At 37.1% G+C, this 269792-nt stretch overlaps 3 protein-coding genes, 2 non-coding genes and 2 pseudogenes across 10 annotated transcripts; 3 read left to right on the top strand and 4 right to left on the bottom strand.

The window, feature by feature from the left end:
- Positions 1 to 40123: 40123 nt before the first annotated feature.
- On the top strand, positions 40124 to 169345 carry LRCH2 (leucine rich repeats and calponin homology domain containing 2). Its single transcript, XM_001102903.5, has 21 exons — positions 40124 to 40536; positions 86578 to 86722; positions 90021 to 90147; positions 94802 to 94907; positions 94990 to 95126; positions 104404 to 104537; positions 108479 to 108566; positions 108865 to 108976; positions 109162 to 109259; positions 109354 to 109412; positions 111042 to 111149; positions 122739 to 122804; positions 132216 to 132264; positions 132343 to 132459; positions 153055 to 153099; positions 156332 to 156382; positions 158989 to 159046; positions 159805 to 159917; positions 160101 to 160238; positions 160390 to 160467; positions 166635 to 169345. Exons 1-21 carry the CDS (start codon positions 40179 to 40181, stop codon positions 166752 to 166754), a joined length of 2307 nt encoding a protein of 768 aa, XP_001102903.1. The 5' UTR covers positions 40124 to 40178; the 3' UTR covers positions 166755 to 169345.
- Positions 58028 to 58775, bottom strand: LOC708658 (large ribosomal subunit protein uL30 pseudogene; annotated as a pseudogene).
- On the bottom strand, positions 76979 to 77296 carry LOC100423255 (large ribosomal subunit protein eL36 pseudogene; annotated as a pseudogene).
- RBMXL3 (RBMX like 3) lies at positions 83070 to 85480 on the bottom strand. Of its 2 annotated transcripts, XM_077988449.1 has the most exons (2): positions 84499 to 85480; positions 83070 to 83658 (listed from the first exon to the last, which is right to left on the bottom strand). In XM_077988449.1, the coding sequence occupies exons 1-2, from the start codon at positions 85478 to 85480 to the stop codon at positions 83393 to 83395; spliced, it is 1248 nt and encodes a 415-aa protein (XP_077844575.1). In that variant the 3' UTR covers positions 83070 to 83392. The 2 variants fall into 2 exon arrangements, with proteins under 2 accessions (XP_077844575.1, XP_077844574.1); XM_077988448.1 differs by having other exon boundaries at positions 83070 to 85480.
- On the top strand, positions 156756 to 156884 carry LOC114675242 (small nucleolar RNA SNORA35). The gene has a single exon (XR_003726329.1). It is a non-coding gene; the product is annotated as a small nucleolar RNA SNORA35 (small nucleolar RNA).
- A 62423-nt stretch (positions 169346 to 231768) lies between the features above and the next one.
- IL13RA2 (interleukin 13 receptor subunit alpha 2) lies at positions 231769 to 269308 on the top strand. 5 transcript variants are annotated; one of them, XM_015128054.3, is made up of 12 exons: positions 231770 to 231972; positions 253151 to 253278; positions 255425 to 255613; positions 255805 to 255931; positions 257204 to 257355; positions 258432 to 258585; positions 259114 to 259234; positions 262389 to 262573; positions 263566 to 263711; positions 265141 to 265285; positions 267910 to 268028; positions 269184 to 269308. In XM_015128054.3, exons 4-12 carry the CDS (start codon positions 255838 to 255840, stop codon positions 269232 to 269234), a joined length of 1167 nt encoding a protein of 388 aa, XP_014983540.1. In that variant the 5' UTR covers positions 231770 to 231972; positions 253151 to 253278; positions 255425 to 255613; positions 255805 to 255837; the 3' UTR covers positions 269235 to 269308. The 5 variants fall into 5 exon arrangements, with proteins under 5 accessions (XP_028697805.1, XP_014983540.1, XP_014983541.1 ...); XM_015128055.3 differs by lacking the exon at positions 253151 to 253278; XM_077988770.1 differs by lacking the exons at positions 231770 to 231972; positions 253151 to 253278 and adding an exon at positions 254010 to 254303.
- LOC114675186 (U6 spliceosomal RNA) lies at positions 241660 to 241768 on the bottom strand. The gene has a single exon (XR_003726280.2). It is a non-coding gene; the product is annotated as a U6 spliceosomal RNA (small nuclear RNA).
- Positions 269309 to 269792: the final 484 nt, after the last annotated feature.

Genomic DNA, 269792 nt, shown 5'->3' with positions numbered 1-269792 from the left:
AGCAGTTAACTCTGTTTTTAAAATGATAAAACCAAGAATGAGAATGTTTAAGTAACTTGTGCAAGGCTTTATCCCTTGTAAGTAGCAATACCAGCATAACAACCTAAGACTGTTTGACACCATGACCCACAATATTTTCATTGTCTCTGAGCACTTCTCCTGCTACTTCCTACCACCCCAACCATGTAAGAGCTTGATGTTATCATGATCATGCTTCATCTGGACACATTTGCAAACTATGTGCCTTTGTATATACTGTCCCCTTAGATTAGAATGATCTTAAAAATTCTCTCTCCAACTTAAGCCCCTAATTTATTCTTCTGAACCTATCTCAAATGTCACCACCTCTGTAAAGCCTTACCAAATCTCTTCTGACAAAGAGAATTTTTAACTCCTCTTGACTCCTGTTGCACTTTATGCATCCCTCTTATACCATAACATATATCATGTTGCGTATGAATTATTTGCATTTCTACCTTAACTGCATGTGTCACACTTTGTATTTCATATTAATTTGTTTGTTTATTTGTCAGTTGTGCATCTCCTCCACTGGACTGCAACTACAAAAAGTCAAGGATTATGTTTCTCTTCTTAACCTAGTAGTTTAATGATAATAATAATAACCAGCACCTAGTACTCTGATGACAATGATACTAAGTAGTATTTATTAAGAACATACTTTCTGTAAATAGACTTACAAAATCTAATTATTTATTTATTTATTTATTTATTTATTTGTTTATTTATTTTTGAGGCAGGGTCTCACTCTGTCACCCAGGCTGGAGTGTGGTGGCACGAACACAGCTCACTGCAGCCTTGTCCTCCTGGTCTGAAGCAATCCTCCTACCTCAGCCCCTCGTGTAGCTGGGACCACAGGCATGCATTTTTATTGTTGCCTGGCTAATATTTTTATTGTTATATTTTTTGTAGAGACAGGGTTTCACCCTGTTGCCTAGGCTACTCTCAAACTCCTGGGCTCAAGGAATCCACCCGCCTCAGCTTCGCAAAGTACTAGGATTACAGGCATGAGCCACTGCACTCAGCTGCACGTGCCGTTAAGAAGCATCTGGCCTTGGATATTATTTTTACTCCCATTTTACATATGAGGAAATTGAGACATAGAAAGGTTAAGTATCTTCTTTGAGGTCACAGAGCTAGTAAGTGACAATGCCAGGATTTGAACTCAGAATGCACACATGAGTAAGTGAATGATAAATAAATGAATCTATCCCCTCAACCCCGTTGTGAATTCTTCAATGGTGGGGAATTCATCTTTATGAGTCTTATTCATTTTTATGCCACCAATATTTCTAGCATGTCGTCTGGTACATAGTTGGCATTCTGATGTTTGATGGACAAAAGAACAAAGAGTGTTTGGAACATGTGGTTATAAATGTGGTTAGTTAGTTTTGTTATATAATCACACGCCTCACCTCTATCTTTGGATAATTGAAATGTGTTGTAGGATCACAAAAGAAATGACGTTTTAATACCAGCACTTTAGAAGGCTGAGTCAGGAGAATGGCTTGAGCCCAGGAATTCAAGGCTCCAGTGGCTGTGTAGTCTAGACTGGGCTACAGAGCAAGATCTCATCTCAGGAAGAAAGAGACACAGAGAGAGAGAGAGAGAGAGAGAGAGAGGGAAGGAAAGAAAGAAAGAAAGAAAGAAAGAAAGAAAGAAAGAAAGAAAGAAAGAAAGAAAGAAAGAGAGAGAGAGAGAGGGAGGGAGGGAGGGAAAGAAAGAAAGAAAGAAAGAGAGAGAGAGAGAAAAAGAAAGAAAGAAAAAGAAAGAAAGAAAGAAAGAAAGAAAGAAAGAAAGAAAAGAGAGAAAAAGAGAGGGAGGGAGGGTGGGAGGGAGGGAGGAAGGAAGGAAGGAAGGAAGGAAACGATATTATACAGGGCATTGAACCAGGCAAATTTGCCTTCTCCCTCTTTCCCCACCCACTTTAATTGTTGTAGGTTTTTCGTAGCTATTCTTCACCAAGGTGAGGCAGTTTTTCTCTATCACTAGTTTCTGAAGAGTTTTTGTTATGAATCAGTGTTGAATTTTGTTGTATACTTTTTCTGCATCTACTCATATGGTCATGTGATTTTTCTTCTTAAACCCGTTGATGTTGTGGATTACCTTAACTGATTTTTGAATCTCCTGATTTAATAGAATGCAATCCAAACACCTTGCTTTCTTGGAAATATTTGATTAGAACTTAGTTACTGAATTTTCTGCGAGAAAAAATATGGATTATGATCTTGCAGAAATATTTCTATATGTTTCAAACGTAAGGTTTCTAAAGAGACTTTCTTTTAAAGGCTAATATTTTAAACGAGATTATTAGTTATACTACTAGATTTTTAAAAACTCTTTTCAAGATGCTGTATTTCCTTTTGTTTTTAAACACACACACACACACACACATATATGTGTATATATATAATTTTATCACCCTGGCTGGAGTGCAGTGGTGTGATCATGATTCACCACAGCCTTGACTTCCTGGATTCAAGCAATCCTCTTGCCTCAGTCTCCCAGGTAGCTGGGACTACAAGTGTATACTGCAATGCCTGGTTAACTTTTTATTTTTTGTAGAGACGGGTTCTCACTATGTTGCCCAGGCTGGTCTTGAGCTCCTGGGCTCAAATGATCATCCCACATTGGCCTCCCAAAGGACTGGGGTTACAGGCCTGAGCCACTGCATCCAGCCTGCATTATTTATTTAATGTGATTTTTAAAAAACATATTCTAAGTATTAATTTCTGCTGCTTATTAGGGAGTCAAATAAGTTTCCAAATATTTAGCAGTATAAATATACAATCATGTAAAGAGAGGATTATATAACTTCTAAAGAGAGTAAACTTTTTGAACTTTTATCAAAGCCCATGTTCACATTTCTCAAAATTGCATTAGTATTTTCCTAGAGAGTAAATCATCTATCATTTCTCCTATCCTGCAATTCTAGATTACAAACCTGGCTAATGGTAGACAGCAAATAGAATAGATACAAGTGGAGCAAATATTTAATGCTACTAGTTGTTTTTTTGTTTTTTTTTTTTCCTATTCCACTTTCTTACTCCTGGCATCTCACTGAACACATTAGTGGTGTCGAAATTTAAAATCAGGTGGGTAATATATCAAAACATCATGCCAAATATATGGTTTGATAGAAGACATGAGACCTAGTGTTTGATATATCAGTAGGGTGACTATAGTTTACAATAATATCGTGTGCATTTTAAAATAGCTGGAGGAGAATCATTAAAATGTTTCTAACATAAAGAAAGGCAAATATTTAAGTTGATGGATATCCCAAGTAACACTGATTTGATCTTTATGAATTATATGAATGTATTAAATTATCACATGCACTCTAAAACTTTGTCCATCTATTATGCATAAATAAAAAATATTGTTTTAAAAAACAAAAAATACAAAAAAAAAAAAACCCAAACATAACTGGAAGCAAATGATTCTGAGCAAAAAAAAACAAAAAAACCCAAAAAAACCGAAAACATCATGTTGCACGCCATGAATATATACAATTTTTGCTTATCAATGAATAAAATAAATGAAATGTTTTAAAAACACCAAGAGAAATGAAATCATTATGTCAAAGTGTTGTAAATATATACAAGATGTTAGAAGGGAGCAGAACTCTCCCTTTGTAACTATGCTAATTTTCTCACACAAATGAATTACATACGGGATATGCCGAAATGTATGAAGGAAATTTTGGGGGAAGTTTTATCCAAATTCTACTTGACATTTCCTTTTGTTGTTGTTGTTGTTGTTGTGCAGGCTGGAGTGCAGTGGCGCGATCTCAGCTCACTGCAACTTCCACCTCCTGGGTTCAAGTGATTCTCCTGTCTCCTCCTTCCAAGTAGCTGAGATTACAGGTGCACACTACCATGCCCAGCTAATTTTTGTATTTTTTGTTTGTTTATTTGTTTTTGAGACAGAGTCTTGCTACCGCACTTGGCAAATTTTTGTATTTTCAGGAGAGATGGGTTTTTGTCATGTTGGCCAGGCTGGTCTCGAACTCCTGAGCTCAGGTGATCTGCTTGCCTCGGCCTCCCAAAGTGCTGAGATTACAGGTGTGAGCCACCTTGCCGGGCCTCTACTTGACATTTTCAAGTGTTGGCTGCATTTTTAAAGTTGTCTTTGAGAAAGTTGGTGCTCCGATTTGGCTGTGGTTTGTTTGTCCTCACCAAAGTTTATGTCAAAATTTGATTACCAATGTGGCAGTGTTGGGAGGTAGGGCCTAGTGGGAGGTGTTAAGGCAATGGGGTGGATGCCTCATGAGTGGCTTGGATGCTATTCTTGAGTTCTCACTCTCTCCAGACTGACTTTGTTCTCATGGAATGGATTAGTACCTGCAGAGTTGGTTGTTATAAAGCTAGGATGCCCCTCAGGTTTCCCTCTTTTCACATGTGCCTGACTCCCCTTTGACCTTCACCACCATGTTTTCATGCAGCACAGAAGCCCTCCCTAGAAGCTGAGCAGATGCCAGAGCCATGCTTCTTGTACAGTCTGCAGAACCAGGGACTAAATACATTTCTCTTCTTTATAAATTACCCAGCCTCAGGTATTCTATTACAGCAACAAAAATAGACTAAGACAGTAGGATATCAGAATATTGAACTCAAATGCTAAGCATGGCAATAATATCTTTGAGGCTAATACATAACAATGGCATTAATTCAGTCATTTCACAACATGGGTTGCTACCTATTTTCTCCTTCGTAATTTACTAGTGTCATCCAAAAGACTGCCAGGATGGCTAAATAGTAGAAAGGAGAGCTTCATTGGCAATACTGGTTTGCAAGCCAGAAAGAACATCCCCAGCCTGGACTGAAGGTGCTCACTCTTTGAAGAGGGGAAGGACTGGTTGGATTTTATGCCTTGCGGAGCCTCATACATATTCAGGATATCATACATATTTAGCAGGTTTGGAGGAAAAGCTTTACATATTTATAAGGGTTAACCAAGTACATGTGGACTGAGTAAACATACATCCCACATTCACTTTGGGGCAGGGCTTTCTTTACATGAAAAGGTGAACTCTAGGACACAAAAGCAGTTTGTGTGCAGCCTCTATAAGACGGATGAAACTGGCCTAAGGTTTCCGTTAGCTTATCAGAACAAAATATGTTTGTATGGTTGGTCTTCTGTCCAATCAGAGTTACAGCTGATAGCTCCCATTGTTTGGGAGTGTAGCTGTAGGAATTTAGAAATTTGCCATTCCAACCAGACCCTGAACTTTCGACCAATAACTTTGTTTCCTTAATCTTGGGGTTCATCCTAGTTGACAAAGGGGTGTCTATTTTGGTCTCTCAGATCACACTAGGTTCTGTAGTGCAGAGACAACTGAGATGCAGTAGTAGGGAGAGTAACAAATACAAAATCATAAAATAACAGAGAATTGTGAAAAGTCATATAATAGACTAGTGATCAATGTGCTGTAGAATCAGAGAGCAGAATAAAAATTCTCTCTTATGGTATAAAGGTGTAGAAAAACAATCACAAGCATATATGCACATAACAACAGAGCCCCAAATACGTGAAACAAAAACTAACTGAATTGAAGGGAGAAAGAGAAAATTCAACCATAATAGTTGGAGACTTTCAATAATGGTTATAGTGTCTACTTCAAGTAGGTGATCTGTACAGTATGTAAATTATATATCAACATACCTGTTTAATTTCTATTTTTTATTTTTATTTTTTAAAGATGGGGTCTTGTTCTGTTGCCCAGGCTGGAGTGCAGTGGCATGATCATAGCTTACTGCAGCTTTCAACTCCTGGGCTCAAGTTATCCTCCCATCTAAGCCTCTTGAATAGCTGGTACTACAGACACATGCCATGACAGCTGACTACATTACTGATTTTTCATTTTTTTAGAGCAGGATGTCACATGGTGAGAGCAGGAGCAAGAGGGTGGGTAGGTGCCACACACTTTCAAACAACCAGATCTCGTGAGAACTCATTTGCTTTTGCGAAGACAGCATCAAGCTATGAGGGATCCTCCCTCATGACCCAAACACCTCCCATCAGGCTCCACTTCCAACATTGGGCATTACATTTCCACATGGAATTTAAAGGCAACAACAACACCGAAACTGTATCAGCCGCCATGCTTGGTTAATTTTAAAAATCTTTTCTAGTGATGAGGTCTCATTATGTTTCCCAGGCTGATCTCGAACTCCTGGGCTCAAGTAATCCTCTTGCCTCAGCCTCTCAAAGTGCCAAAACTACAGGCGTGAGCCACCCTGCCCAGTGGAGGCTGATTTTTTTATTTCATGTCTACTGGCTATTTGCTGTTTCTCCTTTTGCAAAATATATTTTACATGCTACACCTGTTTTTCAACTGGGATATTTATATTTCCTTGACTTAAGGAGCTCTCTGAATCTTATGCATATTAGTCTTTGGTCTATCATATGACTGGAAGTCCTCTCATACACATTTGCCTATAACATGATGGAAACTACATTATATTTCCTATTCCTTATCTATGTCTTTCAGGATCCCCTTCTCACATAAATATGTATAAAGTGGCAAGAAGATTTTGATGGAAAGTCTGTGATTTTTCTGATGCACATCAGAAACTGTTTGAATTTAAACTAACCTTCACCTTTATTACATAGACTTTATACAATATCCAAATTCAAAATCAAAGCTGTCTCCCTAACAGATCACTAGATCTTTCTCAATTTTGGCTAGTTTACCTCCTAAAAGGGCAATATTACCTTCTTTGTTTCCATGTTTTCAAGAGGTTATACATACACAAAGTTAAATGTGCAATGCTTTTTTTTTCCCTAGCTAGAATAATTGTTTAAAGATTGACATAATGCCATATCCTTTGTAGAGAAAAAAATAGTATTTGAGAGATTATCCCATACTTCATTTAATACCAAGAGAACATTGTAAAAGCATTGATTGATTTAGAAATGTAACCCCCTTTATTTTTATTTATTTTAAAAATTGTGGTAAAACATATAACGTAAAACTTACCATCTTAATGTACCACCTTAACTATTTTTAAGTGTACAGTTCAGCAGTGCTGTGCATATTCACGTTGTTGTACAACAAATCTACACCCTTACAGTAACATATTAAAAATACAACAAATATTATTTCCCTACTGAGCATTACTTAATAATTTTATTTATTCTTAGGGATTTTATAAAAATATGCCTAATTTCCACATGAATATTTTCCATTATTGAAAATTTGAAACAAGGTTAGAAAAATAAAGATTCTTCTTGCAAATAAATATACAAGGCATTAAGATGTTATTGAGGAAAATAAAGTTATAAATATTAATTTACAAAAGCAAGTTTATAAAATTGCACCTTTACACAGAGGATAAATGCTTGAGGGAATGGATACCCCATTCTCTATGATATGATTATTTCACATTGCATGCCTGTATCAAAACATCACATGTACCCACAAAAATTAAAAATAAAAAAGTAAAAAAAACCCCAAAAACCCAAATGGCGTCTTTGTATATTAGTTATAACATTGAGGTTTAACACACTTGAGACTAGTACTATTTCTGAAATATAATTTTCTTGATCAATATGCATAATGTCATTTTTCGGCTCACTAAGATAATTTTCATAAATCGACATAATGGCATATCCTGTGTGCAGAATAGCAAACATAAGGCTTGAGAAGTGATGCTATATTTTCTTTTTTTTTTTTTTTTTTAAGACGGAGTCTCGCTCTGTTACCCAGACTGGAGTGCAGTGGCCGGATCTCAGCTCATTGCAAGCTCCGCCTCCCAGGTTTACGCCATTCTCCTGCCTCAGCCTCCCGAGTAGCTGGGACTACAGGCGCCCGCCACCACGCCCGGCTAGTTTTTTGTATTTTTTAGTAGAGACGGGGTTTCACCGTGTTAGCCAGGATGGTCTCGATCTCCTGACCTCGTGATCCCCCCGTCTCGGCCTCCGAAAGTGCTGGGATTACAGGCTTGAGCCACCGCGCCCGGCCTATATTTTCTTTTATGTAATACCACTTATATTGAAAACAACAGATTTTAATATTTAATTTTTAGATAATAATACCCTCCAATGAGATACCTATGTTACTTTTGTCTATTTTTAAAAAGACAAAATTCATAAAGTCTTGAAAACAATTTATTATTATTTTCAATAAGATGTGTTACTTTTATTATCTGAAATCTGATGTCAGAGAAAACTATTTATTAAATTTATTCCTTTTGGCATTATCCATTTTCATGATGACATCATGAAAAATAGAGATATTAAGATTGTCAAATGTTCTACATATTTTCAAGTTATTTCTCACTTTAAGTACAGTATATATAAGGAACATGTGTAAAAAGTTGAAACTGATTCATATTAGAAACCTATCAGAGTAATTTCTTATTTAAGAGAAACACATAGTGAAACCATAAGAAAAGGACTTTTAAAATAAATAATTTACCCATTCTCTAATTTCTGTTTTTGGTGTCATTGTTTATATATGTTATTGAGTTTTCTAAAAGCAGGATACACCTAATTTTACATAAAACATAAGATCCTTTTGTTGATCAGGAACATTTTCATTGAATGGAACTACACACGTCTATTCTCTATGGCAGAGGAGCAGCTCAAGTATATCCATATTTTACATAAGATAGCACAGAAAGAGCCTCACTAACTGCTTAGGTTGTGTCTTACAGAGTGTTTATATGTGTGGAGGAGGGAGTTACAATGCATACAGTCTACCCATCAGAGACTTGTGAGGCAATGTTCACAATGAAAAACATTACTGACAGATAAAAGTCTCCTTTAGAGATAGCACGAAGAACTGAATTATCTCAATGGGCTTCTGTAATCCAACTACGATAATCAATTGCATCCATTGCCTCTATAGGGATGGTGTTGCCAAGAATGGAGTCTCCTTTCTTGCATGGTACTGGAGAAATGGACAAATTATTTTACTCTGAATCCCTTATTTTAATGTATTGCTCTGTCAATCATCAAAACTTTCTTCCCATTTCAATTCTTCCTCACGATAGACTGATTATAGGCCATTATTATGTTTAAAATCAACATTTTATTTTAAAGGAGGTGGTTCTGACTTAAAGAACCCCTAGTCAAACTGGCAACATGCTCAGAGATCATCTCTTACATGGGCTATTTTTCTTGGAATATTTGCCCAGGTGGTTAATTTTATCCATTTGGTGTTGATTCGTTTAAATTTCCAGTTCAGACCGTAACATTTCTTGACCTCATCTAACAATTCTGGGGGTGTATTGTATTTCGAGCCTTCAGTTCTGTTGACTGATAAAATTCACATGGAGACATCTATTCTTTTAAAATGTATATAATGCATTTAAACTACTAAAGGATTAAGACTTTCATATTCTTAATTTTAGCTAAATGGATTCTGAGTTTCTGCCAGCTCTTACCCACAGTAAGGTATAGTCAAAAGCTGTTCCTCTGGGATTAGTCACATCTCACTGAATTCACTCACCGATTAAAGGCCGAGTAAAGGTCAATTGCTTTTAAGTGACCAATGAACCTATGAGGTATTTTCCTGCATTTAACCAATTTCTCAAATTATCATACAAAACCTGCCAAGGAAGGATTATAAGCAGGAACCATGACACATTTCTTTAGTTTCAACCCACTAAATTCAATCTTGTCTTACTTCAATTTAATTATCTTCTTACTGCTTAAAGGATAACCAAAAAACGTTAGCAGTTTTGCAGTTAAAAATATGACCGCGTTACATTCCTTTAAAATAAAGAACAAAAAACCAAAATGGCCATTTGAGGACATGAATAGAAATTCCCATTTTTAAAAAATTTACAATTTTATGATAACATTATATATACTGATATTTTGTGAGACCATTGCAGGTTTTTAAATGCTTTCATGTTTTTACTTTTTCTACCCCTTAACCACTAGCTATACTTTGTAATAATAGACAATTTATATTGCTGCAGATTAAAGTAAAATTTGGGCATATATATATACATATATATACACACACACACAAAAGGCTTCATGATAATAAAGACAGCCACTATTTGTGGACCCTCACTAGTTCCATATGTTCCTCTGACAATATGTTTCTAAAGATGTACAATGGTTTAAGCTTGCTTTGGAGTTCAGAAACTGAACATTACCTAAGTACTGTGGCTGACCCACCATTATATTTCAATGTGCAAGCCTTTTAATGGTGAATCTCTAAACCACTCTATGGGCGTTACCATGGACACTAGGAGGCACTGCATTGCCAAATCAGATGGCTAGAAGAACATGGTTCTTTTAATATATTTCAGTTATCTGCAGACTTCCAGAACTGGTTCTGTTACAGATAAATAGGATTTAGCCTTAATTTGTCAGAGATTTTCTGGCAGCATTTCAGCTACACATTTTTGTTTCATTCTCTTCTACACTCTGCCTCAGTTGGTATGTCATCTTTGTTAAAGACCTTATAGTGCAGACACGTAGATTCCTAGATGTTAGTTAGTCTTGACAAAAAGGCCTATATTTAAGATTGAACTGGCAGATAAGGAAAAGGGAGATTTGCTTAGTTTTTCTCCTTCTCAGGAAGACATATTAAATCTTGGAGAGAAAGACTTATTTCTGCCTACACCCTTTCATTTGGTAAGTGTGATCCTTCATGCATTCTTCTTGTACTTTGTGGTCGTTGCTATACATACTCTAAAACAATGAATTTAAAATCTATTTATGTTCTTGGGAGGATCTTCTTTGATAGGGATTCATTACGTAATCCAGTTGATAGACCGATGAAACCCATTCTCCTATGAAGAGGTTTGATTTATTAGGCTAATATAATTGTGCTATTATTTTTAACATAACATGTATTTTATCTTTTAAAATCTGTTTAAATTAAAGGTTATGGAATGAATTAAGTTTTAAGCAGAGGCCAAAAAGAATAGGACTAGTTCTTTACTTATTATATAATACACATAATTATATAATTAGATATTCTTATATATTATCAAATATTTCTCAAATATTTACATAAATTTGTATTCAGTATTATAATTTTGCATCTGCGATAATATTCTAAAGCTGATCTATGACGCTGAGCTAACCAATGTACTGTCAAACATTTATGTCTTTTTCTGATTCTAGTTATTTAAATTATTTTTACCTTTGGTCAAATTAACAGTTTTATTAGTATTAGGCCTGCACAAATTTAAGGCCTCTTTCCATGAACTGCTCTATGTCTCTTTTTTAGAGACTAAATCATTAAATATACATAATTCAGCAAAGTGTTATATAACATTATTCATTCTCTTCCCATATTAATTACTTTTATTTAGGCCACTTATTTAGAATTTCACCTGTATTGGCAAAACTATTATTTGTTTTCATCTCTACAGCGAATGCCCAACAGATGCATTAGGAAAATAGGCGAACAGCTGGTAAACAGACTTATTCACTGCCTCAGGGATAACAAAACAATTCACCAAATTCATCTTTCCCTCATTTACTTCACATTATCATAATTTCCAAATCTTCTGCTTTTGGTCTCTAAGGATTTGAGCATATCTAATGTATAATAGAAACTGAACCCAAACTTGTACTCCATCAGTTTTAATATTAGTTAACAGGATTTCTTTCCTTTTACTAAATTTTGTAGTATGCATTCTTGTTTTTTTTTAGTTGTTGAATTTTTAAGAAGTTTGTATAACTGATAAATAAAAGTGCAAATATTTATGGTATATAACATGATGTTTTGATATATGTATACCCTGTAGAATGGCTAAATCAAGCTTATTAACATATCTTTTACCTCATGTACTTAATATTTTCTGGTGATGAGAACACTTAAAATGCATTAAAATGTGTTCTGGTTTTTTATTGCTTCACCTTCCTTTTCTTTTTAATTACAACTTAAATTTCAAAGACTTACTATTATGAAGGTTGTAAACTATGTATTTCTTTCCTAATATCCTGAATTATACATTTTCAGTATTTAATATCAATATAATTTTAGAATTTTTATTTTTAACTACAGGATCACCCAGACCAAAGTGCAGTGGCATAATCATAGTTCGCTGCAGGCTTGAACTCCTGGGCTCAAGTGATCCTCCCACTTCAGCCTCCTGAGTAGCTAGGACTACAAGTGTGCAACACTATGCCCAGCTGTTTTTTTTTAATTTTTATTTTTGTAGAGATAGAGTCTCATGTTTCCCAGGAGGGTTTAGAGCTCCTGGGTTAAACCAATCCTCCCACCTCGGCCTCCCAAAGTACTGGGATAATAGGCATGAGCCACCATGCCTGGTCTAACTTCAGAATTTTTAAAATAATGTTATATTAATCTTCTGGGTTTGGATGAAACCAGAATCAGAGAGTTAGAAATACAACGAATGTTGCAACCATTACCAAGCGTTGAGGCAAATGGCAATTTCATTATGCAAAGGAGGAGAAAACCCAGGGTCAGTGGTGTCCATCCAGGACTGAAAACTACATTACAGTTGAGAGATAAAGTGGTACATCAGAACCAAGAGCAACAAGACATCATGATAAGAAAGAGCCACCATTTGTGGGCCCTCATTAGTTCCAGGCCTTACACTCAGGCACTAGATAAGCAGGTAGGATTCCAGAACACTGCTGCTGAAAGTCAGAGCAAGAGATTGTTATGTGAGTGAAGAAAGTTATCAGAAAAGCAACTAGTCAAATGGGACAAAGAGTGCATTCTAATATATACCATATCATTAGAGTTCAGTAACTCACAGAAAGAGATATAACAATACAAATGAATTAGTAAAAAAAAAAAAACCTGAATATTCTCAGTGTTCTCTTCTTCCTTATCTGGTAGCTTAATTAATCGTTTTCAGAGAGATTTGTCCTAGACTTCCTTCTCAGTTAGTACATTTTCCCTGGGTGAACCTATCCACTCACGTGGTTCCAAAAGTTGATGACTCTAAAACTTACATCTCTGGCTCAGATCCCGCTCTTGCTTTACATACCCAGCTTTCTATTGCCTAGGAAGAATCTGGATGTCTTATAGGCTGCTCAAATTCTCCATGTTCAAAATCTAACTCATCACAACCATTTTCCCTGCATAAAACCTCCTACTCCTGGTTCACTCTCTCAGTGGTGTCACTATTCGGCCGGCTGCTCAAGCCATAAACCTGAGTCATTCTTGACTCCTGTCTCCCTTAAGCCTTTACATTCAATCTATCACCAAGTCCCATCAATAATAGCTTCTAAATATTTATCAAATAATTTGCTTCTCACCATCTCCAATACCCTTTCACTCATCTTAGCAATACTGTCTTTCTTCTGGACTACTGAAAGAAACCTTTTGTATCTGTCTTTGGCCCTCTAGTCTTTCCTCCTCTCTAATACTTTCTCCTCACTGAAGAATGGTTTTTGTACACTGAAAATTTGGTCAATTTATAATTTATTTCCTTTCTTTTCTTTTCTTTTTTTTTTTTTTTTTTTTTTGAGATGGAGTCTTGCTCTCTCGCCTAGGCTGGAGTGCAATGGCATGATCTCCACTCACTGCAACCTCTGTCTCTTGGGTTCAAGCGATTCTACTGCCTCAGCCTCCCAAGTAGCTGGGATTACGGGTGCCCGACACCACACCCAGCTAATTTTTGTGTTTTTAGTAGAGACGGGGTTTCACCACATTGGCCAGGCTGGTCTCGAATCCCTGACCTCAGGTGATTCGCCCGCCTCGGCCTCCCGAAGTGCTGGCATTACAGGCATGAGTCACTGTCCCTGGCCTATTTCCTTTCTTAAAATCCTTCAGTAACTCCACATTGCCCTTGGGATAAAATCCAAGGCTCAGAGAGATTTTGACCATATGTACCATTTTGGTCTTATTTTATGTCTTCTGGCACTTCTGTTTTAAGTCATTCAAACCACTTTCATTTGTTTGAATGGGCATCCTATACCTTTCCTCCTAGCCTTTGCACGGGCTCCTCCCTCTCTTTACCTCAATAGCTCCTGGTAATCCCTTAGTTCTCAGTTTAGATATTACCTCCTCCAGAAAGCTTTTCCTGACTCCCAAGTCTGATAAGGTATCCCTTCTCTATTTTCCCTTCACATCTTTTAGTTCCTTCACCACAGCACGTAGCACTGTAACCTTGTACGTTACCTGTTTCCCTCATTATGCTATAAATTTCATGAAGGCAGCAACACTGTTGCCTGCTGACCATTGTATTCCTGCAACTTAGCACAGTGTACAGTACAAAGTAGTTGCTTACAAATGTATTCTAATTAAGGGAAAGAGCGAAGAGACAAGGATTATCAACTTCAGAAGCCATGGCATAATCTGACTAATGTGAAACTTTTGGTATAAATCAATCAATCAAACGCATTAGCTTGAAGGGACTAGAGAAGTCCCTTTATTCAATCTCCCACTCAATGCTAAAATCCCTATTACCTCATCCCTTAAACAGAGCTCTCTATCCTCTCTATGTGAATACTTTTAAGGACGCATTATTTTGCAAGACAGTTAATCCCATTGATGGCTATATCTATTTTTTTGTCTTTCTCATACTTGAACGTTTTCCTGTTATAACTTTCATCCATTCCTCTGCCTTCTTTCTTTTATCTATGTTCTGTTTTCTTGAGCAACACAAAACGAATCTTTTCCATTTTACATGTAAGAACACGTCCAAGTATTTGAAGGGTGTTGTCATGTGCTTCCTAAACCATTAATCTTCAAGATTTCATTTGCAATGGAATTGCCTAGGGAGCAGGTTAAATATGAAGATTTCCTGGTCCCATCTTCCAAGACTCGCATTCAATAGGTCTGATATGAATCCTATGAAAACACTTTTTTTTTTTTTTTTTTTGAGATAGAGTCTTGCTTTGTCACCCAGGCTGGAGTGCAGTGGTGTGAACACAGCTTACTGCAGCCTCAAACTCCCGGGCTCCAGCAATCCTCTTGATAGAGACAGGAGGCAGTGAAATTCTGGGCAGAAGAGGGCAGGTCCCTAGCGAAGGCCCCACCCTCAAGCTGCAAAGCCTGATACCGCAGCCCAGAGTGAGAATATATGTCCCTGTTTTCCCTCTCGAATGTTGTCTTTTCCAAAACCATCCATGGCCCATCCTGCCCCCAATCCTGTGCCCCTAAAAACTTCAGGTTCAGCTGACAGAGAGAGGAGAAGCAGCTGGACATCAGAGACTATGGTTGGACGTTGGAGAGAAGCAGTTTGACTTCAGAGGTATAGCTTGACAGCATAGCTTTGAAGAGGAGTATGACAGGGGATAGCTGGACTTCAGGGGAGGATTGCTTTCCTGCCCCATCCCCTTTTCAACTCCCCATCCCACTGAGAGCCACTTGTATCAGCAATAAAATCTCCCCCATTTATCATATTCAGTTTGTTCGTGTGACCTCATTTTTCCTGGATGCTGGACAAGAGCTCAGAGCCACGAGTGTAGATACAAGAGGGCCCACTGAGCTATTAACACTTAAGCTGTCCACAGATGGCAGAGCTAAAAGAGCGCTGACTGTAACACTCCCTCTGGGGCTTTAGGGGTCATAGTCACCCTACTAGATGCTGCCAATAGGTCCTGCAAGCACTCACGCTGGCTCCTGCACCCACTCACCTGCATGCTCCCTCCTGCAAGTGGTGGAGTGCTGCGGGCTGAGTAAGCGAGGCACCCTGTCACGAGGCCCATGAAGGGGTCAGGGAAATATCTTGCTTCACTCCCACCTTAGCCTCCGGAGGAGCTGGGACTACAGGCGTGCATCACCAAGCACAGCTAATTTTTGTATTTTTTTTGTAGAGATAGGGATTCGCCATGTTGTCCAGGCTGGTCTTAGATGCCTGAGCTTAAGCAAGCTGCCCACCTCAGTCTCCCAAAGTGATGGGATTACAGGCGTGAGCCATTGTGCCCAGCAAATACAAAATTTTAAAAAACACTCTAGATCATTTTTATGCAGATAGTCCACAGACTACTTGTCACAAAACACTGCTTAGGTAAAAATACTTGTAAAATTTTTCAATAAACAGTACTTATAAAATTTAATCCTCAAAGTCACTGGATATTTGTATCTATTCTCTTTAGGTGTAGTCCCCACAAGGAAACCAAATATTCAGGTGTATTTTGACTAATTAGAAGTGGACTTAGGATATGATCACATTTAACCTGATTTATGTTCTACTAAAACTATCCACAATTATCTTAACAATTTTTAGTAGACTTGGTCACATTATTTACTCTGTGATTGTGTGTTGACTGAAACCTTTTAGGGCAGGAATGAGTTTCAGGAATGGATGACCCAAAGCTCACAAATAATGTAAGCAAAACAGAAGCAAGACACTCTTCTGTGATAACTTTCATCCACTCCTCTACCTTCTTTCTTTCATCCAAGTTCTGTCTTCTTGAGCAACACAAAACTAATATTTTCATTTCTCCATATAAGAACACTTCCAAATATTTGAAGGATGTCGTCATGTACTTCCTAAATCATTAGTTCTCAAGCTTTAATGTGCAACAGAATTGAATGGGATGTGTGAATGGGATGAGATGACAGTAGATGAAAGTTTATCTGGAGAGGGGTAGCAATATGTAGTATTCCCACCAAAGGCGGCACACAGACTTCTCAGTAACTCCAGTTCCCCTTTCCTGCAGCCCATCAGATTTTTTACAGCCAACCATGTGCAAGAACTACTGCTCACAGTCACCTATTTATCTTCTCTCTGCAATCAGCAGATTAAAAGTCTGCTTTGCCTCTTATTAGAAATCTAGTAGACCTGCTGTCCATCCTTTTAACCCACAAAAAGAATTAGAATTCTGTAGTCATTCTTCCTTATTCCAAACCCTGCCACACGAGGAGGAGTTGGAACCTTGGCATGCTTCTTTAAAAATGTGTTTGATCTCTGACAGATTACTGAGGGTACCTTGGCATATTTGTGGAGGATGATCTAAAACTCTAAAAATAGCTATAAACACAATTCTTTCACATGCATACAATTTGAATAGGCCTGGAAAGATGCTTTTAAGCTCATAAAAGTGTCATAGAATGTTATGAATTGGCTTTACATGCCTCAATACACCCAGTGTACAGATTAGCACTTTCTGTTACGACACCCAGGCTCTGTGCCTTCTACTCTAAACAGCAGGAAAAATTTATGAGCTAGAAAACCTCTCTTGGATTTGGCCTTAGGGAAGTAAGGAGTGGAATTTTGTTGCTCACAAGGCTAGAGTGTGAGGCTCCCAGGAATCAGGAAGTGGGGGGTGCAGTCACATTAAGTGAAAAAGCAGGATTGCAAATAACAAAACTTTGAAACACAGCAGCTTTATGTTGAATGCAAGGATAGAGAGATGATTGCAACTGTGATGTGGGGAGAGGAGAATTTAGAATGTGGTTTTGAGGAAAAAAAGATCACACTATTGCAGACATTAGGATTAAATGATTTCAATTGTCACACACATACACGTGTGCCTCAAAAAGAGTTGGCATCAGACTCTTTCCAGTGGTACCCAGAAGCCAATTATGAGGTGGTGGTTCTGAGGCTTATGTTGTAGTCACCTTTGCGTTTCTCTATTCATGGAACGAACATTTTTGAGTATCAAATGTGTGCCAGAACACAAATATGAATTTGATACAGCCTTTTAGGAGTTTTTGTCCAGGTGAGAAGAAACAAGACAATTAAAAGGATGGTCATATACTATAATACTTTATCTGATAGAGCTAAGCACAGGATGTTTTGAGAACACAGTGAACTGGAGGGAAGCAAACTGATGAGAAGTTGAAGAAAGGCTTTTTGGAGAAGTGATGCCTGAACTGAATCCTGAAAGATGAGTAGGACTTACCTAGAGGGAAGAGTTTGGGAGGTCATTTTAGTCAGGAGGAGCTGCATGGTATGTAAGTATTTCAGCATGGTTAGACTAGATAATAAAGTGCGAAGAAAGTGAATGGTGAGAGATGAGACCACAGAAATAGGCAGGAGCCAAATTTGGAAGACCCTATATGCCTTACCAAAGCAGCTGAACTTTCTCCTACAGGCAACAGGGAAGCTGGTAAGTGACCATTTTTGATAATTCATTCTGGTAGCAGCATGGAGAATGGAAAGAACCAGAGGCAAGACCAGTGCGGAGGGACTAGTTAAGAGTGGTAATAGTCGAGGACGGAGATGACTGGGGTCTCAACAAAGATAGTAGCATAGGGGATGGCAGCAAGGAGATGGGTTTAAGACTATTGAGAAAGACTTTTGTTGCTGTCCTTGTTTTGTATTGTTTTGATTCAAGGCTTACTTTGACTTGGAAGTCAAAGTAGTTGATGTGGTAGCAGTAGAAAGAGGGCAATGGGATAGTGTGATGCAATATCACAAAAGCTTATTTCAGATAAGATATTTGTGAAAAAGAATTAATTCTGAAAATACTCTTTAAAAATTGCTTTTTTTTTTTACTCAGCTTGCAAGAGTAATTATTTGCTGAAGATTGGTTGCTTAGCCTATTGAGGGTTAATAACTTATGTGGTTTAGCATGTTCTAAGAAATTGTTCAGTGGGAATAAGGCAAGTTAGGGTCACAGCGAGGGAGAAAGGCTCAGCCAGCTGTCTCTTTTTCTTCTTTACAGAAGCACAAATACCCTCTAAGCAATCCCACATAAAAGAAGCTTTCCATGCCAGAAGTCTGTTTATTTTGCAAAGGAAGAGTCCAGAAAACCATATGGAATGCAATTGATGATGATATTTAGTTTAGAACGTGCAAGAACAGAATAATAAATTATTAAGACATGATACAGAATCACTGAGAATTAAGTTTAAAATACTTTAAAAAGTTTTAAAAATTATAGATTGATATAATCATTTTAAAATGAATCTTATATAAAACAAAAATCAGAATAGTGTATCGGATTATGAAATGAAGTTATAATGGAAAACAATTATACACAGAACATTGATGAAACTAAATTCTCTATACTAAATAAATTAATCAGGAAGAATTACATGAAACGTTATGACTGAATGAGAATAGAAAATATCACAGGCTTAGACTATGTAAATGATATTACATGATCAATCTTTAATATGGATGTGAAAGGTGACATAAACATTAAATTAACACTAGATTGCAATGTTAAGGAAATAAGGGATAGAACTAACAATGTGAGAGAAATAAGTGTCTCATCTGTCTCCACGTCCTGTTGAGTCCTCCCATAAAATACGTCTTAAATTTGTCTCTTAAACATTTCTAATACCACGACCTTAGTCTACCACAATAGTTAATCTCTCCCACTCCGCTTTTCCTCTACTTAGCCCCATTGAGCATAATGATGCCAGATCCTCTTCGAGAAACTTCATTGATGAATCTAATCTAGTTTCCTCTTTCTGACTTGAAGGTCTTCCATAACTCAGTTCCATTCTACCTGTGTAAGATATTTCCCGTTCTCCCCAAAATTCTCCCTTTGTTCTGAACAAGCCATGCTGCATATTGTCCCTAAAATACTACATGCTCATTTCTGTCTTTGTCCCTTCCTGAGGTGTCATATCCTTTCTGCTTTGCCTGCCCTATCTTCCTTCACGGCTCAGGTCAAGTTCCAATCCCTTCATAAAGATTTCCTTCACTCTCTTACTTCTCTGATTTCCCAATACTATTTTAGATGGAACCACATACTCTCTAGACAATTTAACTCTTTAATATAAGCAAGTTTTACTTCTTCAACTACATTGTAAATTCACTAAGGGGATAATAATGCAATATTATCTCAATCATCCCAACTGAGTTTAGGCCATTTTTATTCTAACAGTTTGATACAGTGGATAATGTAGACTATGACATTTGGACCCTAAAGACATTTTGACTTCTCACTTATACATACAAACATTTGGTTCTGAATTACATATCACTGACCCTTTTTGTTGAAGAAGTATATTAAGAGTGAACACAGTTTACTCTTTCTTTTTTTTTCTTTGAGACAAGAGTCTCTCTCTGTCACCCAGGCTGGAGTGTGGTGGCATGATCTCAGCTCACTGCAACCTCTACCTCCTGGGTTCAAGAGATTCTTATGCCTCAGCCTCCCAAGTAGCTGGGATTACAGGCACACATCATGACACCTGGCTAATTTTTTAATTTTTAGTAGAAATGGGGTTTCACCATGTTGTCTAGGCTGGTCTTGAATTCCTGGCCTTAAGTGATCCACCACCTTGGCCTCCCAAAGTGCTGGGATTACAGGTGTGAGTCACCGTGCCCGGCCAGTTCACTCAGTTTAACTCTTCAACCAATTTTCTATTAAGTTGTATAAAGACATTTTAATATTTCTATATTAATTGTTATTTTATGGGAATTTTAATCTTAAACAATCTCTTTCATATTAATTTTACAATGAACATTTATCAACTTTAACATTTTTTTCTGGAGGTGTAATTGACAAAATAAGCTGCACATAATGGAAGCGTACAATGTCCTAAGTTTTGGCATATGTTTACACTCATGCAGCCCACGCTAGGATTAAGATGGTGAATATACACATCACTCCCAAAAGTTTCCTCATAACTCTTTGCAATTTCTCTTCCCATATTTCCACACCCACATTCCTTCCAGGAAACCACTAATTTGGTTTCTGTCAGTATAGATTAGTTTGCATTTTTTAGAGTTTTATGTAAATGGAATAATATATTTGGGTAGATTATATGGTAAGTGTATGTTTCACATTTTAGGAAACTGCCACACTATTTTCCAAAGTGGTCTTACTATTTTACCTTCCCAACAGCAGTATATGAGGATTCCGGTTTCTCCACATCCTTGTCAATATTTGGTAAGGCTAAGGCTAATCCTTTGAATTTTAGCCATTCTAGTAGGTGTGTAGTATTATCTCATGTGGTTTTATTTTTGATTCATTTTTTGTTTTATTTTCGTTTTTGAGACAGGGTCTTGCTCTGTCATCCAGGCTGGTCAGTCTGAAGTGCAGTGATGTGATCATAGCTCATTGTTATAATCTTGACCGCCTGAACTCAAGATATCCTTCTGCCTCAGCCTCCTGAGTAGCTTGAACTACAGGTGTGTGCCACCATGACAGGCTAATTTTTAAATTTTTTGTAGAGATAAGGTCTTGCTATGTTGCCCAGACTGGTCTTGAACTCCTGAACTCAAGTAGTCCTCCTGCCTTAGCCTCCTAAAGCACTGGGGTTACAGGCATTAACCACTGCTCCCAACCTATTTTTCATTTCTTAATGACTAATGATGTTGACGTCATTTTATGTGCTTATTTGTTATTCATGTATTTTCTTTGTTAAAGTGTTAAAATCATTTGCTCCTTTTTTATTGGGTTGTTTGTTTTCTTATTATTGTTTGTGACTCATTACTCTGGAGAGTTGTATGCACAGCGTAGATACAAGCCTTTATCATACACATGATTTGCAAATATTTTTGCTCATTCTGTCATTTGTCTTTTCATTCTCTGAACAGTGTTTTTCAAAGAACAGAGGTTTATTTTTAAAAAGACCAGGACAGCCTGGGGAACATAGCACAACCTCATCTCTACAAACAAACAAACAAAACAAAACAAAACAAAAAAATTCAGCCGGACCTGGTTGTGTGGGGGCCTGTAGTTCCAGCTAGTCAGGAGGCTCAGGTGAGAGGATTGCTTGAGCCCAGGAAGTTGAGGCTGCAGTGAGCTGTGATAATGCCTCTGCACTCTAGCCTGGTGACACAGAGAGACCTTGCCTCAAAAAAAAAAAAAAAAAAAAAAGGCAGAGGTTTATACTTCTGATGAAGTCCAATTTCATTTTTTTAATGACGTACTTAAGAGATCTTTGCTTAAATCAAGGCCACTAAGAGTTCTTCCTATATTTTAATTTCAGATTTAAGTCTATGATGCATTTGAGATTAGTTTTTACATGTGATGTGAGATACGGATTCAAGTTAGTCTTTTTTTGCATATGGATGTCCAATTCTGCTTAGCGACATTTGTTGAAACTAGCCTTTTTCCCACTGACTTGTCTTTATACCTCTGTCAAAAGCCATTTTTCCATATGTATGAGATTATCTTTGGATTTTCTATTATGTGCCATTGATGGATTTCTCTATCTTTACACCCGTACTACACTGTCTAGATTAGTATAACTTTTTAGTAAGCCTTAAAATCTGGTAGTCTTAGTCTTCCAACTGTGTTCCTTTTTTTCAAATTGTTTTCACTATTCTATATCCTTTGCATTTTCATATGAATTTGAAAATTAGTTTGTTTGTTTCTACAAAAGTGCCTGCCAAATTTTGGGGGCGAACTGGCATCATAAAAATATTGATTCTTCTAATCCATGAAACTGATATAGCTCTTCATTTACTTATGTCTTATTTAATTTCTTTTAGCAATGGTTTGTAGCCTTCAGCATACAAGTTTTTACATTTTTGTGAGATTTATGCCCAAGTATTTTATATTTTTTGATACTATGGTGAAATATATTTATTTTCATTTGAATTTTTAATTGTCTACTGTTAGGGTATAATATGCAATTGATTTTTGTATATTGACTTTCTATGCCAAAACTTTGCTAAACTCGTTTATTTTTTTGTGTAGCTTTTTTGTAGATTCCTTTCGATTTTCTGCACAAATGATCATAGAATCTGCAAATAAAGATAGTATTATGGTTTTACTTCTTTCCAATCTGGATGTCATTTTTTCCTTCCTTCTTTCTTTCCTTCCCTTCTTTTTCTTTCCTTTCATCCTCCCTGCCTTCCTTCTATCTCTTCTTCCTTTTCTTTTCCCCCTCCTTCCCTTCCCTCTCTCTTCAACTCCTTTTTTTTCCTCCTCTTTGCCTTCTTACTCTGGAAACTTCAGTACAATGTTCAATGAGTAGTGAGAATAGACATCCTTGTCTTATTCCTGATCTTAGAGAGAAAATGTTCAATCTTTCATTACTAAGTTTATTGTTATCTGTAGGTGTTTCACAAATCCTCCTTTTTTTCTGGTTGAAGAAGGACGTTTCCTTCTATTTCTAGTTTACACAGAGTTTTTATTAAAAATAATATTAGACATTTTTTTTAAAAAAAGCCTTTTCTGCATTAATTGAGCTGCTCATATGGCTTTTCTTTTTAGTTTGTTTATTGGTGAATCACACTGAATTTTTTTTAATGTTAAACCCTACTGGGTCTTGATGTATTATCCTTTTAATATATTGATACAGTTTGATAAATTTTGTGTTTAGATATTTTGCATCTATATTCACAAAAGTTATCAGTCTATTGTTTTCTTGTAATGTCTTTGTCTTTTTTTATGACAAGGTTGGCCTGCTATAATAAAGTGGTATAATCTCCCTTCTCTTAAGTATCCTGGAAGGACTTGTATAGAATTGGTATTATTTTGTCCTTAAATATTTTGTAGATTTCTCCGATGAAGCCATCTGGGTCTGGAGTTTTCTTTATGATATGTTTTAAAACTACAAATTCAATTTTTAAAATAGACATAGGGCTCCTCACTCAACCTCTATTTTCTTGAGTGACCTGTTTGTCTTCCAAGGAATTTGTTCATTTAACCTGTTATTAAATTTATTGCCAAAAAGCTATTCATAATATTCTTTTATTATCACTTTAATGTCTGTAGATTCTGTGGTGATGTTCCCTCTTCATTCTTGATATTGGTAATTTGTATCTTCTCACTTTTTATCTTAGTCTGTTTAGAGGTTTTTCAGTTTTACTGATCTAAAAAATCCGTATTTCCTTTCATTGATTTTTCTGTGTCAATTCACTTTTCTTTCTTTCTCTCTCTCTCTTTCTTTCTTTCTCTCTGTCTTTCTCTCTCTCTTTCTTTCTCTCTCTCTCCTTCCTTCTTTCCTTCTTTCCTTCCTTCTTTCTTTCTTTCTTTCTTTCTTTCTTTCTTTCTTTCTTTCTTTCTTTCCTTCTTTCCTTCTTTCCTTCTTTCCTTCTTTCCTTCCTTCCTTCCTTCCTTCCTTCCTTCCTTCCTTCCTTCCTTCCTTCCTTCCTTCCTTCCTTCCTTCCTTCCTTCCTTTCTTTCTTTCTTTCTTTCTTTCTTTCTTTCTTTCTTTCTTTCTTTCTTTCTTTCTTTCTTTCTTTCTTTCTCTTTCTTTCATTTGACAGGGTTTCACTCTATCACCCAGGCTGAGAACAGTGGCACGATTATAACTTATTGCAGCCTTGAATCCTTCCACCTCAGTCTCCTGAGTAGCTTAGACTACGGGCCCCTGCCACTATACTCGGCTAATTTTTTATTTTTTGTAGAGATGGTGGGGGGGGGTCTCACTATGTTGCCCAGGATGATCTCGAACTCCTGGACACAAGTCATCCTCTAGCCTGTGTCTCAGGATGTATTCCTGACAACTTGGATGAACCTAAAGGACATTATGTGAAATAAGTAAACAAGTTGTCAATGGAATACAATTCAGTTATTGAAAAGAAAGAAATCCTGTCACTTGTTCTTTTTTTAATCACTTGGATGACAGGATTTGATTATTTTTAATAGCTGAATTGTATTCCGTTGTGTATACATACCACATTTTCTTTGTCCATTCATTTGTTGTTGGACACTTAGGTTGATTCCACATCTTGGTTGTTGTGAATAGTTCTACAATAAATATAAGAGTGCAAATACATCTTTGACGTACTGATTTAATTTCCTTTAGGTACAACATACCCAGTAGTAGCAACAGACCCACTATGATCCTATTGGATCACATGGTAGTTCTATTTTTAACTTTTTGAGCAACCTCTATACGGTTTTCCAAATTAGCGGTGCTAATTTACATTCCCACCTACAGTGGTTAAGAGATCTCTTCTTTACACATCCTCACCAGCATTTGTTATCTTTTGTCTTTTTGATAATAGCCATTCTAACTGCAGTGAGGTGATATCTCATTGTGGTTTCAATTTTCATTTCTCTGATGGTTAGTGATGTTGAACATTTTTTCATATACCTGTTGGCCATTTGTATGTCTTCTTTCGAGAAATATCTATTAAGATATTTTGCCTATTTTCTCGTTGGATTATTTGTTTTTATATTTTCTTGCTATTGAGCTGTTTGTTCCTTACATATTCTGGATATTAACCCCTCGTTAGATGTATTGTATGCAAATATTTTCTATTCTGTGGGTTGCCTGTTTGCTCTGTTGAGTCTTTCCTTTGCTTCACAGAAGCTTTTTAGTATGATGTAATCGTCCATTTTTGGTTTTGTTTCCTGTACTTTTGAGGTCTTATCCAAAAATATCCTTGTCCAGTCCAACGTCTTAAAGTGTTTCTCCTATGTTTTCTTCTAGTAGCTTCATAATTTCAGATCTTAATATTTAAATTTTTAATCCATTTTTAGTTTTTTTAGTATGGTGAGAGATACAGGTTTGGTTTCATTCTTCTGCATATGGATATACAATTTTCCCAGCACCATTTATTGAAGAGACAGTCTTTTCCCCAGTGTGTGTTTTTGGCACCTTTGTTGAAAATCAGTTGGCTGTAAATGCACAGATTTATTTCTGGGCTGTCTATTCTGTTCCATTGTTCTATGTGTCTATTCTTATGCCAATATCATGCTATTTCAGTTATTATAGCTTGGTGATATATTTTGAAACCAGGCACGATTTATTCTTTGACCTATGACTATGTAAAGTATACTATTTAGTTTCCACATATTTGTGAATCCAAAATTTCTTTCTGTTATTGTGGTCAGAGAGTATACTTTGTATATTTTCAGTTCTTTTGAATTTATTGAGACATGTTTTATGTCCCAGCATATGGCCTACCTTGCTAAATATTCTGTATGCCTTTGAAAAGATTGTGCACTCTGTTGTTGTATAGAATATTCTATAAATGTCAATTAGGTCAAGTTGGTTTAGTATTGTTCAGGTATTTTATATGGTTACTGATTTTCTTTTTTTTATTTTTATTTGTATTTTTTTTATTATTGTTATTATTATTATACTTTAAGTTCTAGGGTACATGTGCATACCGTGCAGGTTTGTTACATATGTATACTTGTGCCATGTTGCTGTGCTGCACCCATCAACTCGTCAGCACCCATCAACTCGCCATTTACATCAGGTATAACTCCCAATGCAATCCCTCACCCGTCACCCCTCCCCCCTCCCCATGATAGGCCCCAGTCTTCCCGTTCCATCAATTATTGTGAAAGGGTTATTGCAATCTCTGACTATAATTGTTGATTTCTCTATTGCTCCTTATAGTCCATTGCTGCTTTCTAGATTTTGAAGTTCTGTTATTCATAAAAATATTGTTGTGTCCTCCTAATGGATTGATCATTTTACCATTGTGAAATGACTTTCTTTATTGCTAGTAATATTCTTTGCTCTGAAATATACTTAGTCTGTTACTAATGTAGCTTTCTTTTGATTAGCATCTTTTTCTATTTTTTTTACTTTTTATCTATTCATGTATTTATATTAAAATGCACTCTTTGTAAGTAGAAAGTAATTAGGTCTTGCATTCTTATTCAATTTGACCATTTCTGCCTTTTAAATGGGGTTTTATTTACATTTATTAACATTCACATTTAATAATTATTAGTGTGGTTTTGCTTATTCCTATCATCTTGCTATTTATTTTCTGTTTCTCCTGCCAGTCTTTTACTTGCTTTTCCCTCTTTTAATGCCTTCTTTTGAATTAAATGTGTATATTTTTACTATTCTATATTATCTTCTTTGTTGGCTTATTAGCTATAACTCATTGTTTTGTTTTTTAGTACTTGCTTTAGGGTTTATAGTATAATTTATCACAGTCTACTTGCAAGTAATATTTTTCCTGTTCACATATATTATAAAAACTTTACATTAGTGCATTTCCAATTTTCCCCTCACAGCCTTTCTGTTGGGGTCAATAAACTTTATCTGTAAGGGGTCAAATAAGTTTTTTCAGCTTTGTGAGCCATATGGTCTCTGTCACTACTCAACTCTGCAATTGTAAAACAAAAGCAATCATAGACAATACGAAGATGAATTAACATGACTATGTGCCAATAGACCTTTATTTACAAAAATGGATGCTGAGCTGGATTTAGCCCACAGACCCCATGGTTTGCTAACCTTTTCTTTTTGCTTTTGTTTTCATACCTTTTACTATCACATCTGTCAGAAACCCATGTTACTTTATCATTATTGTTTTTGAAACAGCCATTTATCTTTTAAAGAAATTTAAATAATAAACATTAAAAATATATATTTACCCATGAAGTTACCATTTCCAGTGTTCTTCATTCTTTTATGTAGATCCATGTTTATGTTTGGTATTATTCTCCTGCTGTCTGAAGCACTTCCTTTAACATTTCTTATAGTATAAGTCTGTTGGTGATGAATACTTTCAACTTTTGTATGTGTGAAAAACATCTCTTTCTTTTATCCTTCATTTTTGAAGGGCTTTTTTAGTGGATATAGAACTCTAGGTTGACAGTTTATACCCTGGTATTTTAAAGATGTTACTCCTCTGTCTTCTTACTTGCATTACTTCTGATATACTGTAATCTTTAGCTTTTTTCTCTGTACATAATGTATCTTTTACTCTGGCTGCTTTTAAGATTTCATCTTTGTCATTGGCTTAGGGCAATTCAATTATGATATGCCTTGGTGCAGTTGTCTTTGCATTTCTTTTGCTTGGAGTTCATTGAGTTTCTTGGATGTGTTAGTTTATCATTTTCATCAAATGGGAAAAATGTTTTTCATTATTTCTTCAAAAACTTTTTTGTAACTTATCTCTCTTGCCTTTTTTTGGCAAGTCTCCAATTACATACATATTAGGCCAGTTGAATACGTCTGTTTGCCCTATTTATTTATTTTTGGTCTTTTTTAAATCTCTGTGTTTCATTTTAAATAGTTTCTATAGCTACGTCTTCATTATCACTAATCTTTTATTCCACAATGTCTAATCTGCAGTTAATCTCACCTTGTTATTTTTCATCTTGGTCATTGTAATTTTTATGTCTAGACTAATCTTTTCTTCCATAGTGCCTAATCTGTAGTTAACCACATCTTGTTATTTTTCACATCTTAGTCATTGCAGTTTTCATGTCTGGATGTTCAGTTGGGTCTTTTTAAAAATCGTGCATGTCTCTACTATAGGTTTTAACATATAGAACACAGTTATAATGACTGTTTATATGTCTATGTTTGGTACTTTTTTTTTTTTTTTTTTTTTTTTTTTTTTTTTTTTTTTGAGACGGAGTCTCACGCTGTTGCCCAGGCTGGAGTGCAGTGGCGCGATCTCGGCTCACTGCAAGCTCCGCCTCCCGGGTTCCCGCCATTCTCCTGCCTCAGCCTCCTGAGTAGCTGGGACTACAGGCGCCCGCCACAGCGCCCGGCTAATTTTTTGTATTTTTTTTAGTAGAGACGGGGTTTCACTGTGGTCTCGATCTCCTGACCTTGTGATCCGCCCGCCTCGGCCTCCCAAAGTGCTGGGATTTATGTTTGGTACTTTTAACATCTGTATCCATTTTACGTTGTTTTCAATTGATGGATTTTCTCCTTGCCATGGGTCATATTTTTCTGTTCCTTTGTGTATATGGTAATTTGTTCTTTGGATGCCAGAAATTGTTAACTTTATCTTTCTGGATATTTTTGTATTGCTATAAAATTATTTAACTGTGTTCACAGTTAAGTTACTTGGAAACTGATCCTTTTAACTCTTACTTTTAAGATTTGTTAGGCCAAACCACAGCTGTGTTTAGTTTAGGGTTAATTATTCCCCACTACTGAGGCAAGATCCTTCTTGGTTCCATACTCAATACCCACGAATTATAAGGTTTTCCAGTCTTGTTTATAGGAATGTGTGCTAATCCCTGCCATGTGTGAGTTCAAAATACTATTACCTTTACTGATTTTGGAGGGCTGTTTCCTGGGCTTTTGGTAGTTTTCTCACATTCTGATGAATATTTAAGATAGACTCTCTGCATATCTCCTGAGTTTTCTGTGTGACTCTCTCCTATCCAGTGAACTATTCTGCAAATTGTAGCTGTCTTGGTGTCCATGAAATCTCAAGTTTCTCTCCTAAAATTAGGTTGCCCTCCAGGTTCTGCCTGGATTTCCCCTCCTTGCCTCATGGCCTGAAAACTCTCTTAAAGCAATAAGATTGGGCATTTGTAGATCTCACCGCCTTCGTGTTCCATAACTCAGGTGTCACTGTTCTTGTTGCTTGACGTTTGGTGTCTTGAAAACCACTGTCTCATATACTTTGTCTAAGTTTTTGGTTATTTCAAGTGGGAGGGTAAATCCAGTCCCTATTTTTCCATGTTGGCTTACAGCAGAAGAACCAACACTGTTTTTTGGGTCATATATAATATAGTAAAAGTATTAGAAAACTTAACATACCCAGCACTGACAATGTTCTTGCACATATTATTGTTGACAATATAAATTGGTACAAACCTTTTGGAAAGAAACTTGGCAATACTTACTAAAATATTATTATTATTATTTTTGACAGAGTCTGGCTCTGTTGCCCAGGCTGGAGAGCAGTGGGGCGATCTCAGGTCACTCTCTGCCTCCTGGGTTCATGCCATTCTCCTGCCTCAGCCTCCTTAGTAGCTGGGACTATAGGCATCCGCCACCATGTCCAGCTAGTTTTTGTTTTTTTTTTTTTTTTTTTTTTTTTTTTTTTGTATTTTTAGTAGAGACGGGGTTTCACCGTGTTAGCCAGGATGATCTCGATCTCCTGACCTCATAATCCGCCCGCCTCGGCCTCCCAAAGTGTTGGGATTACAGGCGTGAGCCACCATGCCCAGCCAATACTTACTAAAATATTTTAAAATATTTCATCCCAGCATTTTGGGAGGCCAAGGTGGGAGGATCATTTGAGCCTACGTGTTTGAGACCAGCCTGGGCAACATGATGAGACCTGTCTCTACAAAAAATAAAAATTAGCCTGGCATGGTAGCATGTGCCTGTGGTCCCCGCTACTTGGGAAGCTGAGGAAGGAGGATAGTTTGAGCCTGGGAGGTCAAGGCTACAGTGAGCTGTGTTCACGTCACTGCACTCTAGCCTGAGCAACAGACCAAGACCCTGTCTCAATAAATAAATAAATAAATAAATAAATAAATAAATATGTGTATGTGTGTGCATATATATATATATATATTTCTACTCTATGATTAACTGATCTTCTTGAAATCTAGCATCCAGAAATATAAACAAAAATGCTTTTTCATAATATCTTAATAACAAGGTTATACATAATAAAGAAATATTGGTAAGAACTCAAATAGCCAATCATAAATGCAAGTAGTATATGATTATGTAATATAGGGTAATACATATCATACAGCAGGGGTCCCAAAGCCCTGGGTGACGAACTGGTACTGGGCCACATAACAGGAAGTGAGTGGCTAGTGAGAGAGCAAAGCTTCATCTGTATTTACAGCCGCACCCCATCACTTGCATTACCGTCGGAGCTCTGCCTCCTATCAGATCAGCGGTGGCATTAGATTCTCTTAGGAGTATGAACCCTATTGAGAACTTCGTATGCAAGGGATCTAAGTCATACATTGCTTATGAGAATCTAATGTCCGATGATCTGTCACTGTCTCCCATCACCCCAGATGGGACCATCTAGTTGCAGGAAAACAAGCTCAGGGCTCCCACTGATTCTACATTATGGTAAATTGTGTATTTCATTATATATTACAATGTAATAATAATAGAAATAAAGTTTACAATAAATATAATACGCTTGAATCATCCTGAAACCACCCCCGCCCCTCCCCCGCCCTCCGCAACACCAACTGGTCTGTGGAAAAATTGTATTCCATGAAACCTGTCCCTGGTGTCAAAAAGGTTGAGGATTGCTGTTATATAGTATATGATTATAATATTTCTAAAGAGTATGTCACAATGCAAATAAATGCTTATAATATGTATAAATAAAATAGATAATTAATGAAATAAGAATTTGTGCTAATAGGAAAACCTAGAACCAAATGTATAAAAATATCACCCCCAAATACAACGAAATGGTTGTATTTGGGAGCTGGGTTTATGAGTAAGTTTTCATAATGAAGAAAAAACCTTGAAAAAGGTTGTGATAATCTTAGGTTCATGATACTTTAAAAAAGAAGCCAGTCTATTTAAGTCCATATAAGAAAGTATGTTGATTTGAAGTTTAATGGAAGTTGTTAACGAGCAAACGTAGTAATTTTACTAAAGTTAACCAGGCAGCACTTAGCAATTGGCAATCACTACTACATGGGGATAGCTTGGAAGGAGTAAAGTAACTAAGTATTTTGGGGCTGAGAAAAGACACTAATGCAGATGGATAACTGCCAGGAGTTATAGTGGTTTAGAAACTGGGTTTAGGAGTCAGGCATGCTTCTATTAAAATTTTTGCTTTGCCACTTCTCAGTTGAAACCTGAGATAAATAACTTAATTTCTCTGAACAATCGTTTCCTCACTTACAAAATGGAGACAATAATGATGCCTGTGGCTGGGCGTGGTGTTTCACATCTGTAATCCCAAACTTTGGGAGACCAAGGTGAGAGGATTGCTTGATGTGACAATCAAAATGTGGTGAATCCCTGTCTGTATAAAAAATACAAAAATTAACCATGTGGTGGTACAAACCTGTAGTCTCAGCTACTCAGGAGGCTGAGGTGGGAGGATCATTTGAGCCTGGGAGGTCGAGGCTGCAGTGAGCTGTAATTGTGCCGCTGCACTCCAGCCAGAGCAACAGAGCGATATCTTGTCCAAAAAAAAAAAGCCTGCTTCACAAGACTCTTGTGAAATTAAGAGAGTTAATTTACCTTTAATACTAGCTGTCATTCTTTGAGTACTTACTATGTGCTAGAAGCTCTTTCAGGTGTTGTATTTATATTAACTAATTTTAATCCTCTCAATATTCCTATCAGGTGGGTAGCATTATCATCCCTGTTTTTCAAATGAGGAAACAGACGCAAAGAGAAGATAAGTACTTGCCCAAAACCACATAGTTATTAAGTGGCAGAGGAGTAGAAGCAGAAAGGACTAAATTAGGAAGTTACTGTAGTAGTCCAGAGAAAATAGTGACTTGAATTGAGGTTACAGCAGTGGAGATGCTAGTAATGTGAACAGAGACTTTATTCCAGTGAACAGTTTGCAAACAGGGGAGATACAGACTTTGGTGTAAAATGAAGGTGTGTTCCAGAGAACAAACAGTTTGTGTGTGTGTTTTTGAGTCAGGGCCTCACTCTGTTGCCCAGGCTGGAGTGCAATGGCACGATCACAGCTCACTGGAGCCTCAAACTCCTGAGCTCACGGGATCCTCCCACCTCAGCCTTTCCAGTAGCTGGGACTACAGGCACATTTAACCATGGCTGGTTAAATTTTTAATTTTTTTGTAGAGATGAAGAGGACCTTGCCCAGGCTGGTCTTGAATTCTTGGGCTCAAGCAATCCTCCTGCCTTGGCCTCCCAAAGTGTTGGGATTGCAGGCATGTGCCACTGCACCTGGCAAGTTTGTGTTTGTTTCTTTATTTTATTATTGTTATTATTTTTAAGTCCCGGGGTACATGTGCAGGACGTGCAGGTTTGATACATAGGTAAACATGTTCCATGGCGGTTTGCTGCCCCTATCACCTAGGTATTAAGCCCAACATGCATTAGCTCTTTTCCCTAATGCTCTCTCCACCCACCCTCTCTCGACAGGCCCCAGTGAGTGTTGTTCCCCTCCCTGTGTCCATGTGTTCTCATTGTTCAACTCCCACTTATAAGTGAGAACACGCAGTGTTTGGTTTTCTGTTCCTGCATTAGTTTGCTGAGGATAACGGCTTCCAGATTCATCCGTGTACCTGCAAGTTTGTGTTATTTTTAAATAATTATTTATTTATTAATTATTATTATTATTACTTTTTGAGACAAAGTCTTACTCTGTGACACAGGCTGGAGAGCAGTGGCTTGATCATGGCTCACTGACACCTGAAACTCCTGGGCTCAAAGCTATCCTCCTGCCTCAGCCTCCCAAGTAGCTGGGACTACAGGTTCATGCCACCATGTCTGGCTATATTTTTTCTTTTGCAAATGGGGGGGGGTCTCACCATGTTGATCAGGCTGGTTTCCAACTCCTGTGCTCAAGTGAACCTCCCACTTTGGTCTCCCAAAGTGCTAGGATAACAGGAAGGAACCACCATGCCTGTGAGTTTGTCTTTTATAGCAAAAATTAAAACCAAGGTTCGAATGAGGTCCATTTATGCAAATGAAGGATTCAAACTTGCTTAGTTCTGATTGGTTGACACAGCCAAGTCCTGATTGGTTGATACAACTGATCCCTGATTGTCCAGGGCAGGTGAATTCTGATTGATTGGTTTCCAAGTTCCAAACTAGAAGTCTGTCAGACTTTTCTTTCAAACAGCTTGGGGAGGGGTGATCTGCCTGCAGTTTATCTTGGCACCAACAATAGGAACTGGTTTGGCTTGACTGTAGAAAGTGAGGTCCTGTGATACCTTTACAACATCTTTCTGAGAACAGAGTAAGTGATGGCTCTCTCATGAGCCATGGCCACCTGGTTCTGTTTTAACTCACTTCAGTTAACCACAAGGAGTCCATTTTGTCTGTTGACTAAGCATACAGGGACATACTGTAACAGAGGTCAAACAGTATGGTGCATTTATGTCTGTAGTTTTGCTACCCTCTCAAAAAGCTATCGCTTACCACCAGTAAAAGAAGCCATTGGAAGCTAAGAAAATTTTAAGCTCCTCTGAAACCTAATAAAAGGTTTTAATATAAGTAGAGGTGTTTAAATAGAAGGTTTTTATTAAGGAGTGCTTAAGATATACAATATAGAAGAAGTAGATGAGTTCATCAAGAAGAACCTAGTTGTTTACGAATTAGTACCTTAGAAATATCTACTCCATTATTTAATGACTAATGTTAGCTGTTTTAATAAAGATACTTTTAAAACCACAAAAGAGGGGGGAAGTATGTTAGTTTTCTACCTTAATTACACCTGGTAGTGTGAAACATGAGAACATAACAACCAATATATTTTTTCCTACTTTGTGGAATCATACCATAAATGTAGACAATGTACTTAAGCAGAAATAAATATCCTCTTGAAGGTTATCATTGCCAGCCTAAATCTGTAATGTAAGTGAAAGCTGGAATTTCTGACTGCCTCACCAAAACACATTTAAGATATTCTGCAATATTTGCTCACATACTCTCTACTAATATACAAACTAGGGTCATGATGTAGTCCATGGTCAAGAAGAAACAAATCTTGTCACCAAATAGAAAACTTGGATTTTAGGGTCATGTGTGACCCTGTTATGTTTAGTGTCAAGTTTACAGATTTAGACTTTAAAATAAATTTCATCATTCATCAAAACAAAACAAAAGAACCCTTGTGGCTGGGCATGGTGGCTCGCTCCTGTAATCCCAGCACTTTGGGAGTCCAATGTAGTCAGATCGCTTGGGCTCAGGAGTTTGAGACCAGGCTGGGAAACATGGTGAAACCCATCTCTACAAAAATTACAAAAATTAGCCGGGTTTGGTGGCGGGTGCTTGTAGCCCCAGCTGCTTGGGAGGCTAAAGTGGGAGAATGGCTTGAGTCCCGGAGGCAGAGGTTGCAGTGAGCTGCTAGATTGCACTTCTGCACTCCAGCCTGGGTGACAGAGCCAGATCCTGTCTCAAAAAACAAAACAAAACAAAACAAAACCCCTTGTAATTTGGGTGCATTGCCATTAGGAGATGCCTCATAGCAGTCCAACAGAAATTCATAAGTTTAATCAATTGAGGAAGATAAACTAAAAAACCTAAACTTGTAAAGCAGTCAAGTTTACTTGAAGTAAATGCTATACAGAATGGTTAAGATTGAAACAAATTTTAAAGTAAAAAAATATGATTAGACTTTCATAGATGCCCAACTGGATTCTTCAACATTTCATTCCAATCTTCTTTTTTTTCCCTTCTGTTGCCCAGGCTAGAGTGCAGTGGAGCAGCTAGGGCTGACTCAGCCTGGAAGTTCCAGGCTCAAGAGATCCTCCCATCTCAGTCTCCTGAGTAGCTGGGACTACAGGTGCATATCACTGCTCTCGGCTAATTTTTAATTTTTTTATTTTATGTAGAGACAGGGTTTCACTACGTTGCCAGGGCTGGTCTTGAACTCCTGGGCTCAAAGATCTTCTCTCCTTCATCTCCCAACCTGTTAGGATTATGGACATTTTATTATGGGCACTTTATTATGCCTGCTTAGAGGTAGTATGATAATTACTTAGGCTTTACTTTTAGGAATTTGGATTTCACTTGAAAAGACCCTATTTCATTGTTCCCTCTCCCACAGTGCAAGAAGAGGAAAATATAAAAGACACACTTGTCAAAAAGGGCATATGTCATGGTCTTAGACTGTTTTGTGTTGTTATAACAGAATATCTGAGACTGAGTAATTTTTTTTTAGAGATAGGGTCTCACTATGTTGCCCAGGCTAGTCTCGAACTCCTGGCCTCAAACAACCCTCCCACCTTGGCCTCCCAAAGCACTAGCATTTTAGGCGTGAACTATCGAGTCCAGTTGACACTGGGTAATTTATAAAGAAAAAAGGTTTATTTAGCTCATGGTTTTAGGAGTTGGGAAATATGAGAAGCATGGTGCTGGTATCTGCTTGGCTTCTGGTGAGGGCCAAGTGCTAGGCCAAAACACAGCAGAGAAGGTCAAGGGGAAGTGGTCAGTGGGAAGAAGAGAACCAAACAGGAGGAGGAAAATGGCTTTATAACAATCTGCTCTCTCTGGAACTAATCCAGTCTCAAGAGATTGAAAATGCACTACCAGGAAAACAGAACCAAGACATTCATGAGAGTTCTGCCCCATGACCCAAATACCTCCCAGTAGGCCCCCTACCTCCCAACTCCACCACATTAAGTATCAAACTTCAACATGAGTTTTGGAGGGGGCAGATCATCTACAAAACAGGTGTTTTTCCATGTTTATACATCATAGCATGTTTGTTTCCATGTTTATACATGAAAAGGAGATTTTCCAATGTAATCCTAAGGAAGACTAAAAATCTTCCTCAACATTATGTTTTCTAACTGGACGTAACAAGTTTACAGTAATTTTGTGTGATGTTTTACTTACTTTCCTTTGACCAAGCCACACTAGTAAAATTTAACAATCTCTGTATTTTTACATACTACTCTAATAAGAAAACTCTTCAAAATTTGTAACAGACCAATGTTGTGTACACAAAAACATTTAGGACATATTTTAAAGAAGGATTTGGAACGTATATTTTAAATAAATTTCGTGATATCAGGTTAAAATACTAGAAACACAGAGGTCAAAATCTGGGATTGCATTAGAGGCAGTAAGCAGAAACTGGAGTCAGGTTAACTGTTTATAGTGAAAACACAATGATTAGGGGAGGCAGGAACTTGGGGTGAATTGACAAGGCTATAACCTCAACAGTAACACTAAAGGAAGTGCCTATTAGTGCTGGTAGCACAATAGTATGGAAGAATTTAGGAACTGCTCTGCTGTTAACTCATGGTCCACTCAGATAGGTGTCCTATTGGCAGAATGAACTTAGAACCATTGAAAATAATCTTTAATATGCTAGTTACTTAATATAATTATCTCATATAATTCTCACTACAATCCTAAAGATAGCTAATAATGTAATGATCTCTGGTTTATAGATGAGGTATCTGAGACTTTGAGAGGTTAAGTGACTTGTCTAACATCTCACATTTTTAAAATGTCAGGGCAGAGATTCTAACCGAGATGGAAAATAATAGTGCTTGTTGACATCAACTTTGAAGACTAGGTATGTAGTAGCTTCTTTTAAGTAATAGTGATCATTCGTACATTTGTCCAAATGCTTTATGAGTTAATAAACATTAACTTTGGGATTAGTTTGTTAGGATTGGTTAAAGCAGGACAAAGGATTATCTGAAAAGGCAGAATCAAGAACAGATAGGTGAAGGAGGATCAGAGACGCTGTATATAGTATGTGGTAAATTATGCTAAAATACATTAATGTATAATCCTTTACAAGGCCCCATGAAAGAACAGGGATTTTGGAAGAGACTGAAGATCAAGTTACTAGACAGAGGAGGGCCAAGTGCGTTTCCTCCTCCTCCTCATCTCTAATCATTTTGTATGCATTTATCAAGGCTTTCTGTAATTCAAGACTGTGCTGAGATTCGAGTGAGCAGAACTGCATATCTTATTCCAGCTGCAGCTAACTCCAATAGTTTAGTATGGGGTAAAGCAACATGTTTTCTCAGGTTTTTGATACATGTTTTGATTACACCCAACATTTCATTTTTTCCCCTAAAGTTAGCATTTAGTTGAGCTGATGTTTTCAAAAAACATACTACAGAGATTTTCATGTTGTTTTCCTGTGTCTTGATCAAGATTTTTTAAAATTCATAATATACTTTGAGCTATTTAATCTCCAGGTTGGTTGCCTTTTTCTGGATCCTGAGCTAAAACATATCTCACATTTGATTTATTTACAGATTAGTAAGAACATCCTGTACTTTAGCCCAATAATCCTGACCTTTAATAGAATTTGTAGCTTTGGACATTTGGTTGTGCCTTTCTTTCCCCATATATTTATAAGTGTTTGTTTGGAATAGCAGTGAATATAAACTGGTCTGGAATTTCAGAAATCCTCTCTAGAGTTCTTTTGAACAGAAATTACATTTGGAGTCTGCCAGTGATTTAGCAGAGGCTGCATGTTTTGTTCAAAACTCTCCTACTTTCCCCCCGTTCTCCTTGTATATGTCATATAGTTGGTGACTTACCAACATATATTTTGTAAGTTTGGCTTGGATAATGCTGACTGCTGGCTGTAATTCAACCAGTTACCAATGTGTCATTTCAGGGATTGCATTGCAGTGGTAGTCAGTGTAAAATATCCTCTAGTATAGACTGAACCAAAAAATTCATGCAATATGTCAGATATGTCTTTACCCACAATTATCAGGACATTTACTAATTTTTTCCTTGGCTTCCTACATTTTGAATGTTATTTATTATTTTAGTTCTTGAAGGAGTAGAGGTGTAGTAAAGAGATTAACACTTATTAAGTGCCCAGTGCTATAGTATTAGTGGCATGGAGAGTTTCTGGCACAGAGTAATTGCTCCTTAAATACTTATTAAATGAATCAATGAATGTCAGGTATGTGCCTGTCACTTTACATGTATGACTTTATTTATTCTTACCACAATCGTATGTGAGGTATGTACTATTTTCCCTCATCTATAAAATGGAAGAATAATAGTACCTACTTTATAAGGTTGTTATGAGGATTGATAGACAAGTATATACAAAGCAGTCTCTGGCAAGTAGCAAGCACTTTAAAAATATTATTATTATTATTATTGTTATTTTCCATTGTTACATATGAAGACACTGAAGTACCGAGCTTTTAAGTCATTTTCCCAAGTATTGCACAGGGAGTTAAAAGTTCAGAATAAATTTCTAAACTTTAGGCCCTCTCTTCTAAATTTTTTGGCCTTGGTGTTCTTGTCAAAGAGCTCTACAACATGTTATTTTGTCTGATTTTAATGTATACATAGCTTACTTAATAAGCGTCCCATTTTCTTACTTAGATTATCTTTCAACCTTTTGAAAAATTATTTTCCTTCTTAAATTTGGCTGTATATGCCTTTTTTCACTGGACAGGTATCCTGATAGGACATATTTTTCCTGGAGTCCAATACATTGTTTTAAATAATTGTGAAAATTCTCATTCACTAATTATTAAAATATTTTCTTTCCTAATCTTTTCTTTAACTAATGAACTTAGTGTCCTTTCTCATTCATCTTAATTCTGAAGTTCTCAATTAATTATGAATTATTAATTAATAATTTGATTTAAGATTAAGGAAGATGAGGTATAAGGTGCAACATGCCTTTTTGACACCGGTGTGTTTTAATAATTTATCTCACTTGCTAATTCACTATACAGAGTGTGATTCTCTGTTTTCTTTCTTCTGGGTCACGCATGTGGTGAATGCAATTTCTCATGACATAATCATTTTAGTTAACCAGTATAGCCACAAAGCATTTTAGCCAAGTTGTAATTCTTTCCTGTAACCTTTTATAAAGTAGAGCCTATGGCAGATACACTTTTTTGAAGTGGAGATTTCTCTTAAAAAATGAGACTGCTGACACATTGCTCAAATTGAAATGGGTGTAAAAGAGATACATAGGATATTCAATGATAAGTGAATATGTCCAAGCGTTCTGATAATTTTCTTCGTCAACTTTACTGAATACTAGTGAAAAAGATTTGAATGACTGTGATCGAGAGTGGAGAGGGTAGTGGGTAAAGGGATGGCAGTGGCCTAAATGGTTGGGTGATAAACCCGGCTAGATAGTCTGGGGTTAAATTACGGAGGCCTGGAATGCCAAATAAAGGACTTTGAACTTTCTTCTCTATGTCCTCTACATTAAAAATATCTTCAGGTTCTGAGAATGAACTCCTAAAATTCAGGATCGATTGGCTTCATAATACCCAGGGTTAAATCTTCAGAATTCCATCTAAAAACAAAATCTGTATTTCAGAAATAAACTTTAAGATTGTTTGATGATCAAAGAGATTTTCATCAGGCAATACTGACACGAGGAGAAGAAACTAGAGATATTTTGGAGATCTTGGCACAACTTCAAAGAGTGATAGAACAGAATGTGGATAACTCTTCCAAGTTTTGGAAGGCAACAGTCTGACTGAGACTTACATACATTGAAACGAGAGGCTTCCTTGAAAACATTTTACAAATCTTTTCCTATTATAGAATTCTAAACTATGGAGAAATCCATATATGCCCCAAACTCAACACAGCACTCATTTCCCTCCCCAAATGATTCCCCAGGGTTTCTCTAACACTGTAAAAGATTCCTGAGGCATTTGCAGTAAGCTTCTCAATAAGCTGCCCCAAAGCCCTTCTAAGTGCTGTTTCTGTATATTCTGAAACGAATCCCTTTCATCCCTAGCTCACATATTTGTTTCTGTTTTGCAGAACGGAAACAGTGAAGCAACTTAGCGATTTGGGGACATACAGCCCAGATGACCTATAGTTCGCCTGATGTCGTTTCGCAAGATTTTGGTACCCAAAGCAGCAGAACCGGGATTTAGCATCCTTCTTCTCATCATACATTTCTTAAAGCAAGCGTTCTGCACTTTCAAACATCATCTTTTCTCTATCCAACACCTCCTCCCAGCCCGCCCCCTGGTTCCTTCCCACTCTCTACCTCGCCCCCCCTGCCCCGCCGCCCGCCCCCAGCCTGCGCATGCGTCCTAAGAACCCCTTACACTCGCGGCACAGGCTGACAGTATTGTCGGGGGCTATTCTCTCTCCCAGGAACATGGCGGCGAGTCAGGGAGGAGGTGGTAACAGTGGGGGCGGCGGTTGTGGTGGAGGTGGAAGTAGCGGTGGCGGTGGCACGGCCGGAGGGGGAGGTGGCGGGGCTGGAGGGGGAGGCGGCGGCGGCGGCGGCGGCGGCGGGACCCTGGTGGTCCCCATCCCGGTACCGACTCTTTTCGGTCAGCCGTTTCCCAACGGGCCGCCGTGGAACCCGGGTAGCCTGCAGCCTCAGCACACCGTGAGGAGCCTGGACCGGGCCCTGGAGGAGGCGGGCAACTCCGGTATCCTGAGCCTCGGTGGTCGGAAGCTCCGAGACTTCCCGGGCAGCGGCTACGACCTGACGGACACCACCCAAGCAGGTGACAGGACGGGGGGAGGGGAAGCTGGCTGTGAAGGAGGAGGTGCGGGAAGTGGGTGGCTGCGTGGCTGCGTTGTTGGACTCTGCAGGTCTGGGCGGGTGCGCGGGGGCTGCCAGACTAACAAAGTCGGGGCAGCCAGTTCTCCTGAACGTGAGGGGCAAAGCAAGCAATCGGGAAGGGGCGGAATGCTGCCTCAAGGATGTATGGAAACTGGTGGGATGTTAGGGGTGAAAGAGCATCATTGTTAAAGCGAGTTTCCCCAGTTTGGGTGGGAGGGAGGCATTGACACCTTCCTTAATGCACTTCTTTCAACTCTCCTCGATCTTCCCATCTTTCCCGGAAAACCAAACCCAACCAAACTAAACCAAACACAAAAATCTTAATCTCTACATATTCCTTAAAGGCATACGTGCCTGAAAGAATGGCATATCCTTTTTCAGAGTACAGCAGCAGGATTGCCATGGCTTTTTTGTGTGGTTTAATCATCCTAGGATATTCTTGACTTCTTTCTTGTCACGTATGCCTTTAAAGACTGAGATTTTTCATTTTCCTGGTGTTGAGAAGGTAGTGGTGGTTAAATCAGTATTTGCTGCAGTGGCAAATTAAATCATCAATCACTTGCATGTCTGCTTACTAGAAGAAAGCTAATCCTTGCTTTGAGTTATCTTAGAGTCTTAATTTTTATAGTAGAAAGCCAATAATTTTAAGGGCATTTTTGAGAAAAAATTAACTCCATTCCTTAGGGAGTTGTGGATTAAAGGTTTATCATTTTGGATGAGAAATTGGCTATTGTAATGTTCTTCATATACTCTCTGGTAGTCTTTGTTGTGGCTGGCGTTTTTTGTTAGGAACACACTCTCTTATAAACCAATGCTGGATTATTTTAGATATGTCTTGATTTGATGAAAGTTTTTGTTTTTTTTTTTTTTTTTTGCTTTTTGTAATCTTTAAATTTGTTATTTATTTCTGTTTTCATCTGCTTTGCTGAAATCTGTCCAAAATTATTTTAATAGATGTCGTGATTTTGAAACAATATAGTAAGTAAATTCACCCATAATGAGGAGTAGAAAATACCTCTTATTTTCAAAACAAGACAATTTCAGTTGTATTCAGTTTTTAGATCTTAAATCAAGGTATTTGTGTTGGAACAAGGTGGGGAGAGGAGGAAAACCTAAAATTGAAGCTTTCCATCCCGTGATTCTTTTAGGAATTATCCTAAGAACTATGAATGTGTAATCAACCACTGATTTTAGATTTTGTAAAGCATGTTTGCGTTTTTACTCCTTCACTCAGAACAGATTTCCTAAATAATGTGTTCACATATTCATGACTGTTAGCGAGATATTATGCAACTTGGTATGTTCTTCAAAGGCTTCAAGTAAAACAGTTTCAGACTGCATCATTATAGTGATTTTTTTCTTTTCTTTTTCTTCTTTTTGTTTTTGCTTATTGTTCTTTATAACCTATAAAGGATTCTTCCACCTGCAGGACAAAGTTTAAGCATCCTAGCTTGGCATTCAGGGCTTTCATTGTTAGGCTCCACTTTATTGTTGCAACCTTGTCCCTCAAAATGCTCCCACATAGAATCCTCTCTTCCAACTAGGTCCACTCTCTGTCTTTCAAATATATTTTATGCATTTCTGCCTCATCTTTGTACAAGATCATCTCTATGCCTGGGATTTCCCTCTTTTCTCCATTTATTTAATTTTATTGAAGCCCCAGCTCTTCCAAGAAGTTGTCTGCAACTCCCTTAGTCCACAGGAATCTCCTGTTTCTTTGAATTCCCATGGTACTTATTGTCTTTACCACTTATTTGGCAGTGCTGGCTTTATTTTCTTTTTATATTTCTGTCTTGCTATCCCTGAGAAGAAATAGAGCCTCTTAAAAGGCAGGGCATACACCATATACTTGTTCAGTCTTCTCATTATATATTCCCTTTATTGTATTTGATAATATTTCTCATAAATATGAATATCATCTGATGCAGTTACAGCCTTTGGCTTTTAAACCTTCAGTTGGTTTTCTGAGGCAAGCTTCAACACAAAGCGGAGCCATATCTGTTCATGGTAAACATTCATTCATCATAAGTTTCATTTTACTTTTTCTCTTCAGTTGAATGAGCATTTCTTGTGGGAACATTTCAAAAATCAGAGTAAACCAGATCTTGTGCTGCTCTTTTTTTTCCATTTAAATTAGATATCTTTGGGTGACTCATTTGCCATTTGTTTTTGACAAAATTTAGCCATGACATTTTTAGGGGCAGTATTTTTTAATGTAAAGAGACCACTATTCATTATGTGTAAATGAAAGCAGGTACATTGGAACTGAAGAAAAATAGAGCATGTTTGAGATTATACATACATATGTACATATACACACACATACATACAGGAACACACATACAGTATATTCTCTATTTGATGAAAATGATCTGATTGGTGATTTTGTTATACTTAAAATGACTCTTAGTGGAATAATGTTTCAGAACCAAACTGATTAGTTAGATAAGCATTCCTTATTGCATTGGGAAGAGACAAGAGAAAGGGAAAATAGCTAAGAAGCGGTTAATGTTAATCTAGGTGAGAGGTGGTGAGAATCTGGGTGAAACAATATTGAATAAGGAGAAATTAATACATTTCAAAATAAGTGGGGAAAGGTTTTTTTACGTTAAGATGAAATAGACACCTGGTTCTCCACCCTGGCTGCACATTACAATTACAAAGGAGATTTTTTGGTTTTTGTTTTTTGTTTTAACCCTGCCTGGATCCTACCCCAGACCAATTAAATCAGAATCTTAGGGGCCAAGGAACTTAAGGAAAAAAAATCTTCCCAGGTAATTCTAATATGTACTCAGGACTGTGAAACCCTAAAATTGTTTATTTTTGAAGCACTCAAGAAATATTTGTTCTTTGAGTGAGTAAGAACATTGATAAAAGTTTAGATATTAACCTTAAAGCCACTTGTCAAGAGAGTCAAAACCAAAACTAGGAACTAAGTACTCAAAAATTGTTTCAGATTGTTTGATAAATTTACATGAAGAAAATGGTGCCCCCCAAACATGTAGCAGCAGAATCTTTTCTCTGCTAACAGGCTTCCTATGAGGGAAAATGTATTTTAGGCAGCTGTTTGCAGAGTTTATCTTTGGTGTCTTTTTACCTCTCTCTGCATTTCTAGTGTCTGTTCTTCACTTGCCCCCTCCCTTTGTCCCCATCACACTTTTCTTCAAACCTTACTCCCCTTACTTTATTGGGATAGAGCTCAGGTAAATGATTATGGCAGCCTGTCTAGGAGATTAACATTTAAAAGGGGGAGTTTGCTAATTTACTTGAATCTCCAATTGGTGATTGGAGATTAATGACCTTTTTGAGTAGATCTCCCTTCCAGATACTCCTTGATTAGAATTTTCACCCACATAAGGACAAAAAACAGCGATCAGAAAGTTGGTAACCCATTTCAGTAAAGTAGCTGACTCTTGCTGTAATGTCTTCTCCGACATGGTCGATTTGACAAGATGAAGGGAAATTGCATAGAACTTTTTGGTCCATCTGGATACTATGATAATTTGTTGACTTGAAAGTGATTTTAATGGTTACCCAAACAAATCCTGAAACCTTGCATAGTTGACTCTGTCACCAGTGCTACAAATAAGTGGATATGTTTCAGCCTATTTGCAGCTGCTCCCTCTGCTTCTTTATACCTGTTTATGTACATGAGCAGTAGGTCTATGAAACAGATTTAGGAATTCTTACATCAGATTGTGCCATGTCCTGGATAATCACGTGTTTTCCTGTAAACCAGGAGTCAACTCTAGTATTTCCTACGTGGCTGGTTCACCTTTTCAACTGTAGGGCATGGTGCATTGTATCAGGTTGTAAAATGGAGCCAGATAAACACAGCATTTCATTTTGTGAGGTGAAGGTCCTCGCAGTGCATTTAGTGGAATGAGCTCATGATTGTGATTTTGTGGCCTTATTCAGATATCTGCTTTGCTTTATTTAATAAATGTCTTCCTGAAAAATCAAATGTGAAGCACATTTTTGACAGTTGATTCATATTTTAATTGCTATAGGTTGAATCTGAATTACTGAACCTTGTTCTGATTTATTGAGTGATAAGTTCTACAGCATAAATAGTTATCCCTTAATTTCTTTCATTTAAAATAAAATGTTATCTTTAATTGAAGGGTACATTCATCATTAAGATAATACCATTTATACAGCTCTTTATACATTTCTAAGTACTTTGATATATATTATCCTATTGTATCCTAATAATAACCCTGTGAGCTTGGCAGAGTACACAGTAATTGCTTGTTGTGGTTGAGAGAGGTTAAGTGATTTGTCCAAAGTTAAATGGTGAGTCTGGCAGAGTGTGTGGGTCAGAGCCTAGGTTTTTCAACTCCAGTGCTATCCTAATGTTATTTCCATTGTAACACATTCTCTCTTTATAAAAATGCAGTTATTAAACACCGTGCCAATAAATAGGCTATTTATTCTGAAAATCCAATGCTTATTTAACTTCATAGGTTATATACCTTTCGTTTGTGGTATGGTGTGTTTTGTTTTGTGTGTATTTGCATAGCTATCATGCCTCTCTTTCTCATGGTTTTAGAATAGATTCATTCAGCATTTATTGAACTCCAACTTTGGAAACATGATTATGGCTAATAGAAAGAGACATAGTTTTTGTACTTAAAGAGTTTATACAATAGTCAAATGTGTACAGTAATATAACCATTAGAAAAGAATTTCATTATAATATATAACAGTATTCAAAATAATATACTTCAATATGCTGTACACATAAGAGATATGGAACTGTGGCATAAGGCTTAATTTTAGAGGGGATTAATTTAGTTTGAGAAAGCTCCTGAAAAGTTAGGTTAGGTATTTGTTGCATGACAGGTATAAGAACAGAAGTGGTTGATTGGGATGTTTTAAAATTGGAGTTAGTGGAATACTTTTGCTTAAGGTTTAAATTTGATATTTCAATTTAGATTATTTGTGATATAAATTCTGAAGCATTTATTTGGCATGAAGGTAGACAAGATCCAGAACCTCATTGAGAACATAAGAAGTAATGCTAGGGACACTTACTACAAATAAAGATAATTGAAGGCTTACAAAATTGATTTGCTGGGAGGTGCCATTTGTTTAAGTTCCTAGGCAACAGTGAAACTTTGCAAAAGAGGCGTATTGTTCTTCCAGCTCAGCCTAGCAGCCCACTCTGTGACATGCCTTAACTGCATAATACCCACCTCCCCATTCTGCAGAGGATAGTTATCGTCATGACCTAGAAAAGGAAATCTTTTAGTTTTCTTTTTTTCTCTACACTTTGAGTGTATTTGGGTGCTTCTTAAAACATTGTAATACTCTTATAATCAGTTATCTGGAAAGTTTCAGAAACGGTTGTCTGCTTCTCGTTTATAGAAAAAAATACCTTACACGCCAGGGAACCATTTAATGTAATTAAAGAAAGCTGTATAAGCCAGTTTAATAACAATGTAAGTTTATGTTTACTCTCACTTTCAACTAGTGCACTCATTCTGCTTAAGGTCAAACTGTAATGTTTAATCTTTACATTTCTCTTGTTTCATGTAAATCAGTAGCATTCCATTAACAGAATACCTGTCAATGGACTATAATGGATAATTCAACAGTGGATATTTTCTAATATATTTTTATATCAAATTTTTTGAGGAAAAGTTCTTTCCAAATAGGAAAGTAAGTTCTTTCCTTTTCAGAAACACTTGATTCTGTGTAGTCTTTTATAATTTGTGACAGAGAATGTTGTCACTTTATCTTTAAATTAATTGTCTCAGTATAATATTAGAGATTCAAGGTGACAAGAGACAGGTGTAAGATAACTATGACATAAACTTTTCTTTGAACCATATGGAGACAAACCGATTCTAGAACATTTGTGAATTTGGATTTCACTCAGAAATGGCTTTTTGTTAATGATTTTGTTCCTGAGAATCTAGGGTATAGAGTCTAGAGTTTTTCACTTCTTAAAAATATAATTGCAATATGTAAATCCTTAGTATTTTGAGCTACTTGGTTGGGCATGTCTATGTCAATGGGAAATAATTACATTTAAAGTATTTGTGAATTAGAAATAGTAAATTAAACATAGATGACTGTGTCCTTAAACTACCTAGTGAGTATATAAGAATGGATTTGTCATATCCATATTTTGTAAAGGTTGTAAAGTTGCTACTTTCAGTGAGGTAATGATTTCATAATGGTTTAAAATAAGAACTCATATACCTATTATTTCCTAGATCAGTAGTTCTCATTGTGGGGAAGTGTAGGGTTAGAGAAGTTGCCTCCAGAGGATATTTTACAGTATCTGGAGACTTATTTTTATTTTTATTTTTTTAAGAGACAAGGCCTTGCTATGTTGCCCTGGCTATGTTGCCTGGGCTGGAATATAGTGGCTGTTCACAGGCTCTAACTCCAGGGCTCAAGTGATCCTCCTGTCTCAGCCTGCTGAGTAGCTTGGACTATAGTCCTACAGCACCACAGCTGGCTGAAGACATTTTTGATTATCACAGTTTGGGGGTTGCTGCTGACATCTGGTGGGTAGAGGCAAGGGATGCTGCCAAGCATCCTACAATGAAAAGGACAGCCCTATACAACAAAGACTTAACTTTTCTAAAATGTCTATGGTGCCAAGGTTGAGAAACCCTGGGTTAGAGTAAGATAAATGGAAAGTGCCGCATAAGTTCAAAGAGGGAGAGATGACATTTGATTGGGTTGTTGCAACAGCAGAGTGGGGCTTTATAAAGAAGTTGGAGGATCGGCCTTTAAAGAGGAGGCATCAGATTTTATAGTTAATTTTAGAGGGAGGAAACTACATGAATGCTGATATCTCAGAGTCTCCTCAAACTCAGTATGTCAAATAATGAACTCTCATTATTCACCCTAGGCCCCTTTGTCACGTAGATCTAAAACCTGGGAAGTATTCTCCACTCTTCCCTTTCCCTCACCCTCTATATCTAGTGAGGGACTAAGGCCTGTTGGTCATAACTCTTTGAATAGCTTTCAAATCAGTTTCCTTCCTTTCTATTCTCAGTGTCAATGTTCAGATTCTCTATTCCTCACCTTTAACTGGACCTGTCAGTAGTTTCCTAAATGATCTCTCTGCCTCAAGTTTTCTTCAACTTCAATTAGTTAGCCCTTCACACTGTAGCTAAACCATTCTTTCTAATATGCAAATCTGATTGCAACATGTTACTAAAACAATGTTACTAAAACACCTTCAAGCCAGTAGCCAGTTTTCAAACCATACGTTTCAAAATCTTATTTCCTTATTCCTTGTTTTGAACATTAAAAAAGGTAATACATACACTATGCTTTAACTGTGGATTTTATTAGTTAAAATTAAATTGCTAAGATTCATCCAAATTGTTATGTAAAACTGTGGTTCATTCTTTTGAATGGCTGTGTTATCTTGCATCATGTGAGTATACCACCTTTATTCACTTTCTCACTGATACCCATTTTCATTCACCCCCTCTTTTTCTCTTGGGAATAGCACTACTGTCAACAATATTATACATGTCTCTTGTACTTGTGCAAGGATTTCTCTTATGTATATACTTGAAAATGGAATTGCTGGGTTGTATGGTATGTCAGTGTTCAAACCGGTTTATAATTTCTGTTTCCATTGACATGTATAGGAGATCCTGTGAATCTATGTGCCCTCCAAAACAGTATTGTCAAATTTAAAAATTTTGGCCAAGTGTGTTTAAAATGGTATTTCGATGAAGTCTTTCTTGATTTACATTCCCCTGATCACCAATGATGTTAACCTTTCTTCACATGTCTGTTGGTCATATGTCTTTCCTGTACCGTGAAATAACTTTTCATTTATTTTGCCCATTTTCTGTTGGTTGGTTGTCCTTTTTTTTAAAAAAAAAAAATAGAATTCTATGAGTTTAAAAAAATGCTCCTTATACTAATCATTTGTTTTGTATATTTTGAATATCTTCTTGTTTATAACTTGCCTTTTTGCTTTTTGAGGGGTGTTTTGATGGACAAATTTGTAAATTTTAATACAGCCAAATATATCAGTCTTGAATTTTATAGTCAATTATTTTTGTGTCCTATTTAAGAACATGTAAAATATATTCATCTACATTTTTTACTAAGAGTTTTAGTTTTGTTTTTGGTATTAAAGTTCTTAATTCATATGGAATCGATTTTTGTATATAGTGTGAGGTGGAGTTCCATGTTCCTGTTTTTACATATGGGTTATCTTTTTTCAGATCCATCCTTACCTATGTTGGGGCTCAGAAAACAATATCCCCAAATGAAGGCCTCAGCAGCAGCCTCAGAAGCAGAAGTTTTGCACTGACCTTGTCCTGCCCTCCTGTCTCTTGGTCCCATTCTTCTCCAAGGCTAACCATAGAAACTAGAATCCCTCTTCCCCAAGGAGGATCCTAGAAGCCAGAACCGCTTTTCCTGAAAGCCAGCCATAAGACCTAAAAATAGTACTCGAATTTCCCCTCTGCCTTTCTGTGTAAAAACTGGCCACAAAGAAATGATCGGACTTAACTTGTTTGACTGTAGGTCTTAAGACCCCCATTCCAGAGAGGGCCATGCCCACAGCCAGAGAAAGAAATACAGGCTCAGAGAGGCCTAGAATAATCTATTTAATAGGTAGACAGGCCTTGCTAGGTTTCCCCACTCAGTCTGTCAGCTTTAGATCATATTATTTTTGTCCAGTCATATTTCTACACAGCTGGGCTGTCCATACTTTGTTGAACCTAAGTGTAAAATAGGCAATTCCTCTTTTGGGTCTTAATTCTGAGGGCTCCCATATATATACTTTAAATAAACGTATATGCCTTTTCCTCATTTCAGTGATTTTTCAGTGAAATTGTGAAACTTTAGGGGACCAAGGGCCTTGGCTTCTATTCTATATCTACTTCTTTTCTCCTTACTTTACTTTTCTTTCTTTCTTTCTTTCTTTTTTTTTTTTCAGGGTCTCGCTGTATTGCCAGGGCTGGAGTACAGTGGCACAATCATGGCTCACTGCAGCCTCAACTTCCCAGGCTCAAGTGATCCTCCCACCTCAGCCCTCCTGAGTAGCTGGGACCACAGGGGTGTGCTACCATACACAGCTAATTTTTGTATTTTTTTGTAGAGACAAGGTTTCACCATGTTGCCCAGACTGGTCTTGAACTTCTGGGCTCAAGTGACCCACCTGCCTCAGCCTCCCAAAGTGCTGGGGTTACAGGGGTGAGCCACTGCACCTGGCCTACTTCTTTTCTTTTTAACACTTTATTGAGAGTTCACAGACCAAAAGTGGACACATTTAAAGTATATTGTTTATTGGTTGTTAGCTGTGCAGCCATCACTATAATTTAGTTTTGGAATATTTTCATCTCCCCTGAAAGAAATCCTGTACAAATAAATCCCTTCCCATTCTCCCTGCCTCCTCCCCAACCAATCAAACCCTACACAACCATTCATCTATTTTCTGTCTCTATAGACTTACCCCAACTGTACATTTGATGTAAATGACTTCATTCAGGATGTGACCTTTTGTGATTGGCTTCTTTAATTTACTATGTTTTCAAAGTTCATTTATGTTGTAGCATGTATCAGTATTTCATTCGTTTTCTTTCTGAATAATATTCCATTGTGCATTTTGGTTATCCATTCATCAGTTGATGGATAATTGGATTGTTTACACTTTTTGCATATTATAAATAATGCTGCTATGAACAGTGATATACATGTTTCTTGTGTAGCCATATGTCTTCATTTCTCTTGGTTATATACATAGGAGTGAGATTGCTGGGTCATATGGCGATTCTGTGTTTAACATTTTAAAGAAATATCAGATTGTTTTCCAAAGTGGCCACACCATTTTACATTTCCATCAACAGTATGTGAGAATTCCAATTTCTTTGCATTCTCAACAGCACTTGTTTTTATCTTTTTGTTTATAGCCATCCTAGTGGATGTGAGGCAGTATTTCTTTCCTTTTTTTTTTGAGACAGAGTTTTGCTCTTGTCGCCCAGGCTGGAGTGCAAGGATGCAATCTCGGCTCACTGCACCTCTGCCTCCCGGACTCAAGTGATTCTCCTGCCTCAGCCTCCTGAGTAACTATGATTACAGGTGTGCGCCACCACGCCTGGCTAATTTTTGTATTTTTTTTTCAGTAGAGATGGGGTTTCACCATGTTGGCCAGGCTGGTCTTGAACTCCTGATCTCAGGTGATCCACCCACCTCAGCGTCCCAGAGTGTTGGGATTACAGGCGTGAGCCACTGTGCACAGCCTGAGGCAGGATTTCATTGTGGATTTGATTTGACTTTTCCTGATGACTAATGATGTTGAATATCTTTTCATGTGCTTATTGACTATTTGTATATTTTCATAAGCAAAATGACTATTCAGACCCTTTGTCCATTTACTAATTGGGTTGTCTTCATGTCTTCATTACTGAGTTGTAAGAGGTTTTTTTTTTTCTTTCTTTCTTTTAAATTTCTGTATTCAAGTCTCTTAACAGGTGTATCGTTTGCAAATATTTCTTTCCTATTCTGTTCGTTCATCTACTTTGAAACACAAAATTAAAACATACTGATATCACTCATTTTATCTATTTTCTTATGTTGCTTGTGCTTTTTGTGTCATGTCTAAGGAAGCATTGCCTAACCCAGGGTCAGAATGATTTATCCTTATGTATTTTGAGTTTATAGTTTTAGCTCTTTCATTTTTTTACATTTAGCTTCACTGCTTATTTAAGTTGATTTTTCTGTGTCATGTAAGATCAGGGTCCAACTTCATTCTTTTACATGTGGATATCTAGTTGTCCTAGCACCATTTTTTGAAAAGATCATTTTTTTCTTCATCTAATTGTCTTGTCACCCTTGTTTAAAATCAGTTGACCATAAATGTCAAGATTTATTTCTGGGCTCTCAATTGTATTTCATTGATCTATATTTCTGTTCTTAACCCAATACCACACTGTATTGATTATTGTAGCTGTGTAGTAAATTTGGTAATTGGGAAGTGTGAGTTTTCCAACATTTTTTTTTCAAGATTTTTGGGGCTATTCTGGGGTCCTTGCAGGAATTTCAGGATAAGCCACACAATTTCTTTGGAAAATGCAGAATGCAAGTTGGGATTTTGAAAAGGATTGTGTTGAATCATCAATTTGGGGGAATTTTGCCATCTTATCAATATTAAGTTGTCCAATCCATAAATAGGGGATGTCTTTTCATTTATTTATATCTTCTTTAATTTCTTTTAACATTATTTTGTAGTTTCCTATTTTGTAGTTTTTGATGCTGTTGTAGTTGGAATTTTAAAAATTTAGTTTTTGGATTGTTCATTGCCAGTGTGTAGAAAATACAACTGATTTTTATAAGTGATCATTTATCCTTCAACCTTGCTGAACTTGTTTGTTCTAGTAGTCTTTTAAATGGATTCATTAGGATTTTCTATGTCATGTCATCTGCAAATAGAGATAGTTTTACTTCCTTTCAAATCTGGAGCCTTTTATTTCTGTATCTTGCCTAATTGTCCCTGTTAGAACTTCTAGTTTCAATAATGTTAAGCAGATGCTGTGAAAGTGGACATTTTTCTTTTGTTCTTGAATTTAGGGGGAATATATTCAGTCTTTCACCATTCAATATAATGTTAGCTATGTTTTTTTTTTTTTGGTTTTTGGTTTTTCGTAAATGGTCTTTATCAGGTGGAAGAAATTCCCTTTCATACCTGGCTTTTCAAATGTTTTTATCATGAAAGGGTGTTGGATTTTGTCAAAGGCTTTTTCTGTTCTATTGAGTTAATCATATGGTTTTTGTCCTTTGTTGTGTTAACATGGTATATAATATTGTTTGGTTTTTTAATATAAGATGAACCCAGTTTGCGTTCCTGACCTACCTGCACCTCAGTTTAGTCTCATACTGCCTCGGACCTCTATATTCCAGCCTATCAAACTATAATATGTGCTGCTCATTGAAAGTATCATGCTGTTCCATGCCTCAGGGTTTTTTAATATTTTTTTTCTGTTAATATCCTTCTACTTTCTACCTGGTAAACTCCTGTTGATTCTTTGTATCCCAGATCATGCCTTTGTCTTTTCCCTTACCCCTCATCTTCTACATACAGTGATTACTCTATACCTCTATTATAGCTGCTGTGATTTTGTATTGCAGTGAATATATTTCCTTCACCCTAGTATGCACCATCAATTTAATAACTTTTCTGACAAATAAACACCGCCTCAGTAAATGCATACATAGATTTCAAAAACGTTAGCATTAGAAGAAAATATGCATTGTTGAATTAAAGAAATATGGGTTATTTGTTTGCACTTCCCTTTTTATTGGTTTTAGAGTTATTTGAGTATAGTGACTTTGTCGCCACTCCAATAGCTAGTAGTACAGTGTGTGGTACATAGTAGTTGTTCAGCATATTTTGTTCAATTAAGCCTGCTTCTTGCCATGGGTGCCTTTTTAACCCCCTGCACAATTTGTCCCTTTGCTTTTCCTCTGTGTTTTCCACTTCTTCATAAATATATACCCTGTTCTTCAGGGTATGTATTTGAGCCTCTCATTGTTTTCCTGATTTTTGTTTTTATTGTTTTGTTATTTTTAAAAATGAAAAATTAGAGAAAAGACATACATTGTTATTGCTTCATAAGCAGAAATATGAGTGATTTGAGTATTAAGCTTTAACAGTTTGGAAATTTGCTGTAGTTTTTATATATTCTTATACTATGCCACTAGATATGTTTTTATTTTAGAGTAGCTGGCTGTTTAAAAATATTTAGGTTAGCTATTCATTAAAATTGATTTGAAAGTTCTGTTTATGATGTTAAATAAGTTTGACATTGAAAATACTAAATTACAAAATGTTTTGAGGATTAATATGTTCTTTTAACAAATTTTATTTTGAAAATCATGTTTGTAGATGAAGTCCAGAAAAATTGAGAGATAAATGGACATTTCATGATTAGGTTTAGGAGTTTTCTCAGTAGTATAGCTCTGAATTATTTAAAATTGTGTTTTAGCATGTCTTGGTCTTACTTTGTCCTCTTACTGTCTGCTCTCCACCATTTGCCATGTGCAAAGTTAAGATCCCGGAATCCGCTACCTTTCAGTTACGAAGTTTATCATCCTTAGTAGGATCAGAGCTTAAAGGCACTCACAGCAGCTCTCCATAGTCACTGCTTCTTCTCTTGCAAAAAGCCTCATGAATGACTAAACTTTCTCACATTTATCAATATAATATTGTTGCCTTAAGCATCTTTCCATTGTAGTCCACTGTATACTCTTCTTCTATGTCGTTCTTTTGGAAAGTTTTCCTTATGCCACTGTTCCACTGAAGAAAAATATATGGATGCACCATAACTTATTTAGCCATTCCTCTATCATTAGGTGTTTAAGTTACTGTTTAATATTAATAAACAACCAGGTGCATTTGTGCTCCTGACTTTACATTGCTTTCTCCCCAGAGAAATTTAAACTTCTTTAGGACAGATAATGCATTCTCTGTATAAATTCTCAACAGTGTTTGGTTCGATGCTATGACTCTCTGCAATAGTTTATAATAGATGCTTCTCAAATTTTTAAACTTTAAATTATGGGAAAGAGTGTGATAATTTTATATACTGACTTCTTATACTATTTGTGTGTAGGAGAATGGCTCTGCCATGGCACCTTGGTGATCTTGCATTTTCCCACTTAGGCCACATAGGCATGGCTCAACCACAATCTGTCTCAAGTCTTGGGGGAATACTCTGTGATCCTCCTTGGTACATGGTAAGATAGACTTGTGAGGAACTGTCACAAGACCATTTATTATCCACCTCTCTATCTTACAGGAGGCTGCCTCAAGGCAGCTTATTATTTCCCATTTTCATTTTGGTGAGGCATGGGACTTTCCTTCAGGCACAGTTGTGACTATAAAATGACATAGCTGCAGTCTAGAATTGACTCCTCAACAACAGAGCAACCCACTGTGTGTGTTGTCTTTCATTTAGTCCCTCCAGTTTGGGTTTCTCCTGTAGGACTAGGGACATGGGGAGCTGATACCATGCTGATATGCCTTCTCTGTCTGTGTTAGTAATAAACCATCTGAATCCATTTGGTCTTTCTGGCAGCTGCCACCGTGCTGATGTGTAGGGGCTGCTTGACCACTTAATGTAAACAAATGGGATGTTTTTGGACCAGTTTGTGGAATTTGTCATTACTTTTTAATTGGTCAATTTATTCTAAATTGCTTTTAATTTCAGGATTCAGTGGTTAGTGCTTTGCTATCAGATAACTCAAGTAAGGATGGTCCTTGCTCTCTAAATACAGTATTATTTTAGGGGGTACAGTATGTAGCTATAAAATTAGTCTTAATCTGAATAAATCAAAGATAAAGCAATTAGTTTTGTTTAGTACAGTGGCTTGCACTTGTTTTTTTTTTCTCCCTCTCTTCTGAAGGACTACTTTTGTTTTGCAATTGGAAGGCTGCTGAAGTTGTCCTGGAGAGTCAGTTTGATGCAGACCTTTCTCGTATTATATTAGACTTTCCTTTCTCATGCAGTAGAAAGGTACTAACATATCTTAACATGCAAATAAAATGTATATTGTATACACAGATCTACTTGATTTTCTGTGGCTAGTTGACCTTGACTTAGGCAGAAAGATCAAACTGTTACCAGTGGAGGGTGTCCAGGTTCTTGGTGTTTTGAACAAAGAATTGGACAAAGTGCACAAAGCAAGGAAAGAATGAAGCAGCAAAAGCTGAGATTTATCGAAAAGGAAAATACACTTTACAGGGTGGGAGCAGGTTGAGCAGCCTCTCACAGACTCAATACAGAATCTTCTTGGGTCCAAATACCCTGCTAGAGGATTCCCATTGGCCACTTTGTGTTCACGTCATGTAAATGAAGTGATGGCCCCAATCAATCTGATTGGTTGTGGAAAGCGACCGAACAGAGCCTAAAGTGAAGTTACAAAGCTGCACTGCTGTGTTAATGAAGACTTGGCCTGCAGTCAGTCTGATTGGTTGCGAAAAACAATCAATCAGAAGCTGAAGTGAAGTTACAAAGTTACACTCCTATGCAAAAGTCTGATTGGTTACAAAAAGCAACCAGTCAGAGATACTTTCTATTTCCCATCTGCCATGCAGAAATAGTGGGGGTTTGCAAAGGGCCTAGTCTCTTGTTCTTTTGTTACTTAGGTGTGGAAAGTTAGGGTTTTCCTTTCAGTTTAGTTCCAGGAAGTCAGCGTGAAATGGCCCTGCCTCCAGATCCTATTCTCCTGCCTCAAAACTAATTGAACATCATCAATTCTGATGTACTAGAGATGGTCAAGATACATGTTTTGCCATTGGTTACTTCATTAATCAGACTAATCATAACAATTCAGATATTAGGGGTTTTTTTTGCTTTAAAAAACAAGTTACATGAAAGCATGATTTTGTTTAATTAATTACTTTATTTATTTACTTTTTATTTTTTGAGACGGGGGTTCCCTCTGTTGCCCAGGCTGGAGTGCAGTGGTCCAATCTTGGCTCACTGCAACCCCATAAAAAACTGAGCAAAGGATATGAACAGACACTTCTCAAAAGAAGACATTTATGCAGCCAACAAACATAAGAAAAAAAGTTCATCATCACAGGTCATTAGAGAAATGCAGATCAAAACCACAATGAGATACCATCTCATGCCAGTTAGAATGATGATCATTAAAAAGTCACGAAACAACAGATGCTGGGGAGGATGTGGAGAAATAGGAATGCTTTTACACTGTTGGTGGGAGTGTAAATTAGTTCAACCATTGTGGAAGACAGTGTGGCAATTCCTCAAGGATCTAGAACCAGAAATACCATTTGACCCAGCAATCCCATTACTGGTTATATAACCAAAGCATTATAAATCATTCTACTATAAAGACACATGCACACGTATCTTTATTCCAGCACCGTTCACAATAGCAAAGACTTGGAATCAGTCCAAATGTCCATCAGTGATAGACTGGATAAAGAAAATGTGGCACATATATACCATGGAATAGTATATAGCCATAAAAAAGGATGAGTTCATGTCCTTTGCAGGGATATGGATGAAGCTGGAAACCATCATTCTCATCAAACTAACACAGAAACAGAAAACCAAACACCACATATTCTCACTCATAAGTGGGAGTTGAACAATGAGAACACATGGACACAGGGAGGGGAACATCACACACGGGCCTGTTGCGTAGGAGGCCAGGGGAGGGATAGCATTAGGAGAAATACCTAATGTAGATGATGGGTTGATGGATGCAGCAAACCACCATGGCACGTGTATGCCTATGTAACAAACTTGCACATTCTGCACATGTATCCCAGAACTTAAAGTATAATAAAAAATATTTTTATAAGTTTGGGGGTACAAGTGTAGTTTTGTTACATGGATATATTACATAGTGACGAAGTCTGGACTATTAGTGTAACTATCACTCAAATAGTGTACATTGTACCCATTAGGTAATTTCTCACCCCTCAACCCCCTCCTACCCTCCTAAGTTTCTGAGTCTCCAGTGTGTCTTATTCCACTGTCTATGTCTATGTGCACACATTATTTAACTACCACTTATAAGTGAGAACATGTGGTATTTGACTTTCTGTTTATGAGTTATTTCAAATATAATGCCTGTAGTTCCATCCATGTTGCTGCAAAAGACATGATTTTGGCTTGGTACAGTGGCTCATGCCTACAACCCCAACACTCTGGGAGGCTGAGTCAAGAGGATCACTTGAGCTCTGGAGTTTAGGACCAGCCTGGGCAACATAGCAAGACCTTGTCTCTACTAAAAATAAAAAAATTAGTTGGGTGTGGTACCACACACCTGTAATCCCAGCCTAGGGACAGGAGGATTGCTTATGCCCAGAAGATGGAGACTACAGTGGTCTATGATCATGCCACTGCACTCCAGCCTGGGTGACAGAGTGAGACCCTGTCTCAAAAAAAAGATATGATTTTGTTATTTTTTTATGGCTGAGTAATATTCCATGGTGTGTGTGTGCATGTGTGTGTATACACATATATGTACGTATACATATATATGCCACTTTTTTTTTTTTTTTGAGGCGGAGTCTCGATCTGTCACTCAGGCTGGAGTGCAGTGACACGATCTTGGCTCACTGCAACCTCCGCCTCCCAGGGTCAAGCAACTCTCCTGCTTCAGCCTCCTGAGTAGCTGGAATTACAGGTGTCTGCCACCATGCCCAGCTAATTTTTGTACTTTTTTTTAGTAAAGACGGGGTTTCACCATTTTGGCCAGGCCATTTTTTAACCAAGTCTTCCATTGATGGACACTTAGCTTGATTCTTTATCTTTGCTATTGTGAATAGTGCTGCAATAAACATATAAGTGCAGGTATCTTTTTAATATAATGATTTCTTTTCTTTCTTTTTTTTTTTTCAATTTGAGAGCAGGTACTGTTTATTAACTGACCAGCTTAGAAAAATAATCATGGTAGACATGTTAGCTCATTCTTCTAATTAGCCTGTTGATCTGGTCCTCCCTGTTGCCAGCATCTCCACCTTCTACAAAATGGGTGATCTTTTTCTTCATTCTGCCTCATGGAGAAGATAATTTGAAGAGCCAGAGGAAGTTATTTGCTTATTTGAAGCATTTTTCAACAGTATAGATCTCATGAATCAGATCCTTCATGCAGATGATGCCATATTTACTAAGAGATTGAGCAATCAAAGCGTTGTCTGTCAAAGCAGTTCACTTCTTAGTGAATTTGCCATAACCACACTTGTAGATGAGTTCATTTACTGACTTCAAATTTGGGTACCCCCTATGCAATATATGGCTCTACAATCTTCAGCATGTTAATTGAAGCCTTATTGAGCTTCACAGAGGTTCCATTGAAGATTTGATGAAGGTGAAGAAGCTGCAACACCTTTCGGACCTTTGGGCTCACACCGTTGATACCTCTGATCCTGATGACAAATGCCAATTTGGGTTCTGCAGGTACATAGAAGTTTCCAGCTTTTCTTGCCATCCTTGCCATTCGAAATTCAGTTCTGTACATCTGCCTATATTCGTTGTGACAGTGCTTCACTTTTTCATAGATAACCTTCCTCCTTGCCTTTCGAAGCATGTTTTGGTCAAACTTCTTTCTCAGGCACTTGATCTTCAGCTCTGCAAAATTCCTTTACTTTTTCTTAAGGGTTTCTGGCACACCAGGAACCTTCTTCATCTTCTCTTCTACACCCTCCATGGTTCCAGTCAGAAAAAGAGGATGATTTCTTTTCTTTTAGGTAGATACTTAGTAGTGGGATTGCTAGATGGAATGGTAGTTCTATTTTTAGTTCTTTGAGAAATCGTCATACTGTTTTCCTCAGGGGTTGTACTAATTTACATTCTCACTAACAATATATAAGTGTTCCCTTTTCTCCATATCCTCATCAACTGTTATTTTTTTACTTTTTAGTAATTGCCATTCTGACTGGTGTAGGGTGGTACATTGGCTGTCTCAAAATTTTGTCTGTTTTAATTTGTACTTCTCTGATGCTTAGTGATGTTGAGTATTTTTACATTTCATATTTTTCATTTTTTCATATTCTTTTTGGCCATTTGTATGTATATAACAAAAATGGTGCTTGCTTATTGTAGAAAATTTGGAAAATAGAAGCATAGGGAAGAAAATACAAATTGCTTCTCATTCCCGCAACCTTAAATAAACATTAATGTTTTGGTATATTTCCTTTATATTCCCAACACTCATCCTCTTGCACATACCTGTAGGTCTTTATAAATTTATGTAGGATCTTTAAAGAAAACTATTGCTGCATTTGGTGTATATAGTTTTACATTTTAAATGTTCTAGTTATTATACTGTGAGCATATTTCCATACTAAGAAATCTAGTCTATAATATGATTTTTAAAGGCTACAGGATATTCCATGTTAAGGATGTAAAAATTGTTTAGCCTTTATCTTATTGTTGGACATTTAAGTTGTTTCTAATTTTTTACTATTTTAAATAATCCTGAAATATGCATATTTTTTACATATTGCTATTAGGTTTCAATCAAAAATTGCTATTAATTGAATTATTGGATCAATGATTATGAACAGTTTTAGGGACCTTGATTCACTTTGCCAAATTGCACTCCAGAAAAGTTACCTCATTTTGTATTCCCACCAATGATGTATGGAAGTGCCTAATTCAAAATAGCCTTGCCAACACCAAGTAATATCTTTAAAAACCTTTACATTTGATTAATGAATTATGTTTTTTTTTTTTTTTTTGAGATGAAGTCTTGCTCTGTCACCCATGTCACCCAGGCTAGAGTTCAGTGGCACGATCTTGGCTCACTGCAACCTCTGCCTCCTGGGTTCAAGCGATTCTCCTGCCTTAGCCTCCTGGGTAGCTGGGACTACAGGCACACGCCACCTCACTTGGCTAATTTTTTATTTTTATTTTTTGTATTTTTAGTAGAGACGGGGTTTCATCATGTTGGCTAGGCTGGTCTTGAACTCCTGACCTCAAGTGATCCTCCGGCATTGACCACCCAAAGTGCTGAGAATACAGACGTGAGCCACCGCACCTGAACAAATTATGTTATCATAATTTTTACATTTATTTTGATTACAGTGAGGTTGAAGATATTTTCATATGCATCTTGGTCATTGATAGTTTTCATTTTTCAAACTGTTTATGTCCTTGGCCTAGGTTTTATCTATGAGTTGTTGGTATCTTTTTGCTTTTTGATAGACTGAAGTTTTTCCTTCTTTTTATGTAACTTAACCTAGAAATCTTTCATGTGTGAATTCTTTCTTTATATTAACACTTTGAAACTCCTTCCCCATTCTAATATTAGGTGACTAGTCACTATAATGTTTTTCTTAAAGCTTGATTTTCATGTTTATCTTTTTCTTCCATCTGGATTTTATTTTAGTAAAAGTTATGTGATAAAGCAATAGTATTTGTCTTGAAAATATAATTATTCAATAGCTATTTAATAAGTAATACTACATTGATTTGAAATGACAAACATAATAAACTTTATAATGGTCGAAGTATAGTACCATTCTTAAATATCACTTTGATGTTTGAATGCTGTTACAGTGATTCATTAGTCATTATTTCTTGGTGAAACTGGAAAACTTACTAGAATTTCCTACAGATAACTCTGCATAGAGCTGCCCCCCCCCCTTCTTTTAAATAAGGTCTTGTCTTTCCACGTGGCTTAATTGTTGCAAGAGTCACAGTTCTTTCTTTACTGAGCATGCACGTATCTGCCCTCTGGTTAGCAGCTGTGGCTTCCCCTTGCAATATCTCAATATCTGTTTTTGTTTGCACCTTTCCTTCTCAAAGTGCCTGTGCTCAAAATAAGCCTGCCATTATTGGTTGCTTCAGGTCAGTGAGATCTGCTTGTTATTGTTTATCATAATTGTTAACTTTGAAGCATTTTTTCCCAATGTCTACAAGTTATTTTTTCTCTCTGCTGCACTTGCGGTTAAAATTTTAATTCATGGAGTAGCTTACAAATTCTGTAATCCATACATCTTACTCGTTCAACAAGGTCTCAGTGTTATAGACTGTTCATTATTTTGTCCTGCACAACACCCTTCTAGGGAATACTGAATCAAGAAATCACCTGTCTTTGCAAAGGGCATCTGTTGAAGCAGATGCCAGAGCCATGGGGTTGTCATTTCCCATCAGGCTCCATCCAATATCAGTCTCTAATGTTTCAAAGACACTTTCCATCCTTGCGTCGATAGACAGCTGTGGTGCCTTCTGTTTTCTTGCTGCTTTTGTTTCTAGCCTTAACAGTTCTTTTAGAAAGAAAAATAGATGAAGAATTGCTAACATTTAAGAACATATTAATCAGATTTTATATACTGTAACTGCTCAACTTTGAGTAATAATATTAATAGTTACCAAAGAATAGAGAAAATTTAATTATTTCTTTTTCATGTTAGGAAATAAGTATCTGAGTTGGTTGATTTTATGCACTCTCCTGGAGACATATTTCTGCTATATATTTTTTATGTTACAAGAAATGAATATAATGGTCTAATTTCCATCATTTTATTTTCTATCTTTATGAACATTACCTATCATTATGTACAAATCGACAATTTTCCCTTCATTTCTATTGATTATTTCTTCTAGGGATTTTAGGTTGTTGCAGAATATTTAGTCATTACCAATTGCTCTGAAATAGTGAGGAATTAAGTGATTTTGGCACTATTTAATAGGTAGTAGTGGATTCAGAAATGCAGTTCAGATCCAGTCTAGTGTTCGTCTCCCCTCTTTTTTAGTCAGTGAGACTTCTGTGAACTTTGTGACATACCCCAAGGATGATGCTGTATTGGTCTAGCCACAAGAGCTTTATATTATAGAAACTACAATTTTAGTAGAACTAAATGGAGGTTTTTCTTTTTGCATTCTTTCACTGAAGTGTTACTATCTAAGCAGGAATTATTTGGTGTTGGAGTGGAGTAAGAATTGATATTACCTAGAGTTGGTGTCTGGTTGAGCTTTTGATTTACCCTAACATCTCATGCTTAATTTATAGTTAATGTTTAATGGAATTTTGTCAAATGGATGATAAAGGCTATTAGTCAAGTCAGGATGCTACCTGGCAAATATGGAGAATGAGGCTTGCAAGGTGAGGATCAGAATTTGCTTGCCTCTGTCACAGACTCTGGAAATGCAGGACCACAGATAATTTGATATTAAGATATTTGAATATTTTACCTTGCATGTTTTCTGTGGTTAGGCTGCAACTTCTAAGCCCTGCTGGAAAAGGAATGGTAATGTTCAAAGACAGTTCACCATGGCTTCGTATTTCTGCACATCTTACAAGTGAGGCACTAACTGCCCTGTGTTCTGAACTGTATTTTCAATGATGTTGGTACAGTGAACAACTTTGCAAGATAAACATACTGTTTGCCTTCAGAACAAAGTGCAGACTGGATGCAGTGGCTCATACCTGTAATCCCAACACTTTAGGAGGCCAAGGCAGGAGGATTGCTTGAGCCCAGGAATTTGAGACCAGCCTGGGCAACATAGCAAGACCCTGTCCCCCTGACCTTTTTTTTTTTTTTTTTTTTTTTTTTTTCTTTTTTTTGAGACAGTGTCTTGCTCTGTTTCCCAGGCTGGAGTGCAGTGGCACACATGGCTCACCACAGCCTCAACCTCCTCAGGCTCAGGTGATCCTCCTGCCTCAGCCTCCCAAGTAGCTGGGACTATAGGTCCATGCCACCACACCCAGCTATTTTTTTGTATTTTTTGTAGAAATGGGGTTTTGCCATGTTGCCCAGGCTGGTCTCAAGCTCCTAGACTCAAGCAATATACCCTCCTCGGCCTCCCAAAGTGTTGGGATTATAGATATGAGCCACTGCTCCCGGCCAGGACCCTGTTTCTTAAAAAAATAGCCAAGCATGGTGGTGCATGCTTGTAGTCCCAGCTACTTAGGAGGCTGAGGCAATAGGACCGCTTTAGTCTGGGAGGTCAAGGCTACAGTGAGCTGTGATCTCACCACTGCACTCCAGCTTGGGCGACAAAGCAAGATACTTTCTTAAAAAGCAAACAAATAAAACAAAAACAAACCAAAGCAAAGGCAGGATGAATTAGATAGTATTTCTCTCCAAAAGCAAAAGACAATCATGCTTAATTAAGTCCAATAAAATAAAGATAATGTCTCCCTTAGAACAAAAGGCAGGCATGCTTACTATGATAAAAGATTTGGGTTCCCTCAGCTCAGGTTCCTTTCCTATAATGTGATAATATTGCATGTGTATGCATCCATCTGGGCCTATCAATGTTGCCCCTATGCGATTTTGGGGAGTAAGGGGAACTGAGCCGAATATGCTGTTCATGCCACTTGCTGTGTTGTGAGCAATAAAGGGCTCTGTCTCTCACACAGGAGTCTCATGTCTTCTGCTAGCATCTATACAACAGTGTTAGGCTAACATACTGGCTTACAAGTAGGGTAAAATCTGACCCTTCAGAGTTCTTGACAGGTACTCAGCACAATGATTTTGTCTATAAGATGTTATCCTCCTTTAGACAAAATTTATTTGACTAATTTTATTTAATTCTTGTTTATTGAATTGGTTAAAAATATTGAAAAAGTAATAACAGCCCATCTCTTTAAGTATCCGAGAAAGCTGTGTGTCATCTCAGATGAAACAATTTTGAATTGGTAAATTAGGAACAGCTGAGGGCTTTATAATCGTGTTCGTTATTGTCTGAAACAAAAATTGAACCTAGCAGTAAGATTTACATTCTGCCTCCTATTGCAAGAAGCAATCTTGGTGGTGTGTGTGGATATTGTTAGGAGATTTAGAATTCTTCAGACCCTGGTTTGTGGTTGCAGTGGGACAGAATATTTGAGATGTGGGACAGAAGGTTGCGGTAGTGTGTTAGAGGACTGGAAAATCACACATAGAACATAGACTTTGAAGACACATGAGTTTGGAATCCCAGCGCTGTCAGTTATTACTAGTTTTTAATTTTTTTTTAGCTTTGGGAAGGCATGTCATTGAGTGTACCGTTGCTTCATATGTGTATTAGTCTGTTTTCATGCTGCTGATAAAGACATACCCGAGACTGGGCAATTTACAAAAGAAAGAAATTTGTTGGACTTACAGTTCCACGTGGCTGGGGAGGCTTCACAATCGTGGCAGAAGGTGAAAGGCACTTCTCACATGGTGGTAGACAAGAGAACAGAGCTTGTGCAGGGAACCTCCCCTTTTTAAAACCATCAGATCTCATGAAACTTACTATCATGAGAACAGCACAGGAAAGACCTGCCCCTATGATTCAATTATTTTCCATCAGTTCCCTCCCACAACACATGGGAATTCAAGATGAGAGTTGAGTGAGAACACAGCCAAACCATATAATTCTGCCCTTGACCCCTCTCAAATCTCATGTCCTCACATTTCAAAACCAATCATACCTTCCCAACAGTCACACAAAGTCTTAACTCATTTCAGTATTGACTCAAAAGTCCACAGTCCAAAGTCTCATCTGAGACAAGGCAAGACCCTTTTGGCTATGAGCCTGTAAAATCAAAAGCGAGTGAGTTACTTCCTAGATACAATGAGGATACAGGCATCTGGTAAATACAACCATTCCAAATGGGAGAATTTGGCCAAAATGAAGGGGCTACAGGCCCTGTGCAAGTTTGAAATCCAGTGGGGGAGTCAAATCTTGAAGTTCCAAAATGATCTCCTTTGACTCCATGTCTCACATCCAGGTCACGCTGATGCAAGAGGTGGGTTCCTATGGTCTTGGGCAGCTCTGCCCCTGTGGCTTAGCAGGGTACAGCCTCCCTCCTGGCTGCTTTCATAAGCTGGCACCGGGTGTCTGTGGCTTTTCCAGGTGCACGGTGCAAGCTGTCAGTGGATCTACCGTTGTGGGGTCTGGAGAACGGTGGCCCTCTTCTCATAGTTCCACTAGGCAGTGCCCCAGTGGGGACTTTGTGTGGAGGGTCTGACCCCACATTTCCTTTCTGCACTGCCCTAGCAGAGGTTCTCCATGAGGTCCCCACCCCTGCAGCAACGTTCTGCCTGGACATACAGGCATTTCCATACATTCTCTGAAATCTAGGTAGAGGTTCCCAAACCTCAATTCTTGACTTCTGTGCACCCGCAGGCTCAGCACCACATGGAAGCTGCCATGACTTGGGGCTTGCACCCTCTGAAGCCACGGCCCAAGCTGTACCTTGGCCCCTTATAGTCATGCCTGGAGTGGCTGGGACACAGGGCAACAAGTCCCTAGCCTGCACACCGTACAGGGACCCTGGGCCTGGCCCACGAAGCCATTTTTTCATCCTAGGCTTTCAGACCTGTGATGGGATGGGCTGCTGTGAAGACCTCTGACATGCCCTGGAGACATCTTCCCCATTTGCTTGGGGATTAACATTCGGGTCCTGGATACTTATGCAAATTTCTGCAGCCAGCTTGAATTTCTCCTCAGAAAATGGGATTTTCTTTTCTATCACATTGTCAGGGTGCAAATTTTCCAAACTTGTATGCTGTTTCCCTTTTAAAACTGAGTGCTTTTAATGGCACCCAAGTCACCTCTTGAATGCTTTGCTGCCTAGAAATTTCTTCCACCAGATACTCTAAATCATCTCTCTCAAGTTCAAAGTTCCACAAATCTCTCGGGCAGGGGCAAAATGCCACCAGTCTCTTTGCTAAAACATAACAAGAGTGTCACCTTTGCTCCAGTTCCCAACAAGTTCCTCATCTCCATCTGAGATCACCTCAGCCTGGATTTCATTGTCCATATCATTATTAGCATTTTGTTCAAAACCATTCAACAAGTTTCTAGGGAGTTCCAAACTTTCCCACATTTTCCTGTCTTCTTCTGAGCCCTCCAAACTGTTCCAACTTCTGCCTGTTACCCAGTTCCAGAGTCACTTCCACATTTTTGGGTATCTTTTCAGCAGTGCCCCACTCTGCTGGTACCAATTTACTGTATTCATCCATTTTCATGCTGCAGGTAAAGACATACCCGAGACTGGGCAATTTACAAAAGAAAGAGGTTTATTGGACTTAAACAGTTCCATGTGGCTGAGGAGACCTCACAATCATGGTGGAAGGTAAAAGGCACATCTCACATGGTGGCAGACAAGAGAATAGAGCTTGTGCAGGGAACCTCCCCTTTTTAAAACCATCAGATCTTGTGAGACTTACTCACTATCATAAGAACAGCATGGGCAAGACTTGCCCCTAGGATTCAATTAACTCCCACCGGGTCCCTCCCACAACATGTGGGAATTCAAGATGAGATTTTGGTGGGGACATGGCCAAACCATATCAACATGTTAAATGAGAAACAGTAACTACCTTACAAAATTGTTAAAAGGATTAGAAATAATCTATGCAAAGTGCATGGTATTGTGATCTAGCATATAGGGTGTCTGTGTATAATATTTCCCTCAATTCCACTTAGGTTATTCTTGATGTGAATTTAGAGTTCTGATTTCAAGTTATTTCTCCATTAACTCCCATGTTCCTTCAAGCAGACAATTCTATGGTGATTACTGTAACGATGAAGATGTGTTCAAACAGCACACTTCATTATTAGGAATTTTATCAGAGGTAAAAATCACATGGCCCTCTCCTTAATGTGTCTGTTTAATTTCCCTCTGCTTTCCTCTTATAAGGATACATGTGATGGCATTTTTAGGGCCAGAGGTAAAAGTGTGTCAGGCTTTCAAATATTACCTAGGATTTTTTTAAAAAGGAGAGACTATGGTAATCTATATTATTAAACAGCACTTAAACTCAAGTTTAACAATTTGTGCAAAAAACTCTCTCTACCCATTTGTACACTGAATACGATAAGACTATAATTAGTACAGTATAATAGTATAATTTCTGAAAGTCATTTTGTATATTTGGAAGAAATGGTAGCCAGTGGGCCAGGAATTTCAATGGGCAGCAAGCAGATAGACCAATCTGTGGCTCTGTGGGTGCAGCTTGGGAGACAGCAAACAGATTTCTATTCCATCTGACTCCTCTCCTTCTCTAGTTCCTTGGTCTCTCAAGCTCAAGAGTGATACAGAACATAATTTAGATTGGGTTACTTAAGATTATTGACCAAGGTCTCTAATAGACTCCCAGCAGTTTTACAAGGAATGTCTTGAAGGAAGGTGGGAAACAGTACATAGCAATCTGTCTACTGTTGATTTACTGCCAATACTGGATTTTATGATTAAAAATGAGACAAGAAAAACAGCTCAGTGGTTATAAAGGTGCTTATCCCTTTGGATACTAATTAACTGAGGTATCGATACTGCACAAGAAAAAAATACACAGCTATATAATTAAAAATATTTACAATCATTCTCTTATTAATTCCAATAAACTATCATTATGGTGTGTATTAGTTTCTTGTGCCTGCCATAACAAATTATCACAAACTTAATGATTTAAAAAACAAATTTAGTCACTCACAGGTTTGGAGACTGGAAGTTAGAAGCGAATTTAATTGAGCTAAAATCAAGGTTTTGGCAGGGCTGCACTCTCTATGAGGAGGCTCTAGGGGAGAATCCATTCTTTGCCTCTTCTAGCTTCTGATGGCTACTGGCATTGTGTGGCAGAATTATTCCAGTGGCTCCCTCCTTCTCCACGTGGCCCCCTCTTCATTCTGTGTAGTTTACCCGCTGCTTTCCTCTTACAAGGATACATGTGATGGCATTTAGAGTCCACATGGATGATGCAGGCTAATCTCATCACAAGATTCTTAATTACGTCTGTAAAAACTTTAGCATATAAGATAACACTTACAGGTTCCAGAATTAGGATCTGATATCTTCAGCCTACGATAGGAAGATAAATACACGTTTTAATGTCCTTTTTTATGTGGAAAAGGTGAAACATTTTTATAATTTTATAATTGTCTTTTCCCAAGTGCTGTTTGTTGCCTAAGAAAGTAGGCTTTGAAATTGTTGTGAAGTGAATCTTCCATGGAGGAATAAATGACCAGTTTTCCAATTTTTATTTATTTTTATTTTTTGAAAAAGACAGGGTCTCACTCTGTCACCCAGGCATGAGTGCAGTGGCATGATCATGGCTCACTGCAGCCTCAACCTCCTGGGCTCAAACCATCCTCCCACCTTAAGAGTAGCTGGAACTACAGGCATGCACCAAGCCCAGCTACTTTTTGTATGTTTTTGTAAAGATAGCGTTTTGCCATATTGCCCAGGCTGGTCTGGAACACTTGGGCTCAAATGATCCCCCAACCTGGCCCTCCCAAAGTGTTGGGATTACAGGCATGTAATCCCAACAGGCCACCAACTACACCCAGCTGGTTTTTTCCCCCAATTTTTAGGTGGAATTTTTATTTATTTAATTTTTTTGCTGGAACTCAATTAAAATACCAGTTTTGCATGTATTTCTCAATTATTTGTTCATTATTAGTCATATTTTTCTAGTTGCCCTAGTGTACATGTTAAGTGATTTTTAATGTTTAAAAAGCTCCTTTATTGTATATCACAAGATAAACATTTTAAATCAGTTTAAATTTTATTCATTATAGTGATATAAAAGTTAATCTTCACTTTTTTGATGGAAAATATGAGATGCTGTTAGTTTGAGATAGTTCAAGAAATTAAGACACAAATAGTTTTGTGTTATTTCCCATCTTTCTTTCCATGGTTGTATTTTTTTGGCACTGTTACTGTATTTACTCAGTACTTTAAAAAGGACGTTCATAATGATTTAAAATCTGAAACACCTAAGAATTAGATTTTGCCGAGACCAGCTCGGTTGTGCAGACCTTAAACCAGTGGCACTAGAGGAATTGAAGACACACACACAGAAATATAGAGTGTGGAGTGGGAAATCAGGGGTCTTACAACCTTCAGAGCTGAGAACCTTGAACAGAGATTTACCTGTATATTTATTGACAGCAAGCCAGTGATAAGCATTGTTTCTATAGATTATAGATTAGCTAAAAGTATTCCTTGCAGGAAACAAAGGGATGGACTGAAATAAAGGGATGGGTCTGACTAGTTATCTGTGGTAGGAGCATCTCCTTAAGGCACAGATCGCTCATGCTATTGTTTGTGGTTCAGGAACACCTTTAAGTGGTTTTCCACCCTGGGTGGGCCAGGTATTCCTTGCCCTCATTTCGGCAAGCCCACAACCTTCCAGCGTGGGCTTCATGGCCATCACGAACATGTCACAGTGCCGCAGAGATTTTGTTAATGGCCAGTTTTGGGGCCAGTTCATGGCCAGATTTGGGGGCCTGTTCCCAACAAGATTTATTATTATTTATTTGATTTAACTCCATTAAATAAGAATAATAATTATAATTTTAAATGGTATTTAGTAAATAAATACATGGAATCATCCAGAAAATAGTTTATGAATGCACATTTAATTAAATTCCCTAAGGGAGCTTATAATGTTACTTTGTAATTTAACTAAATAATCTTTTATTTGAAGGGGAATGAACATAAAAGATTATGAAAAATGTGTAGATTAGTAATGTCTTGATATTATTTAAATCATTAAATTATTCTTGTTATTAATACTGATGATTTAGTATTTTTTTCTGTCCCTTTTTTGTAGTTTATTTGCTTTTTTCATATGTTATTTTTTCAGAAGTTTTAGGTTTACAAAAAAATTGAGCAGATAGTACAGTTACCCCATACTCCTTTTCTCCAGCTCATAGTTTTCCTATTTTTAGCATCTTATATTTTTGTAATGTGTTTTTACAATTAACGAACCAATATATGGTACACTTGATGATTACGAAAATTGATGAAGCTATACTTTATTATTAAAGTCTATACATTAGGGTTCAGTCTTTGTGTTGTATAGTTGTATGTGTTTTGACAAATGCATGTGTCATGTATGCATCATCACAGTATCACATAGAAGAGTGTAACTGCCCTGAAAATTCTGTGTTCCATGTATTAATCACTCTTTGATATGGTTTAGCTCTGGGTCCCCACCCAAATCTCATATTGAATTGTAACCACCATGTGTTGGGGTAGGGACCTGGTAGGAGGTGATTGGATCATGAGAGTGGTTTCCCCAATACTGTTCTCATGATAGTGAGTTCTTATGAGATCTGATGGTTTATAAGTGTGTAGCATTCTCCTCCTGCCCTCTGCCTTGTGAAGAAGGTGCTTGCTTCTTCTTCACCTTCTGCCATGATTGTGTTTCCTAAGGCCTCCCCAGCCATGCAGAACTGTGTGTCAATTAAACCTCTTTTCGTTATAAATTACCCATTCTCAAGTGGTTTTATATCACAGCGTGAGAATGGACTAATACAGAAAATTGTTACTAAAGAAGTGGGGCATTGCTATAAAGATACTTGAAAATATGGAAGCAACTTTGGAACTGGGTAATTGGCAGAAGTTGGAACAGTTTGGAGGGCTCAGAAGAAGACAGGAATATGATGTGGGAAAATTTGGAACTCCCTAGAGACTTGTTGAATTGTTATGACTAAAATGTGATAGTGATGTGGACAATGAAATCCAGGCTGAGGTCGTCTCAGATGGAGATGAGGAACTTACTGGGAACTGAAGTAAAGGTCACTCTTGCTGTGCTTTAACAAGGAGACTGATGGCATTTTGTTCCCGCCCTAGAGATCTGTGGAACTTTGAACTTAAGAGACATGATTTAGGGTATCTGGCAGAAGAAATTTCTAAGTAGAAAAGCATTCAAGATGTGACCTGGCTGTTTCTGAAAGTGTTCAGTCATATGCATTCACAAAGAGGTGGTCTGACATTGGAACTTAATGTTTAAAAGGGAAGAAAAGCATAAAAGTTTGGAAAATTTAAAGCCTATATGATGGAAAAGAAAAACCGATTTACTGGGAAGTAATTCAAGCCTGCTGCAGAAATTTGCATAAGTAAAAAGGAGCCAAATGTTAATTGTCAAAATCATGGGGAAAATGTCTCCAGGGCATTTCAGAGATCTTCACAACAGCCCTTCCCATCACAGGCCTGGAGGCCTAGGAGGGAAAAATGGTTTCACGAGCTGGGCCCAGGGCCCTACTGCTCTGTGCAGCCTCATGACATGGTGCTCTGTGTCCCAGCCACTCCAGCTTCAGCTGTGGTTAAAAGGGGTCAAGGCACAGCTCATAATGTTGCCTCAGAGGGTGCAAGCCTCAAGCCTTGACGGCCTCCACACGGTGTTCAGCCTGTGGGTGCTTAGAAGACAGGAACTGGGGTTTGGGAACCTCTGCCTAGATTTCAGAAGCTGTATGGTAATGTCTGAATGTCCAGGAAGAAGTCTGCTGCAGGGCGAGAGCCCTCATGGGTAACCTCTACTAGGACAGTGTAGAGGGGAAATGTGGGGTTGGAGACTCACACAGAGTCCCCATTGGGGCACTGCCTAGTGAAGCTGTGAGAAGATGGCCACTATCCTCCATACCTCCAGACTGACAGCTTGTACCAAGCACTTGGAAAAGCTGCAAGCACTCAATGCTGGCCCCTGAAACTAGCCATGGGGCTATACCCTGAAGACCCACAAGGGTAGAGCTATGCAAGGCCTTGGGAACCCACCCCTTCCATCAGTGTACCCTGGATGTGAGACATGGAGTCAAAGGAGATTATTTTGGAACTTTAAGTTTTAATGACTTCCTCATTGTATTTTGGACTTGCACGGGGCCTGAGGCCCTTTCATTTTGGCCAATTTCTCTCATTTGGAACGTGTGTATTTATACAATGCCTGTACTCCCATTGTATATAGGAAGTAACTAACTTGCTTTTGATTTTACAGACTCATAGGCAGAATGGGACTTGCCTTGTCTCAGATGAGACTTTGGAGTTGGACTTTTGACTTAATGCTGGAATTGGTTAAGACATTTGGGGACTGTTGAGGTGGAATAATTGTATTTTGCAGTGTGATAAGGAAATGAGATTTGGGAAGGGCTGTGACAGAATGATATGGTTTAGCTCTGTGTCCCCACTCAGGTCTCATATCGAATTGTAATCACCATGTGTCAGGGGAGGGACCTGGTGAGAAGTGATTGGGTCATGGGACTGGTTTCCCTCATGCTTCTCTCATGGTAGTGAGTGAGTTCTTACAATATCTGATGGTTTATAATTGTGTAGCGGTTCCCCTGCCCTGCCCCCCATCTTGTGAAGAAGGTGCTTGCTCTTCCTTTGCCTTCTGCCGTGATTGTAAGTTTCCTGAGGCCTGCAAGCTATGTGGACTGTGAGTCAATTAAACCTCTTTTCTTTATAAATTACTCAGTTTCTGGTAGTTCTTTATAGCAGTGTGAAAATGGACTAATACTCTCTTCCTCTTCCCTTATTCCCTCTTTTCCTCCCAAATCCATGGCAACCATTGATCTTTCTACTATCACCATAGTTTTACCCTTCCCAGAATGATATTTACTAGGAATCCTAGCATATGTAGACATTTCAGACTAGCTTCTTTCAAGAAGCAATATATGTTAAGGTCTCTCCATGTCTTTTCATGGCTTGAAAGCTCATTTCCTGGAAGCGATTCCATTGTATGGATATTCCACAGTTTATTCATTCACCTATTGAAAGATGCGTCTTGTTTGTTTCTAAATTTTGGCAATTATGAATAAGGCTGCTATAATTGTTAGTGTGAAGACTTCGTGTAGACATTAGTTTTGAACTGATTTGAGTAAATACCCAGGCTTGCAATTGCTGAATTAAGACCATATTTATCTTTGTAAACGCATACCAGACTGTTTTCCAGTGTGGCTGTTCTTTTTTTTTTTCATTAAAAATTTATTTATATAATTTATGGGGTACAAGTGCGAATTTATTGCATGCATAGTAGTCCAGTTAGGGGATTCAGAGAATCTGTCACCCAAATAACATACATTGTACCCATTAGGTGATTTATTATTATATACCCCTCTCCCACTCTGTCACCCTTCTGAGTCTCCATTGTCTATCACTCTGCTCTCTTTATCTATGTATACACCATTTTTTAGCATTCACTAAAAAATGAGTGAGTGAGAACATGTGATATTTGTCTTTCTGTGTCTGGTTTGTTTCACTTAAGATAATGACCTTCAGTTCTATCCATGTTGTTGCAAAAGACCAATGCTTTGGCTATTTGGACTCTTTTTTGGTTCTATATGAATTTTATGATTTTTTTTTCTAATTCTGTGAAAAAAATGGTGTTGGTATTTTGGTAGGGATTGCATTGAACCTGTAGATTGCTTTGGGTAGTATGGTCATTTTAACAATATTAATTCTTCTGATCCATGAGCATGAGATATCTTTCCATTTGTTTTTGTCATCTTCAATTTCTTTCATCTGTGTTTTATAGTTTTCCTTGTAGAGATCTTTCACCTCTTTGGTTAAATTTATTCCTAGGTATTTTATTTTTTTGGTAGGTATGGTAAATAGGATTGACTTCTTGATTTCATTCTCAGTGAGATCATTATTGGTATATAGAAATGCTACTGTGTTTTATATGTTAATTTTTGTATCCTGAAACTTTATCAAATCTAAGAGTTTTTTTGGTGGAGTCTTTAGGGTTTTCTAGATATAAGATCATATCGTCAGCAATCAGCAATACTTTGACTTCCTTCTTTCTGATTTGGATGTGTTTTATTTCTTTCTCTTGCCCAGTTGCTCTGGCTAGGACTTTCAGTACTATATTCAATAACAGTGGTGAAAGTGGGCATCTTTGTCTTGTTGTAGATCTTAGAGGGAAGGCCTTCAGCTTTTCCCCATTCAGTATGATATGTGGGTTTGTCGTATGGTATGTGGGTTGTAGGTATGATATGTGTGTTTGTTGTATATGGCCTTTATTTTTTTGAGGTATGTTCCTTCTATGCCTCGTTTGTTGAGGGGTTTTATCATGACCGGAAGCTTAATTTTATCAAATGCTTTTTCTGCATCTATTGAGATGATCATATGTTTTTTGTCCTTAATTCTGTTTATGTGATATATCACATTTATTAATTTGCATATACTCAACCATCTTTCTATCCTTGGTGTAAAACCCACTTGGTCATGGTGTATGATATGGTTTGGCTCTGTGTCCCCACCAAAATCTCATCTTATAGCTGCCATAATTCCCACGTATTGTGGAAGGGATCCGGTGGGAGATGGTTGAATCATGGGGGTGGGTCATTCCCGTGCTGTTCTTGTGACAGTGAATGAGTCTCATGACATCTGATGGTTTCAAAAATGGGAGTTTCCCTACACAAGCTCTTTGTCTGCTATCATTCATGTAAGATGTGACTTGCTCCTCCTTGCCTTCCACCATGATTGTGAGGCCTCCCCAGCCATGTGGAACTGTAAGTCCTATAAACCTCTTTCTTTTGTAAATTGCCTAGTCTCAGGTATGTCTTTATCAGCAGCATGAGAATGAACTGATACAGTGCATTATCTTTTTGATGTCCTGTATTCAATTTACTAGTATTTTGTTGAGGATTCTTGCATGAATGTTCATCAGGGATGTTGGTCTGCTGTTTGCCTTTTTTGGTTGTTGTGTCCTTGTCCAGTTTTGGTATTAGGGTGATAGCGACCTCATGGAATGAATTAGGGAGAATACTCTCCTCTTCAATTTTTTGGAACAGTTTCAGGAGGAGTGGTATTACTTCTTTTTATATTTGATAGAATTTGGCTGTGAATCCCTCAGCCAAGCTCCGTCAACAATCCCTGAGCTTGTCTTTGTCGGGAATTTTTTTTTTTTTTTACTACTGATTCAATGTTGCTGTTCATTATTGGCCTGTTTAGATTTTCTATTTCTTCCTTGTTCAATCTTGGTAGGTTGTGTGTTTCCAGGAATTTATCTCTTTCCTTTAGGTTTTCTTGTTTGTGAGTATATAGTTGTTCATAATAGTTTCTGATGTTCTATTGTGTTTCTGTGGTATCAGTTGTAATGTTTCCTTTTTTATTTCTCATTGTGTTTATTTGATTCATCTCTCTTCTAGGTTAGTCTAGCTACTGGTTTATCAGTTTTATTTATCTTTTTGCAGAATCAACTGTTTTTTTTAATACTTTGTATCTTTTTTTGGTCTCTATTTCATTTCATTTCATTTCATTCATACTGTGATCTTTGTTATTTCAAATTCTGCTAGTTTTGAGTGTGGTTTGTTCTTGATTTTCTAGTTTTTTGAGATGCACTGTTAGGTTGATAATTTATAATCTTTTTTTTAAATAATAGGCATTTAATGCTATAAATTTCCCTCTTACCACTGCTTTTGCTATGTCCCACAGGTTTTGGTTTGTTGTGTTTACATTTTCATTTGTTTCAAAAAATTTTTAATCTTTTGTATTAATTTCTTCTTTGATCCAGTGATTGTTCAGGAGCTTGTGTAATATCCATGTGTTTGTATAGTTTCTGAAGTTCCTTTTTGTATTGATTTCTATCCACTGTGGTATGAGAAAATAATTGGGCCGGGCGCGGTGGCTCAAGCCTGTAATCCCAGCACTTTGGGAGGCTGAGGCGGGCGGATCACAAGGTCAGGAGATCGAGACCACAGTGAAACCCCGTCTCTACTAAAAATACAAAAAATTAGCCGGGCGCAGTGGCGGGCGCCTGTAGTCCCAGCTACTCAGGAGGCTGAGGCAGGAGAATGGCGGGAACCCGGGAGGCGGAGCTTGCAGTGAGCCGAGATCGCGCCACTGCACTCCAGCCTGGGCAACAGCGTGAGACTCCGTCTCAAAAAAAAAAAAAAGAAAATAATTGATAGGATTTCATTTTTAAACATTTGTTGATACTTGCTTTATGGCCTAACATGTGATTTATCTTGGAGAATGTTCCATGCGCTCATTGAAAGAGTGTATATTCTGCAGTTGTTGGGCAGAATATTCTGTAAATTTGTTAGGTCCGTTTGGTGTAAAGTCCAATTTACATCTAATGTTTCTTTGTTGGTTTCCTGTCTAGATGATCAGTCTGATGCTGTTAGTGGTGCATTGAAGTCTCCCACCGTTATTGTATCTCTCTCTCTCTTTAGGCCTAGTGATATTTGTTTTATGGATCTGGGTGCTCCAGTGCTGGGTGCATATAAATTTAAAATTGTTATAACCTCTTGCCAAATTGATCCCTTTATTATAGAATGACGTTCTTTGTCTTTTTTTAACCGTCTTTTATTTAATATCTGATTTAATTGATGCAAGTACAGCTAGGGCTGCTCACTTTTGGAATTTGTTTGTGTGGACTGTCTTTCTACTCCTTTACTTTTGGTCTATATGTGTCTTTACAAGTAATGTGAGTTTCTCGTAAGCATCATATAGTTGGATTATATTTTTAAAATCTATTTTGCCAATCTGTATCTTTTAAAGGGCATTTAATTCATTTATTTTCAAGGTTTATATTGATATGTGAGGGTTTGTTCTTGTCATATTGTTAATCATTTTCCAGTTTTATAAATTCTCTGTTTTTTTCTTGGAATGTTTGTCTTTGTGGTTTGGTGGAATTCTGTAGTGGTGCCATTTGATTTCTTTTTCTTCCTCCTTTGTGTGATTGCTTTACCAGTGAGTTTTATGCTTTTGTGTGTTTTCATGATGATGAATATCACTTTTACTTCCAAGTTTAGGACTTCTTTGAGCATTTCTTGTAGGGCCAGTTTAGTAGCGATGAATTCCTCAGTATTTGCATGTTTGGGAAAGACTTCATTTCTTCTTATTTATGAAGCTTATTGCTGGATATTGAGTTCTTGGCTGACAGTCTTTTTTTTTTTTTTTTTTTTTTATCAGCACTTTTAATATGTCATTCCCTTCTCTTCTGGCTTTTCAGGTTTCTGGTGAGAAGTCTCATGTTAGTCTCATGGAGTTTCCTTATGTAGGTGATTTTTTTTTTATTTCAGTACTTTTAATATGTCATTCCCTTCTCTTCTGGCTTTTAAGGGTTCTGGTGAGAAGTCTCATGTTAGTCTCATGGAGTTTCCTTATGTAGGTGATAGGGTGCTTTTCTCTTGATGATTTTATTTTATTTTTTTCTGTCAAGCTGTTCTTTATCTCAGGAAGAGGGCAGGGCAGGGGGCTCAGTCTTTCTTAGCAGTAATTTTCCTCATGGTGGCCAGGACATTGCTCAGCTCCTCTCGTTTCCTCTTGGTGAGGATGTGTGTCCCCACCCTTTTCTTGATGAACTTGAGGGCCTGTTTGTCCTTGGAGACCTTCAGTAACTCCTTGATTCGCCGCTCGTATGGGGTGAAGCCACACACCTCTCGGGTCATGCTCCGCACACACTTGGTATGTTTGGTCAGGCGCCCGAGGCTACGACTGTGTCTGGGCTTGCTCACATTCTTGGTCACCTTGTGGCCTTTGTTGAGGCCCGCAACCATAGTGTAGCACAGAGCCATTGCTGCTGCTCTCCAGTGGTGGCTGTGGTTAAAGGCTGTCTTGCTGATTTTAGAATTCTTTTTACGTTAGACAATCTGATTATAATATGCTGTGGCAAACTCCTTTTTGCATTGTGTTTTCCTTGGGATCACTGAGTCTCCTGTGTCTGGATGTCTAAATCTTGCTATACTTGGAAAAGTTTCATTTCTTATTTTGTTAAATAGGCTTTCTAAGCCTTTTAATCTCTCATCTCTCTCAGGAATACCAATAATTTGTAAGTTTGGTCATTTTATGTAGTCTCAAATGGTACATGTATACCTGTGTAGCAAACCTGCATGTTCTCCATGTGGATCCCAGAACTTAAAGTCTAATAAAAAAATAAATAAATGAAAGTAATAAGCAAGTTCAAAAAAAAAAAAGAAAAAAGCTTTGTTTATTCTTTTTCTTTATTTCTGTCTGACTGGATTATTTCAAAAGACCTGTCTTCAAGTTCTGAAATTCTTTCTTCTGCTTGATCTAGTATTTCAAATGTATTTTGTATTTCCTTCAATGAATCTTTTAGTTTCAGAATTTGTGTGTGTGTATGTGTGTGTGTGTGTGTGTGTATGTGTGTATGTGTGTGTGTGGGGGGGGGAGAGAGAGACTTGTTCTGTTGCCCAGGCTGGAGTGTAGTGGTATGATCATAGCTCAGTATGACCTCAAACTTTTGGACTCAAGTGATCCTCCTGCCTCAGCTTCCTGAGTAGTTGGGATTTACAAGCATGTGCCAACATGCCTAGCTAATGTTTGTATTTTTAGTAGAGACAGGTTCTCGCTATGTTGCCGAAACTGGTCCTAAACACCTGGGTTCAAGCAGTCCTCTTACCTTGGCCTCCCAAAGTGCTGAGATTATAGGCGTTAGCCACTGTACTCGGCCTTTTTATCTTTTAAAGATATTTATCTCCATGTTAAAAGGTTTTATTTGTATTCTGAATTGATTTTTTGAGTTCTTTGTATTGGTTTTTAGATTTCTCTGGCATCTTATTGAGCTTCTTTAAAATCAGTATTTTGAATTCTTTATCTGGGATTTGAGGATTTTTTTTTCTTTTTTGGTTAGGACCTATTGCTGGAGAATTACTGCATTCATTTGAGGCCATCATATTACCTAGCTTTTTCATGTTTTCTGTATCTTTATGTTGGTTTCTGCTCATCTGGCTTCATAGTTACATCTTCTTTTTTAAAAAATGACTTTCATGTGGATGGGGGACTTTTTTCTTGAAGATGTGACAATGATGTTAGTTGGGTAAGGCCGTCTGGCTTTGCTTTCAGGTGCATGCAGTAGTGAAGACTGTGTATAATTTATATGGCTATCTTCATTGTGGTAATGTGTGGTTCTTGGCGGGGCCTGTGGTGAAGTTGTGCTTGTGACTTGAGTGCCTGATGGGCCCATCATCAGGTTTTAATGGTAGCAGAAGTGTGCCAAGTATGTCTGTCCTTGTGACCTGGGACAGCATATGCTGGCTCCTGTGTTGGCAGTTTCCAGGCAGGCTAATGTTTGGGCATCTGGGTGGCTTTCTCAGATGCCAGTTTTAGTAGCAGTATACCAGGCATATAAGAAGGCTCTCGAGCTCCCGAGCAGCTGGGGTAGTGAGGGTGATAGACGTAGCAGTGGTGGTGAGATGCTCTCCTTGTTCCCTTGCACTGTGCTCTTGTGCTGGAAGTGGTTGCAACAGGCTGTGCAAACTGGCTTCTAGGTCAGAGGTGGTGCTTGCAGGTAAGAGCCAGCTGAGACTGTAGAAGTAGGGTGTTTATGCTCAGTCTCTGTCCCCTAGAAGTGCTCATGTGCCCCAGGTGGTGGATTGGGTTGTGGAACACCCAGAACCTGCCCCCCCCCCCCACCAGTTTGTGTTGGCATAGGGTTAGGGGGGTGAAGCTGGGTGGATCCAGACTGGGCAAGCTTGTACTCAACACCTCCCAATGGCAAGTGCATGCATGAACTATGATGTGGGGGTAGGGCAGGCAGTGTAGTCCTCACGCCTCTGGTGAAATGCTTGGGTGAGAGGTGACTGCTGCTGTGCTGAGGTCGTGCCATAGGTGCCAGGAAGGATGAGACCACTGCTGTCCCTCCCCCATCCCAGCTGTGGCAGCCAACCTGGCTGTTCTGTTAGTATGGCAGTTTGCACCTAGCCCGTAATTCAGCCATGAGCCATAGAAGCCAGCACCCAGCTCAAGACCAAGCCTCTGCAGTAACTCATCCTGCTCAGGATTAGAGCATTGGGAGCCTGGTTCCAGTGCCAGAGACTGCAGCCCATGCCATGTCTGCTTCTTAGTTTTGGTTGTGGGATCCCCATTGATCCCCATTCCTGCTCAAGCCCCTGCTCCACAAGATGCAACCTGATCTTCCCCAATGGCCAAGACTGGTGCTGCAGATTTCCAGGACCACTCATAGTTGCTAAGAGCTAGGATTAAGAATGGCATCTTACTGTGGCTACTTAGTTCTCAGGAATTATGTGGGACCCAGGGCATGTTGCCTCCCTGGAGCTGTTCCTTCTCATAGTCTCCTGGATGCTCCCTAAATCAGATTCAGAATTTGGGTGGGTCAGGGTGCTCTCCTGTGGCCTGAATTGTGTGATTCCCCAGTGGGAAAGTGGACTGCAGAAAGATATTCACTCTCTCTTGTATTGGGGATTCATTGCCAGTTCCCAGCCGGTCTTGACCACACAGGCTGTCTGCTTTCCTTCTCATTCCCAGATTTTGGAGTTTCCTTTCACTTTTTCTGTTGAACCCTGTGTTCCCTGTTGGATAATGTATTCAAAGTGTGATTGTCTGCATACCACTTTGGTTTTTCTAAGTGGATGAGGCATGCTGGAAATGTTTTTAGTCAGCTATCTTGGAAAACAAAGGTCAGCCTCCTGTCACTTTTTGAGCTTCTTTGATCTTTTCATATGGTTACTGTGTTTTCTTATGACCATTATTTTCAGACTTCTCTGCTTGCTGTTTTTTCTCTACTCACTTTCTAACTGTTGGCCTTCCTGATAGCCCATTCTTTGTCCTCTAATTCGATACTCTGATATTAGGTGATGTCCTCCATTTCTGTGATTTAATAGAACTAACCATATTCCTACAACTTTCAAATTTTTTTTTTTGTTTGTTTTTGAGATGGAGTCTCATTCTGTCGCTCAGGCTGGAGTGCAGTGGCACAATCTTGGCTCACTGCAACCTCTGCCTCCCGGGTTCAAGCAATTCTCCTGCCTTAGCCTCCTGAGTAGCTGGAATTACAGGTGCGCACCACCATACCTGGCTAAATTTTGTATTTTTTTTTTTTTTTTTTTTTGAGACGGAGTCTGGCTCTGTCGCCCAGGCTGGAGTGCAGTGGCTGGATCTCAGCTCACTGCAAGCTCCGCTTCCCGGGTTTGCGCCATTCTCCTGCCTCAGCCTCCCGAGTAGCTGGGACTACAGGCGCCCGCCACCTCGCCCGGCTAGTTTTTTGTATTTTTTAGTAGAGACAGGGTTTCTCCGTGTTAGCCAGGATGGTCTCGATCTCCTGACCTCGTGATCCGCCCGTCTCGGCCTCCCAAAGTGCTGGGATTACAGGCTTGAGCCACCGCGCCCGGCCTAAATTTTGTATTTTTAGAAAGAGATGGGGTTTCACCATTGTTGGTCAGGCTGGTCTCGAACTCCTGACCTTGTGATCCGCCCATGTCGGCCTCCCAAAGTGCTGGGATTACAGGCGTGAGCCACTGTGCCTGGCCACAACTTTCAATTTTATATATCTATCCCAGACTTCACTTAGGAGATCAAGATTCATCTGTCTAATGCCCATTTAACAGCCCCTCTTTGAGTCTCTCTCAGATGTCTCGGTTTATACAGATATAAACTTGAACCCTTCATTGCACCTCTGTTTCAAAAAAAAAAAAACAAAAAACAAAGCCAAAACCTCACCAGCAGAAGAAACTACAAAAATCCTGTTACACTCCCACTGTTTATTAGATAATATTATTTTAGCTGTCTAGGCCAGAATCCTGGGTGCCATCCTTGATTCTTTCCTCTCGTTTCTTCCACATACCTAGTTCCTTGCCACTCCCTGTGAGTACTAATTTCAAAATATATTTCAAATTTTATCCACTTTCTCTTATCCCTATTCTTGCAATCTTAATACAAGTTACTATCATCTATCTCTGAGACCACTGTATTATTTATGAGTGCCTAATACTAGGTATTATACAGAATAACAAACTGAGCATAATTTTGTTTTTAGGATTTCAAATTAATTGTAAATACTAATTTTGAACTCCCAGAATTCTGAAGTTACAAGAATAAGAGGTAAAACCCTAAATATAAAAAAAAAATCCTAAACTAAAAACAGTGACTTCATTTTCCTCCCTAATAGAACTGTGTGATGCTTGGGTATCCAGAGGAGGTAAGCCAGAATATTGGGAAACATTTGTTTCTAGTTCAGATTTTGGTTTCTAGTAATTCTATTGTTTTTTAAGTTATTCAGAATTTTATGGTGGGAGGAGGAAGAATAGAAATTAATTTTTATATTATATAAACATAACTTTTTTTTGCCAGTTATATAATTTTACATTAGGTTAAGAGTGAGAATATATATCTATCTCCTCTATATGTATCTCTATATATTACATATGTAGTAATACATATGTTAATGTTCTGAATAAGGAACTTACTATATTGCTAAGTGACTAGGTCTCATCCCTTGGAATGAAGTTGAGCATTATTGATAGGAGGTTGTTTTTATGAGGGCAGACCAGATACTAAATGAGATACATTGAACTAAACTGCATGCTCTTCCTAACAGAGGCACAAAATTTTCTTACGTTTTTAACCAATTAAGTATAATGGGCTAGTGTGAGCAAAGTAAATTTCTATGATAAGGTAACTAACTTGATATTCAGGTAGTTGTTGGGGGTTTGTACCTTTGGGGACATTATTTGTCTGCCATGAATAGAGGTTATTGCTGGCATCTAGTGGGTAGATGCCAGAGATGCTGCTAAGTATCCTACAGTGGCCAGGATAGCCCCCCACAATGGTTATCAGACGTCCACAGTGGTGAGGTTGAGCCAACTCTCTTCTAGAGTATTTGTTTTTCAACCCACTACTGCAGTGTCCTAAGTATTCTTCAAAATTCATTTAACAAATAAACCCTTAATAGAGGAGTAATGGTTGTAACAATTCCATGATTTTATTTTTGTGAAAATTTAAATGAATGGAAGTATATTTGTGTGTACTTGCAATAATTTAGGAGACGAATGAATCAAGGATGAATACCAGGTTTCTGGCTTGAGCAACTCACCAGGAGGATGTTGTTGACATTGAGATGAGAAGAAAAAAAAAAAAATAGAAGTGTGGGAAAAGATCTTCATTTCAGATTTTATACTTGTAGAATTTGAGGTGCCTGAGAGATATCAAGGTGAAGTCCTGAAGATCAGAACATAGGCTTTTAGACATATCCTTAATTTGCAATTCATCAGTATATAAATATAATTTGGACCTAGGATGGATGAAATCACCCAGTAGAGTGTATATCTTTTTTTTTTCATTTACTTTTCAGATTTACTGAGTGAACATAATTTTCTTTTCATAAACATTTGATCTAAATCATTTTTGTTGTTGTTGTTGCTGGTTGTTTGGTTTTTAATACTGGGAACACTGAGATTCAGTTAGAAAGATACCCTGAAATCTGAAATACACCAATCCCTCCCACTCTCCACCCAAAATCTAGTTGGTTTAAATGAGCAGAATGATCCATTTTTCCATTTTAGGTGAGCAGATGTTTATGAAAGATCTTAGAACTGTTTGCCTCATTTATCAGGCAAATTTACAAGCAAAGAAGCCATTAATCGTATTTCAACTTGTAAATAGAAGACGACTAGGACTCAGGTTCATATCTTACACTTTTAACATGAACTGGTTGAAAGAAACATTAACAATTTCAAACTAAAGAAATTTTAAGTTTTTCCTCACAAAAGCATAAAAATGGAGATCTTACCAGGAAATTCTTAAAAGGTAAAAACAACTCTTTCTTATACTAGTCCTTGGGTAGTTTAATATAGAACAGGTTGTTCTTTTTGTTTCTTTGAAAAGGAATTTTTGGTCCCAAGTCTGTTCCTGCTTAGTTAGTATCTGCTCCAGCCTTCCCCTCTCTCCAAGCGGCCTCCTTGACGGCCTCCATCCCTGGGCACCCTGCAGCTCGACCGGCTGTAAGAATCATGCAGGGGAGGGCTGCTCCTTTCCATGGGCAGAGGGAGCCCAAGATCCGGTCTGCCTACCCGATCTCGACCTCTCGAGTAGCTATCGCTCCGGCCGTAACTGTTGCTGGAACTGTTGCGGCCCCCACCGTAGGCGTCGGGCGAGCTGCCCAGGTACTCCTTATAGCGGCCTCCTCCTGCGTAGCGGTCACTCAGGCCATGACTGTTGCTGGAACTGTCGCGGCCCCTGCTGTAGATGTCGGGCGAGTGGCCTCGGTACTCCTCGTAGCTGCCTCCTCCTCCGTAGTGGTCGCTCCGGCCGTAACTGTTGCTGGAACTGTCGTGGCCCCTGCTGCAGGCATCGGTGGAGCGGTCCCCGCTGTGGGCGTTGGACGAGTGGCCCCCAGTGTGAGCCCTGGGATAGCGGCCACCACTGTGGGTGTCAGGCGAGCGGCCCCCGCTGTGGGTGTCCTGCGAGCAGCCTCGGTACTCCTCGTAGTGGTCTCCGCCTCCATAGCATTGGCTCCCGCCGTAAGTGTTGCTGGAACTGTGGCGGCCCCCGCTGTAGGCGGCCTCGGGCGAGCGGCCCCCGCTGTAGGCGGCCTCGGGCGAGCGGCCCCCGCTGTAGGCGGCCTCGGGCGAGCGGCCCCCGCTGTAGGCGGCCTCGGGCGAGCGGCCCCCGCTGTAGGCGGCCTCGGGCGAGCGGCCCCCGCTGTTGGCGGCCTCGGGCGAGCGGCCCCCGCTGTAGGTGGCCTCGGGCGAGCGACCTTGGTACTCCTCGTAGTGGCCTCCTCCTCTGTAGCAGTGGCTCCAGCTGTAACTGTTGCTGGAACTGTCGCAGCCTCTGCTGTAGGGGATGGGCGAGCGGCCCCCGCTGTAGGTGTCAGGGGAAGGGCCTCCATACTCCTCGTAGTGGCCTCTTCCTCCATAGCGGTCGCTCCGGCCGTTGCTGGAACTGTCGCGGCCCCCGCTGTAGGCATCTGGCAAGGTGACGGGCAACGCGTCGGGTGAGCGGCCCCGGTACCCCTCATAGCGGTATCCTCCTCCGTAAGATGGCAGTGTCCCCCGCCCAGGGGTGGCGCCGCACGGGCCTCCGTAGCTCTCGAGGGGCTCTCGGTAGGAGCCTCTGCTGGGATGATCCACGTAGTCACGGTTGCGACCCCTGTAGCTGTTTTGCTTGCCATAGCCTCTCAAGGGACAGTAGTCCCGGACACTGGAGTGGCTATAATAGCGGCGGCTGTACTCTCTGAGCGCGGGGATAAAATCCCCGGGGTCGCGGCACCGGGGCAGTGGCTCCCGGAGCAGTGGGCCTGAGTAGCCCTCTCGCCCCCACATGGCCGGCGCCTTCCCAGGCATACCACCGCCACCAATGCGAGCCAGGCTCGACTGGGGCACAGCCCTCTTGCGGGTTGGGCCGGCCCAGCACTGCAGCTGCACGCTTGAGTAGCCGTCTCGCCCCCACACAGCCGGGGCCTTCCCGCGCATTCCACTGCCAACACTGCGAGCCAGGCTCGACGGCGCGGCCCTCTTGCGGAGTGGGCTGGCCCAGCGCTGTGGTGGTGGCCCACGCTTCCTGGGCATCGGGGCCCTGTAGGGCCACTGGTCAAAATACCCCGCGTAGCCGTGGCCATCATCAGGCCCGCCCCAGGAGTGGGGTCGCTGTGGGCTGCTGCCACACCCACGGGTTCCGTGTGGGAACCTCAAGCAACTGCTGCTGCCGGGGGGCGGCGGCCCCCACCAGCTGCTCTTGAATGCTGGTTTGATGGCCCGGGCCACCTTGATGGCCTTACCATCAAGGTACTTGCCATTCAGATCTCTGGCGGCGGCCTTGGCATCTGCAGGGCTTTCGAAGGTGACGAATGCAAAGCCCCTCGATTTGTTGGTTTCTCGGTCTTTCATCAGGAAAACGTTGATGATGCGGCCATACTTGACAAACTCAGCCTTGAGGGCTTTCTCCTCGGTTTTGAGGTTGAGGCCCCCAACAAAAAGCTTCTCTGGGCGATCCGCTTCCATCATGTCTGCTTTTCGAATGGTGGGTCAGAGGCAGTGGGAGGTGATGAGGCAGCAACTCAGTCGCGGTCTTCCAGCGCTCTCGTAGAGGGCGGCTCCTACCGGTTGGGGGGTGTATGTCTCAAGAAGGAAAAGAGTACCTTAGTCATAGTTCCTGGGAATAACAACGTTTATGATACAGGTAGAGGAAAACCTAGGAAAAGAAAATAAGAAGTAGCCAGAGAGGTAGGAAGAGATCCCAGAAGTGTAGTCTTCTAAGCCAAAGGAAAATAATCTTTCCAGACATATGGAATGGTTATTGATATGGTGGTTGTTGGTAACATTGGTGGATGTGAGAGTGGATAGAAACCAAATTGTAGTGTGTTGAGAAGTCCATGGTAAGTAATACATTTAGTTGTGTTGTAGATTTATGTAAGTTTGGCTGTAAAAGAAGAGGCAGATGGAGGGGGATGTGGGATCGTGGGAGGTATTTTTGTGTTTGCTTTTAAAGAGCAGAGATAATTCTTCATTGGTATTTTAAAAGACAAATCACATATTTGAAATTTAGGTATACTGAAGCATATCAAATACGTTTGGTTAATAGACATGCATTCTGTGAGTTTTTTTTTTTTTTTTTTTTTTTTTTTTTTTTTTTTTTTTTTGAGACAGTCTCGCTCTGTCACCCAGGCTGGAGTGTAGCAGCGTGATCTCAGCTCCCTGCAACCTCCGAGCCTCCTGGGTTCAAGCGATTCTCCTGCCTCATCCTCCTGAGGAGCTGGGATTACAGGGGCCCACCACCACATCCGGCTAATTTTTGTGTTTTTAGTAGAGACAGGGTTTCACCATGTTGGCCAGGCTGGTCTCCAACTCCTTAGCTCAAAAGATCTGCCTGCTTTGGCCTGCCAAAGTGCTGGTATTACAGGTGTGAGCCACCGCGCCCAGCCGTATGAGTGTATTTCTAAATGATGTTTTTTGCCTTCAAGGTATTGATGGATAATATTCTATATTTTAAAGTATTTTAAGTAGCTTAGATTCTAAGTGATTCAGCAAGTGTGAAAATAGTTCTTTTAATTACCATAGATATTGGTATATGTTTAATACTCAGACACTATTTTTTTTTCCAGATCTTTCCAGAAATCGTTTTACAGAAATTCCTTCTGATGTCTGGTTATTTGCACCCCTTGAAACATTAAATTTATATCATAATTGCATCAAAAGCATTCCTGAAGCCATTAAAAATCTGCAGATGTTAACGTACCTTAACATTAGGTAAGGAAACAATTTAAAAATAAATTTTGGTTTTTATTGTCGTTCTAATCCTTTTTTAGTGGCAAAGGAATATGTTTGATTTGGCTGTGTAGCTTAAATTTATCTCAACAGTATCTTATTTGTGTTTTTTATATGTTCACATTATTTTGTAGGCTTTTCTTGAGAGCAGAGCTTTGCAAACTTTAACACACAGGAATTACCTGGGGATCTGTTAGAATGCAGATTGTAATTTCTTAGGTCTGTTGTGGGGCCTGCATTTCTAACAAGCCCCTTGGCAATGCTCATGCCTACCTGCTGGTCCTTAGACCTCAGTTTGAGTAGCAAGGCTTTAGACCATAAATATTTTCCAGAAATTATAGCACCACAATACAGATTTTATATGCATCCTTAGATATGTGCAACAAACAGTACTTGAGTTATTTTTTCTCACTTTTGTGACTTCTTGCTTCTACTTCAAGGATGGTTAGAGAGGGATGAGAATATTGAAAGGTTTGGAAGTGGATGACAGTTCATGTTTATACTTAGTAAGTACTTACCATGTGCTAGGCCGTGTTCCAAACACTTTACCCATATTACGTTATCTAGTTTTCATGACAGCATTTTGAGATAGGTACTGTTGTTATCCCTGCATTACAGATGAGGAAACTGGGTTAAGCTCTTTGTCCAAATTCATAGATATATTCAGCAAGTGGTAGAGCCAAGATTAAAATCAAAGCAGTCTGGCTGTAGAGCTCTCATTCATACATAGCTTTTACCCTATATATATAAAAGAGTGAACACTTACTAAGTATAAGAAAAAACTTTCCCTGCCAAATCAGTAACATTGAATGAAAATTGATATATTGTGACTTAATTTTAGAAATTTTTTCTTTTTTTATTCAGTTGGAAGGGATAATCTCCTCATTAACCAAGTTACTTGTCTAAATTCCCATATGGAGAAGTAGTAAATATAATTAATATACATAAATGATAATGTTCCCTTCTCACTGTGATATATCAATTCTTTTATATGACTCTCCTAGTGGTGTTACCTGACAGTACAAGCTATTTTAACTGAAACCACTTTACACCTTAAAATGTGTGAGGGAGGTTTCCTTCCATAGATGTCAGTCATTTGGGTTGTCCTTTCTCTAAGTAGGTATAAATCTCCTTGGCCTGGCTTAGGAGAGGTTTGAGGAAAATGAGGTGTTTTTAAGTTTTGTCTTTGCTTCTGTTTCATTTTGTTCTTTTGCGGAAAAAGTGATTTGCCAAAAACTGAATTACGTTTCTCTATTAACACATATGGTAATCTTAGTTTTACTAAAATGTTCTCTAATTCTATCCTGTCATGATCTGTAAAAGTCAACTTTTTTTACAGTCACAAAAATCTTTGAGCAAACTATATTGAAATAACATTTGTTCTAGTGAGTGAATTCCTCTTTAAAGCATGTAGTAAAAAAGGGACAATTAATAATTTGTTTGCCAGTATGAAGAAACCAGATCCTGGTGAAAGATAATTGTGTTAACTCTATGAATATGCCTTTTTTTTTTTTTTTTTTAGACGGAGTCTTGCTCTGTCTCTCAGGGTGGAGTGGCACCATCTTGGCTCACTGCAACCTCCACCTCCCAAGTTCAAATGATTCACCTGCCTCAGCCTCTCAAGTAGCTGGAACTACAGGTGCCTGCCACCAGGCCCGGCTAATTTTTAGTAGAGACAGTGTTTCACCATGTTGGCCAGGCTGGTCTCAAACTCCTGACCTCAAATGATTTGCCCGCCTCGGCCTCCCAGAAGTGCTGGAATTACAAGCATGAGCCACTGTGCTTGGCCTGAATATGCTTTTTAAGGGAAGAAAATAATTTTAAGCTATTTTTGGCCTGAAGATGTATTAGAATGAGTTCGCCATTATTTCTTCCATGTATTTATTTATTTTGGTGAAAATATCTTAATAAACGTGTTAAATAATTTTCAACTGTTCTTTCTTCCTATATACTACCCCCCCCTTTTTCAGTAGAATCCTATAGAAAGATCCTTGTGTGCCCTGGTGTGAAGGGCCCCAGGCAGACCATTTCTCCAAGGAGCCTGCTTGATCCTGAAAGTATGAAGGATTATGACAGGACCCTAGCATATTTGACGTTCTAGTAGTCTGGCCAGTATTGCTAGTTGAGGGGCATTGCCATTTTTTTTTTTTTGTTTGTTTGTGCTGTGTTATTAAAGCCAGTTTAGTATTTCTGGATGTCCTTTGCCACAGAAAAGATGGGGAGGACGGTCTTCAAGTCCCCACTTGAGTAACACTGGACTTCTGTTGCTGTGTATGTTACATGAAATGCTAGGTATAGGTCTATAAATGTCACTTTGAAAAATAGGAAAAATAATAGCTTATCACTTACCAATGCTTGTTAGTATGTAAATGGAATGGAAATATATACATTTTGGTAGTGGTTCATTTGGGTCAGTCAGTCTGTTTTGGCATATAAATTTGACCATAGTACTTTGAGGGCAAAGACCCCAGAGCCAGATTGCCTGGGTTTGAATCCTGCCTCTCCCACTTTCAGCTGTGTGACTTTGAGCAGTTTATTTACACTCTTGTGACTATTTCTTCATCTGCAAAATGGGGATCACTGTGAGAGTTAATTCACATGAGCTGCTCTGAACATGGCCTGGCAATAGTAGGCACTCAGTAAATGTTAGTTATTATATTTAAATGTATCTACAAAGATAAGAATGTTTTATCAACTTTGGGCTGAGATAAAGGGCTAATAGGCTGTTAAACCTTAAAAGGGAATGGGTTAGGGTTACTACATGTTTTTGAAGATATAGTCCTATTCATTCTTTTATAAACTTGAACGTAGTGCATGCACATTTATCCCTGGAGACTTTCCCTAGCATGGAAGTATTGAATATGCCAGAATTATATCAAGGAGCAAAGTTCTGACATTATTGAGCTCAGAAGAATCATTCTGTGTTTTTGAGAACTGACGGTGTGTAGAGTAGTATCATAGGTCTGCCTGCATAGGCTTTGCTATGCTATGAATCTCTGCAGTACTTGGGCAAATCACTTAAGCAGTTTTAACTTTCATTTTCTGATTTGTATAATGGAGATAATAACTACTTAATCTTGTGTCATCAACATGAGGATTAAATGAGACAGTGCTTATAAGAAAGTTACCACTGTGCCTGATACAAAGTGAGCACTCAGTAAGTAATTATTAAGTTATTACTTAGTGATAGAATATTATTTACTTAAAAAGTGATTTCTTCATTTTTAATATGTCACATTACATACATACTCTCATAAAGAAACTTTCTCATTCTTTTCAGCCGAAATCTTTTATCAACATTGCCAAAATACCTATTTGATCTTCCCCTTAAAGTTTTGGTCGTCAGTAATAATAAACTAGTATCCATTCCAGAAGAAATTGGGAAGTTAAAAGATTTAATGGAGTTGGTGAGTAAAATAGTTGTATTAATTGAATGCAATATGCATAATATATCTACATTTTGGAAGATTACTCATTTTTAATGGAATTTCATTGTAAGTTTTTTAAAAAGTACTAACTTGGTATATGTCTAAATTCGGTAAGACTTAGTAAAATCTTGAGATACTATATGTCTGAGTTTTTCCAGTCACAAAATAGCATGATTCTTCCTTAGTCCTAGTGGAGTCAGAAGGCTTGCTTACAAACTTTAAGAAATACTTTTCAAATGAATAAGCATTTGTTTACTCATTTTGTGTACAGTAAAGGTCTTAGATAAAAGCTAAGGGAATTTTTAAAATAAAGCTTTTATAGGACTATGATATATCCTTAGAGTAAGGAGATAAAAGAAGAAAGTATCTGCAAATGGTAGAATTAGCAACGTAACTCCTCCTCACTGTTTGCTTCTGTGATGTTATAACACTTTTTAGACTGAAATAAACAATAAAAGGCTGTTATATGCAATTGATTGTAGAAATATAGAATAATTTAAATTAATTACCTTGGACATAACATTTTAGGTATTGAAGGATATTGAATTCTGAGAGAAATATGTTCAGATCCTCTTAGATGTCTTAGATATTGTTTGAAAGAGGTAGGTAGGATGTATTTTCCTAATCATCTATAGCATTGTTATAATAGCTTTCAGTTATTTTTCGTATCTTTTGGTTACCTCCACTTTATGCAGTGTACCATGCTGCATGTTTTTCTTTTATTTTGAGTGATGCTTTCCTAATAAATAAGTATTTTAAAAGTTGTTTTTTTTTTTTTTTTTTTTTTGAGACAGAGTCTCGCTCTGTTGCCCAGACTGGTGTGCAGTGACACGATCTTGGTTCACTGCAACCTCCGCCTCACGGGTTCAGGCGATTCTCATGCTTAGCCACCCAAGTAGTTGGGATTACAGCCATGCGCCACCACACACAACTAATTTTTGCATTTTTCGTAGAGATGGGGTTTCACTGCATTGCCCAAGCTGGTCTTGAACTCCTGGCCTCAAGTGATCCACTTGCCTCGGCCTCCCAAAGTGCTGGCATTACAGGTGTGAGCCACTGTGCATGGACTAAAGTCCTGAAGTATTCTTATGTATGACTTTATTATGTCCGGGGTGTCAAAAGTTTTCTTGAGGAACTTACCTACAATTTCATAATGAGAAATGAATAAATTAACAGAATGTAGTCAGCAGAAATTTCAGGAATACCTTTTATTCATTAAGGAATACCTGCATATCCAATTACAATACAAGGAAACTTCCTTGAATTTCACTTTATGCTTTAGAACCATATAATTTTGAAATTAAAAAAGATCTTAGAAGTGATCAGATACAACCACTTTCTAATGTAGGAATCCCTGATATATCTACTGTATATTTTCAATGGTGACAACTCTGTATATGTGTGTGTGTGTGTGTGTGCATGTGTGACTGTCCTAATTCTTCTTTGCAAAACTCTATTTGTTATTAATCTTTCTTATTTTGAACCAAAATACATGCTTCTATATTTCTTCCATTGGTCCTGGGACTACCATGTGAAGAAATATAAGTAATGACAACTCCTTTTTTTTTTTTTTTTTTTTTTGAGACAGAGTCTCACTCTGTCTCCCAGACTGGAGTGCAGTGGTGCGATCTTGGCTCACTACAACCTCCGCCCTCTGAGTTCAAGCAATTCTCCTGCCTCAGCCTCCTGAGTAGCTGGGATTACAGGCACCTGCCACCACGCCTGGCTAACTTTTTGTATTTTTAGTAGAGATAGGGCTTCACCATCTTGGCCAGGCTGATCTTGAACTCCTGACCTCATGATCCACCCGCCTCGGCCTCCTAAAGTGCTGAGATTACAGGCGTGAGCCACCGTGCCCGGCCTAACAAACTCTTAAGAAGTGTTTTTGTATGCCTTAAACATCCTTATTACCTTTATTCCTTTGTATGACTTTTTTACTTTTAGGTAATTCAATTTAGAAAATGTTCCTTTTAGTTAAAGTCTCCCTTAATGTTATACTAAAAAATGAACGGAGATTCCAGATATGATCTAACAAGTTCATAATAAAAGGGACCATTATTTTCTTTGACTTAAACACTATTAATATTTTTCCAGATTTTATAAAGGTTATAATTTAAGATTTTATGTCTCTTCATTTTTTAAAATTTAATTTTTGGCCCTATGTTTTTAATTACATTACATGATGTAATTTTTAGATAAATGAAATGTAAAACATAATTAGGAGTTTTAGATTAATTCTACTACAGTTGTCCCTCTATGGGGGATTGGTTCCAGGATTCACCCCATACCACAATCCACGAATGCTAAAGTCTCTTATACACAGTGATAGTATTTACATATAACCTAAATACATTTTCCGTATACTTTAAATCATCTCTAGATTACTTATAATGCCTAATACAGTGTAAATGCTATGTGAATAGTTGTTATATTATTTAAGGAGTAATGACAAGACAAAAAAGTCAATATATGTTCAGTACAGGCACAACCGTGCTTTTTTTTTTCCTGAATATTTTTGATTTGTATTTGGTTGAATTCATGGATGAGGAACCCATAGATACAGAGGACCAACTGTTTTTTAATTCATGTAGAAAATTCTAAAATGTTAAACACTATTATTTTACTAGGTACTATAAAATTATTATGCTTTAAACTCTTGAAATCAGTAACAGTAGATGGGTAGATAGCATTAGGAGGGCTAATTGACAGTTGTACATATTGAATTGGTGGGTATTCCCTGTCTTTGGAATACTTTCCCATGATACTCTTCCACATGATGTGATAATCAACTGCAATGAAATTCTATCATTAGAAACCTAGGAAATACTCCCTGGCTTCCAATCCTCTGCAGAATATTTTGTAGAGCACCCACTGGAGTGGGTTCATTTCCTATGCCTGGGTTTATTTCTCCTGGGAAATGACAGCTATCTCTCAAATTTCTGTGGATTTTCCATATGGAAATCATAAGTATCAAATACCTTTAGAAAGAAGCAATAATGTTTAAATAACATTTTCACAAACTTCTATTATCTATCATTTGAATAATAGTCTATTCTGAACATAGCAGCTAAAGTGATCCTGTCAAAATATAAGTCAGATCACGTCAATCTCCTGTTCAAAAGTTTCTGGTTCCTGCCCACATCTCTCAAAATAAAAGCTAAAGTCATATCCTTCCCTCTATTCTACTCTCTCCCTTGTCCGTTTCCCTCTAGTTACACTGGATTCCTTGCTGTTCTTTGTATTTGTCAGGTGTACTCTGAGCGCCTTTACTTTTATTGTTCCTTCTGTCTGGAATATTCCTGTCTTATATATTAGTATGGTTCACTCTTTTAGCTCTGACAGTACTGCTCAATATCACCTTCTCTGTGAGATGAGGTAGTATCCCTCCCCACTATTGTGAGCATAGCCATTTTCCTACCCTGTTACTTTTTCTTTTTAAATAGCACTTATCACCTTCTAGCATATTATATAATTTACTCCCCTTGCTAGCATGTAAACTCCATGAGGAGCTATGAGAGCAGGAAATTTTGTTTTGTCCCTTGATATGTCCCCAGTCCCTGGAACAGTACCTAGCAAATGTTAATAGTATTTAATAAATATTTCTTGTTGAATGAAGATGTCTTAGATATTGTTTGAAAGAGGTATGTAGGATATATTTTCCTAATCATCTATAGCATTATTATATTATTCCCTACATGGTTTTAATATTATTTTGAAAACTGAATGTATGTACTATTCTCCTCCCTCCAGGCCATTATCGTTTTCACTACAAGTTGGAAATTGGGGGCAGTTGCATTAGAATATGAATTTCATTTGAAGTGTGTCTGGTCTGAGACCATGCTGTATATTTCTCTTTTCTTTTTGTTGATGTTATTATAAGAAAGAGAGGAGAGAGCATAGTTAACTTAAACTGTTCTTTTTTCTGTTTCTTATTATGATAATAAATAAAAACCTCAATTTGTTATTATGGAAACTTGATATTGTTTGCCTTTAAATAGGGGCTTGGATTTTAACCACAGAGATGTCCTGAGAGATACCTTAGATAACCTGAGAGATTTCCAACTCAGATCTCTTAGAATGTCTTTGAACTATGATATGAGTCACAAGTGTTTGGGCTTGTAACTTCTCATTTTGTATCCCTTTGGAGAAATAGATTTAGTTAAATCCATCCTGATCATAGTCTGTTTCTCCAGTGCACATTTATAAATCCTTGACTTTCTTAGCTTCTGCCCAGCCAAGTATCTCAAGACAGCTACTGTAATTGACAGATTATACAATGTTTGAGAGTTGTAAGTCTTTTACTTTACCTCCACATGAAGAGTGCTGGATCATTCTTTCTTCTGGTTTTGGCTAGTATGAGTTGGCCTTTACTTGAGATTTTTGAGAGGTTGACTTATGTAGTTACTAAGATATAACCTTACATTTTTGTATGGAAAGTTTCTATTTACTGTGCTAGATTGACTTCATGATGTCATATAAATAGAAATCTGCCAGATAATCCATCTTTAGAGCAATGACATTAGAGGGTAACTTTTGCTAGCTGTTAACTGTGCTTTAATTTAAAAATTAGAATATATATATATATGTATTTCTCAGTTAGCTTGTTATAATTCTGTTTTATTGTTTTCCTTAGGATATTAGCTGCAATGAGATTCAAGTCCTTCCCCAACAAATGGGAAAATTACATTCACTTAGAGAGCTAAATATAAGAAGAAATAATCTTCATGTTTTGCCAGATGGTAAGATGTTCACTATTTTTACTCACATGAATAAAAGAGTAACTATGTAGAATTTAATTAATTATTTTTCATTTCTGACCAGAATTAGGAGATCTTCCCTTAGTCAAGCTGGATTTCTCTTGTAATAAAGTGACCGAAATTCCAGTTTGTTACAGAAAGCTGCATCATTTACAAGTAATAATTTTGGATAACAATCCATTGCAAGTACCACCAGCACAGGTTTGTAATAGAAATATTTTACATGTTTCTTCTCATTTTTATTCATAATTTTATCTGTTTGTGACTGGTAAATCAAAAAGCACCTAAATCAAGAGCCAATTTGTTGTTCAAGCACTGTTGTCTAAAGTTTTTCTGAGCATTGCCTTTTGCACTTTGGTAGGAGTTTTAGCTTAGGCTCTAGGATAGCATTTAGAAAACCCAGATAATAACTTTCTGCTTGTGAACTGATAATTCTGGTTGTTAGTTATTTACAAAAGAGACTCTGAAGTCTTTCTACTTTATTTCCCACTCAGGTATATATCTACTTGGGATTTGTTGTGGGATTGATTGGAGCACATTCTTGGCACTGAGAGATGGAATTATAACAGAAAGAACAAAATACAAGTGGAAAATATTAATTATGACTTTTAGTTTAATGAGGATTAAATCCACGTGGAATCCTTTTAAATGATAGTTAAGGAATAAACGATGATATAATCCACTATGGACAAAATATGAAAGAGAAGAAAGAAGACAGTGGGGAAGAGATGCCAACAGAATTTCTGAAAATGGAAAATAGAATAGTAGAAACTAGTACCTTTACTTAGACTGCAGAAGATTATTTGGCTGAGGAGCAGGTAGCAGTGAAATGGTACTTTATGCTGTATGCCCTGGCAGAGGGTTTGCAGATATCCAGAAGAAAGGTAGTCTTTTTCTTCCTACAAAAGTACATTGCACTCATTCCAAAGGGGTTACCTTTTCTAATTCAAATAAAGACTGGCTAGAGTCCTGGTGGTAGCTGCCTTAGCAGAATGAAGAAAGCTGAAACTTGTGCCTGCTCTAGGAGAAGGCAATCAGATTCAAGTTGATTTACAGCCTCAAACCTGGGAATGGCTTGAGTATTGGAGGAAACATGTAACTCTGAATATAGGGATTAAGTACTGAAAACATGATGGTTTGTGGAATGTCTAAGACAGTGCTGTCCAGTAGAACTTTCTGAATGATGGAAATGTTTTATAATCGACAACGGTCCAATACTGTAACCACTTGTTTATGTGGCTGTGGAATGCTTGGGATATAGCTAGTGCAACTAAGGAACCAAATTTTAAATTTTATTTTAATTTGATTTATTTAAATTTAAATTTAAATTGCTGCATGTGACTGGTAGCTCCCAAATTAAACACCACAGCTCTAATATTTACACCCTCAGATTCTTGCCCTCAGCCCCACAGCCACAGACTATGCCTTACTTGCATCAGCAGAAGCCCAGAATTTATTCTAAGGAGTAAGTAGATCCTTAGATTTTCTTCATTAGCTCAGTGGCCAGATGATGACTCACTTCTTGCCTCAGCAGAAGACTGGTGTTTACTCCTTAAAGAAGCACCATCCCATTTGTACTGGCTGTGGTGATGAGCATGTTCTATATCTGTACTGTCCAATACGGTAACCATAGTGGCTACTGAGTACTTGAAAGTGTATAGTGTGACAAAAGAACTGAAATTTTATTTTATTTAGATTTGATTAATTTACATTTAAATACACATGTAGAACAGGAAACCAAACACCACATGTTCTCACTCATAAGTGGGAGTTGAACAATGAGAACACATGGACACAGGGAGGGGAACGTCACAAACTGGGGCCTGTTGCGGTGTGGGGGGCAAGGGGAGGGGGAGAGCATTAGGACACATACCTAATACATGCGGGGTTTAAAACCTAGATGATAGGTTGATAGGTGCAGCAAATCACCATGGCACATGAATACCTGTGTAACAAACCTGCATGTTTTGCACATGTATCCCAGAACTTAAAGTTAAATAAATAGACACATGTGGCTAGTGGTACCCTATTGGACAGTGAAGCTATAAAGGGATTGAACCAGAGTCAGGGGCTCCAGGTACAGCTTATATAGCAAGAGCGAGACCCCATACTGAAATCAGTGAATGCTTGCATACTGAATGTTGAGGCGCTCCAGTTTGGCTCCCAGAATGCTTGCAGCCTGTCTTCCATATTTCAGGCAGAATTGGTGGATTTCTTCCTTAGTAAACTGCAGCAGGAGAAGAGACCTATCTATATACTGAACTTTTGGAGTCACCTGATGAAATGGCTAGCCTGTGTCTGATTACCAGATAGATGGAAACACCATCAGGAAACTTCCCCATGTACACAGAGCTTCCAGTTTGTTTTTTATTATCCCTTTTGGAAATTAACAGACAGGTTGGATGGTAGCTCATGCCTATAATCCCAGTACTTTGGAACTTTGGTAGGCTGAGGTGGGAGGATTATTTGAACCCAGTAGGTTGAGGCTACCGTGAGCCCTGATCACACTACTGTACTACAGCCTAGAGAGCAGAGTGAGACACTGTCTTTAAAAAAAAAAAAAAAAAAAAAAGGCCAGGCGCGGTGGCTCACACTTGTAATCCCAGCACTTTGGGAGGCCGAGGTGGGTAGATCACCTGAGCTCAGGAGTTTGAGACCACCCTGGGCAATATGGTGAAATCCTGTCTGTACTAAAATACAAAAAATTAGCTGGGCATGGTGGCACGTGCCTGTAGTCCCAGCTGCTGGGGAGGCTGAGGCATGAGAATTGCTTGAGCCTCAGAGGTGGAGGTTGCGGTGAGCTGAGATTGTGCCACTGGACTCCAGCTTGGGCTACCAAGTGAGACTCTGTCTCAAAAAAAAAAAAAAAAAGTAGAAAGAAAATGAACAGACAGCCAAGGATCATTAGATATTGCAAGAATAATCTCTAACATGAAACACAGAGACCAAAACACCAAAGGCTTACATTGAAACAAAAGGGAGCACATTTATTTATTTTTTTGTGTGGATATCAAGAAATATTTGTAAACCATATATCTGATAAGGGGTTAATAGCCAAAATATATAAGGAATTCATATAACTCAATAGCAAAAAAAAAAAAAAAAAATTGAAAAATAGGCAAAGGACTTGAATAGACATTTTTTCAAAGAAGACATACAAATGGCCAACAGCTCTATGAAAAGATGTTCAGCATTCCTAATCATTGGGGAAATGTAAATCAAAACCACAATGAGGTATCACTTCACACTTGTTAGGATGCCTGTTATCAAAAAGAAAAGATAACCAATGCTGGCAAGGATATGGAGAAAAGGGAACCGTTGTGCACTATTGGTGGGAATGTAAAGTGGTATAGCCATTATGGAAAACAGTATAGTGCTTCCTCAAAAAATGAAAAATAGAACTACCATACAATATTGCAATCCTACCTCTGGGTATACATCTGTAAGAGATAGAAAAATTAATCAAACTTTTTCTATTCTGACTCTCAATACAGAATACTTCACTTCTGGTCAAAAATATGTGGAGATTTCTTCACTTCTCCAGCAGACACTGACTGGGTGTCCTGTAATTCGATTCCATTCTAACACTACCTGGAGTTAACATCAGATCCCTCAGGTTAAGAGCTCAGTCCCACAGACTACTCACCTATACTTCTGACTGACCAGCTATAAGTTAAGGTTCCCATGACCCCCTCCTCAGATTCAATTAATTTACTAGAGTGGTTCACAGAACTCAGCGAAACACTTTACTTACTATTGCTAATGTATTACGAAGGATACAAATGAATAGCCGGATGGAAGAGATGGATAGTACAAGGCATATGAGAAGGGGTGCTAACTGAAGGGGTGGAGAAGGGATGATCCCTTTCCTCCCCATCATAAGGGTCATGGCTGATACCCCTATAACAAAAAACAAGTAAACAAGATAAAAGGATAACAAATTTATTTGATCATAGTTTTACGTGATACTGGAGCCTTCAGACTAAGGACCCAAGGATATAGAGAAAGTTAGCTGACTTTATGCTTAGATTCACTTGAGACTGGGACAGCAGTGTAGAAATATGATTGGACAAAAAAAGAGTATGAGCTAATGGTAATAGATGGAGTGGGAAGACCTAGCAAGGCCTTTTCTTGGTGTCTCTGTTGTAGCGTTTGTTCCTCCTGGGTATAGGGCAATACTCCTCTAGAATGAGGGTTTTAATTTCTTTATGGCCAGTGGTTACACAGAAAGGTAGGGGAAGGTTAGATTAGGCTTCATGGCTGGCTTTGGAAAAAAGGGGTTCTAGTGCCTATGACTGGCCTTGGGGAAGAGGAATTCTTGTTTCCATGACTTGCCTGTAGTGAGAATGAGGAGGTGAGAGACAGGGGAGGGGCATCTGGAGGTCAGAGAAAAACTTTGCCTCTGAGACTGCTTCTGAGGCTTTCATTTTGGGGTATCATTTTCTGAGTCTCAGTGAAGCTTTCGTGCCCTCTTCGGACACACCACCTTCTAGGCACCTCCACGTGTTTAGCAATTTGTAAGCTTTCCGAACCCTGTCCTTTTGGTTTTTGTGGAGGCTTCATTGTGGAGGCATGATTGGTTACATCATTGGCCATTCGTGATCATCTCAACTTTCAGCCCTTCTCTGGTTCCTGGAGGTGAGGGAGGTAGGATTGAAAGTTTCAACCCTCTAATCCCATGGTTGGTTTTCCTGGCAATCAGGCCCCTATCCTGTGGCTATCCAGGAGCTCCCAGCCACCAGTCATTCATTGGCATACAAAAGGATACTTCCCACTTAAGAGATCATGTAAGATTTTTAGGAGCTGTGTATAGGACATGTGAGCAAGACTAAGTATACATTCCTTACACATTACAATATCCGAAGGAAATGAAATCAGGATCTTAAAGAAATAATCTGCACTCCCATGTTCATTGCAACATTATTCACTATAGTCAAGATATGGAAACAACCTGTATGTCCGTCAACAGATGAATGGATAAAGAAAATACAGTGTGTGTGTGTGGGGAGGGGGGGTGTTTGTGTGTAATGGAATACTATTCAGCCTTAGAAAAAGAAGGAAATCCTGTCATTTGCAACAGCATGGATGAAACTTAAGGACATTATACTAATTGAAATAAGCCCGACACAGAAAGATAAAGCTGTGTGATCTCACGTATATGTGGAATCTTAAAAAAAAAAAAAAAAAAAAAAAAGTTGAACTCAGTGACAGAGAGTAGAATGGTGGTTACCAGGGACTGGGGTATGTGGATAAAAGGGAGATTTTAAATGGTATCATCCTTCAGTTATAAGATGAATAAGTACTGGGGACCTAATATATAGCATGCTGATAATAGTTAATAATATTGTATTTACTTGAAATTTGTTGAGAGTTGAACTGAAGTGTTCTCACTACACACACAAACAAGGTAATTACATGAGGTAATGGGCATGTGTTAATTAGCTTGACTGTGGTATTCATTTCACAATGTATAATACAGTTGATCCTTGAACAACATGAGGGTTAGGGGCACTGATCCCTGCATACTGTAAAAATTCTTTGTATAACTTTGGAATTGCAGAAAATTTAGCTGCTAATAGCCTACTGTTGACTAGAAGCCTTATCAACAACATAAACAGTTGACTAACACATATTTTATATGTTATATGTTATTTACTGTATTCTTACAATCAAGTAAGCTAGAGAAAAGAAAATGTTATCAAGAAAATCATAAGGAAGAGAAAATATATTTACCATTCACTAAGTGAAAGTTGATCATCATAAAGATCTTCATTCCCGTGGTCTTCACGTTGAACAGGGCTGAAGAGGAGGAAATGGAGGGGTTGGTCTAGCTGTCTGAGGAGTGGCAGAGGTGGAAGAAAATCCATGTATAATGGACCTCCACAGTTCAAACCTGTGTTGTTCAAGGGTCAACTGTATATTAAAGCATCATGTTGTACACCTTAAATGTGGGAGTTCAGTCAGGGTGGTGGGAAAAATTATAGAGGAAAAATTACGAAGATAGTTATAGGAAATAGACAAAAACCTTGGAAGGCTGGAGGGTTGCATAGCTTCAGTAAAAGATTTAGCTGAAGTCAACCTAATCCTCTTACCTTGAGTTAATAGCTTAAAGTAGGTACAAAGGAATGTAAGGGAGTTTATCTAAATAGCTTGTTTACTCATGTGGCCCTAAGCCCAACTTTTATCACCTGCAGGTGCATGATTGCTCTCTACTCGAGGGGTGGGCAATGTTAATTACCCTCTAGTGATGTTTACTTGAGACCTTTGTCACTTAATCTGTACTAAATAAATGTGAACTTCACCAGCTTATCGAGGCAGATGCTGCAGACTGAGGCAGCAGAGCCCCTTAACTAGAATGACAGGCAAAATATCTGTGTCAATTTACGTCTTTCATCCGTCGTTGGGTCAGGGTCAGCGGGACGGACCTGGCACTTAAATATAAAAAAATTTTATTTGTAACTTATACTTTAATAAAGCTTGAAGAAAAAATAAAGAGGAAAAATGGAGCATATTCATAGGAGTGCTAATCAGCATGGCTTTCTAGCAGCAGTTGTGGAAACTGGCAGATGTTGGAATGATACCTTCGAGGACTAAGGGAGTATTTCTAACATTCTACACTCAAACTGTCATCAAATATGAGATAGAAAAAGGTTTCAAACATGCAGGGTCTTGGAAATTTTTACTCACATGTACCCTTTCTTAGGATGCTAGCAGAGGGTGTACTATACCAAAGTGAGGGAGTAAACTAAAAAAGGAATTCTTCATGTCTGAGATTGACAGATATGCACAGGCCTAGTAAGCAGCCAGTCAGTAGTTTGGAGTACAGGAGTTGTCTCCAAAAAAAAAAAAAAGAAAAAAAAAAAAAGAAAGTAAGAGATGACTTGATAGGTTTGTCCACATGGAGAGATGTTTTATAGTTCTGTCAGAGTCAAGAAGGAATTTATAATAGGCATATAGAAAATTTTTCAAAAGAAAAAAATGGGGGCCATTAATTACTTTAGGAAAAACAAAAACTTATAGGAGAAAGGAAATACAATCATATTACTCTGTGGAGTTTATCTGTGAATATTTTCTTGGTCATAATGTAAATACTGGATTTTGATTTAGTGGAAAATTGTGACATAGCTATAATAGCAGAGATTTATATAGTATTTACTGTGTTTTAGACACTATTGAAAATGCTTTACATATATTAACTCATTTAATTCTTACATTAACCCTGTAAAACAAGTACTGTCATTATCCGCATTTTACATATAAGGAAACAGAGGCATAGAAGTTAAATGACTTGTTCAAAGTCACATTGCTAACATGGGTTAGAGCCAGGATTCAACCTAAGGCAGTGTGACTCTGGAGTCCATGCTCTTTAACCACTATGTTATGCTTCTGAACACAGAAGTGTGTTTATGTGAATTGATAGGAAGCAGGGAGGCTGGGACGGTGGTGGTGATGTGGGTAATGTAAGAAATCCAAGCCCTCATCTTCCTTAGTGAGACTCCAATAAATCTACCGTTGAAAAATTTAAAGCAAATAGCAGTAGAAGCATGTTATTTATAAATATGAGGGCAAATAGCAGAAATTCAGCAAAAGGAGTTTAAAGTGGGAATTTGGTCTTAGAGATTGAATGAAGTAGAATGGGCCAGGCACGGTGGTTCATGCCTGTAATCCCAGCACTTTGGAAGGCCGAGGTGGGAGGATCCCTTGAACCCAGGAATTTGAGAACAGCCTGGGCAACAACATAGTGGAACCCTGCCTCTGCAAAATATAAAAAAGATTAGCCGGGTATGGTGACGCATGCCTGTAATTTCATCCCAGCTAATCTGGGAGGATCACTTGAGCCCAGGATGTTGAGGGTGCAGTGAGCCATGTTTGTGCCACTGCACTCCAGCCTGGGTGACAGAGTGAGATACTGTTTTCCAAAAAAAAAAAAAAAAAGAAGTAAAATTGAGGATTATGTCTTGTCAGCTTTGTAATCATTTTTAAATTTAAAAACTGTGTATGTGAAGTACTATGATAAAAAGTTAAAATTTACAAAAGAGAGTGATTTACCAGCACTTTGTTTGATAATTAAGATAAATTTTTGTGGCCGGGCGCGGTGACTCAAGCCTGTAATCCCAGCACTTTGGGAGGCCAAGACGGGCAGATCACAGGGTCAGGAGATCGAGACCATCCTGGCTAACAAGGTGAAACCCCGTCTTTACTAAAAAATACAAGAAACTAGCCGGGCGAGGTGGCGGGCGCCTGTAGTCCCAGCTACTCGGGAGGCTGAGGCAGGAGAATGGCGTAAACCCGGGAGGTGGAGCTTGCAGTGAGCTGAGATCCGGCCACTGCACCCCAGCCTGGGTGACAGAGCGAGACTCCGTCTCAAAAAAAAAAAAAAAAAGATAAATTTTTGTTTAGTTTGGACATAGAATACTACCTCACACATTTTAATTTTAGCACATTTTAGTTGATAATATTTAATATTAATAATTTATAATTAATAGAAAATTAATATTTAGCACGTTTAATTGGCAATTGATATATTTCTATTCTAATAGCTCAAAAGTTTTAATTTTCCTTTTAAATGAAATTTTTCAGTTGTCACGTCAGACCTAGTATCTGTTAGAATTATCTAGGAAACATTCTTCCTTTTAACCTGGAATGATAATTACTTTTTAATGTTTTTGTCTTACTGTTTTCTTTGCTGATTTTTTTGCATGTGAGATAAGCTTATGTGAGCCCATAAAATGTTACATTTTTATTAGAATTTTGAGAAATATTTATTTGATGTCACTTAGTGACTGTAATTAACCTTGGTAAAGCTGACTTACAGTTTTCTTACCTCTCATTTTCTATTGTTTTTATACAGAATATCTTTGTTCAAATAATATTTTATTCCTCATTTTTCATTTTCTCTATGGCCAACGAAAGTAATTTCTCAGTATATTATTCTAGTTGAATTGACCAGTGTTTTCTTTTATTATTTTAATCTCACCAGCCTAATATCGTACCTTTCAACAAATTCGTTTTTCCTATATTTATATTTTTTATGTTAGCGTTTTCCAGTGTTTATGCCAAACATCTTAGTGGTTCTGACGAGATTACTTTAAAGAATTGCATAGATTATTTGTTCTTTTCTTACCTTTCCAACGAATATATATTTTTCATTTTTTCGAATAAAGGCCACTTTTATGAGTTGTAAACCTTATATTGTTTAATAGTTTGTACATTCTGCTTTTAACAAGAAAATTCCAGTGAAATAGAGAACAATTAAGTCTTTTCAATAAGAACAGAGATGGCAATAGAATTTTAGTTAGTATCAGTGTTGTCAGATTTTTCCACCTGGTGTCAGAAGTACAAATTATTTAAATATGCAAAGTATCAATCAAGATCGTGATGTCTCAGTGTAATTTGAGACTATTCAATGGTTTAAAATGATAGATGTCATTTATATTTGGAACTATATAATTAAATCTCCTTTCTTTTTTATTGACAGATATGTTTAAAGGGTAAGGTGCATATATTTAAGTACTTAAATATTCAAGCATGTTGCAGAATGGATAAGAAACCAGATTCCCTGGATCTTCCATCATTGAGTAAACGAATGCCCTCCCAGCCTCTCACAGACAGGTAATGTAACATTCTTACAGTTTCATTTGATGATTGCTGTCTTCCCTTTTTATAAAATATACTTATTAATCTTGAGTGTTCTGAATATATTTAGGCTCATTGGTCCAGCACTAAAATCAATAATTGACTGAAGCTACATATCACCATCATAGAATGAAGTTCTAGGATACTAGAATATTTTTGACATATTCTCAATTATTAACATTTTAGTAGTAAAAATGTAAATGTTTGACATTATAGTACAGAAACACTAATTTCTCAGCATATGACAACTATTAATTTACTTTTGTAATCACTGTATTGTACATTTGCAGCAACAGGTAGAATTTGACTTTGAACTAAGGTTGGTGGAAGAGCAAGACATTTGAGGAATACCTTTTCCCTTTCATCATAGTCTTTATGTCTGCATCAAAGATGATATATCATAATGACATATAATGGTATATCATATTTGATGAACATCTTTGATGTTGTTTATGATTTCAGTGTTTTGCTCCTCATGAGATTTTGAGATGGTGGATGGAACATTCTGTTTTTAATTCATCCTTTCAAGATGTAAATTGGTCTGAAAGATTTTATGAAAGTATAAATCCATGTAATAGTTTAGAAAATAACCTAGAATGGGGTGAGACTACCAAAAGCTAGACCATGCTTTTGCCTAAAATATTTAAAGATTTGTCATTGCATATATGATAAATTTTATATTGCTTTGAATGGCAATATAGTAAGTACTATTGTTAACAGCACAAGTTCGTGAATTCCCAAATGGGACTTTTTCTTGAATATTTTTATTTTGCAAGTAGAATTAAGTATCTAACATTAGATTTCGTTCTTAAAGATTATTGTGTTTAATATTGTGAACATTATTAGACCAAACAAGGCTCCAAAAATTGCAATGAAGACATTCTAATCTCTATTAATCTGCTTTATATTTATTTTAACATGAATTTACTTTTAGTAATGGCATTTACTGTTTTAGTCATTTATTTTTGCAAATATCAGTTGAATGCCTACTGGTAGATTCAGGTATGTTTTGTTGAATGTCATACATATTGGTCTTGGCACTCATGGTGCTCACAATGTAGTGGAGCAGGAGTCAGTGAATAAACAAAGCAAGGAAATACACACACATATAAAATTTCAAATTGTATTCAGTGCTATGAAGGAATGTATTTGAAATTCCAAGAATGTGGTCAGGGAATGAATAAAAGCCAGCTCTGTGAAGAGCAAAGTAAGAGCATCTTAGGCAGAAAGAATGACATTGCCATGGCCTTAAGTTAGGAAGGAACTTTGTGTGTTCAAACAGCTGAAAGGAGACCAGCGTGGTTGGAGCAGAGTAGCTGAAGGGGAACGTGGTACAAGTTGATTTTAGAGAGGTACTCAGAGCTCAAGTCATGTGGATTCTTTGTAGGATGTGGTAAGAAGTTTGAATTTTACTTAAAGTACAGTGGGAAGTCATTGGACAGTTTTAAGTGGGAGAATAACATGATTTGACTCATTTTTGTTTTAAAAAAACTATTTTGGCTTATAGGAGAATAGATTGGAAGCAAGCAAAAATAGAAGCACAGGGACTAGTTGGATTGTTGTAGTACTGCCAAGAGATCAGAGGGGTCTAGAATAAAGTGATTGCAATAGAGATGAAAAGAAATGACAGAATTAAGATATATTTTGGAGAGATTCTCTAGCAGGACCATCCAAAAAAAATATAATGTGAGCCACATATATAATTTTTAATTTTTTTGTTATCCATTTTGAAAAAAGTAAAAAGAAATACATGTTATTTGAGTATATCCAAAATATTATCATTTCAACATGTAATTAATGTGAAAACTTGGTGAGATATTTTACATGCTTATTTAATATTAAATCTTTGAAATCTAGTATGTAGTTTACGTGTATAGTGTGTCTCAATTTGGAATGGCTGTATATGACTACTGGCTACTTACTGTATTGGACAGTACAGGTCTATAGAGTGGGTTGTCAGTTGTATTAATTTCTCACTCACAGCTGGTATTGAACTACTTAGAAAATTCTTGTATGTGCTTTCCACTTTCATACTCAGACACTTGGCTGTATGGTTCTTACTACCTAGAATGCCCTTCCATGCCTTGTCTGTTTTGTAAACTCTTTATTATACATAGATAGGCACTACAGTAGTTACATATAATAACTTTTGGAGTCAGACATAATATGGCTTTGAAGCCCATTTATGACTCTTAATAACTGTATGTCCTTGTGTATTAATGTCTGTGGTCCTCAGTTTTCCAAATAATTACACAGGTGCAGTCAGGATTAAATGAAGAAATGTATGTAGAGTACTTAGTACAATGTCTTACCCATAATATTTCCTCAACAAGTAGCTTATTATCATCATTGTCATTTACTACAAATCCACGAATGTATTTTGTGCAGTGCAGTCAGATGAATTTTGGCTCTAATCGTGGTTTAACCACTTAATTTCTCTGTGGCCTTGTGTAAGTTATTTGACTTCTCTGAGCCTGTTTCCTTATTTAAATGTTAACCATTCCCACTTCTACAGTTGTGAGAATTAAATGTGTACCTAACAATTAGTTCAATAAATGATAAACAGTAAATGTTGTAATTTTTCCCCTTGGGACGTTAACTTTTGTAAGCTTTATTATTTTTCTTTGTGAAAAGAAATAATAATTATAACTTCAAGACCATAAGAATTATGTCTAAAATATGAGATGCATCTAGCACAGTACATAACACAGTGTAGACACTCAATGAATGCTAACAGTTATCGCCTCTTCATCCTCAAGACTGAGCTCAAATGCCACATTCTTGAGTGACACTTTTCCTAACTTTACCGAAGAGAATTAGTTGACCTTTTTTTCTCATAGCACTTTGTATTTACCTTTGTCATAGTCTTCAAAACATTTGAACACATTCATTTTTCCTCTGGGCTGAGAGCTAGCTCTTTGGAGGCAAATTTTAAAAACATATTTTCTCTTAAACATTCAACATAGTACTTGATACTTGGTAGGTGCTTCCCTAAATGTGTTCATATACTTCTGAAAAGTATAAAAATCAGGGTTTTGTTTTGTTTTGTTTTGTTTTGTTTTAGCATGAAACTGGTTTTAGGAGAGGAATTATAACATAGTGATTATGACCAGGGACTTTGGTGCTAGATAATTGAGGGATCAAATTTGGACTGCTGGCTGCAAGTTGCATATCCTTGGATAAATTGCTTAATCCCTTCCAGTCTTAAGTTTTCTCATATATGAAATGAGAAAACACCATCAATTTGCTACAGTTTTTCACAGTAAATATGTAACGTATTGCCTTTTAAACATTTAGCACAGTTCCTCATACATAATAAGTGATCATTGTAGACTGTGTGGTAAAATTGCAAATTAAGTCAAAAATACTTTGCTTCCTGGGTGGCATATTTTGTAAATCAGAAATTTGCAAGGACAAATTGAATTTGAAAGTATTGAATTGCATATTCAATAGTTTGTAGCCTTCATTTTTGCATCCTCTCTTATGTATTAGATGGGCATTATTTATACAAATAAAACATATTTTTAGAGCCAATGAAGAGTAAACCATATAAATTGAAGTTAAAAAATGTTTCGAAGCTCTGTGATGAAATTTGACAAACCAATGGGAAAAAACAGGTCTTTTATCATGATAATGTTCTAACAAGGCAGCCTGATTTTCTGAATCTCTGAAGAGAAATAATAGGTTATTGTTGACAGTTGACATTGTAGAGTACACGAAGGGAACAATATTGCATGAATGGCATGAATAAAATGTTTTGTAGGAAGAGTTCTGATATTTTTCTCCTCATGTCCTAATTAAGGATCTTAGACATCAAAAGTATATATTCTGTATTATCTAGGGAAATTTTAGGTCAAGTGTGCATTATCTATTTAAGAAGAAAACCCTAACTGCTCTTAGGATTTCTATTTCCATAGTATGGAAGATTTTTATCCAAATAAAAATCATGGTCCTGACTCTGGAATTGGAAGTGATAATGGAGAGAAACGATTATCCACAACAGAAGTGAGTATTTTCTATTGCGATCTATTCTGTTTTACAATTTTATTAGAGCATTGAAATAGAGACCCTTGTGCATACTTGAGTTTATTTTGCTTGAAAATATGATCATTATATTTTATGACTAAAACTGAAAAAAGGCATGCTGATTTTTAAAGCTGAGCAGTAAACCTTATGTTAATTTTGGGTTTGAAAACTGGAGATGTAAAGCAGACATTCTGTAATTCATATGTAAAATTGAAGCAACATATCCATATCATAAGTTTAAAATGCCTCATTTGTACTTTTTGCTTATTCCTTTTAGCCATCAGATGATGACACAGTCAGCCTTCATTCTCAAGTCTCAGAATCAAATAGAGAGCAGACATCAAGAAATGACAGTCACATAATAGGAAGTAAGACTGATTCTCAGAAAGGTAATTCATATGGTACCTGCTATTTTTGTTTCACGTACATAGCCCACATTAAAAATGGGATTTGAAAAATTATATTGTCTTTAGCCAACTCTTATATTGAGAAAATACACATTTTTCTAAGGACAACAGTGTCAAGTATACAGTTTACTATGTACATTTTCTAATAAATATTAATCTGTACCTAGACCAGGAGGTATATGATTTTGTTGACCCCAACACAGAAGATGTAGCAGTTTCTGAACAGGGAGATGCACATATTGGATCATTTGTATCTTTCTTTAAGGTAAATAAAACTTTGAACAAATATTAATAACATGTTCTCTTGATCTCATGAAAGTGGACTGTACAATTTAAAATGTAACTTTCTTTTATGTAAGGGAAAAGAAAAATGTTCTGAAAAATCTCAGAAAAATGAAGAATTAGGAGATGAAAAAAGGTAAGCACATATGAAAATGAAATGTTACTTATAAGCACTTGAGCCATTCATTAGATATTCCTACTTGAAAGAGTACCTGAATAAAATATATTTTTTGTTCACTTACCTCTTATGTTTAGATAGTTAATTTATAAATACTTCACATCTATCTGTATTCCTCAATTAAACACAAAATTATAGTAAGCGTTTGAGTGTAGGATATGCACTATTTTTCCTCCTGAAGTGTAATGATGACTTCTATTATTATTATTGAGGAGGACTGTACCATCATATACATTGCTTCATTTGAGCTATTTAACAACCCTCTGAAATAGACTGACATCACTTTACCAATTAAGACACTGAAACTAGGAGTTTTAAATGTCTGGAACTCAGATGTACTGTCTCTTGTTCTACTATACTTTCCATTTGGTCAGGCTGGTTATGACTTTTAAGGGTACTTATGTCCAGATTTTATTAAAATAATTGTGCTTTGGATCTTTTCTGAACCATTCATCTTATGAAATGATGGAATATGACCTACCACATTTTTTCAGTTACTCCTTCAGGTTGCTTTATAGCTGCAGAAAGGAAAGAAGGAACATTTGGTGAATACCTACCATGTACCAGGATTGGTGCTATGTGCTTTCCCTTCTTTCTCATTTTATCTTCATTAAAATGTTGCAGGGTAGATATTGACCTCATTTTTTCAGGTGAGGAAGGTGAAGTTCAAAGACTCTTAAGTTTTATGCCTAAAATCACTTAACTAGTGTCCACTAGTACCTAGAAGTATGAACGTAGCTCTCTTTGATTTTTAAACTTTTCTCTTTTCTCTACATTATGCTTCCTCCAAATGACTTTGTCAGATTTTAAAGCAGTTATTAGTTAATCATCTCTGATGTCCTGTAAGGAGGTACATTGCTTTGTCTTGAACTCTTTAGATTTCATTCTTTTACTTTGTCACCTCATCTAATGAGGCCAGTTGCTTAAACTTGAGAGTCACCTGTAGCATGTATGATGTAAAGTCACAAAGATTCATGGTTTGATACTGTTTTTAAAGTGAAATCCCTTAAGATAAAATGACTAGAGTTTGAATAACTATTTTAAATTTTTTTGTTCTCTTTTATAAAAATGACGTATTAGTATCTTCAGGCAAATTTGCCAATCTTATTTGAACCTATTTTGGATTTTCTTTATTTAGACATTTTATATACAGATTTTAAAAATCAAAATCAATAAACTGATAAAAACAGGATGGTTCAATTAAATGACAAAATTTTACAACATTTTAAATTTATGTATTAAGACAGGCCATATAGAACTTTGCAGTCCTTTTTATACTCAAGGCTGGAAAATATACATTTTTAGATTACTATGACCATTACACGTTTCAGAAATTTAAAAAATGGTTATATACTTTGCTATTATTTGTTAGTCATTAATTATAGTAATACAGCCAGTATGCTACATTTCATAATGAGTAGAGAACATAGATGTTTTCCTTATTTCTTATTTTAGTATTTTAAAAGGAGGACCTAGGATTTTAACTTTCACATGGTGTTAAAAACAAAAATGGTTTCTATTTCTGGAAGCTGGCATAAAATGTATCTGCCTTACTTTTTGGATAACCATGATTGTGTCACCTTTCAGACTTGAGAAAGAACAGTTACTGGCAGAGGAAGAGGATGATGATTTGAAGGAAGTAACTGATTTGAGGAAAATAGCTGCTCAGTTATTGCAGCAAGAACAGAAGAACAGGTATTCCTTTCAGTAATGAGATTTGAAATGGCAAATTTTATAATAATTAAATCTGATTATTTAAAGATTATCAAATGAAGTATATGAAGTTTTGAGTAAACAATAGTGCCCTCTTAAAATCTATCTCAAGGGACTAACTACAGATTGAGCATCCTTCATTCAAAAATCTGAAATCCGATCCCAAGCATTTCAAATAAGGGATACTCAACCTGTACTAAAAGGCAATAGGAAATACTTAGGACAGGAATATAAAATTACATTTACAACTAACAGAATGTACTCATATATATGGTCACTATGTTTAATATTGCTTAGGTATTTCTTTTTTATTCCTGTGTGTGTGCTGAATCATAAAAACTGATTTATTTGTTGATATTAATTTTAGCTCACAGCAGCATTATTTACATTGTAAGCATTTTTTTTCTAGGTACATGTCATGTATATAATGTGCTTTTTAAAACTCAGATTCCAAATAACTTAGGATATGTCTAAACTCCTTAGAATGGAGTTGAATTTTACAAGAGTGGGTTAAATCAGTATGATGATTTGAGGGTCACTAGCTCACTTTGGTCTGTTTCTTGGTCAAAGACCATTTTCCCCATCTTTTGGTTAGACTTTCTTAAAATCATGTTGTTGGCAATGAGAAGACACTGTGTGAATGAGAATAAAATCAAGACAAGTCCACTTCTAATGCAGAAAAAGTTACATATGCTGCTCAGGGTCGGCTGTTATTGCCATCTTCATGTACTGAGAGGAATACATTTATAGTTTTGAAATGAGAAAGATCTGAGTGGTTTTTTTGTTTGTTTGTTTTGGGAAAAGAGAATAATTTTGGTGCATTTAACATGGATAAGTAAAAAGCATTTTATTTCATTTATTCAAAATAATAAATGTTTATGGTTAATATGACCATGTTTTGGGAAGTTTCAAATTTAAATATACTGGCATTTGTTTAAATGTACATTGAAAAATACAACTAAAACTTATCAAATGACAAATATATGGTTTCTAGGGGCAACTTTTTAGGGGCAATCTGTATAATAGCTAATAAGCTAAATAGCCTAAGTATCTTTTTTGCACAGCTGCTACATTTATAGATATACAAAATCATACTAGAAAATCACCAACCTGGGGGGCGCCCAAGATGGCCAAATAGGAACAGCTTCAGCCTCCAGCTCCCAGCGTGAGCGACACAGAAGACGGGTGATTTCTGCATTTTCAACTGAGGTACCGGGTTCATCTCACTGGGGCGTGTCGGACAGTCGATGCTGGTCTGCGGGTGCAGCCCTACCAGTGAGAGCTGAAGCAGGGCGAGGCATCACCTCACCTGGGAAGTGCAAGGGGGAAGGGAATTCCTTTTCCTAGCCAAGGGAAATTGAGACACACGACACCTGGAAAATCGGGTAACTCCCACCCTAATACTGCACTTTACCAAGGGTCTTAGCAAACGGCACATCAGGAAATTATATCCCACACCTGGCCCAGAGGGTCCCACACCCATGGAGCCTCCCTCATTGCTAGCACAGCAGTCTGAGATCCAACTGCAAGGAGGCAGCGAGGCTGGGGGAGGGGCACCCGCCATTGCTAAGGCTTAAGTAGCTAAACAAAGCCGCTGGGTAGCTCAAATTGGGCACCGCAGCTCAAGGAGGTTTGCCTGCCTCTGCAGACTCCACATCTGGGGACAGGGCATAGTTAAACAAAAAGCAGGAGAAACCTCTGCAGATGTAAAAGTCCCTATCTGATAGCTTTGAAGAGAGCAGTGGTTCTCCCAGCACGGAGGTCGAGATCTGAGAATGGACAGACTGCCTGCTCAAGTGGGTCACTGACTCCTGAGTAGCCTAACTGGGAGACATCCCGCAGTAGGGGCAGACCGACACCTCACACCTCACACGGCTGGGTACACCCCTGAGATGAAGCTTCCAGAGCAAGAATCAGACAACAACACTCACTGTTCAGCAATATTCTATCTTCTGCAGCCTCCGCTGCTGATACCCAGGCAAACAGGGTCTGGAGTAGACCTCAAGCAAACTCCAACAGACCTGCAGCTGAGGGTCCTGATTGTTAGAAGGAAAACTAACAAACAGAAAGGTCACCCACACCAAAACCGCGTCAGTACGTCACCATCATCAAAGACCAAAGGCAGATAAAACCACAAAGATGGGGAAAAAGCAGGGCAGAAAAGCTGGAAATTGAAAAAATCAGAGCACATCTCCCCCTCCAAAGGAACGCAGCTCATCGCCAGCAATGGAACAAAGCTGGACTGAGAATGACTTTGATGAGTTGAGAGAAGAAGGCTTGAGTCGATCAAACTTCTCAGAGCTAAAGGAGGAACTACGTAATCAGTGCAAATAAACTAAAAACCTTGAAAAAAGAGTGGATGAATGGATAACTAGAATAATCAATGCAGAGAATACCTTAAAAGAACTGATAGAGATGAAAACCATGACACAAGAACTACGGGACAAATACACAAGCTTCAGTAACCTACTCGATCAACTGGAAGAAAGAGTATCAGTGATTGAAGATCAAGTGAATGAAGTGAGAAGAGAAGTGTAGAGAAAAAAGAGTAAAAAGAAATGAACAAAGCCTCCAAGAAATGTGGGATTATGTGAAAAGACCAAATCTACGTCTGATTTGAGTGCCTGAAAGTGAGGGGGAAAATGGAACCAAGTTGGAAAACACTCTGCAGAATATCATCCAGGAGAACTTCCCCAACCTAGTAAGGCAGGCCAACATTCAAATTCAGGAAATACAGAGAACACCACAAAGATACTCCTCGAGAAGAGCAACTCCAAGACACATAATGGTCAGATTCAACAAAGTTGAAATGAAGGAAAAAATGTTAAGGGCAGCCAGAGAGAAAGGTCGGGTTACCCACAAAGGGAAGCCCATCAGACTAACAGCAGATCTCTCAGCAGAAACTCTCCAAGCCAGAAGAGAGTGGGGGCCAATAGTCAACATTCTTAAAGAAAAGAATTTTAAACCCAGAATTTCATATCTAGCCAAACTAAGTTTCATAAGTGAAGGAGAAATAAAATCCTTTACAGACAAGCAAATGCTTAGAGATTTTGTCACCACCAGGCCTGCCCTACAAGAGATCCTGAAGGAAGCACTAAACATGGAAAGGAACAACTGGTACCAGCCATTGCAAAAACATGCCAAAATGTAAAGTCCATCGATGCTGGGAAGAAACTGCATCAACTGACGAGCAAAATAACCAGCTAATATCATAATGACAGTATCAAGTTCACACAAAGCAATATTAACCTTAAATGTAAATGGACTAAATGGTCCAATTAAAAGACGCAGACTGGCAAATTGGATAAAGAGTCAAGACCCATCAGTTTGCTTTATTCAGGAGACCCATCTCACATACAGAGACACACATAGGCTCAAAATAAAGGGATGGAGGAAGATCTACCAAGCAAATGGAGAACAAAAAAAAAGCAGGGGTTGCAATCCTAGTCTCTGGTAAAACAGACTTCAAACCATCAAAGGTCAAAAGAGACAAAGAAGGCCATTACATAATGGGAAGGGGATCAATTCATCAGGAAGAGCTAACTATCCTAAATGTATATGCACCCAATACAAGAGCACCCAGATTCATAAAGCAAGTCCTTAGAGACTTACAAAGAGAATTAAACTCCCATACAATAATAATGGGAGACTTTAACACCCCACTGTCAACATTAGACAGATCAACGAGAGAGAAAGTTAACAAGGATATCCAGGAATTGAACTCAACTCTTCACCAAGCAGACCTAATAGACATCTACAGAACTCTCCACCCCAAATAAACAGAATATACATTCTTCTCAGCACCACATCGCACTTATTCCAAAATTGACCACATAGTTGGAAGTAAAGCACTCCTCAGCAAATGTAAAAGAACAGAAATTATAACAAACTGTCTCTGAGACTGCAGTGCAGTCAAATTAGAACTCAGGACTAAGAAACTCAATCAAAACCACTCAACTACATGGAAACTGAACAACCTGCTCCTGAATAACTACTGGGTACATAAAGAAATGAAGGCAGAAATAAAGATGTTCTTTAAAACCAATGAGAACAAAGATACAACATACCAGAATCTCTGGGACACATTTAAAGCAGTGTGTAGAGGGAAATTTATAGCACTAAATGCCCACAAGAGAAAGGAGGAAAGATCTAAAATTGACACCCTTACATCACAATTAAAAGAACTAGAGAAGCAAGAGCAAACACATTTAAAAGCTGGCAGAAGGCAAGAAATAACTAAGATCAGAGCAGAAGTGAAGGAGATAGAAACACAAAAAACCCTCCAAAAAATCAATGAATCCAGGAGTTGGTTTTTTGAAAAGATCAACAAAATTGATAGACTGCTAGCAGGACTAATAATGAAGAAAAGAGAGAAGAATCAAATAGATGCAATAAAAAATGATAAAGGGGATATCACCACTGACCCCACAGAAATACAAACTACCATCAGAGAATACTATAAACACCTCTACGCAAATAAACAAGAAAACCTAGAAGAAATGGATAATTTCCTGGACACTTACACTCTCCCAAGACTAAACCAGGAAGAAGTTGAATCCCTGAATAGACCAATAGCAGGCTCTGAAATTGAGGCAATAATTAATAGCCTACCAACCAAAAAAAGTCCAGGACCAGATGGATTCACAGCTGAATTCTACCAGAGGTACAAGGAGGAGCTGGTACCATTCCTTCTGAAACTATTCCAATCAATAGAAAAAGAGGGAATCCTCACTAACTAATTTTATGAGGCCAACATCATCCTGATACTAAAGCCTGGCAGAGACACAACAAAAAAAGAGAATTTTAGACCAATATCCCTGATGAACATCAATGTAAAAATTCTCAATAAAATACTGGCAAACCAAATCCAGCAGCACATCAAAAAGCTTATCCACCATGATTAAGTGGGCTTCATCCCCGGAGTGCAAGGCTGGTTCAACATACGCAAATCAATAAACGTAATCCGGCATATAAGCAGAACCAAAGACAAAAACCACATGATTATCTCAATAGATGCAGAAAAGGCCTTTGATAAAATTCAACAGCCCTTCATGCTAAAAACTCTCAATAAACTAGGTATTGATGCAAGGTATCTCAAAATAATAAGAGCTATTTATGCCAAACCCCCAGCCAATATCATACTGAATGGGCAAAAACTGGAAGCATTCCCTTTGAAAACTGGCACAAGACAGGGATGCCCTCTCTCACCACTCCTATTCAACATAGTGTTGGAAGTTCTGGCTAGGGCAATCAGGCAAGAGAAAGAAATCAAGGGTATTCAGTTATGAAAAGAAGAAGTCAAATTGTCCTTGTTTGCAGATGACATGATTGTATATTTAGAAAACCCCATCATCTCAGCCCAAAATCTCCTTAAGCTGATAAACAACATCAACAAAGTCTCAGGATACAAAATCAATGTGCAAAAATCACAAGCATTCTTTTACACCAGTAACAGACAAACAGAGAGCCAAATCATGAATGAACTCCCATTCACAATTGCTTCAAAGAGAATAAAATACCTAGGAATCCAACTTACAAGGGATGTAAAGGACCTCTTCAAGGAGAACTACAAACCACTGCACAGTGAAATAAAAGAGGACACAAACAAATGGAAGAACATAACCATGCTCATGGATAGGAAGAATCAATATTGTGAAAATGGCCATACTGCCCAAGGTAATTTATAGATTCAATGCCATCCCCATCAAGCTACCAATGAGTTTCTTCACAGAATTGGAAAAAACTGCTTTAAAGTTCATATGGAACCAAAAAAGACCCTGCATTGCCAAGACAATCCTAAGCCAGAAGAAGAAAGCTGGAGGCCTCACGCTACTTCAAACTATACTACAAGGCTACAGTAACCAAAACAGCATGGTACTGGTACCATAACAGATATAGACCAATGGAACAGAACAGAGCCCTCAGAAATAATACCACACATCTACAGCCATCTGATCTTTGACAAACCTGACAAAAACCAGGAATGGTAAAGGATTCCCTATTTAATAATTGGTACTGGGAAAATTGGCTAGCCATAAGTAGAAAGCTGAAACTGGGTCCTTTCCTTACTCCTTATATGAAAATTAATTCAAGATGGATTGGAGACTTAAATGTTAGACCTAAAACCATAAAAACCCTAGAAGAAAACCTAGGTAATACCATTCAAGACATAGGCATGGGCAAGGACTTCATGTCTAAAACACCAAAAGCAATGGCAACAAAAGCCAAAATTGACAAATGGGATCTAATTAAACTGAAGAGCTTCTGTACAGCAAAAGAAACTACCATCAGAGTGAACAGGCAACCTACAGAATGGGAGAAAATTTTTGCAATCTACTCATCTGACAAAGGGCTAATATCCAGAACCTACAAAAAACTCAAAGAAATTTAAAAGAAAAAAACAACCCCATCAAAAAGTGGGCAAAGGATATGAACAGACCCTTCTCAAAAGAAGACATTCATACAGCCAACAGACACATGAAAAAATGCTCATCATCACTCGCCATCAGAGCAATGCAAATCAAAACCACAATGAGATACCATCTCCCACCAGTTAGAATGGCAATCACTAAAAACTCAGGAAACAACAGGTGCTGGAGAGGATGTGGAGAAATAGGAACACTTTTACACTGTTGGTGGGACTGTAAACTAGTACAACCATTGTGGAAAACAGTGTGGTGATTCCTCAAGGATCTAGAACTAGAAATACCGTTTGACCCAGCCATCCCATTACTGGGTATATACCCAAAGGATTATAAGTCATGCCGCTATAAAGACACATGCACATGTGTGTTTATTGCAGCACTCTTCACAATAGCAAAGACTTGGAATCAACCCAAATGTCCATCAGTGACAGACTGGATTAAGAAAATGTGGCACATATAATATTTTTGATTGACTGCTTGAAAATTAAATCAATACATTTAAAACTAGTAGGAGCCATTAGTTAAAAAATTATGTGTTCTCCCCAAAGAAAACTCCTGCTATTCTTCAAGATGTATGTAAAAGTAATTTCTGTCTTTTTCTGACTCTCTTCTTCATCATCCTTTTTAGATGTTAGTACATACTAATATAAGAGCTTTTTAGATTAAATATAAATATACAGTGACATTGTTGTAAGTATGTCTAATTTTTGCAGACATTAAAATATTTATAATATGATCATAAAGAGCACTATTTTTTTCGATACAGAGCCTTGCTCTGTTGCCCATGCTGGAGTGCAGTGGCACAATCTTGGCTCACTGCAGCCTCTGCCTTCTGTGTTCAAGTCGTTCTCATGCCTCGGCCTCCCAAGTAGCTGGGATTACCGGTGTGTGCCACCACACCCGGCTATTTTTTTGTATTTTAGTAGAGACGGGGTTTCACCATGTTGGCTAGGCTGGTCTCAATCTCCTGGCCTTAAGGGTTGCACCCGCCTTGGCCTTCCAAAGTGCTGGGATTACAGGCTGAGCCACCAGGCTCGGCCAAAGAGCACATTTTACTTTTAAAATTTATAATATATAGAGAATTTAAGATTCCCTAGCCAATTCTGTTAATGCCTGAACTTAAACTGGATCTCATAATTTTTTAATGCTAAATCTAGTATTTTTTCTATTAAATAATCTTTCTTCCTTCTACAATACGTTGCCGTTACTTAGATCTTTTTGATTTGGGGAATTAAAATTTTTTGTTTACTGTCACAATAGTTGAATTTGAATGAGACCAAAAATCTAAGTGTAATCCTATATGAAGATATATCCTACAGTGGATTTGGTATAATTTATACCTTCTCTGGTTGTGGATTTTCCTTTTCATGCTTTATTATTGTGTCTTATATTCCAAATATATTAGAGAAGGATCTGAAATGCTATTTAAAATTGTAGGCCAGGAGTTGTAACATCTCTTTTTAGGTTTTAAAATAATTATTGTACATTTTGTTTGTTTTTAGTCTTGATTAAAAATAATTTAACTGGATTAAGATTTCCCTCACCTACAGGGAAATATCATCCAGGACTGGAAAATATGCTACTTTGACTGCATATTACTTAGCTGTTCTTTAACTTGCTACTAGTAGAAGTCAAATGCAGTGTTAGCTCTCAGCTAAATGAAGCCATGTATCTTCTCCCAAACTAGAGGTAATTAAAAAACAGCTTACATTGAGTTCAGTGATGATTTCCTTATGGCAGTTTTGCCACTTGCTTAGTTGATATATATTTTTTATTTTTTAATTAAAAAAAATTTTTTTTGAGACAGAGTCTCACTCTGTTGCCCAGGCTGGAGTGCAGTGGTGTAATCTCAGCTCACCACAACCTCCACCTCCCGGGTTCAAGCAATTCTCCTGCCTCAGCCTCCCGAGTAGCTGGGACTACAGGCGTGTGCCACCATGCCTGGCTAATTTTTGTATTTTTAGTAGACACAGGGTTTCACTATGTTGGCCAGGCTGGTCTCGAACTGCTGATCTCATGATCTGCCCACCTCAGCCTCCCAAAGTTCTGGGATTACAGGAGTGAGCCACCACGCCTGGCAGTTCATATTATTTTTAAAAATGTCTTTGATTCTTTAAGAAACCTTATGCCAGTACTTGGTACATGAAACTATCCTAGGGGAGCAGCAAGAGGATATTGTACAGAATTAATACTCAAAAAGGGTGAGAAAAGAGATCAGCAAATAAACCATCAAATTGATAATTCATAAGGTTTTAAAGTCTGAAGCCTAGTTATTTAGAAGACTGCCCCCACTTTGATTAAGATGTGTTGATTAAGCTACTTTATGTTTATAGTTTATTGTTGATTTTTTTTTAATTGAAAAATAGTCTTTATCATCCCCTGTCAAAATATTGGATTATTATTTCTACTTGCGTCTGAGTGTATTGAAGTCACTCTGAATCAATGGCTTTAACTATATTTAAATAGCCATTCAGCGAGTTCTAATTTTACGTTCACTATTATTTTGGGAAATAAAAAAAAGTCTTGAAAAAAATCATTATCTTAAAAATAATGTTGTATGATGAATAAGTTCTAGGGATCTGCTGTACAACATTGTGCCTATAATTTACAATACTCTATTGTATACTTAAAAATTTGTTGAGAGTAGATCTCTTGTTAAATGTTCTTACCAAAATAAGATAAAATTGAAAAAAGGGAGCATGTTTTTTAGAACAAGAAAAATCAAGGAAGGAACTGAGAATAAAATGATACTATTAGAATATTCTTAATATTCACTTGATAATAAAGGAAATTCTGTTGAAAAACAAAGAAGTTGATATGTATTATAAATTATTGAGCCAGTTTTACAAATTTCCATGAGTCTTACTCATTTATATTAGTGTTAGAAAGGTGGCTACTGCTCTTTTTCTTATACTGATTTTCTTAAGGGGCTTAATAAGTCGATGTTTAGCTGGCTTCTTAAATTTTGTTTAGTTATCATTCTAAAGAAAGGATTAAAATATATGTGTGATTTTGCAATAAATAGCTTCATTTAACTGGTTCCCATTGCATGTTTGTTCCTGCTAACTTACACTGTAGTATTTTCTGTTGTGTCTTTCCTTTTAGTAATTATTTTATTTGCTTTTAGGTGTGTCTTGAGAGTTTTTCTTTATTGTGGAAAGATGAGCCTCTAATTACTATGTGATATAGCTAAATAACAAAAAGCAATTATGAAAAGTTATAATTAAAATGTAATTAAGGATCATGGAAAGCAAAACTAGGTTTGGGAAGTTTATAATTTTGTTTTAGAATTATAGAAATTATGGACATTACCTCTTTTATTATGATTTTTTTCCTGATCATATGAACATTTCAATTTGAGGAGCATCATGTTAACCTCTAGCTTGTTATAACTAATTAGGTAGATCTCTGAGTCCTTGAAATCTATGCATTCTTTTGTTTCTGCTTCCTTTACAAATGACTACCCTGTGTCTCCAAAAACATCTTCCCCCATCTTTTGGTTTGGTTGATTTATGTGAAATGTGAATACAGACAGAGGCCTTTAAGTTGTAGAGCATCATTCAGTGATAAACTCTTCCAGAGGACCAGAGCAACAGGACACGCATCAAGGTATCTAGAGTTTGTGGAAGCCTTCAAGTATTATGGGGCCAGGTTGACATAGCTGAATTGTATAGTCTTTTACTTAAAATAAGTACTGGTAACTGGATTAGGGAAGTATGTTAATAGTCTAGATGTTTAATTAGAATACATGTTTGTTTTGACTTTGGGTATCAGAGTAAAACACAAAATAATGTACATAGCAAAATTTTACATAGGTGAATTCTCAAGTACATAAAATATATTTTATGGGTAAGTGGATCTCAACTTTTTTTTCTGTTTCAGTATAACTCATACACAACCATAATCCCAACGCTAATGAATGTGTGGTGAGAAGGAATCAGAATTTACCATAGTGAAGGCCATTGTAGTTTGACTCCCCTGCCCCTGCAATAATTCTGCAATTTCCCCCAGGATGGTACTTACTGCTATCTCTTCTTTAAAAAAAAAAAAATACTCTTTTAAAATATATTTTTCCTAATAGTTTTAGATATTTCATTACCTTAATTTTTCTGCATTTAAGAATTTAAGGTAATTTTAATGCATGCCTGTACAAAGAAGAATGAATGTCCTTAATTCTGAAATTGTTTGGCCCAAGCTACACTGATTGGTGTATGATATTTGTCCTTTGCATCTCTATCACTTTTTCCTAGTGAGGTCCTACTAGATCCAAGCTGGTGAGGAATCCAGCATAATGGACTTTGCTTTCTTTATGCTAACCATATTTCTGTAATTACCAACTTATATTTAATTCATTATGTATTTTATTGGTCAATATATAGCTTTTATTTAAAATCCGTTTCTCTGTTCTTTTGGCAGTTGACATCTATAGATTTTATTTTGAATAAAAGGCAGAGATTTTACTTCTATGATATTAAATTTTAAAAGTGAAAATTATATTTATATATATAGTAACATTAAGAACTCAAGTATGGTTAGTTATGTTAAGGATAGTTAGTAATTCATTACTTTTGACTTTGAGATTAATACTTAGAATTATGTAACATTATGTAGAAATAGTTCTCTCTTATAATGGTTCATCGTTTTCTTTTGTTTTAATGGTTTTATATAGTTACTAAAAGTTTAAGAAACTTGTGGGTTTTTTTTTAAAGAATTGAACTTGAGCACTGATTTTGCATTTAGAATTAGAATTTTTCATTTGGCAAAATAATTACGTATTACATCAACACATCTCATATCATTTGCTGTGCTGGAAAAAATAAATCAGTCATGATGGTACCTCTGTATCTCTTTATCTTCTGTCTCAGCCAAAAGTTAGATATGCAAAGGGCAAAAATAGCATGGCTAGAAGATAATCCAAACTTTGAGAAAGGGTTTATAAAAGAAGACGCCTGGAAAAGTTGCCGAGCTTCATTTTGTTGTAAATAGTACACTTATGGGCATCTGATCTAAATAATATTTAAATATTATTTTCTAGCAAAGATCTTCAAGGACCAGATGCAGTTTATTTTAGAGATTTTTTTATATATCTTGTGATATAATATTCTCCTTAATATATTTGGGAATTAATGTGTTGATTTACTTCTAGGATTCTTAATCATTCAACTTCTGTGATGAGAAACAAGCCAAAACAAACTGTGGAATGTGAAAAGAGGTATAAAAATATCTTAGCTTTTACTTAATATTTTATAATGAGTACTGATCCTTTGACGGTGATGTTTTTGTATATAGACTTTAGTTAAATAAGTGATACAGATTTAATATAACTAGATAATTTAAATAGGAGTTAAATTTACTTTTGATATAAGCAAAATAAAAAATGCTGATCTTCTTTGCTCATAGATGCATTTTTGTCTTAATGATAGAATCATTTACCTATTCATTCAGCAAACATTTATTATATTGCTATTCCTGCCAGGAATAATGTGTTTCTTTAGCATTGATTGTGTTTATTCTCTATAATATTGCTTATATTTTCATTGCTTTTCAATTGGGTGTTACTCAATTCTTCTATGTGAATACATTATATAAATCCACATATATGAATTCCTGAGAACTAGAAGACCTTGAAAGTTTGTATTTATTCTTTTTGATGGTTTGAATTTAGATTAGACTCAACTCCTGAGTCAATCCTCTGAGAATGTTCAGGCCCAGTCTTTTTCTGCTTGGCTTATTGCAACAGTCCCCAGACATAGCTCCTTTCTTCAGGTTTGCCTAGCTTTAAGTCTGTTTCTGTACAGTGGAAGAGTGATAATTCTGAAACATAAATCTTACTTGTGACTCCCATGTATTATCTTCTAATGACTCTTTACAACTTTTAGAATAAACTTTAAAATATTTAACTTAACCCATAAGATTGAAGTGGGTTTCTGCTTACCCTGAGAGCTTCATCTTATACATTCCCCCACTGGCACCATTTGCATTTAGGAGCAGAACTTCTTTCTTCATTCCAGGATGATTTTATCCCTGTGTTCTACCTTCTTTTATTTTATTTATTTATTTTTAATTTTTTATCTTTTGTTTGTGTTCTACCTTCTACATCCTGGTCTCTTTACTAGGATTTCCCTTCCGTCTACCTTCTTCACTTAGTCTTTCAGAATTCAGTTCAAGTGTGAGATTACTTTTCATATCCAAGCCTAGGAATATTCATCCATCTCACATTTAATTTAACTGGATTTAACCCACTTTTTCTCTTTTTGAATACTGATTCTGCTATCTTACATGTTTGCTTTCTTTTAAGTTTCCCATTCCTTTATTTCCTGCCTTAAGCTTCCTCCACAGGTTCCTAACATTCTCTTGAGAAGGCCTCAATTGCCCAAACCGTAAAACTGTGATATCCAATCTTGGCTTTTCTTTTATAAAACTATTACTTTTTCTTTTCTCATTTTCAAAACAATTATCCAGTTCTTTCTTGAAAGACAAAACCAAAGATTCTTTAATGTTTTCCTGATTGTGAGAGTAATGTAGCTTTCTTGTTGAAAAATTGGAAAATTTAGCAAACATAAAGAAAAAATAAACAAATGAATATCACTCATTATCTCACTCCCCAGAGATGACAAGTCACATTATTTTGCTACTTTGCCTTTTAGACCTTTTTACCATATGAGTATTTGCATTTGCATATGTGTACATGTATATGTACACACACACACTGCAGGGTTATATAACCTGTTAAATACCCAACACTGCCACTTAGATGCATATTAGGCATGTCAAACATTATTTTCCAAAACCATACTATTAATGTTCCTGTTGCACCCCTAAACTTGTTCCTCCTACATTTTTCTCAATTTCAGAAAATGTCAACTCCATCTTTCTAGCTGGTCATCTCAAAACCTGAGAATCATCCTTCACTTATCCCTTTCTCTCACATCTGATATCTAATCCATTAGCAAATCTTGTTGCTGTACTTTAGAATATATTTAGAATCCGATCTTGTCTTACCACCTCCACTCCTACCATCCTAGTCCTAGCCATCTCTCACTTGAGTTATTATAGCAGCCTCTTAACAGGTCTCTTTTCTATCCTAGCTTTCCTTTAGTCTGTTTCCCACAAAGCATCAGATTGATATGTTTAACCACCTCAACTGCTACCATCCTAGTCCTAGCCATCTCTTACTTGAATTATTACAGGAGCCTCTTAACAGGTCTCTTTTCTACCCTAGCTTTCCTTTAGTCTGTTTCCCGAAAAGCATCAGATTGATATTTTTGAAATGTAAGTCAGATCATATCATTCATCTTCAGAATTCTCTGCTGACTTCCCATGTTATTCAGAATAGAAACTAGAGTGCTTTAAGGCCTAGTAATGCCCTGCATTTGGTTTCAAAACCTGTCTTTTCTTTCTCTCTCTGGTTGGTTCTTTTCTATCTATACTGGCCTCCTTGTTGAATCTCAGCAGATCAGGCATTCTCCTCATCCCCCAAGGCTTTTTGTTTTTGCCTCTGCCTGGAATGATTTTCCCCCAGCCATATTTCTTAATCTTGTACATTCAGGTTTCTGTTTAAATGTTACTTCATCAGCAAAGCGTTCCCTGAACAACATATATAAGAGCATGCCTCCCCAACCCTTTTGTCTCTGTTTCCCACACCTTGCTTTACTTTTCTTTATAAAACTGAACACCATTTGGCATTCTGAATACATACTTCTATACTTGTTTATTGTTTTTCATCAGCATCCCACTACCCAGTAGGTACACTACAATGAACATTTTATGAGATCACGGACTTTATTTTCTATTCCATTTAGCACAATGCATAGCACACATAGTAGGTACTCAATAAATATTCATTGAGTGACTAAGTTGGGAGAGTAGGTTGAAATGATGAATGCCAGGAACTGTGTTGTGTGCTGGGAGATACAATAGTGATCAAGAGAGACATGGTCCCCGCCCTCATGAGATTAATGATTGATGGTTTTGTTTGTTTGTTTGAGATGGAGTCTTGTCTGTTGCCCGGGAGTGGCGTGATCTTGGCTCCCTGTAACCTCTGCCTCCCGGGTTCAAGCGATTCTCCTGCCTCAGCCTCCAAATAGCGGGAATTACAGGCATGCACCACCATGCCCAGCTAAGTTTTGTATTTTTAATAGAGACAGGGTTTCGCCATGTTGGCCAGGCTGGTCTCGAACTCCTGGCCTCAAGTGATGTGCCCGCCTTGTCCTCCCAAAGTGCTGGGATTACAGACATGAGCCACCATGCCCGGCATGATCAATGTTTTAATATATTGCGGTTTTGGGTGTGTTCATATTTTGAAATACGGCTTTTGAATATACAAATCCACAATTAATAGGAATGGATTACCTGTTGGTGACATTAGGTAGCATGTAGATTTGTAAGAGAAAACTGGAAAAATTCTGGGTACTTAGGTTTTGGGTATGAATGATCAGTCTCCCTGAAATGCCTGGACAGCTTTGTACTGGAAGTGATCTCAGTGGTCTACTTTCCAAAGATTTCCAGCCACTTCTAGCAATCAGCATGAGCCCTGGGACATTGCAAACATACAAGAAAGTTGTGATAAACTATTGAGAAATTGGTTGGCAAAGTATCAGGGTACAGTTGAAAGAGCTTAGGTCTTGAAGTCAGGCAGATTCGGGTCAGAGTCCCACCTTTAGTACTTACTAGCTGTGAGGCTTTGGGTAAGTTTTAAAATCAGCCCTAGTGCCTGGCACCTACATGCTTAGTAAATGTTAGCTCTCTGATTATTTCTTTCTACTTACCTTTCTTCCTTTAGAGGGGTAGATTATTGTAGTGGTTAAGAGTTCAGGCTAATAGAACCATGCTGTCTGCGTTTGGATCCTGGATCTGTCTCTTGGGGAAGTTATTTAGCTTACTCTGAGCCACATTTACCCCTTCTGTAAAACACGAATAATAACAGTGTCTACCTCATGGTTACTGTAAGGATGAAATAGGTTAATGTATTAAATTGCTTATGACAGTGATTAGCACACAGAAAGTGTCACGTATGTCATTAATTGTTAAACTATAGTGATTACTATTACAGACTTTTTATTTTTCCTTTCTTTTGTATCTCAGTCCTTCCTTTCTCAATTCTCACCTGCTTTTTTATTCAAAAGGGAAATAACTTTGTGGGTATTCTTTTTCTAATATTAAGAAGTATTACATGACCTTAACTTTTTTTTTCTTTTTTTAAAATTATACTTTAAGTTCTGGGATACATGTGCAGAATCTGCCGGTTTGTTACTAGGTATACATCATGTGCTATGATGGTTTGCTGCACCCATCAAAACACATTAAATTATGGGAAAATAATAATTTAAATTCTGTGACTTTTTTTCAGCAGTGCATGGGTGAGCACACCCCATCCCTTCCCCGCCTTTAGAAATATCTCACATACTTTCTGTTAACAAAAATGAGATCATACTGAGTATACTGTTTAGTAATATGCATTTTTCATTTAATATTATAGTGATAGTTTTATATACCTACTAAATCTAAATATACATTTTGATGAACTTTATATATTCTGTACACTTGCATTCTTTTCCCTTCTTCCCTCCCCTCCCCTCCCCTCCCTTCCCCTTCCCTTCACTTCCTTTCATCTCTCTCTCTCTCTTTTTTTTTTTTTTTTTGACAGAGTCTCACTCTGTCACCCAGGCTGGAGTGCGGCGCAGAGATGAGGTTTCACCATGTTGGCCAGGCTGGTCTCGAACTCCTGACCTCAAGTGATTGACCTACCTCAACCTCCCAAAATGCTGGGATTACAGGTGTGAGCCACCATGCCTGGCCCACTTGTATTATTTTCTTAACTTAAATGCTTAAAGGTATGCTATTGATGGATTAAAACATAAATGTACATTTAAAGCTTTTGATATATTGTCTCCAGAAGCTTTATGTTTGCATTCCCACAAGTAACACATGGATAGCTTTACTTCCATACTTGTTAACATTATACATTATCAATCTATTTAATCTTTGCCAATCTAAAAAGAACAAATTATATCAGAATGTTTTATTTTTCATTTCAGTGATTAAATTAGTGATGTTGAGTATTATTTCAAGTATTTATTGCCTATCTATATTGCTGCTTTTGTAATTTGTTTGTTTGCGTCTCTTGTAGTCAGAAGTACTCTCTATTGTTGAAATAATATTGAGTTTTTCCAGAATATGGTCTATCATGGTAAAAGTTCTGTAGGAACTTGGAAAAAAATGTATTCTGTGGTTATTGGTTAGAGTCTTGTATAATTTCAACTATGTTAAGTTGGTTGATAGTATTGTTTAAATCTTCCATACCTTACCTATTTTCTGTTTTCTTGGTCTGTCAGTTAGTAAGAGAAGGTTATTGAAATCTCCAACACTAATTGCAGATTTATCTTTCTCCTTGTAGTTCTATAATTTTTCCTTTATACATTCTGAAGCTCTATTATTAGATATGTAAATGTTTAGGATTGTATTGTCCTCTTGGTGAATTTTTACTGCCATTCTGAAATGACTTTTCTTTATATTCTTGATAATATTCTCTGCTCTGAAGTCTACTTTTCTGATATTAATATTGTCAGTACAGCTCTCTTTTGTTTAGTATTAGCATGATGCATGTTTCTCCATCCTTTTATTTTTAACTGATTTGTGTCTTTGTAGAGAAAGTACATTTCTTGTAGTTAGCATATGGTAGTATCTTCCTGCTTTTTATTGAATCTGACAATCTACTTTTTAATTGCAGTGTTAAAAATCATTTATATTTGTGTAATTAATGATATTTTGAGGTTTGCTGTATATTTCCCTTCTATTCTATCCTTTTTATTCATTTTTCCTCCTTCTCTGTTGTCTTTTGAATTATATTTTAAAATTTTTGTTTATTTCCTTTGTGGGCTTATTTGCTGTAACTTTTTGTTATGTTAGTGGTTGTTTTAGGGGTTAGAGTATGATATTTAGCTTATCACAGTCTGTCTTCAACAGCTATTATACCATTTCATGTATCATGTGAGAACCTTACAATAGTGTATTTATATTTCTTCCTTTTTAGCCTTGGTGTGTTGTCATACATTTTACTTTTTATATATCTGTTATGTATACTATAACACATTGTTATTTATGCTTTAAACAATTATTTCTTAAGGACATTTAGATAATCAGAATAATGTCTTTTATGTGTTCAATCCCTTAGTTACTATCTCCAGTGCCCTTTATTTTTTGTGTAGAATCGTATTTACGTGTGCATCATTTTCTTTCTGCCTAAAAGAGAGATTTTAACATAATTTTGCTATTGGTCTGCTGATTGAATGCTTTTAGCTTTTGTGTGTCTGAAAAAGTATTTTTTTAATTTTTTAATTTTTTTTTCTTTTTAAAAGAAACAGAATCTTGCTCTGTCACCCAGGCTGGAGTGCAGTGGTGCCATCACAGCTCACTGCAGCTTCGACTTCCTGCGCTCAAGTGATCCTCCCACCTCTCAGCCTCCCAAGTAGCTGGGATCACAGGCATGTGTCATCCCACCCAGCCAACTTAAAAAAAATTATTTTTTGTAGAGACAGGGTCTCACTATGTTGCCCAGGCTGGTTTTGAACTCTTGGTCTCAAGAAATCCTCCTTCCTTGGCCTCCCAATGTGTTGGGATTACAGGCATGAGCTACCATGCCTAGCTTACCTTCATTTTTGAAAGATATTTTGTCTCATACACAATTCTAGTTTGACATTTTAGTTTTCTTTGAGTACCTTGAAGAGGTTTCTCCACCATCCTCTGGATTGTATTGTTTTCTATGAGAATCTTCTTATCTTTGTTTTACTTTGCCTAATGTGTCCGTTTTTTCCTCTGGGTGTCTGTAACATTTTTTATCACTCATTTTAAGTAATTTGATGGTGATGTATCTTGGTGTAGTTTTCTTCATGTTACTTTTGTTTGGAGTTCATTGAGCTTCTTGAATTTGTGGGTTTATTTTCATGAAATTTGAAATTTTGGGGCCCTTATTTCTTCAAATATGTTTTCTATCATTCGACCTCTTCTATTATGGAACACCAATTAGGCCACTTGACGTTTGCCACGGAACATTAATGTTCTATTCATTCTTTAATATTTTTCTGTCTGTGTTGGGTTTTGGCAAGTCCTTCTGCTTTGTCTTTGTGTTTGCTAGTCATTTCTTGTGAAATGTCTAATCTGCAGTTAATTCCATCCAGTTTGTTTTAATTTTAGATGTTGCACTTTTTATTTCTAGAAGTTTGCTTATGTCTGTACTTACCACGTTCAGTCTTTTCCTTTAGCTTCCTGAACATTGCTTGGTTGAATTTTTGATTGAATGACAGACATTGTATACTTTACATTCTTGAATGTGGATTTTTGTAGTATTATTATACATATTTTTGACTTCTGTTCTGGGATATGGTTAAATTACTTGGAAATAATTTGATATTTTGGAACTGGGTTTTATAATTTATTTATGTGGGACCAGTGTAGCATTTAGTCTAGGAATAAATTTGTCCCCTTAATGAGGCAACACCTTTCTCTACTGGATGTCCTGTGAATTATGAGGTTTTCCAATCTAGCTGGTTGGAACTGGTACCACTCCTGATCCTCTTGAGAATCTGGGAATTATTCCCTCTAATCTTTGGGGGTAATTTCATCCTTTTGCCTAGGGTAATTTCCTCACATACATGTTCAATGATCAGTACACTCAGATGAAAATTTGAAGGATTGTAGATCTCTTTCCTTTCTCTGTGCATTGCCCTTTTCGTTGTTACTGTGTGCTATGAACTCACTCTGCCCTTTTCTCCCTGGCTCCAGCTCTGTCTCCTGAATTCTGGGCCTGCTAGACTCTGCCTTAGTTTTTTTCTCCTGGGATGTGGGCTGGAAACTCTTTCCATGCACCAACTTGGCTCAGTTACGGGATTCGCCTTCTTACTCATCTCTAAAGGATAATGTCATTTTTTTGCCTAATATTCAATGTCATGGAAGGCATAGTTTTAAATATTTTGGCCATTCTTTTAGTTTTTTTCAGTAAGAATATATATCTGGTCACTGTTAGTCTATCTTGGCCATGAGCAAAGTCGAGTTTTTACATTTTATGTGTTCAAATTTGTTAGTATTTAATTTTGATTATTTCTCCCATAGGCTCTCTCTATTCCAATATTTAAAAAATTACTGCCTGCATTTTTTTGTGATACTTTGTGATTTCTTCTTTATATTTAAATCTTTTAATTTTTCATTTTGATATTTGGTATGAGGTAAGGAATCTAGTTTTCTTCCTTCCTCCCCCGCCTTTTTCTCACCATGTCTCCTCCCCCTTTTTTATTCTTTCTTTCTGTGTATATTTTACAAGTGATCAATCAGTTGTCTCTCTACTACTTGTTATATAAGCCATTACTTTCACAATGATCTTAAATGTCTTTTTTTTCAGAAGTTGTTATACGTGTGGTCCTATACTCCTCTTCCATTGAAAAATCTGTAGATTCTGGAGCTAGTAGAAAGGGAGGGTTGAGAAGTCCCCTTTATTATATAACTTTTCTCTTCCTGATCATCCATTCTTCCAAATTAACTTTGGAACTTCTTTGTCAAATTTTTAAAGCAAATGAAAAAATATTTCTCGAGTTAAAAAAAATTATTATTACAGTTCATTTCAGTTATTAATTAAGTTGAAAGATAAGTTATACCTGTAATACTTATCTATCCAAGAACCTTTTGGTTATTCAAGTCTCTTACTAGACATTTGTAGTTTTTTCATATAGGTACTTGTACAAGTATAGTTAAATTTCTTCCTAGGTATTTTATGCTTTTCTTTCCTTTTATGAATAGTGTTTTTTCTAATATATCTTTTAACTCATTATAGTTGATATGTAGGAAAACTATTAACTTTTGTATGTTTTTCTTTAACTGGTAACCTTACCTCTTGTAATAATAGATTTTTTGTCTTTTTCTCTTGGATAATCATGTGTTCTATAAATTTTAAAAAATTGGATTCTTTATATCCAATTTTTGTGGGTTTTTTTTTTTTTCATTATTGCACTATACAGAAGTTCCAGAATAGTGTTAAGGTATAGCAGCTTCAGTGGACATTTTGTTTATATATTTTTTCCAAAGGAACTCTTTGTTCAAAATTGCCATCTAATAACAGCATACATAGTCTACCTTATCTCAACAACAAAAAAATTAGATGAAAATAATTTCCTTCGTAGCCTCTGTTTTGTTAGAATGAACAGGTTGAGTCCATAATCAGTAATTCAGTAGGTAAAAACAACTACTCGCTTGAGCTCTTTTTTAGACCAAAGAAATTATTAGTATTTTTTTTTAGTTTTTGTTAGTTATTTTGATATAATAAATATCTTGTCTGTCCTTTGACAGTATATCTTTAGATATTTCACTTATTTTAGCTTCTGAGAATTCCTTAGAGTAGACCTATGCATAGGGCCTACATAGAATAAAACCATTTTGATGTTTCCTGTAGAGCAACAGGTATTAGAAACTTAAATAAGTTTCTGTCAACTTTAAGTTTTATGTTGTTAGGCCAAAGTGTAGACATGGGTAAATTCTTTACAATTTTTTTTAGAAGATAACATAATAAGGTTCATAATATATATTTAACGATGTATTCTAAATATTTTAACATATTAAGGCATCTTTAATTTTTTAGTGTCTCAGCAGATGAAGTTAATTCACCATTATCACCCCTCACATGGCAGGTAAGAAGAAATTAAGTTACTATTATATCTATAATTTTGTTCTTTTTTATTTAGTTAAAAGAAATTGTCTCATTACAGCCCTTAGAAAATCAGAAGGATCAAATAGATGAACAACCGTGGCCAGAATCTCACCCTATAATCTGGCAGAGTGAAGAAAGGAGGAGGAGCAAACAGATTAGAAAAGAATATTTTAAGGTACTCTATATTAAGTTTTGAAATTTACTTTGTAATTATTAGTTTTTATTTTGTCAGTTTTGTTTTGAGTTAATAAGGTAGACTGTAACTCTATAGTTTAATGTAGTAAATGTGTTATTTTGATTTCTCACATATATGGGGTAATACGATCTAATTATATTCATAAAATTTCAGTAATTGAGAATAATTGAGTAGATAAATATAAATTATGATTTACCAAATACTTTACAAGATAGACGAATGTTTGCTACACTGCTAGTTGTAGCAATATGTACTATGTTTTTAAAAAATTGTCCAGGAAAAGTCTTTCATTGGATTTGTTTCAATAAATATTTGACACATATTTACAATTAGCATTTAACTGTTCCTATGTAAATAAGTGCTGTTTATGTAGTTCTAAAAATGCTTGAGGGCAGGTTTTTCCATTTTTTTCTTCTTGTTACCTTAGTAGATTGCTGGAGGGTCTTTTATCTTAGCTAAAAGAAAAGCTCAGATCATCCAAATTATCCCAAATTTCTAGTTAGCAGGGTTTTAGTGAAATTTTACTGTGTATACCTTTGTAAATATTGTATTATTGTCTATTTGTGGTTGGGGTCTGCTGTATTTGTAGAAGCCAATCATTAGAATTCGGAATAATTTTCAATACTAGCCAGAACTCATTTCTGGAATTTGACTCAAATGAATAGTACAAACAAGCTTCTGCTCCATGGATAGCAAATTTTGTTGTTTTTGTACATGTTTTATATTTCTCAAAGCCTAATTATTATTAGATGATAATAGTAATTTTATCTAAAAACATAGTACTAGTCTACATTGTAGGTAAGTTTAAGTTTATATCACTAATAAATCGGATTATATTCTCTGTTTTTCTCTGGTAGAAATAGATCTACATGCACATTTGTTTGTTTCTGTATATGGGTGTGTAACATACATTTGGAAATAGTATCATATGACTAAAACAAAACTGTTATATGTCTTAGTGGATCTGTGATCAATTTAAGCCTTCAACAAATAAATACTGAGTCCTTTTATGAGTCTTACATTTCCTGGTCAATGTGAGAGATAACTTAGAAACAAAAGACATGAGGAAAAAGGGAAGGACATTCTAAGTAGAACCCTGGTCAATAATAGTGAAAGTTTATTTATCCCAACCCTTTATACATCTGTAATTGTGTTTATATTCCATCATTAAAGTTTCCCTTTTTAGTTCATTGGACCTTGAACAAAGGCACTGAATAAAATTTGCTTGTAGATAAAACTTAGTGAGTGACTGATGATATGGGGGAAATTTTAGTAGTATTTCAAAATAATAAAAGAAATTTGATATTTATTTGATCTCCTTTATTGTAGTATACCAGTACAAATTCTTAGTATACTACCAATATCGTAGTATAACAAAACCAGTTCTCCTTTATCATAACAATACCAATTCTGAGTATTTGTCAAAAAACTTACATAGCACTAAGTGCTAGGCACTGTCCTAAGACTTCACAAAGATCAACTTGTTTAATCTTCATAACAACCCTATGAGTTAAGTACAGTTATGATTATTTCTGTTTTACAGATGATGAAATTAAGGCACAGAGATGCAAAGTAGTATTCTTCAGGTCACTTAGTAATAAGTGGCAGAGTTGAGATTTGAACCCAAAGCCTATGCTAGGCTGCCTTTTTATCTACTGTGTATAGCCCAATATCAAATGAGCAAACACTTTCAAACAAACCTTACTGGTTTTTAATTTTTTTGTTTTTCTTTTAGAGACAGAGTCTCTCTCTGTTGCCCGGACTGCAGTACAATGGCATGATCATAGCATACAACAGCCTCAAATGCCTGGGCTCAGGCCATCCTCTGGGCTCACGTGATCCTCTTGCTTCAGCCTCCCCAATAGCTAGAACTACAGGCATGTCCCCCAGTGCCCTGCAAACTTTAAAATTTCTTGTAGAGATGAGGTCTTATTATGTTGCCCAGGCTGGTCTCAAATTCCTGGCTTCAAGAGATCCTCCTACCTAGGCCCACCAGAGTGCTGAGATTACTGCCATTTTTGGCCTACTTTTAGTGATTAAAAAAAGATTTTACAGTAACTTAAGTGGACTTCTCAAGATGTCTTAATAGAGGCCACAGTGAGCATTTTAAAAACAATTCTTTGGTTTAATAGTATCATTCATTGGTATTTTATTTTTTATAAAGTAAACATCTTCTATAATATTAGTTATCTTATAAAGTTATTAAACGAGATCAAATGATATAATATTTGAAGTGCACATTACATAATCATCATTCAACAAATGTTAATTTTTTCCTTAATGAGGTAGGTGGAAAAGATAAGCTTCAGTCACTGGGAAATGTTTTAAGGAGATGTGTAATTCTCCTAAACTGTCAGAAGATGTCAGTATTAGGACATAGTAAAATGAGTATGTCACTAGTTTTTTCCTAAGATGTCAAGAAAATATAAATTGACATACAGTTTCCTAAATTAAATCAACACTGTTATTCAGAATTGTCAGTATTTTCATGACTAAAACATCAGCAGCTTCTATGAGGTGACTTTCTTCCAAAAATGAAATTTCTCGTAATCACCTATCTCCCGATAATTGAAAGGGCTATTGGTAGGTTGTATTATTAAAAGCTAATCAGGATTTATAGTTCATTAAACAGTAAAATACACTACACTCGAGGTTTATATCAGGTTATCACTGAGCTTGTTCAAGGGTGGCTCTTTTAGGTTTGCTGTGTTATGAAATGTACAGAACTTCTGTGCAACTTTATCTTAATGCATATAAATGACTGGGGCACAGGGTTTCTTTGTTTCTGTCCCATGGTAAATTATTTGTCATGGTTATTCAGTGTATTTATTGAAAGTATATGTGTGTGTGTGTGTGTGTGCGTGTGTGTATGTAAGAAATCCAACTCCCCTTTCTTCTGAGTTTTGAAGGCTAATTTTGGATAGTATTTTTTTCAGGTAAGTCCCTGAAACTAGGTAAAACTGTTTCAACATATTGGCTAGATTATGTGAGCAAGAAGATGAATTGGGTCAGGTTAAGTTAGTAAGTAAATCATGGTAGGAAAGTTACATTGACTCTTTTAGATTCCCAGGCCACTGTTGTGTAGATTATTTTTCTAGTATATAAAATTTAGTGTTCTTATAGCCAAAATAAAATCACTGTATTTCAGTGAAATTCATTATGCCAGGAAGTATTTTATTAAACAACTTTTTAAATTTTAAATTTTTGTGGGTTCATATTAGGTATATATATTTGTGGGATACATGAGATATTTTGAAAGGCATGCAATGTGTAATAATCACATCATGGAGAATGGGGTATCTATTCCTTCAAATATTTATCATTTGTGTTATGATCAAATTATACTCTTTTAGTTATTTTGAGATGTACGATTAAATTATTATTGACTATTGTCACTCCATTGTGCTATCAAATACTAGGTCTTATTTATTCTATGTTTTGTGCCCATTATCCATCTTCAGCTACCCTCTACTCCCCCACTACCCTTCCCTAGCCTGTGGTAACCATCCTTCTGCTCTCTATCTTTATGAGTTCAATTGTTTTGATTTTTACATCCTACGAATAAGTGAGAACATGTGGTGTTTGTCTTTCTGTGCCTGGCTTATTTCACTTACCATAATGACCTACATTTCAATCCATGTTGCAAATGACAGACTCTTAGTACTCCTTTGTGTATGTGTACCACATTTTCTTTATCCGTTCTTCTATTGATGGACACTTAAGTTGCTTCCAAATCTTGGCTATTGTAAATAGTTTTGCAATAAATATGGAAGTGCAGATATCTCTTTGATATACTGATTTCCTTTCTTTGGGGTATATACCCAGCAGTAGGATTGCTGGATTGTTTGGTAGTTGTATTTTTAGTTTTCTGAGGAGCCTCCAAACTGTTCTCCATATTGATCGTACTAGTTTACGTTCCCACCAACAGTGTACGAGAGTTCCCTTTTCTCCACATTCTCACCAGCATGTTATTGCCTGTCTTTTGGATATAAGTCACTTTAACTAGGGTAAGATGATATATCATTGTAGTTTTGATTTGCATTTCTCTCATGATCAGTGATGTTGAGCACCTTTTCGTATGCCAGTTTGCCATCTGTATGTCTTCTTTTCAGAAATGTCTATTCACATCTTTTGCCCATGTTTTAATCTAATTATTAGATATTTTCCTAAAGAGTCACTTGACCTCCTTAAATTCTGGTTATTAATTCCTTGTCATATGGGTAGTTTGCAGATATTCCCTCCTATTCTGTGGGTTGTCTCTTCACTTTCTTGTTTCCTTTGCCGTGCAGAAGCTTTTTAACTTGATATGATCCCATTTCTCCATGTTTGCTTTGGTTGCCTGCGCTTATGGGGTAGCTCAGGAAATTTTTGCCCAGACCTGTATCCTGGAGATTTTCCCCAATGTTTTCTTACAGTAGTTTTATAGATTGAAGTCTTAAATTTAAGTCCTTAATCCATTTTGATTTGATTTTTGTATACAGCAAGAGATAAGGGCCTAGTTTCATTCTTCAACATATGGATATCCAGTTTTCCCAGCATCATTTACTGAAGAGACTGTCTTTTCCCCCATGTATGTTCTTGGCACCTTTGTCGAAAATGAGTTCACTGTAGGTGTGTGGAGTTGTTTCTGGGTTCACTGTTCTGTTCCATTGGTCTGTGTATCTGTTTTTATGCCAGTGCCATGATGTTTTGGTTACCATAGGTCTGTAGTATAATTTGAAGTCATGTAATGTGATTCCTCTAGTTTTGTCTCTTATTCCCAGAATAGCTTTGGCCATTCTTGGTCTTTTGTGGTGTCTTCTAAATTTTAGACTTGATTTTTCTATTTCTGTGATGAATGTCATTGGTATTTTGATAGGGATTGCATTGAATCTATAGATTGCTCCGAGTAGTATGGACATTTTAACAATATTGTTTCTTCCAATCCATGAATGTGGAATATCTTTCCATATTTGCGTGTCCTCTTCAATTTCTTCCAGCAGTGTTTTATAGTTTTCGTTGTAGAGATCTTTTACTTCTTTGGTTAATTCCTAGGTATTTAATTTTGTTTGTGAGTATTGTAAATGGGATTATTTTTTAAATTTCTTTTTTAGATTGTTCATTGTTGGCATATAGAAATGCTACTGACTTTTGTATGTTGATTTTGTATCCTACAACTTTACAGAATTTATCAGTTCTATTTTTTTTTTTTTTTTGGTGGAGTTTAGGTTTTTCCAAATACAAGATTATATCATCTACAGACAAGGATAATTTAACTTATTCTTTTCCAATTTGGATGCCCTTTATTTCTTTCTCTTGTCTGATTGCTCTAGGTGGGACTTCCAGTATTGTGTTGAATAACAGTGGTGACAATGCACATCCTTGTCATCTTTTAGATCTTAGGGGAAAGGCTATGAGTTTTGGCTTTTATTATGTTGAGATATATTTCCTCTATACCCCAATTTTTTGAGAGTGTATTAGTCTATTTTTATGCTGCTGATAAAGACATACCCAAGACTGGTCAATTTACAAAAGAAAGAGGTTTATTGGACTGACAGTTCCACATGGCTGAGGAGGCCTCACAATCATGGTGGAAAGTGAAAGGCACGTCTTACGTGGTGGCAGACAAAAGAAGAGAGCTTGTGCAGGGAAACTCCCCTTTTTAAAGTCATCATGTCTCGAGAGACTTATTCACTATCATGAGAACAACACTGGAAAAACCCACCCCCATGATTCAATTACCTCCCACTGGTATCTCCCATGACACTTGTGAATTGGGTGAGTTACGATTCAAGATGATATTTGGGTGGGGACACAAGCAAACCATATCAAAGGGGTTTTATCATGAAGGAATGTTGGATTTTAGCAGATTCTTGTCCAGCATCGATTGGAATGGTCATATGATTTTTGTCCTTTATTCTGTTGATATGATGTATCACAACAATTGATTTGCGTATGTTGAACCGTGCTTGCATCCCTGGAATAAATCCTACTTGGTCATGATGAATGACCTTTTTAATATATTGTTGAATTCGGTTTGCTAGTATTTTGTTGAAGATTTTTGCATCCATATTTTTCAGAGATTTTGGCCTGTAGTTTTCTATTTTGCATGTATCTTTGTCTGGTATTAGGCTAATAGTGGCCTTGTAGAATCAGTTTGCCAGTATTCCCTCCTCTTCAATTTTTTGAATACTTTGAGTAGGATTGGTATTAGGTTTTAAGTTTTTGGTGGAATTCAGCAGTGAAGCCATCAGGTCCCAGGCGTTTCTTTACTGGGAGACTATTTATTACAGATTTAATCTCATTGCTTGTTATTGACCTGTTCACATTTTGGATTTCTTCATGATCTAATTTTGGTAGATTTTACGTGTCTAAGAATTTGTCCATCTCCTCTAGATTTTCCTCTAGATTTTCCAATTTATTGGCACATAGCTGTTCATAGTAGCCAGTAGTGACCCTTCGAATTTCTGTGGTATCAGTTGTAATGTCTCCTTTTTCACCTCTGATTTTATTTGGGTCTTCTCCTCTTTTTTTCTTAATCTGACTAAAGGTTTGTCAATTTTGTTTATGTTCTCAATAAACCATATTTTTGTTTCATTGATCTTTCGTATTTTGTTTTCTTCATTTCAAATTTATTTATTTCTGCTCTGATCTTTTGTTTTTGTTTGCTTGTTTGTTTATACCAGAGTCTCACTCTTTCTCCCAGGCTGAGGTGCAGTGGTGTCATGGCTCACTGCAGCCTTGACCTCCCAGGGTCAAGTCATTCTTTCACCTTTTAGCCTCCCAAGTAGCTGGGACTACAGGCACCACCACACCCAGCTAATTTTTGTACTTTTTGTAGAGATGGGGTTTTGCCATGTTACCCAGGCTGGTCTCGAGCTCCTTGGCTCAAGCAATCTGCCCACCTCACTCTCCCAAAGTGTTGGGATTACACATGTGAGCCATGACACCTGGGCTGTTTCTTTTCTTCTACTAATTTTGGGTTTGGTCTGCTCTTCCTTTTCTGGTTCTTTAAGATGAATAATTGTTATTTGTTTGAGATTTTTCTTCTTTTTTGATGTAGCACTTATAGCTGGAAGTTTTCCTCTTAATATTGGTTTTGCTGTATCCCATTGGTTTTGCTCTGTTGTATTTGTATTATCATTTGTTTCAATAAATTTTTCAATTTCCTTCTTAATTTCTTCATTGACCCACTGGTCATTCAGGAGCATATTGTTTAATTTCCATTTGTTTGTATAGTTTTCAAAATTCTTCTTGTTATTGATTTCTAGTTTTATTTCATTGTGGTCAGAGAAGTTGCTTGATGTTATCTCAGCAACTTCTTTGTTGTTTGAATGTTTTAAGACTTATTTTGTGACAACGTATGGTCTATCCTTGAGAATGACCCATGTGCTGAGGAGAAGAACATATATTCTGTAGCCACTGGATGAAATGTTCAGTAAATATCTGTTAGGTCCATTTGGTCTATAGTGCAGATTAAGTCCAATTGTTCTTTGATGATTTTCTGTCTGGGACATCTGTCCAATGCTGAAAGTGGGGTGTTGAAGTCTCCAGCTATTATTGTATTGAGATCTATGTCTCTCTTGAGCTACAATAATATTTGCTTTATATATCTGAGTGCTCCAGTATTGGGTGCATATATATTTACAATCACTATATCCTCTGACTAAGTTTACCCCTTTTTCATTAGATAATGACCTTCTTTGTCTCTTGTTAATTTTATTCTTGAAATCTATTTTGTCTTTTATAAGTATAGCTACACCTGCTCTTTTTTGGTTTCCGTTGGCATGGAATATCTTTCTCCATTCTTTTTTTTCTTTTTTCTTTCTTTTTTTTTTTTTTTTTTTTTTTTTTAGGTGGAGTCTTCTTCTGTCACCCAGGCTGGAGTGCAATGGCATGATCTCGGCTCACTGCAGCCTCTGCTGTTGGGGAAACCCCACCCCCGATATTCAACATGTGTTCTTTTCTATTTTCCTAAGTGGCAGCTGGTCTGAGAAATAAAGAGAAAGAGTACAAAAGAGATAAATTTTAAAGCTGGGTGTCTGGGGGAGACATCACATGTCGGCAGGTTCCGTGATGCTCCCTGAGCCGTAAAACCAGCAAGTTTTTATTAGCAATTTTCAAAGGCGAGGGAGTGCATGAATACGGTATGCGTCACAGAGATCACATGCTTTAAGGGCAACAAAAGATCACAAGGCAGGTCAGGGCGAGATCACAAGGTCAGGGCGAAACTACAATCACTAACGAACTTCCGTGTCCAGCTGTGCACACATTGTTGTTGATAAACAAGGTTCAAGAGCAGAGAACCGGTCTGACTGTAATTTGCCAGGCTGGAATTTCCTAATCCTAGCAAGCCTGGGGGCGCTGCAGGAGATTAGGGCATGTTTCATCCCTATTTACATCTGCATAAACGCAGACACTCCCAGGGCGGCCATTTTAGAGGCCTCACCCTGGGAATGCATTCTTTTCCCAGGGCTATTAGTTATTAATATTCCTTACTGGGGAAAGAATTCAGCGATATTTATCTTACCCATTTTCGGTAATAAGAGAAATATGGCTCTGTTCCACCCGGCCCACAGACAGTCAGACTTTAAAATTATCTCCTTTGTTCCCTGAAAATCACTGTTATCCTGTTCTTAAGATGCCCAGATTTCATGTTGTTCAAATACACATGCTCTACAAACAATTTGTGCAGTTAACACATTCATCACAGGGTCCTGAGGTGACGTACATCCTCCTCAGTTTACGAAGATGACAGGATTAAGACATTAAAGTAAAGACAGGCATAGGAAATCACAAGGGTATTGATTGGGGAAATGATAAGTGTCCATGAAATCTTCACAATTTATGTTCAGAGATTGCAGTAAAGACAGGCGTAAGAAATTATAAAAGTATTGGGGAACTAATAAATGTCCATGAAATCTTCACAATTTATGTTCTTCTGCCATGGCTTCAGCTGGTCCCTCCATTCAGGGTCCCTGACTTTCCGTAACACTCTGCCTCTTGGGTTCAAGCAATTTTCCTGCCTCAGCCTCCTGAGTAGCACATGCCCAGCTAGTTTTTTTATTTTTTGTATTTTTAGTAGAGATGGAGTTTCACTGTGTTGGCCAGGCTGGTCTTGAAACTCCTGACTTCAAGTGATCCACCCCCTCGGCCTCACTCCAACATCACTAAGCTAAAGGGAAAGGTCAAGCTGGGAACTGCTTAGGGGAAACCTGCCTCCAATTCTATTCAAAGTCACCACTGTGCTCACTGAGATAAATGCCTATCTGATTGCCTCCTATGGAGAGGCTAATCAGAAACTTAAGAGAATGCAGCCATTTGTATCTTATCTACCTATGACCTGGAAGCCCCCTCCCCGCTTCCAGTTTTCCTGCCTTTCTGGACTGAAATAATGTTTGTCTTACATATGTTGATTGATGTCTTGTGTCTTCCTCAAATGTATAAAACCAAGCTGTGCTCTGACCACCTTGGCCACATGTCCTCAGGACTGCCTGAGGCTGTGTCGCAGGCACCATCCTCAACCTTGGCAAAATAAGCTTTCTAAATTAACTGAGACCTCAAGTGATCCACCCCCCTCGACCTCCCAAAGCGCTGGAATTACAGGCATGAGCTACCACACCTGGCCTCAAGTGTGTTTCTTGTAGGTAGCAGGTCATTGTGTCTTATTTTTTCATCTAGTCAGCCATTCTATATCTTTTTATTTTAATAGTTTAGTTCACTGACATTTAACGTTATTATTGATGTTTTATTCTACTGCAGCTAAGATGGCACTCAAACCACAATACAAAGTCCTTCCCACTCTTCTTTCCCCTTTCCACAGATAGAGGAACCGCCTTCTGTGGCCACCACCACCACTGGCCCATGGGGGTTTCTGCTAGGCCACTGCTCATGTTCTATTAAAGCCAAAGGGCTCTTCAATCAGCTTGTGGTGAATGCTGCCAGTCCTGGGACTCACCCTGAATTCTGGCTTGGGGCAGGTCCAGAAATGCTGCCCAAGAGTGGAGGCCTAGATTCCTGAACTCCAAGAGACTGCTTGTTGCTTACCTCACTGTGAATGAGTGGGTTCCTAAGGTGCCAAGTTTCCCTTTATTTTTCCCTCTGCTTTTTTCAAACAGAAGTCTCTCCATGTAGCCACTACAGCTAGTTTTGTGCTAAGTCTTACTTGAAGCCAGCACATCTCAGAGTCTCTCCCAAGGCCCACAGCATACTACCTGGGCATTGCTGCTGGTTATTCAGGGCCCAAGGGCTCTTTCGTCAGCTGGTGATGACTCCTGGCAGGACTGGGTCCTTCCCTTCAAGGCAGTGGGTTCCCTTTTGGCCCAGAGTGTGTCTAGAAATGTCATCTAGGAGCTAGGGCCTGGAATGGGGGTCTCACAACTCTAGCCAGTGCCCCATCCTATTGTGGCTGAGCTGGTATCCAAGAGGTAAGACACAGTCCTCCTCAGTCTTCCCTGTCCTGTCCTCAGGTGAAAGGAAGGGGTCTCTTTCTCATTGATGCGAGGTGCACTGCCTGGGGTTGGGAGAAAAGTGGTGCAAGCACTCCCTTAGCTTCCCCTGCTGGTGTCTCCTTAAGTCACATGCCACCCTAGTACACTGGCTCTAAGCCTAGCACAGCACTAGGAGTTGCCTAGAAATTGCAATCCTAGGCTGCCTTTCAAGTTTACCTAGAACCCCAGAGTACTTTAGCCTGTGATTGGTGAGGTTACTGAGAAACTTAAGTTCCAGTTGCTGGCATGAGCGATTCCCATCTGACTAGGGCTGATCCAAATGCTCCCTCCATGCCTGGGTGCTGGTTGAGCACAGCACAGCTTTGTTCCCCTCTGTGGCAGGGCAGCACTAAGTTCAATGTAAAGTCCCCCAGTCCCTGTGCTCTCCCTTCCGCAAGTGTACAGGCTTTCTCTCCCTGCACTGCTGGCTGCTGTGGGTAGCTGGCTAATTTTTGTATTTTTAGTAGAGATGGTGTTTCACCATATTGTCTAGGCTGGTCTCAAACTCCTGACCTCGTGATCTGCCTGCCCTGGCCTCCCAAAGTGTTGAGATTACAGGTGTGAGCCACTGCGCCTGGCCACAAGTGAATTTCGAAATGCATTTAATAATTGATTTCTAGACAAAACAGTTAAAAAGTATTAGAGTATCTCTAGCCAGTTAGTTTTAAATATTATTTGATTTATTTAAGTGGCATATATGTCTTCAAATGTATCTCATTACTATTGTGATAAAACATTATAACTCATAAAATACATATTGATTTCATAAATACAGTACACTATTTTTATTTAAAGGCTAACCCCCTGGAAAATATTTTGACACATTTTCTATGATCATTGTTAGTTTTATACGGGAATAAAAAAGCCACTGGGATTGTAAAATAAACTGATTTATTCTGAGTCAGAGTTTGTGTACAAGTTATTGTCTCTCTTTTGAAATTAATGTAAGCTTCTGAGGCTAGTCCGAATTCAGTGGTGTTTACAACAAATTGCTCACAATTACACATTTCCTTGTTTATTTTACACTCCCGCTGCTTCACTTGACTAGCCTCAAAAAATATGTGTGTATATATATGTATATAAAAGCTTCTGAGATGGACTGATCTTTCTATTTTTCTGGTTTTTATACTAGGCCTTTATTGTAACATTTGAATTTAGATGTAATAAAACTTTGGTAATTCAGAATTCATACCAATACTAGTTGGGGATAGCTGAGTTGAATTAGTAAAAACTTGGAATTAGAGAGTATTTTCAAATCTATATATATATTAGGTTTGGGTTTTCAAGACATTTAAATATGTGCAGTACTGCAAACTTAGCATCTTTCTAAGTTTTCTTGTATAATGAGTATTTTAAATTAGAATTGTAGTTGAGTAACAGTAATACATTTCCCATTTTCTAAATTCTTAAGTAGATCATCTTGTATTTCTTTGCATTTCAATTATCCTCTTATTCTTCTATGTCTTTCCTGCCTCTTTACCTTTCACCTTATAAATGTGCTCAAACCTCTATTATAGAGAAGAAAAAGTAATATCTTTTCCCTACCCATTGCAAGAATCATAGCTGACACCCCATAACAAAAGATGGATTAACAAGAGAAAAGCATAAAAATTTAATCAAGCTTTTATGTGACACAAAAATGAAGACCCAAAGACCCAGGGAAACGAAGACCCAAAGACTCAGGGAAAACTGTATGTTCATGCTAAGTTTGATGAAAGAAATGAATAGTTGTGGAGACACATGATTGAACAAAAAAGGGTATGATCTAATGGTAACAAACTGGGCCTGTTTGTTGAGAATCTTTCCTGTGTCTCTCTATGACATTCCTTCTCCTTCAGTGTGCTGCAGGAAACCTGTCTCATGCATCTTAAAGGGAGAAGGGAGGAGGTTTGAGAGGGACCTTTCTAGATTGTATGGCTTGCTTTGTGAGATGGGGAATTCTAGTTTCTATTACCTGCCTTAGGGAGAGGAAGGGGGATTGAAGAAAGGAGGGCCTGGAGAAGGTCAGAGAGTGACCTTGAAGGTGCCATATCTTGGGGTAGTATTTTCTGAGCCCTGACGCTACCATTATCCCTGACTGCCCTTTTAGCTGTTGCCTTATCTCTTTGCTCTTTTTTAGGGCTAAACTTTCTTTTTTTTTTTTTTTTTTCTTTTGAGTCGGAGCCTCGCTCTGTCGCCCAGGCTGGAGTGCAGTGGCGCGATCTCAGCTCACTGCAATCTCCGCCTGCCAGGTTCAAGCGATTCTCCTGCCTCAGCCTCCCGAGTAGCTGGGATTATGGGCGCCCTCCGCCACACCCGGCTGATTTTTGTATTTTTAGTAGAGACAAGGTTTCACTTTGTTGGCTAGGCTGGTCTTGAACTCCTGACCATGGCCAGGGCCAAACTTTCTAGTTCTCCAGTTTCTGATCATTCCTTAACCCACTGCAATCTGGCTTTCGCTTCCATTTCTCCACTGAAATAGCCCCTCACTAGATTTTAACATGCACCTACTAATGGCAAAATCCAGTGTAGCATTTGACAGTGATGACCACATCTTCCTTCTTGATACTCCTGTCTTGGTTTCTATCTCATTTTTCTTCCCTGTTATCATTTTGATGTCCTTGCGTAAGTTTTCTTCTGCTTGCTCTTAGGGTCTGATCCTCATTTTATTACTCTAAAAAGCGCTCTCTGGAGTGTTAATGACTCTAGATGTTTTTTATATTCTGCCGTGTCTAAATTTACATCCTATAACATTTTTTCTGTTCCCTGAATCTGTGTTTCTGATTGTTTGCATGCCCTACATATATTTCAGGTTAAGTATCTACCCCATCCCCTAATGGTATCTACCCAGTTGTCTAAGCTCTATTCCTCAGTCTTTCTTGATTCTTTTTCTTTCTCATTTCCATCACCTAGTTGGTTATCAGCCCTAATATATGCATCCTTTCTGCAATTCATGTCTGTCTCTATTGCCCTTGCCCTTTATGGAACCCTCATACTTTCTTGCCTAGGCAGTTGTGATAACTGATTAATGGTCCTCCTTTCTCAGCTCTTGGATAATTCTCTGACTTTAAATTTCTTTATTCTAGTGTTCAGTAGCATCATAGCTTGACTGTAGTTAATAATAACTTATTATATATTTTAAAATAGCTAGAAGAAAAGATTGATAATATTCCCAGCACAAAGAAATGATAAATATCTTTGAAGTGATTACCCTAATTTGATGATTACACATTGTATGCATGTATCACAATATCACAAGTACCTGATAAATATGTACAATTATGTATCAATAAAAAATAATTTTCAGACAATGTGAGAAAATGCCCTTAAATAAAACTGTAAATCTGTAAATGCTCTTTTAAATAAAACTGTAAAACTGTAAATCATCCAAAAAATTTCTTATTGGCTTCCCATTACCAATAAGATAAAGTTTGGACTTGTTAAAATCTTTGTGGACCATTCCTTGTTTCCTTCTCTATATTTCATTACCTGCCAAAATTCACTTCCTCACTAGCTTCATTGAACTGCTCTTTGTTTTCTACACAGGCTATGCTTTCTTAGTTCTTTTTGCTTTTCTTCTTCTGAGAATGCCCATTAGCCCTGTTATCTCTGGCAAATTCCTATTAATTAGAAATGGGAGTATAGTTGGCCCTCTGTATCTGCAGGTTCCACATTCATGCATTCAGCCAACCAAGATTGAAAATATGTGGGAAAAAAGGCAAAAAAAAAAAAAATAATACAAATCAAAAACAATATAGTATGACAACTGTTTAGATAGCATTTACATTGTATTCAGTATTATAAGTAATCTGGAGATGATTTAAACTATACAGGAGGATGTGAGTAGGTTATATGCAAATACTATGCCATTTTATATAAGGGAAGGGACCTGAATATCTGTGAATTTTGGCATGGGTGAGGCGGGGGCAGAGTTCCTGGAACCAATCCCTTGCAGATATCAAGAGATGATTTTATGGCACAGTGCCTGGGCTTCTAGAATCAAACCACTTGGGTTCCAGTCCTTACTTGGATACCTATTAACTATGTGACTTTGTCGAGTCATGTAACCTTAATTAAGTTTGTTTATAAAAACTTTACAAATGAGTGTAACAATACAGGCATACTTAAGAGATATTGTGGGTTTGACTCCAGACAACGCCATTAAAGCAAATATCTATTCAATAAAGCAAGTCACATGAATATATATCACTAAAGCACGTTACATGAATATTTTTGGGTTTCCCAGTGCATAAAAGTTATGTTTACATTGTTCTGTAATCAGCTAAGTGCATAATAGTATTATGTATTAAAAAATGATACACCTTGATTAAAAATACTTTATTGCTAAAAATTGCTCACAATTATCTGAGCCTTCAGCGAGTCATAATCTTTTTGCTGGTGGAGGGTCTTGTGTAGATGTTAATGGTGGTTACTGAAGGTTGGGTGGCTATGGCGATTTCTAGTTTGCCACATCAATGGACTTTCCTTTCACAACAGATTTCTCTGTAGCATGTGATGCTGTTAGATAGCATTTTACTTACGGTAGAACTTCTCTCAAAATTGGAGTCAATCCTCTAAAACCCTGCCACTGGTTTATCAAATAAGGGTATGTCACATTGTAAATCATTTGTTTTCATTTCAACAGTGTTCACAGCTTCTTCAGCAGGAGTAAATTCTACCTTAAAAATTCCCACCTTTCTTGCACATCAATTAAAAGCAACTCCTTATTTGTTAAAGTTTTATCATGAGATTGCAGTAATTCACTCACATCTTTAAGCTCTACTTCTAGGCCAGGCGTGGTAGCTCATGCCTGTAATCCTAGAACTTTGGGAGGCCGAGGTAGGTGGATCCCTTGAGCTCAGGAGTTTGAGACCAGCTTGGGCCAATGACAAAACCTCGTCTCTACAAAAAATACAAAAAAATTAGCTGGTCATGGTGGCACATGCTTGTAGTCCCTTCTACTTGGTGGGGAGGGCTGAGGCAGGAGGATCGTTAGAGCCCAGGAGGTCAAGGCTGCACAGTGAGCCAAGATTATGACACTGCACTCCAGCCAGGGTGACAAAATGAAACCCTGTCTCAAAAAAAAAAAAAAAAAAAAAAAAAAGCTGTACTTTTTAGTTCTCCTGCTGTTTCTACCACATCTGCAGTTATTTCCTCCACTGATGTCTTGAGTCCTTCAAAATCATGCATTGACAATCAGAATGAATTTCTTCCAAAATCTCGTTAATGTTGATATTTTGACCTCCTCCCATAAATCACAAATGTTCTTAATAGCATCTAGAATGATGAATCATTTGCAGAGGTTTTCAATTTACTTTGCCCAGGCCCATCAGAAGAATCACTATCTATGACCCCAATAGCTTTATATGTTATGTTATTACTTAAATAGTAAGACTTGAAAGTTGATATTACTCCTTGATCCATGCACTGCAGAATGGATGTTATGCATGAAAACAACATTGATCTCTTTGAACATCTTCATGAGAACTGTTGGTTGACTAGACTCATTGTATATGAGCAGTAACATTATGAAAGGAATCTTTTTTTCTGAGCTCGATAGTAGGCTTAACATGTTCAGTAAAGCATGCTGTAAACAGATGTGCTGTCATCCAGGCTTTGCTGTTCTATTTATAAAGCACAGGCAGAAAATATTTAGCATAATTATTAAGGGACCTAGGATTTTGGGGATGGTTAAATGAACATTGGCTTCAATTTAGAGTCAGCAGCTGCATTAGCCCCTAACAAGAGTCAGCCTGTTCTTTGAAGCTTTGAAGCAGGCATTAACTTCTATCTACAACAGTCCTAGATGTCATATTCTTCCAATAGAAGGCTGTTTTGTCTACATAGAAAATTTGTTGTTTAGTGTAGTCACCTTTATCAGTTGTCTTAGCTAGCTAGATCTTCTGTATAATTTGCTTCACCTTCTACATCAGCACTTGCTACTTCACCTTACACTTTTATGTTATGCAGTCAGCTTCTCTCCTTCAATCTCATGAACGAACCAACCTCTACAGCTTCCAACTTTTCTTCTGCAGCTTCCTCACCTTGACTTCATAGGATTGAAGAGAGTTAAGGCCTTGCTCTGGACTGGGCTTTGTCTTAAGGGGATGTTGTGGCTGGTTTGCTGTTCTATCCAGACCACTCAAACTTTGTCCATATTAGCAATAAGACTGTTTTGCTTTCTTATTTTTGGTATGTTCACTGGAATGAGTAGCACTTTTAATTTTCTTCAACACTTATTTGCATGCACAGCTTAGTTAATTGGAGCAAGAGGCCTAGCTTCATCCTGTCTCTGCTTTCTACCTGTCTTCCTCACTAAGCTTAATCATTTCAAGCTTTTTATTTAAAGTGAAAGACATACGATTTCTTTTCACTTGAACACTCAGAGGCCATTGTGGGATTATTAATTGGCTTAATTACAATATTGTTGTGTGTCAGAGAATAGGAGATAGGGAACAACCTGTTAGTGGAGCAGTCAGAACACACACAACATTTATCGATTAAGTTTGTTTTCTTATATGGGCGTCATTTGAGTCATCTCTCAAAAATTGCAATAGAAACGTCAAAGATCACTATCACAGATCACCATAACAGATATGATAATAATGAAAAAGTTTGAAATATTGTTAGAATTCCCAGAATTTGACAGACATGAAGCGAGTACGTGCTATTGGAAAAATGGCACCAATAGGCTTGCTTGATACAGGGTTGCCACAAACCTTTTCTGCACATTTTGAAACTTTGTATTTGCACATTTAAAAAATTGTATATCCCAATAAAATCACTGGAACAAAAAAATCGATACTGTGATTAAACTGAATTTTATAGCTTGCAGGACACCTTGGATCAGCTTGGTTTTACTATAGCTTTTACTGTCATTCCACCCTGCTTCTTCCTTCACCAACATTCAAATTCTTTCCCTTATCTGCTAGCCAGGCAGATGGGAGAGGCAAAAGCAGTCTTCATTTTCAGTAGCTCTTGATTCTTTGATGTGAGAGGAACAGCACAGTCATTTAAACTTGATCCAACCTCTTTGTATCTTGCAAAGTTCATCAGCCAAAAAAAGTAAAATATGAAGGCAATGCTTGTGCAATGTACAGTTCATTTTCATGATGTATACCTTATTATGATTTGTCTGCTTGCTTCTCTTGTTTGGTCATTTCTTTGGAAGGCAGTGAATTTTTTTCTTGCGTTTTTTGTCTTCTTCAATTGTGACTTACCAAATTTCTCAATCCCAGCCGTATCAGATTTGTTGGATGTGGTTGCCAAGGAAGTAGAGTAAGGCATTTGAGCGAGCAGAATCTGATCTGCTCAATGGCCACCAGTGGGTGTCTACAAACATTCAATTTGTAAAAAGAAAAATATTGTATCTGTGAAGTGCAGTAAAGCAAAACTCAATAAGATGAGGTGTGCCTGTACTTTCCTTCACATGATTGTTGTAACTATTAAATTATTTAATAATAAAAGTGCTTAGAATTACACTTGCCACAGAGTAAGCACTTAATAAATATTAGCATATTCACTCAAATATCACTGTTTCATTGACATATAGATTAAAACCAAAAATAAGTGACTTCAGTGATTGTCTTACCTGATAAATAGGATTTTTTCACACATGCCAATTTCATTCAGTGGCTCTCTGGCACACTGGGTTGAAGGCATATTGAGGTTGTGTGTGAGATCACCTGGAAAGAGCATGCTGCTAGATTTGTGATAGTTGTCATAGGAGAGACGGTGGAGGAACAATACGTCTTGTATTTATTATCTCTAATACAGCTCACCCCCCAGTTTGTGGTTAAGATATCAGGTTGGTTATCTATTTTTCCAAGGGTTGTGGAAGATAATGCTGCATATGTAAAGGGGACCATTAAATAGAACCAATGGAACAGAACAGAGGCCTCAGAAATAACACCACACATCTACAACCATCTGATCTTTGACAAACCTGACAAAAACAAGAAATGGGGAAAGGAGTCTCTATTTAATAAAAGGTGCTGGGAAAACTGGCTAGCCATATGTAGAAAGCTGAAACTGGATCCCTTCCTTACATCTTATACAAAAATTAATTCAAGATGGATTAAAGACTTAAATGTTAGACCTAAAACCATAAAAACCCTAGAAGAAAGCCTAGGCAATACCATTCAGGACATAGGCATGGGCAAGGACTTCATGACTAAAACACTGAAAGCAATGGCAACAAAAGCCAAAATAGACAAATGGGATCTAATTAAAGAGCTTCTGCACAGCAAAAGAAACTATCATCAGAGTGAACAGACAACCTACAGAATGGGAGAAAATTTTAACAATCTACCCATCTGACAAAGAGCTAATATCCAGAATCTACAAAGAACTTAAACAAATTTACAAGAAAAAAAAATCAAACAACCCCATCAAAAAGTGGGCAAAAGATAGGAACAGACACTTCTCGAAAGAAGACATTTATGCAGCCAACAGACACATGAAAAAATGCTCATCATCACTGGCCATCAGAAATGCACATCAAAACCACAGTGAGATACCATCTCCCACCAGTTAGAATGGCAATCATTAAAAAGTCAGGAAACAACAGGTGCTGGAGAGGATGTGGAGAAATAGGAACACTTTTACACTGTTGGTGGGACCGTAAACTAGTTCAACCATTGTGGAAGACAGTGTGGCGATTTCTCAAGGATTTAGAACTGGAAATACCATTTGACCTAGCCATCCCATTACTGGTTATATACCCAAAGGATTATAAATCATGCTACTATAAAGACACATGCACACATATGTTTATTGTGGCACTATTCACAATAGCAAACACTTGGAACCAACCCAAATGTCCATCAATGACAGACTGGATTAAGAAAATGTGGCACATATACACCATGGAATACAATGCAGCCATAAAAAAGGATGAGTTCATGTCCTTTGTAGGGACATGGATGAAGCTGGAAACCATCATTCTCAGCAAACTATCACAAGGACAGAAAACCAAACACTGCATGTTCTCACTCATAGGTGGGAATTGAACAATGAGAACACTTGGACACAGGGTGGGGAACATCACACACTGGGGCCTGTCATGGGGTGGAGGGAAGCGGGAGGAATACCGTTAGGAGACATACCTAATGTAAATGACGAGTTAATGGGTGCAGCACACCAACATGACACATGTATGCATATGTAACAAACCTGCACATTGTGCACGTGTACACTAGAACTTAAAGTATAATTAAAAAAATTGACCACAAATATAAGTATATACAAATGTAAAAAAAAATAAGAATAATTTAAAAAGAAAGAACCTTGAATGCCAGACAAAGAAGTTTGGACATAATCCAAAAGTTAGTAGGTGTTACAACAGGACAGTCATGAGTTGCAAACGGAAGGTTAATCTGCCACTGATATGTAGGATCATTTGCAGTGAAGAGGAGTCAGAAGTAAGAATTCCAGTGGTTGTCATACTGTATTTTCTTGACTCTAAGCATTTTTTCACATATAAGCATAGTTCTTATGTAGTAGGGTTGTTAAGAAGATTAAATGGATTAATACATGTAAGACATTTAAATCAGTGCCTGGCATATAGCAAGCAGTAGTACAAGTGTTAGCTGTCATCATTATTACAATTATTAATCAATATATACATTTAATGTAGTGTTTTTTTAACCCGAAAGCAGCAGGTTTCTTAATAATAGATGACATCTTAGAATGGTGAGATTATAGACCAGGTGTACGATAATGAGGGCCTGGAAAAGGGTGGTAGTTGTGAGAATTCTGAAGAAGTAAGTCTGAGAGAGATTAAAAAAAGAATTGACTTGATGACGTATTAGGTATAGTAAATTAAGAAAAAGGAAAACTCTAAGACAACCCTCAGATTACACACCTTAATGAATGGGAAATAGCTTGATTAAGAAAGAAATGTTACTTGATCTGTGTAAAGTACTTACAACAAGGCCTTGCACATGGAAAGCATTATATTTGTTAGTTTTAGTAGTAGGACTGTTTATACTTGTTATATACTTAAATTTGTTATCAGGTCATTTAATAAAGCTACCAAAATATGAAAGAACCTTGTACATAATTTACTAGTAGGGAATTTATATATTCAAGGGAAAATAAATTATGTGTTTTAAATATTTTTCAGTATAAATCAATGAGGAAGAGTTCAAGTGGCAATGAAAATGATGAGGTAAGAAAAGATAATTATTTGAAATGTTTACTTATATGAAGTTGGCTCAGTGAGAGTAAAATGCAATCCATTTTTCAGATTCTTTGTTTTGATTTAATGCATGGTTTTTTTCCAACAATAAAAACATATGAGCATCATCATGCAGTTATTAATTTAATCATTTAATTTCCATATGTCCTTTAGAATGGAATTACTAATAATTCAGTTTTAGAATTTTTTCATCATTCATCTTAGACCTGTAATCCATGAGTGTAAGTGTGTTGTCTTTCATATCTTTTATGTTTCTAAGTCAGCCTGGTTGTCAATTGAGATTTTTTTTTAGGAACTTTGTTTAGGAACTCCTTCCACAAATTCTGCATACTATTTTAAAATTTAAAATTTGACTTCTACAGTTTGTGCATTACCATAAACCTTTCTACTGCACCAGTGTAAACTATGCAGCAACCTATCATTGTTGAAAAGATATATTCTCATTACTATAAATTTTGTGTATTTTTGTTGGAGAGATTGGTATTTAATTTCATGTTGGGTACTTGGCAGGGCTTCTGAAAATGTCTTCAGTTTTAGGAAATAGAGTCACACGGGGAAGAATAATGAATAGAGCCAGATGATTGGGCATCTGCCAGATCAGATGCTGATTTCTCTCCATGGCCTCTCCAGTAGTATTTACTGGGATGAATAAAAGTCAGCTATAGCTATAACTGGTCATATTTTCACTGTTAGTATTTATGCTTAAGCCTGAATTACATGTTTGGTATGGGTATGCTTGGCAATATTTACCCGTGCATGAGCACAATCAGTTCCTGCACACCTGTCTAAGCTTTCCATTGCACCAACTCCATAAGATCCCAGCTTACACTTTAAATATTATTCCCAGGGAATGGCCTATTGTGTGGTCTCTAGCATGTCTTCACCAGCTGTCAAAGCTTCAGTGAATAACACCTGTGTACCTGCTGAAGCCTCTCAGATTTGTCTGGGAGAGGTTCAAGCCCTTGCAATCTTTTATCTGTCTTCTTACCTGCTTAGAATTTCTGCTGGATATATCTCATAAACCCAATAGGACTAAATATGTTCAAAACTGAGATTTTTTAAAATTTTTGCTTGTACCCATTTTTTCACTAATATCCAACAGTTTGTGCAGTGGCTCTCAACTTTGGCTGTACACTAAAATTACCAAGTGAGCTTTAGACAATACTGTTGCCTGGGTCACACCCCCTAGATATTATAATTTAATTGGCATGTGGTATGATATGGTATGGACTGAGCAATGAAGTTTTTAATGTTTCCCGTGTAAGTTTAATGTCCAGCCAAGGTTGAGAACTACTGAGTTAATGGAATCACCTTCCATCATCTAGCTGGAGCAGGGTCTGGCAAATTATGACCCACGGGCCAAATTTGACATACTGTATGTGATTGTAAGTGAAGCTTTGTCAGAAAACAGCCATACTCATTTGCCTATGGCTACTTTTTCATTACTGTGGCAGAGTTTGAGTATAGTAGCCCTCCTTTTTCTCCATTTCACTTTCCAAGGTTTCAGTTACCTGTGGTCAGCCACAGTCTAAAAAATAGGTGAGTACAGTACAATAAGACACTTAGAGACCACATTTACATAACTTTTATTAGAATACATTGTTATAATTGTTCTATTTTATTATTAGTTATTGATGTTAATCTCATACCTGATTTATAAATTAAACTTTATCATAGGTATGTATGTATAGGAAAAAACATAGCACGTATATTATAAAGGATCTGGTACTATCTGCAGTTTCAGGCATTCACTGGGGTTCTTGGAACATATTCCTCATGGATTAGGGGAACAGTTAGTTGTCACAAAGCCTAAAATATTTGTCATCTGCCTTTGACAGAAAACATTTTGTTTTCCCTGTCTCCTCATACCCGCTTTTCTCTTGCCTGCCTCAATATCTAATCAGTAGCCAAAACTTACTGTTTGTTTATATGCACTAAAATATTTTGCATACATTACGCTTTTTTTTCTACTGTTTCTGCTCTGGTGGAGGCCCCCATCCATTTCTCGCCTGTACTACTGCAATAGCCTCCTTGTTCTTCTCCCTTTCTCTAGTCCATTCTCACTGCAGCCGGAGTGGTCGTTTCAAAGAACACAGATGCAATCAGGCTATTCCCTTGCTTGGAAACCTTCAATTTCCCCCCATAACTTAGAAGATAAATTCTAGATCCTCTTTTATCAAGCCCCTGCTTGCCACATCAGCCTTAATTCATATCTTGGTCTTCTTTCACCTTACCCTCCATTCACCTTACCCTCCAGCAAGACAAAACTGCTCAGAGGTTTTCTGCACTTATCTTTACATTTGTTGCTTCCATGCTTTGGTTCTTCTCCTCTCATCTTAGCATGTTATTCCCTTCTTTCTTCTTCTGGTAAACACTCAGTTTTTTACTGAATTTATACTTTCTCAGGATACTTGCCTTTCTCTACCATCTTTACCATCCCCCCAAGTGCCCCTTATCTGTGCCTCATAATATACCATGCATTGTTCTGTATTATACTGAGAATGTTGTATTACCTGTATACATGAATCTATTTCTCTCTTCGACTGAAAGGTCCTTGGATGGGTGATATTTTACTAAATTTCAGTACTCTCAGTGTCTAGCATAGTGTCTGACATATAGTAGGTAGCCAATAATCATTTGTTGAATGAATGAATACATGTTCTATGTAGTGTGCATATTCAAAGTTAAATGTCAAAATTTTCGTATTTGGTTGGCAGTAGAATAGTCATTTAAAAATCATGGACCATTTAATGTTTTATTAAATGAAATTCTTTGTAATTATCAATAAGCCTATATTAGATACATGTAAATTTTCAAATGAAAGTTATTTCGGTTGATGGAGATTTTGCATGCCTTCATTTACATGTCTCAGGTTGGTAACACATCCGTGCTATTATATGTAGATAGTATTTTTCAAACTTTAAAGTACTATATTTTGAACCACTTGAGGGTCTTATTGAAATGTAGATTCTGATTAGTTAGGTCTTGGGTGAGGCCTAAGATTCTGCATTTCTAAACTCCCAGAGGATCCCTAGGCTGCTGGTTCACAGACCACATGTAGAGTGGCAATGTGCTGGATGGTATATCTTTAGTAGTTCTTCCTTTAGTAGTTGATCAAAACAATTTTTGTTTTCCTTTTATATGTTTAAATCATCATTTGTATTGTAATTTCATCTTCCATCCTTTTATTTTTATGTTTTAGCAAGACAGTGATAATGCTAATATGTCACCACAATCTCCAGTATCATCTGAGGTACAAGTTCTGTTTTTATATGTTTTAAAAATATGTTTTGTATGTTTTCTGTGTTTTACATAAGATTCTTCCTTGCCAGTTCTCTGTAACCTGATTTTTTTTTTGCAATGTAATATTCACTTATATTTTAAAATCCATGGCAGAATAGTTTGTACAAACCTTCTAGCCTATAAAAAGTTCTAAGAATGCCCTTTTTTGGTAAAAATATTGATACTAGCACTTGTTTATTTATGATTTTCTTATTGGGAAGTGTCTGTAGATCGCAGAAAAGAATTCACTTTATCAAATCTATGCTTTCTCATTCATCCATATTTTAAAATAAATGATAGATTTTAAGAACAACTTTCCAATTTTAAATTTGAAAAAAGTACTTCAGCATTGTGCAATGGCCTTTGGTTTTTCTTGTAACCAGTTAGGTCTGAAACCAATGCAAAAGAAATTTCCTTTTTCCACGAGAAACATCCCTGCAGTGGGTTGTTCCTATCGACAGGAGGTTACACCTTTTTGGAAGAATGGGTATCAGAAAGTTAGAGTTTGTGAAATCTCGATCAAATACTCTGGTGACTTGAATGACTGATTCTTCTAATTTATTTATTCAATTCTGTTGCTTAACAGCAAGAGATAAATTTTAAAAATTCTGAACTCTATCTCTTCTACTTCAGATTACCTTAAAGTGTATTGACATTAGTAAGTAAATGATTACACATTCATTTGATGAATTCAACACTTTGCCTAAAGTGTTGGATGGCCCAAATTCACCGTGTAACTTTGGTTACATAGATGCTATTAATATTTCATTATATGTAGGTGATGTTGCTTTTTTAATAGGCTAGGATTCTCTTTGTCTGTTGTTGTGGGTGATCTGCATTACAAAACTTTTAAATGGATTTGGACATTAATTTTGTAAACATGTTTCTAAATTATATGATAGGTAAAATGGTATACATACTTTTAGAAAACGATTTAAATTAAGATATCTTAAAATTAGTCTTTGTCAGATGCTTTTGTAATTCTTTTACTTAAGTTACAAGTATAAGCATATAAGTGACTACTGCCTATTTGCTTGATTTATGATCTTACGATCTGTGCTCACAGGATAGACTATTCATACCAAATTTCTCAAATAACTTAACATTGCCATATGTATATATATATATTTTTTTCTTTTCTTTTCTTTTCTTTTTTTTATTGACACATGATCTCACTCTGTTGCCCAGGCTGGAGTGCAGTGGCACGATCTCAGATCACTGCAACCTCCACCTCCCACATTCAAGCGATTCTTGTGCCTCAGCCTCCCGAGTAGCTGGGACTACAGGCACATGCCACCATACCTGGCAAATTTTTGTATTTTTAGTAGAGACAGGGTTTCACCATGTTGATCAGGCTGGTCTTGAACTTCTGGCCTCAAGTGATCTACCTGCCTCGGCCTCCCAAAGTGTTGAGATTACAGGTGTGAGTTTTATAATATATTTTTTATTTCATTTGGATCAGTGAAATTTTCATCTAGGAATTCATATTAATTTAACCAAAATAGTGAAGACAAACTGGGAGGCTTGTAGATTTGGATAGGGTGGTGAGTATGTATGTGTTTTGGTAACTCAACTGACGTTTAACTTGAACTGCATATCACATGTTAACAGAAGATTTAGGTAATCTACAGAATTCTGATTGCATTAATTTCATGTGTGAATGGAAAATAGTAAAACCAATTAGTGTAGTGCTTTACTGTTAACAAAGTGCTTGCCTGTATATTTGAACCTAAAAGCAGCCCCATAAAATAGGTATGATTCTCATCATTTTACAGCTTAAGAGATGGGTAACTTTCCCAACTATCTTAGTTAATAAATGGCAGAGAAGTGACTGAAGCTGAGCCCTACTCACTTCACAGAGTTGTTGCACAGGTTAAATAAGGTGCTGCTTAGGTTACATTATTTTATCACTTTACACAATAGTTTCATTTAGTTATCTCATTTAATCTTCACGGTAACCTCATTTGAAAGATGAAGAAACAATCACAGAGAAATTATATGTTGTGCTCAAAACACAGCCTAAGCTTTCTAACTCCCCCTTCAGATTTAATATACTACAAATCTTTCCACAGCAAACCACTGTGTGTGAAACATTTGAAACAATATGTATTCAAATATAAGAGATGATATTTGTCATCTGTCATTCTGCAGTCCCTATACAAATATGTTTGCCTTCAGATTATCTACTGTTAGGTGTTAAGTCCATAGTAGATGCTGAGTAAATACTAAATTCACTTATCTTTTCCTTGACGCTTACTTCATTTTTTGGGAAACTTCAATCTGGTTCTTTCAAAAAGTACGATCTATTTTATACAGTTCACTAATGATTTTCATTTTCTTTCTACTATGAAAGTATTTAAAGCCTGTATAGTTAGCTCAACTAGCAAATATTAGTTGACCTCTTAAAAGTGAAATGTATCAACTTGAATTGAAATGCAAGTTACTTTTCTCTTCACTAATTGTAGGGAAAATAAGTATTTCCCCAAACTGGAATGGATATGAATAAGCACCTTGATTATTTTGAAATAAAAGAAGTTGTATTATTTATTTATTTTTAACCTTTTAACTTTTTTTTAGGAATATGACAGAACTGATGGTTTTTCACACAGTCCCTTTGGCTTGAAGCCTAGATCAGGTAAATAGATATTCTGTAAATAAAATTTATCAGTTATATTTGAAACTAGTTTCCCAGCTTAAATGGGATTGATTCCATAGTTTTAAGTACACATAGATTCTTTCCCCTCTCCTAAAAGCAATTTTCTCTTAATCTTATTTGTCTTTCCAATTCCCATTCCCATTTCTTTCTTCCTCTTTACCTTCAAGCTCCTGAAACCTCAGCTTTTTGCCTTAGATATACTGCAGTCTTATTTCTACTCTACTGTGACTGCTGTTAGAATGACCACTCTGCCAGCAGACCAAACACTGTTTGAAATTATAGCACTCCATTATATTGTGGTTTTATAAAGGGATCTTTTCGCATTTGGCAAGCCCAAAAGAAAATGGATCCATGTTACTTGGCAAGGTATTGAATTACAGTTTTTATTCCTGAATAACTGTATTGACCTTCAAGAATAATTTCCTTTTTTAAAAGATAAAAGGCTGACGTATGTTCAGTAATCATTTTTAACCTGGGCCATAAGTTTCTAACAACGTATGTTTGAATAAGAACATGTATAGGTAGTATAAATCATTAACACTTATCTTCCCTGTTGCTTTCAATTATGCATATAAATAGAGTTCAAATATATTCTTTAAAAATATTTGGAATGTATTAGTAAGTAATAATGTTTTATGTCGTTTTGTATTGATTCTTTTTATCATGCCTCTTTCCCCATCAATAGTTGCTCCTTCCCATTAACTTTGTAACAAGTTAGGAAATTTCTGTTTTTATAGCTTTTAGCCGCTCATCTCGCCAAGAATATGGGGCAGCAGATCCGGGATTTACAATGAGAAGAAAGATGGAACATTTACGGGAAGAGCGAGAGCAAATACGACAACTTCGCAACGTAAGTCAGATTGCTCTTTCAGATCTGCTTTGTGGAAATGGGTTTAACTTGGAAAATTAATAAGGCATATGGATTTTATTTTCAATGCTCCTTAAAATGTTTGGATTATACAACAATTAGTAATATAAACATATAACATGTATGTTTAGATAAAGTATCTGATTTATACCTGTTTCTCTGTAGAATCTTGAATCCAGGTTAAAAGTAATTTTGCCTGATGACATTGGAGCTGCACTGATGGATGGGGTTGTTCTTTGCCATTTAGCCAATCATATAAGGCCACGTTCTGTTGCTAGTATTCATGTACCATCACCAGCAGTGGTAAGTTTTGTTTACAGTTTGTTAGTTCTCTAAAGGAAGATATTGCTTCTTATAATTGTCTTTAAATAATATACCTCAGTGAACGTAGTTTTCAGTTTTGATTAAGTTCCATAGAAAAATGCCTAAAAGTACATTTTTTCCCTTTTTACAGCCCAAACTGAGCATGGCAAAATGTCGAAGAAATGTAGAAAATTTTCTTGATGCTTGTAAAAAGTTGGGTGTCTCACAGGTAATTGTTATTTGTCGAACAACGTGATCACTTAAATTTGAATTTATTACATGCAAACTGGGATTCTTCTTAGAGCAATGAATAATGCTTTCTGAACATGAAAATGAATGCCTTCTCTTGGTACCTTCTCCTAAGCTCCAGCTTTAACTGTAGCAGTTATCTAATGGATGTTTTTAACTGCCTTTAAAGTCATTTATAAAATAGCTACAAATCTGGAAAATCATGCACATCACTGACCAAACGTAACTCAGTGGCCATGTTTACAACTTGGTTGTGATGCCATTGTTACCATCTTTTTTTCTTTCTTTCTTTCTTTTTTTTTTTCCAGAGAACATTTGGACTCGTTTGTAAGTCATTGGATAGATTCTGATTGGAAGATTTGCATTCAGTGTAAACAGCCTTTCAAACTTTATTTAAAATGCAAAATTGGAAATTATAGCAGCATATTATGATAGTATCTGTATTGGGCAAACTTTGAAATTTTTAGGAATTGTCTTACATTTCATGTAATAATTGCACTACTATGCAATTAATCATTAAAGCAGTATTGTAAATATATAAGGAACATGTGTAATCACAATATTGCTTCTTTGTAAAGTGTTATAAACCTAACCTCTACATGAATGACTATGGAGAAAAATGACATTGTTATCAGACCACAATTAAGTTGTTCTTGTTAAGCTGTCTTTTGAACAGTGTCTTAATAATCTGGTCTACAGATCCCATTTTAACCTCTTCCCTCAAGTAAGGAAACATAATTTAATGTGTAGAGAATCAGTGAATTGTTGGATAATTTGGAAATTACATGATGTTCTCTAATTACCTCTTATCTATACTTGATGTAATAGTGGTTTTTTTTGAGACGGAGTCTCACTCTGTTGCCCAGGCTGGAGTAGTGCAGTGGCATGATCTTGGCTCACTGCAACCGCTGCCTCCCGGTTCAAGCAATTTTCCTGCCTCAGCCTCCCAAGTAGCTGAGACTACAGGCACATGCCGCCACACCCAGATAATTTTTTATTTTTAGTAGAGACAGGGTTTCACCATGTTGGCCAGGCTGGTCTTGAACTCCTGACCTCAAGTGATCCACTCGCCTCGGCCTCCCAAACTGCTGGGATTACAGGCGCAAGCCACTGCGCTAGTTGATGTGATGTTTTAAATTTTTAATTCTTAAAAATATTTATTGTTTCTTTTTTCTACTCTCAATCTTCCAATGGGGAAATAGCAAACTTAGCAACGCTTTCTCCAGCCATTACATTATACAGATTTTCCCATTTTGCCATTTTTTCTTTTTTAAAATTAAAAAAAACCTTGTTTTAGAGATGGAGTCTCACTGTGTTGCCCAGGCTGGACTGGAACTCCTGAGCTCTAGACTTCTATTTCACGAATAACTGGGATTGCAAGCATTCACTACCTCACTAATGTTATGTCATTTCTGTTTTAAGGGTTTTATTTTTAGCTTGAGTGTTTTTCCTCTGACCTCAGAATTGGTAATATATAATAATTTTTAAATTAATTTTCTTTGTTTTAGGATGTTTTCTAATTTTTAACAGCCTTATTGAGTTATTAACATACAATATAGTGCATATAAATAAAGTATACAATTTGATCAGTTTTGACATATGCATACACCATGAAATCACCACCACAGTCAAGATGATGAACATATCTACTGCCCCCCAAAATTTCCTCATGTGTCTTTCCAATCCTTCCTTCTCCAGCAACCACTAATCTGCTTTCTGTCATTGTAGATTGTTTGCACTTTCTAGAGTTGTATATAAATGGAATGATACAATATGTATTATATTTTTCTATCTTCTTTCAGTCAGCATAATTATTTTATGACTCCTCAGTGTCATTGCATGTATGAATACACCATTGCTCTTCATTGCTAGATAGTATTTTATTGTATGGATATACCACAGTTTGTTGATCCCTTGACCTGCTGATGGATGTTTGGGTTGTTTCCAGTTTTAGTGGCTACTACAAATAAAGCTGCTGTGAACATTTGTATACAAGTCTTTGTATGGATTTATGCATTCTTTAATTTTTGGTAAATACCTAGCAGTGGAATAACTGGAACATATGGTAGGTGCGTGCTTAACATTTTAAGAAAATACAAAACTCTTCCAAAGTGGTTGTACCGTTTTACATTCCTGTCAGCAGTATGTGAGAGTTCCAGTTCCTCCACATCCTCACTGGCATTCAGTATGATCAGTCTTTTAAAAATTTTAGTCATTGTGATATGTATGTCCTGACTTGCCAGGGCAGTTTTAATTTGCATTTTCCTAAAGACTAATAATGCTGATCATATTTTCAAGGGCTTATTTGCCATCTGTATATCTTCTTTTTGAAGTACTTTGAAGTGTACTTCTTTTTTGAAGTACATATTCTAATCTGAGGTCTATTTTGTATTGGGTTGTTTATTTTCCTATGTTTGAGTTTCAGATTTCTTTACAAATTATGGATAAAGTCCTTTACCAGATTTATAAATATTACATCCAAATCTTTGTCTTATCCTTTCATTGTCCTTAGAGTGTCTTTCAAAGAGCAGGATCTTCAGTTATTGAAATACAATTTATTTTTTAAAATGGGCTGTGCTTTTTGTGTCAAACCTAGGAAATCTTTATATAATCCAAGGCCACAAAGATTTTTTTTCCTATGTTTACTTCTAGAAATTTTATAATCTTGAGTTTTATGTTCATGTCTATGATCAATTTTGAGTTAGTTTTTGTATGTGGTTAAAAAGTATGGATTGAAGTTCTCTTTTTTTAAGCCTGGGATTGGGCATATACATTGACTTTTTTAAGAAAATATTTTTATTGAGATATAATTAAAATGCCATAGCATTCACTGATTTAAAGTGTATAAATGGTTTTTAGTATGATCACAGAGTTCAACAACAGTTACAACAATCTGTTTAAAGTATTTTTGTCACCCCAGAAACAAAGCCCTTACCCATTCGTAGTCCCTCCCCTGTTCTTTCTATGGATTTGCCTACTCTAGACATTACATATAATGAAATCATACAATATGGGGTCTTTAGTGTCTGGCTTCTTTGACTTAGTATAATTTTTCCAAGGTTCATCCATTTGTAGCCTAAATCAGTACTTCATTTCTTTTTATGGCTGAATAGTGTTCTGTTCTAAATACATACCACATGTTGTTTATCCATTCATCAGTTGATAGACATTTGGGTTTTTTTCACTCATTGTTTATTATGAATAATGTTGCTTTGAACATCCGTGAATAAGTTTTTCTTTGAACACCTGTTTTCAGTTCTCTTGGTTGTATACCTAGCAGTGAAATTTTTAGGTTATATGGTAACTCTATGTTTATAATATTTTTTAAGAAACTACCAAAATATGTTGCAAAGTGGCTCCACTATTTTTACATTTCCACCAGCAATATGTGAGGGTTCTAATTTCTTTATATCATCACCAACAATGGTTACTGTCTACCTTTTTGGTTCTAGCTATTTTAGTGTGTGTGTGATGTGATATCTTATTGAGGTTTTGATTTGCATTTTCCTAATAGTTAATGATGTTGAGCATCTTAGCTTGTGCTTATTGATTTGTATATATTCTTTAGAGTAACGTCTATTCAAACCCTGTGTCCATTTCTGAGTTGGATTATTTATCTTTTTTTTTTTGAGTTGTAGTTATGTATTCTGGATACAAATTGCTTATGAGATATATGACTTGGAAATATTTTCTCCCATTCTGCAGGTTGTCTTTTCACTTTCTTGATGGTGTCATTTACAGCACAAAAGTTACTAATTTGATGAAGTATAGTTTATCTCGTTTTTTCTTTTGCTGCTTATGATTTTGATATCATATCTAAGAAAACATTGTGTAATTCAAGGTCACAAAGATTTACATCTGTGTTTTCTTCTAAAAGTTTTATAGTTTTAGGGCTTACCTTTTTGTCTGTGATCCATTTTGAGATCAGTTTTGTGCATGGTATGAGGTACGGATCCAAATTCATTCTTTTACATGTGGATATCCAATTTTCCCAGCACCATTTGTTGATAAGATTCTTCTTTTCCCCATTGAATTGTCTGTCTTAGCATCTTTGTCAAAAATCAGTTGACCATAAACGTAAGGCTTTTTTTCTGGACTCTCAGTTTTTTATGACTAAATTCCTTATTCCAGTATCACACTGTCTTGCTTACTGTAGTTCTGTGATGCATTTTGAAATCAAGAAGTGTGAGTCTTCCAGCTTTGTTCTGTATCAAGGTCGTTTTGGCTATACTGGGTCCCTTGCATTTCCATATCAATTTTAGGATTGATTAGCTTGTCAATTTCTGCAAAAAAGCCAGTTGGGATTTTGCTGGGGATACCAAATCTGTAAAATGATTTGAGGAATATTGTCATCTTCACAGTATTTATTCCTGTGATCCATTAACATGAGACATCTTTCCATTTATTTATATCTTTTAATTTTTATTCCAACAATGTTTTGTAGTTTTCAATGTATGAGTCTTTCATTAGATTTGTTAAATTAAATGTTTAGTATTTTATTCTCTTTGGTACTATTATAAATACCATTATTTCCTTAATTCCACTGTCAATTTTTTATTGCTACTTTATAGAAATAGAAGTGATTTTCTTTTATTGATCTTGTATTCTGCAACCTTGCAGAACTCATTTATTAGTTCTAATAGTTTTTGTGTGTGTGTGTGTTTCTGTGCCTTAGGAGTTTCTTTATACAGAATCATGTAATTATTCTTTCAAAGAATTCATCCATTTCATCTAACTTGTCAAACTATTAGTATGAAGTTGTTTATAATGTCTCCTTATTATCATTTTAGTATTTATAGAATATCTTGTGGTGTCACTTCCCTTATTTATGATATTGGTAATTTGTGTATTCTCTCTTTTTTCCTGATTAGCCTAGCTTGAGGTTTATGAATTTTTAAAAAATCTTCTAAATGAACTAACTTTGGGTTTCATTACTTTTTTTATCTATTGTTTTTTGTTTTTTTACTTTATTGTTTTCCTCTCTCATTCTCATTATTTGCACCTTTCTTTTGCCAGTGGTTCAATTTGCTCTTCTTTTTTTAGTTTCTAGAGTAGAGGCTGAAGTCATTGATTTGAAGCCTTTCTTCTTTTCTAGTGTACACTTCAGTGGTTATTTGAATAAATAAGCAAAATATTAAGAGGGCAACAAATATAGCAGTGAAGATGGAGATAAGGCAATAATTTTGAGAACTCTTTGTGGGATACCATCAGTAGTATTTGGAGAATTGGTTATGGGGATAAGGAAGAAAGAGGAAGACTCTTATATTTCACAGGTTTGTCAATGGAAATCGAATAGTGTATTACTCACTAAGACATGGATCACAGAAGGACAAGTTAATTTGGTAAAGTAATTCTGTTGTGGACACATTGATTTTGATATGTCTGTTAGATGTCCATTTGACTGTGTCTAGTTGGATATTTGTATTTGGAGCTCAATAGAGAGATCTTGGAAGGAAATAAAGACTTGGAAGTCATCAGTATGGAAGGGGTAGTTAAAACTGGAAATAGATGAGAATACCAAAAGAGAGGATATAGCGTAAAAGAGAAGAGAGTGAAGACAGAACCCTTGGAAACATTTGGGATGTTAGAAGAGGATCAGTGAGGGCTAATGAATGAAAGCTACTGCACAATTTCTGTCAGAAAAGTTGAAGTAGAAAAAATGGTGTCACAGAAGACAGGGGAGGGGTAAGGTTTCCAGAAAGGCATTAATCAAAAGCATAATATGACTGAGCAGTCAACTAGACATGTGCAACATTTGACATTTAAGATGACATTGGTGATTTTTACTAAAATAGTTTTAGCGGGCATATGCTTTAGGGTTAGATGTGAGATAGCAGTGGCTGAGTAGTGAATGGGAAATGCAAAAGTGGTGACCAACTCTTTTATAAACATTTTCTTTGTAGAGAAAGAGGTACAAGTGTAGAATGACAGCATTTCAAACAAGGCCAACTTCTATAATCTTTTTCTTACTATAAATTAAGAATCTAAAAACATTTCAGATTGCAATATTTATAAGAGAAGACTTAGAATTATGTATTTTTTCTTTATATTTTACAGAAATCATGTTTTTAAAATCAAATTCTGACTTAATGTTATTACACTTCTAAAAAATGAATGTTCAAATACCTTTTGTTTTTTTTTCTCCAGGAAAGACTTTGTTTGCCTCATCATATTTTGGAAGAACGAGGACTTGTGAAAGTTGGTGTCACAGTTCAGGCGCTCCTTGAATTACCAACAACCAAGGCATCTCAGCTTTCTATGGCTTGATATAACATTTAAAAAATTTAAGTGTATAGTTTCATTTATTTGCAGTGATTTCAAATATTTCAAATTCATGAATAAGAGTATTCCATCAGAAATAGTTTGCCTTAGGTCACGCCTTAGGATTTTAAAAAAATTACGTTGAAACATCAGACTTAAACATTGAATTGCCCAAACTTCTTTTGGGTTAAAACTGGATTAATTTAATAAGAGTATTTGATAAACTCAAATTCTCTTTTTACTAAATCAGTTGATAATCTTGATTATTTTTCAGAAAGCAGACTGATACTAAATTTAAAATGTAGTTTCAATTTAATAATCACGTTAGGTTTAATTTTTTTACATCATAGCATACTAGTAAACATCTGGATAAAGGTAATTGTTTTTTAGCAATTTAGAGCAATTCTATATTTGAGTTATTTAATACACTTCTAATTCTAATTTATACACAATTTCTTCAATCTTTGGTCTTAGTTTTCTAGAAAAAAAGGCGTAGAAGAAACAATTCTGGCTTTATATTAAATTCTTTTAGTATTATAGGTTGGTGCCAAAATATTTTCAGTTGTACTGTAGATTGTTTACATGTGAAGTGCCTGTGTAATTGATGACTCTTATATAGTCTTAAGCATTTTTGCAATTTTTTAAATGTATTTAAATAGAGTCAATGGAACTTTAAAATATTTTAGTAGATTTTGTAGGGTCAGTAATATGTGAGGATTTAAATGAGCCTCACATTGTGACATTTGTGATTTTTTAGTTAGTCCATTGCAGTTTCCCTTAAATTGGTTATTTCATGTTGTCAAAAATACCAATGTTAATATGGTTAATTTATGATATTTAATTTTGTGAAACTTAATCATCTTTTAAAATGTATTATTTGAAGAGTATTTTATTTCTGTATTGAAAATGTTACACAAAGCAGTAAAGTTTTTGAGAACTAGTGGAGTACTAATTATCAAGGACATTTTGATAAAACTGCCAAAGTTTGGGTTTATATCTTGCCTTTGAGCAGCATTATATCAGTGCTGCCTTTAGCTATATTCAGAGAGCAGCAGTTGAGGAATAGCCTTTTACTCAAAATCTGGCCATTTGTGAATCCTGTAAACCTTGTGATCTTCAATTACTTTGATGTTAAATTAAATACAGACTCTTCTATAAATATTTTCATGAGATACTATGTTACACAAAGTCCTTGTTTAACTTACATATGGGTAAATTTACATTGGTGGTATTACAGGAATTTTTCAAAAACATTACTGTAATGAATAACTGAGTTTCCTATAGAAAAATCTTAATAATTACTTTTGTAGTAACCAAGCAAGCATCATATCTTAAGTATGTGATCATTTGTACTTCTTACCTCTTAATATGGATGCAAGTTATTAAAACTGTTGGCCTGGGTATTTCAAAGGGTATATATAAACGGTAAAAACTAGTGTGCCAAATGGTATAGGAACAAATGTACTTTTTTTGATCAGTTGGCATGAAGCCATAGAATTAAATTTTGGCTTTAGAAATCAGATGTGTTCATTACATTCCCCAAGGGTCAAATTGGAGCTTTTAAAGAATTAAAGCTTCTATGACTGTATGGTTTAAGAATTAAAGTATTAGTAATTTATTAAATATTTGAGCTTATTAGTTGTTAATTTTTTAGTTGGATTAAAAAAAAAACTCACACATTCTCCCTAGTAAAAACTTGGGTAATATATGTAAGAAATGGCAAATAAATACCTTAGTTAATGACTTTTTATGTAGAAATTTGACAGCATTACAAATTAAGTGACCATTTAAAACACAGCAATCATTCATACTGCTTTCATAGGTTTTATGATAGTCTCTGATTAATCAATCTAGTGTTAATTATTTTACAAGTGTTGTCCTGTTTCATATCTTTGAAGTAGTAGTGAAATTGTAGGCCATTTTCTTATTGCATTTCACTTACTTGTCAGTTAATTATTCCTTTAAAAAGAAAATACAGCAGAACCTCACTGTAGCATTCTTTACTGCAAAGCAAAATTCAATTTAAGATGGGCTTATCTGAGGTCCATATCATGGCAGTTCATTACTCTTGTGCCAAATGGCAACACCACCTCTAAAGCAGTTTCACAGCATAGTCCCCTACAACGTTATACCAAGGCTCTGATGTATTTCTTTTAGTAGTTTCTAAGTGTAAAATTTATTCTAAATGTTTTTATGGCTATTATCTATTTCATCAGTTATTGAATTAAGAATGATTTTCATTACTTGAGTGGGATTTGTGATTTTATGACAGTTAAATAATCAAAAATATTTTATTAGGCCCCCAAAATTTAATAGATAGCTATTTCTGTTACATTTTATTACTGTATGGCACAAGAAAGAAGTGACATTGGGTATGTTAGAAATGAAATAAGTAAAAATGCATTACCATTTGTTTAATAATTATCTTTACAGAATGCTAGTTTAATGACTTTTTTAACTGAATTTTTTGAATAAATCAGAAATGTTTGTATTTGTCACAGATCTATCATAATTGATTTTCTGATGCATTTAAAAATAAATGGAACACTTAAATGTATATTACCGATGCAAACTGTGGATAAAGTTGAAAGACAAAATTTTAAGTCTGGGATTTCTTTTTTCCCTCTCTACCTCCTTTCTTACCATCATATCATCCATTTTCTGTCAGCATTTGATAGATGGTGTCTGTGTTCCCTAGTATAGAAAAATAGCCAGACTTAGAATATTCAAAGTAAGTGGTTTAAAGGTCCAGATTCACTTTATATTGTGAAAGGAAAATAAATCTTGGGGCCCCAACATCACTAAGCTAAAGGGAAAGGTCAAGCTGGGAACTGCTTAGGGGAAACCTACCTCCAGTTCTATTCAAAGTCACCACTGTGCTCACTGAGATAAATGCCTATCTGATTGCCTCCTATGGAGAGGCTAATCAGAAACTTAAGAGAATGCAGCCATTTGTATCTTATCTACCCATGACCTGGAAGCCCCCTCCCCGCTTCCAGTTTTCCCGCCTTTCCGGACTGAAATAATGTTTGTCTTACATATGTTGATTGATGTCTTGTGTCTCCCCAAAATGTCTAAAACCAAGCTGTGCTCTGACCACCTTGGCCACATGTCCTCAGGACTGCCTGAGGCTGTGTCGCAGGCACCATCCTCAACCTTGGCAAAATAAGCTTTCTAAATTAACCGAGACCTGTCTCAGATATTCAGGGTTCACATTTGGTAACCATGAAGGGATTCTGAGTGGAGGTACCCCTGACCTTTGACAAATCTCTTATTGGTACTTGGTACCAACATGAGCTAACCATATGGCTCAAACCCATAAGGCAATTTGTTGAGGTCTGGGAGCACCCCCTCCAGAGAATCCCTGATCTCCCAAAATCTGGTCGAAATCTAAAGTTTGTTTTGCTGTATGATTCCCTTTTTTGGAGTTTTACTTGCTCCCAACAAGGAAGGCAAGATTTCCTGCTTCCAGGACAATGGAAAGCAGGTAATCCTTTATGGAGTCTGAGCTTGCTCCCAACAGAGAAGATAGGTTTGAGTTTTTTCCTGCTTTTAGGATGGTAGAGCGCATTGTTCAGCCTGAGACCCATCTCTAGGTAAGTAACTGAATTGGGGTTTTGATTTGACTAAAATTAACAACCAGCTGGTTTTAATTTCTCCTTACCATTAGAGTGCTCAGTGATCATATCGTTGGGTTTTTTTTTGCTGTTGGTTGTTCCTGTCTTTCCCCCATCAGATTTGACCATCTCTACCTGATTTCGTCAAATCCGAGTGAGAATTCCAAATTATGGGTAAGATAGCCTCTCTAATTTGTCCAAAATTCCTTGCAGCTGCAAAAGGGGAAAAAAACAAAACCAAAAACCGTGCACTTGGTTTCTGTATTTGCTTCCTGTCTTGAAAAACAAACATTCTTTCCTTTACTTTTCTTCCACCCTATTTTTTGCCATTTGCAGTACCAAAAAAAAAAAAAAAAAAAAAAAAAAATCTAGAGGAGGCTTCTAATAACTTGAACCCCTTTAAAAAATTCAGAACAAAGGTATCACTCATCCCTTTTGGGGTGTTCTGTGTTGTCAACCTTGGCAAAACAAACTGTCTAAATTAACTGAGACCTGTCTCAAGTATTCGGGGTTCACAATATGTAATTTTCAGTAGGTAATATTTTCCTTAAATAACAATAATTTTTTATGATATCCTCACCAAATAATATTGCCTTTATGTAAGATAAACTATATAGCATAAATATAAGAGAACTTTTTTGTTTTTTGTTTTTTTTAGACAGAGCCTTGCCCTGTCACCGAGGCTGGGGTGTAGTGGTGTGATTTCAGCTCACTGCAACCTCCACCTCCCCAGCTCAAGCGATTCTCATGCCTCAGCCTCTTGAGTAGCTGGGACTATAGGCACGCACCACCACACCCAGCTGATTTTTGTAGTTTTAGTTGAGATGGGGTTTTGCCATGTTGGCCAGGCTGATCTCAAACACCCGGTCTCAAGTTATGCACCCGCCTTGGCTTCTGAAAGTGCTGGGATTACAAGTGTGAGCCAACGCACCCAGCCAGTATAAGAGAACTTTATGTTAAATAAATGTAGAATAGGTAAAACTGTGATTTTTTTTTTTTTTTTTTTTTTGAGACAGAGTCTTGCGCTGTCGCCCAGGCTGGAATGCAGTGGAGTGATCTTGGCTCACTGCAACCTCCACCTCCTGAGTTCAAGCAATTCTTCTGCCTCAGCCTCCCTAGTAGCTCGAACCACAGGCGTACACCACCACACCAGCTGGTATTTGTATTTTTAGTAGAGATGGGGTTGGCCAGGCTGGTCTCAAACTCCTGACCTCAGGTGATCTGCCCACTTTGGCCTCCCAAAGTGCTGGGATTACAAGTGTGAGTCACCACGCCCAGCCAATTGTGATTAATTTTAGTGTAGTTTTAGTGAAAGGTGTATTATTGAATTGCCCTTAAGCTATATGATTAAAAATTAATCTTTCTTTTTTCAGGTAAATTTAATATTTTAAAAATCCACATATTTTATTAAAATTAATTTGTAATTGTGATTTACCCTACAAGTAGAAAGTCATCCAGGTAAATGTTATTGAAGATAATATTATTCGCTGTTTTATAGTTACTCATCCTAAACTTTCAGATTTAAACAAGTACTTAAGTAAGTAAATATTCGGTGTAAGTTTTTTGAAAACGATTCTAAGTTTATCACAGAATTTTGAATTATCTTTAGATAATCGTACTAAACTTGTTTCCTCCTTCAGTAAATCTACAGTTTTGGTACACTACATGGAATGGTCCTAGAATTCTCAGGAACCTATGTCACTATCCAGAGCACTCCAGGGTACTGATATATTACTGTATATTAGATTCATGTGGAAATGCCCAGATATATTCTGGAATTGGTAAATTGGAAAATATCAATGTCATCTATTTCTTAAGGCATAAACTTCTCTAATCCTGTATTTCAAAACATGAAAAATATCCTTATGCTTACAGTGTTTAAATAGCTTAGAATTTCCACAGTTGTGTGTGTGTGTGTGTGTGTGTGTGTGTGTGTTTCATGTAAGGCTCCAGTTGTTTTAGCAAAAAAGAATCTTATTGCATTTGCATTGGAAAGCCAGAGTTTAGAAGTTATGAGAATTCTTACATAAAGAGTTTAGGATGGAAGGTTGGTGACTGAATAATTTGAGTTACCAAAGTAAAAACAGAAGTTTCTTTAAAATGTGGTCATTTTAAAATTTAAGTTATTGCATAATATTTTCCTCATTTCTTGGATACTTTATTTTGAGTACCCTGCCATTTATGGTTAGAGAAAAATAAATTTATTTTTACTCTAGTCCATTGATATGTATCAATGAATTATCTACCTAACTAGGTGAGAAATGTATTGGGTATGTATATATGTAAATGATAAATAGAAATAGATTTTTCAATAGCGAATTGAATGTTAGAAAACTTCAGATATTCATTTCCAATTCAAATAAACACAAAGTGATCCTGTATAATTTATGAAGTAGTAATTAAAATAATACCTTAGGGCAGTGATTCTTAAACTTTGGATTTTAGGAAATCCATATGAATCAATATGGATCACCTAAGGATTTTGTTAACGAAGTACAGATTGATTCAATAGGTCATGTGTGGCGTCTGAGATTCTGCGTTTCTAACAAGCTTCCAAGTGATGCTGGTCCAATAGCCAACTTGAATAATAAAGCCCTATAGTCGTTCAAGTGCTGTAGTAATATCAATTTACTGTACGCTAGTATAGTAGTTTGATATTTTAAGAGATGTTTCAAGATCTTTACTTAACATTTTAAATTCTATTCTGAAATGTGTTCTACTTTATTAAGGGCTTTGGGATTTTCTTTATGGTTTAAAAAGGTATACTTTGTGTTGTGATTAGTACTATCTCAAATTTTCATTTCTGAAAAATCATTTTAAACACACACAGCTGTATAATTTTCAAGATAAATTAAACTAGTCACAGGTATGTGTGATTATAAAATGGTCATATATATCTAAACAAGTTAAATTAACAAATATTAAAGCAAAAAGATGTCATCCTTCTTTTGTGGAGCACTTAGAAAACTACATGAATTTTTTTATAGTCTTGAGATCAGTCCATTTTCTTGCTATCCTTGCTTTTAAGTTGAACACATAATCATTTTTTCAGGATAGCATGTTAAATATAGACCATATACAAATAAACTAATATATATTTAACATAATAGTTATGTTTTGTGATCAGAGCTTAATTTTGAGATAAAGATAAATTTCTCCCCTTCACAAAACAAATGAGAAACGCTATTTCCTTCATTTAAAACATTTGGAATCATTTTACTCATTTTAATAGCCTTACAAAAGTTGTGGATACATTGCTAGTTAGAAAACAAATCAAGATTGAAGTTAGCCTGAAATGCCAAAGGCAGTCAAATGCCTTTCATGGCAAGATATGACTCATGTACTTTGACAATAAATGGAAATATTAATAATTAAATATGAAAGGGAAGAGCACAGACATGTGCAACATTGAACTAGAACCTTTTTCTATAATTGAGTTATAAATAATAAAACATTATGTATGTCTGTCATTTATTATCTTTAACATCTAAGATTAACAACTGAGTAGAAATGAATATTATGCTGTAGCTTAAATTTTAAAATCCCACATACTTGGATATAATCATGGTTAGTAGTGAATAAAATATATTTAAAAATATACGTTTTAACATATGGGCATAATTTTTAGGTATTTTGTACCACAGTTTTTCATTGTGAAAGATAAAGAAGAGCTTATGATACTTCTAGTATAATCGTAAAAAATTAAAACCATAAAAGAATTACAGAATTTGGGTATTGCCATATTTTCATTCTTCAGGCTAGGAAACTAAGGCCCAGAAATATGATTTGAACAATTATTTAAGGACTGAACTTTTTTGTAACCATCCCTGGATCATTTACCTACTCTACTAAAACTTAACTTTGTATGTATGATTTTTGTTTTTTACAAATCTTTGAAGCTTTTATGTATGACCATTTGTTTGCAATATGTAACATTATTATACTGTGAAAAAATAATTCTGAATTAGTTAATTTGAAACACTGTTTTCAGCTCTTACTACATACCAGGTATTGGTACTGCAGGCCTTGTGGGTATGGCGATGAATAGAAAATGGTCTTTTTTTTTGAGAACTTTATAAAGGAATTCAGTTGCTGGTTTCTGACTGTTGCATTAAAATAGATGAACATTTATAATATTAAATTTTGTTATTGAAATTTATCATTGGCCAGGCACGGTGGCTCATACCTGTAATCCCAGCACCTGGGGTGGCTGAGGCAGGCAGATCACTTGAGCCCAGGACTTCAAGGCCAGCCTGGGCAACGTGGTGAAACCCCTTCTTCACAAAAAAGACAAAAATTAGCCTGGTGTGGTGGTGCCCATCTGTGGTCTCAGCTACTTGGAAGGCTGAGGTGGGAAGATATCTTATCCCAGGGAGATTGAGGCTGTAGTGAGCTGTGATTACAGAGTGAGACCTGTCCCAAAAAAGAAAAGAAGAAATTTATTATTCTTAATTCTTATGTTTTACAAGCAATTTTTAAAGTTTACTTCTCAGTAGTAAACATTGCAATTGAATATTTATTGCCGCTAGTTGGTTCTAACAGTTGTTTTTTTGAAAAATAATTTTACATGTTTATTTTTTCCCATTTCATTTTTTCTCTAGCTTTATTGAAGTATAATTGACAAAAATTGTATATATTTAAGCTATATAACCTGATGTTTGATGTATGTGTACATCATGAAATGATAACTCTTATCAAGCTAATGAACATGTCCTTCACCTCAAAGTATTACCTTTCTTTTTTGGTGGTGAAACATTTACGATCTACCCTCTTGGCAAATTTAAAGTATACAATATAATATTACTAACTATAGTCACCATGCTGTTCATTAGATATCTAGAACTTACTCATGCTGCATAGCTAAAACTTTATATCCTTTGACCCATTTCCCCCAGCCCCAAACCCTGGAAAAACTGTGTCTGTTAAGGTGCTATAGCAGAATACCATATAACTTTTGTAGCTTATAAATAACAGAATTTTATTTTTCACAGTTTTGGAGGTAGAGAAATCCAAGATCAAGGCACAGGCAGACTTGGTGTCTGGTAAGGGCCCACTTTTTGGTTAATAGATGGTGCTTTCTCATTGTGTCCTCACATGGCAGAAGGGGCAATCAAGCTCCCTTAGGCCTCCTAAGGGCACAAATGCCATTCATGAGGGTTCCATCATTTTTTAAAATTTAATTTAATTTTAAGTTCTGGGGTACATGTACAGGACGTTCAGGTTTGTTACATAGGTAAATGTGTGCCATGGTTGTTTGCTGCACCTATCAACCCATCACCTAGATATTAGGCCTCACATGCAGTAGCTGTTTATCCTGATGTTCTCCCTCCCCACTCTGTACCTCCAGAGAGGCCCCAGTATATGTTATTCCCCTCCCTGTGTCCATTTGTTCTCATTGTTCAGCTTCCACTTACAAGCAAGAACATGTGGTGTTTGGTTTTCTGTTCCTGTGTTTGTTTGCTGAGGATATTGGCTTCCAGTTCCATCCATGTCCCTGCAAAGGACATGATATCGTTCTGTTTTATGGCTGCAAGGTATTCCATGGTGTACATGTACCACATTTTCTTTATCCAGTCTATCATTGATAGGAATTTGGGTTGATTCCATGTCTTTGCTATTGTGAATAGTGCTACAATGAACATATGCATGCATGTGTCTTTATAATAGAATGATTTATATTCCTTTGGGTATATACCCAATAATGGGACTGCTAGGTCAAATGATATTTCTGGTTCTAGGTCTTTGAGGAATCATGTCACTGTTTTCCACAATGATTGAACTAATTTGCCTTCCCACCAACAGTGTAAAAGTGTTCCTGTTTCTCCACAATCTTGCCAACAATCTGTTGTTTCTTGACTTTTTCATAATTGCCATTCTTGCTGGCACAAGAGGGTATCTCATTGTGTTTTTGATTTGTGTTTCTCTAATGATCAATGAAGTTGAACTTTTTCTTAATATGTTTCTTGGCCACATAAATGTCCTTTTGAGAAGCGTCTGTTCATATCCATTGCCCACTTTTTAATGGGGTTGTTTCTTTTTTTCTTGTAAATTTGTTTAAGTTCCTTGTAGATTCTGGATATTAGATCTTTGTCAGATGGATAGATTGCAAAAATTTTCTCCTATTCTGTAGGTTGTCTGTTCACTCTGATGATAGTTTATTTTGCTGTGCAGAAGCTCTTTAGTTTATTAGATCCCATTTGTGAATTTTTGCTTTTGTTGCAATTGCCTTTGATGTTTTAATCATGAAATCTTTGCCTGTGCCTATGTCCTGAATACTATTGCCTAGATTTTCTTCTAGGGTTTTCCTAGTTTTGGGATGTACATTTAAGTCTTTAATTCATCTTGAGTTAATTTTTGTATAAGGTGTAAGGAAAGAGTCTAGTTGCAATTTTAGGCATATGGCTAGCCAGTTTTCCCAGCACCATTTATTAAATAGGGAATCCTTTCCCCATTGCTTGTTTATGTCAGCTTTGTTGAAGATCAGATAGTTGTAGGTGTGCAGTCTTATTTCTGAAATCTCTATTCTGTTCCATTGGTCTATGTGTCTGTTTTTGTACCAGTACCATGCTGTTTTGGTTACTGTAGCCTTGTAGTATAGTTTGAAATCAAGTAGCGTGTTGCCTCCAGCTTTGTTCTTTTTCCTTAGGATTGTCTTAGCTATATGGGCTCTCTTTTGGTTCCATATTAATTTTAAAGTAGTTTTTTTTCTAATTCTTTGAAGAGTTTCAATGGCAGTTTAATGGGAATACCAATTAATCTATAAATTACTTTGGGCAGTATGGCCATTTTCACAGTATTTCTTCTTCCTATCCATGAGTATGGAATGTTTTCCCATTTGTTTGTGTTCTCTGATTTCCTTGAGCAGTGGTTTGTAGTTCTCTTTGAAGAGGTCCTTCACTTCCCTTGTTAGCTGTATTCCTAGGTATTTTATTCTCTTTGTAGCAATTGTGAATGGGAGTTCATTCATGATTTGGCTCTCTGCTTGTCTATTGTTGGTATATAGGAATGCTTGTGAATTTTGCACATTGATTTTGTTTCCGGAGGCTTTGCTGAAGTTGCTTATCATCTTAAGAAGCTTTTGGGCTGAGCCAATAGGATTTTCTAAATATAGGATCATGTCATCTGCAAAAAGAGACAGTTTGACTTCCTCTCTTTCTATTTGAATACATTTTATTTATTTTTCTTGCCTGATTTCCCTGACAGAACTTCTAATACTGTGTTGAATAGGAGTGGTGAGAGAGACCATCCTTGTTTTGTGTGGATTTTCAAGGGAAATGCTTCCAGCTTTTGCCCATTCAGTATGATATTAACTGTGGCTTTGTGATAAATGGCTCTTATTATTTTGAGGTATGTTCCATCAATACTTAGTTTATGGAGTTTTTTTATGTGAAGGGATGGTTAATTTTATCTGAGGACTTTTCTGTGTGTATTGAGATAATCATGTGGTTTTTGTCTTTAGTTCCATTTATGTGATGAATTACTTTTATTGATTTTTGTATGTTGAACCAGCCTTGCATCCTGGGGATGAAGCTGACTTGATTGTATTGATAAACTTTTTGATGTGCTGCTGGATTTGGTTTGCCAGTATTTTACTGAGGATTTTTGCATCGACATTCATCAGGGTTATTGACTTGAAGTGTTTTGGTTTTTGTTGTTGTTGTTGTATCTCTGCCAGGTTTTGGTATCAGGATGATGCTGGTCTCATAAAATGAGTTAGGGAGGAATTCCTCCTTTTCAATCGTTTGGAATAGTTTCAGAAGAAATGGTAACAGTTCCTCTTTGTATCTCTCTGGTATAACTCAGATGTAAATCCATCTAGTCTTGGACTTTTTTTTTTTTTTTTTTTTGGTTGCTAGGCTATTTATTACTGCCTCAATTTCAGAACTTGTTATTGGTCTATTCATAGATTCCATCTTCCTGGTTCAGTCTTGGGAGGGTGTATATATTCAGGAATTTATCCATTTCTTCTAGATTTTCTAGTTTATTTGCATAGAGGTGTTTACAGTAATCTCTGATAGTTGTTTGTATTTCTGAGTGGTCAGTGGTGATATCCCTTTTATCATTTTTATTGTCTCTCTTAGATTCTTCTCTTTTCATTATTAGTCTACCTAGCAGTCTATCTAGTTTATTAACTTTTTCAGAAAACCAGCTCCTGAATTTGTTGATTTTTTGAATGGCTTTTCATGCCTCTGTCTTCTTCAGTTCTGCTCCGATCTTGGTTATTTCTTGTCTTCTGCTAGCTTTGGGATTTGTTCGCTGTGTGTCCTCTAGTTGTTTTAGTTCTGATGTTCGTGTGTCAATTTGAGATCTTTCTAGCTTTTTGATGTGGGCATTTAGTGTTATAAATTTCCCTCTTAACACTGCTTTAATTGTATCCCAGAGATTATGGTATGTTGTCTCTTTGTTCTCATTGGTTTCAAAGAACTTCTTGATTTCTGCCTTAATTTCATTATTTACCTAGGAGCCATTCAGGAGCAGGTTGTTCAGTGTCCATGTAGTTTTGTGGTTTTGAGTGAGTTTCTTAATCTTGAATTCTAATTTGTTCGCTCTGTGGTCTGAGAGACTGTTTTTATTTCAGTTTATTTTGCATTTACTGAGGAATGTTTTACTTCCAATTTTGTGATTGATTTTAGAGTAAGTGCCATGTGTCACCAACAGGAATGTATATTCTTTTGTTTTGGGGTGGATAATTCTGTAGATATTTATCAGGTCCACTTGATCCAGAGCTGAGTTCAAGTCCTGAATATCCTTGTTAATTTTCTGTCTCGATGACCTAATATTGACAGTGGGGTGTTAAAGTCTCCCACTATTATTGTGTGGGAGTTTATATCTCTTTGTAGGTCTCTAAGAACTTGTTTTATGAATCTGGTTGCTCCTGTATTGGGTGGATATATATTTAGGATAGTTAGTTCTTCTTGTTGAATTGAACCCTTTACCATTATGTAATGCCCTTCTTTGTCGTTTTCTATGTTTGTTGGTTTAAAGTCTATTTTGTAAGAAACTAGGATTGCAACCCCTGCTTTTTTCTGTTTTGCATTTGCTTGGTAAATTTTCCTCCATCCCTTTATTTTGAGCCTGTGTGTCTCTTTGTGCATGAGATGGGTCTCTTGAATACAGCACACCAATGCATCTTGACTCTTTATCCGGCTTGCTCTTCTGTGTCTTTTCATTGGGGCATTTAGCCCATTTACATTTAAGGTTAATATTGTTGCATGTGAATCTGATCCTGTCATTATGATCCTAGCTGATCATTTTGCAGACTTGTTGATGTAGTTGCTTCATAGTGTCCTTGGCCGTTGTACTTCAGTGTGTTTTTATAGCAGCTGGTAGCAGTTTTTCCTTTCCATATTTAGTGCTTCCTTCAAGGACTCTTGCAAGGCAGGCCTGGTGGTAACTGATTGCCTCAGCATTTGCTTGTCTGAAAATGATTTTATTGCTCCTTCACATATGAAGCTTAGTTTGGCCAGATATGAAATTCTGAGTTGGAAATTACTTTCTTTAAGAATGTTGAATATTGACCTACAGTCTCTTCTGATTTGTAGGGTGTCTGCTGAGAGGTCTGCTGTTAGTCTGATGGACTTCCCTTTGTAGGTGACCTGGCCTTTCTCTTTAACTGCCCTTAACATTTTTTCCTGCATTTCAGCCTTGGAGGATCTGATGATTTTGTCTTGGGGTTGATCTTCTCATGAAGTATCTTACTGGGATTTTCCGGATTTCCTTAATTTGAGTATTGGCCTGTCTTGCTAGGTTGGGGAAGTTCTCCTGGATGATATCCTGAAGTATGTTTTCCAACTTAGTTCTGTTCTCCCCATCTCTTTCAGGTACCCCAATCAGTCATAGGTTCAGTCTTTTTACATAATCCCATAGTTCTTAGAGGCTTTGTTCATTCCTTTTCATTCATTTTTCTCTAATCTTGTCTTACTCTCTTGTTATAAAGTTTGTTATTATCCACCTTCTGAAGCCTGTTTTCCTCAGTTCATCCATCTCAGCCTCCACCCAGTTCGGTGCCCTTGCTGGAGAAGTGTTGTGATCATTTGGAGGAGAAGAAGCACTCTGGCTTTTTGAGTTTTCATTGTTTTTTTCACCGATTCTTTCTCATCTTCGTGAATTTATCTAGCTTTGATCTTTGAGGCCACTGACCTTTGGATGGGCTTTTTGTGGGGACTTTTTTGTTGATTTTGTTGTTGTTGTTGCTTTCTGTTTGTTTTTCTTTTAATAGTCAGGCCCCTCTTCCATAGCTGCTGCGATTTCCTGGGGGTCCACTCCAGAGCCTATTCTCTTGAGTCCCTCCCACTCCTGGAAGTGTCACCAGTAGAGGCTGCAGAATGGCAAAGATGGCTGCCTGCTTCTTCCTCTGGGATCTCCATCCCTGACGGGCACTGGTGCAGCAGGAACACGCCTATATAAGGTGTCTGGTGATCTGGTGGCCCCTGTTTAAGGGTCTCACCTAGTTAGGAAGCACAGGATCCAGGAGCTGCTTAACAAAGCACTCTGGCTGCCCCTTGGCAGATGGAGTGTGCTGCACTGAGGGCAGTGCCACTCATCCAGACTGCCCAGATTCTCCAGAGCCATCAGGAGGAAAGACTAAGTCTTCTGATCCACACAGACTTTGGCCACTCCTCCCCACAGGGGCTCAGTCCTAGGGAGATCAGAGTTCTGTCCCTAAACACCTGGCTGCAGTTGCTGAAATTCCTGCATGGAGGCCCTGTCCGTCAGGAGGGATGGGTCAGGGTCCGGCCTAAAGAAGCAGTCTGGCCATGATCTGCTGTAACCACTGTGCTGCACTGTGGGCAATTCCGCCTGGTTTCAAACTGTTCAGTCTCCCTGGCACCAGCAGAAGAAAAATGGCAGCCTGGAGCTACAATGATGGTGGCCGCCCCTCCCTGCAGGAGCTCAGTCATAGGCAGCAGGCAGCCAGAGTGATGATGGCTGTCCCTCCCCCTGGGAACTTGGTAGCCTTAGGCAGTCTCCAGCCAAGTGGTCACTGTGAATGTGCACAGCTCTGTCCTTGGGACCTAAGACCCTATTGGCTTGGTCTCACAATGAGGATCTCCTGATTCTTGGGTTGCACAAATCTGTGGAAAAATCTGGTTTCCTGCGTGGGATAGCAGGATCACTCACTGCCTCCCTTGGCTGAGGGTGGGAGCTCCTCTTGCCCTGTGTGGCTCTCATGTAGGTCATTGCACCACCCTGCTTTTCCTTGCTCTCCGTGGGTTGCATCAGTCGCCTACTCAGTCCCAATGAGAGAACCTGTATACCTCAGTTGCCTGTGCAGGATTCACTCATCATTTCTGTTCTTGTGGGAGCCTCCGACTGCATTTGTTTCTAGTTGGCTATCTTGGCCTCTCCCTGAGGGTTCCATCCTTATAAACGAATCACCTTCCAGAAGCCCAGGTTCTTAGTACCGTCACTGGGAATTAGGTTTCAACATACGAATTTTGGAGGCAGACACATTCAGAACATGGCAACCACCATTCTACTGTTTAGTTATATGCCTAGTTTGACTGTTTTAGATTCTACATCTAAGTGAAATCATGCAGTATTTGTCTTTCTTCGCCTGGTTTATTTCATTTAGCATAACGTCCTTCAGGTTCATCTGTATCATTGCAAATGACAGAACTTCCTTCTTTTTTAAGGTTGAATAATATTTCATTTTGTGTATGTGTATACCACTATATGTGTGTATATAGAAAACTTTTATTTATCCATTCTTCCATCAAAGGACACTTTGGTTGATTTCATATCTTGGCTGTTGTGAATAACATTGCAATATACAGGAAAGTGCAGATATCTCTTCAAGATACTGATTTCATTTCCCTTGGATGTATATCCAGAAGTGGAATTGCTGGATTATATAGTAGTTCTATTTTTAATTTTTTCAGGAACCTCTATAGTTTCTCCATAATGACTGTGTACCATTTTACATTCCCACTAATACTGTGCAAAGGTTCCCTTTTTTCCACATCCTCACCAACACTTGTTATCTTTTGACTTTTTGATTACAGCCATCCTAACAGGTGTGAGGTGATATGTCATTGTGGTTTTGATTTACATTTTCCTGATCATCAGTGATGTTGAGTATTTTTTCATATGCCTATTGGTCATTTGTATGTCTTTTGAGAAATGTGTATTCAGGTCCTTTGACAATTTTTTAATCAGGTTATTTGTTTTCCTGCTAGTGAGTTTCTTACATATTTTGGATATTAGCCCTTTATCAGATATATAGTTTGCAAATATTTTTTTCCATACCATAGGTTGTCCCTTCACTTTGTTCATTGTTTCCTTTGCTGTGCAGAAGCTTTTTAGTTTGATGCAATCCTGTTTCTTTCTTTCTTTTGTTTTTTAATGGAGTCTCACTCTGTTGCCAGGCTGGAGTGCCGTGGCGTGATCTCGGCTCACCGCAACCTCCAACTCCCTGGTTCAAGCTATTCTTCTGCCTCAGCCTCCTGAGTACCTGGGATTACAGGCATGCACCACCATGCCCAGCTAATTTTTGTATTTTTAGTAGAGACGGGGTTTTACCATGTTGGCCAGGATGGTATTGATCTCCTGACCTCGTGATCCACCTGCCTCAGCCTCCCAAAGTGCTGGGATTACAGGCGTGAGCCACCATGCCCGGCCTCCTGTTTGTTTCTTATTTATTTTGGATATTAGCCCCTTATTAGATATAGTGTTTGCAAATATTTTCTCCATACCATAGGTTGTCTCTTCACTTCATTGATTCTTTTCTGCACAGAAGCTTTTTAGTTTGATGCAATCCCATTTGTCTACTTTTGCTTTTGGGGTCATATCCAAAAATTCTTTGTCCAGACCAATGTTTAGATGCTTTGCCCCTATGTTTTCTTCTAGTGTTTTACAGTTTCAGGTCTTACATTTAAGTCTTTAATCCATATTGAGTTGTTTTTTATATATGGTGTGAGATTAGGATCCAGTTTCATTCTTCTACATGTTGATATCCAGTTGTCCCAACACTGTTATTGAGAAGACTGTTTTTTTCCCATTATGTGTTCTTGGGGCCTTTGTCAAAAATGAGTTGACCATAGATGTGTAGACTTATTTATTGGCTTTCTATCCTATTCTATTGGTTGATGTACCTCTTTTTATTTCAGTACTCTGCTGTTTTGATTGCTATAGCTTTTGTAGTATATTTTGAAATCAGGTAATTTGATGCCTCTTGCTTTGTTCTTCTTGGTAAGAGTTGTATTGGCTATTCTGGGTGTATTGTGGCTCCATATGAATTTTATGATTATTTCATTTGATCTCTATGGAAAATGTCACTGAAATTTTGATAGGGATTGTGTTCAGTCTACAGATCACTTTGTGTAGTGTGGACATTTTAACAATATTAATTTTTCCAACTCATGAGTACAGGATATTTTTCCATGTATTTGTGTCTTAGTCAATCAATTTTTCATAGTTTTATTGTACAGATATTTTACCTCCTTTTTAAACATTTATTCCTAAGTATTTTGTTTATTCATTTTTGATGCTATTGTAAATGGGATTGTTTTATTTCTTTTTCAATAGTTTATTGTTAGTGTATAGAAATGCAACTGATTTTTGTATGTTGATTTTGTATCCTACAACTTTACTGAATTTATTATTTCTAACAGTTTTCTGGTGGAGATTTTGGGGTTTTCTATATATAAGATTATGTCATCTGCAAAGAGACTATTTTTCTTTATCCTTTTTATTTTGGATATCTTTTTTTTTTCTTGCCTCATTACTATGGCTAGGATTTCTAGGATCATCTTGAATAGAAGTGGTGAGAGTAGATATCTTTATTTCGTTCCTGAACTTAGAGGAAAAGCTTTTGGCTTTTCACCATTGAGTATATATTAACTGTGGGATTGTCATAGGTGACTTTTATCATGTTGAGTTTCATTTTTTCTACACCTTATTTGTTGATAGTTTTTTTAATCACAAAAGGATGTTAAATTTTGTTGAATGCTTTTTCTGCATCTATGCAGATGATCATATGATTTTTGTCCTTCATTCTATTAATGTGGTTCATCACATTTATTGATTTGTGAAAGTTGAACCATCTTCATATCCCAGGGATAAATCCCACTCAATCATGATGTGTGATCTGTTAATGTGCTGTTGAATTCAGTTTACTACTATTTTATTGAGGATATTTGCATCCATATTCAACTGGGATATTGGCCTCTAATTTTCTTTTCTTGTACACTCTTCATATGGCTTTGGTATCAGAGTAATGTTGGCCTTGTAAGATGAGTTTAGAAGTATTCTCGTCTCTTATTTTTTTGAAGAGTTGGAGAACGATTGGTGTTAATTCTTTAAATGTTTGGTAAAATTCACCTGTGAAGGCTTTTGTTCTTGGGCTTTTCTTCATGGAGAGCTTCTTTATTACTGATTCAATCTTCTTATTCTTGATTAATCTGTTTCAATTTTCTATGTCTTCATGATTCTTGGTAAGTTGTGTATTTTTATGAGTTGATCCATTTCTTCAAGGTTATCCAATTTATTGCAGTATAATTATTCATAGTCTTTTATGATTCTTTGCATTTTTGTGATATCAGTTGTAAGGTCTCCTCTTTTATTTTTAATTTTATTTATTTGAGTCTTTTGCCATTTTTTAATCTTTAAGATTTGTAAATTGTTTGTCTTTTCAGTATACTAACTTGTTCGTGTCACAGATCTTTTCTCTTGTTTTCCTGTTCTCTATTTGCCTTGTGTCTGCTCTTTTTATTATTTCTTTCATTTTGCCAACTTTTAGCTTAATTTATTCTTCTTTTTCTACTTTGTTGAAGTGTAAATTTAGATGTTTTATGTGAGATCTTTCTTTTTCTCAATGTAGGCATTTATAGCTATAAAATTCTCTCTTAGAACTGCTTTTGCTGCATCCAATACTTTTAGTATGTTGTGTTCCCATATTTGTTTGTCTCAATTTATTTTTTGATTTCCTTTTTATTTGTTTTTTGACCCATTGGTTGTTCAGAAGTGTGATGTTTAATTTCCATACATTTGTGAATTTTCCAGTTTCCCTCATTACTGATTTCTAGTTTCATACTACTGTGGTCAGAATTGATGCTTGATAATATTTCATACTTAAATTTTTTAAGACTCATTTTGTGGCTTAACATATGACCTATCCTGGAGAATGTTCTGTGTGCACTTGAGATGCATGTGTATTCTGCTGCTGTTGGATGGAATGTTCTGTATATGTCTGTTAGGTTTATTTGCTCTAGAGTGTTGTCCTGGTCTACTGTTTCCTTATTGATTTTTCTGTCTAGATGGTCTATCCATAGTTGAAAGTGGGGTATCAAAGTCCCCTACTATTACTGTATTGCAATCCATTTCTCCCTTCAGTTCTGTTACTATTTGCATTATGTATTTGGGTGTTCTGATGTTGTGTGCATATATATTGTTTTCTCTTTCTTCCTATGGCAAACCTGCAGCTGATAAATACAAATGGAAATGTTTTTCTGTCCGCTAGATATTTTTATAAACCAATATGTCTCTTTAATGTTGCTTCAGTCTGGTTTAATGTACTTTTCAGTCTGGTTGATCCACAGGAATAAAAGAGAAGAATGCCACAAAATATCTTTAGTCCTACGACCTACACCTAAGTGTCTTTTAGGCAGACTTGATAGAAGTATGTTTTATTGCTAAAGGGATGAAGTGGGAGTGCTGAATAATAAAACGCAAGATTTAATGAGTTCTTATTAATACATATGTACATAGCATTGTACTGTATGCTTTAAGCATTATCTTGTGTGATCCTCAGAATAACACTATGAGAAGAGTACTCTCATTATCCTACTTTTACAGATAAGGAAACATAGGCCAGAGGTTAAGTAATCTGCTCAAGTTTATGCATGTTGTAGGTGTAAAATCTAGGATTCCAAGTCTTTGCCACATCAAAGAATGTTTGTTCTACCACATCACCTGTGGGAAATAAAGTTCCGTGTCCCTTCTAAGGAATTAATTATACCTGCTTTGTTTGTAGATTAAGTTATATTTGTTTTTGAAAAGTGTGTATATCTGTTTTCTGGTTTTATATCTTTCAGGAATTGCCACACTGTCTTCCACAATGGTTGAACTAATTTACATTCCCACTAACAGTGTATAAGTGTTTCTTGTTTGCTGAAACAACACCAGCATCTGTTATTTTTTTTACTTTTTACTAATAGCCATTCTGACTGGCATAAGATGGCATCTCATTGTGGTTTTGTTTTACATTTTTTAATGATCCGTGATGGTGAGCTTTTTTTCATATGATTGTTGACCACATGTATATCTTATCTTGAAAAATGTCTGTTCATGTCCTTTGCACACATTTTAATGTTTTTTTTTCTTGTAAATTTGTTCAGATTCCTTATAGATGCTGGATATTAGACCTTTGTGACATGCATGGTTTGCAAATATTTTCTCCATTCTGTAGGTTGTCTGTTTACTCTGCTGATAGTTTCCTTTGCTGTGAAGAAGCTCCTAAGTTTAGATCCCATTTGTCAAGTTTTGCTTTTGTTGCAGTTGCTTTTGGCACCTTCGTCATAAAATCTTTGTCCATTCCTATGTCCAGAGTGGTATTGCCTACGTTGTCCTCTAGGGTTTTTATAGTTTTGGGTTTTATATTTAAACCTTTAATCCATCTTGAGTTTATTTTTATATACGGTGGAACGAAGGAGTCCAGTTTCAATTTTCTGCATATGGCTGGCCAGTTATCCCAACAATAGCAAAGACATGAAATAAACTTAAATGCCCATCAGTGATAGACTGAATAAAGAAAATGTGGTACATATACACCATGGAATACTATGCAGCCATAAAAAAGAATGAGATCATGTCCTTTGCAGGGACATGGATAGAGGCCATTATCCTTAGTAAACTAATGCAGAAACAGAAAATCAAATGCTGTATATTCTCATTTAAAAGTGGGAGATAAATGATGAGAAAATATGAACACATAAAGGGAAATAACACACACTGGGGCCTATTGGAGGGTGGAGAATGGGAGGAGGGAGCGGATCAGGAAAAATAACTATGGGTACTAGGCTTAATACCTGAATGATGAAATAATCTGTATAAATCTCCATGACACAATTTTACCTGTATAACAAACCTGCTCATGTACCCCTGAACTTAAAAGTTAAAAAAAAATGTATCTGTTTTCTGTGTATACCTCCACAGGATATATTAGACCATATACATATTTGCATTATAACAAATATTTAATATACATCTTAATATAATAAAATAATTTAATTTCAAATAAAATATGTATGTGGGCTAATGTCCTGCAGATATTAAAATGGGTATTAACATTGTTCTTATATTGAGAAATTTGGTGAAATTGCATCTTTGAAATAATAAACAGTACATTCCATGACATGTTTTAACACTTCATTTGCAAATCATTCAGGAAATACTGAGTACCTTTTTTGTGCCAAGCATTCTGTAGAAGTACCAGGTATTTACCAGTGATTAAGACAGGTATCATTATCCTCAGGAGGCTCACAGTCATTGGATTATTCTATATGGAGTGCCTTGTTCAAGAGTTGTTTCTAAGCCTTCTATGACCCTTAAAAATGTAAATTACAGAGGTTATTACTTACTGTGGTGGTTAATTTTGTGTATCACCTTGACCAAATGAGGGGATGCCCAAGTAGCTGCTAATACATTATTTCTGTGTGTGTCTGGGAGGGTGGTTCTAGAAGAGATTAGCATTTGAATCAGTGGACTGAGTAAAGAAGATCACCTTCATCAGTGTGGGTGGGCATCATTCACTCCATTGAAGGCCCTAAGAGAACAAAAAGGTGGAAGAAAGGTGAATTTGTCCTCGCTACTTAAACTTGGACATCCATCTTCCCCTGCGCTCAGACATCGGTGCTCCTTGTTCTTAGCCTTTGGACTTAGACTGTAACTTATACCATTGGCTCCCCTGGTTCTCAGGCTTTGGAGTTTGCACTGGAGTCCACTGTTAGCTTTCCTGAGCAGATAGATGTTAGATCGTGGAATTTCTCAGCCTCCATAATCATGTGGGCTTCTGGGCAGATGGCAGATCATGAGACTTCTCAGCCTTCATAATCGTGTGAGCCAATTCCTCATAACAAATCTCTTTTTTATATATGTCTATATATCCTATTGGTTCTGTTTCTCTGTAGAACCCAGACTCATATGCCATTGTGCTTTGGAAGTACATAACATGTTTGATTTCACATATTCATAGTTGGAGGGGAATTTTACTCAGAATCATGTCTTGAGTCTCACCTGTATCTAATTTAGATATTTAGATGAGATGTTGGACTATAGACTTTTGTACTGATGCTGGAATGGGTAAAGACTTTTGGGGTTATTGGGATGGAATGAATGTATTTTGCATGTGAGAAGGACAGGAATTTGGTGGGGGTCAGTGGCAGAATACTCTTGACTGTCTGTATCTCCCCCAATTTCATATGTTGAAATGCTAACCACCCCCAGTGCGATGGTATTAGGATGTGGGGCCTTTGGGAGTTGATTAGGTCATGAGGGCAGAACCTTCATGAACGTGATTAGTGCCCTCATCTTTAAGAGACCTCAGAAAGCTTCCTCACCCCTTCTGACAAGGACACAACAAGAAGACAAGTCTATGAACCAGGAAGCAGACCCTCACCAGATACCAAATCTTCTAGCACCTTGATCTTGGACTTTCTAGCCTCTAGAACTGTGAGAAATACATTCCTGTTGCTCATAAGCCATCCTGTCTATGATATTCTGTTATAGTATCCCCAACAGACTAAGACTCTTACTATTTGGTCTATACCTCACTTACTTTTAAAAATAATAAGATTGTTTGAAATAAAAGTAATCAATAACCTCTGTGTCCATCCCATATAACTAGTTGATAAAGAAGAGCCGGCCGGGCACGGTGGCTCAAGCCTGTAATCCCAGCACTTTGGGAGGCCGAGACGGGCGGATCACAAGGTCAGGAGATCGAGACCATCCTGGCTAACATGGTGAAACCCCGTCTCTACTAAAAATACAAAAAACTAGCCGGGCGAGGTGGCGGGCGCCTGTAGTCCCAGCTACTCCGGAGGCTGAGGCAGGAGAATGGCGTGAACCCGGGAGGCGGAGCTTGCAGTGAGCTGAGATCCGGCCACTGCACTCCAGCCTGGGCGACAGAGCGAGACTCCGTCTCAAAAAAAAAAAAAAAAAAAAAAAAGAAGAGCCAAGTAAGGAATGGGATGAGAGAACAAATATAGCAGAATACCCAAACTAAAGTAAATTATTATGATTTTGTTTAAAATTTAGTTATGAGCCTCCTGGAAGACAAGGAATACATTAATGCACCTAGATTGTTATTTTCTCTAGGCTTTGGACATCATTCAGTACTGCATTTGCTGAACCTTAAATGTAGTAAATGCTGTTATATATTGTGCAGAGTACAGGCCTTGCAGTTGGACAAATACTTTAATGCCGATTTCTTTTACCAGCTATGAAACTTTATGTTAATTTCACCCCTCTACATGGCTACAGTACTACATAGAATAGAGTAGATTAAATGAGAATTGCACAGATTGCCTAGCATAGCATCTCATGCAAAGTAAGTTTCCTCCAGTTGGGTATTAAACACATACCTGGCCAGAGATATTTTGTTGTGAAAATTACATCCTAATTCAGATGGAGGCTTTACATTGTTCATCTGCACGATTACCTGTAGGCAGCTACCAAACTTGGTTTGTAAACAAATATCATCTATTTAAAAGTCTAGCAGTTGCTCAGTTGAAATTGCAGATTTCCCCCATAATGTAAAAAAGATGACTTTAAGCCAAAAAGTACTAAGGTAACTTCCTTAGCAACAAAATAGCTTTAATATGGTTCTTATAGGACACTGGATTTTTGAGATGGAATGCTATCTCAGTGGGCCAACCAGAAGTAATTTATACCCTTAAAAAAATTTATCCTGCATTCTCAGTTGATGAATTTGCCTTACAGTTCATTGAAAAACCGTCAGTTGGGAACCTCCTGATATTCCCACTTACAACTTAACTATGCTTATACTTATTGGATTATTCAGTATGGTTACAATGGAAGATGTGTCTTTCTTCTTATCAAAGATGCATATTCTCTAAATAAACAACTAAGTACTTCATTTTTGGGGGTGATTATTCTTGTTGAATCTTTGATTCCCCCTCTCTACCTGGATTGTTACATTCAGCATAAAAGCGCATGCGAGTATCTCCCGTTTGAAAATGACCATACAATTCCCACAATACTTCAAGCAATTGGCTTGTTTTTTTGCTGGTCTTCAAACCCAAGTCTCTTAAAGGAGTACTATATGTATGCTGTTTCCACTTCATCACCTTCCACTCATTCTTAAATGCACTCTGTTTTAGCTTCCTACATCATCTCCTTACTGAAATTGATTGATTCCTGAATCATTATGAACTCCATTTTGCCAGATATGGTCACTTCTTCATACTCACCTTTTTTGACCTCTCAGCAACTTTCATCTCAGTTGACTCCACCCTCTTTGAAAGATTCTTTTTCTCAGCTTTTTGTGACCTTATTGTATCTCAGTTTGTTTTCTTATCCCCCTGGGTACTCCTATTCTACTTCTAAATAAATCTCAAATTTTAATGTACATTAAAATCACTTGGGAAGCTTGTTAAGATGGAGATTTTGAGGGCTTATTCTCAAGAGTTTCTGGTATAATCGTTCTGGATGAAGCCTAGGAATTTTTATCTTTAACCAACACTCCAAAAGATTATCATGTAGATGGTTTATGAATCATACTTTTGAGAAACTTTGCTCCTTAGTTCTCATTTCTGTGTCTCACCTCTCTATATACTTTCTCCTTTGGAGAGCTCATCCATTTCTACTTTTGTCAATGCCTCTCAGCCCTGGCTGCGTATAGAGTCACCTACGAAGCTTTTGAAAAATGCCAATGTCCATTCCAGACCAATTAAGTATATCTATATGTATATAATATATCTATGGATATATTAGACTGGGGCTTTAGTAGTTTTAAAGCCTTCCTGGGTTATTCTCATTTGCAGCCAGGATTGAGAACCGCTAATCTGTAGCCATATAACCCTTATCTTTAGCTCAACCCTTTCCTCAGTGGTTCAAATCTATGTAGTCAATGGCCTGCTTGACATCACATTGCTATATCTCAGACACTTCAAATCTAAAATGGTCAATAAAGAACTGTTGATTCTGCACCCTGTCCTCAAGCACATTCTTACTCATAGAAGATAGTGAGTGGCTCATGACAGGAAATAGAGAGTCATCTTTGTTTTTTTTTTTTTTTTAACTTTATTTTCTATATTCAAGTCATTAGTAAGACTTGTTAGCTTTGTTTTCAGAATTTACCTCAACACTGTCTCATTTTTCCATTTCCACTGTCACCATTCTAGTCCAAGCCACCATCCTCTGTTGTTTGGACTGCTGCAATAGCCTCCTAACTGGCCTTGCTTCTACATTTGTTTCTCCAATCTATACTCCGCATGGCAAAGTCAAGTGACCTAAAGACATACATTATCATGTCATCGCTTCCTTAAAACATCTCACTTAAAATAAACCCTGACTTACCTCTTCATCTTCAGCTCTACTGTATTTCTTCTCCCAACCAATCATGCTCCAGCTATGTGGGCCTCGTTACTGTGCGCTGACCCCACGAATGTATCAGGACCTTTGTATGCCGCCTGAAATGCAATTTCACAGAGGCTGACTTCTTAACATTTATCTTAAAAGTCTCCTCTTCTCTTCAAGAGTTCTCTCCTGTTATTCTGTGACACAGTATCCTGTTTATTTCTTTCGTAGTACTTATCAATGTGACAATTTATGTGTTCATAACACTTCCACACTAGATTATAAGATTCACTAGGGCTGGGATCTTAATGTGCTTTGTTCGTTACTGTATCTTTAACAGTTAACAAAGCATCTGGTACCTAGTAGGAGCTCAATACAAATTTGAAATATGACTAACCAGATTTAATTAATATCCCCAGATAACTAAATGAAATGACTCCCTGAACCTCCCTTCCCTGCTCACTGACCTTGGCAAATTCCAATTTACCATTCAGGGACAAGGTTTCTTAGGGAACCCTTTGCCAACACCACCCTCTTCCCTGCCACATACAAGTCTGAGGTCTCTTTTAGACATTCTCATACACTTTTAAGAATTATTTTCCTACTAAGTGTTTGTTTAATCAATTAATGGTGTATCAAAAAATCGGAAACTATAACAAATTTCTTAGAAATGTTAGAGATGGAATCATTCCCACCTAGTTCACTTTATAAATAGTGAAGAAACAGTGAACCCTGGAAACTAGAACATGATTCATAAGTGGCTCCAATCTATAAATTCAAAGGCCGGATGTTTTTCATTAAATTCTGTAAAATTCTTATGTCATTATTAACTTCTCAATTGCATTAAAATAGTTACATAATAGTCAAAAGAAGACCATTTGTGTTTTTAAAACAGGATTTTCAGGAGGAAAGAAGAGAGGCAAAAAAGGGGGCAAAAGGACAAAATTTTGAGGAGATATTTAGGAAACTGTTGAATTCTAATCTTGGGGAGAGCATTTTGGAAATGGAGTGAACATTACTTTGATTCCTTCCACCTAAATTATACCTGAACATTTAGAGTAAAAGGTTTTCCAAAGACTGGAGTTTCCAGTGATTTCAATAATTTTGAACACAAAAATATTCTTTTCAGGACTTTGAAACTTTTATACAAAGTTTAAAAGGTTCCAGCTTTAAACTTCAAGCAGTTAATAAAATGAACAGTAACTGGTGGGATGATTATTTTTCTGGTAGGGAGAATTCTGCAATATGTAAAACATGGGGCTACAAAGCCAGGAGAAATATCTCCCAACCTCCAGTGTGCTTCCCTGTCTGTCACTGAATGAGATAAAGGGAAATGTGATCACAGTAGGGATAAGTAGAGAAGGGCCAGTTACTAATATTTATTGTCCTTTGATTAAAAATATGAGTGAGTTCCTTTCTTATTCCACAGGTTTTCAGTTAACAAGATTAAGTGGTAATTAGATATGATCAAGCACACATCTCCACTTTTTTTTTTTTTTTTAACTTGGAAGCTTGGTGAGCCATCAAAGAAGTTGTGTTTTGTTCACACCTTCTTCATTAAAATGGTATTGGTACATTCTACAACCAGTTGACAAAATATATTGTATTAAAAAATATTAACCAGTGGTGGTAGGACTTGCAGGCACTGAAATAAAAGTTGTAAGACTGCAAAGGGGCTGATTTACTTACCACAAAGTTGTGCCAGAGCAAAAAAGTTCTTTGACCTTGTATGTAGTTAAAATGCCATATATTTAACATTTTTAAAAATGTTGCAATTAGGGAAACATTATTTTGGTTTTTTTTAAAGACAGTTTATTTAAAAAGGAAGGAATCTTGGTCAAAATGGAGTTCTCAGTCCCGCTTTTGGCAACAGGGACAGGCATTGGGGCAGAGACTTTTTAAAGTCATTTATTTTCTTCCTATGGAGAGTACGTTTTCTCAATAGTACGTACTAAATGATCCTTTATTTTCTTTTTATTTGTGCTGCTACCTTTATCATTTATTAAATTCCATATATATGTGTCTATCTCTGAGACTTCTGTTTTGTTCTATAGGTCTATTAGATTAGTTACGCCAATATCACAGTTTTTTAAAATGGAAAATGTTGTTATGGCCCTTTCCTTATCCTTATTAAGGTCGGCATAACAATTTGTGGACCCTTATCCTACTGCATACATTTTAGTACATTTATTGACTTAAAATTTTCAACTGGAATTTTGGCTGAGATTACATTAAGTTTAAATATTAATTTGGGGATAATTGATATATTTATAATGTCAACCCATTCAAGAACATTGAATGTATCTCTATTCAGATCATCTGTGTCCTCTATTCGAATTTTGTCATTTCCTCCATAGAGGTCCTGGGCCTCCCTGATTAACTTAATCCCTGGATATTATTCTAAGGCAATTGCAAATGGTATCTTATTAAAAGTATATATTTAATTTGTTATTTCTGGCATGGGAAAATGTTGATTTTGTATTTAATAATTTTGCTTAACTATTCTTAATTTTAATGATTTGCTGATTCTACTGATGCTTCTATGTGAATGACTATATAATTTTCAAGTAATAATGATTTTAAGGTCTTCTAATACACAAACCTCTTATTTGTTTATAACATTGGCCAGGACCTGCAGCATTGTGTTAAACTATGGTGTTGACTAGCTTCAGTTTTCTCTTCTTGGTCTTAACAGGAATGTAATTAATGTTATTCCATTAAATATAATATTTTCTGTGGGTTTTTGAATATCAAGTATCCTAGTTTTCTGGATTTTTTACATAATCAAAAGGAGATGTTGAACCTATCAAATACTTTTCTGCATCAATTGTAATATAATCCAATAATCTGTTATGTGGTGATTTACATGAATAGATTTTCTGATGTATTGATGAGATAAATCCCACTTGCTCATAATTTTATAGTACTTTATATTTCACTTGGCTACTCTGATATTAGCCCTATTGTCATACACATCTACTCTCATTGTAGTGCAATTATTATCTCAAAGCAATGCAGTGTAGAGGCAAAACCAAAACATAAACTTCTTTTTCCTAACCAGTCTTCTCGCTGCTGCCTCCAACTAATGTCTGCACCAGGTGCAGCCCGCTGTTCCACTTCACATACATACATTCATGTCTTCGTAGTGGGATTTTAAGGATATTTTATTAGTTCTCAAGGCTTATGTTTCCCTTTATAGTTTCTCTAGAGTTAAGTTTGGGGAGGGAGGCAGTATAGGTTAGTACATGGGAAAATCAAAACAAATATTGCCTGTACTAAGTGATAACAACAATGGTTAATTTGAGGAATTAAAGAAAATATAAGATGAAAATAAAATACCAGATCATATTTACATACTGTATTAGTATGTTCTCATACTGCTAATAAAGACATACCCGAGACTGGGTAATTTATGAAAAAGGTTTAATTGACTCACAGTTCCACATGGATAGAGAGGCCTCACCATCATGGCTGAAGGTGAATGAGGAACAAAGTCAAGTCTTACATGGTGGCAGGCAAGAGAGAGCATGTGCAGGGGAACTCCTTTTTATAAAACCATCAGATCTTGTGAGAGTTATTCACTATCATGAGAACAGCATGGGAAAGAACCACCCCCATGATTCAATTATCTCCCACTGGGTCCCTCTCATAATACTTGGGAATTATGGGAACTTGAATTCAAGATGAGATTTGGGTAGGGACACAGCCAAACCATATCATTCCACTCCTAGCCCCTGCCAAATCTCATGTCCTCACATTTCAAAACCAATCATGCCTTCCCAACAGTTCCCCAAAGTCGTAACTCATTTCAGCATTAACTCAAAAGTCAACAGTCCAAAGTCTCATCTGAGACAAGGCAAGCCCCTTCCACCTAGGAGCCTGTGAAATCAAAAGCAAGTTAGTTACTTCCTAGATAGAATGCAGGTACAGGGATTGGGTAAATACAACCCTTCCAAGTGGGAGAAATTGTCCAAACCAAAAGGGCTACAGGCCCCATGCAAGTTTGAAATCCAGGGGGCAGTCAAATCTTAAAGCTCCAAAATGATCTCCTTTGACTCCATGTTTCACATCCAGGTCACACTGATGCAAGAGATAGGTTCCCATGGTCTTGGGCAGCTCTTCCCCTGTGGCTTTACAGGGTAAAACCCCTTTCCTGACTTCTTTCACCAGCTGATGTTGAGTGTCTGCAGGTTTTCCAGGTGCATGGTGCAAGCTGTCAGTAGATCAACCTTTCTTGGGTCTGGAGAATGGTAGTCCTTCTCTCACAGTTCCACTAGGCAGTGCCTCAGTGGAGACTCTGTGTGAGGGTTCCAACCCCACATTTCCCTTCCACACTGTCCTAACAGAGGTTCTTCATGAGGGCTCTGCCTCTGCAGCACACATCTGCCTGGACATCCAGGCATTTTGATACATTTTCTGAGATCTAGGCAGAGGTTTCCAAACCTCAATTCTTGACTTATGTGCATCCATAGGCCCAACACCACGTGTCAGCTGCCAAGGCTTGGGGCTTGCACCCTCTGAAGCAACAGCCTAAACTCTGTGTTGGCCCCTTTTAGCCATGGCTGGGACACAGGGCATCCAGTCCCAAGACTGCACAAAACAGCAAGGCCCTGGGTCCAGCCCACAAAACCATTTTTTGCCTCCTAGGTATCTGGGCCTGTGATGGGAGGGGCTGCCGTGAAGACTTCCAACATGCCCTGGAGACATTTTCCCCATTGTCTTGGTAATTAACATTTGGCTCCTCTTTACTTATGCAGACTTCTGCAGCCAGCTTGAATTTCTCCTCAGAAAGTGGGGTTTTCTTTTCTATTGCATCATCAGGATGCAAATTTTCTGAACTTTTATGCTCTGCTTCCCTTCTAAACCTAAGTTCCAATTCTAAACTATATTTTTGTGAATACATAAAACGAAATGCTTTTAACAGCACCCAAATCACCTCTTGAATGCTTTGCTACTTAGAAATTTCTTCCACCAGGTACCCTAAATCATTTCTCTCAAGTTCAAAGTTTGACAGATCTCTAGGCCAGGGGTAAAATGCCACCAGTCTTTTTGCTAAAGCATAGCAAGAGTCACCTTTGCTCCATTTTCTAGCAAGTTCCTCATCTCCATCTGAGACCACCTCAGCCAGGACTTTATTGTCTATGTTACTATCAGCATTTTGAGCAAAGCCATTCAACAAGTCTCTAGGAAGTTCCAAACTTTCTCACATCTTCCTGTCTTCTGAGCCCCCCAAACTGTTCCAACCTGTTACCCAGTTCCAAAATTGCTTCCACATTTTCGGTTATCTTTACAGCAGTGCTGCATTACCTGGTACCAATTTATTCTATTAGTCTGTTCTCACACTGCTAATAAAGACATACCCAAGACTGGGTAACTTATAAAGGAAAGAAGTTTAATTGACTTATAGTTCTACATGGCTGGCGAGGCCTCACAATCATGGCTGAAGGTGAATGAGGAGCAAAGTCAAGTCTTACATGGCAGCAGACAAGAGAGAGCATGTGTAGGGGAACTCCCCTTTATAAAACTATCAGATCTTGTGAGAGTTATTCACTATTGTGAGAACAGCGTGGGAAAGATCTGCCCCCATGATTCAATTACCTCCCATTGGGTCCCTCTCATGACGTGGGAATTACGGGAGCTAGAATTCCAGATGAGATTTGGATGGGGACACAGCCATACCATATCACATACCTTGTGAGGGAGGTATCATCTGAGTTAATGTTCTGTGGCCCTTGTCTTCTCAAAAGAAGGTAAAATGTTTAACTTTAGACATTAAGTATGCATGAGAAAATACCAAGGGTAACCATTAAATGGTTAAAGAGAGAGTATTCTAAAGTAAGGGTAAAATGACCTAAGAGGAAAAAATGAAGGATGATGAGAGAAATGCTTCTGCATTGGTGGGGTAAGGACCTCTGAAAATTCATTCCTTCATAAAGGCAATGACAATGAGGCAGGAGAATAGAGTCAAGAGACAGGGAACCTTCACATCAGCCTCTGATTGGTCACAGACCAAACCTTCAGCCTCTGATTTGTCACAAGCCAAATCTTCACTTCAGCCTTTGATTGTTCACTGGCTAAACCTTCAGCCTACGATGGGTTATGGGCCAAAACTTCATTTACATATGGTGTAACCAATGGGAAACCTCTAAAGGATACTTAAATCCCAGAAAATATTGCAACTGGGGACCTTGAGCCACTTGATTGAGCCTGTTCCCACCCTGTGGAGTGTACTTTCACTTCAATAAACCTGTGCTTTCACTGCTTCATTCTTTCGCTGCTTTGTGCATTTTGTTCAGTTCTTTGATCAACACACCAAGAATCTGGAAAACTTGTAGTCAAGACCCTCCATCAGTAACAAGAACACTAGCAAAAATTGCCAAAATTAACTTTCTCATGATTCTGGAAATCAACCAAAGGTCTCCAACAATCCAAGGAACATTTATTTAAGAAAAATGGCCGAATTTCAGTAAGAATGCTGAGAATTATGACATTTTTAGCCTGTCCTGTCCCCATACTCTCCCCTACTCTGTGATAGCCTTGAAAACCAACAGCCACAGAATCATATGTATCTGTGCATATCTGCAACCTAGCAAATACAGAAGGGGGCAGAATGGGCTGGAGCTCCCAAAAGAGTCCTAGCTCAATAATTGTCACTATTTGATCATTCTGGCAGTTCCTTGGAAAAACCTTATTCTCAGGACTGGTCTTTATTTGGTTTCATTCTTGACTTGCTCAATGAAAAAAGGCCTATCCCCAGGATATTTTCCATTAAAAAAATTAGAAGCAATTGTTTGACATCACAGTTTCTTGAGGCATCAGCAACAGTTGGGTTAAACAAACAGTAGGCCCCAAAACATAAAAATTTGGAGAATGAGATGTCCAAATGGGTCTTTGAAAAGTTCTGACATATTTCTGGAGATCCAGATGGCCATACACAAGTGCAAGACTGGGTGCATACAAAAGAAAGACCTAAGAAGACCCTAGTGTCTTGACTCTGGCTAACTTTGAAGCTCTGCATAGGCAAGCAATGAAGGATAAGGCAGATTTCCAAACTGTCAGAGCATTGAAGGCATTCTCCAACAAATAAACAGAGCCCTGAGGGCATACTTTTTGATTGAAGGCATTTAAGATAATCTCTGTTTAATCATTTGCTGACCACTAAACTATCTGAACAGAGACATCTGTGGCTGCTCACAATGAAGAATACAGACTCTAAAGAGTTAGTTCAGGGAAATCACTAGGCAAACAGTGATAACAACAAACCCTGGGTGGATAGTTGGGGATGTCTGACTTCCAGAGTTGCCACATTATATAACATATCCAGTTCTCAACAAGAAATTGAAAAACATACAAAGAAATGGAAAATATGGTGCATATATAGGAAAAGTAGTCATTAGACCTGAGGAAGCCCACATGTTTGATATACTGTGCAAAATTCATAAACAATTATAAATGTTCACTAAACTAAAGGAAATCATGCTTCAAGAATTAAAGGAATTATGAACATGATGTTTACCAAATAGAGAAGATAAAGAGATAAAATCTATATGACAGAATCAAATAAAAATTTTACATTTGAAATGTAGTTGATTAGGGTGCAGGGGCATAGCAGAGGGTGGAGCTCAAAAGCACGTTTGAGCTCACAAGAATAAGAAATCTTAAAAGTAGGAACACTTGAGAGGATCTATTCAGAGGAACAGAAAAAAAGAAAAAGCAGAAACCTGTGGGACACCATCAAGTGTACCAACTTACACATAATTGGACTTCCAATAAAAAAAAAAAAAGCAGGCCATTAAGCACATTTTGAAGAAATAATGGCTGAGAACTTTCCAAATTTTATGAAAATTTACATACTAAGAAGTTCAATAAACTGAGTAAAATAAATACATCTACACCAAGACAAATGATATTCAAACTTATCAAAAGACAAGAGAAATTTGAAAGATGCAAGAGAAAAATGACTGATCAGGTGCAAGAGATCCTCAATAAGATTACTAATTTCTCATTAGTAAAAAATAGAGGCCATATAAGGCAGTGGGATGGCATTCAATGTGCTGAAAGGAAAAGATTCAAATAAGAATTCTGTAACAAGATTATTAAAAAATGAAGGAGGAAAGAAATGACAGAATTCAACACTAGGAGACCCATCATATAAGAAACGCTAACAGATAATCAATCTTTTAACCTGAAATGAAGGAATGATGGGCAGTGACTTGAATCTACATGAAGAGATAAGGAACATCATTATAGGTAAATATAATACTCAATGTAAATGCATTTTTGTTTGTAACTCTTCTTCTCCTATCTGACTTGAAAGACATCAGCATAAAGCAATATTGAGAAAACTGTTGACGGGTTTATAATGTACAAAGATGTAATGTGTATTGTGGGTGGAAAGCAACCCAGGTGGCAAAGCAAGAGACTGAAGGCACAGCCTGTTCCAATATAATAAAGAAAATAGTTAGAATAAGAAAAGTTATAATAGAAATAGGATATAGAGATGATCATATATGAATATTATTAATCATTAGCTTTAGTATCAATCTCTCTTTTACTATTATAATAATCTCTGTTTTATTATTATAACTGAGGAAAAACCAGGCCATACAGACTCAGGAGCTGAAGGGACATCGTGAGAAGCAACCAGAAGACAGTGGGCAAATGACATGAATAGACTAGGACTTCTGACCCAGGAATTTTACTTTTAGGTGTCACTCAAGAGAAATAAAAATATATATCCACACACGATTTTGTTCATGGATGTTTATACCAGCATTATTTATAATAGCCCAAAGTAGAAACAACCTAGATGTCCATTAACTGATGAACAAATAAGCAAAACATGGTGTATCCACACAATGGAATATTACTAGGCAATGAAAAGGAATGATGAATTGACACATGCTACATCATGGATTAACCTTGAAAACATGCTAAGAAGTCAGTCACAAAAGACCAACATTATATGATTTCATTTATATGAAATGTCCAGAATAGGTAAATCTATAGAGACAGAACATAGATTAATGGTTGCTTAGGGCTGACAGTTTTGGGGCAGGGCATGGCCTGAACCTGCGAATGCATATGGGGTTTCTTTTTGTGATGATAAAAACATTCTAAAATTGAGAGTGTTGAACGTTACACAACTCTGTATGCTAAAAACCATTGAGTTTTATACTTTAAAATTAGAGTAAATTCTATGATATGTGACTTGTATCTCAATAAAACTTTTTAAAAGATTACAAAACAGGGAGAAAAGCAAGACAAAAGAACTATGAAAATTTTAGGCAATAAATGTAAATGGAGCTAAATTTCCAGTTGAAGACAAAGATTGACAGACTGAATTTAAAAATATAAGAGATTAAAACAACCAAGTATATGTTATTTAAAAGATACACTGAAAGGTTGAATGTAAAATCCTGGTAAAGTTAGCAGATATATTTCAACAGTAGAGAACTTATGTATTATACTATTATGGGGCAAAATAGACAATAACTATGACACATTGCTAGAAAAAGTTACCATATAATAAAAATTTCAACTCATCATGTAGTTACTAAAAAGCCCAAATTTCTGTGCATCTAATATCTTTGCCTTAAAATACATGAAGCAAAATTTATAGAAACAAAATGAAAAATTAACAAATCTATCACCAATGTTTTAGCATATCTTTCTTAGTGTTTGAGTCATCAAGCAGATCAAAAAATCAGTAAGGATAAAGAAGATTTTAATAGCACAATTAACATGTATATTTAAGTATACTTTTAGATAAAGCACTTTATCAAGCAAGTGGTAGGCCACATAACATGGGAGTTAAGGATACTGCCAAGAGAGGGTTGAAGTGATAGACCATGCAACCTAAGTTTGATAGGGAGGTAAAACAAAGACAAAGGATGGTTCATATGGGTGAAGTAAATGGGTGTGAGCTATGGTTGAAGAACTGACGTCTTGAGATTGATAGAGTGAGATTCCTAAAAATGTTGTCAAATTGTATAGTGGCCAGATTTATTTCAGAGGTAATTAGTCATGAGTGATTACAAGGTCCAGAGTGTCGCCATGGAAGTGGATTGCTGAAATGGGGTAGAAGTCATGGAAGATAAAGAGATTAAGATACTGAAAGTTCAAAAATGCTGAGTGAGTCATTAACTTAGATTTGAAATACCCCAGGACTTCAGTACTGGGAATGGAAAAGAAGACAAATGAAACATGTGTTTAATGTTAATTGAATGGAGGAACATTAGCAGTAATTGGTAGAATCTGCAACCAAAGAAGATGGGGTTAGAGCTGACTTCATGAACTGAGGTTTTCACAAAGTAGATGTGTGAAGTTGTGGAAGCAGTAGTATAAAATTAAAAGGATACTGATCCCATCACTTGACCCAGTGCTGAATTGAATGTGGAAGAAATAGCAGCCTCCACTTGATGGCGTGGCAAGAGATGTGTTATCCAGAGATCACTCTATTTAAATTAAAGTCAGAGAAGAAAGTTAACCATCAGCGAAGGACCACAGTTTGTTAAAGTGTAATGGATGTTTTAAAAGGCACAATGGAGAGTTAAGAGATTAAGCCGTCAGTGTAAATTTAGTCAGGGAAAAAGAAATAGTAGTTAATAAGGCATGACAACTTTATACATATAACCCACATATGAGATAAATTTGTAAGAGCGATAAGAAAAGGTCTCATAAGAACATACATGAGGGAACAATTATTTCTTTGTGCCTAGGGTGTGTGTGTGTGGGGGGTGGATTGTGGAAATGAAGGGAAAGCTGAAGAACAAAAGTGATATTTGAGAGTTGGATCTTTAAGCATGAGTTAATAATGGCTGAAGGTGGTGAGGGCATCCCATATAGAAAAAGCATTAGAAAAAAAAAAAAAAAACAAGTCTGAAACTACATAGTACAACTAGGAGAAATAAATCCTGGGTATTAGTGTATAAGATGCATGGAAATGAATGACTGCAGATGAGATTGGAAAGGTAGACTAGGTTAGGTTATGAAAAATCTTGAACTCCATGCTAAGGAATTTAGCTATAATTCTGTAAGTAATGGACATGAATGAGGGACTGTAAGCAAAGGAATACTCAGATTGGACTTTTAGAGAGATGTGTGGATGGCAGGGGGGAAGATTGGCAAAGAGAAAATCTGGGGGACTAAGAGATTTTTGTGAGAAATGATGAGAGCAAAGTCTAGGTCAGTGGCAGTGGGGTAAGAGAGGAAGGGACTGATACGAGAGATTTTTTTCAAAGTGAAATAAAGAAAACTTGATAAGTGGCTACATGTGGGCATTGGAGACGTCAAGACTATTCTAGACTTTCTGACTTGAACCATATTGATGGTGATGCCATTAGCAATGTAAGTTAGTAGAAGAAGCAGATTTGGAATAGGGAAGATACATATATTGAATTTGAGTTACCTAAAGGGTATCATTTCCTACTGTTGTTTCATTTGATTTTTTTAGTGAAGCTCCTCCCTCTCATTTTCTTTTATGTTTCTACTTGGATCACAGAGAGGAAACTGGAATAATATGAACAACACTCACGTTTCTGGTGGACATGACAGAGAGCAAAATAGTTTAACCTAGAGATAACCAGGAATCAATCCATCATTCCCTGGGCTGCACACTGGCAGTCTGACTTTGAAATATTTGAGCAAACTTAGATTAAAACTCTAGGGAAGATCTCTTCTCAAAGGATATCTGTACCTACCTTTAAAAAATACTATAAAGCAATGCAATTTTATTTAAATGTGCTTTCCCAAATTCATATACAAAAGATGGTAATCAAAAACATCTAAAAAGGTTTGGAGATGACCCTTTACCAAAACAAGGGTCAAGCTTTGGGTCTTGCCAAGAGATGGTCTTTTTTCATGGTTTAGATAGTAATTTCTTCATTTTGAGTCATGGCTTGTTCCCTTACAGCAGGAAGAGGACCTGAGGCCAAGTTCATACTCTGCTGCACTGGTGGACTGGTGGGGGCTATAATGTTCATCTGAGAGGGCATGGCCTTCCTGGGGTCCTGCCATGTTGTCTGATCAATGTGATTTAAGAAATATCGCTCGCCAGAAGATGTCTTCGCCATCTCCCAGCTTGCTGGCAGAGGTACATCATCAGGTATCTCCAAAGAGGACTGTCGAAGATGTTGAGCTGTGGGTGTAGCAGCTAGGCCAGACTACTCCAGTGGGAGTCCCAGGAGAAACAGCTCCCAACTGCAGAGAAGCTGGAGAGGAATGAGCTGGAACATACTATGAAGTCAGGGCTCCTGTAGTGCCTTTGTCAGTACTGGCCTGTCCGGAGTGGGATTTGGGCTCCTGCGGCTTGAAGGAGTCAGGCAGCTTCCAGAGCCTCATAGGCACTGTCTGGGGTATGTTGGCCATCTTAGGGTTCATGACGGCGCTCAAAAGCGCCTCCAGGTCGGTCTCCAAGTCCTCCTGGACGTGTATGATCTGGTGCCTGGTGAAGAATGCCTATGGCGCCGTCTGGGTCGCTGGGAAGGTTGGGGTGCTGGTTGCCTGGGCCCGGAAGGCGGATCTTGCCCCTGGGAGGATTGCGTAGGCGGCTGCCCTTGGCCCTGGAGGGCCGATAGAGATGGTGGCTACTGCCCACGATCCACAGCTTCTGCCTTCCGCGACATGGAACTCTGACCAGGCGAGCGAGGGCTCCGCCAGGACTCCCCGGCTCGATGGGCCAAGATGACAAAGGTGGCAAGGGCTTCGGGCCAGATGGCACTGGGTGGCTGGAGCGGCCCTCTTCTCTCTCTCAGGGCCGCTGGGTGGGTAGGGGGGTGCGCCACGGCCCCTCAACCCCCATCCTGCCCCTCCGCCCCACGCTGCTCCCTGGCTCTACTGACTGGTCTGTGTACCTACTTTTGATAAGCTTTATAAAGTCACTAGAGCCATTTAATTTCTCAAACAAGAATAACCACCCCACAGGTTAACTCTTAAGGAATTGCAAAAGTTAATTAAGATAAAACGCTTCTTTTTCCTTAGAAGCCAAGGGTTTGTCCCACAAAGATAAATCAAGTATTTTTTTTTCTTGAATTTCTTTTTCTGTCAAGCCATTTTTATTTATTATGTCCAATGCCACTGAACTCTTTAATTTCTATAGATTCTAAAAATAAATCCCCTAGAGGAGAAAAAATAATGAACAAATAGAGAAAATAAGCCAACACCATGACATGGAGCAGCATGCACAACTGGCTATGCACTAATAAACAGCATCCAAGAAGACACTGGGTTCTTAAGAACATTTCCTTAATTACCGTCATGATCTGTGCCTTTCAAGAATAACAGTATGTGCAGTATTTTATCATTGGCAGTAAGATCTCTATTTTCATTAGGGTTTTTCAAGTCATGACATGTAAACAAAGATGTCTGTCATACATTCCTAGGAAAGTGAGATAAGAAACCTTTCAGCTACAAAGTGTTTATCATTTTGAAAATGTTTTAACATAAATGATAGATTTATGAAACTTTAAATGAAACGTCAAGAATTCTAGCATACTCAAAAGTTTCAAGGTATAGATGATTTTGTTTTTGTTTCCACTAACCCAGAGCAAGTTATTTCTTTTGCTTTTGGCGACTCCACCACCAATTTCCTCTTCGTTTAATTTAGTTTATTTTGTGTAATGAGCAAAGCTTGTAACTCAATCTTCCCGGATCCTTTTTTAATTTTTTTTATTTTTTTAATGTTCTCTCCTTGAACTATCTCCCAGTTTCCTCTGTTCTAAAACTGGTGTAATGTAATTTTGATTCTGAATGTTATTTGGGGTGAGAAAACAAACTGAGATTGAAACTCTAATGGGAAAAAGAGAAAATGCCATAATACCTATTTGCCTGTACTTCGTATTTCTCTTTCTCAAGAGACATTTGCTCGACTTATAACTTGGCTTTCTACTATTGTATTCTTCCTCTGTTTGTGCCCAGAAACTTCACACTGATTCCACACCTTTCAGTCTTCTAGATCAACCCTGGATCTGATTTAGTAGATAAAAAAAAAAATAGAGATTAGAAAAAGAAATGTAAAATAGCATGAGGAAACTGCAGAAAAAGAAAAACAAAGAGGGAACCAGAATATCTGAACATGGACCCAATCGAATTTATAAAGCAGATAAACTCTTATCTTGGTGCCTTCTATTTCTATTCAGCCTCCTTTCCCATCCCCACCCTCCTACATTTTCACTTTCCCCCTGTTCATGCCTAGCCTTCTCACAGGGCCTTGCCATTTGCTGTCTCATCAAAGTGGCCTTGCCATTTGCTGTTTCCTCTAGTAGAAATATTAGTGGGCACATCTAAAAGTATTATCCCTGCCCCAGGCTTTTGCATTTTACTAAATGTCTATTGCAGACTAGAATGCTTTTGAGGCCCAAAGAATGAATTACTGATGATTTAATGGAATTTGATTCACCATTTCTATAACGGTGTTCTTTGTGTCACTACTTCCATACCTCTCACTTTCATATATGCTTCCCCACAAAAAACTCATTCTTCTAGCTATCTCAGTATGACCAGGCTTTGTACTTGGTCAATTCCCAGAAGATGTTAGTACTCTCACCAGGAAAGTATGTGGTGGATAAGTTTGTGGGGGGTTGCGGGAGGGAGGACAATACCTAAATGTACACACACACACACACACACACTCAAGAAGAGACAGATTGCAAACTTTACTGAGAGCTATAATTCCATTCTCAGAGCGATAAAGACCCTTCCAATCCATCCAAACAACAAACAATAACATAAGAACCTCTCCCACAAGAGACATTTGCTCGACCATTGCATTCAGGGAAAGAGGATTTTTATCTGTTTTAAGAAACTCATCTTGTATCTATAATCACCTGATTGCTAGCTTATTCTTGAATTCTTTTACAGTGAAATATGATTATCATATCTGTGATGCAGGCTTAAAAACACGCTTTTTAAGAGTTATACAGAATCTAACTGTTCGGCAAGTCTCTCTCTCTCCCTCTCTTGTGTGCACATGCGTGCGCGCGTGCGTGAGGGTGTGTGTGTGTATTCTATTTGATTTAGCTTTTCTCCATTTTTGCAGGGGAATAGTATGTACTATAGGGGCAGATACTTCTGCCTTGTTGCTCTAGGAAACTCTAGGAGACAGCCAAGATAGCCTTCAGAAATATGAGAGGAGAGAAGGACTACATAGAGGCTTAACTCTATTTAAGGCCACCTTGGTCTTAAAGATGGACTGGGGAAAGAGAAGGAGAAAGAGGGAGAGAAAATACTAACCTTGCCAGACCATAAGGAAACCATATGCTTTAGTATGAAGTTCTTCTATGATCCATTTGAAAAAGAACAGTTTGAATAAATAAAACACAGATAGAGGTATAATAAATTGGATTTATTATTATTGTCTACCAATATCTGTTCTCCCCTTTTTCCTGGGCACACAGCTTAGACTACATTTCCCAGCCTCTCTTGCCGTTAGGTTAGACCATCTGACTAAATTCGCTCCAGTGGAATAGAGCAGAAGTTACATGTGTTAATTCCAAGACTTGCCCATAGAACCTCCACACATGCACTTCGGAACTTTATTTGACTCTCCACAGAAAGGAATGGTGAAAACCAAACCAACATTGGAAACCACATGTTGAAAGTAGAAAGGCCACCTAGTGACCTCCATATTCACCCTCGTTGCTGTACAAACAAGAATTGACCCTCTGTTGCATTTGAATCATTACATATTTGGGTTAATTTATTATAGCAGTTTAGTCTACCTTACTGTGATCCTTGAGACTATGATATCCACTACCATATGCAGCACAATGTGCAGCATAGAATGGGTGCTCAATAAATAATTGTTGAATTAATGAGATACTACACCAGCCCCTTCATGAAAGATCTCCTAAAATGTGTAATTACTATGGAATGCTAAGTTGCAAAATTCCTTCATTCACACATAATTTTATTCATTTTAAATGGTAATTGATATTTAAGTATTGAACACTTATTTATTACCATCTTTTACAAGAAATCCTGATAAGGTAGATGATATTATCTTCATTTAACACATGAGGAAACTGAAACTCAGAGAGTTAAGGCACTTTTCCAAGGCCACACAGCTCCTACATAGCTAAGCCAGAATTCAAATTCAAACCTGTATGACTACAAAACTCTTTCCAATACATCATGCTTCCTTAAACATATGTTTGGTTTAATGCATTACATTTTAGTTTAGATCTGTAATCTTGAGGATATAATGATTCAGAGCAAAGTGTAATCACTTGAAACCCAGTAAGTCCCTCAATAAAGTTCTTAAACATGAGCTATATAATCTTACTGAATTAATATAACTATTTTATTAATCTGGTAATCAACTTATGACCTCTAACCTCTTACACTCTTTTTTTTTTTTTTTTTTTTTTTTTTTTCTGAGAACGAGTCATCTTGCTCTGTTGCCCAGACTGGAGTGCAGTGGCATGATCTCGGCTTACTGCAAGCTCCGCCTCCTGGGTTCGTGCCATTCTGCTGCCTCAGCCTCCCAAATGGCTGGGACTACAGGCGCCCGCCAAGACGCCAAGCTAATTTTTTGTATTTTTTGTAGAGACGGGGTTTCACTGTGTTAGCCAGGATGGTCTCGATCTCCTGACCTTGTGATCCACCCACCTCGGCCTCCCAAAGTGCTGGAATTACAGGCATGAGCCACTGTGCCTGGCCAATGACCTCTTACACTCTAAGTGATATTTAAATATATAGTAAATATAGGCTCTGTATGGTGGCTCATGCCTGTAATCCGAGTGCTTTGGGAGGCTGAGGTGGGAGGAACTCTTGAGCCCAGGAGTTCAAAACCAGCCTGGGCAACATAATAAGACCCCGTCTCTATAAGAAAACAGGCCAGGTGTAGTGGCACATGCTTGTAGTCTCAGCTACTTGGGAGGCTGAGGTAGGAGGATTGCTTGAGCCTGGGAAGTCAAGGCTGCAGTGAGCCATGATTGTGCCATTGCATTCCATCCTGAGTGACAGAGTGAGACTCTGTCTCAAAATAGATAGATATAAATATAAATAGATAGATATAGGTATAGATATACAGAGAGAGTAAATATAGTAAAAACTCAGCTAAAAGGCTAGGTGACTGAATTTGAGACAGCATGGTGAGATGATTTCCTGCTGAAGCATCAGGAAGCAATGGAAAATGATTTATATTTTAGTCCTCACATTTTTGGGATATCTTTCAAAATTCAGGAATTCATTTTCTGATCATAGAACAAACCGATGCAATGGTGTCCAAAACTACAGAAATATACTCTGGGTTTTTTTAATTAGACATTGGAGTTGCGAATAGAAATATAAGAGTGCCTGAGGATTTCATCTCCACTGCTTTATCTTCTCTGCTGCCAGAGGTCCCAAGTGGCTCTGTCATAGCCTCTGTTACCCTGTGAACTGAAGGTACTGAGAGATCCATAGATAGGACATTGAGACATACCAGAAGCTGAGAAATGGACTAAGTGGCCTTTTGAAGATGTGGCAGGAAACTCACTCAGGAGAAGTGGGCATTACTGGATCCTTCTCAGAAGAATCTCTACAGAGATGTGATGGAGAAAACCTCCAGGAACTTGGCTTCTGTAGGAAACAAATAGGAAGATCGGAACATTGGAGATGAGTTCAAAAATCCTGGGAGAAATCTAAGAAGTTATATTATGGAGAGACTGTGTGAAAGTAAAGAAGGTAATCATCATGGGGAAACCTTCAGCCAGATTCCAAATCTTAATGTGAAGAAGAAAAGTCCTACCAGAGTAAAACCATGTGAATGTAGTGTGTGTGGAAAAGTTTTCATGTCATTCATCCCTTGACAGGCACATCATATGTCACACTACACAAACCGTGAGTGTGGGGAATGTGGAGATAAGTCACATAAATGTAAACAATGTGGGAAAGCCTTAATTTCTCTCAAGACTGAATAGAGTAACACACACTTTGATTTTCTCAGTTCATTTGGTAAACATCAGAGAACACACACAGGAGAGAAAGCTTATAAATGTAAACAACGTAGCAAAACCTTCAGTTTTTTCAGTATGCATAGAATATATGAAATAACTCACACTAGAGAGAAACCCTATGAATGTAAGCAATGTAGGAAAGCATCCCATTGTCCCAGTTCCATTTAATGATATAAAAGGGTTCGCAGTGGTTTAAAAACCCCTATGCAACTAAGAAACGTGGCAAAGCATTCAGTCTTTCCAGTTCCCTTCAAAAACATAAAAGAACTCATATTGGAGAGAAACTCCACAAATGTAAGAAATGTGGTAAAGGCTTCAGTTGTTCCAGTTCCATGCAAAGACATGAAAAATATTATTCTGAAGAAAAACCTTATGAATGTGCAAAATGTGGTAAACCCATCAGATGTTCCAGTTTCCTTAGAATACATGAAAGGACTCCCAGTGGAGAAAAACTATATGAATGTTAGAAATGTGGTAAAGTCTTCAGATGCTCTGGTTCCCTTTGAGCATATGAAAGAACTCATACTGGAGAGAAACTCTGTGAATGCAAGAAACATGGGAAAGCATGCAATTTTCCCAGTTCTCTTTAAAAACGTGGAAGAACTGGCCGGGCGCGGTGGCTCACGCCTGTAATCCCAGCACTTTGGGAGGCCGAGGCGGGCGGATCACAAGGTCAGGAGATCGAGACCATGGCGAAACCCCATCTCTACTAAAAATACAAAAAATTAGCCGGGCGCAGTGGCGGGCGCCTGTAGTCCCAGCTACTCAGGAGGCTGAGGCAGGAGAATGGCGTGAACCCGGGAGGCGGAGCTTGCAGTGAGCCGAGATTGCGCCACTGCACTCCAGCCTGGGCGACAGAGCAAGACTCCGTCTCAAAAAAAAAAAAAAAAAAAAAAAAAAAAAAAAAAAAACGTGGAAGAACTCGTACTGGAGAAAATCCCTATGAATGTAAGAAATGTAGTAAAGTCTTCCGTTTTTCCAGTAATGTTCAAAAACATGAAAGGACTCATACTGGAGAGAAGCTCTTTTAATATAAGAAAATGTGGTAAAAGATTCAAATTTCCCAATTGCTTTCAAAGACATGAGAGGGTTCACAATGAAGAAAACTCTTATGACTGTAAGAAAGGTGATAAAGCCTTCAGTTTTTCCAGTTCTTTTTGAAAACATAGACCAATGGAACAGAACAGAGTCCTCAGAAATAATACCACACATCTACAGCCATCTGATCTTTGACAAACCTGACAAAAACAAGAAATGGGGAAAGGATTCCCTATTTAATAAATGGTGCTGGGAAAATTGGCTAGCCATAAGTAGAAAGCTGAAACTGGATCCTTTCCTTACTCCTTATACGAAAATTAATTCAAGATGGATTAGAGACTTAAATGTTAGACCTAATACCATAAAAATCCTAGAGGAAAACCTAGGTAGTACCATTCAGGACATAGGCATGGGCAAAGACTTCATGTCTAAAACACCAAAAGCAACGGCAGCAAAAGCCAAAATTGACAAATGGGATCTCATTAAATTAAAGAGCTTCTGCACAGCAAAAGAAACTACCATCAGAGTGAACAGGCAACCTACAGAATGGGAGAAAATTTTTGCAATCTACTCATCTGACAAAGGGCTAATATCCAGAACCTACAAAGAACTCAAACAAATTTACAAGAAAAAAACAAACAACCCCATCAAAAAGTGGGCAAAGGATATGAACAGACACTTCTCAAAAGAAGACATTCATACAGCCAACAGACACATGAAAAAATGCTCATCATCACTGGCCATCAGAGAAATGCAAATCAAAACCACAATGAGATACCATCTCACACCAGTTAGAATGGCGATCATTAAAAAGTCAGGAAACAACAGGTGCTGGAGAGGAGGTGGAGAAATAGGAACGCTTTTACACTGTTGGTGGGATTGTAAACTAGTTCAACCATTATGGAAAACAGTATGGCGATTCCTCAAGGATCTAGAACTAGATGTACCATATGACCCAGCCATCCCATTACTGGGTATATACCCAAAGGATTATAAATTATGCTGCTATAAAGACACATGCACACGTATGTTTATTGCAGCACTATTCACAATAGCAAAGACTTGGAATCAACCCAAATGTCCATCAGTGACAGATTGGATTAAGAAAATGTGGCACATATACACCATGGAATACTATGCAGCCATCAAAAAGGATGAGTTTGCATCCTTTGTAGGGACATGGATGCAGCTGGAAACCATCATTCTTAGCAAACTATCACAAGAACAGAAAACCAAACACCGCATGTTCTCACTCATAGGTGGGAACTGAACAATGAGATCACTTGGACTCAGGAAGGGGAACATCACACACAGGGGCCTATCATGGGGAGGGGGGAGGGGGGAGGGATTGCATTGGGAGTTATACCTGATGTAAATGATGAGTTGATGGGTGCAGCACACCAACATGGCACAAGTATACATATGTAACAAACCTGCACGTTATGCACATGTACCCTACAACTTAAAGTACAATAATAATAAATAAATTAAAAAAAAAAAAAAAAGAAAACATAGAAAGACTCACAGGGAAGAAAACCCTTATGAATGTAAACATATGGTTAGGCCTTCAGTTCCAGTTCCATTGGCAGATATGAAAAAACTCGTTCCTGAGAAAAACTTTATGAATGTAAATCATAGTTGGAAGGCCTTCATTTCTCTCATATCCATTGAAAGACACATGATAATGCACACTGGAGAGGGATCTTATAAATAAGAAGGCACATTGGATTAAAACCCTAGTAGTTTGTAAAATATAGGAAAGTCTTCTATTTTAATAATTACTTCAAAAGTCATGTGAAAATTCCCACTGGAAACTACTCCTATAAATCTAAGTAATTTGGAATGCCTGATGCTTGAGAAAAATGCACATAAATGAAATGTTATACAAGTTATAAATATATTTATCTGCAGCTCATTCTTTTTTTTAAAATAAAGATGGGATCTCACCCTGTCACCCAAGGCTGGAGTGCAGTGACATGATAATGGCTCACTGCAGCCTCAAACTCCTGGGCTCAAGGGATTCTCCCACCTTTACCTCCCAAAGCTCTGGGAGTGGAGTAGGGAACAAAGACACATTCATTTATTAGTTTATGTTCACCATATTGCAAGATATTGCAGTATACATGTTCCCAGTTAGATTTCCCAATCACATTATCTAGTTTGAAATAAACTAATCCCCAAAAAATGAATGTAAAAGACGACTGCAAAGAATATTGAAGGTATTGCTAATAACAAAAGCACAAGTGAACAACAAATTGACAGCATTCTTTGTCAGCCACATTATTAGGATAAATACAAAATAGAACAATCTGAAAATCATGATGATTTATTTAGTCATACCTGCTAAAATGTTGGCCTAAAAAATTCAAAATTAGCAAGAAGACCAACTCAGAAGCCCATCAATGATAGACTGCATAAAGAAAATGTGGTACATATACACCATGGAATACTATGCAGCCATAAAAAGGAATGAGATCATGTCCTTTGCAGGGACGTGGATGAAGCTGGAAGCCATTATCCTCAGCAAACTAACGCAAGAACAGAAAATCAAACACTGCATGTTCTCACTCACAAGTGGGAGTTGAGCAATGACAACACATGGAAACAGTGAGGGGAACAACACACACCAGGGCCTGTTGTGGGGTGGGGGGTGAGGGGAGGGAACTTAGAGGATGGGTCAATAGGTGCAGCAAATCACCATGGCACTCGTATACCTATGTAGTAAACCTGCACCTTCTGCACATGTATTCTGGAATGTAAAGTAAAATTTTTAAAAAATTAGCAAGAAAACTTTGATATATAAATTTACATTTGTATAGTAACAGTAAACTTTTGCCTGAAATATGTTTTGTCTTAACATATAAGCTAATTATGACACTGCATGTATGACACTGCATGTATATAATTTATAAATACACATACTTCTACTGAGAGGGTGTGTTCAAAATAAGAAAGCACAATGGAGCATATTATGTACAAAGTTTGGAAACCTATCTTTTTTCTCTTTTATTTTCTTTTTCTTTTCTTTCTATTTTCTTCAGACAGGATCTTGCTCTGTCACCCAGGCTGGAGTACAGTGACATGAACTAAGCTCACTGCAGCTTTGATTTCCTGGGCTCAAGAGATCCTCCCACCTCAGCTTTTAGAGTAGGTAGGACTACAGGGGTGAGTCACCTCATCTGGCTAAGTTTTTTTTCTTTTTGTGGAGATGAGCTCTCGTTTTGTTGCTCAGGCTAGTATTGAACTCCTGGCCTTAACTGGTCCTCCCACTTTGACCTAACAAAGTTGTGGGATTACAGTCATGAGCCACTGTGCCTGGCCTGGAGACCTGTCTATACACAACCCTTTATTTTATTGTATTGGCAATACATATCTATATGTCTCTTTTTTGTATTAGATACTAATTTCTTTGAGGGGAGCTAAATCAGCAGATATTAAGGCATTTTCGCTGATTGGAGCATTCACAATCCTTTAGCTAGACACAGAGCACTGATTGGTGCATTTTTATAGAGCACTGATTGGTGCATTTACAATCCTTTAGCTAGACACAGAGTGCTGACTGGTGCATTTACAATTCTTTAGCTAGACACAGAGTGCTGATTGGTGTGTTTTTACAGAGTGCTGATTGGTACATTTATAATCCTTTAGCTAGACACAGAGTGCTGACTGGTGTGTTTACAATCCATTAGCTAGACACAGAGCACTGATTGATGCATTTTTACAGACTGCTGATTGGTGCATTTACAATCCTTTATCTAGACACAGAGTGCTGATTGGTGCGTTTTTACAGAGTGCTGATTGGTGCCTTTGAAATCCTTTAGCTAAACACAGAGCACTGATTGGTGCATTTACAATCCTGTAGCTAGACACAGAGTGCTAATTGATGTATCTACAATCCTTTAGCTAGACACAGAGCACTGATTGGTGCGTTTTTACAAAGTGCTGATTGGTGCATTTACAATCCTTTAGCTAGACACAGAGTGCTCATTGGTGCACTTACAATCCTTTAGCTAGACACAGAGCACTGATTGGTGCTTTTTTACAGAGAGCTGATTGGTGTGTTTACAATCCTCTAGCTAGACAGAAAAGTTTTCCAAGTCCCCACTAGACCCAGGAAGTCCAGCTGGCTTCACCTATCAGATGGCCTTATGTAGATGTTGATGGTTGCTTAACTCATCAAGGTGGTGGTTACTGGAGGTTGGAGTGGCTGTGGCAGCTTCTTAAAATAAGACAATAATGAAGTTTGTCATGTCAATCGGCACTTCCTTCGCTACATTTCTCTGTAGCATGTGATGCTGTTTGATAGCATTTTACCTACAGGAGAACTGTTTTCAAAATTGAAGTCAGTCTTCTCAAACCCTATCACTGCTTTAGCAAACAAATTTATGTAATATTTTAAATTGTTTGTTGTCATTTCAACAATGTTCACAGCATCTTTACCAGCAGTAGATTCCATCTCAATAAACCACTTTCTTTGCTCATTCATAAAAAGCAACTCCTCATCTGTTCAAGTTTTATCATGAGATTGCAACAATGCAGTCACATCTTTAGATTCCACTTCTTATTCTAGTTTACTTGGTGTTTCCACCACATCCACAGTTAATTCCTCCACTGATGTCTTGAATCCCTCAAAGTCATCCATGACAATTGGAATCAACTTATTCCAAACTTGTATTAATGTTGACGTTTTGACTTCTTCCCATGGATCGCAAATGTTCTTAACAGCATCAAGAATGATGATTTCTTTCTAGAGGTTTTCAATTTACTTTACCCAGATCCATCAGAGAAATTGCTATCTGTGGCAGCCATAGCCTTAGGAAATGTATTTCTTGAAAGTTAATATTACTTCTTGATCTGTGGCCTGCAGAATGGATATTGTGTTAGTAGGCATGAAAACAACATTAATCTTGCACAGCTCCAATACAGCTCTTGGGTGACGGGGTACATTTTAAATGAGCAGTAATATTTGGAAAGGAATCTTTTTTGCTGAGCAGTAGCTCTCAGTAGTGGACCTAAAATATTCAGTACACCATGATGTAAACAGATGTGCTGTCATCCAGGCTTTGTTGTTACATTTATAGGGCACAAGAAGAGTAGATTTCACATAATTCTTAAGGGCTCTAGGATTTTCTACATGGGTACATGAACATTGGCTTCAACTTAGATTCAGCGGCTACATTAATCCTTAACAAGAGATTCAGTCTGTTCTTCGAAGCTTTGAAGCCAGGCATTGACTTCTCTCTATTTATGAGAGTCCTAGATGTAATTTTCTTCCAATAGAAGGCTGTTTTGTCTACACAAAATCTGTTGTTTAGTGTATCCACCTTCATCAATTAACTTAGCTTGATCTTCTGCTTAACTTGCTGCAGCTTCTACATCAGCACTTGGTGCTTCAACTTAGACTTATGTTATAGCTATGATTTCTTTCCTTCAACCTCATGAACTAACCTCTGCCAGCTTCCGACTTTTCTTTTACAGTTTTCTCACCTCTCAGACCTTACAGAATTGTAGAGAGTTAAGAACCTTGCTCTGCATTAAGCTTTAGCTTAAAAGAATATTGTGGCTGGATTTGCTTTTCTATCCAGACCACTAAAACTTTCTTCGTATCAGCAATAAGGCTGTTTCTCTTTCTTATCACTGGTCTGTTCACTGGAGTAGCACTTTAATTTCCTTCAAGAACTTTTCTTTGGCGCTCACAACCTGGCTGTTTGTCTCAAGAGGCCTAGCTTTCACCCTATCTTGATGTTCCACAAGCCTTTCTCACTGAGCTTAATCATTTTAAGCTTTTGATTTAAAGTGAAAGACATACAACACTTCCTTTCACTTGAACAGTTAGAGGTCATTGTGGGATTATTAATAATAACTAATTTCAATATTGCTGTGTCTTAGGGAATAAAGAGACCCAAGGTGAGGTAGAGAAACAGGAGAATGGTCGGTTGGTGGAGCAGTCAGAACACACATTTATCCATTAAGTTTGCCATCTTATATGGCTGTGGATCATGTCGCTCCAAATGTAATGTCACTCCAATGTAATGATGATCACAGATTATCATAACAAATACAATAATAATTTAAAAGTTTGAAATATGGCAAGAATTACCAAAGTGTGACACAAAGACAAGAAGTGAGCACATGCATTTGGAAAAATGGGGCCAATAGATTTACTTGATGCAGGGTTGCTATAAACCATTAATTTGTAAAAGATACAATATCTGCAAAGTGCAGTAAAGGAAAGTGCAGTAAAATGAGGTATGTCTGTATTATATTCTTAAAAATTGCGGAGGGTACATTTTATGTGTTCTCACCACGAAAATTGCTACGTATGGGAGGTAATGCATATGTTAATTATGTCTATCTATCCATTCCACAATATAGAGATATTTCAAAACAACATGATATACATGGTAAGTATATACATATATTTAATTTTTCAATTAAAAAGTTAAATTATAGACTGGATGTGATGGCTCATCCCTGTAATCCCAGCATTTTGGGAGGGTGAGGCAAGAGGACCACTTGAAGTCAGGAGTTTGAGACCAGCCTGCACAACATAGTGAGACCCTGTCTCCACGAAAATAAAATATTAGCCCAGTGTTGTGGTGCACACTTTTAGTCCCAGGTATTCAGGAGGTTGAGGTGGGAGAATCACTTGTGCCCAGCAGTTTGAGTTTGCAGTGAGCTATGATTGTGCAACTGCACTCTAGCCTGGGTGACAGAGTGAGACCCTGTCTCAAAAAACCAAACAACAACAAAATAATAATACAAAAAAGAAAGAAATAGCAGGTATGCTGTTGTAGGTGGAGGGGTTGGTGCATGTTACAATTCTGAATACAAGGGCCACGATATAGGTTTTATTGAAGAGACATTTGAGAACCAAAAGGAGTAAGTCAGGTCTTGAACCCAAATGGTCTCTTAGGGTACCTCAAATCTCACTACAAAGTGTCTACCTATTCTGCCTATATTTAGAGGGTGTCCCAATTGTAACTTATTAAATCCAGAAAGCAACATTCCCTTCTCTTGTTGAGAGTCTGATTCAGCAACTGCCGACAGAAGCCTTAGAGAGGCATTAGTTCTCATGTTATTGAGTAATATATGAGAAGACAGCTTTTGTATTGGCAATACCTTCATAAATTCCAAAAGTTCAGATTTCAGATATATAACATACGGCAATTAAACCATAAAAAGGCACCTTGAGATGTGCTGTGTAATTATCCAAAGAACATAACTTTACAAGCTAAAGTGGTCTGGAAATGAGGATAAGTATCCAGCACTCAGCCAAAATATTTCTCTGGTGACATAAGAATTGAGGAGCCAAGAACTGTAGCACCACTAAAGATTTCTGGCTTCCTCCCAGGAGTCTAAACATTTATTTCCTGAGAAATACCACTTGAATCATTTCTTGGCTTCTGGACAGGATATCACAAAGCTAAAACTACATTGTCCTTATTTTCTTTTGTGAGCTGGAACCAGGACTTTTTAACTTTTTTACTTGTATATTTTGCACTGTGTTAATACAGCTATATTTTGGCAAATCTCAGCAGTATTGCTTAATATTATTCCGGGAGATAAAATCTTAGAGAAAGACCAGATTCTCTAGACCCCATCAAAATTCCAAACACCAAGTTTAGAGTGCAAAACATCTGAAGAGAAACTCAAATCCAGGCAGATCTTACCAGAGCCCTGAAGTATGGCATTTACCTAAAGATACAGAAGACCAATTACCGGATATAAGAGATGCCCTATGAAGAGAGTGTTGAAGGAACTGTATTTATTGACCCAGAAGAAAAGATGTGTGAGGGATAATTTAATAATTGTCTTTAAAATGTAGCCATGACTCAGATGCACAAATAGTCAATAAATATTCTCTTTATTCTTAGATGATTAAATAGACTTAAGAAGGGCCATGGGAAATTTTGGTTAGACTTAAGAAGGAATCCTGACCGTGAGACATTGAAAATGGTTTCTGAAGAAAGTTGTGGAATCTTTCCTCCAGTGAGGTTTGTAAATAGGAGAGAGTCTATCTGTCTATGATGATTTGAGTGCAGCAGCAAGACCTAGGGATCCCAGGGTTTCTCCTATAGGGCTAGATTTGATACACCAGCCCTTTAGGAATCATGTTGCCCTTATATAGCATTGGGGTGCACTAGCATTATTTGTATTTAAACAAGTGGTCAAGCGATATATTTGAAAAACATATCCTCTGTAATAAAATTGTAATGTTTAGTTGTCTCCTTTCATTTCTAGACATGATTTTAATAACAGTTTGAGTAATATGCTCGGTGTAATTCTTTGCTGTCTCAGTAATTATTTCATCATTGATGACTAGGATTAATATTACTGATTCTTTTTTGAAAGGAGGGAAAATAGTGTGAGCGGTACCATTTCACCCAAGTCCTGTTAGGTTAAGTGTTTTGTAAAATGAAACAGTGTTTATTTGAATAATTTTCTTTCCACAGACTTCATCAGGAGGTCACCAGATTAAAAGTTCTTTTTCTCTAAGTTAGTTTGTTTTTAATCCATATTACTTTCTTTACATAGGATTTGTAGAGACAATTCACAAGAAGTGGCTGAATCTCACATACATTTGAAAAGGTAAGTTTTAATTTTCTTAAAACTTATAACAAAATTGTATCAGATAAATACATTTGTAATAAAGCCAAATATATTTTAAAGTATTTTTGAAGAGTACAGATCCTCCTCGACTTAGAATGTGGTTATTTCCCAATAAATTTATTGTAAGTTGAAAGTATCATAAGTTGAAAATGCATTTAATATACCTAACCTACCAAACATCATAGCTCAGCCTAGCCTATCTTAAACATGCCTGGAACACTTACATTGCCTACAGAAGGGCAAAATCATCACAAAGCCTATTGTATTAGAAAGTGTTGATTATCACATGTAATTTATTGAAAGTTCCTGAAAATGAAAAACAGAATGATTGTTCAGGTACTTGAAGTTTCTACTGAATGGGTACAGTTTCTAATGAATGCATGTCATACACCTCCATGGAGTTGAAAAATCATAAGTCAAAACATTGTAAGTCAGAAACCATCTGTAATTAGAACTGGATATGACTTTATGGTTCATCTTTGAGAAAACAGAAATCCTGAGAAAAGAAAGAGTGTATCCAAGATAACAGTGGTAGTATTAGGGTACTCTAACTCAGTCTGGAGCTCTTTACAGCACACATCATTACATCTTGCTCTGTTTTGGTGGTTATTTGTCTGGTGAGGTAGCATGAGTTTGTGTATGTCTATTAGGGCTAAGAATCTGTTGGTCCATAGAAGTGTAAGGGAGACTAATAAAGAAGATATTTTTCATGACCTTAGAGACAACATTTTCATGTTGAAACTCTTCTAGAATAAAAGGAGAGGAGGATTAGAAAGTGATATTGATTTATTGTTCATGAAAATAAAATAGTTGGTATCATGGGAATTTGCCTCATATTAAAATATCATAGATGACAGTTAAGAAATTAAATGTGGCATATATTAGCCACAAAAGAATCCCACCAAACCTTATTAAAAAGAATGTGCAGTAAAATGTCCATAGTAAGCCATATTTATGTAGCTTGGAATTAGAGAGCCTTTCTGTGTCATCAAGTATTTGGGCAACATAGCAAACAAAAATTGTCAAGCAGTGTGGCAGGCTAAAAGCCTCACGGCAATGTGAAAGGCCAATACCACTGATACAGTAAATGAAGGAAAAAGCAGGTAACCCATATCTACACACCATTAACTACTTTGTCTTGACATCTCAAGTTCTGTCTTTGCTAACAACTATAGGCCACTCTCCTTCCTTTCTAACTCCTCCTCTCTCCCTTCTCTCTGTCATAATTTTCTTCCCTCTAGCCCATCTTCTCTAGCCCTACCACATATGCACTGCAAGAACTTATAGATAAATAAAAATACATTGTCTATCCTCAAGAATCTCATAGTCCAGTACAGGAGATAAAGAGGTAGACAGGTAAACAATTATGAGACAGTCTACTGAACAGATAAAAGCATTTTTCCATATGGGTCAATGGAAACCCAGGCTATGGGTTTCAGAGAGGTGATGACGTCTGAGTGCAGTTTAGAATGCTAAATAGGAAGATCTCATCATCTTCTCCTTGGATTATTGAAAGTACTCCCTAACTGGACTTCTTGCCAACATGCTTGCCCTCCCAAATTTTCAGGGAGCTTCCAGTCCAAAGGCAATGAAGCATAAGAAATTCAGGGAATATTTGGAAAAAGACAAAATGTTTGGTGTGACGTTATAAAGTCATGAAGGGATCTAAATAAAAAAGATGAGCAGAGGCTAAATCATAAGGTGACTTGTATACCGTGAACCCTGTCTTGTAGAACTAGAAGAGTGGTTGAATGTGTTGGTAAGTGAAAGATTTACCCAGTACAATTTGCATTTTGATCTCGTGACATCTAAGCAAAGATTAGATTGAACTGGAGGAGGGTAAGCATGATGACAGGAAGCATATTAAGAATCATCATGGAAAAGGTAATGACATCTTCAGCTAGTGCAGTGGTGGAAATAGAGAGCAGTAGACAGACTCCAGAGACATTTAGGAGTTAATATTGACAGGACTTGGTTTTGGATTGACTGTAGTAGGTGAGGGAAGAGAGAGAACAAAGATTATCTTATCTGGCTTGAACAACTAGATAGTGGTGCAATTCACTGAAATATGGGATGTACAAGGAAGAACACTTCTGAGTAGGGGAGGAAGATATCAAGTTTGGACGTGTTGAATTTGACTTGCCTATGAGTCATTTACTTTACCTAGTGATATTTGATAATTATTCCCATCAATAAATTTTCTCCTAAGCAATTTGATATAATGGTCTGGAGCTCAGGAGAGCAGCATACACTCTACCTTCTTTGCCTTTTCTGAATGCTTTTAGAATCCATATTTGACAACTTAGCCCTTGATTCCATACTGGCCTGTCCCAGTCCTTTATTTTTCTTATTTCCGTGTACTTTTCAGAGGCAGACATTATACATCCATCTATACCTTTTGCAATGCCTAATTCACTTGTGGGCATGAGTGAGGACTTCGTAAAGGCTTCTGAATACTTGCATTTGGCCACCTCACCACTGAGGTCATTCAGGAAAAAGAATGACATTTTAATACTTATTAAAGGGTGCAAAAGACATTTAAATCTTTATAAATTCCTTAACAAATATCACAAATCAGATTCACATGTGTGACCAATTTTACTTGAAAGATTTGTGGGATATTTTCCATTACCCCATTCCCCTAATTTAAGTTTTCAAACTTTTAGGAAAAAGTAGAAATGACACTGCTTTCCTACACTAGTTTTCTTTAAATTCTTTATTCTATCTTCTGGGTCCCTGGGATTCTGCAACTCACTTAGGCATATGAAGTTGATAAACTAGGGAAGCAGTCTTGTCATTGTTATCTGATATTTTGAGACTTACAATTATCTGTAGATGTTGTATACCAAGATACTCCCTGCTTTATTTTCTCCAAAGGAAGGACCTCTTATATATCAACAGTGGACCTTGAAAAGTTTCTGTTAAGCGCTGACTGAAAATAGTTATTTTACTTGAAAAAATATTCAAGAGGTTTAAGCACAGTTGCCAAATATGGCAATGAGGTCTTTTGTGGCTTAGCGATTCTTGCTTTCCCATCTTCCTCTGTTTTGATGTTCTGTCATTATGTTTACCTTCCCTTTTCTTAGAATTATTATTTCATTTATGCATGCATCCTTGTATCTATACATTCATTCTTTACACATTACTAAAATTTTCCAGTCCTAGTCTCTGTGCCTTGTAAAATACTCAAGAAAAGAATTAGTCATGTTGTGGAAATGTGCAAAGGTAAAAGACTAATACACACCTGCTTCTTCCCCACATAGCCTTCTTGAATACTTTATATGAATATCAATGTATTTTTTAGAGAAAATAATTCCTGCCTTGGGACCCAGGCACAATGGAGTGATACCAATACTGAGACTTGTAACCACAGTACATGGCAAGGGGTAAATCCTGGCAAGTTATAGACAGGTGGAGCTTCATTTTATTCACCCCCTGCCTACTCTTCTAATCAAAACTTTCCATCACCTAATTCACATGTAGGCTTACTCTGTGCCATGCACATAGTAGGTGCTTTACACATATTAATTCCTTTAATTCTTACTACTATCCTATGGATTAAGCCCTATTACTATCCCCATTTAAAGGATGAGGAAACTGAGGCATAGAGAACTTTAGTACATTTTCCAAGGTCACACAGTCAGTAAATGATGGAACTGAGATTCAAACCCAGGCAGACTGGCTCCAGATCTACGTTCTCGACCAATATACTATGGTATGGAACCTGTTTGATTAATTTAGTGGGTAAATCTGTATTTCTGTCAGCTACTTTGTGTCTTCTTCTAAATGTGGGCTACATCTGTTTGCTAGAGAGCAGCTCAGAACCAAGGAAAATGGTATACATCTTTGCTCTCAACATTTAAATGTGGCACCTAAAGATTAATGGGGAATCCCCCAAAAAGATCTATTGAAACTAGCACCAACAGAAAATTGGTATAGCAATTTGGTGACACAGGAAAGAAGAAGTATTTCTTTTTTATGAAGGGGTCTTTTGAGTCCTGAGATTATAAAACTTTGAACAGCTCTCTCTTCAGGAAAATCTTTTTATTTTATTTTGTATTTTTCTATTATTATTTTTTAGAGGTGGAGTCTTGCTATGTTGCCCAGCCTGACCTGAAACACTTGGGCTCAACCAATACTCCTACCTCAGCCTCCTGAGTAGCTGGGACTGCAGGTGTGCTCCACCATGCCTGGCCTCTTCAGAAAAATCTTCAGTTATTGTTCCACAGTTGTCACATTAGTGCAAAATTTGAAAATCAGTCTTCAAATTTGAATTGAAAAGGAAGAGAATGAGATATTTATAAGTAAGAAAATTTCATATTTTGGTGTGGTAATGTAATGAACCGGGCAAGGAAATGTTCTAGAAAATTATAAGAACTTACAAATAATGAGTCTTATAAAGTGAATAAGACTATGTAGCTTTTAAAAGCTTAGTGATTACCAACGTAGTGTTAACATTGCTGAAACTTTGATTGTTTAAAACAGAGTAGGTTAAAAGAAAGAGTGCAGAATTCTTATGACAGGTTACCATGTCAGATAATATATGTTTGTAATTGAGAATAAAGGACAAAAAAGACTATAATCAATGAACATCATTTACTTTACCTAGTGATATTTGATAATTATTTCCATCAATATATATTCATCTTTAGTAGTGTGTTAATTCTCTAGAAGTCATAATTTTCTAATTTTAGAAATACCTATGCCTAAGTCTGCTACATAAATGACCACTAGGCAATCTCATTCAGTCTCAGGGCTTTAAAGTAACATTTATATATTACTAACTCCAAAATTTTTATCTCTAGTACTGAATTCCACCCTAAGCTCCAGACTCATGTAACCACTCTCTACTCTGTATCTCTACTTGAAAGTCTAATGAGCAGCTCAAACTTATCATGTCCCAAACTGAATTCTTTGTTTTCACAATAAGCCTGCTTCTTCCCCAGTGTGCCTCATTTCAATAAATGTCACCACCATTTACTTAGTTGCTTAGGCTGGAATTCTTGGCATCATTTTTGATTACCCTCTCTCTCCCATAACCCACATCCAATCGTTTAGAAAATTATACCAGCCCTATGTTCAAAACGTATTCAGAATATGACACTTTTTGCCATCATAGTGCAAGTCACCATCATCTCTTGACTAGAGTTCATTATGTGTTAGTTCATTATGTGTTAGTTCCTGTCTCAGCATTATCAAGAACCAACCAGGAAAGATCATGATTTTAGGGCAAAATTTTATATGATTGCTTTTCTGAACTCTTGTGATTGAAGAACTGTTTATTTTATAACACATTTTGGACACTAAAGGAGACAAATACAAAAGAATTGTTTTGTAATTGCTATTCTTGGAAAAAATAGGTAGAAAAAGATATATATCTGGTAATGCTGAAGAATATCCTAGTTTGTTTTCATGCATTTATGGAGAAAGGAGTTTTTACCATATTGCATTAATTATCTTCAAATGATTCAAATGAATTAAAGATTATTTATTATTAAGTGGCAGTGTGATCTAGTGAAAACTGATTCTATTATTGGCTTTGTCACTAGCTAACTAAATAACCCTGACAAGGTCTTCTTTCCTTTCAGGGCCTCGATTTCCTTGTCTGTAAAAGAGGGAGTTAGACTAGAGTTCTTAGATTTGTTTCAGTCATACCAGTTTAAGGTTCTGTGAATTCCATACTTCCTGCCTTTTGAGTGTTGAAGTATCAGTTTTCATGAGAGGATAAATTAATAAATATTTTGTTACATTGATAATTGTTGAAGCTAGATAAATGTTACATGTGATTTCATCATATTAATTTCACTTTTGTGTATGTTTGAATATTCTTACAATAGCAAATTTAGAAATATAATTGACTATTACATTTTATGATAGATAATTTACTACATTCAAACTGATCTTGCAAAGTCTATTTTATGTCTACAATGTTTTGTTCCATTGTCCTCTGAAATATTTATACAAAATAGCAGCCCCTTTTATGTTCATTCCAGGGTGGTTTTCTTCAGTTTTTGGGTAACTATGCCAAGGTTCAGACCAGATTGCAAACTTTCCCTGTGTACAGATTTTCAAAGTGAAGGTATTCATTAATCAGGAAGCTAGCAAAAGCTTTTCATAAGCATATTATAATTTGTACTGACTTGGTAACCCACAATGTATAATTTAAGTTGGCTTAATTATCTGTAACTAACTCTTAAATCCAGGATGATTTTTCTCCTTGACATCCTACACATTGCCAGGCCGTTTCTGGAAGAAAGTGGGGCAGACTATGTTGTAGCTAAGAAAATGTCTTGATGTCAAGCAGTCTTGGATTCAAATGCCCATTTCAGCCACTTCCTAAAAGTAAAACCTTGGGAAAATGATTTAACTTTTCGGAGCCTTAGTTTCCTCTTCTGTAAAACGGAAATGCCAATAGTAGTTTCTACATCATGGAGTTATTGTGAGGACTAAAGAACGTGAGTAGTCATTGAACATACTGCCTGACATGCAGTTTAAATCAGCAATATCTACTGTCATTATTATCTTCGTCATTGGGTTATTTGCATTATTCGAATAAAATTATATGTGGAGGAAGTTTTAAAAAATAAAGGAGGAAATATGGTTACATTTAATAAATATTTATTGAATGCATGCTATATTCTAGAAAATGGATTTACAGAGGTAAGTAAGGCACACTTTTTGCCCCTAAGGAAATCACATGCTAAGGTCAGAAACAGACATGTGAAACATTAGTCAGGACTGAACCTAATGGAGTGGCAGAGTAGGGAATTGCTGTTATGCTAGGATTTAAAGGGAAGTAAAAACAAACCAAGACACAAAAATTTCCAGCCCATCACTGGATTTGAAACACCATTAGCATATTTTCCCTTTGGATTTTGTACATTCTTTGATTTTTGGATTCCATGAGCAAATATCTTTTGGAAGAGTAAGTAATGTCAATTAGCACTTTAATGGATATTTGTTTCCGTATTAATTAGGCTACAGGGCAAACTGCTATAATCAAGAAACTTCAAAATATGACAGCTCAAGCAAAAGACAAAAAGATGGGAAGACAGCACTGCCGCAGGAGATCACTCAAGGCCTAGGGTCCTTCTACCTGATTTCTTTGCCACTTCCTAGTGCATGTTGACATTGTCAATGTGGTTAAATATGGCTTCCACTATTACATCTGGGCTACAGCCTGCTGGGGGGAGAGAAAGAAGAGGAGAAATGATTTTCTTGTTAAAACATGACTCAAAGTTTGCACACATCACTTCTTGCATCTCATTATCTAAATTTCAGTCATATTTTCATACCAAGCAGCAAAGGAGTCTGGAAAATGTAGTCTCTAGACTGGAGGCCATGTACACAGCTAAAACTCATGAGTTTCTATCACTATAATAAAAGGAAAAATAGTAGAATTGACACTGGGAAATAATTAGTCTCTGCCAGAGTTCATCAACAATTTTATCTTGATTAGCTTCCTAAAAGACCTAGGCCTTTACAAAAAGGTAGGCTCTGTGAGTTTGATAAAGAAAGTGTTATAAAGAAGTGTCAACCTCAAATAATCAAAAAGGTAAAAATCTAATGAAAGAGAGTTTATTTAAGTGCAATGTGTGAGGATAGACCTCAGAAACTCCAACACCAAGGGAATGGAGTCAGCATTCTGAAGTAGGGAAGGTAAGGTTTTATTTATACAGGCAGAGACAGAGGAGTTTTTAGCAGGATTACAGCATTATTCATACAAGGCTGGTGCTTAGTTATAGCAATTTGATTGGTTATAGTCAGTGTTTCTTTTTGGAAAGGATATATTTAACATTTTTTACAGAGAGTATAATCATCATGGGTTTTCCGTCATCTAGTTTGAGCAAAGCAGGACACCAGAGAGGAAGTTAATCTATAACAAGAGTCATTCATTAAGAAGGCAGGAGATTTTTGTCCCTGACATTGTTTAATTATCTCTAGTAATGGTACAGAACAAGAAAAATAAGAAAGTGAGTCAACGTATAACCTGAGAACAGAAGTTGTGTCCATCTGTGGCTTGAAATCACAGTTACATTTCTCTCAGAGCTTAAAGTGTTTTTGGGGATTCCATGGCTTTTAAATTTTATTTATTTTCACAGAATTTTGACTTGTCTGGGGTATTTTCTGATACCAACCAATTCTCTAAATCTCTGATTCTCTGACAGCAACTGGGCATCCAACAATTCAATTCAATTATGACACTATCTGTAGTTAGCACAGACATGGCTGGTTAAGGGCTCAGTCCCACAAGACTGCCCCACTTCAGGTGCCATTAGCAAGTCCCAATGCTTCAGACTAACTGGCTTTTCAGTTTCAATAATTTGATAGAATGATTCACAGAACTCAGGAAAACACTACTATTATCAATTTATTATAAAAAAATACAATTCAAAACAGTCAAATGGAAGAACTTCATAGGGTAAGGTATGGGGTAGGGAGTTGTGGACCTTCCATGCCCTCTTCAGACATGCCGCCCTCCCAGCACCTCAGTGTGGAAGCTCTTGGAACCCTTTGGTTTATGTTTGTTTTTTTAAGTGGAGGTTCCATTATGTAGGCATGATGGATCAAATCATTGGCCATTGGTGATTGATTCAATCTCTGAAACCTCTACCATCCCTGGAGGTCAGAGATGGGGCTGAAAGTTCAAACCCTCTAACTGAGTGGTTGGTTCCTCTGGCCACTAGCTCCTATCCTCCAAGAGTCACTTCATTAGCATAAATTCAGGTGTAGTTGAAAGGGGCTCATTATGAATAATAGAAGACATTCCTATTACTCAGGAAATTCCAAGGGTTTTAGGCACTCTGTTGAGATAACCCAGGACAAATGTCAAATATACATTTTATTATTCTACAACTTGGTATTATCAGGAGCCAGGGTGGTTCTCCAAACCATCTCTGCGTGAAGATACTCACCCTTTTGACAACACAGGTAGAGTTTGTTGTTCTCTCCTCTGAGCTCCCTTTGCTGCCAATGACCTCTATCATAGTGTCCTGTTCTTCTCACACTGTACCATAAATATTTCATAGTTTCTGGTTTCTATCCTTCTAACTAGAATGTGAGCTACAATGCTTGGCACATTATTGCTTTGTAACTCTTGAATGAGTGAATGGCAAACAGTCTGGCACAGCTAACCTCTGTGGTCTCTGTTCATGACTGGTATTAATTGTTAATTCCAGTAAGTTTCTAGGGACTAGACCCTGATGTTGCTAATTGTATTTTCCAAATCTTGTGGGTTTCCTGAGAATCTCAGGTCTGGTTTCCTACTGTTGAATCTGTGGTAGTCTAGAGGGTGAATTCAGAGTTCATAAATTAGTTTTATCAAACTAACTGGATTTGGGGGAAAGCAGGCAATCTTGATGCCCTCTATCTCACAGAGTGTGTTCTTTATAGGAGACCAATGTTCTATGCAATATGCCAACTTTACCAAATAACTTTTCAAGTCAGTCTCATGGGGATGGTTTGATTTTTTAAAAATGCCTTTAGAACCTTAGAAGTGACATTTGCATGAATGTTTAAAAACTGTTACCAAATTCAGGGAATTTTGTTTAAACCATGTGTGTACATGTGCATATATATATAACCTAAATGTCAAAGCATTGTTTATTTTTCTTGTTTTTGCCTATTTAATGCCCTTTAACCTTACCAAGGCCATTAAATACTTGAGACATTAGATGCTGCCTTTGCCGATTACCTCATTTGTATAGCAGTTTAGGAATACTCATTTCCTGTTTTGATAATTAACAGAATACTTGGGATTATAAAGCTTTACAGAATGACAGCTGCCAGTTGACCATTTTAGCTACTGAGGTATCAAACAAAACAAAACAAAACAAAACATTCCAGCAGTGGAATGACTCTATGGGAAGAGCATAAGCTTAGGTGTCAAATCTAGGTGACCTAGGTTTGATTTCTCCTGAATTTTTGACTTCTGGAAAGTAACTTAATAGTCATTTGTAAAACTAAAATAATACCCACTTGCTTGTCTGAGGGGGATACTAGATAAAATAAAGTAGTGTATATATTCCTGCTGGAGAGGCTATGGAACGTCCTTGTCTAGCCTAGCTCCATTCTAGCTGCACCTAATTGTGTCACAATGACTTAACCTCAACTGTCCTGAAAAATTTCCCCATTCTTAGGCTTTTTTGTACCTTTCACTCCACACCCGTTGGGTAACACTTACCCAACGTCTGCATCAAATTTGGGTTTACACCTTCTCTTCAATTTAGGGTAGACCATCTTGCAGCTAGAGAGGGGTTGCCCCAAGTAGTCTTACCCATCCTCCTTTCTCTGCACCATTCAAGTTTACTCCCAAATCTTCTTTTCTTAGGACCTGAAACATGCCTTGTGTCTGGAGCAGAGATTAATGATTGCTAAGGTACAAGTATACAAGTATCAGTGACAAAGAATATATTTATTCAAAGCTAAGAATATATTTATTTGTATTGATGCCATTAGAAAGCATTCAAATAGGACTTTTAGTAGATTAAAATGAATTATCTTTTTAGTGTATTTTTTTTCACACCAAGAAGCAAAGCTTACCTTATGCTTTCACTGATTAAGCTATCAAATCAAGGTGGAAAGGAATATCTAATGGACTTTAACAACTGAGGCATGGTGCATTATTGTTTCTAACTGTATTTGATTAACTAAATTTAACTTGTGGTTTGCATATCTACAAATAAATGTACTTTATTATTCCAAGATACTATTATGCTTCCATTTCTTTGAATTGTACTCCAATATCATAGTATATAATAAGAATATCACGAAGTTGGGCTAGTGGCATTGAAAGATAAGTTATAGCGTAGTGAAATATTGGCAAGAGCTAGAGGATTCAGGGGAAACAGGAAGCTTGAAGAAAACTTCCTGGAGGTGTGTTTTTTTTTTTTTCTTTAAATAGAATAAGACAAATTAGTTAATTGAAAATGCAATCTCAGGAAAAAGAAAGAAGATTTTGAATCTAGATCTTCTTTTTCTTACCGTCATGTCAGCAAATTCTGATTAGAAAATTCCTCCTGTAGGCCTGATAAATAATTTCTGCTAAAAATTATTGTGAGAGAGCCAAATCAGCTGACATCTGAAAAGTAAATACAAAACTCCCTAAACAATTCCCAGTTTCTTCCCACCCTCCTAACTTTATTTTAGGGAGAAACATCAGCTATGGAAATGAATAAAAAAGAAAGACATCTAGGGGTAAAAAACATCTTGGGGTACAACATAAAGCTAATGGTGGAGAGAGGATTGCACACGTGGCCCACTCTTCATTCACACTCTTGCCTTTTATTTGTTTATTCACGTATTTAGTGTAAAACCTATCTTTAGAATCTGAGAGAAGTTATCAAGTCTGAACCTGTGTTCCAAAGCAAGGAAGATAATTTGTATCTATCGGATAGTGTACAGATTGGATACAGCCTCAATTCATTCTCTTTTGGGAATAAATGACTGGCATCTCATCTGCTCCAGAAAAGCATCAAAAGTATTCTGGCTTCTTATGGCTTTGCGTGGTTCCTGGACATGGAGATTAAACCAGGGGCAGACAAAACCTCTTTGGAGACTTGAAGGATAAGGGACAATTTGGTGGTGGCCTGAATTTACAAAAATAAACTCCTGTTTGGTTGTGTAAAGAATGATTTGATAAATTTCCAATGGGAAACAACATATATACATAACACTTACTGAATTTTAATTACAACATCAAGAATTTTAGAAATCAAGGAAGCTTTAGACAATGATATAGTTCTATTGGCTCCTTTTACACATGAGAAACTGACAATTGCTTAGGGAAAGTACAGGGGCAATTTTTATTTGGGAATAGGAGGTTAGACCAGATTAATTCTGAGATCCCATTCAATAAGTTTTTGAAACTGAGGCCCAAAGAGGTTAAGGAAATTGCCCAAGGTCACAGAGCTGACTGGGAGGGAAAGCCTAGAGTAGAATCCAGGTTTCTGGATTCCTTATCTATTTATGACTCCTTTTGTACTTAAAGTATTTGAAACTCAAAATAATAATGCCTTTGGGTAGTACACTTTGAGGAAACAACATAAACCTGGCAATCAAATGCTTCCCAATGTCATGAGTCACACAGCTAAAACAAAACAAAAAAAAAAGAAAAAAAGAAAAAAGAAAACACTGGCATACTAAGATGCTGTATCAGGAGCTAATTAAAAGGGGGAAGAAAACACTCAGATGAACTTTGTAATTTCCTCTGAATCTTTTGACAAATGTAACCTTAAATGCTGACCTGTTTTGAATGCAAATTTTCTAATGACAGTTGGTATTTTTCATGGATAAAGCAAGAGCTCCTCCTACGTTTTTAAAAGAAAGGCTTTAGTTCTAAGATCCTTTAAAATCCATTTAAAGTAAGGAGCTGTTCATTGAGACAGTCTTCAGTGGTATTACAGAATTTGATTACAACTGGACACATTATTCATATAGAGTAAGTCTGATACTTTAGGGGAGAAAGTTTGCAGGTAAGAGGTAAGTTTTGAATATTTGTTTCACTTTCTTCACTTTTTCCTAATGGGATCTTGAATCTTTTTGGGGCAAAAATAGTTTGATTTGATACAACAATAATTTGGGGAGTACTGCATTTTTTTCCCACATGAAGCTTATGGGTGCTGGATCATCAGTATGGATAGCACTATTGCTTTAATTTTTATTGTTGTTTTCTTATTAGCCTTTATTTTCTATAAAATTCATACTTCTTTAAAGCAAACCTGTTTTTTTTTTTTTGGTGGTGGTAAGGTAGTTGCATTTTAGAGTTAGGATGTTCTCTGAGATTAATTTCTATGTGATTTTTTTCTATGAGTCAGAATCCTTGACTTTGCAGCAACTTTTATCTCTTAAGCTCACAGACAATCATAGAACTTCTCTAAAATGAATGATTTCATTATCTTTGTATGATGTTTTGAATTAAGTTATAGAATATGCGTGTCCTTTTATGCATAATTTGCTCCTATATTATGATTTCATATACAGTAGAGTTATTCATATAAAATTTCCAATTTTCACAGCTTTTGCTCTGAAATGAACTATCATCGCATACTTCTGATGCTTGTTTTCCTCTATAGTTAACACTTAAATAATGAACATCACTTTTACAAACTGTACCTATTTTGGGTGCTTCCAGATTAGTTTTCTTCTTTAAATATGTAAGACGATACAAAAAAGCAGGACATGAACACCAAAGATTAATGAGCTCTTTAAAAACAACTTTTTGAAGAGATTGGTTCTCACTCTGTTGCCCAGGCTGGGCTTGAATTCCTGGGTTCAAGCAATCCTCCCTCTATAGCCTCTCAAGTAGCTGGTACTACAAGCACGCATCAGCTATTTTTTATTGAAATTTTTAAAACTCTGGAATGCTTTAGAGTGGAATTAGAATTCAATCCCAAGTCTGCCTTACTTCAAAATCTGAGCTCTTTCTCCTATTCCACACTGCCTACTAAGATATTAGACAATAAAATATTTCAGCTATTTTTGACTGAAATTTTAATAAATTCTATAATGTTTTAGAGAGTTTGTGACTCAAATAAATTGCACAGATCTATTATTATCTTTATTATTACTAAGTGGGGAGAGTACTAAACTAAGGACCGAGAAATCTGATTTCCAATTCTAGATCTTCCTTGCATAGCTGTGTGACCTTGGAATGGACACCCCACCCTCCCTATCTTACTTTCCTCATCTGTAAAATGAACCAGATGTCCTGACTCTACCTAATGTTATGAAAGGCAATAAAATGTTAGAAATAACTATTTGAACGGTAGGATAAGACAAAGGAGAGGCAGAATGCCTATTGGATTGTTTTTATTTTTTGGTGCTGAGATCTCACCTGTAAATGATTAGTTGCTGCTTCCAAGGCATTTTTTTTTTTAATCAAAGAAATGTATCATATGTATTTTGCTACAACTTGGAGAAGTCAGGGTGGGGTGGGTTGCTTGTTCCTTTTGATATATTTTTTCAGTGTCTTCAAGGAATCAATAGGAGGTGGCTTCTGGATATGAAGGAAGCACTAGACAGCTAACAATTGAATTATTATGCCCACTGTGCTACAGACATTTTATATACACTATTCCATTTAATCATTTCCTAAGCCTTATGTAGGCAAGTAATATTGCCTTCATTTCATAGATAAGAACATTGGGATAGAGATAGCTCAAGTATTGAAACGGGAGAGTTCCCTTATGCCCCTCACAGGGCATGCCACAAGGGTCAGTTCTTCGGTGTCAGGCTGCTGAAACCCCTATGGGAGCACGCAGACAGACAGGTCCAGAGGTCGTGGGAAGTGCTTTTGGCTTCAACCCCATGGCAGCACCTAGAGGTGAGTGTTTATGATTCCTGAAACCCAGTGGGTGTGTGTTACAGTGTGCTCTTTCAGCTTTGCTGTCTGCCGATGGCTTGTATTAATCAGCTCAATTAGACTCTGCCTTACTGCAAGGACAGAGGGCTTTCTGTATCCTGAGCTCTTGCCCAGTATACCAGAAAAATCAGATCACACATTGGCTTGGAGGATGAATGCAAGGTTTTATTGAGTGGTGGAGGTGGCTCTCAGTGAGATGGATGAGGAGCCAGAAGGAGGATGGAGTGCGAAGGTGATCTTCCCCTGGATACTCCTCCAACCGCCCCTGGTCAAACTCCCCTCAGTGTCCATGTTGGTCTGCTGATGTCTGCTGATGTCTGCTGGTGTGTTCCTCTGCTCTTCTTGATGTCCAACCACTTGTGTCCATGCCCGCTGTGGTCTCAAGTTTTTATGGGCACAGGATGGGGAACATGGTGAGCCAGAGTGGTCATGGAAAATGCAACATTTGGGCGTGAAAACAGGAGTGCCTGTTCCCACTTAGGTCCATGGGCACAGTCCCTAGGGTGGAGCCCTTGCCAGGGACTCTGTCCTTCTCTACCCAGCACTTTCCTGCCCCCCTCCCGTATCACTGTCATGCCAAGATCTATGTGGCTTTTTCCATTACCCCATGCTACTTCTGTGGTCACTCTGAGACAATTCTGAGAAGATAAACTCTTTAGAATTGGGTCTTCCATTGTGCCTGTGGGGTAAAAATTTATTCTGGGGAGACGGATAATATATAGGGTCACATAGAGTAGATTGGTAGGTGCTTCCATGGTGTGATGTGGGAGGCAGTGGTAGATGAATGCCCATAAATGTTATCTTCATTGGCCTGTCATAGTTACTTTTCCTGAGATTTTTTACCACTAAAGTAATGCTTTTTTATTTGTTTATTTTTCTTTGCCAGTGGGGAGGTTGATGGGAAAGTTTCAATTTCAACTATGCATACTCCTAGAAAGGTTCATGTATGAAACCTTTTATTGTCTAATACCTGAGTAGGTATTATGGAATACTAGAAAGGGATCAAATTTTGGAGTGACACAGACCTAGGATTGAATTTCGATCCACCACTTACTAGCTGTTTAATTTGCACATGATACTTCATCTTTCAGAGCTTCACTTTCTTCTTGAGCAAAACAAAGATAATAATGCATATGCATTGACCCTTAGCATAATAAACATAATGCATCAATCATCTGCTGTAGATAGCTGTAGGAGAATGGGAAGAGCACTAGAATGGAAGTCTAGAGACTTGGTGTCCTATGACACCAAATATGAAGCTATATTTGTTTCATTCATTCAAGTAAATACTTATTGAGCTTCTACAATGTGTCATGCACTGTGCTAGGCACCGGGGATACATCAATGAACAATCAGAAGTCCCTGTCTTCTTATATCTTAAATTCCAGTTTCACGCTAACCTAACTATATCCATTTCCTGATCATGTAGAAAGGAATTATTGTTCTCCATATTTTAGAGATGGGAAACTAAAGGTTAAATGATACAATGATGAGCAAAATTAATATCCCTGACCTCATGATTGCAGTCCAATGAAACATAAATTAATCAGATAATCTCACAAATTAATATAAGATTTAAACCATGATAAGTCTCTAAAAGAAAGGTAGTCAATTCTCTGAAAACACGTAACAGGGACTTCATCTTTGAGCAGTTGACGTCTTAGCTGAGAACTGCAGAATGAATCAGTGCTAACCAGATCATCCTTCTCCATGTCCTTACTCAGATTCTTCTGGAATTCCCTTGGCTCTTTTACATCCTCTTTAGTGGTTATTGCAAACCTTTTCCTCTCTTTTTAAGCCTCCAACTCAGTTATTATGCATTTATTCTCAGGAGATGGGCTTGCCTGCTATTTCACACAGAAAATAAAAGCCATCAGATCTGCTTGAACCACTTATCCACCCACTTTCCTGTTTTTTACACACACATTGAGTTGTATCTTCACCTATGCTTTTGTCCTGTCTGAGAGGAAAAACTAGCCCTCTATCTGTCCAAGTTCAATTTGTCTGTGATTTAGAGCACATGCTGTCCTCTTGCTTTCTCAGGGCCCCTTTTCATAATTATCCTCTTTCTTCTCTGTGTTTTTAACCTTTTCCTCCCATTGAGTTCTTTTCATAACAAAAATAAAAATAAAAAGTAAATAAAAGAGACATCTTTTCTTGACCATTCCCTGTATAACCAAGTTGTGTACAACCTGTATAACAAGGCTTCAATAAAAGTGGTCCACACATATAACTGCCTTTACTAAGGTGGCTTATGCCTGTAATCCCAGCACTTTGGGAGGTCGAAGCGGGCATGGATCACAAGGTCAGGAGATAGAGACAATCCTGGCTAACTCGGTGAAACCCTGTCTCTACTAAAAATACAAAAAATTAGCCAGGCGTGGTGGCGGGCGCCTGTAGTCCCAGCTACTCGGGAGGCTGAGGCAGGAGAATGGCCTGAACCTGAGAGGCGGAGCTTGCAGTGAGCCAAGATCACGCCACTGCACTCCAGCCCAGGCGACAGAGCGAGACTCCATCTCAAAAAAAAAAAAAAAAAAAAAAAAAGACTAATTACTTCTTATTTCCAAATGCAACAGACACATTTCAATTCTTGTCCTACTTTCTCAAGTCCCCGAATTTTTTGACATGTGAGGCACTTTGCTTTTTAATACTCTCTCTTTGAAATCTTCTGCTTCATTAGTTTCTGTGATACCACTTTCTCCTTTCCTTCCTCCTTCTTTTCTGGTCACTCTGTAGTCTCATTTGTGAACTACTCTATTGCAAATGCTACCTGCAAATTCAGTGGTCCAAATATCTCTACAATCTCTCCAGTTTTATTCTCTGTTTTCAACTGATCACTAAAGCCTGTCCATTTTACCTCTTTAATATACGTTATGTGTTCCATCTTTTTTAGAGCATTATTATTTTCGTACTATGGGTCTTCATTATCTCTATCCTGAACTATTTAAAAGTCTCCTAACTTGTTGTTTCTGTCTCCTTTCTTGTCCCCCTCAGATCTGTTCTTTCAAGGGTGGCAAAAGCCGTATTCCTGCAGTTTACATGTGTTAAACTGAGCTGTCTATTGGATATATCCCTCAGGTTCAGAAATCCTTCAGTAGTATCTGATAGCCCTCAGGATTAAGTCCAAAGTCTTTCAGTGTGGCTCAAAAGGCATGCCTATGTACATCTTATACTGCAGCCAAAAACAAACTATTTGTAGATCCCTGAATTCATTAAACTTTATCAACTCCCTGCATTTATTTAATTACCTGACCACCATTCCCAAGACCAGATTGAGTACCTGTCCTCTGTGCTTCTAAATGCTTGCCTCTTTCCTGGAACTTACTACATTTTATTATAAGTGACATTAGTAAGAATCTAGTCCACAAATGGATATGCAAGAAATTTCACATTTTAAAATGTTCTTATAAGCTCTCCTGTATTCAACATTCTGCCAGGAAAGTAAGACACACAATTTTAGTCAATACTCAAGCCTCCTGCTGAGTTATACAAATATTTTGAGGCCTTAGGCTACACCAAAACACAGATACTCCTCAACTTATGATGAGGTTATAATAAACCCATTGTAAGTTGAAAATATAAATTGAAAATGCATTTAATACACCTAACCTACCAACGTCATAGTTTAGCCTAGCCTCCCATTAACGTGCTCAGAACCCTTACATTAGCCTACAGTTTGGCAAAATCATCTAACGGAAAGCCTATTTTACAATAAAGTGTCGACTATCTCATGTAACTGCATATCACTAGCCTGGGAAACAATAAAAATTCAACGTATATCAAAATTGTGATGGTTTTGCACCATTGTAAAGTCAAAAAATTGTAAATTGAACCATTGTAAGTTGGAGACCATCCGTACTGGGGAGGCCCTTTTAGCTATTGATCATTAATCTTCTGTCAACTCCCTGATGTACTCTCTGATACCCCATTTTGTCTCCACCTGGAATGGTCCTTTCATGTTTGCTGCTGCTGCTCTTATGCTATGCTTGGGGGCTTGGGGAACTGGATCACTGCTGAGTTTGGGTCCCCTGTATTTCAGGCTCGGCATACTCATTGAAACTTTTCTGAGCTTTTGCCCCTGTTTTAGGCTGCTGCCATCAAATGTTGAGCTGTTCCCTATTTTCCCTGCCACCACCAACTCCTATCAGACTCCTGACTTCTTTTTGTCTAAAGTCTGTGTCCCTTTTCCATCTCTCAGGGCTCTAAAAGGAATTTCATCTGTTGTCTTGAGATCCTCACTGATATTAGAGAGAATAATCTCTCCCATGAGTCTGGGTTTTGGGAAAATTAAAGCCAGGAAGGCAAGTGTAGACAAGTGGCAACAGGGGAGGAGGAATTTCCATGGGTAAGAAACAATAAAATGGCCCATTTATCTTCTAGAAATGGGATGAAAAAGAGAAAAAACAGGGCAAAACACAAATGATCGTCTCAAAATAACGTAGCCACATACTTGTCTGGTTAGAAGACTGTCCTCTTCACTAAATGGTGAGTGCCTTTTAAAATATTGCAGAATTTTATTCACTTATATTTTAGTAGAGAGTACAGAGGAGACTCGCAATCCAATCAGGGGGAGAGAATAGAGAAAGCTTATAGAATGAAGTAGTACCTGAGCTAAATCTAAATGACTAGACTAGGTAAAGCAGTATTGATATCAGTGGGAAAAGGCTTAGAGATAAAATAAGACCCGACTTTTCAAGACCTATAAGTAGAAGATGAGTCTAAAAGTGGAAAAGTATTGCTTGCCATGCTAAACATTTTGTATGTTGTTTTATAAGACAACACAATATAGAGGTTAAAGGCACAAACTCTGAAATGGCATTGCCGGGCTTTGAATTTTGGCTCCATCACTTGATAGCTATGAGACCCCAAGGGAAACATGTAGCTTCTCTGTGTTACAGTTTCTATATTAGTAAAATGTGATAACATCAGTACCTACTTCATAATACCATAGTAAGGACTAAGTGAATTAATACAGTGAAGTGCTTAGAAAAACACTGTCACACCAGAAGCACATTGAATTGTGAGTTATTATAAATTGTTCTGCAGAGCAGTGGGAAACCAATGAAAAAGTTTGAACATATTTGAGTTTTTAGAAGGTCGTGCTAGCTACAGTGTGAGAATGACCAGAACCCGACTTATTGTAAGATGGAAAATGCATGGGGAGGTTATTGCTGTTGATTAGTCAAGAGATGGTAATGGCTAGAATCTGTCGTGGCAGTGAAGAAGGAGTGATACAGATGGACTGCAAAGATGCTTAGAGAATTGAATCTTTAGGATATTGTGTATGTGCATGAAATGGTGGTTGAGGATAAATGAGAGAAAGGAATCTAAGATGACTTCTAGGTTTCTGGCTTGGGAAGTCATCCTAGCATTTGATAAAGGAAATAAAGAAAAGGAAGACGATCAGCTGTGTTGGCTGAGCATGGTGGCTCACACCTGTAATCCCAGCACTTTGGGAGGTGCTGGCAGATCACCTGAGGTCAGGAGTTTGAGACTAGCGTGGCCAACATGGTGAAACTCTGTGTCTACTAAAAATACAAAAACTAGCCAGACATGGTGACAGGTGTCTGCAATCCCAACTACTCGGGAGGTTGAAGCAGGAGAATCGCTTGAACCCGGGAGATGGATGTTGCAGTGAGCCAAGATTGTGCCACTGCACTCCAGCCTCGGTGACAGAATGAGACCCTTCTCAAAAAAAAAAAAAAAAAAGTTGTGTTAATGTTTTGGGTATTTGTAATCTTCATGGATTTCATGTTCTCTGAAGCAGAGATAACTGAATGATATCATCCATCAGTAATTTGAAATCATGTATTGAAGGATTTTCTAGATACTTTAAGATAATCTGACTAAGGAGAAATTTAATACTGTTCCAAGGAAGATATACTTTCTTCTCCATGCTTTTCTTTGATAAGTTTGTTAATTATATAGTTTAAAAATATTGTTGAGAAAAATCCTTTGGTGACTGATGAGTGATATTTGAGAAATGGACAGGACTTGACTATGGATTGACTATGGTGGTGTGTAGATGTCTAGGGTAACTCTCTGGCTTCTACTGTTGAATGGATACTGCAAGAACACTTGTTTTCAAGTGGGAGATCATGATTCTGGCATTTGACATTTTGCATTTGATGTATGCTTGAGACTTCCATGTGAAGATATTTAGAAAGCAATTAGATATACATCCCTGGAGCTCAGAAGAATAGTTCACATGGGAGATTGTCTCAGTCTGTTTTGTGTTGCTATAAAGGAAAACCTAAGGCTGGGTAGTTTATAGATAAAAGAGTTTATTTGGTTCATGTTTCCGCAGGCTGTACAAGAAGCATGGTTCTGGCGTCAGATTCTGGTAAGGACCTCAAGAAGCTTTCAATCATGGTGGAAGGCAAAGTGGGAGCAGGTGTGTCACATGCAAGAGAGGGAAGAAGAGAGAGTGGGGAGGAACGTGCCAGGCTCTTTTTAACAATCAGATCTACATGAACTAATAATAGAGCAAGAACTGACTCATTACCAAGGGAACAGCACCAAGCCATTCATGAGGGTCTGCCTTTATGACCCAAAGACCTCTCACTAGGCCCCACTTTCAACACTGGGGATCAGATTTCAACATGAGATTAGGAGGGGACAATATCCAAAGTATATCAGAGATATATTTTGGAAGTCATTGGTATATAGATGATAATGGAAGCTGTGGGGGCAGAAAAAATTACCTAGGGAGAATATAGAATCAAAAGAGGTGAAGGCCTTGGGCCAAACCTCAAAGAACTCTGACATTTACTATTAGGATAAGTAATGGATAAGCCTGAAAATGAAATGAAAAAGTGACCAGAGAGGTAGAAAGAAAACTGGGAAATGGGTGTCAGAAAAGCCAAGGGAAAAGTGTTTCAAGAAGGATGATGATAAACAGGTGAATGCTGCTGAAACATAAATAAGATTGGGATTAAAATATTAATTAGATTCAGTAACATGGAGGTCATTAGTTATTCTAGTGGGACCTGTTTCAGTAGAGCTATGGATTGGTGGTGAGGTGAAGGAAGAATCCAGAAGGAAATGGAGTGATGAAGAGCGAGAGGGGAAGTTTCTGGAAATTTGGCTGTGAAGAAGATGGGAGTATTGGAGCAGTAGCTACAGACAAATATGTAGGCAAGGTAATTTGTTTTTATATTTACGGTCGGGAGAAACGAACAGGTTTAAAAGCGAATGAGATGCATTTAGCTGAGATGTGTGTATCCATACATACATCTTATGTATGTGGAAGATATATGAGAGATGAAAAAAATGACTGTAACATTTTTGAAAGTGTGAGCAGGGTTAGAATTCAAAACAGATATGAGGAGCAGGAGGGAAAGAAGAGATAATGTGGAAAGATTCTTGTATCATATCAGAAAGATGAGGGAATTTCTGTCTGATGGTTTCAATTTTGTTTTCCAAAGTATGAGGCAAGCTCATGTGCTGAGATCAAGGGAGAAGGGATGAAATGATTTAAGAGAATGGAAAAGGTTTGTAATGGTCAGTAATGGAATGATGTTGAACAGAGACAAGTAATAGGGCTCCTGAGTAGTACCGTGGGCTTATTTAACATGAAATGTTATGCAATTATCATGGAACTAATCTGCAGTGGGAGTTCTTTCATCAGCACCCAGCAGTGATTTAAGCAGTATTTAAGCCATGGTCATAGATAGTGGAAGCCAAGAATGTGTTTGCATGTGAAAATTTGTACATACACTTCATTGTATTCTGGTTGTAAGTATCAGAAAATAAGGAGGGCTTAGGACCTCCCTAAGAGTGCCCCACCTTTTTAAAAATTCTTTTTTTTAATGGAATGCTTCAGGAATTTATTTGTCATCCTTGTCCAAGGGCTATGCTAATCTTATCTGTATCATCCCAGTTTTAGTATATGTGTGGCTAAAGTGAGAACCCCATCCTCTTCTAAGAAGTAAAGCGGGGGCTAGAGGGTAAGAGGTGCTAGTCATTCTAACCCTCCATTGATGCTTTAAAATGGAAGACAAGGCCATGCTCTTTGGGATGATTGTACTCCACATAGTTCTCTTTCCCTGGCATGCTTGCCTTTGCTCTTCCAGCAGTAATTAATCTCTGGTTATAGAATCAGCTATCTTCTTTATCTGGCACTTTTGCAGGAAGAACATGTACACTGTTGATAGAAATAACCCTGATTCATTGAGAGAAAACTTGAATTTCAGGATATTCTGATAATAACCAAAGCATGTGGAGTGAGCTGCCAGTCATTAGAAAACGTGGAGACAAAAAAAGATTAAAACTGTGTGAGTGCACTGCCAGAACAGCCTTCGGAAAATTATGGCAACAACTCATGATGCTGGTAGAAGTGCTACGGCACGTGTGAGCAGTTCATAGCAACAGAATTACCAGAAAGCCATAGAGCGTCCTCCAGCACTTACAGCTTATTTTTTTTTCTTGAGACAGAATCTTGCTCTGTCTCCCAGGCTGAAGTGCAGTGGTGCAACCTTGGCTCACTGCAACCTCGCCTCCCGATTCAAGTAATTTTCCTGCCTAGGCCTCCTGAGTAGTTGGGATTACAGGCACCCGCCTGCAGAGACAGGGTTTCACCATGTTGGCCAGGCTGGTCTCGAACTCCTGACCTCAAGTGATTGCCCACCTTGGCCCCCCAAAGTGCTGGGATCACAGGCGTGAGCCACAGTGCCTGGCCCACTTATATCTTCCTGTTTACAACATTCAGGACTTTGAAAACCTCAAAGGGGGACATTGAAAAATTGTCATACTGTATTTTTGTCCCTGTGAAAAATTTCTACTTCAGCATTTTGTGGTTGTAATATTTGCAAGTGGGGTGGCTGAGTGTGGTTTATTTCCCAGGTACTTGGTCAGAGGCTTTAGCTAAAGGAAGTGCTATATAAGCTAAATGTGGCCCTTCATAAGAATTCTGCAGGAGCTTCAGACTCAAAGGTTATGTGGAAAAGAGGTATCTCACTACAGAAGCACATACTTCTTTGATTACCTGGAAATTTGGGGTTAAAAGGATATTAACTTTTTTTTTTTTCTTAAACAAGATCTGGCTCTATTACCCAGGCTGGAGTGCAGTGGCGTGCTCTCAGCTCACAGCAGCCTCCGCCTCCCAGGTTCAAGTAATTCTGTCACCTCCCAAGTAGCTGGGACTACAAGCGTGCACCACCACGCCTGACTAATTTTTGTGTTTTTGTAGAGACAGGATTTCACTGTGTTGGCCAGGCTGGTCTCAAACTCCTGACCTCAAGTGATCTGCCCGCCTCGGCCTCCCAAAGTGCTGGGATTACAGGCGTGAGCCACTATGGCTGGCCTAAAAGGATATGAACTTTTGAAGTGTTTTGATACGCATTTTTCAAGACTCCTCTAATTAGTTTTAGATCACAGGTTCTGCTTTAAAAAAACAGTGGTTTATGTTGCGCTCACATGACTGTCTGGGGATAGCTAATCCAGCCAGGGCTGCATGAAAAGTATGCAGCTTTATTGCATGAGGCCAACAAGGGCCTTGGGCTACTCTCAACTTGTTCTGCCATGCCTAGGGTGTTTCCCTCATTTGTTTGATCCAAGGTGGCTCAATGCCAAGATCACATTCTAACAAGCAGGCTGGAGGAAAGGAAGAACAGGTAAGGGGAGAAAAGGTCTATTCTCTTTAAAGGCCTGACTCAAGAGATTGGAGATAACACTTCCATTTACATCTCTTAGGCCAGAACTTAATCACCTGTCACATATAGCTGAAAGGGCACTCAGAACTGTAGTATTTGTTTTGTGTGACCACGTGCCCAGCTACAACTTGGGGGTTCTGTTACCACTGAAGGAGGGGACAGTGAATATTAGGAGACAGCTAGTAATCTCAGCCACATCACCTCCAAAAAGGATTGCATCAATTCACATTTCTACCAGTAGTCTGAGAGAAAGCCCACACTTTATGACTATTTTTAATTTTTTTGGTCTGCCCTGTCAATAGACTTGAGGGGAGGAAACACTGTGTCTTGTTTGTTTTCATATCTGCAGCGTTGAGTACAAAATGAATGCTCAGGAAATGCCTGTGAAATAAAGATCTGGATGGATGCCTGTGGCCATGTCAGCACCAATATAGCAAGCAAAGGTATAAATTAAACACAGGTTATAAAAATAGACTCTAAGGAACCTAAAAAAATGTTGTCTAGCCTAGGCTCGAAAGCAGTTATCAAAACAACGAGAAATTGGGAGAAGTAAGTAGACCTGCCACTTAGGATTATGAGGTGGATTTAGTCTTTAAGCCGACGAGTATAAGGAACCAGTCGTCTTAAAGCTGGAAATCCATTTCTATGAGGGGCAATCTGTGTGCTGCAAAACAATAAAGCTCTGCCTACAGGCAACTGAACAGTGACATTTTTTTTAGTCATAAGCACTTTTAAAAAGTAAGCTTACAAAGTTGCAGATTTAATCTACAAGTGACATAATGGAAAATATTATTCTGAAGCCAAAAAACTAATGAAAAATGTACTGTGAAGAGAGGATGCCCCAGTATTTTAAAAATAAGGACAGCCAGTGATGCAAAAATATATTAATTTGCACTAATGGAAAAGAGGAACATCAGTAGGAGAGAGGAAAAGAGGGAAAAAAGAAAAAAAGAAAAGTAGAAAGAAGAAAAGGAGAGGAGAGGGCCAGGAGAGAGGGGGACATGAGGAAGAAGCAGATGGCAAGAGCCTGAAATGATGAACTAGCTGCCCTCCATGTTCTGCATTCCAAATAGCCTGCTTAGCTAAGCCAGAATAAACAGAATTTTGCCTAGAGATATGCACTTACTAAAACTCTTTGGGAAGATGCACAGCTATATTGTTTGATCCCTTAGTTGCAAAGTTTTCAAAATACAATAAAGTCTATGTGTTCCTATTCTGCATTTTGAAATTAGGACTAGAACCAGAATTTCTGCCACTCTCTTGATTCAGATCTTTGGTTTGAATCATTTAAGCCAAAGACTAACAACCACAATTTAAAACTGCCTTACAAAAATATACAATAGTAAGTTTTCTTTTTCTGATGAGTTTTGCTGCAGAAAACAAATTTAGAAGAAAACAAATGAAACCTCAGATTGCACATAGGAAGTAGACATGTTCTATAGTCTGGAAAAAGGGCAGGTTTTAAAAAAAATAATATTCTATTAGAAATGCCAGAAGTTGGAGATAGCTTTGCAAAGTTTTATTTTTTGAGATGGAGTCTTGCCCTGTCACCCAGGTTGGAATGCAATGGCAGGATCTTGGCTCACTGCAACTTCTGCCTCCCAGGTTCAAGTGATTCTCCTGCCTCAGCCTCCTGAGTAGCTGGGATTACAGGTGCGTGTCACCACACCCGGCTAATATTTTTATATCTTTAGTAGCATGGGGTTTCACCATGTTGGCCAGGTTGGTCTCAAACTCCTGACCTCGTGATCCGCCTGCCTCGGCCTCCCAAAGTGCTGGGATTACAGGCGTGAGCCACCTTGCCAGGCTGCAAAACTATTTTAGCAGATGGAAAGTACTTGTTAATGTAATCGTTGGTGAAACTAAACTTTGGTAGTTTCTAAATGCCTCAGAAAAAATGCTCTGCCTTAATATGGGTACCTTTTGATAAGTATATCCTAAAGTACTCTGACCTGTATCCATAAAATAAGAACAGCATCATTGCTAAATAGGTGTGACAAGAATCTAAGGAAGAGCAGGATTAAACCTTCATGTGCGATGTTCTCCATCCATGTTTTAAAGAGGGAAGAAAAGAGATCTCCTCCCAGCCATAGCTCCTTATGTTCCTTCATTGCAAACCTCTCAAAGGAGTTATTGTGAGGTTTGGAAGCCTGCAAACCTGAGTGGCCCCACCCTGGGAGACATTTTCATAGACGTGATAATGGACTGGACTAATTAGAGTCATGTGTCATTTAATGATGGGGATAATTTCTGACAAATGTGTCATTAGGCCATTTCACCATCGTGCGAACACCCTAGAGCATACTTACACAAACCTATGTGGTATAGCCTACTACACACCTAGGCTATATGGTATAGCTTATCGCTCCTAGGTTATAAACCTGTGCAGCATATGACTGTACTGAATACTTTAGGTAATTATAACATAATGCTAAGTATTTGTGTTTTAAATATATCTAAAAATAGAAAAAATACAGTAAAACTTATGGTATAAAAGGTTTAAAAATGGTATCCCTGTACTGGGCACTTGACATGAATCGAGGTTGCAGGACTGGAAGTTGCTCTGGGTGAGTCAGTGAGTGAGAAGTGAGTGAATGTGAAGGCCTAGGACATTACTGTACACTCCTGTAGACTTCAGAAACACAGTCCAGTTAGGCCACATTACATTTATAAAAAATAAAGTAATTGCACTAGGACATTATAATGGCTGCAGTGTCACTGGATGATAAGAATTTTTCAGCTCACCTATAATCTTAGGGGACCATTGTTGTATATGTTGTTCCTTGTTGACCAAAACATCATTAGGCAGTGCATGACTGTATTAATGAGTGAATGGGACTGAATGTGCCAGTATCTTCTGACTTATATGATCATTTTGATGTAAAGAATCTGTGTTTGAAAAAGGGGAGGTGGACTGTGTTATCGTGATTTATAGGATATACGTAGATTTGGTTTTTGGCTAGTTTCCAGGCACATAGCTCCTAAAACTCCTGGAATCTTTTAAGTGGTAAATGTCTTTTTGTATGCTAGTGAGATAACTGTTGGCTGGGGGCTCCTGGATAGTTTCAGGATGGGGGCTCTTTGCCAGGGGAACCAACCACATGATCTCCTCACCTTCAATCTCCTCACCGCCCTCATCCAGGGAAGAGAGAGGGGCTGAATGTTGAATTGATCACCAATGACCAACGTTGTAATCAATTATACCTAAATAATGAAGTCTCCATAAAAACCCAGAAGGACTGGGTTTGGGGAGCTTCTGGAGAGCTAAACATATGGAGATACCTGGAGAAGGCATGGAAGCTTTGTGCCTTCTCTCTCATGTTTTGCTAATGCATCTCTTCCATCTGGCTGTTCATTTGTATCCTTTGTAATACCATTTATAATAAATGGGTAAAAGTAAGTAAAGTGTTTCCCTGAGTTGTGAGCTATCCTAGCAAATTAACCATACCCAGAAGTCAGAAACACAAGTCACAACCCAGGGATTGCTATTGGCATCTGAAGTAGGGGCAGTCTTGAGGGATTGAACTCTTAACTTGAGGGATCCGATACTATCTCCTGGTAGATAGTCTTAGAATTGACTTGAATTAGTGGAGAAGTGATTGGTTGTTGGTGAAGGAGACATCTCCATACGTTTCGGTGACCAGAGACGAAGAATTCTGTGTTGTTTTGCCTGCGTGAGAATAGGACAAACGCTGTTTTTTTCCTATCCCTAATAGTTATCTATACTCACTGTGTCAAAATTTACCCTTCCATTCTTTCTTGAACTCATTTTAATCTAGGTTTTCCCCCCAACGTGCCATTGACTGAATTCCCTTAGCAATATTAGCAATGATTTCCACTTTGCTTAAACCATTAGCCCGTTCTCAGGCCTCGTTTTACTCCACTTATCCGCAGCTTTTGATATTGTCTACCTATCACTTTATCCTTGAAACGTTTTCCCCACTTGATTTTCCTTTCACTTATATGGCCTCTCTTTTGTCTCCTTTGTTGGTAGCAAGATCTATTTAGCCTTTTATATATTGAAGGTCCCAGTCATTGGCCCTCTTGTCTTTATCTCATCTACACTCTACCTTAGGTGACTCCAATCAATCACATGGCTCTAAATGTTGTCTATATCCTGATGGTTCCCAAATTTATATTTACAGCTCTGGTCTTTCCCCCATCTCCAGAGTCGAATATTCAACTGCCTACTCATCTCTTCTTGGATATTAGTTAGTTAGTCAGCTCAAACTTAAACATCCAAAATTGAACTCTTGACCATCATCCCTAGGCCCCATAAACAATTATCCAGATGGCCATGCCAAAATAAAGCCATCATCTTCTGATACTGCACACTCAATCCACCAGTATATTCTATCAGCACTGCTATCAACCTGGTCAAAGTCACCATCATCTCTAGCCCAGGTCATTGTTTCTACCTTTCCATTGCATACAATAGCCCTTTAAAATGTCTAAAGTGTCCAAAATGACCATATATTTGTGAGATCATCTAACTTTTTCTGTTCCCTATCCTGTTGGTCTTCCTATTCCTGAAACTACTAAGCTGATTCCTGCCACAGGGCTTTTGAATGTGCTCTTCCTTCTATCTGAAACATTCTTTCCCTGTATCTTTACCTGGTTTATTTCCTCACATCACTGAAGTCCTTGATGCTACTTTCTCAGAGAGTCATTCCCTGACTACCCTTACCTAAAATGAATCACCCATTATTCTTTCATGTTATCCTGCTTTATTTTTCTTTATACAACTTGTGATTATCTGATATGTTTATTGTCTGTCTCCCACACCAGAAATGAGGGTAGCTACTTTGTCTTGTTCACTGCTGTATCCCCAGTACCTATAACAGTGCCTAGCATGTAGTAGGCTTCCTGAAATAATTGAATAGTTAATATGTAATAGAAGTATTAATATTTAATTGTTTTTAACATTCTTTTCTATAACTAATGGTACTATATGTAATATAATACCACATTTCCATGTGTTTACAGTCTATAAATAACATACTGGTAGATAACCTGGAAGGAATATAAAAATTGCTATTGTACATTTTGTATTCTATTTTTACTGAGTATTGAGTGGGTAGAGTATATCCTATTATTTACTTTTGAAGGTGTTACATGACATGGATGTTTTGGGTATTCCCTGCCTGTTTGCAAACAAGTATTTGGGACCATCTGGGAGTACAGAGAACAGTGTTGAACAAAAGAGATTGTTTTGCTAGTTCCAGAGCAGTAGTGCCTTTCAAGGCAGTGCATTGCTCTTCAGTTATGACTTCATTGGAGTAGAATATAAGGTATATTTAGTAAGAACTATTTGACCTGTTTTAAGAAATATTTACTAATTGATGACCTGGGGGATTTTATTTAGAGGGTTGCAAAAGAAAATTTTAGTGAGTTGCTTTTAAAAAGCATGTTGGTGGTTTGTTGGATAGAATTATACACTAATAAAGCTGTGATCTCAGCTTGGGGACAAATTCTGAAATTTGTAAACTGCTTCATGAATTAACACTGTAAACCTAGATGTTGCTATGGTGGCTCAAAACTGAATTGTCTAGCTTTGACAGTGTTGCAGGAAACTTGTTAGCCAGATGAACTCAAGATGTCATACAGGAAAAGCATCTAGAAAAGCATTATGAGGCCTGGCGCTATGGCTCAGGCCTGTAATCCCAGCACTTTGGTAGGCCGAGACAGGAGGATGACTTGAGCCCAGGAGTTCGAGACCAGCCTAGTCAATGTAATGAGATCCCTGTCTCTACAAAATAAATAAATAAATAAATAAATAAATAAATAAATAAATTTTAAAAAATGAAAATAGTTATGGCCTAGAATGACTACCCATGGTTTTATAAGAACTGTGGATTTATTGAACATATTTTATAAATATCAAATAATGTTAGTATGTAATCTTATCAGGGATGGAAATATAATCATGCTATATAGAGCTGGATGTTAAAGTGATATTTGTTAAAAATAAGTCCTACATGTATTTCAATTTCATACAATAATTTTCATAATTCAGCATCTTCCTAAGTTCCTTGTGTATATGTATAAGACATGACTGACACCACTTTATTACTGGCAAACATGATGCATCTGTGTGATTCAAAGCCTTTTTGTGTTTGATAGTACAAAGTCATCTTCAGCATTCTTTATAAACTACTTCACTGCAGGACATGTTATTTGTCAGCTATTACCTAAATTAGATTTGATTCACCACCAGGTCATAGGCTGATTGTACTATCATTGAGCCATGTATTAATCTCAGTGTGTTATCAGGCCTCAAAACCTGGCAGGTTCCAGAGATTCTGTATATGGTGCTGAGTCATGACTATACTCCAGAAGCTGTGAATAGGCATTTATACATGTTGGATGGCCTTCTTGAAATAAGATTAGTTATCCAGGAAGCCAGTGCTCTTGAGTCTCATCCTGAAACCACGGATGGCTATATGGCAGATTAACTATTGGAACTGAGAATTATAGCCTAGGGATAACTTGTGTGAGAGAAAACTGCCTTTCACAGGGTGAGATTACTTGAAAGAGAGTATTATATTTTAAGAGGAGTGTGATTTTTAGAATCAGATATTGGCATCCTTTATTGCTTAAATTGTATAACCTTGAGAAACCTGAGCCCCAAATGCCTCATTTGTAATATTGGGATGATAATAATAGTAGTCATAAAAGTTTGTAAGGCTTAAGTGAGGTAATCCATATAAGCATCTGACACGGAGCTTGACACCTAGTAAAGGCAAAATAAACTATAATCCCTGTTATTATTATTATTGTTTTCTGAGGTCACCTGGCAAAGCTGGTGAGAAAGCCCAAATCTCCTAGTCAATGCCTTCTCATGTAAGACTATATCAATTTATCATTTCATCTGCAAATGACATTAAAGTTTGCAATCATGCTACATTTCCATTTTTCTCTCCTCAGTGTCTATTTCTCTATTTTTCCATTTTCTTTCTCCTCAAGCCCCATTCTAAAACCTTTGACCAGTATTTTTAGATAGCTTAAACAATGTGAATAGGAAGTATCAAATTTTATAATTGATTTTTTTTTTACACAAAGGCAACAGAAATAACATGCCTATAGTTTTTATGTGTTGTTTTAAAGAAATCATTTTAGTGACATTGCAAAATTCCATTTATCATTTTTTAATAAATAATTGTCTTTGCAAATTGGTCACTGCCTTTACAATAAAATAAAACAAAAAACATATGGTCATTTTGGACACTTTAGGAGAATCTTTTTTTTTTTCCTTCGTCAACATAGAGAAAGAACATTTCTAAAAAACCATGGTATGTATATTAGCCTAGCAATGTTTTTCCGTCTTTTCCTTCCTTTTCCTATCCTTTCTGCATAGATTGTATCAGCTGTGGGGCCCTGTGCTAGTCATATTACTTCTCTAAGCCCCAGTTTTAATATGCAGTACAAACCTTATACACTTACAGACCTGTTAAAAAATCAATACAAATTCTTTACAAACTACAAAAAGCTAAACAAATGAAAGTAATTACTGTTATTATGGCAAAGATCAGTAAAGGCAGCACATTGGATCAACAAGGGTGGTATAAATTGGAAATTAACAATAAGTGTCTAATTATCTACTGTGTACAAGTCTATTTTGCTGAATTAATAAAGGCAAATGTGTAGGTTGTGGCAAGTTATTTTCAAGTGTTGCTTAGTGGCAATGTCCTCAGAAGCAAACCCCTCTCAAGTATATAGAGCAATTTACTATCCTCCTGGCACTTTCACATACATTATCGTATTTAATCTTCAAGACACCCCTGCCAGGCTTGTATCATTACCTCCATTTTATAGATACAAATTGAGATATAATTTACCTCTTACAACAGTGGTTGAGGCAGGAGTGAAATCCAGATTGATACTTACACCGCTGTGCCTTTTATTATAACAAGCTCCTCGACTATATATCTGTTACTTTATCCAAAGAATAATTGGTCCTCCCGGCTTTTATAGCACCTTGGTATAATTCCAAATTTGCTTTAGATGGCTTTTGGCCCCACCCATAACCTCCCCATCTTGTGACTTGTAGAATCTGTGTCCTGGCTCTGTGACTGTTTCAGGAATACCTAACTAATGTTTTCTACATGCTTGATTATCAGACAGGCAAGAAAGTATTAGAGATTCTAATTAATGTCTCTAAAGTAGAGAGGAGAACAAAAGAGGACCTGTGATAACTGCCTAAGTTAATCTATTTCTTGAGAAACCATATGATTGGTAAGTACCTGGAATTTCTCCAATAATGCAAAGATTGCAGCCAGCTCTTAAAGTGAGAGTATTATGTTGCATGACTTTGAAGTGGTGGGGAAGCGAGATTGAGAAGAGGCAATCACTTTAGGTTTGCCATTCCAAAGGAGATTCTCAGTGAGAAACTATCCCAGCAATAGTGTTGTGTAAAACTGAGTGGGTAGAAAGAGAAAGCTAACCCTAACCCTAACATTGATAACATTGATCTTCAGCATGGAAAAATTACCTAGTATAGTGATTACCATCAAGGGCTCTGGTACTAGATTGTCTAGATTTAAATCCAGGTTTCATCATTTATGGCCTGTGTGACTTGAGGGAAGCCATTTGACTTCTGAATGTCTTAGTTTCTGTTCTTCGAAAAGTTAATCTCATAGAGTAGAGAGTAGAATAGAAGTTAACAGAGGCTGGGTGGGGAATAAGGGAGCAAGGATGGGGAGAGGTTGGTGAACGGGTACAATGTTACAGTTAGATAAGAGGAATACATTCTGCTTTCTATTGCACAGTAAGGTGAGTATAGCTAACAACAATGAATTGTATTTTTCAAAAGCTAGAAGAAAGGAATCTGAATGTTCTTACCACCAAGAACTGATAAATGTTTGAGGTGATGTATATGTAAATTACCGTGATTTGATCATTACACAACGTTATCCATGTAACAAAACATTAGACTCTACCCCATAAATATGTATAATCATTATGTATCAATTAAAATTAAATTAAACGTAAAAAGAAAATTTAAACAAATAACATGGAACTAAAAATAGTATATATGTCCAAGTCTGATTGTGAGGATTATATGAGATAATGCATATAATTGCATGGCACAGAGCAGTGCCTGAGATGATGAATAAATACTAGAAGGTATTATTATTATGACAGATACTATGACTGTTGCCACTTTCACTTTGTATCTTCTGCAAGATTTAGCTGGGATAGTTATCTGGCAAAAAAATTCTAAAGATGCTCAATAAATGTTTATTGAATTATTGCTCTGTCAGAAATGTCATAATGATAAAACTGTGTGGTGCGCTGGATGGTTTGGGTGGTGACAGTAGGTAGAGGAAGGTTGGGAGTCAGGAAGAGGCTTCTAGTAAAATAGGTGCAGGATAGATTCATTATGATAAGAACATTTATTTGCTAGTTAGTGGAAAGGGTTCAGGAGATGTGGTTTTCAGTCCCAGCTCTGCCACCAATAAGTTGTATACACTTGGCCTACTGACCTTCCTCTCTGGCTGTTATTTCCTTATTTTTAAAAATGAGGCACTAAGACCAGATGAGTGGTTATGAACTGTGGTCTGGGGGTCTGAAATATGTAAAAACAACTTCTTCAAATCTAATATGTCTGCATTTGCTTTTCTAATCTTCCCTTTGTCTTCAGGTCCCCCTCTTCCTTGTGAGAAACTCAGGTGTTCCTGGTAACCAGATAGTGTATAAAGTCCCTTATTGTGATAGTGACAATCCTGTGACCCAGAAGCAAAGGAGAGAATTGTCTTTGTGTTCATTTGGGTAAGAAAGTCTTGGTTGGGCCCTAGGTGTAATTCAGCAACTCCTTTTCTGGGTTTATCCATAAGTGATGCTAGAAGCTAGCTATCTTATTTTCCACCTTTGCTTAGGTATATTGATTGGTCTGATCCATGAAATGCTATTTGATAGCCTGAGTCAGATTTCAGTAGCCTATAAATGGAATAGAAGCAAATGATTTTTAACTCTTTACTTAGCATTTATGCTGTACATGACACAATGCTACTAAATTTTAAAGAACAGATCGATAGGGGAGAGAGAATTTTGTTAGGATCTCTCTGAGAGCATTTTAAGGGCAGCCTGATTGCCTTAGTCCTTAAAGGTAATATGGAAGGTTTTCTCTTTGTCAGACCTATTGCCTTGATCCCAGTAGTAACCAGTGTGTTCATCTTAATCTCTGTGGAAGATCTGTAACCTTCTGTTAGCCAAATCTACCTAGTACTTACAGATGCATTAGTGGGCAGCCATTGGCTGGCAAGTAGAGGGAGAGGAATTGGGGAGAAAGAGAGATTTGTTGGGCCTCAGTGAGAGAAATGACATTCTTTCCTGATTTTATGAGACGCAGAATTTTAAAAATAACATGGTGTTGATTCAGCTTGGTTAGCTAATTAAAGGAAGACTTAAACACTGGGGTCCCAGAGGAAAAGCATTCATAATCCTGAGTCCAGTCTGTGGGACACAGCAGAATAGGGTGAAAGTGCACAGGACTGGGAATCATGATCTCTGTTCTACTTCCAGCTTTGTTACTAATTTGCTGTGTAATCTCGGTCGGGGCAAGTCTGAGTTTTACTTCCCAATTTATAAAAGAGAATTTGACTAGCATAGTCTCTAATATACATACTGGCTCTAAAAATTTGATCCTAAGATTCTATAAAGTAGCCATTGAAGCTTATCTAAGTTACAATATTACAGATGGATCAGGTAGTAGGAAGAGGGGGTGTGGAAGAGAGGGTCTGTCCTACTGAATTAATCTATGCACAGGAAAAGAAGGGCAGTCCCTGAAAGTTCGGGTAAGTGACTTTTAATCCTTTACTTTCTGTGAAATTGTTGGTTCCAGAATATAGATTCGAAGAGAAGTGTATGGAACTGGGAGTAGTAATTTTTCCTTAAAAGTAAAGTATTTTAAATTGAGTAGGTATTTGAAGGCATGAATCCTTTAAATTTTGATCATAAAACCAATATCCCTCAAGAATAGAAAGATGACTAAATTGTATTCTGTGGCAATGAAATGCAGTTCTAGTTTAAGTAAGAGATGAAAAGTTCAGATTTACCCTTTAGAAAGGTCACTCTTGCTGTACCATGGTGTGGAAAATGGATCAGAGGCAGGAAAGACTGAATAAGGAAATCCCTGCTAAGATCCTCCACTTAGGAAGTGGTAGTGGTAATGGAGAGATTGGATGGGAGAGGAGTTGAGGAAGACTCCCAGGTTTCTGGTTTGGGCAACTGGAAGGATGGCAATGCCATTTGCTAATACAGGAAACACAGGAAAAAGCGGAACAACAATGAGAGTAGATGGAAATAACACATTTTAATTTAAAAAAGTAGTTAAAAGAAAAAAGGAGCAAAGAAGAAAATCAATCGTCCAGTAGGGGGCGAAAGAGCTAAATAAACACTTTTTTTAACTAAAAAAAATATTTATGAGGAAACAGCAAAATTTTGAACTCTCTGAGTCTTCGGTTTAGGTTCTGAGCTTTCTCAGTGGTCAACTAACTTTTATTTTATTATTTTATTTTATTTTATTTTATTTTTTTATTTTATTTACTTAGAGACACAGTCTGGCTCCATTGCCCAGGCTGGAGTGCGATGGTAGGATCTCGGCTCACTGCAATCTCTGCCTCCCGGGTTCAATCCATTCTCCTGCTTCAGGCTCCCGAGTAGCTGGGATTACAGGCGCCCGCCACCACACCCCGCTAATTTTGTATTTTCAGTAGAGAAAGGGTTTCACTATGTTGGCCAGGCTGGTCTCAAACTCCTGACCTCAGGTGATCCACCCGCCTCGGCCTCTGAAAGTGCTGGATTAGAGGCATGAGCCACCACGCCCGGCCGAAATAACTTTCAAATACTTTTTTCTTTTTCTTTTTTCTTTTCCCCCTCTGAAAAGTGTATTTGACAGTGTTTTATGTGTTGCTAGGGGAGACGGTTGCTATGGAGAGGGATGATATCGTAACTCCATTGTGAACCAGTAAGAACACTCTCGTGGGTCTAACGTCTTCCGGATGAAGGCTATTTGAAGTCACCATAACCTGGTCAGGAGAAGTGTGCCTGTCGGCGGGGAAGTGAGGAGCTACAAGGGTTTTTGTTTTGCTTTGTTTTTATTCTTGTAAGTAGGTTGAGACTAGAATCCTTTCTTTCCAATTATATTGGTTCCTAACTTGATTATTTCTATTTCCATGGTCTGAGGTGGACATAGTTTTCCCAATCTTGGTAGAAAGCACAAAACTATTTTTAATCACGTTTAGTTTGATTATTTGATGTAAGAGAAAGTTAAAATGTTATATTTTTCTTTCATAGGGGGACAATATCGAGGTTTTAAATCTTGGAGAAATGGATTTCGTCTACTTGGCTATCAGATGCTTATGTACCTTTCTGATAAGCACAACATTCGGCTATACTTCATCTTCAGACACCGAGATAAAAGGTAAATGGATTTTAATGGAATCGTTTTTAAATTAGGAAAAGTAAAATTAAATGGATTTTAATGGAAAATTAACTGTCTTTTTGACCTACCTTATGGAAGTGTGTAACTAACTAGTAGATGAATTGTTATTGAAACTATTTCAGGAAGTCCATGAACAAAAGCTATGTTCTTACTAGTCACTTTCTTGTATAAGGTAACTGATGTTGACACACATTTTGTGTGATAAATGACAAATTAAAAGACACTGTCCATACCTTTTTGTATAGTCTTTTTTAACAGATTAAGTATCTGAAACTTCATTGCCCGGTACTAAACTAACTGGAACAGTTCCTTAATTACTATCCTTAGTTACTATCCTTAGCTTTTATGACAATTAGATAAATTAAAAAGGTACAGAAATTTAATGTGAAATTTAAAAATAATTATGGAATTATTTAATTATTCAATTATCTTATTTTATTATATTATGTAATATAATGTTAATGATTTATTAATTAATTAAAATTATTTATAGCCTATTATTATATGTTATATTTAATACAATTAAAATACATATATTTATATTATATTGATTTGTTATTGCTGTTAGACAGATTTTTGTAATAAAATGTTCCCGTCTTAGACCAAATTCTGGCATACATGACCACAGAGATAAAGCCACATTGAATTTTTTACTACTCTAAAAATTAATACCTAGTGAGGCAAAGTCACATTTTGCATATGTGGTTTCTCAAAGAAGGAACAACTATATAGCAGTAGTCTAGATTTTTTAACAGCCTTACTGAGATATAATTTACAGGAAACCAACTCTTTAAAAAGGTACTATACATTGGTTTTCAGTATATTCACAAAGTTGTGCAACAATCACCACTATCAAAGTCCAGAATAGTTGCATCACCCGTAAAACAGCCCCTAAACTCATTAAGCAGTCACACTGCATTGCTTCTCCCTCCGGCCCCTACCAACCACAAATCTACTTTCTCTCTCTATGGATTTGTCTATTTTGAAATTTCATAGAAATGGAACTATGTCAATATGTGGTCTTTTGTGTCTGGCTTATTTCAGTTAGTATAATGTTCTCAAGGTTCATCCATGTTGTAGCATGAATCAGTACTTCATGCCTTTTTATGACTGAATTATATTTGATTGTATGCATGTAGCACATTTTGTTTATCTGTTAATCGATTGGTGGACATTTGGAATCCATCTAGATTCAGCAACATTTGTCATAAAATACAGAAAAAATAAAAGTGTTTTATTGATTTATTTCAGTTAACCCTCCTCAGGATTTTGAGATAGTGGATCCCGGATATTTAGGTTATCTCTATTTGCAATGGCAACCCCCACTGTCTCTGGATAATTTTAAGGAATGCACAGTGGAATATGAACTAAAATACCGAAACATTGGTAGTGAAACATGGACGGTAAGTAAAGCATGCATTTGAGGCATCAGAGTGATCATCAGGTGTTATTTTGTGATTCCTGACTTTAGTGTCCACTCCAATTCCCATATCTCAATAGTTCTAATTAGGATATAAAAAGCTTCCACATCTGCCTCTGTCTCCTATGCATCCTGCTATATCTGTTTTCACCTCATCCAGTGTTAAGATTGCCATTGGAAGAACAAGAAAAAAAAAAAAACTCGGTCTCAAGCAATATGAACTTGAAGAGTACTTCACTAGAAGAGCATTTCACTGTATTTTACAATTGCTTATATTCTTGGATATGGGCCTTATACATGCTACTGAACTGTGACCTTTTCTACTGTAGGAGACAACGCTTATTTATCTTTGTACCCTTCCCACAGAGGGTCACAGGATTGTGGTTCGTTGTATATATTGTAGTAAGAGCTCAATGAAAATGTTTTGAATTATTAATTACTTATATACTCAACAAGTATGTATATTCAAATATTTCTGTTGTAGATGGCATTCTGTTACCTCTCTAATTCAGCTAGGTAGTTTCAAGAGACAATTCAAATCGAGCATTTATTGATCAAGTTTGTGCTGGACACTCTACTAGGTATCAGGAATATATGAATAAACAATAAATGATTTTTGTCCTCCAGAAGCTCATGATTTGTCTGGATTTCTCTGGTTACTTCCAGAGTTTTACTGTATGTATTTCCTGAAGGTTTCATATTATATTTTTAAGTGTGACATAATTTACCAAGTAATGTGCATATGGAATATGAAAATTATCTATTTGATTCCAAGTGGATATAGCTCAAGTTCCTGCCATAAAGTTTTTTTCCTTCCAAAAGTTTTTGTTTTTATTTGGAATTAGATGTTAACATTCAAATGATCTCATCAAATGATATGACATACTGAGGTGAGCTCTGCTGGAAATGTATCTGTGGCATTGTATCAAATAGTCACTAGGACTGTCTTAGATTTTGGGAACTCTCCAGGGTGTTAATGATTTATTAGTCTTATTAATATAGCTCACTATACCATGGAGGCTTCTAAGCTTGACTTTGTCTCATCTTTTTGTCAAACAGACCATCATTACTAAGAATCTACATTACAAAGATGGGTTTGATCTTAACAAGGGCATTGAAGCAAAGATACACACACTTTTACCATGGCAATGCACAAATGGATCAGAAGTTCAAAGTTCCTGGGCAGAAGCTACTTATTGGATATCGCCACAAGGTTAAAACAAAGTTCTCTTTTCATATTTAATACTATCAGAACTATTCATTTGGGAATAAGTCCCTTAATTTTTATGTACCAGGCTGTAGGCACAATAGATCCTGTGACAGTGTGGCACAAAATAGAATCATTCTTGTAGATGATGATTAGTTTTTAAAAATTCTTTAAATCAGCAAATACCTTTGGCAAACCTGCATATTATTTTATTGATTTAGTTCCCAGTTTTGGGGTCATATTAGTAAACATTCCTGAGTATTTGTTCATCTGCTCAGAGCATCCTAGAATAATTTTACTACTCTTGCATATGCTTATACTAATATGAGTAAATGAGCCATCAAATGTTTTTTGGTTTTGCACATCCCTCTTATCGTGAAGTGATTTCCAGTAAATTCCTTTTGAAATAATCTTGATATGTTGATTGCAAAATAAAATGGAGAGGTCATAGGAAATGAAGTAAAATTGTGAAATGATTTCACAAATGATTCATCACCAAGCCTTTGAAGCATTCACAATTGATTTGTTCCTTAGGAATTCCAGAAACTAAAGTTCAGGATATGGATTGTGTATATTACAATTGGCAATATTTACTCTGTTCTTGGAAACCTGGCATAGGTGTACTTCTTGATACCAATTACAACTTGTTTTACTGGTAAGTATTTTTATAATTAGACTTCAATATTAAAAATGTCTACTCAAATTAATCGATAGTATGAGTAACTATATTTTCACTAAGTTAAATTCATTATACTCGTCAGAGTTGTATTTATGATGAAAATTGTTTACAATTATTTGAGGATTTCAATGGGTGTAAGTGGTTTTAGGATGTAGATACTGGAAGGTATTCTATGGGTGATATAAGGAATGCAATAATGGTTTCTATACTGGGTTAATTTTGTATCCTTTAGATAGATGAAATTGGAACCTAAACAATTTCGACACATTTTGTATTCTTGTCTTTAAATAAAAATGGGTTATCTATTAAACTGGATCTTTTTTCTGACTCCCTACCTTTGTTAACTGTCACTGAAGCTTTTAAACTTGGCCATCGTGACTCATGTATCTCCTTAGTTTCTTAATTGTTTCAGGGTAACATGATCACCATGTTCTGATGCTCCTTTGCAAGGTTGCACATCTGTTAAGTACCTACCATCTCGACTGTAAGAGCTCTACTTTAGGCTTCCTTCATTCAACACCTGGATGATTGCCATTGCTTCCCAAATGACAGTCGCTCTGATTCCAATCTCTCCCCTTTTTATTCATTCTGCACACTGTAGCCAGCTTTATCTTCCTATACTGCCATCTTCATATACCACGCTCTTGTTCAAAAACCTCCTGTGTCTACTCATTGCCCCAGGATAAAATCTGGGCTGCCATACTCTCTACTATTACCAGTGTGAATGCTCCAATCCATTTAGATCCATCTCTACATTTTTTTTCTCACCCATGTTATTGCCTTTTATACCTTTGTTTGCATTACCTTCTGGAATGCCCTCTGGCTCTATCTTTCTTTCACCAATTTTTATCCATTTTTTCCAAGGCTCATCTGCTCCCGAGTTTCATTAACCTTTAACTGATCCTGTCAGCTTCTGTTTCATTTTTCTTGAGCTATTACTCTTTCCTTTCTTTCTTTCTTTCTTTCTTTCTTTCTTTCTTTCTTTCTTTCTTTCTTTCTTTCTTTCTTTCGTTCTTTCTTTCTTTCTTTCCTCCCCCCTCCCCCCTCCCTCCCTCCCTCCCTCCCTTCCTTCCTTCTTTTTCCTTCCTTCCTTCCTTCCTTTCTTTTCTTTTCTTTTCTTTTCTTTCTTTTCTTTTCTTTTCTTTTCTTTTCTTTTCTTTTCTTTTCTTTTCTTTTCTTTTCTTTCTTTCCTGAAACAGAGTCTCCCTCTATCACACAGGCTGGAGTGTAGTGGTGCGATCTCGGCTCACTGCAGCCTCCACCTCCTGGGTTCAAGCGAGTCTCATGCCTCAGCCTCCCGAGCAGCTGGGATTACAGGCATGTGCCATCACACCTGACTAATTTGTGCATTTTTAGCAGAGATGGGGTTTCACCATGTCTCCCAGGCGGGTCTTAAGCTCCTTACCTCAAGTGATCTGCCCACCTCAGCCTCCCAAAGTGCTGAGATTACAGGCATGAGCCACTGCGACTGGCTTGAACTATTATTTTTTTTTATAGCCTGTAATTATTTATTGTCCAGATGGCATTTAAATTTTTTCTCATATATGTGTGCCTTGTCTCCTGTTAAACTTTTAAGGGATTGGTGGGCATGAATTGTTTATTATATTTCTCTTGACTACCTCCAAAGTACTATACTGAAAGTGGATTACCACTAAATATTTATTACATGGATGAAACAAGTGATAGCACTGATAAACTGATAGGTAATTATCTAAATGTATGCATTTACTAAACAATGGACAAACCAAGAGAGGACTAAGCATTACTACTGGTGAGTTCTAGTTCCAAATTATCATGGCATCTTTCTTTAGAAAATAATAAGAGATAAATGATAAACTATAAACTATTTAACAATCCTTAGATCTGGGTTCTAATCCCTGCTCTAGCATCATTTAACTTGGAGGCCTTGGGCAAGTAATTTTTTCTTTTAGAGTTTTTGTTTCCTCATCTGGAATTGAATAGGTAAATTTCAAATATCGAAATTATTTGTTCATTGATTCAATACATATTAAGCATCTTTTAAATGCCAGGCAGTATTCTAGATAAAAAGAACAAAAGCATGAATCAGAGAAAGTCTCTGCCCTCCTGTACATTGTAGTTCATATTTGATATAATTTGATCCTCATCTTAATGAAATAGAGAGGAATAAACATTAACATTTTAGAGATTGGAAAGTAAAGGCTTCCCTGCTGGCATCAAGTAAGTCTGTATGAAGTTAAGCCTGGAACTGAAGTCTCCCAAATCTAATCAAGTGAACTAACCAGGAGACAACAATTTTGCAAACTCTCCCTAAAGTAAATAGTTGGCATAAAGTTAATTTAGTAGAGTCCAGATACGTGTACCGGCACCGTATCAGCTGTCACATTGGCCTCATTTCAACAGGGATTTTGGCGTCTTTTACAGATAATGTCATGGTTTGCATTGCAAGCTATTCTTTAGGAAAATAGCAAGCATTTGTTGCTTTCAAATTTAGTAGGGAATCACCGCTAGTTCTTTTTAGCTTTATTACTGGAATAAGGTTAACTTTAAAGGATATGGTAACATTTCTCATTTAATAGATGAGAAAATTGAACAGTTACTTGCCAAACAACTCCTTCTTTTCTTTTTGCCCTCCTACGGGTAGCTTTTCTGATGTTTATCTCTTGATGTGTATTGTATCCTCTAGATTTTCATTTATTTTATTAAACATAATATTTTCTAAGTCTGCTTTAAAATTTGCTTTCTTTTAAAATAACTTCTCCAGTAAAATAATTTAAAAGGCAATATCATACAGGATTATTTGTATAAATCACAGGTTTTCTTACTAGGAATCTTATTCTTTGATTCACAAACCTTGTTAATGAATCAATATAACCTAAGTACACAAGTAAGAATCTTTGTCTTTGAGATTTTGTGAAGACTCCCAACAGATTGTAAGCTCCATGAAATCAGGGACTATGTCTGCTTTCCCTCCTGTTTTTTCCCTAGTGCTTATCATGGTGTCTGGCATATAGTAGGTGCTTAATAAATATTGTACATTATTAAATGATTTTTAAACTGACATGGTATCCTAATATAATTGAAAATGAAGCACCTCGATACTGGAAGAGATTGTTAATTAAACACAATTCTCACAACACTCATTTTATAGGTATGAGGGCTTGGATCGTGCATTACAGTGTGTTGATTACATCAAGGTTGATGGACAAAATATTGGATGCAGATTTCCCTATTTGGAGTCATCAGACTATAAAGATTTCTACATTTGTGTTAATGGATCATCAGAAACCAAGCCTATCCGATCCAGTTATTTCACTTTTCAGCTTCAAAATATAGGTGATGTAAACCAACAAACAACTTCAAATTCATTGTTTCTAGTTTAGGCCGTTTACAATCACTTGAGAGGGGGAAAGAGAAAAAGGGAAGGAAGGAGAGAGAGACATCGACAGAGAGACAGACCTATGGAAATGCAAAGACAGAAAAACGAGAGTCAGCAGAGTGTATGAGGAAGCTCTTATTAAATATATAAGGATGAAAGATAAGGAATTGAATAAAGGTTAAAGTATCATTTTCATTTAGAACTCACAATGTTATTTTCCATCTTCAGTTTGTCTGCTATACAGTAATTTTGTCTAGTGTTAGTGATGGAGTAATTATGAAGACACTTATTCCCAGGCCTCAATAGACAAATGACTGGATATTTATTGAGTCTATATTTTCAGTTCTAATAGTTATGAGAGTGATGAGTTCTAGAGTCTTCCAGACCTGGCTTTAAATCTTAGATCTACCATTTTTCCAGTTGTGTGACTTTGGGCAAGTTACTCTGTTTCAATTTCCTTATTAGTATCATGAGGATAATAGAGGACCACCTCATAAATAAACAAAAAAAACACAATAAAAATTTAGTGAGACATAAATGAGATTATGATGTAACATCCTTGGTACTTACAGTGTCTGAAATAGCATAAGCATTAAATAAGGGTTATCTATCTGTAAAAGTAGTAGTATTACTGATTGTGGTTGTTATTTCTAATGTTACAAAATGGAAAATGGTTGTAATGATTTGGGTCTTCAAACTTTTCTCTTGGACTTATATATTTGTCAGTGAGTGACTTGTCAAAAATGAGTTTCCAAAATAACCAAGTTGGTTAAGAAACTCATCTTGGTTGGTAAGCAACTTTGATTTTAATACACATCATAGGGAATATTACCAAGCCACTTGGTTTATCCCTAGAGGTTTCTGTTACCAGATGTCCCTAGCTTTGGATAAAGGCTACTGCTAAACTTCAACAATCTCCGTGTTGAAATGGTTCTCTTTTGCTTTTCAGTTAAACCTTTGCCGCCAGTCTGTCTTACTTGTACTCAGGAGAGTTTATATGAAATTAAGCTGAAATGGAGCATACCTTTGGGACCTATTCCAGCAAGGTGTTTTGTTTATGAAATTGAGATCAGAGAAGATGATACTACCTTGGTGGTATGAATATTGCATTTATTTGGGAAAATCATAACTGCAGCCTTTTAAATAAAATAGCAAATGTGAGAACCAAAATCAGTTGCATTCACGTGAGGGAAAGAACATGACATGTATTTTGGTTCAATCTCCAGAAAGCCAAATAAACGAATGGACAAAAGTATAATGAATGATACCAATTTTAAAGTTACATAGGAACTTAGAGATTATCTAGTCACTTGTTTTCAATTTTGTGTCAATAAAGTTACTGAAGGCTTAAGATGGATTGTGGAGAGGCCTCAAGTAAAAGCAAAAAAAAAAAAAAAAAAAAAGCCACAAAAACTACTTATGGAGGAACAACCATCAGGTCAAAATTCCAGTATGGCAGGCTTACAAGAGAATTGCTTGTACCAGGCAAGAAGGGCTGGCTGGGGAATTAGGCAATGGTTGCAAGACTAATTACTGCCACCAGCACCAACAATGTGGTGATGCCTTTAATCATATGTTGTTATGTATTATTTTTCCTTATTAGTTTCCAGTTTAGAGAGTGGTAGAGAGAAGTTAGTGAGCCGGTAGTTCTAATTCATTCCTTTCATATACAGATAAGAAAACTCATTGTTGAATTGACATATAGATCCCAGGTATGTAAATTCACTTACAATCAAATTATGCAGTTGGAACTAGATTTCAGATCTGATTCCCAGTCCACTTAAGTCTACACTACATTATGCTGATTCCTAAGATAAGTTATGCCAAAGGAAAAGCAATTATATTGAATGAGAAAAATTATTGAGCTCTTTGAAATGCAAAATTGAAATCATTGCTTCAGTGATTTTTTTACTCTGAGATCACTCAGCCTTGAGAGTCTCATAACTGTAGCAATAGTTTCATACCAAGCCATGAGCACTGTTGTACAGGTTTTGTTTCCTTATTCTTATTCCAAGCCCTGAGCATTGTTATGTAAGTTTTCCTTACTCTTATTAACAATCAGAATAAGGAAATAAGAATAAGGAAAAAAGAAAAAGCTATACATTAATATATGAACTCTATAGTTTCCATAGTAATAACATTCACATGCTGGCTCTGTGTTTTGGTAACTGAGTGTATGTAGCATCTTCCAGTTCATAGAATCTGGGAAATTTGACACTAGTCCACATACTGGGTGTTATATACACCAAAGCTACCTAGGAATTTTGCCCTCTCACACATGCTGTCCTTCACTGTAAGTGATCCATTATCACCGTAGAAATAAAATATAGATAAAGAAGGGAAGAAACAATGATTTGAAAACCCCCACTATACAGAGAGCTAATTACTGCTGAGAATATGCATTTCTAGTCTTTTGATGCATAGATTTTATGTAACAAAACCCACTTTGAAAGGGACAGATATGGAATCTGTCTAGTTGCAACTAGATCAAATAATGGCATCTGATTTTGTCCTTGGCTTTCAGACTACCACAGTTGAAAATGAAACGTACACCTTGAAAATAACAAATGAAACCCGACAGTTATGCTTTGTAGTAAGAAGCAAAGTGAATATTTATTGCTCAGATGATGGAATTTGGAGTGAGTGGAGTGATAAACAATGTTGGGAAGGTATGAGCTAAAAGGACAGTAACTAAATAATGAGCTATTTGCTAACAAAATTAATTTTCTTTCAGTATATTTTGTAATTACGAAAGTGAAAGACTTTCCCATATAGTCTATGAACAGAGAGGATAATTTAGCAAGCGCTTCAATTGAACAAAGATTTATTAAAAGTCTAATATTAATTCAGTTAGGACTAGGAATATTGTTATACCTCTATTATCAACATTCCTGTTTTTCTGTCAATATAGATAATATGCTCATTCTTTTGAGGGATTGGCATGAGCGTATTTTAATCAATATTTTCTTATGCTTTCAGTATTCAAGAGAACAGAAATCTTAAAGCAAGTATAGATTAGCATACATTTGTTTCTGAGTGTCTAATACTATTCTGAAGGACTACTTTTCTATTTCAGAGGCCATGATTAGTAATATACATATTCATTCCATTCACTTCCAACACTGATTTAAAGTGATTTATGATAAGGGCATTAAAATTCCATAGCAATATAAACTAAAAAGCCTAAACAATGAGGTAAAATATGATTGTGCTTCACAATATACTAGCTTTAAGAGTAGAAATTACCAATAAATGTTCAAAATTGAAGGAAATAAACTCAGCATTGCTCTTTCAGGTACATAGATAGAGATGCAGCTATTAATACATATACTGATGTTGATACAGATGGATACTGGCATATCTATCAGTCATTCATCTCCTTTCAAGTTGTTCTACTATAGTGGAATCTCTATTATCTCCCTACGAATATAGTGGTATCATTGATCCCTTTCATTCATCAAATATTTATTAAGCACCTACTATGTTTCAGACTCTTTTCAAGCATTGGAGATATGGCAGTAAATAAATCTCTACCCTCAGGGAACTTATATTTTATTTCCAATTGGGTAGATATAGGCAATAAACGAGAAGCCTAAAATATTATATAATCATTAAGGATTATGGAGAAAAAATAGCAAGACAGTGGAAAACTCAACCAAGAGCTATACAGAATCAGAAAGAAGACTTACTAGTTTCATATTTTTCATTTTTGTCACTGTTTTAAAAAATCAGGACACTCTAAAGTTATGTCCTGAACTATATCTTGTCATTAGTCAATGCATTGTATAAAGTGGATATGGCAAGATTTTAGCCATATCCTCAAAAAATATATTATCTTCTGTATTTTACATGCAATCTTATCAGTGATAGTGATGCCTAAGATTTCTCTTGCTTTGAGGGAAATCTTTTCCTTTTTTTTTTTTTTTTTTTTGGTATGGAGTCTTGCTCCATCACCCAGGCTGGAGCGCAGTGGTGTGATGTTGGCTCTCTGCCACCTCTGCCTCCTGGGTTCAAGCAATTCTCATGCCTTAGCCTCCTGAGTAGTTGGGATTACAGGCATGCACCACCACGCCTGGCTAATTTCTATATTTTTAGTAGTGACGGAGTTTCACCATGTCAACTAGGCTGGTCTTGAACTCCTGGCCTTAAGTGATCTGCCCACCTCTGTCTCCCGAAGCGTTGAGATTACAGGCATCAGCCACCATGCCCGGCTCTCTTCATAGAATCTTAATGACTTTGAAATTAGAAACAAGGAATTTCTTGAGTTCCATATGGTCTCGGTTCTTTAGGACATTTCTTATTGGATGTTTCAAGTTATAGAAAAATAGGACAATAGTATTTTTGGAAATTAGAGTATGTCCTCTTCAGGATTGACTCTGTATGGGGAAAGGCAGTAGAACTTCGGCAAAGGAGCTTCCTGCCTTCCCACTGTTAATTTTGCATGACAGATAACTTACAACAGTAATTTCTCTGGATTATATTCTTGTAAATATTCTCTGAACATGTGAATGTGACTGATAATTTTCTAGTAGAAAACAAGATTGTGAGGAAATAGGACAAAGAAAAAGGTGGGATCAAGGGAGGTTTGTAGATGTCTGGCTAAGATTAAAGATCTTTTATATTACTCCAAAACAAGCGAGAGGTACTAGTTTGGGGAGATCAAACTTCATCTGCTTTTTAAGTTTGCCTAGTGATCGCTCATTTCTTACTATGCATAAGAATCATTAAAACTCCATCCCTAAAATAAAAAAGCAAAATAAAAAAGAAAAGAAAAACCTTATCCCTCCCTTTGGTCTTTAAAATATGACACAACTTTAAAAAGGTAACCTTAAAAGATGATTTCCATTACTCACACAGGAATTTGTATTGAAGGATACCTCTTGCTCGGTACAGTATCCTAATATCTAAGTACACGTTTGACTTACTGAGAGTTAAGAGACACACACGACATGTTTGTTTAATCACTTGGCTAATATTTTGTCATTTTTAAATGGAGAATTCAAAAGGTCAAATATAAACAAATCCATATCAGGAAATAAGAATTGTGTTTTGAGAAGTTATTTTTTAAGTGAAAATAAGACATGTCACAGTTCAGTAAAGTACTTTTCTGTATAAAAAGTGCACAAATGAAAGGAATGCTATACTCAAACACAGTTGTGGTATTTATGCACTGGCAAATATGACAGGGGTTTCCAAGCTTAACTCAGTCCTTAACTATTTATAAAATAATTCAGTTTCAAAAATAGTGATAAATGTATAACACTTCCTCTTTTTGTGTGATTTTTAATCCTAGTTGAAGAACTATTGAAGAAAACTTTGCTACTTTTCTTGTTACCATTTGGTTTCATATTAATATTAGTTATATTTGTAACCGGTCTGCTTTTGTGTAAGAGAGACAGCTACCCGAAAATGGTAAGATGTGTAACATTATGATGTTTAGCCTGAGATGGGAGATTTTTTAAATTTTCTGCACTTAGAACTGATGGAGTGACATTTTATAATTTTGCTTATTCACTGTGGGTATACAATTGATTCCATATGGATTATGATGTTATCTTCAGAAAATACAGTAATTTTAAAAAATTAATCTTACAAGACTACATTTTGAGGTGGATTTACTTTTGTCAAAATCAAACTTTAGAACATGAAATACTATTTGACTCCAGACTAGACAATGGTATACAGAAAGAGTTACAAGAGAAAAGCAGGATTGGGAGAAAGAGAGGAGTGAATGAAAATGGTCATAGACTGAAACACATATTACCAGTGTGCCACAGGCACAAGAACACATACAAATGATAAAACATGGTGCCTGCCTTTGGAGCACACACTCAAGTTAAGGGAGACAGGATCCATATGAAAAAATACAACCTTTGAGATGATTTTAGATGATTGCCATTTGAGTCTTGCAGATAATGCTATAGAATTTCAGAAAACAGTAAGACCACTGTGGGTTGGGGGGCTTTAAGAAGGAGTTGTAACCTGGAGAAAAATATCTTTTTGGGACAGGGTCTCATTCTGTCAGTCAGGCTGGAGGGGAGTGGTGCAGTCATGGTTCACTGCAGCCTTGGTATCTGGGGCTCAAGCAATCCTCCTGCCTCAGCCTCCTGGGTAGCTGGGACTACAGGCTTGCACCACCATAGTGGGACTCCATTTCTATAAAAAATGTAAACATTAGCCAGGCATAGTTTTCTTTTCTTATAAATTCATAAGAAAATTCATAGTGGCTAATGTTAGCCACTATGCCTGGCTAATGTTTACATTTTTTATAGAGATAGAGTCCCGCTATGTTGCCCAGGCTGGTCTCGAACTCCTGGGCCCAAACAATTCCTCCCACCTTGGCCTCCCAAAGTGCTGGGATTACAGGTGCCAGCAACTGTGCCTGGCTGAGAAAAATATCTCAATGCCATATCTTTTCAAGATAGAGAGAAAAGTGAATGTGTATAGAATGTTTCACTTTGTTTGCTGAATGCTCTTGTGCTTATTCTCTGAGTTGTTAATCTTCAGTGAAATAGTTTGTGTTATTAATGATGATTTGTTAATAACAGAGTTCTTTCTACATTCCAGAATTTTTCTGTGATAGATGAAGACTTTCCATATCAAGAGACATGGTATTGACTCACCAGCTTCCAGTCATGGCCAAATGTTCAATATGAGTCTCAATAAACTGAATTTTTCTTGCAAATGTTAAATACGTCTTATTTTAAAATGTTGTTGTATTTAAATAGGCTTTCGAGTACTCAAAGCCTCAACTAGTAGTACATTTTCTGGATTCTATTAACAGTTTCTTTTCTTATAAATTCATAGTGAGAGTGCTGCATGTAGAGAAATCAAGGTATGAGTCAGGTTTTATATTTATGATGTATTAATAAAACAATGTGACTTCACAGATTGCACTAAGCCACAGAGATATTGTCAAATCTTGGAAAATGAGATTCTAGTTTTTGTTGTTGTTTGTTTTAAACTGCACTTGGGATGAAAGTACACAGTATGAATAAAACTGTTTGGCTTTAGGCCAGGCGTGGTGGCTCATGCCTGTAATCCCAGCACTTTGAGAGGCCAAGGAAGGCGGATCTCCTGAGGTCAAGAGATCCAGACCAGCCTGACTAACATGGTAAAACCCTGTTTCTACTAAAAACACAATAAATTAGCCAGGTGTGGTGGCATGCGCCTGTA

This window comes from Macaca mulatta, chromosome X (genome assembly GCF_049350105.2).
Source record: "Macaca mulatta isolate MMU2019108-1 chromosome X, T2T-MMU8v2.0, whole genome shotgun sequence".
NCBI classification, from domain to species: domain Eukaryota; kingdom Metazoa; phylum Chordata; class Mammalia; order Primates; family Cercopithecidae; genus Macaca; species Macaca mulatta.
The sequence above is the reverse complement of the archived record's forward strand: the minus strand, read 5'-3'. Positions and strand labels throughout refer to the sequence as shown.

Bases quoted from the DNA above. Each gene is read 5' to 3' on its own strand.
- LRCH2 (XM_001102903.5), top strand. From the start codon at position 40,179: ATGGCGGCGAGTCAGGGAGGAGGTGGTAACAGTGGGGGCGGCGGTTGT. The intron at 132,265-132,342 runs GTAAGAAGAAAT...GTCTCATTACAG, and splicing joins TATCACCCCTCACATGGCAG to CCCTTAGAAAATCAGAAGGA. The intron at 159,918-160,100 runs GTAAGTCAGATT...GTTTCTCTGTAG, and splicing joins AAATACGACAACTTCGCAAC to AATCTTGAATCCAGGTTAAA.
- RBMXL3 (XM_077988448.1), bottom strand. From the start codon at position 85,480: ATGATGGAAGCGGATCGCCCAGAGAAGCTTTTTGTTGGGGGCCTCAAC.
- IL13RA2 (XM_028841972.2), top strand. From the start codon at position 255,838: ATGGATTTCGTCTACTTGGCTATCAGATGCTTATGTACCTTTCTGATA. The intron at 265,286-267,909 runs GTATGAGCTAAA...TTTTAATCCTAG, and splicing joins TGATAAACAATGTTGGGAAG to TTGAAGAACTATTGAAGAAA. The intron at 268,029-269,183 runs GTAAGATGTGTA...TCTACATTCCAG, and splicing joins GAGACAGCTACCCGAAAATG to AATTTTTCTGTGATAGATGA.